Here is a 288358-nt window from a genome sequence, read left to right as displayed (position 1 = left end):
AAAAAAATCTGTATTATGAAGTTCTTTTATAATTATTGCAGCATTAACCCTGAAGAGTAAGGAACAAGCAAAAATTCAGCATGTTTCTGCTGTCCTTAGCATATGAAAGGGTATGAGAGTAGGGCAGGCATACAGTGATATGCTTCAGGAATATCTGCACGATTTGACCCATCCTTGGATTAGACTGTCCTTGAGACAAAGGCTCTAATCAGTACTTAATATTGGCAGACTTTTCATTTGTGAATTTACATAATTACTTTTTAAGCTTGTCTAAGCTTTGATATTCATAATATGCTGCACCAGTTAGTTCTCAGTTTAATGACATCTCATGGGAAAACTACAACCTAACAATCTGTACATAAAACAGATATTGTTTTGTTTTTATCAACTTGTTATCTGCCACCTAATCTTGCTTAAAATGTTTTCCTTCTACAATTCTGAGCACTCATTTTCAGATTTATAACTATCAGTGGTCTATCAGCTAAGCATCCTGCTTGCTTTTATTACTATGTTGAACATCATGGATCTCAGTGTTGGTCCCTGCACTTTATTTAAATATTTCTGTTTCTTGTTAAATCAACTGTTGTTCTATAATAGGTCTGTTGTTTTTTCCCCATGTATTTTCAGACACTGCTACTATGGGACCTTGTAAAAAAGTTTTTGGAAGTCAAATACACCATTTCACTCTTTCCATGAGCTTATGTTTTCCTTGGAATAACTCCTATACATTTGTGTGGTGACACTACTCCTCCTATACTGACTCTTCCTCAGTGTACCATCTATACCCATATCTGCTGATTTTAGTTTTTGCTGATGTATCAACAAATGATAGAAAAAGCCTGCTTGATCTAGAAGCCATTTATATACTTTAATAAGGCACCAAAGTTTTTACTAGTGAAAGTATGGTTCTTCACCCATATTGCTTTGTACTTTGGGCTTTTTCATATGGGGAGAAGTAATAAATATTTCAGAAGAGACAATTGAAAGGCTATTGGTTTTCTTTTCCTCAATTATATTTTTAGGTTGGAAGAGCTGTATGAGGGGTACATGCCCCAGTCTGTGCTTTTCCTGTTGTTGGGTAGCTGGCTGTGGGGTGGTTTGACCCTGGCCAACAGCCAAAGACCCACAGAGCTGCTCACTCCCTCTGCTTCCCTGTGAGACATGGAGGAAATGGGAGGCAGGCAAAGCCACTCTAGCATCAGGACAGTGACACTCTGATAGGGGAAGCAAAGGCTGTACATGCAAGCAAAGTAAAACCAGAAATTCATTCACTACCTGTTTTCAAAGCCTGCTCTTCTCTTCTTTGCACATTTTTCTTACAAGCAATGCCAGAAAGCCAGAAGCCATGTAAAACACTTCCAAAGGTAGGGAACTCTGAGGGTTACAGGAAACAATTTTCAGAATATTCACTACTTCATATGTCTGCACTGTCAAAATCTGAGGCATGGTAGAAGTGAAAATCACCTGAACAGCTTTTAAGTATCATATCTTACTTCCTCATGATGACATCTCAGAGCATACAGACATGTGCAGATCCTTCTGTCTAGCCTGACGGAACAAACTGATCCCACAGCTTCTTCTCCCAAGTTAACTGATCTGACAGAAATGCTTTTATTTGCTTCTCGAAAAGCAGGCTGTGCTTTTGCATTGCATTTTCTAGGTAGTGTCTATATATACATGGATGCAAAAAGCCAGTAAGAACGTTTTCATATGCTCAATGTATGGGTTAAAAGGGTTAAACCCAGATTTGGTGAGGAAGAAGGAATAGCTTTGCTCAAAGTGACCTTGCAGCTGGGAATTCTAAAATTGACAGTGTGAGAAAACTCCCATTTCCTATGCCTACTCTTGCTCATCCTTTGAGAAGCAGAAATCACGGGGAGAGATAAGACACTCAGATATGTGGAGAGCCTTCTGTTATACAGGGGAAGGCAGCAGGGCACCCCCACTGCCCACTAGGATGAGCTCAGCCTGATGGGGGCTCTGTCCCTGTGTGTCTCTGCTGCCTGCTCTTGTTATCAGGGTAATGAAATAAGTCTGCTCTCTGCTTTTTGTCAGCGGTTTAGTGGTTGTCCTTGAGTATTTGTTTCTGTCAATTCACACACTCAGCTTTTCAGAATGTGTGGTTGTGTCTCCTGGGATTTGTATTTTTTTCTCACCGCTTCTTTCCTTCATTCCTGAGTCATAAAAGTTAGTGGTTGCAGAGATTTGAGTGAAGTCTCTGAGCAGAACCACTGCACCTGAACCCCTACGTTCTGACAAAACAATTGCATGCAAGGGCTGAACTATGTGGCAAATTGAGATCAGCTCACCAAGAGAAATACATCACTATAAAAAATGATCCTAATTCCCAAGTTTCAAAGAGTAACTGCATGACCTTATTTTGTCTGACAGTCTTAGAGGGACTTTAAGTAATGCAGAGGTTAATGTATTTAAAAAAGTCAGACATGATTACCAGCTCTTTATCCACAGAAACAGAATTAAAGTCAGTAAACAGCAGTTGTTCTGGAATATGGAAAGGCTATTGCTATTTTACTTGCACTGGGGAGATATTTTCTTTCCAACCCAGAGTATGTGTTTGAGCTGTCAAGTTGTTTGGCATTTTTAAACAATACTGTTCTACATGTTTTCCTTTATGATTTTTGGAAGTAGTCATGCATTTAGAAGAATCATGACCCTTAACAGCAAAGGATATAAATTCCCTTATTCTCCTCTTTTGGAAGGACTCCAAATTTCATCTCCCTCTGCTATTATTCGCCATTTTCTACATGATGCTTTTTAAATAGTAGATTTTTAAGAAAGAAAATAAAGAAGTATTTGTTACTTCAAACACATAGATTCACTTTTACTCTATTGCAATAACTTATCCACCAAATGCTCTTGGCTGCGTATCTACCTCTGCTTAGGATTTGATCATTTATTCATAGGGGTTAGCTTTAGTATTTCCTATTTTTGTACAGACTCGTCCTTCTGTACAGCAAACTCCAAGTGGCAGAAATACAGGTAATGGTACTCCCTCCTCTTCCACAGGTCATCCTGCCTGGTAACTGTCCTCTGCTGGGGGGAACAAGCTCACAAACATTCAAAACAGCTGCCAAAAGAGGGACCAAATATACACATCCCGCTGTGCCATTTATTTATCTCACTTGAGCTTTTCTGGTGAAGACAGCAATGAGCAAGGATGTGTTACTTAACACAGCACAAACAGTGCATATACTTAACAAAATGTCATAGTATGCCTTGGAGATCATAAAAGGTGACAACCTATGAAATGACCTTAAGTCTTCCTTCAACTGACAACTGGAAGGAAAAAAACAGAGTTTAATTCAATTTCCGAGTGCAGAGATTTATCTTCATGGGAAGACAAAAACCATGTAAATGTGTTTTGATATATTGTGCTTCATTAAAGAAATAGGACTGATACAGGGTGATACTCACCCTGCTTAATCCAGATTCTATTTAGGCTGCTATTTTCTGCTGGAAGATACCCTTTAGCACCACCTCCAATTAACAGTGAAACACTAGATGCAACACTAGATGTATTCTGTATGTCCAAATTACAATCTAGGAGGAATCTAGGCCAGATACACTGTGTGCATTTAAAAAGGAATTACTTGGATTTTATCTTTGGGAATTTCCATCTAGAAGGTTACAGATCTAAGTAAAGACAGTTGGGTAATCAAGCCAATGTGCAGTCTAGGTCGAAAGATCTGAGGGTATGGAGAAGTAAGTAAATTTAAAAAAAAAAATTACAAAAGAGGGAGTTTGATTTTGTTTCTCTATGACACCAGGCATCAGATCACAATCACTTTATGGTTGCATTTATTGAAATTATTTCTAAGTACACATATCAATTCATACTATTCATAACTACCATCCTCATTATGTGATATATATCAAACAAACAGGGTATTTCCATTTGCTTAAGTAATGGAATACTTACTAATAAGTAATAATAATATACCATTAAGTAATACAAGGGAACAGTTGTGAGCACAGAATATAAAATCAGAATGTAAAATAAGGCAAGTGTGAAAAAAGCATTAGGCTAAGTAGTCTTTTACTAGACAAACAGATTTTGCTGTCAAGTTTCAGAGGAAACTTTAAACAAATATATTGTGAAAGAAAAAAACAAAATTAACCATGGTAAACAAACATCTTCCTTCAAGGCACTGTTAATTTTTAGTATCTATCCGAAAATAATTCAGCAAATTAGTTGATAGAAATATCATAAGTAATAAAAAAACCACAAAATCTCTTTGGTTAAATATAAAGCTGAACACAAAAACAAAGCAGATGAAGTTTCTGTAAGGAAGTTTTTGGGCAGAATTTTGGGTATGACAGAACATTATACAACTAGATACGTGAACTCAATTGCCAACAGTAAATTTTGACAAATCAACACCTTCCATTAGAAGTTGTTAAGTCTGGAACTTGGTGGTTTGTTTTTTCACAAAGAATTATGCACATTCTAGCATAATGAAGTAAACAAGACTACAAAAATGTTAAACTAGCAGAGAAGTATTTTCTAAGCATGTAACTTCTAGTTCTCTTATATCTCATTTAGCTTTGTGCTTTCATCTGTCCAAGCATTCAGCAATGGCAGATTGTTTTCAGCTGCTGTACAGAACTTCCTACACAGTCTGAGTGGTACAACTGAAAATGTGTTTTCTCCTACAGATTTGCATTCAGTCTTCCCTGTACATGTCTAATTGTAAGTCATCTCAGCTTCTGCTGTCTGTCCCTCAGGACCTTACACACCACCAAAATGCCGTTCCTTCCCAAGTCCCTCAAATGTCCTCATCTGGTTGCTTCCTCACTATCCACACCTTCCTGTTTCAGGGTAGCTTCCAGCTAGAACTGAATCATCATGCAGCTAACTGTGGTCAGACAACACGTGCTGGGTAGCTCAACACTTAGGATGCCATGCATCTCAAAAACCTCCCCTGCCCTTAACGTGCCAATCAGTTTCTTTTCAATTTTCATTGCTCAGCAGTCAACTATTCAAAGGTTCTGAGGCACAATTAAAAGGCAGAATATAAATCTAACTTTTTCTGGCTGACAAAGAGTAAGAGGCACAGAGATGCTGATTCTAGTAGCAACATCAGTACTGATGAGCTGTCCCTCTATTCCCCAGGATGATGAGAGTTGAAGGAACCACAGCTAATCAATTTTGCTGAACAACTGCAGGGTAATGCTTAGGTCTCCATACCAAAGAAATATTAATGCAGTTCTATTTGAACCCCCATCTTCACTAGGAATTTGGTCTCACAGCTATTTGTGTCTACTTTGGACTTACGGGCAGGAAGAATTTGCAGTGTAGCAGCTTGAAGTGTTAGGAAACAGGCCTTCAGGATTCTTTTGCAGATTTCAACCTTTTCCACTCTGAAACTGGTAAGGTTTTTGCTGGTCTAAAATCCAGTAAAATATCTCCTCTTGCAAGAAAAGGTTTTAATCTTGGAAGACAAAATTTGCCTAACAGTTGTAGTTAAGATTCAGTCTACCAATGTAAGCCTGTTGTTAATGTTTTATGTTTTGTTATTAAAACTAATTTTGTGGATCCTTACACTTAGCTCCAACTGCTGTTTGAAAGAGTTTTCACAATTGTTTTGGATCTTATTTGGTACCTCCTGGCTTGAATGAAGTAAAAAAAAAAAAAATCACTGCCTAGTGTTTTAAGGTTTTTTAAAGTTATGAAGTTTTGTTCCATTCAATGCTAAGATCATAAAGAACTACAGTGGGAATGTTTTGAACATACGCAACACATACTTCTCAAAAGATAAATTTCAAGATTTCCAGAGCTTCTGGAGCAATTGGAGCAAGAAAGCAGAGGTTATGCCATTGAAGTTGACCATTAATTATGCCAATTACTTAATATTTACCATTTAATATTATTTGTTCTTTCCCTCCATAGGGCAGCCGAAAAGGATTTAAACCTAAGAGAACATGCATAGAGTAAAACCTCTTATGATGAAAAACTACTCAGCAACCTAAAAATAAACACCAAACTCCTTAGAAAAAGCAAGGAGAACATGCTAGAGGCAGGTCCAGGCAAAGCCATAGTTTCAACAGCCAGTCTGACCAAGCTTATATAGTCCTAAAAGATCTAAGATGCGCTCCTTCTAAAATCCATGCTTAATCTAGGTTTTCCCTGCTAATGTCAAAAAATTATCTTTCTGTATAACTTGCCTATGTTAGCCAAGACTTTACAGCCCAACTGCAAGATCAGGTAGGAATGCTAAATGAAGGCAGAAAGATTGACATTTTTTGATTAACTGGCAGGTTTTTTTTTTTCCAGACAGTATCTAGCCTCATTCCATTGCAAAATATACTAATACTACTTTATTCAGAATGTAATTCTTAGCTCTCTAAAGTAAGACTATCTTTTTTACTATTTAACTGCCTACAGGAAACAAATTACTACAAACTCTGAAATGTGCAAAAAAATTTACAAATGTTTACCAGAAGTAAACATTTTAAAACTGCCCACATTTACTTGCTGCAATAAAAATATCAATTATATCAATGAGAAATTCATATAAAAAACTGTAGATACATTCTGGTTCTAATAGTGAATAAAAACTCCAAGGCAAAATACAATAAACACAGTATCTAAGTAAGGGGAATCTTTATCAGTGTCCACTCCTTACAGTCAATCACCCAATACTTTTATAATTCTCATTGTGTTGTATTTGGACCTTAACTTGTACTTCTTGAAACTGGAAAATAAATTATGAAACCAAAAATGTGTATGTCAGACTGGATTTTATCTCCTATTTCCAACAAAACAGCCAGTGCTAGGATTTCTGGTATTTTTCAAACCCCTAAGAATGGTAAAATAGGAAAAAATCATTGAAGGAAATTAAATTTGGTTTATCTATTTTTTTCTACCTTCCTTTATGTTCAAAGAAAAATGACCAGTACAAAGAAGTTCTGTGTATTTTTTTTTCTTCTTTCTTTTTCTTCTTTCTTTTTTTTCTTCTTTCACTTTATTATGGAGTCTGCAAGTGCTGCCTTTTTCCTTACATTTTTATGGAGAAATGATATTTTTCTGAAGACTTCTTCTCAGAATTGAAGCTTTAATTATTTCAAGCAAAGACAACTGATGCAACCAACTGCCTTCTTATTAGCTAAACATTTTCAATTGCTGAATGCATAATGTAACTAAACAGTATTATGGCAACACACTCCTCTAAAGTGATACTGTAAGTCATTAACAGCAGTGTTATTTTTTTTGTGTAAAAGTAGTAATGGTATGTATTCATGCTGCTTCATCCTATTATCCTGAAAATTTTATCTGCTCAAGACCCACTCTGTGCTTTGCAAGGAATGTAAGAAACAACAGCTTGCTGAAAGAAGCAGAAGTACCAACAGACAGTGAGACAGAGTATGATCAATAGCTTATATAGGTATATTCCTGAAAATTCAGCACTCCATATAAATTATAATAACCAAACTGATTTTGCAGCCCCAGAGAGTGCAGTAAGTTTTTCAAGCATAAGGAATTATTGCAGTTTTAGTCTGAGAAGGTACTGTATCCCCAATATTTCTTTCATCAAGTCTGAAATATCTGAGCTGTATGGTATCTAAATGTTTAGCCTATTGAGGACTACAATACAGTAGAACTAAGAATGAAGCTAAGATAAATTAGAACGAAGACATTTTACTGTTCAGAGTAAATTGCAACTCTCTCAATGTTTCATTTAAGTCCTGATAAAGATTCCCCTTTCACCATTTCTTTGGTAAAAACAGCTGCATCACATTTGCTTCATCAGCTAGTAAAAGGCATTTTCTTTGGTGGAAATACTTTTTTGATTGTACATATCCACTTTTATAACATTCAGATAATATGCCCACTCTATATTAACCATTTTTTCAGTGAATACAATACTAGCTCCAATTTGGGAGATAAAAATCAAACAGATCAATCGTAAACCAACAGCAAGCCTAATCACATAAAAAACGCCCTGCTAGTAGTAAAATTTTACAGCAAAACATCTAAATACAATATATCATATTATCATCAGTATAAAATGAGTAATTTCAGAGCTATTTTAAAAATATCTTGTTTCTCAAATGTAGAGGATTTTACTTCAAAATATAGTGAATGTTTAAGTAGCTGCATACATCTTCTGTAGCTTTGTGATGATTTCCACTTCTATTGGCTTAAATCTCCTGCAATAAATAAGAATAAACACATTTCATTATAATAGAAATTCTGTTATTTTGCTGCTTAGCATTTTCCCATATTGTTTGAAAATAAACTTAATTCTAATCAATACATCCATTTTTTTGCAATGGTCCAATGGACCACTGCAGAATTGTTTAGGTTAGAAAAGACCTCTACGACATCAAGTCCAACCATTAAGTCAGCACCACCATATCTAGCAGAAATCCAGAAACCTAAGTGCCACATCCACACACCTTCTGAGCATGGTTGAGGATTCCATCACTTCCCTGGGCAACCTGTTCCCGTGCCTGACCACCCTGTCAGTGAATAAAGCTTTCCTAATACCAAACTAAACCTCCCCTGATACAACTTTGTATTTCCTTCTGTACCACCACTTGTTACTTGAATGAACAGAGTCATCCCCACCTTGCTACAACCTATTTTCAAGGAGTTATAGAGAGCAACTGGAATTTATCATTTAAAGACATTAAAACTTTTGACACTGTATATGAAGACAAAGCAGGTGATTCTCAGAGAAGAACCCTTATTTATTGACTGACTGCTATGTGTCAAAAGAACTTTGTAAGAATAGAACCTCAAATTCCAACATAAGAGAAATTCTTGTGTGCTGGTTTTGACTGGAATAATTTTTTTCCCAGCACATGCTATAGGGCTAGGTTTGGATTTATGTTGAAAACAGCGTTGATAGCAGAGTTATGTTTTAGGTATTGCTCTTAGGTGCTTACACCGTCACAAGGCCTTGTCCTCTCCCTCACCAGCAAGGAGGCTGGGGAATACAAGGAGTTGGGAAGTGACACAGCCAGAGCACCTGCCCCCAGCTGACCACAGAGATTCTCCATGCCATAGGGCATCATGCTCAGCAGGTAAAGCTGGGGGAAGAGAGAGAAATGGGGAAGGGACAGACATTCTGAGCCACAGCACTAGTTTTCCTGATTAACCCAAGCAGCTATTACACATGCTCAAACATGATGAAGCCCTTCTTTCCTGGAGACAGATGAACACCTGCCTGCCCATGAGAAAGAATTCATTCACTCTTTCTTTTGTTTCTGTGTTCAGCTTTTGTTTTCTTCTGTCAAGATGTCTGTATCGCAGCCCCTAAGCTCATCCATTTTTACTCATCTGAGTCTTCCCCCATCCCACCAGAGAGTAAAGGCAAGTGGCTGCATGGGGTTAAACTGCCAGCAGGGATTAAACCTAAGAGGAACAGAGACCATATAATCTTGGAAATCATTTGTTCTGGATAATTTTCTGAGCTGTAACTCTCTTTATGTGAGCTCTACCTGACATGTTTCCTTCTGTTCTTTGGTAGGGCAACAATCTTTACTCAGGTAGATGGCTTCTGGTAAGGATGAACCAGCAGCCACATGAATGCAAAGTCATTCACACATCTCTTCTACAGATCAGAGGTTGAGGTGCCAGATACAGAAGAGAAACAAGTGTGCGTAGGACTGGTCCTCAACTGACAGACTGCTCGGACAAGCACTTCCAGATGGTGGAAGTAGAAACAGCCTACGATCAGACTGTGAAGAGGGCAGAGAATCAGGAAATTCATTATATAGCTTCATAGCACTACACATTGGAGGCCTGTGAGCCTACCAGGGCGTGCCCTAGAAGAGTACATCATAGGCTCTGGGAATCCCCCCCAAGTTAGGGTGAGAAGAAAGGAATGATGGGAGCAATTATGCAGATTAAGTTATTCCATATAAGGTTATATTATGAAGCTTGCTTTCTGATTGGTTAGTCTTGTGTTCTATATAAGGTATGGTTTCCATTTCTCTTTATTCATTGGTTCCCTGCCCTCTATATTTGTGCTTGCCTCATTTTATGGTCTTCTGAAGTAGCTCCCTACAGCGTACAGCTTATGTTTTTGCTGTGCATTTATTGTTAGCAGGCCTTTTATTTTTCCTTTATTAAACTTTGATTTTTGAGCACTCTAGTCGTACTTGTCCCTGTTTTATTTACTGCCACATTCATGGCCAATCCTGTCCTGGGGTTGCACCTGCTGCCAGCAATGAGGGTTTGTCCAGTGCGCGTGATGCAATGTACTCACAGGCTGGCTCCTTATTCTGCAACTACAGCTTGTAGTTGTACTACAACTCACAGGCTGGTTCCTTATTCTACAACTAGTCCTTTCAATCACTATCTATTAAGCCAAGTCTTCCTTCCCAGACTCCTCTAGATCTCTCCAGAACTTTCATATTTGGCACGCGCTATTACAGAGGACCCTTCCTTCATAAACTCGCTCAACACCCAAAATACAGCTGGAAAAGTGGGATTTTGAATACAGCAGTACCTCTTACGCATTTCAGCACCTACGCTGGCATTCATGATCAGGTCAAGCAGGTTAACCTGCATCCCATTTTAAAGACTGCATGGGCTAACAGAGCTAGTAAATCACAATGACAATGACAACACAATTGAGTTAAAATGATTTGGACTTATTTCTTATTCAACTGTTTCTTACTTCACCTAAGCAATGATTTAATTACTATGCTGCTCCCGCATTAAAAAAAAGGACTGGGATGGCAAAGTGGACTTCTTTGTCCTAGAATTAGGCTGCTCAAGAGAAAAATAAACTCTGGTCTCTCATCTCTTACTTACCTTTAAAGGAACCTTCCCTCTCTGCACAGAACTACTTGCCTTTCTCAGTTACGTTGTCTTCTGATTTACTACAAGAAAAAAGGGTGAATTCCAAAAGTGAACAGTAAGACAGCACAATCATTCCCAGTCTCCTTCTAGAACAACTGCAACTAGCTATTATGCTGTGCATCACAAAAGAGACTTGAATTAAAAGTTCTCTTGCTAAAAAAAAGTTTGTGATTCACTAGGCTCCCACTTAAATACACTGCTGGATGTGACATTTAATTATAGCCTCATCAACCAAATACAGCTGTATTAGTCATCCCCTGACAAAACAGACCAGACGTGTTCCTTTGGAGCCACTCTCTGGTACACAAATCCATCTTCTAAACAGCCAGAGTTGAAATAGCTTTCAGTTCTTGAGTCAGGGAAGTACATAGTTAAATAAATTTTCCTCATATGTGTTTATATAAGAATTACACAATAAAGATTAAGCAGCTGTAGAGAACTACATCCCACATTGAAAAAACATTATTTTAGTGAACTATTCTGTGTTACCATCCTAGTATTTTCAGCATGTTTATGAGAAGCAGGCTGTGCAATAAAGACAATTTTTCAATTTTCAACTCAAGACATATCCCCAAACATTCAGCAGCATAATATAATACTATATTCACTATATTCCCAAGACATACTCCCACTTTATATTGTAATTTAATTAGAGCTTTAAGTCTGTTCAGATGAGTGGAAAATAACCAAAATATATTTTCAGCACTTAAAAAAGGAATGAGAAAGTGAATACAACACAGAAAAACAAAGACTGTTGCAGAAAAAAAAAAAAAAAATCAAAGCAGGAAAGAGATGAAAGGGTCAGAAGAAAAGGGGAGACAAACACAGATGGAGAAAAGGGAGCAAGATGACAAAAACTAGAGTAGACTGGACACATCTAAAATGACCTGTTGGGCAACTTTCCTCTTTTAAGAGGTAAACAGGTTTAATAAGGGAACCAGGCTTCAGGGGACAGGCAGAGAGACAAGTATAGCGTACTTAAGCAAGCAAGCCCCAAGAAATACATAATCCTAAGGACAGGGGAGCCAGCATGGGAGCACAGACCCTGGAACTGCAGAACTGCAGCAGAAGTGCCTACACCTGCAGCAGCGCAGCCCAGGAAGCCCAAACTCCCACCACAGTGTGAATCACCTGAGAGGTTGGAATTAGCCCCCAAAACAGCCAAACATGCCAGCTCCCAAGATGCCAGCAACTACAGGCTTAGATATGAGAATCAGTGCTTTGACCACGTGCAAAGTAGAAAAATGTATGTTAACATGGACAAATACACTACTTTGGGGAAGAAAAAAACTGCCCAAACAAAAAACAAAACAACAACAACAAAAAAACCCCAAAAAATCCACCAAAACCAGGGCCACTTCTGATACACTTTCACCTGGAAATTATTTCCTTGCAGTTATAGTCTTCTAGAATGAGCTTATAATGAGGACACATAGTGCTCTCACAAAAAGAAACAACAAAAATCCAAAACCAACACAAAACAAACTAACAAAAAAACACCACCCAAAAAAAAGTAATTTCAGAATCAACTTCCAGGTAGAAAATAAGTGTTCTGCTCACTCTGGAATTAGGAATTCTTAAGGAAAAGAATAAATCGTTCTTTCACATTGACCACCACCCCCCCTTGCCAATGGGATCAACAACAACGTATAATTTTGTACAACACAAATACACATAAGAATAAATATTGAACCATAGTATAGGAACTTTTTTGCTTACAGTTGCTCAATTTGGTCAAACTCTTTTTCACCTCCTGCAGAACAAAAGAAGCACTATATAGAAGTATCCATTTAATAAACAATAAAAAACTTCTTGTTTAGTACATTTAGTAACTGTTTAATCAGAACAAGATGTTATTTTTTTATTTTGTTAGTTTTCTTAAATATTTATTTCAAATTACCTTGATTATCTATTCAAGGGAATCACCTCCAAGGTAGTGAAAAAGCTTATTCTGATAAGGTTCTATTAGTCTGATTTTAAAACAAATCATCTTTTATATATATAGGTTTATACATTTCTGTATTTCAAAATATAGGTAACATGCATTTATGTCTGTATTATTAGACAGATGCATTTCTCCTTCTTACTAAATGTCTTTAAAGCAACTTCTATCAAGGCTACCAAGAATTGATTACATTTCTAAGCATTCTCCCAAAAATTACAGCCTCAAAATTCTCTTGTATTGTAAGGGAAAAAAAACCCCAGGACTATCAAAACTGTTATGGATAAGTATTGCTTAGTGAAAGCTCTTTTAATTGCAGTGTTTTAGATGAAAGCATTTTCAGCAATACAGATGTGAAAATAAATGACTTAACTTCATATATCCTGCACTATAGGTCTTACTTTTCTACCTTTGGCTGTAATTTCAACAGAAAGCTAGAAATTAATTTAAAAAACCCAAACCAACCAACCAAAAACTCCCCCACCAAAACTTACCTTTTGCCTTCTTTTTTGAATACACCTCGTAGAGGCCAATGGTAGTTACAAGAATAGCAACTTCAGCCACAACTGCTATAAAGGGTTTGAGAGGTTCTGCGATGGACAGAACTTTAACTTTAAACCTTGCTTTACTGGGCCCTAATTCAAAAGCAGCTTCACACCAATATACGCCAGAATCTGCCGCAGTGAGCCTGTGTATCTCCAAACGGCTTGTACTGCCAGATGGGGTCAGAATTTCATACTTGTCCGCAGGCAAAATCTTATCCACAGGAACCTAAAAAAATACATTGCAAGTCTTGATAATGTAATGAGGAGGTACTTAATCAAACAGTATCATCAACATTCAGTTCTGTATAGATACATGCAATGAGTTAGGAACAAAAGGCATTAATGAAGCACAATTACCCCACATTAAAGGGAAGAGTTTATTTTAGCTGGACACCCTTAATTCCTTCTAAACTCACTGGAAGAAAATACAAAGTTTCAGTGGGGAAACTGTCTGACCTGTTTTAGTTTATTTAAGATGAGATAAAAGGCACCTTTGGCTCTATTGACTCTCCAATGACAAAGGCATCCTTGGCTGCCAGATCTAATGCATGGGTTTCACCACAGCACAAAACATGCACTTTCAGGAAGAGAGAGCTCTCCTTCACCAGGAAATATACTGATACTCTTAAAAAGGTCAGTGCTAGTCTCCAGCCATATTAAGGAGACAGATCTCTTCACCTTCTCTCAGGTGACAGTGCTGGCCTCAGAAGAAGGCTAAAAGAAAGTGTTTTAGGAAGCTGTACTTTCTAGATAGGTCATAAGGTGAAGAAATAGAATTACTTGTACATGGAGGAAGTAAAGGGTCCTACAACATCTTACATGTCCTGCCGTAAGATTATTTTTGGATCCAGTAGCAAGATTTGAGTAGTACAACTAGTAAAAATACAGTAAAAACAAGTCTCTCAAGACTCACCTTATTTGGGAGTATGGCAGGGCCTTTTTCAAAAAGAAACATACAAACCAGATCAAAAAACCACATCTCTGTAACAATGAATACTTGCAAATATTACAGATTTTTTTTTTTCCTTTTCCATAAAGATTTCTGCTAAAGTTAATGGAAATGGAATTTTTAGAGCTTGCAGTGAAGCATGAAGTAGCTGTACATTTTTTTTTTGTTTTGCTTGCCCAACAGAGGGAGATCTTACCAGCTCGGTTCCATTGGTCATATACCAGCTCCAACCCTTGGCATGATACTCAGTTTTACAAACCATTACACCTGTATCTCCTATATAAGTGATTATGGGTTTTTCTCTTCCATCAATGGGTGGTACTAAGAATAAGGAGAAAAAAAAAATCCAAGTGAGAGATACAGATTTTCATTAGTATTACAAAGAATATATTTAGGTATTCATTTATAGTACTCCATTCACTTTTTCTACTTAAAGCCCTCATGATTCTATCATTTATGACATGAGAAGTTATTTTGGGCAGATATGTCATCCATGCAGAAGACAAGTAGAATCCTGTTTTCAGTTGCTGTGTGATCTTGTGAAGTTGCCAATTAATACCAAACGTCAAGTGAAAAAAAAAATAAGACTGTGATTTCTACTCTTGCCCATTTCCTCCTTCCCTTCCTTGGCAGCTGCAAGCAACATGCTTCAGTTCTAGTACACTAGAAACAAATGTATAATTTTCCTGCAATTTCACTCTTTCTGCAGAAACTGCTAGAAGTCTATTTCAGCCACAATTAGACTACATAATGGTATCTGACAAGTTGTACATAGAGAGAATGTTTCTGTAACTGAGAAAAATATGCAGATTTATAGAGATTTGTAGTTAAATATTTTCTGAGCTGAAGCAATGACTTTTGGGTGCATGCCAATAAAAAGGACTTTTGGTCCAATCTTACTGAGGACAGAATACAGTCAACAAGAAACAAGACATCAGTCTAACTTTAGAGCTACTTGTCCTAGCCATTGTCACTGCTTGTGCCCCACAAACTTCCAAAAACATGTGCCCAGAAAGGCTACTGAATATATTAAGACTTCCTACAGATACTGTTAAGAGCTTAGCAAATGCATTGTACTGAAGTATCTATTTCCACTTCCTTCCCCTCTTCATTAGGACGTTTACCAACAGGCCTTCCACAGATCCACTCATTTGAAATTTTACTTCAAGTTTCTTTTCCTGTACTTTTTAAGTACAGATCCAGTACATACTTCAGATTTATGGATCACACTAGACTAAATAGGCCAAGTATTAGCTTTCGGCAGTTATGATGAACAATTTGATACAAGCTAAGATTTTTCTCGTCCTCACCCCTTCTTGACTGGTGAACACAAATTATTTTTTCCCAAAGAAGTCTGCTTCTCATGTGTATTCAAACTTATGTTTCCTATACAGAAATAGCTATGAAACCAATTTGTTAATAAGAACACTGTTTTCAGTCTCAGAATTTGCTGCATCATACATCAAGACTCTTGACTAGTGAAGTTCTCTCAATGTGTATATTTCAATCATTAAACACTCTAATTTTAAAGAGTACTGGCAGTGTATCTTCTCTGCTGCCATTAAAAGGGATGACCTCACTAATTACTGCTGCAATCTCCCTTCCAATTTAGAGTAGAAGGTCGGGATAAAAAAACCCCTGTATAGCCAGCACAACAACCTTACGTGGCAGTCAAAGAGATTTAGCCACACTGGTGAGTGACCAAGGTCAGCTGTAAGCATTCCAGCAACATATGTGACCACATTAGCCATGATTAAGGATATGACTATACATTTCAAATTCTGGGATCTGGCTCTGTAACAGCTAATCCCTGAATGCATGCAAGGCTTGTGACAGGTATTTTTGCAAGTGGTTTACACACCAAATTTCATGACAAAATACTTCTGCTGCACACACAAAGCCAACTTTTGAAGAAACAAACATACAGGTGTCAGCACCAGCACGTACACAAGTCAGATATCCACACAGTGTTAAAAAACAGAGCTATTTCATGGTGCCCATACCTCAAGTGCTGCTTTAAGGATCAACAAATGGCAAATAATTTAATCTATTCTACCCTTTAGATGCTAGCAGTACTTCACAATATTTTGTAATACCCATTAATATCCTCTGTGTTCATTAACTTGAACTTTCTGTAAATATCTCATTGTTTTCTGCAAACCTGAGTAAAAAAACTCCTCAAAATCTGAGGGGTTATGCCAGGCCAGGAATCGGGGGGGAAGGAGAGGTAACACATGCAAATCCCTGACTGCCTTGTGGAAAAGATATTGCAGTTAGTTACAGCAGTGATGACTTAAGCCACTGAGTCTATACCAACACATTACTCATCTTTCAGTTTGAAAATTGTTCTCCCTGCATTATTGACTGGAAGATTCAAGGACTTCTCTTTCCCATTTCCTTCACTCTTGCCTTGATCTTGAAAGCATTAGGCCAGTACGTTTTATGGCATCAGAAGTGGCAGCATTCAACCATCAGGCAGCAATTCTCTCGTCTTCTTATAATAAATCAACCAGTCCTATGCACTGTTCTGGAAAAGATGACTTTCCGATTGAGTCATTGCTGCCCTTACTGTAATAGCTATCGTGTACTTTAAAAAAAATTTTCTGTAAAAAATTCTCCTTTGACTTTTTTCCATCTACATTGACTTGGTTAGCTATTTGACTAAACCTTACCCACATGCTGACAAGAAAAACACATAATTATTTTTTAGAGATTAAAAGGCCTGAATAAACTACAACCTTGTCCTTATTCAGCACTGCAATATAGTCTCTCCTGGCTGAAGGTCTGAAAGCAGGTATCAATGTCTGATATTTGAACCCACGTGAGTTTCCTCAAGTCCTATTACTGGATATCCCACTGAACAAAGGCAGCTTGCAGCTTCATAATTAGGGAGATCCACTGCTTAATTTAGCTAAGGTTAGGTAATGATTTAAATAGTTAGGTTTTCTCAGAGCCTGTTTATGGAAAATGTCTCTATATCCACCTTTACAGATGCTTGCCTTGCTCTTTGCAAAATATGGATGGTAGGAATAGAGAAAGTATTAACTCCCATTAGAGATATTCATAAGTTCAGCAGCTTGTATTATCATTTCCACATATCTTCATGCATCTGAATTTCACCTACTAGTTCCAGGGTAACATTATTGGAGAAAAAAAAAAAACAGAAAGAAGGGCACTCATACTGCTCAACGAAGTACACTTATTGTTCATCTAAGTACTATTCTTATAGTATTACAGAATAAAAGCCCTAAAGCAATAATGTAGTGTTTCAGAAATACAAATAAAATTTTAAAAATCCTGCCTCCATTTTACCAATCACTGCTTCACTTTTAACACCTAACCTCAGACTCAAATTTCAAATTATTGGCTCTTTTTGAAGAAATTTATCTGAGACACCATCCTGTAATCTCATGCCCCAGAAAGTGAAGTGCATTCACATCTGGAGAGGGAAGGGGAAACCAGTTAGTCAAGAAGGGTAAAAAATAGACTTGTATGCTCTTTTGGTTATTAGAATTTTTTTAAAGGCTTTTAGTTTTTGGCTCAAAATTCTTCAATCCATGCTAGAGAAATTACTTCAATAGTTATTCTCACTTAGCCTCAATGTATTAGCCATTACTTATCAAATTATGTTGCAATTTCCATACTGTCCAGAAAGAATATTAATACAGCTTTGCAGTAGTCAGCTGAACAAAAATGTTAAATAAACACAAATCAATTAAATTACCATGCAAATGAAAGGTAGCACTGATTTCTTTTTCAGCCTTCAGAAAACAGGTGTAACTTCCCAGCTCGCTGCTCCCTGAGATGGTCACTCTTAACAACAACAAAAAAAAACCAAAAAAACACACAAATTTTTGTTGCACTGCAAGTGACTGCTAATTAGCATTCCAGAGAAAACAGTAAGAATTAGTAATGGAGCAGAGAAGATAGTACCACGATGTTTTTAAGAGAATATAAGAGCACAAGCACACTTTGGATCATAAACAACATTTTCACCCTTCATGCTGACAGAAGGACACCTTTAAGCAGCATTATCTACAAATTACTGAGTTAGGATATGCTTCTTAGTTCACATGGTGAACCCATGTCTATGTGGGCTTCAGGAAGAACAAACCATTTAAGCAATCTCTTCAACACTAAATAAATAGGTTTAAAGAGCTTTCATCTAATGAAGTCTAGCATCTTCTCCACTGGCAAACTATACATTTTACTGTCGCTTTGAAAAAGATTTATGTGTCTGTGTATATGGACTATTAAGAAAGTGACAGTTATATTATCATATTTTCTACAGAAAAAGAATAAATAGATAACAATAGATGAAGATAGATAATAGATTATAATAGATAACTAATAGACAATAATAGATTAAAAGAAATTTTATTTAAGTATTACTGCTCTTAAAGCTATACAGAAATCAAATGGAGACCAGTCAGTTAAAACGTGTAATTGGACTAATTCTAAAGAACAATAAATTGTATTGATTATAGAAAGGCTTCTATATTTCTGAGTTTCTGTAGAGGTGTGAACGACTTAAGGAAACCTTAAAAATATCTTTACTGGAAATCTCACTTCTACCTCTTGTTACCTATGAAGGAAAGAAAATGACCACTGATGCAATGTAGACTCTTGCAAAGTAGCAATGACGTGGGAAAAGAGCATGTGGAAAATGAGGGAGAGGAAAGAGAAATTGCTAAAATACTTTGATCTCAGACTGATTATTTCACTTACTGAACAGACTTACTAGACTTTAAGGAACTGCTTCATTATTCTATGTTCTTTTTTAAAAACAAATTATGTGCACTAGAAGAAAAATAGGAGCTCATCTTCCAGGCTTGAGGTGCCTGCAGTCCTTCTCCTTTCTGACAGGAGATCATTCTCTGCATTTTTGATTGACCTCTGCATTTTTCCCTTTCCTAATACACATGTTACTAGTATTGGGCACTGTAGGTAAGATGGTAACTCATTAGAATCTGCAAATCACAATGTAAAGAACAGTACTTACTGGATGGTCCAGCTGTTCGGAGTTTTACTGGTGTGACTGATTGTTTCACTTCCCTTTTTCCATGTCACTTCAGGATTTTTCAAATTGGAATTCTCCTCTAATTTGCATGTAAGATCAACTTGAGTTGGACTGGCCAAAGAGATATTTTTTTCAGATGTACCTATAAGAAGTTTAAAAACAATTACTGAAAAAATACATTTCCTCATTCTAGGTAAAGGAACTTTAGAGACTGCATTTACATATGCAGGATTAGAGGTGGACACAGGTGCTCTTTATACTCTCCAGGGCAAAAAAGCCCCTGCAAAATCAGAGTTTCACAGCAATTTTTATAACTAATAACTGAGTTAAAATACATATCCCTTTACAAAATAACACACTCCAAATTTGTAGGTAAACTTCCTAGAGGGCTCTAATATAGAAGCATAAGTACTCATTTCACTGAGAGCAAGATAGACTTAAGCTTTTACATTATTTAATCCAAACCAAAAATATTAAGTATTCAATATATATATAAAAAATTATATTAATGTCAAGAAGAGTAAGACATAAGTATCTGTAACAATTTGGATCTTAGCCAGTTGCAGATTTTTATGATACTGTGAGATCACAGGTATATCCTATTGCTGGGGAAGCTATTGATAAAATCTGCAACCTTAATGCAGTTGGATCAGGCCTTTCATGCCTATAGTTACCCAAGCTGACATCAAATCCTCTTCAAACCCATTTAGGGCCACCTTTGCCTTCCTGGCAAGCGAGTGGAATCACAGTAGGAAAATATTACAGTACAATAGAAAAATCTGTCAGTTTTTTGCTTTTTATGAGTATAGGTTCATAAGCATAAAATAAACTATCAACAGCAAATATTTCTCTGATCCATAGAAACAGCCTCCTATAAGAGAACACTTTGGATGTTTTACCCATTAGTACTGCCTTTCTTTTTCATAACTGGCCTTTTCATTCATGCCTTCTGGATAGAAGTGTGGTTTGTCATCTAAATACTCCAAGAAAACGTATGCATGCCTCACTTCAATTCTAGACATACCCTGTAGTGTTCAGTGGTCAAAAAACTATAGGTGCATTGCACAGCTCACATTCCTTCCAGGAGAAAATGAAGTTTTAAGGTACAGCTCACTGACCTAGTAAAGAAAGTCATACATATGCAGCAGCAAAGTCTCACTGGAATGATAGCACGAGATCCAGAGTGAGTGAACCTTAATAGGTCTGGCAGAGACATGTACAACCTAAAGAACAGCATATTCAGAACTGCAAGTCCCAGCCAAAATAATTCAAATCTGTTGAACTGGAGATAAACTTAGAAGTGCAACACCTCAGTCTTCCATTGCAGAGCAACATCAATCACTGAAACTCATTTATTAGGGCAATTAGGCTGAATAAATATGAGCCAAGCATAACTCAGCTTGTTGAGGTTGTTTATGATTGTAATTTTACAACTGGAATTGGTTCCACAGCAGCAGAGGTTTCACAGTCAGCCTAGTTACACAAGCTGAAAACACTATCTGTCCCTTATGAAATAATTTTAAAATGTGAATGAACGAAACATAGAAACAGATGAGTTAAAGATCAACTAATAGCAAGACTGATGCCTGGGGCATCCCTGTACTAAGAGTGCAGATACAAGAACAGGTAACAGATAGTACTTTAAGTTTCCTGCTAGAAGAAAATACAGCATAAATGCTGCAAAATTACATCCTTAAAATATCACACTAGTACTTTGCAAATCTCCCAGAGATACTTCAGTTAGAACAGTTTCTTCAGCTATCCAAGAAATTAATTCTAGACTATTGTTTGCCAACTGGGAACTTCATATGTACTTTAGGAACAGGTTTACTTTTGCTGTTCTTCACACTTCAACTCCGGCAACGTTGCTAAGGTACCACCTGCTGTTCAGCAAGTACTCTAGTTTACGTGGTCTCTCCAAGTGGATTCACTAGTGCAAAAAACCTATTGTTTCAATTGATTTGGTGGAAGAGTTATGAATTAGTTTTAGTTTTAATAAAAGTAGGAATCTAATTCTCCACTGCAAAATAGTTATTACCAGAACAGAGAAATTAATAGTAACATAAATGTACTTACCTTTCACTGGGCCCATTACATGCTCACTGTGAACATTTTCACTTTATCAAGAACTTGCCATTCTAGATGCTTCTACAACTCATGTGAAAGTTTGTGCGTACTCACATTCAGTAGAAAAGAATTGGAAGACAAAAAGTAACACACTCACCAGGTAGGACTATCACATACTCTGAGAGATCACTGCTCAGCTTGTTTCCTGGTTTGAGCTCTTGCGTGACAGCATCTGGACGTAACAAGATTTGGGTGGAAACAAAGTTAAGTTATCCTAAATAAATAATGACACAAGCACACAATATGGTTTGGTAATCATTAGTTATAACAACCTTGAAAGGAGAAAACAGACCTTGTCAAGTGCTGACTACTGTGGCCATCCCTTTATAAACCTGTCTTAGCAGCCAGGGCTGTGGGGTTGCTGTTATAGCAATTATGCTGTTAGATAAAGGTTTCTAGCTTTATTATAATGTTGCAGTTGTGAATGTCAGTATCTAAAATGTCATCGCTGTTATACTCAAAAGCTTGACTCAAAAAGTCACCTATAGCTTACATACAGGACTACATCAATGTTTGAACAGTTCTTGAAAAAGTAATAAGCTTTAGAAAAATTTTAAAAACCCAAGCCAACCAACCAACACAACTCACTCAACAAAAAAAGCCCAGAACAACAGAATGCTGCCATTCCCAAAGCTTCTACAATCTAACAACACAGACAGGAAGTTAGAGGTAGACCATCTAATCTAAGTGCTAATTAATGAATTCAGAGGCAAGAACACCTTGTGGTCAACTACAAAATGGTCAAAGACTGTCACTGCTTCTCAAAACTTCTCATATAGAAGGCAATGCCCTTCTATAAAGAAAGAATACCAATATTAACCATCATATGGCTGACCTAATGATATTCTTCTCCTTTTGTTAGGAAAACCTACATATACAAGGTGTACGGTCACCAAACTTCCTTTTTGATGAGGCTGTGGATCACACACCCTTCAGAGAGTATGAGATCTTTTATAAAGATCTACAAAGCTTGATAAAGCAACTCTAAGCACAGTCTGTTCCCATCACTTGCTCTCATGCATTTCAAGAACACAGAAAGAAAGCAAATTAATAAGCTGCAGCTCTATTGTAGCCCAGCTACAATAATCTTCTTTTAAATAAGGTGATGAAAAGAAAGAAATAGATTTCACAACCACCCCAAAGATACATTAAATGCTTTATGCCACACATGCTTTTACATGCTTGGAAAGTATTTTTGTTGTCAAATATTTCCTAATGCATTGCAGAAATATATGAACAGTAGTTAGAGACTGATTCTGCCTAGTCACACAGCATTGTAAGAGAAAATTATTCTGGTTTTCATAGAAGGAAAGGGGCTTGATTACATCTGCTGTTCATGGATTGAAAAGATTCCTAATCACAATTGAGAAGATAGAGGAACTGGGCTACACTTTTAGCCTTCCCACTGAGAGATGCATTGGGTGGCAAAATTGACCACTATAAAGTTGAAAAAGCATCTCTAAAAGCCTACTTCTCATCAGAATGAATCCTTTTCTTCCCTTGCATAAAATACTGAACTCTCAGGTAAAGATCTTAAATGCATGCCTCTGAGCTACAGCTGAGAGGATCTGGCTGTGCTGAAGGAGGCCCCTGCTAGTGATTTGCATCTAAAGGTATAAGCAGAGGTACACCTGCCTTTTCAAGTTGTTGGCCAGTTTCAGAAAACTTCCTCTCAAGTTCACAGCACAAGGAATTCTGTGCCACTGGCAATCACCCTTCTCCTGGCTCGTTCCACCTGCATTTTCATACTTTCCCTCAAGCTTCCATCAGTTTAAGTAAAAATAAACCTGTATATTAAGGTGTTTTGTATGGAAGAACAGAACTTCAGGCTATTTCATTTGGTGTTGTTAACAGTAGGTTGTTGTCAATCTTAACTGATAGTACAAAATGGCCTTTTAAGCAGAGAAATCAAAGCTGTCTTTAGCAGTAGACAATAGTCCTGCTGGCTCTAGACATGAACAAAACAAGCCTTGATCTCTGCCCCATGGAGAAGTAAACTAGTCCAAGTGTTTACCCAGGAAATAACATCAAGGCTGAAAAGTTCTGGCAGATCTTAGCCTGCCTATGTGCAGAAACACTCAGACAGTTTGCCAGGGTTGTCACAGATCAGTTTATGTCAGTCCAGTACACACATCATTTTCACAGAAATCCCTCACAATGATACATTCAGAAGTCACCAGTGCTAGTTCATATGGTAGATCCAGCCAGAAAAAAACTAGACAGCCTTTAAAGTGTCTTGCAACAAACAGGATTTTCACAATGACTTTCCTCCTCAATTCACATATCAAATGAAAATATTCAGATGAGGTCATACAATATGAAACATTTTCTATATTTTATGTATGTATATGTGTGCTTATGTACATAGAGAGTTATTGAATCTATTAGCTGTTGCACTCCTAGTTCTCACATTGTGCTAAAAACCTCAGAAGATGAACACCAGATAAATACCATTATTTCATAAATAAACCCAACCTGTAGGTGAAATAACTTGCCAGAAATTGATTGAGTTCACATAGAAATATAATTTAGCTCATGTTTGACTTGCACTAATCAACATGAGCTTTGGGACAGTGCTGAAATTCTGATTCTCTGATCTTTATGGAGAAAGAAGTAGAACCAATAATCATTGGTTTCCTGTCCTGCCTGGAACTTATTCTCAGCTGCCTGTTAAAAATACAATTAATGTATAAGGGACAACAGACAGTTTTGACACAGCCATAATTAAGAAAGACGAAGCTAGCAGGCACAGTGATGCAAGGGTATTTTTTATACCTTTCACTAATACACAGGCATAAGGAGCTCCCATATTAAAAACTTAAGGCTATAACACAACCTCCCTGCAGTGGCACGAGCTGGGCACTGCCTGACCTCCAGGGTCATTGCCTGCTCTTAAGGCATATATTCCTAAGGGGAACAGGTCACAAAACTGGTAGTTGCATAGCTTTTTCCAGTTCTGGAGATACTTACGACACTCAAGCTCTTGCGGTGGCTTTAGAAGACCTGTGCTGTATCTACTTCTGCTTCTTCCAAAAAGTCACAATCTTATTTCAAGAGACTTAAGTGTGAAAATTTTGACTCTGTATGACAAACAAGTATCAACAGGAAAAAGGACTATAATTTTAAGTGTACTGAAATAAGACAATTACCAGATGATTCATGTCCAGTCACGGACATCTTAGTCACAGAATTCACCTGAGTCTGATTGGAATCTTGTGTTGTCATAGCTGGATCTAAAAGAAACAAAACAAAACATCAGAAAAAGTTTAAAGAAACTTTGAGTTAGAAAAAGCTACTTCAGGAAAATAATCCCAACAGAATGTCCTCACCTCAGCCTTTTTTCCCCCAAGTTCTGATCATACACATGAAAAAATTCACAAGAATTGTTTTTTGTTAGCTCACTTTAGGCAAGAGAAGATTAAAGAACTGAGGCAATATTTATTTGATCTCTAATTGCTGTATAGAGCTATTTTCTTGCAGTTAGCTTACCAGCTGGCAAAGCCACTCCTCAGAATGTTCCAGCAACTTTTTAAGCTGTACTCACATCCTTTTTGTTCATAGGCTTAAAACACCACTTATGCCACTGACATTGGTCAATTACTTTTAATATAGATTAGCAGATTTTCCAATAGAGTACAGACTTCATTACAACTTTAGAAATCTAGTGTGATGAACAAGCAATGAACATACCTCCTTTGGTTCCACTAGCACCACAGTAAACAAGAAAAAAGACATCTGTATCAAACAGTAATTTCAGCATCCCATACTAACAATTATTTCCAATTTTCCTCAGTACCACTGCAAATCTGATCCTACTCCTATAATACAGTTTTTACAAGAACCATTTAAGACTCTAGTCTGCTTTGTGTTCTTGACTGGAAAAAGAACAGCAACGCAAAAGGCAAAGGACTACTTGGTTAGTAGTCATGTCACTCTTTTAAGAAAATCAAGATATCTAGATGTTTTAGAAGAATGGAAGCATGTCCTCATTCCTTTATTCCCACCTTTGGGTGAGAGAGCTAGTATTTATTTTGTACTATCTTCACTGACAAAGGTATTCCAAGACATACTTTAGTGCCATAGCACTCAGAAACAGTGATTCAGCCACACAAGGAAAAGACATGTATCTTGCATTTGTAATTAAAGCCTTTGGCAGGGGGATGGAATTGGAATCATTAACTCTTCTGGATATCCAAGATAGCAACAAACACGCACAGATCACAGAACATTCTGAATTGGAAGGCAAGGCTCCAGTCTTAAGTGAACTCTTAAGTGAACAGTGAAAAGCTGCCTCACATTTTAAGTGCATTCAAACTTGAGAACCACATGCCTTCTGCAGAAGGTGAAGTCAGCACTGTGCCATTTCCTACAAATGAACATTACTAACACTCCTACCCCATTTCAGCACCAACAGGCATAGACCAACCCATAGATTCTCCACTGGCACCTCCAGCACACAGTTATTCCATCACAGCCATGGCTGGTTTACACCATTTGCTGTCTCAATCTGCCCATACTTCATACGTCAACCACTTTGGACTACGAGTAAAACACAGTAGTCAAAAGATATTATAAGAATTAAACATTAGTGGTTCTTAACAGCAACCCACTTTTTTATCAGTCCACTGGTCCCACAACCAGATTCTCCTTCCCAGCCCTTCAGTTAAGAGAAGAACTTTAAAGGTCTGTTCTGATGATGTGCTGGCTTATGAGCCAGATGCTAAAAAGACTGAGTCTTATTCTTTGCCTGACAGAGGTACTGAGCAGAGACAGCTATTATTTTTCTGATATTCATAGTACAACTGAAGAAAGATCTCCATGAATTTTTTTATCTGCAGCATCTTGAGACGTTCTAAGTCATGGATCACCTCCACATTAATTAAAATCCCTGAAGATGATAAATTTAGAAGGTGCCAGTGCCAAGCCGTACAGCAGCTCTGTTATCTCTCTGCAATGAAGGCAGATAACCTGCAATGTGGTTTGCATACTAACAGGGTTCTCATCTTGGCTTTCTTCCTTAATTGATGTAGAAAGTGAAAGAAGTCAAGTAGTGTTATTTTTGTCACCCCTGCTTATGTATCTTTTCACCTTACCTGTCCACACATCAAACTACACAGAACAGAGTTAACATTGCCCCACTCTCTTCCTCTCATATATACTTACTGAATAGCACTGAAGATCAGCATGGGCCAACACTGCACCTTTAGTGTCATCCAGCCAGGCAATGATGTAAGCAAGTCCCGTGGAGTAACTTCTCAAACTACTGAATCATGGCTGCATGCCTTAACCTATAGTAGTTCTGCACTAGATTTAACCAATAGTGTGGTAGCTTGTAGAGGTCTCTTTTCCTTGATTTTCATGCAGCAAGGAATAGGAAAGAGTATGATATAATGAATTTAGTTTTGTACACTACTTCTGCTTCATATGGCAGTTGGTATTTTGGGGCAAAAAAGTACTGATGTACCATGCTTACTATGGCCAGAGTAATTTCAGGCTTAATCTACTTGCTCTCTTCCAGCCAGAAAAGTAGCTGAGTAAGAAATGACTGAAATACAATTTGGTTTAATTTAACATCTTTATTTTACGGTTTAATTTAATATCAATAATATACTTTTTAAGATCACATGCATTCAGTAGCATCCAAAACCATCCACCAGAACCCTCCTCATGACCCAGACACATCATAGAATCAACATTAAGGCCTCCCAAATACCCTGATAAAAGCTGCTCCCTCAGGCCAAACCAGAAAAACCCAACTTGGAAGCAAAGTCCGTAAGGAATGAGGTGTGTTCTATACTCATAGCTCCTTGAATTCTTCAGGAGCAGGAACTGAGAGATTAAAGTGAGTAGTGGGACTGTTTGTCCTAAATCAATCTGACAGCACTTGCTGCAACTACACTAAAACAACCACAAACGTAACCCACACAATGCAGCAAGCTCTGAACAAGTGTTCTGACACTTGGTTAGAAAATACCCTTAAATCAATGCAAAATAAAAGCAATAGTTTAGATTTTTCCAAAACAAGTAACTAAACAGCTACATGACTAAGATAAGAATAACAAAATAAAGATCATCTTCAACATATTATCTCAAAATAAAAATCTAATAGGGCTTTCGGGGCATCTGCCTGACCAGCTTGCAGACCATGCAATTCACCTTTCCGCAACTCAGTCTGTCTGTGCAAGTGCTCCCTCTGCTTACTTTTACTGTAAGCATTTCTTTTGGATGAAGCACCCTCACATCTCCAAAACAAACACAATTTCTGGACTTCACTGGAAAACAATTTTAAGTTCTTCTTCCTTCATGCATCATGAACTTCCCTTTGCTGCAGCTGTGTAGAGAGCTCCTGTGCTCAACTAGCTTTATACACATTTAGTTAATAACCAAAGAGTAAACTACCATTTTTTCACTTAAATCATCAAAGAAGTCAGAGTATGATGCCTCCCTATCTAGTTCATACAGCTGTAAAAACATTTAATAGAAGTCTGGAAAACAACACCTTCACCCGATACAGATGAGAAGTCCTAAAGCTAGTGGCTCATTTCTGAAGTCTGCTCTAAATCACAATACTCCCCACTTTAGGAAGACGGTAGATTTGCGCAGTTTTTGGAAACACAAAGAAGGTTTTGCTGTTTGATTCACTTGTTTATTTGGTTTCTTCCCGTGAGAGGCTATCATTTCATTTCACCAATGGCTTTACATAAACTTAGAACTGCTTCAACCACCATTAGGTATGGGTTTGGGCATCAACAGCTATCAAAACTAACTATCTTATGGCAAAACATGCTAACTCACACATTCCTACAAATATCAGACCATTTACACTCAAAAAACTCCTCAATTAAGTAAACTGCTAGAAATGATGTCAAGTTCTGTGTGTACATACACATGTATTTTAAAGAACACTTAAGAACTACAAAGTAGATTTTGTCTATGTACATACTTAAATACTCATTTAAAACAAGACTTGAGAAGTACAAAGTGTGTTTCCTTTCATGTTATGTGAAACTACTAGAAATTTTAGAAAAGGTAACATCACCTAGGGAGCACTACTGGTCTTCTCGGTACTAGGAAGTGCACCAGAGGCAGGAAAAAACGTAACTGCTTGTATTTCACACACTGAAAATGCAGCTAAACCACAATGAATTCAGGTCACAGCATAGATGTTGACATACAAGTATGTATATGCTCACATACACAGGACAGAACTCTTGGCCATGCCAAGCCCTACTCCAAGAATCTCACCCTGGACAGCAAACACCAGCAATCTGGTAATTACGGCTATAATCATTTTCTACTAATCTGCAATGCCTCAAACATAAGAAAAAAATGACAGAAATCCACTAGTTTTAGGCATAAGATCGTATTTCCTGAGAAAGAACTGGCCTGCTCCTGAACTGCTGAAAGCCTCTCGAGTAGGAACGGGGCCCAGAAAGCTCAAGCTCCTCTTCCTTCATGGATTTTAAATGCTGTATTTAAAACACAAGAACAAACCCCAAGGAGAACCCCTCATAATCCACGAGGCACACTAACACCTTAGTAATGGAATGTATCGATCTGTCTGGGGGTGGGTTGGTTGTTTAGCGGTTTTTTTTTCATTTAAACGCTTTACTCAGTAAGAACGCGACAGAAACAAGACACAACACCACACCTTCCCAATCCTGCACCTGTGAGCCAATAAACCTTTCTGTAACTGAGGGAGAGGGTGCTGAGGCTACGGGACGGCTGATCACCGATACGGCTCTGCCCATCTGCGGCCGCCCACCGCTTCGGTGCTGGGGGACAGCGAGCGCGATCCCCGCTGTCCCAGGAGAAAGAACCCCCATCTCCTGAGGGAGACAGGCGCACCAGGAAGGGTCGGGGTCGCTAAGAAAAAGAAACGCCTCAGCCGCTCCCACAGGCAAGGCCGAGAGGCAGCTGCCGTGCCGAGGCAGCGCTACGTCCCCTGAGAGCCGGGGGGATGCTGCGGAGCAAGGAGGACCTTTGCTCCCAGGCGGTGCTCCGGCCCTCCCGACACGGAGGGCGGAGGGGACCCGGCCCGGGGAGAGTTTACATTTACCTGCAGGGTTCCCGCCTGAGAGGCTGGTGCAGAGCAGCAGCAGCAGCAGGCGCAGCAGCAGCAGGCGCACCAGGCAGCGCCCGGAGAAGGTGGCAGGCATGGTGCCCCCGCCGCGCTCCCCTGGCTCGGCCCGGAGCCGCACCCCGCGGGCTACACCACCTGTGGAAGCCTCAAGCAGGCCAGAGCGGCTCTGTAGGAGAGCCGGCTACTGCAGCAATGACGGGGGTCAAATGCAAAACAAAGCTGCTCCAAATTCACTGGGACAAAAAAAACAGGCCAAAAAAAAAAAAAAAAAAAACAACCCCGCCAGGAAGGCGCTGCTGCTACAACCGCTGCCACAACCGCTGCTCTTCGCGTGAGAACATGCTCCGCGGCGGCCCCGCCGCGCTTTAAGCGGCGGAGGAAGGGCGGGGGCTCCGACCGGGGGCTAATTGGACCGAGGCCCTGGCGCCTGAGGCGCCCCGGAGACCCCCGGGGCGGCGGGAGGCTGGCGGGGCAGGTAGAGACACAGGATTGGGACTTGTTTCTGTCCCAGAGGGGCGGTGGCCGCAAGACCACCTGGGCAGGAGTAACGCTCGGCGGCAAACGGCTCCGTGAGGGCTTGCACGGGGAAGATTGCCTCGGGCAGAGCTGTCTGCCCCTGGCCTTTGGCTGGTGATCGTCTGGAGAGCCCAGCTTCGAGGGTCACTGCCTCCAGGACAGCTGGGTTATACTGTATGGGAGCTGCGACTCTTTGGCATCCCTTTTTCTAAATCTCCCACCTTGTGCAACAGCGACTGGGGAGCACAATTTCTGGCAAGCTCCTCAGGTTTTTGATTAGTGCTAAGTGAAATTGTTTACACTTTTTTCTATATGTGTGTGTGCTTACCTAATAAGCCCACTCATATGTGTGTATATATATTTAGAGATGTGCTTTATATGCTTTTCTCTTTATTGCTTGGTAAACAACTGTATTCTGGTACTGCGAAATGAACTCTAGCAAGGTGGCATTCTCTGAAAGAATAACTTTGTGATGGCGTACTTCTTGCTTCTTCCTTCCTTTCAGCTTATGCAGAGGGTGAGTTATGTAAGAGGTTTGTATCGATACAAAAAGGTCACTGCATAAAAGCCTTTTTGTCATCTTAGCTCACCATCCTGACAGGGCTGTAAGAGTTTATGCAGAGTAAATGCCCTGTATGTTGATTTTCCAGCACTAGACATGTTTGTGCTTCCATCCATGTTTTCCAAATACCTGTACAGTAACCTTCAGAATAAAATTTTCTTTCATAAAGACTCCCAGTAAATACAACTAATGAACAAAAGACTGGGAACAAGACTGTTTCATTAGGCCCTTTGCTGTGTATTCAGGTATACTCACAATGCAAAGTGCTATGAGGAGAGACTGAAGCCCCCCATGACTGTTAATCTGCCAGCCTGCTAAAATGCACAGAGCATGGGATTCAGACAGAGAATCCAATTCAGATAAAGCTGTTTAGGAATGGTAGATGATCTTCAGCTTTTAATAGGAAAAAAACTGGCGAGCACTTGAAAGCTGTTTTATCTGAACCAGTTAGGACTGAAGAGACTTTATCTCTTGGTAGTGGGGGAGGGTGAGGGAAAGGACAGGAGAGAGAACGGGAGGAAAAGAGAGGGAGAGGCAGAGGAGAGAGGAGTGTCAACTGCCTAAAAATATGGAAGGACTGGTTTATAGTTCCAGTTAGCTCCCCCTGGAATGGGTGAAAAGAGAATTTTATATTAACTTTATTTACTGGTTGGGTATGCAGCACCTTTTGGTAAAACAGATTTTATCCACCTGGAATCAACATGGATTGGTTGGTGGAAATATATGACTAAACACTGGGATCGGGCACAAATGGATCTGCTAGGGCAGTCCCATCTAGGACCTAGCTGCAGCTTTGTCAGCTCTTACTAAATGGAAACTGTGGAGGTTCAGATGGAGACAATTTTTTTGAGTGACTTGGTGTTTAATCTTGTAAAGGACTGGACTGTTTTTTCCACCAAGTTAACTTTGGTGAGCAGTCAGAAGACATGATGAACATCTTTGCAGGGTTTCATCTTAGCTCTCGTCATCTTATATCCCACACTTACTTAATGCTGAATTGAAAGAAAACAATTATTAAACTGCTGCTGAGGGAGCTGGTTTTTCCTTTACTCATGGTATGAGGTACAGAAACCATAAATGAAACAGTGTGAGAATGGAACAGTAAAGAGAAAAGCAAAGGCAAGAGGAAGGATGGCAGAAGGAAGGCAAAAAAGAAGCAGAATTTAGAGGAACTGGTCAAGCAACTAAACAGCCCTCTAAGGGTTTCCATGCTCCAGTGCTTGCTTTAGTATTATAATATGATTAGATTAGATTACCAGATTAGATTATTTACTGAGAACTACAGCTGTATTTGGTTAGATCATTGAAATAGTGAGAGATTTCAGAAATTATAAGGTTAGTGATAACAATGGTAAATTAGAATATTTGGTATATTAAAAAAAAAAAACAAAACCAACTATTAGCTTGCATTTGGAAACATTGTCTGGCCAGTAATTAGGAATTTCAGGAAAAGTATTTAAATTTTACATACCAAGACTAATCTACCCCATTTATTCATCTGCAGTGTATTTTTCTCTTCTCTCACTTCTACAGAGAAACTTTGACTTATTCTCACATGGTAGTTACTTGGCAAATGTGACAGTTGTTTTGGAACGAGAATTCATATGTTGCACCATACTCTGGCTTATAAAAAAACTTATATTTAATAAAATCTCTGATACAGGGAAATTGCTTGTTTATTCAGCTAATTCAGGAAGATCTTTGCTAAAAAATTTCATGGCAAAAGGAAAGTAAATGAAATTCTGAATACTGATATATGCTGATTGTTGGCTGAATAAAAATGTGGATTGTAATTTGTACTTTTACAGCTCGTTTTCAGTAACAACCAAATCCTGTGTTCTCAAAGCCCAGTCTTTGGCATTCATTTATTTCTTTTAATAACTGAAACAGTAAAATAACCAAAGGATGTATGTGATCCAGCATACGTTGGAGGTTTGCTTTTTATAAAATCCACTCAGATTGTGCAAAGGTAACTGATGCGTATATCAGAAGAACTGTGAAAAAGGAAGGAAACAAGCAAAATGGACTTAAAACCTCTTAAGGTGGAAGTTGACTTCAGGGACGGTGCTTAGCAGCTTTCAATATCTGAAGCTGAATCATCAAGACCTTATTAGACTTTAGAAAATTTTTTTTTTTTTATGGGTATGACTTTTTTAATCGTAAAAGCATGAAAATAAACATTAGTTAATAGGAGGCACAATTTAGAATTACTGTAGAAATAAGTCTTGCAAGGTTACCAGGAAATAATTTTGCATGGCCAGGAAATAATGTGTTACTAAACTGTGGATCACTATCAAAAGGATGTGCTGAAATAGATGTTATGCAACACAAGCATTGGGGAATTAGTTCTCCATTCTGTGGTAACAGTCAGATTATAATAAAATTTTTAGAAAACAGTGCAAAATGTGCATGCTTCTAAGAGCCAAAGTAATATACTGAGTGCTAGTACAAGACTACAAAGCAGAATTTTGTCTCCTTTAAACATTTATCTTTTGCTTGCTCTCTTTTAAGGATTGAACTAAACAGAGGTCTTGTCTGGATTCAAAATTACAGTTTATGCAATCTGCATACTCTGCAGCTGCCTTCTCTGCACTGTCTGCATCCTGCTGAGTGGCTGTAAATCCAAATATCTCCTGCTACCTCCTTGAAGACAATTTGCAAGATTAAGCATATAATCTCTATTCTGCCATTTGTCAAATGTTTAATGTCGCGTTGTACGATCAGAGCTGTATATGAAACAAAAATTGGTGCTATAGTGCTTTAGGATTGTGTTTTTTGAAAATTCTAGGTTGCTGGCAGTACCAATTATTGAGATTGTTGATACTGATTATCGATACTGTCAGTACTCAGTTGTTACTAAGGGTGACAGGGTTAGTGTGCAGGGTTGCAGATTAGGCAGTAAAGGCTTTGTCCACATAGCAAACACACCATCATAAGGAACTGGCATCTAAAAATTCAAGCCAGATTTTTGGCAAAGAATTCTTTCTGCCTACCAGTCCCCTGCTTTCTGATATCTGAAAAAAATTAATTTTTAAAATGGAAAATATAATGAAAAAAACAGTACTTTGTTGAAAACACAATTTAAATTGCAGCCATTATGTACAGACAAGAAATGTCTAAAATCTGGTAGTTTAATGTAGAATTAAAGTTCACTGTGATACAAATGGATGCCACCTCATCACAGGGTTTGCTTTGCAAGCTGTGCTTCAAAATTTGCAGAAGATATTTTAAGTGACTCAAACAGGATCAGACTTCAAAGGAGGAAGGGAGGCAGTATCCTTCATTGCAGTAATATACATGTCAAAAGTAAGGCAGCCTCTAATCTGAATGCAAATTGAGAACAATTATTCTAATTGTAATTATGATGAAGGCACACAGGCGAGTCTCACCTACTGCTTTAATATCAGAATGAAGATCACCTTTGATAAGTCTTTCTTTATCACAAACTCTCCATTTTCTAACCTTTCAGACTTTTAAAAGCAGCCTCTCTTCTATGACAACAATAAAGAATCGTGAGAATTTTATATGTAATATAAATTATAAATAAAGGTATCTATCCTCCATTCTGCTGCAGTACTTGCTCAATTATCACCAATAAGCATGAGCACTAAACTGCTGAAGAACCAGGCCTTACTTAAGTGATTGAATTTGGGCTACCTGGGGCTCATGCTCTGGGGTAGTCAATGTGTGAATGCTTTCTGTTTCTTATGGGGATAGTGACAGAGTATAGACTTTTTCTCATCCAAATTATATGTTTTATGGTTTTCCTGGGCTGGGGAGGTTTTGTAATTTGTTTGGGGGTTTTTTTGGGTTTAGTTTTTTTAAGTTGAAAGAAACTCAGTTTCACCTTTTCTTTTTATTTTTTCTTGGTTTTTTTTTTTTTAATTTGGAAATATGTTTGTAATTCTGAAGATAAAACCTGAAGATAAGGCAGCATAAAATAAGTAACAAGTTAAGTGGAATAAGCCTTCCTTGGTGGAGAGAAGTAATCAAGTTAAATGCCACTCCATTTATTTATGAACAAACGTCAGTAAACTTTAGAAAGTCTGACAGCATCCTTTTACTTAGAACATCTTTTCCTTTAGTTTTTATGTATTTAGAAGGGGAAAAGAGGGCTTCCGTGAAAAAAGTGAAGAAAGCTATGTAGCTAGAAGTATTATTTGTAATTCCAAAACCCTGAGACTTTTAGCAGCTTCTATTAGTCTTTTGCCATTTAATTATTTTGTCTATTAAATGAAAGCTAAGCATTTTGTTTTTTGTTCTAATGACAGGACTTCTACTCCCAATAAGGCAGCAGAAATGAGAAAGATGAAAAAGGTTTGAAAACCAGAAGACAATCTTCAGCACTTTTACTGACAACGGAGCCATCATAACCAAAACCAAAGAACTGACATTAAAACTTTGCAGAAGGCAGGTAAGAAATGCCCCTGTCCTCATCAGCACAGAGGCACAGCTTTCAGTCTGTGTGCATTGGACATACCTAACAGTAGAGAATCTGAATGAATGTGTATATTCACTCTCCTAAACTTTAAGAATACGTATACATGATGGTAGAACAAGCACCATCCAAGACAGCACAAGCAAATGTACCCTGGAATTTCCACGTTACAGGAATATATCCATGCTTATTGTACCATACTCTTCCTGTTAAAGAGAAAATTCAGTTTTGAGGCTTACTAGAATGATAATTCAGCTAGTTTTTAGTTCACCCACATTCAACATTTATGTAACAGATAGAGAACTATTGAAACACTCACTGAAATGATGCATACTTAGAACTGAACACTAGTATTCTGTACAGTTCAGAACTGTAGCAGTACTGTACAGTACAGAACTTAGTACTTTTAATAAAAAGAAGTATCTTGGTTCAGGGAGAGGTGGTCTTGGATAATTATCTTCATATGAGAAGGAAAGCACGATTTTAACACAGAACTGTCTGCAAACATTGCTAGTTCTTTGCATATGGGCTGTTTTCCAGTCTGCAAATATTTTGTTTGGATAAGTGGAAAAATACCATGCAGCAGAGTTCAGACGCAGGAAAGCCATCTGAGCCTCAAGGAAATTACTTGCCTGCTGCTGTAAGAGTGATTATCAGGACTCAGGTTTTGCATGCCAAGAATCTGTGGAATACTTATTTTTCCCTTATTTGTTTTTGCAGGCTAAGATTATGTCACACCAGAGGAGTTCAAAGATGAACTTCTGAGTGTGACTTTTTAACAGCAGATTTGTTCTGCAAGGCATTTCCACAAAAGATTCATCAGGGTTATATTACAACTTGGGTAATATTTCCAGTGGCAAAATGCATACATACATTTAGAAGTGAAAGTAGCCTAAAATATATTAGTGTATAGAATGTGAATTTCAAAGTGAAAAAGAATAATCATAAGTAGTTTTTAATTTTAGTATGATTCAGCAATTGTTAATATATTTCCAGATACTTCTGGTCTTGGTAAACTGTAAGAGGATTATACAAAGATAACTTATTCTAATTGAGTTTTACCTTTCAATATAAAAATAATTTTAAAATTATTAATTAATAGAAGAATGTGCACAGCATATCAGTAGTGAAAAATCTACAGAGCTAATATAAAATTTTTCCAACAATAACTGATACCAACTTATCCTGGCCGATCTATGAATTTTATTTCCAGTTTTGTAAACCTCAGAAATGCCGGGGCGAAAAAATGGCGTATTTTCATTTTTCATTGTTCCAGCTTCCTCTGTAGTATGTTTTGCCTTCTTTTTAGTTGTGAAAGTTACTGGAACCAATGCTTAACTGTACTGTAGCATTTCAATTTCTAGTGTAAGGATTCATTTAATTATTGAATTTTGATTGATTAAGCTACAAATTAGAGTTAGTACCACTAGGACAGTCTTTTATAAGAAAAAGAAATTATTTGATATTTAAATAACTCATATAAGAAGAACAATAATTTGTATCTGACAGTGGTAGGGCTTTAGAAAACATACTGCTAAGGGTTGCATAGTTACTTACTGGAAAATTATGTTTCAGATAAAAATGTTTTAACATTCTAGTTTGAGGATATTGGGTCATTTTGACTATTAAGTTTACTTGTGATCCTCTCAGGGTTAAAACAAGTCTGTCAGATGGAAATGTGATCTCTCCATGTGGAGCCTATTCCCATGCTTGACAACATTTAATGTGTTTGTCCTTACATCAGTCTCGTGGGTAGTGTGAAGTCCAGTGAAACACTAAGTGGCTCACCCGAGATAACCCAGGAAAAGGGTTACATTTAACTATTCTTTTTAGTTTTTTTCTGCCCCGTGCCAGGTTACTTTTGATTCCAACGATATAGCTGAGTAGATAGAAAAGGCTACTTAGGGTGCACTGAAAAAGTCAGAGACATTCCCTGCTGACCTTTATTACTCTTCTTTCTTTTAGGAGAGAGCACACCATGCCCTTTGTACAGACAGCATGTTTGGACTTGGTTTGGGAAGGATGAGAGCTGCAGTCTGCAGCACACAGCGCAGATTGCAGGTGAGCATCTGTGGCAGCAGACAGCTCTGTGAACACAGCCATTTTGATGAAAACAAATGTTTCAGCACTTTTATACATTGGCACTGTTGGAAATTAGATTCCAAGTATGAGTGACCCGAAAATTGCTGTTCAATTTTTTTTTATCCGCTAGGACTTCTGCAAAGAATTTTGTTTGTAGATCTCTAGGGGCTTTGTGGTTACAGATCTCGATTTGTAGCTAGTGTATCAACTACAACAACTGCTTTCCTTTTAAGGAAAAGTTTCTTACAGCGGTGTCTTTTCTAGGTTTACGAAAAATACTGTCCAGCTTTACTGTAAAAGTGGTGTGCTCACTTCTACATTTTAACTGTCTTGGGATTTTCAGACCAGAAATAAAATTTCAGTTATAGTTTCGTATTGATACACACTTCTTTTAAATATGCTTGAAAGTTTCATAAAATTATTTCAAGCTTTTCATAAAGTTATAAAGACAAAGCTTATTAATTCTAAATTACATTGAGTCTTTTTCTTCTCTCAGTTATACACTCTTGAGGATGGTGGAGCTTCACTAGTATGATGCATCAAGCCAGGGGCAGTGCAGGTGTTAATTACATTTTAAAAAGTAATAATTAAATAGCTTTTACTTCACACAGAGACCATGAACTCCATGCAATAAATTAATTGAATTTAGGAGTAGGAAAATAAGATAATAGGTCTGGATTGCAGAAGACACTGCCAGAAATCTGTGACTAGAGTGGTTGGAAAATAAATTATATTCTTCACACACCTTTTTTAATCACTGTTTCATTTAATCTTGATAAGGGAGGTTGGATTAGATGTCCTTTTAAAATTCTCTTCCAAACCAACCCATTCTGTGATGATTCTGTATAGGCATGGACAAGCCTGCATCATCTAGTACATATCAGTTTTATCAGTGCAGTATAATTCATCACTATTTCTACAGCTCCTCCGCAGCCTTATCCTTGAACAGTGAAAGAGAAAACAGTTCTCAGGCAGTTCTCATGACAGTGCACTAATTTTTTCAGCTGTTGTGTACTGCAGAAGTTGCTCTGCCCACTGAAACTCTGTGAATCATGTATTTCCCTCCTAGTAGGAAAAAAAAATGACCCATCTATGGCCCATGAAAACCTTTGTCCTATTTAGCAGACCCTCAAAGCATGTTGTGTAACATCTGAGGTAGAAGCAGTACAGGTGTTAATTACTACTGGAGAAACAGAGAACCTTACAAGGAAAGGGCATCTCTATATGGGATTGTAACAAGGAATATAATGTGGTTCATAAGGCACTTAGTTTTATCTTACTGGCCGAATGAGTGATGAATATGCTGGTTTTCACTGTGATAAAGTTAAGTTTTTTCACAGTAGCTGATATGGGACTGTGTTTCAGATTTGCTGAAAACAGTACTGATAATACACAGATGTTTTAGTTATCACTGAACAGTTCTTTTATAGTATCAAGGCCTTTTCTGCACCTTCCCTCATCCCACAAGCCATCCTAGGGATGTCTGAATGTCTGCCTGCCAATGGAAAGCAGTGAATGAATCCTTGTTTTGCTGTGCCTGTTTGCGTGGCTTTTGCTTTCCCTATTAATCTGCTTTTTATCTTGAGTCACAGGTTTTCTCACTTGTTTTCCTCTGATTCACTCCCCCATTCTGCTGTTGGGGGAGGAATGAGCAAGCAGCTCTGGAGCTGAGTTGCCAGCTGGGGTTACACCATGACATAACCTTTCAGGTACCTTATTTCACTTTTCTTTTTTTTTTTTAATGAAAAAAGTACTTTTTTCATTAAAAAAATACCAGAATAAAGGGAGAGGGTATTACTATCTACGTTTTCCTAAAACACATACTTTGTAACATTGTGAACACTCAAAAAATCCACGCTTGGAGATTTTCAGAAGAGAAACTTTTCATAAAGAGACAGGATCTTGTAATGGCAACCTGAAGCCAGAAGCATCACACTTTCCAATTCTTTGTCTGCCAAGTATGCAGCTTATCTGATTCACAGTATGACTGTCTACATTTAGTCCTAAACAGAAATCCTCTGTAGTTCAAAAAAATTAAAATTAAAAAGGAAGTAAAGTACGAAAGGGAGATCTCTCACAAAAGGGCTGAATTTCTCTGGGAACTGAGCAAGCATTTCTCCAGAAGATTTCTACTGAGAACAGCAGGGCTATCAAATAGCACTTTTATGTCTCTTATTCAGATAAGGCCTTTGTTCAGTGTTTGCTACATTCTCCCTCTTAAAACAGAAGCTAGAGAAGGTTTCTAAACTGTACATTTTTTTATTTCTCTCTTGGTGTTATCTATCTGCAATAGCTTTTTGCCATTTTTTTTTGTGTGTGCATGTGAATATTATCTGAATGAACAAGTACAGTCATCAGTTGTAGTTCTTATTGGAAAAGATGAGATAGGGAATGTGAATATCATCCCTAATGCTAAGTTTATACTGTGGTTTTTGGTTTTTTTTTAATCACTCTTCTTCCTTTACAGACCTAGAGGGAAAATGCTATCAGTAGAATACATTTAGAACTACAGCCACAAAAAACTGCCTTGTTGGAAATGTGCACAGTTTTTCACAGAGTGAGGTAGCAGTTTTACTGTCAGTAGGCACTGATTAGAGACCAGGCAGGAATGTGCTGGGGGTCATACTGAACAGTGCTGTGTGATTTGCTGTCCTCTTAGCAATGGTTGAGTCTTGCCCAAAGTCCATGTACTTTTGGCATGGATGAACTTGGACTTGTGTGCAGGTTTGGGTCTGTATCTGGAAAACAGTGTACACATATCTAAACTAGTCACATTTATATAAACCCCAGCTAGCAATGAATATGCAAATCAGGCTTAAATTGAAAGAAAAATCCTTTATCCAATGCAAGATTAACTTTTTGAATGATAATGACAAATCGTTACTTTTCTTTCACAGATACCATTAATTGTCCTGGGGCACAACTCTGCAGGAAAGAAAACCTCCTTTTTTCAGGTTCTAGATAACTTCACTGCTGATAGGGATATACTGACATGCAAGCATACAGGATTCAGCAACAGGAGAGAGTAGATGGGTATTTAATTTTGGAAGGAAGGTGGTCTCAATTTATCTGGAAGATAAATGGATTTTTATCACAGTCATCCAGTAAACATATTTTTTAAATCAATCTTTATTTTTCAATTCAGTAAGCTCTGTCAAGCTAACAATAAGTTTACATAGCTGCAGTGAATCAGTGGTGGGTTAAATTTGTGTATAATAGAAATTACTGATACATATTAAGAAAAAACTTTCTCTTTCAAAGACAAACAAAAATAATATATATCTTAAAATCCTACTGAATCTGCCCCTCTGTGAGTTCTCACCAAATCTTGTTACAAATGTTTTATATTAGAAAATAATAAATTGGAGAATAAAATTGGAATTGTTTTGGCTTTTTTTCCACTTTGTGCTGCACGTAATGTAGGGCACAGTTATGCTTTCTGGCTAAGTAAATGCATGTCTGAACCTCAGTTCTGTGTAATGAGCTAGCAGAATACCCTATTCATAGATTAACAGAATCCTTTACGTTGGAAAAGACCTCTGAGATCATCAAGTCCTGTCCTTGACTGATCACTGCATGTCAACTAGGCTATGGCACTAAGTTACATTTCCAATCATTTGTTGAACACCTCCAGGGATGATCACTCCACCATCTCCCTGAACAGTCCATCCCAATGTTTAACATACCTCTCTGAGAAGAAATTTTTCCTAATGTCTCAATTCCTTTTGATGTCCAAAACTGGCACACCATCTTGCTTTCTCTATTTATGACACAAATCCATATTGGAAAAGAGTCAGCCCACTTGAGATAGCTTGATCTCCCCCTGATACTTGTAAATTGTGTCTCTCCTGAATTCCAGCTCCAAGCAACAGCACAGTGCCTGATTGCAAACATCCCTACAGCCAGGCTGTGTTTGGACACCACATACCAGCAGGTTAGGATCCTGGCACTCATAGCTGGTTGGATCAGGCTTAGCAGGCACTGGGAACACACTTTTAAACTGTAGTTCCCTTGTTTGTGTTTGTCTTTGAAACTGAAGAGAAATTCCTGAGACTACAATGTATGGTACTATTTTAAACAGATGAGAATCTGATGGTGTTACAATAAATAATGTACTTTTGGTGTGTAGTTTTCAGCCAGGTTTGGAATCCTATTGTTGTTACATTGGACACTCACATATTTACTCACTGCATCCTTTCATTCTAGAAGCTATCTTTCTCCAGTAATAGATTTTAAAGGCATCCTTCTTCAAAAACAGATCAGCAGCCTAGGATAGCTTTTTTTTTTCTGAGCTGCATCTTCTTTTACATGGGACCTGACTAAAAGTAAGTATTTCAGTTGTTTTTAAAAGTGCTAAAATTATCCCTGTAGACTGCAATGTGCTTGCACTCCATATACTGCAATAAAGTTTTGGCAAAAGAGCTCAGAATGCAACACGAATTTGTATTAAGTACTGAATACTTTCATGAAGGTAACAGCATTCACTTATGCTTAGACAAGCTCATTTTGACTGCTGACATGTAAGATGAAAGGAGAGGTCCTCATTCTCTGTTGACACCTAAAGAACTGTATAGTTTCAAATGTAAAAAAGTGTTCTTGATCCTTGTTGGCAGATACCATATGTTTGGGTTTTTTTGAAGATTTGGTTTTTTTGAGTGGAAGATTTACCACTGGTTGAGGTAAATCATACATTTAGTAAAATGCCAGTCATAACATCAGTGTTCCTAGTAACTGAATTTTACTGACAGTATTGAATCATAGAATGGTTTGGGTTGGAAGGGACCTTATAGATCACCTAGTTCCAAACCTGCCCTGGGCAGGGACACTTTGCTCTAGACCAAAGCTCCATCCAACCTGGCCTTGAACACTTCCAGAGGTAGGCAGTCCACAGCTTCTCTCCCCAATCTGTTCCAGTGCCTTCTCACCCTCATGCTAAAAAACTTTCTAATATCCAGTCTGAACCTACTCTGTTTCAGTTTGAAGCCATTTGCCCTTGTTCTGGCACTGCACACCCATGTCAAAAGTCCCTCACCAGTTCTCTTGGATTCCTTCACCAGGAACTGAAAGACCACAGTAAGGTTTCTGCAAAACTTCCCCTTCTCCAGGCTGAACAACCTAACCTCTTGGCCTGCCTTCATAGGAGAGGGGCTCCAGCACACTGATAACCTTGGTGGCTCTCCTCTGCTCACTCCAGCAGGTCAGCATCCTTTGTGGGCTGTGGACCCCAGAGTAGGTGCAGTGCTCCAGGTGGGCACTTGCAAGGGTAGAGCAGAGGGGCAGAATCACCTCTCAGCCTAGTGCTGCTTTTGATGCAGCCCAGGCTGGTTTTCTGGGCTGGGAATGGACATTTCCTCCTGACAGCAGGATGCAAGATGATGAACGACAGCTGTATGACCAGATCAAGAAGTGTGAATGTTTTAACATGATCTGTGTGATTTTTTGCTATTATTTCTGATTATGGTTACATCAACTCAACTTTTGAAACCATTATTCCTCTCTCATGCCTATTATAATAGTAGGTTAGATGGTAAAAGTGTTAGGTGAATTTAAAGCACTTAGAAATCTGAGAGAATGCTGAATACTGAATGTGGCAAAGAGTTCTTTTTGTTGCAGTCAATACAAAATGAGATGGCCTTAAAAACAATGCCTTTATTCTTCCTTGTAAAGATTGAAGTGCATTATTTCAAACACTTGAGTGCTAGAGTTAATCCTAGCATACGTACTTAAATGCTACTGAGGATGTTCCTGTAATCTAGTCATTAGTAAAGCAAAGCCTTAGTTATCTAATTGTAGTTGATAAGTCCAGACTTCTAGTGATAGTGATAAATACATTGTGAAAAATGCAGTACAGGAGCTTTTGAGAGCTTTCATTTCTTTTAAAGAGGAACAAAATGCAAAAGTCTGGGTCAGATGTTTAAAGTTTGCTTGGCACAGCACCTTGAAGTTCTGGATGCTTCATGTTGTATACAGCATCTAACGAAAAGAATATAGTGGAAAAGGTAGGGAAATCATTTTTTGGGGAAAAAAGTAGTTGTGTATCTCAGTATTTCTTGGTGTGCCTAATTATTTCTCTTTCATTTTTTTTCTCTCTCTTGCTGTGTCTGCCCAAACCACGGTGAATTAAATGTTTTCCACATATCTCTTCATGGTGAGAAAGGCTGAGACTTGATAAAATTGTTCCTTAAGATAAGAGTCATGTGTTTTCTCCTGTTTTTCTTTGACTGTGTTCTCTCTCTGTTTACAATCCAACTGTTTTTCTAGATTTTGCCTCAGTTGTTTATTTCATAGAAGCAAGGAATTTGTGCACTCCCGCACATAAACATCTGCTCATCTATCATTATGCTGAATTCAGTACTACAGTCAGCAGTTTGCATATGCTTTTATGCTTGTAGTCTCTCATAATTTTTATCTTCTTAGGTCTCACATTCCCTCTCTCAGGGATTGTCTTTATTCTTCCCTATTCCTCAGGTTTGTCATGAGACTCTTCAGAGTTTTGTGTTTTTAATAGAGTTCTGGCTGTCCTAGGTTCAGAATGCTTTTATTTTTGTACTGTCTGGTTTTGTGAATTTTTTTCATTGTTTTGCTAGCTATGCTTGTACAGACACTTTAGAATATGTTTCTTAAAGAAAAAGCTAAAACAAACCTGCCTTTGTCTCCCTAATATGCTACTTAAAATACATAATCAGATAATGCATGCTCAAGGTAGGAGTTGTTGATACCAACATCACAACTAAATTGCACTTTCCATGTTTATAATTAGAACAGATACAGAGATGTGTCCTAGGGATTGACCCTACCCTGAGTTGGTTGATGAGTGAGAAACTGGGAAATGACATCTTCTCAATGTCCAAAGTGGGATAAAATCCTGAAGTTGGATGGCACTGAAATAGTACTGGTTCTTGCACCATGTCAGGCTCCAACCCCACCCCTGTCTCTCCACCCTGAAGTACTTCAGAAAGTACTTCAGCTACTTTCTGAAGTAGCTTTCATGTTTGTTACAGCATAATTAAAGATTAATTGCGTGGAAGAGGCAGACTGAAAAAGAGCATGAATCTGTGACCACATGGTCACTGGAGAGTATCTGGAAATACTCTAAATCCCATTAATGTGCTTTGTTCAGTAACAGTTCTTGAAACAGCACCAGGTATCAAACTTTTTATTTTATTTCTTATTTCAAGTTTTATTTTTAGAATGAAACTGTTATCAGTGGCTGTCAACTCATGTGTTTCCTGTGGTGGAAACATTTTTCAGGACTTTGATGGGAAGCAAAAGAAGTCCCATTAGCAGGGGAAGATGCTGAGCCCATGTGCTGAGGTGTTCAAGGCACTCTGGGTAACTCCAGCACCTCTGAGTGCTCCAGTCATTCCATAAGCATTTAATCTAGTGACACTTTAATTAATTACAGACCTTGAAACACAGACCAGAAGAAGGGCCTTGTGACATCAAATCCCTTTGATGTTCCTGCCAGCCCCTGAATCTCAGGTGTTGAACAGGGACTGGCAGTGGTGGAGGGCCCTCACCTGTGAGGTGAGACCCGGGCTCGGGACCTTCACTGGGGGAGGAGAACCTGGAGCAGTGTCTGTGCCTCACAGGAGGGTCCTACCTGCTGATCCTTACCTCTGGCTCCTGGGGCTCACTGCAGGGCTGTTCCCCACCTGTCCTGCATGAAGCTGGTGTTAGCAGACTGGCTGCCCTCGGGAAGGGAGCTGGTTCTTAGCAGTGTGCTAAAAGCCCAGCCTGGCACACAGAGGCACATGCAGGAGGATTATGGTGCAGTCTGACTGGGGACTCTGAGCACCTCAGTGCCATCAGAACGAACGTGTGATGCACAGAGCCCTTTTGAATGATGCCTATCTAATGCACAGCCCGTGGCACTTTGTGGCATTTGGCTGACTGCAAGGCAAGGTGCCTGCTAAATACTGTTTTCAGGCTGAGTAGATAATTCCTCTCTGAACACCTACACAAAGGACCTCTCTCTTCCCTGGATCCGGCCCAGGTTTGTATTAGCTGTTGTTTGATGGCTACATACCTCCTAAGGGTTACATTTTCTCTAAAGGAGACACACACTAATTTATTCAGAAAAAGTACTCTTCTATTGCCTCAATACAGACACACTCTTTTATTATTGTCCCTGTGAATCTCCTCAAAATTGAAGTGCTTTTAAGTAGTTCAGTCTTTAAATATCCTCTTTTATTCTCATTCAAGAAATTCTGGTTTTGATAACAGTCAAGAATTTTAGTTTTTCATTTCAGCTAAAAAAAAAAGGTCAAAAGAGAAATATGGTAGTTTTTGTTCCTTTAATTAGGGGGGTATTTCCTGACATGGAACAGTGAAATTGGGTTAACAACATATAATCAAAGAAAAATAATTTCATCTTTGATTTTACCATTTTAGTGATTCTTGAAGTAAAAATACACCTCTGTGTACGATTTTGCTCACCCACTACTTTTAAGCCTCAGTAGGAGCTGCTCATGTTGTACAGTCATCAGCATTTTGCCTATATTTTTATGCATGCAATTTGTCATCAGTTTTTGCCTCTTTAAGGCTTGGCAGTGATTTCTCAAAATGTCTCTTGTAATTGCAGTGTTCAAAGACTACTTTTTTCTTCCTGAGGCTCCTTGGTAAAAGACAGAAGAAAGCATAGTGGCAGAAGTATTATAAACTGTAGCAGATGGGATTTTGGTTTTGTATGAATATCTTGAAGCTTGCACATAAAGTTAATTGTCCCATAACCAAGTACATTTCTTGAACTATGATGAAAATCAACCAGATATTTGCAGGAGGAAGGATATTCACATAATTTTAAGAAAGTGTCAGTAAATAACATGCAAATAAATATAATCATTCCAAGCTGGGAAGAATTGTGGAGGTCAACAAATAAGCTAATGCAAGGAGTTTGGCTGGTTAATGCTTTTGAAGATGTCTAGTCCTTTCTGATGACCATGTTTAAAATACTCATGTAAGTCAGAAACTTAAGTGAGTAATGCCAAGTACTGAAACATCAAGATTAAGAGAAGCATTGAATGGACTCATCCCCAGTCACTTCTTTTGGGAGCTGTCAGTAGCTCAGATTTGACAAATATATCATGTAAACAAGATTTGAAAAATATATCATGGTCATTTGAGATTTCTCCATTGAAGGTGAAATAAGCTTTATCAGTGCAAAAATGTAAATGCCTTTTCAGATCAAAAAGTAGTTTGAGCAGGGTTTTTTACACGATATCTAGTGTAGTGTTCTGTTCTATTTGAACAGAGAAAACTTTATAGTTCATTATGGAGAAGTAATAAAATATGTGCTACTGTGACAGACTAAACAGTAGTAAACTTACTACTTACCATAATTGGCTGTAATTTTAGGGATTAAAAAGATGCTCTTAGATCTGAGAACTTCTGAACAGGCATCAGGGAATATTCATATAAACTACGGAGGCAAAATCAGTGTCTTTGGTGTAAAAAACAATAAGCATGCAAGATCTTTCTTGCTTGTTTATATTTTTTTCTTTGTTCTTACTAGTCTCTGGACTGTCTTACCTCTTGCAGTCTTTCCCTTTTTTTTTTTCTGTCAACATGTTCTTGGATTATAACTCTTTGCCATGATATATATTTAAAATCTAATAATTTGTTATTCATTCTTTAAGTGTGCACTGTAAAATTGTATGCAACATATACCATGAACATTATATAAAATATAGAAAGAGTTGCCAGCCATAAGTCTTGCATGTGCAAGGAGACAAAGTGTTCATATCTGATTATGCTGCCCTTCATCAATATTGGTGGAACTCTTCTTATAACCCAGTAGTCTACAGTCTGTATATACAGACGGCTCTCTTTATTAACCACAAAAAACAGTAGTTTACAACAAATCCACCAACTTGGTTTTGCTTAAACTACAAGTGGTCATGTTTATGTTTTTATTTCAAATACTCAGGAGTGTTTTTTCTTTTCCTCAATACAGAAAATAACACTGAGTAGTAATGATCTAATTCTGTGGGAAGAATTTTTTGAAAAAAAAGAGGAAATCTATATGGGATAGTAAAGTAATATCTGGAAGATATGTACATGCTCTGGAGCCTATATGGGGGGAAGGGGGCAGTTCCCACAGGTGCTTCCTCAAATTGAGATATGCAATCATACTGTTTTTGAAAGGTAATATCCTTTTATCAAGGAAATAATATTGAACTCGAGGAAATTCAGATTCCATATGGTCCTCCATTGTCTATAGGAGGCTTTGCTTCCTTAATCTCAAAGCACAGATTTAGGCTGTAGCCATACAGAGTATTTGTAGGTTCTTTCTGCAACAATTCATCCAATGTATTTTCTACCAGCCTGGACATTGTGTAACTGAATGTTCTAGGCCCTTGTTTTACTGTATACTTCAGCTGTATGAACTTGATGCCTTTCAAAGGAAATCTGTCATTGCTTTTTGTTCCCTGTTCCCCATCCCTACTCCCACTGTTGAAGGAAATCTCCGCACAATGGAGTCCAGGTCTTCTGTATGACTGGTGCAGAGCTCACAGCCTGGCTAACAGCAGCAACAGAAGAATGCACAGAACTGAAGTGTGGCAGCCAGAAACAAACAGGTAGTCTGGGGACACCTCCAGCCCACAGCAGTGAAGGAAGCTCTGGGTACCTCATGACTTTTGCAACTAGTCAGAAAGGGACGATTGGGTTTCTTAACATAGGCATGCACTTTAGCAGGACAGGCAACTTGCCTCCAGCTATAGAGAGAGTAGCTATGGGAGTCTACAGGAGCCTTATCTCTACAGTTGCTTACCCCCAACTCTACTTACCCCCAGTTTTTGTCATGTGGTATTACCTATAGGAGTGAGCAGCAAACTGTTGAAGAGACTAGTGCTTCTTGTCAGAAATTATCTAGAACCCAAGCTTCTGCTATAAAAGTACAGTTTGCTTAGGGAAAAAAAAAAAAGTGAAGCAACTTTTAAATTAAAACTAAATCACCAGCTTCTGCTGTCTGCTTGGCTTATGTACCTGCCACATTTCCTTTCTTGTTCACCTGTTGTGAACCCCAAACACATACTTCCCAAAGCCCTCAAGTCCCCCTATGTCTTAGAAGACTCCAAGAAAAACAAAATTGTACCAATCAACCTGATGCGCAGACCTAGAACTGAAAGAAGATGTACAGCCCAAAAACAATTTTTAGCTTTCAAAAGTAATGAATGTAAAAGGCCTCAGATATCTAACTGAATAGTTCTGAATACATACAATTAAAGGGCTTACTATTTGCTATGATCTCAGAGACAGATAGTGAGGTGGGATTTAGCAAATCTTTTAGTAATGGGATGAAGCACAAACTTTTCTACCAGCTATGTCTGGATGTAAATGAGAAAGTAAACACGGGGAATAATTAGAGAAAGCTGCAAACAGCCACATTAAGAGCTTATTCTTTGTACTCACAGTGTGAAGCTTGATGCCAGTACACTGTCTTTACTGTTAAAAAATATTTCAGGATAATGTAGATAAATTGACTAAATTCTATAGCTGAATACTGCAGCAGCCAAAGAATGAATACAATTGCACAGGTCTCCACACTCATTTATTCCTGAAGAATTAGGAATGCTACATTACTTTCTTAAAATGTAATAAGGCCATAGGACAATACATAATTTTTAAAATGTGAAGAATTTATTGGGGCATTTGCTGCTGAAGAAATTTAGTTTCTGAATGTGTGATAAAATGCCTCTTTTCCCCTGCAATATTTCTTCTGGAATATATTCTTCACAAATGGTGTTTAGAACAATTTAATTGGGTAGTGTTGCCACTCCTCTGTAGATAGGAAGACAAGTGAGTGACGGTCTTAACAATGTTTGCTTCTATGGATCATCCAGTGGGGAGCTCACATAATCAAAACTGCTGGTACCTATTTAGGTGAGACAGTGATACTTGTTATTCCAGACTGAAAGGAGGCTTGACTCAAGAATCTGTGCCCTCATAAACTGGAACACATGGATCTGTTCCCAGACTATCTGAAAAATAGAGACTGATGTTTGCATTATGAGGACCACTCCTTCCTGGGTAGTTTGTGTCCTTTCCCACTCGGCTGCCTACCCATCTCCAGAGTCCAGGTGTTCTGATCACCTGTGTGTTAAGGAGGTAACTGAGACAAGTGCATCATGTTGCGTGGGCCGCCCATTTTCTAAAACCTCACTTTATGATGAGTTATTTTGTCATCACATCAAATGTTTCAGCAGTACAGCTCAGCTGGCATTTTTTACGACTGAGGCGAAGTGACATGTTCTGTACTTCTGTAGAAGGTTTATATTTTAGACCATAATGTTTATGTTCTTGTGCAAGGAGTAAGTAGACTGCTTGGCTCTTATCAGTGTATGCATGATGACATTTGGACTTGGGAAGTGTTGTGGTTTGACACTGGCCCAGAGGCACCCACAAGAGCTGCTCGCTCACCTTCCCCTGCTACAGCTGGGCAAAGGAGGGAAAAGGAAAAAAAATTATTGAAGGCTTCATGAGTGAGACAAGGACTGGGAGAAATATTTCAAGGGCAAAACAGGCTCAACTTTAGTTGCAAAGTGAAATTTATTACTAACAGAATCAGGGGAGGATAATGAGAAGTAAAATAAGCCCATAAAACACCATTTCCCCCAAGCTCCTTCCTCCTTCTCACTGCCAGGGATACAGGGCAGGGGAGTTTTGGTCAGTTCATCACCAAGACTTCCTTCCACTGCTCCAGGAGAGGAATCCTTCCCTTGTGAGGCCATGGAGTCCCTCCCATGGGAACAGTTCTCTGTGAACTTCTCCAGTGTGGGTTCGCTCCCAGGAGCAGCAGCCAGACCACACCTGCTGCACTGTGAGTCCCTCCCACGGGCAGAAACTCCTCCCAAAACTCCTGTGGCATGGTCACTCTTCCATGGGGTGCAGTCTTCCAAGGACAGGCTGCTCCAGCCTGGAAGCTGGGCCCTGTCTCTCCACTGGGTCTCCCATTGGAACACAGCCTCCTCCAGGCACCCACCTGCTCCTGCATGGGCACCTCCCCATGAGCTAGGGGTGGATCTCTGCATCCCTTATGGATCCCCACGGGCTGCAGCTGGATCTCTGCATCCCTTATGGATCGCTATGGGCTGGGGGTGGATCTCTGCATCCCTTATGGATCCCCACAGGCTGAGGGTGGATCTCTGCATCCCTTATGGATCCCCAGGGGCTGCAGCTGGATCTCTGCATCTCTTATGGATCCCCACGGGCTGCAGCTGGATCTCTGCATCCCTTACGGATCCCCATGGGCTGCAGCTGGATCTCTGCATCTCTTATGGATCCCCAGGGGCTGCAGCTGGATCTCTGCATCCCTTACGGATCCCCACAGGCTGAGGGTGGATCTCTGCATCCCTTATGGATCCCCATGGGCTGCAGCTGGATCTCTGCATCCCTTATGGATCCCCAGGGGCTGCAGCTGGATCTCTGCATCCCTCATGGATCCCCATGGGCTGCAGCTGGATCTCTGCATCCCTTATGGATCCCCATGGGCTGCAGCTGGATCTCTGCATCCCTTACGGATCCCCACAGGCTACAGCTGGATCTCTGCATCCCTTACAGATCCCCATGGGCTGCAGCTGGATCTCTGCATCCCTTACAGATCCCCATGGGCTGGGGATGGATCTCTGCATCCCCTGTATCCACATGGATCCCCCCCATGGGCTAGGGGTGGATCTCTGCATCCCTTGTGGATCCCCACAGGCTGCAGAGGCACAGCTGCTTTGCCATGGTCTCATCACGGCCTGCAGAGGAATCTTGGCAGCTCCTCCCCCTTGGCAGCTCCTCCCCCTCCTTCTCCACTGACCTTGGTGTTTTCCAAGTTGTTTTCCTCACATGTTCTCACCTCCTCCTTTTCACTGACTAGAAGCTGAAACCTTGTGACTTTGTTTTGATTTTTTGACATCAGGGTTTGGCTCTGCTGGACACAGTGAAAGCTTCCAGCAGCTTCTCACAGGAGCCACCAAAAGCTGGTTCCTGTGAGAAGCTGCTGGAAGCTGGTGGGGCTGGATGCAGCCCCACTGCAAAAACCAGGCTGTGCCAAGCCAATACAGGAAACTTCTCAGGGTAGCTACAACTGATCGGTGTGGTTTGCTCCATCCAGTCCTGTACCCTCTCTTGAATCAGCATCTTACTTTGTGTACAGCTTTGCAAAAACCCATTTCAAGAGTTGATCTAGTTGAAAATCACTTTTTATGTATATTTGATTTTTGGTTTCATTCTCTGCTTCAGCTCACTCTTTGCACAAGGTCAAATGGAGTCCCTCTCATGGGAACAGTCAAATGGTACACATGGTACACATAGGCAAAGGTAGAAGATAAGTGGATAGTGGAAGCTTGAACTGAACTGGTGAAATTTCATCATCATTTCAGGGGAGGAAGTGGGGAGGGGAAGGAAGAAACTGCTTTCTATATTATGTTGTAGTGGCTGTTGTTGATATTCACATTCAAAGTTTAGTCTGGATTTTTTTTTCTTTTATCTCTTTATTATCTTTTTGCAATTGCTTTAAAATAATGCTTAAAAACTTTGTATTTTACAGTGATTTTGATTGATCATATTTTGCCCTGCTGGTTGTTCTTGTTCAAGGAACATGGCCTTGAGAATACTAATGACTATGTCAATCAACAAGTTTCTGAAAATTAAGGATTTCCAAATTCCAAAGGTGCTCAAATTATGCCTAATTTTCCTGGACATTCTTCTTACTTATTCCTTCGTAGTAGAGTATCAGAGTGGTATATGAACAATTGCTCTTTTTATCAAGTAACAGAAATGCCTTTTAAGGAAGATTTAAAATTTTTATTCTGGTTAAATGCATGAATAGGTTATTTTTTTCCCAGCAGAACATAATCTTCTCCTCCATTGAATAATGTGGCTTGTGCATTCACTTCACATATGGGAAAGTAGAACTGAGTTCCTTCTTCAGGAGACAGATTTACGGTCCTGAAAAGAGTGCCATAAAAACACAGCTCTCAGATGAGTGCATTTGCTCTGAGCTTGTAAAGTTGTCTCTCTTTGTCTAAACCAAAACATTGAGCAAGGGCCTGGGGTCCTCCTGGGGGATTTCAGAACAGTGGAGCTGAAGGTTCACTGCTTCACTATTCCAGTCAAGGCAGAAAGAAAACCAAACCTGGATTCTGCCAAGTATTCCTACTAGGAGCTGATGGAGTTTTCTAGAGCTGGGCTCCTTTGTTGAAGCTACTTCATCTTCTGTAAAATATTTACATACATGTCAATAGACATTCCATAAATGTGAGGCATTGACATGAGGTCTCCTCAGGCCTTCTAATCCTGGATAAAATGATGTTTCTTCACAGGGCAATTTTATGAACTTTAGTTTTTCATCAAATGAGAGTCCCAAAACAAAACTTTTTGTTTCAGGCTTAAAAGATCAATATTTTGTTACATGGACCAGAACTTCTCTATATCCTTTTTCAATCTCAAGAAGGGTTGACAAAAATAAGTTTAGCTTTATAAAAACCAAATATGATTTACCTTTTTTGTTGATTCAACAGCCAAGGTGTCAGATGAAATGACCTCAGAATACCAAAAACCATTGCCCTGCCATTTTCATGAATATGTGTATCACTTCTTCATTTAATCACCTTTTTGTCAACATCTGTTGAGTACTATATTGCTTAAAAATAGTTCACTTTAATATTTTTAGTAATTTATTTATGGTATTTTTTGTGATTATGTTACATAATACTGTGTCTTTCTGGACTATGTAAACAGAAAAGAATAATTTGCTGTCTTAATGTAAATGCTAATACTGGTACCAGAATTATCATGTCTGCCTATTCATATCATCTAATACAACAATCCTGCTGAATATTTTCTAAGATAAGCAAGTATAAGGGGTAGGATTATAGTCAAGGGAGGAATTTGTAAATGTCTCCATGAAGATTTTTTCCCACTATTTAGTCAGTGCTGCTCTTGTGACCATGCTTAATGAAATGCAGAAATCAGACCTGAATATTTTAGAAGTCTATCCATCTGTATTTCTCTTTTAGCATTCTCTTGTCAGTATGAAATACTGTGCCAAGAGCTACATCTGTGTAGTTTACAGAATTCAGATTATGTAGGAAGATGAAAATCTAATTTAATAAGGGAAAAAAAGAAACCAAAAAAGCTGATAGTATAGAAGTGTCCATAGTGGCATAAAATAAATTCACAAAGATAAGAAAACCAAGGTAAATCTCCTTATGTAACATTTTATCACTATTTTGCACACCAGACCTCATGCAGCATATTTAAAAAACTAAAATAAAGACAATGATGAGCATATTAGTAATTAATGCAGGCAGATGCAAATGCAAAAAGAAAATTTGCTGATGCATTATCAACTGATTATTTTCACCCTTGAAATATTTCACAAATGTATATGTTTTTAAGATTTGAAAGAAAAAGAAAAAAAAATAAGAAAAAATATGGTTTTATATAAAAATATAAAACCCCTGAAGTTTACACCTGGAAATCATTAATAATGACCTAGTACCAATTTTGCTGCTTTTTTATACTACTCCCACATAGCAAGAATAGTATAATTCAGTTAGACTGTTTAGACAACTATATACTTCATGTTGTGAATGTTAAAATAAATTGGTCTTATTCTATGTAAGCTTTAGTATAAACACACTGTAAGCTTTGTAAAAGACCCTTATCAGTCACAAGACAGCTCATCTGCATTTTATAATATATTTAATTAGTGCTTATGGGTTTTAGATGGGACAAAGTAAAGACAAAGTTCAACCAAAACAGATGGAGCTACAGCAGGATTTGTAAAATGGGTTACTTCACTGCTGGCAGCCTAGATCTCATTTAAGAGAAAGAATCAAAGCAGAGCTGAGAAAGAAAAGAAAAGCTGAAAAGGTCACATAGAAGATCTGAAAACACTCTTAATCCAGAAACTTTTTTTGCATGTTTTTCCTCAATATTTTTGTGGTTTTGAATTAATATGACACCCCTCTCTCTGAGCTAAGGTAGAGAAACTGCCTACAAGAGTGTATCTTTACTTTCAGGATATAACCATGGTCTTACTGCATGTTTTTTGTATCAGGGAAGAAATGGAGAAGGTAGATAGTACATACACTGCTGTAGGCTTTGCTTCATTAGTCGTTGTGCCATAGAATCAGAATCACAGAATGGTTTGGGTTGGTAGAGACCTTAAAGTTCATCCAGTTTCAACCTGCCTGCTATGGGACATCTTCCACTAGAGCAGGTAGCTCAAAGCCCCATCCAGCCTGGCCTTAAACACTTTCAAGGATGGGGCATCCACAGCTTCTCTTGGCAACCTGGGCCACTGCCTCACCACCCTCACAGTAAAGAATTTCTTTATAAAATCTAATATAAACATGCTCTCTTTTTCCTGTCACTACATGCTCTTGTAAGTCGTCTCTCTCCATCTTTCTTGTAGGCTCTCTTCAGGTACAGGAAGGACACAATTCACCTTCTTATCTTCAGGCTGAATATTCCCAGTTCTCTCAGCTCTTCCTCATGGGAAAGGAGCTCAATCTCTTCAACCATCTTTGTGTTCCTCCTCTGGACTGTCTCCAGAGGTCCCTGTCCCTCCTGTGCTGGGAGCCCAGCTCTGGATGCAGTGCTCCAGGTGGGTCTCAGCAGAGCAGAGCAGAGGGGCAGAATCCCCTCCCTGCCCTGCTGCCCACGGGGCTCTGGATGCAGCCCAGGACACGTTTGGCTCTCTGGGCTGTGAGTGCCATGGCTGGGCCATGTGCAGCCTCTCACCCACAGCACCCCCAGGTCCTTCATACACCAACTTCCTTTCCAAAGATATTAATGAATCTTTACAATAAGCGCACTAAATTATTTTGGAATCCTTTTCAAGAATATATTGTATTTATGAGGGCTTGCTTTTAGTATTAATTTAAATTAGATAGCTAGCTAGCTAGCTAGCTAGATAGATAGCTAGCTAGCTAGCTAGATAGATAGATCTATATATACTATTACTGGAACAGTCAAAGCATCAATAGATTTACAGAAAATGCTACCATTTTAATATGCTTTTTCTTAAAAAATCCAACAAAGTATGGATGTGGCACAACTACGACTTGTGTTAAAAACCTAATTAATAATTTAATTTTAATTCATAACTTATCTTGCTTGCATCAGTGGGACTACTCATACTGAAAGCTTAGATATGCTTTGCAGAAGCCTGGTCTTCATTAATAGTTAATACCCATGGACATTATTTTATTTAATCAGAAGCTAAAATACTGACTTTAGGACCTTTAAAAAACCTCAATTACCTAAATATTTCTTCTCTTCCAAGTAAAACCCATCTCACTCATTTTCTGCCAGTTATTTCTTAAATTTTTATTAATTTCAGTTTTTATCTCCCCTTCTTCTCTTTCCCCTGCAACATTGTACATTTCCCTGGGACAGATATTTTTGTTTTAAATATTCCACATTTTCTTTTTATATTTGCTATACTTGTGGCAATCATGAGCATGGCTTGCAAACAAATTGTCTGCATAACTACCAAAAGGCATGGCCAATGTGGTGAATACTTGTTTGGCTGTGTTTACTAACAGCTACAGAAATAAGCAAAACCCCACACAATGCATCTCTTCCATGATTGTAATGTTAAATACAATGGCTACGCTATTATTTATAAAGGAGAAAAAGCTATCCTAGCTCCTGCCACATGACACAACTATTCTGCCAGATAAGAAACAACCATAGAAGACAGCCTGTAAACAGTTAAAAAGATAAAACCCTTAGCTGTTGAGGCACTGGATGGAGGACTATGGGAAAGTGACCAAGAAAGACACCCTTATGAAGTCTGAAAGTTTGGCTGTTGTATACAAGCTTGGGATGCTTTTGGTAAGAGTTAGATGAGACAGTTGCATACGCTCATTAATTATTGCAAATGTCACTTTCTTTTATGTTTAGTTCCTTAAGATTAAAGAGAGCCTTGGTTTAAGAAGACTGACTGAACATTGCATTAACTCCCGGTTCCAATCTTCTGAAGGGAACAAATGCAGGCACCCAAATCTAATTATGTCTGTGAAGTTAAGCAAGGTTGTGCAGCAGTGGTTGAGCAAACACTATATGACTTTGCTTGGCTACAGGAAAGAGTATAGCTGCAGCAGCACAGAGGCTAATCTTCCCCCTTCTTCAGCCTCTCATTTAGAGTTGGTCAGAGATCAGTACCCCACAGCCTGCAGTGTAAATGTGATACGGTCTACTGATGGAATTAGTCCTCAGTTTCTAAGGGTTAATCTTGCAAGGTGCTGAATGCTTCCCACCCTATCAATTCCATCTAAATAGGAAATACTTGACAATCCCTTTTAATTTGGGGTTACAGATTCTTAGTTAAGGTGAGGAACAGGTTGGCTGCAATGGAAGTTGTTACAGAAGGAAAGCATCAGTACCTGATAATAGATGGTGACTTGGTGAATGATATTTACTATAGCAGAAAATGGACTTAACTGGTTATTTTTAGCAAGGTAAGTATTTTATGGTTTCAGTACTTTCTGGCATGACTATTTGCTATTAAGAAATTGCAATCTGGATAAGAGAACAGAGTAGATTGTTTTAAGGTTTTTAACCGTCTGTTTGCTCAGAAATTGAGAAATTTACCATGTAGTAAATGCTTAATGCTTAATGCTGCACTTAATGACACCAGAAATAGTACAAATTTCAGGAATTGTGTACTCTTGAGCCATTCACTAAACTTTTGGAACCAGTGTGTCCCTAGGAGCAGTGTGTGAACTGGGAGCAGTGTTTACAGGTCTCAGGGTCATAAATTCAGCTATTCTGTGTGCATAGCAAAGCCATCCAGGCTCCCTGTGAAGTGACTGGAAGCAGTAAAGCTCTTGGGAAGGTTATTTAGAAGAGTTATAAAGAGGCACAGCCTGTGGCCAGGTAAGGAAGGGACCTGAAATTCTGCCTCTCCCCTGGGCTTATCTGCACCCCTGGAGACAGGTGCCTCAGATTGATGGGGAGGCTTTTGTTATGCTCAGGCAGGAGGGGGACCTCCAGCACTGATCACTGCTTGGCCTTAGGCTGTAACTGATAAGAGGCACAGTAAGCTCAACTTAATGACAGTCTATTACACACTCAGGACTCTCAAATTCTAGAGAAATATGCTACCTACCCTGCTGCAGAGTAATTGAGAATTGAGGCCCCATCACTTCCATTAGAGAGCATTGCCTTTGTGCAGCCAGGAATGCCCACTACTTGTAGAAACAGCAAGGTTACTGGAAAGAGGCAAATCTGTTTAGGAACTGACACGTACTTAAGGGCTTCCCTCTGGACTTGATGGTGACTGACATCACAAAGTTGTGTATATAAGGTTTCGAAATGTTCCTGCTTGCCTTTCTTTTAAAACTCCAGTTTCTGTAAAAAAAGTTCCATTTCAGCCCTTCTAATGCAAGCTGCTTATGCAGTGAGATACCAAGAGTGGGCTGCAAGAAGGGTACTGAATTGATGCACAGGAGTTCAGAGTTGAAAAGAGGGAATAATGAGATGCAGTAGAAAAAGAAATGTCCTAATTGTGTAAGAGTTAGTGAGGAAAGGAAAAATAAATAGGGGAAGTGAGGCAAACAAGCAAAGACAGCTGATCTGATACTAGTGAAGGAGGAAAAAGAAGAACAAATTAAAACCATCATTACAAAGTATAAAACTAAGAGTTACAATGAAATGTGGTGTCATTTGGGACTCTAATTGCATGCTTTACTAAACATTGCTAGGAGCATTTATCATGCCAGCAGCCATAGGTTTAGCTACTGTGGGCCTCAGTGCCATCTGGAAAGAGGAGCACTCACTTGAATGGAATGTTAGAGAACATTGCCATAGCAATTCAGAGCAATCCACACTACATCTGTGTGTAGCACCTGTACATGTTTATGGATTTTTTTTTTTTTGAGGTGACTATTCTGGCTGTTTAATACATACACTTTTAAAAATTAAAAATAAATACAGTTATTTTGGATTGAATTGAAAAAAATAAGGCTTAGTCCTCTATCACTTCAATGCTTTCTCCCCCTCTATTACTATGAAACGGCAAGCACTTCTCACAGCGGCTTGTGAGAATTTTTAGGGAGTTGTAAGGACATGATAACTTGTTAAGTGTAAACAATCTGCAGGTGGTGTTTTTCTACTTAGTCTCTCTGTTCTTCTCAAGGACAGTGTATGAGGAAGATGTTTTTGTCAGTTAGCTAATCAAATAGAATGTATCGTATCACTAAATAAACCGTGTGGTTCTCTTGAATAAAGCCTTCTTTGCTCTTTCTATAATACTGCCTTCCGCCTGTTCCTGTGCCATTCTTGGTGCAAGAGTGAGATTACTGAGGGCTGGACAGCTGATATATATATATAAACTATTGTTTCATATTGTAATTGAAGACATTACTTTTTAAAATCAAAAATATTTAAAGTTTTTATTAAGAATTAAACCAATATTTTAGGTCATGTTATTAATTACATTTTAACTTTTTTTTTTAAAGGAAATTACTTTTATCAATGGATCGGTGCTAGCTCACTCCAAAACTCAGTAAAGATGCTTTACTTATAGTGAAATTCAGTCTGAAATCCTGTTAAGTTCCCTGTGTTAGTGTATTTTAAGCCAAGTAATCACAGACTTGCAGTGATGACCCAAAGAAGTCAATATATTTATAACTTCACCAGGAAAACATCATTATGGATTGTATATACATAGAGTGCCATTGACTACTTGGATGGACAGCAGTAATGGTATTAAGCAGAGCTGACTTCATATCTCTTAAAACTCATACAGGCTTAAAGAAAATTACATAAACTCTGAGTATTATTACATCATTACATCTATTACATCAGAATATTAGATTGTAGTTGCTAATAATGGGTGGCTAGTGAAAATGACACCAAAGATGTTTTTATGCCATGTGTCACTTCTCTGTTAGCATGAACAGGTAAGTGTTGCTCCTACATCCCTCACACCTCAGTGCTGTTTTCAGGCTAATCACAGAACCAGAGCATGGGTCAGGCTGGAAGGGCCCATAGGAAGTCATCTGGTCCTCCCTGCCCAAGCAGGGCCATCCCAGACCACATGGTACAGGATTGCACCCAGATGGATTTTTAACATCTCCAGTGAGGGATACTCCACAACCTCTCTGGGAAATCAGAAAGCATTTCTTCCTCATGTTCAGGTGGAACTTCCTGGGCATCAGTTTCTGCCCATTGCCTCTTGTCCTGTTGCTTGGAACTGCCGAGCAGAGCCCGGTCTCTGCTGTGACCCCTCCTTGCAGTCACTGACAATGATGAGGTCCCCTCTCACTTGTCTCCTCTTGAGGCTGAACAGGCCCAGCTCCCTCAGCCTGTCCTCAAAAGTTATCCCTTGGTAACTTTGTAGTCGTGAGCTGGATGTGCTGCCCGGGCTCCATGTCCTTCTTGTCCTGAGGAGCCCTGAACTGGGCACAGCTCTCCAGATGTGCCTCACCAGGGCTGAGCAGAGCGGGCAGGATGGCCTCCCGGACCTGCTGGCACTGCTCTTCCTAACGCAGCCCAGGATACCACCAACCTTCTTGGCCACAACAGCATACTGCTGGCTCATGGACGGCTTGCTTTAGAAATTACCATCACTTTATTGTGTTTTATGCCTTAAGAGTGCAATGGATATGATCTTTTAAATGTTCTATCCCTGGAAGTCACTGTCTTCGGACACCTCTGAGTTTCACTCTACTGGTGACTGGCAGATACTCCTGGACCTTGGAGAAAAATTAGAGGTTTGGTTTGGTTTGTACTACAGCTTTATTTGGAGCCTACAAAAGCGGAGAAAGATTTTTGTTGCTCTTTTGGAGTGTCAATGGCCATTTTGTGGTTTTGAATTATTTTTCTAGCCTCTGTCCTTTTGAATGCTCTCCTGCACTAGAGATATTAGACAAATGCCAAATACCTCTGCCCTAAGTTGTATGTATTCCCTACAATGGCAAGCTTTCAAGTTTGTTTTTTTGTTTTTTTTTAGTTTTCCTTAAGACTTCTAGTGTGTGTTTATATGTCACATGAACACGTTTAGAAAAATATGTAAAGAGAGCTGGGGAGAGAACAGGGTGTCCTGATGCTTACTGAAATATTTCTAACAGCTTTACTAATAGGTGGGAAGGGGAGTTATTTCTGGCATAAAATGAAAGATATCTGCTTAGTCTAAAAAAGGCAAAACGCATTTATGAGCAGAATTTGTCTGACCTATGCATTTCCTCTCAGTCACTGTTCACACATTACTGAAACACATTCACTGCGTTGCTTCTTATTTTCCTGTGTTACATTTTGGGCCAGTCTTGTCACATAAGTTTTCTAATCATGTACTTCCATTAATTTAATTTCTTTCACTTCAGTTACACCTCTGTAAATATTTTCAGGTTTCCAAATAACATCAAAGTTATTTGTGTTTCTTTTTTACTTAATCAGCTCAGTACAATATAACTGAGCTGAGCTGAACTTGGGACAAAACTAGAAATGACATGAACCAGTTTTTTAGACTGAAAGCAATTGGAAAGCCATATTCTGGATTCATTTGAGTCATGACCATTACTTTCAAGGTCAACTGTTCTATTGCTCATGAAATTACTTGTAAAGCTCTCCAGGAAGTTTCTTCATGGCTGTGTGTCTCTGCTCCAGCCAAAACCAGCACAGGGGGTACATCCCCTGTAGAGGGATCAAAGCATGCATACAGACACCTTTGCAATAACACTTAAGGCACCTGCATGCCAACATATTGTCAATCTTTACAAATTTAGGGATCAATTCTATGGATTCACCTTGACTTTCGAACACCTGATTTTCAGTATTTTAATAAATGGAATGACCTCAGGCTATGATCAAGCTTTTCCTCACTGAAATCAGCAATTGCTGCCATAACTGTACTGAAGTCACCAGGTAAATCAATGGCCAAATTGACTTAAGAAAATAGGAATTTAAGAGCCACTAACAACAACAACAACAACAACAACAACAGAATAAATAACCGTACTTTCAGACTTCTTGTTCAATTCAGTTGATGCTGTCAAGCCAAACATACTAACTTTCTTGAATATTGTGTTTTTAGTTCGTGGATGACTTTTCAATTCACTCCTACCAAGCCTATGAAAACAGTCTGAGGCTTAAAAAGGCAGTCAAGAATCATGCTAATTGACATGACACTGAGAAGAACCCTGTGGTAAGAATAAACTGTAAGCAGAATTGTCAGCATAAATATCCTGCAACTGGCTAATAACCTCTCCCTTTCCTGATCCACCTGGGAGGGATAACAGAGACCTTTCACTACAAGGTTCAGGACAAAAACCCCACCAGAATAAATCAAATTCTGATTAAGTCTTTAAACTGTGATGAAGGGGAAGGCAGCAAACATGGCTGCTGATATTCTAGATGGAAGAGCTAGAAAGACACCTCAAGAAGCAGCACTTCTTAACCAATGTTGCATCACTTGACAGAATGACAGTGTCTTACCATATTATAGTGTATTTTGGACTATAGTGATAATTTCTGTATGCCTTGGAAAATTCTTGCTGAGTAAAATCATAGAACCATGGAATGGTGTGGCTTGAAAGGAATCTTGAAGATCATCTAGCTCCAAACCTTCTGCCATGGTTCCAGAAAAACTTCCTCATATAAATCTCCTGCTGAAAAGCATTAGCATGGTGTCCCATCTGCTTTACCAAAGCAGAAGTAAGAAAGTATAAGCTTTTATGGTAAAAAATCTATTCCTAACTGTATGTAAGTTTTATTCAAGGACAGACTCACATGAAAAGCAATCTTGTACAGTTTCCACACTGAAAACTCATCTGGAAGTCTCCCTTCAAGATAAATTATTTTATTAAGAGGCAGGAAGTATCATGTGGATTTAAAGTTCCCTTCCACTCCCTCCTATACATAGAAAAAAATATGGACTTAATTTTTCATAAAATACTGCTTGTGTTCTGTGCTTGAAATCAATAACACAAGATTAATACAGACTTCCTAAATGAGAAAGAAAACCCCACCCACTATGAATGAATAATCCATAGGAGCTGTTTAGAGCAGGGTGAATACATAAAACCTAAATTTTGTGAATATTCTTTCAATTTTATACCAAACCCGTTTCTACTACTTTCAGACGTGATTTTATTTTATGTATTGCGCTGGGGTGGAAGAATACCCGTTTTTGCGGACTTGATGATTCGTTCCAAGTTATATTATGGTCATTACTTGTTCTGGACTAGATCCCCAAGCCAGTAACTTGGATGAGCGCCCACTGCTAGGGACTGTACCACCCGCGCCCTCTCCCGAAGCCCTTAGGTCTGCGAGACAGTTTTGCGGGAGAATGAAGGGAGAGGAGTGCAATTAACACCGCGGTGGTCACAGAGATCCTCCTTTTACTGTTTCCATGGGCACGCACACCCGTCGACAGGTCGGAGGGGGAGGCTGGCAGGGACGGCACCGGCCGAGGTGCGGCTGCCGGGCTGTCCTGCCGGGAACGGGAACGGCGGGGCAGAGCCCTGCCCTGCTCCCGGCCGGCCAGGAGCGCGGCCGCCGCGGCAGAGGCGCGGGGGCCGGCGGCGGAAGAGCCGCAGCCCCGGCAGCGCAGCCCGGCCGCTCCCGGGAAGGGCGGCACGGGCCGGCATTCCCGCCGGGGGCACGGAGGGCAGCGGGCCCCGCCGGCCGCAGCCGCCCTTCTCCTCCGCCCCGCCGCCGCCGGCCTTGCGCAACACGGCGCTGCCCGCTTCCTCCCGGTGCGGCCGGGGAGCCGCCCCGCCGCCCGCGGAACTCCTCTTGGCATTTCCCCGTTGCTCGGGAGGCGGCGGCAGCCTGTGCCCGGGGCCCGGGCGGGCGGAGGCGAGCGCCGGCGGCAGGGCCGTGACCATCGCGCCCGCCGCCGCCTCCCGGGGCGCCCGCACGGCTCTGTGCATCCGCCTCTTCCTCCCCCCGCGCCGCCTCCGCCGGGGGAGCCGGCGGGGGCCGTACGTGCCGGGCCGGGAGCGAGGGGAGGGTCTGCGGCTCGGCGTCGCTGCAGCAAGCGCCGGCCCCGCCGCGCCGCCAGGGACCGAGTGCGGGTGCCGCCGCCGGCTCTCCGCGCTGTGCTGCTGCCGCTGCTGCGCGGCGATCGCCGCTGCTGGCGGGAGGGGCAGGGATGTGAGCGGCAGCGGCCGGGTCGGCTTGGCCCCCCCGCCCTCTTTTTTTTTTTTTTTCTTCCTCCTTTTTTTTTTTTTTCCTTTTTCTCTCGCCTCCAAAAAAAGACCAAACCAGCCAACCAACCCCAAAAAACCCAGAGGGCGTGGGGGGGGGGGGGGGTGGGGGGGGGTGGGGGGATCCCGTGTCGCCGCCGCCACCCTCCGTTGGATCCATTGTGAGGAAATTGCCATTCGCCGGCAGCGGCGGCACATCTGGGCGGGCGCATCTGGGCAAACAACATCGGCTCCCGCCGACTGCCTCCAACGTCCTCCAACCGGCCGAACGGATCTCACCGTGCCGCCGGAGAGGCTCCTGCTCGTCAGCCCCGGGCTCCTTCTTTCGGGCTGAATCTTAAAAAAACCCTGGCAGCGCGGGGGGTGGGGTGGGGTGGAAATAAAGGCTGCTATTTTTTTCCCCTGGGATTTATTTCATGGGGATGTGTTCAAGACAAGAGAGGATTCAGAAGGATATTGACGTTGTGATCCAAAAGTGCAAGGCGGAAAAGGACTGCCTGTTTGCAGGTGAGTTTGTCCCCGGGCGCCAGGTTGGCGGCGCGGAGGCTCCCGTCGCCGCCGCCGCGCCCGCCCCGGACCGCGCTCCCGCCGTGCCCGTGCCCTTCGCCGCTGTTCCCGGCCGCGGGGCCGCTCTCAGATCCCGTCTTCCTCCTCTCCTTCCGAGGGCATATGAGGGCAGAGGAGACCGGGCGCCGGCTGGGAAGGGGCGGGCGGGGTGGGGGGCGGCATCCCGAGGCGGGGAGCGGAGCGGCGGCCGCACGCAGCAGCCCCGGAGCGTTGGGGCGAGCCCGAGACCGGCGCAGCCCGCGCGGTTCCGCTACGCGGCTGCTCCCGGGCGGCCGCCCCCGGTGCCCGGCCCCAGGCCGGGGGCACACCCAGGCGCACACGGGGCCCGGTCGGGGCCAGCGGCTCCCCGGGGATCGGCGGTGCCGGTGCGGTGCCGGCGGCCGTGAGCCGTCGCAGGAGCCCGGCTGTCGGCTGCCTGTTGCCGTGTGTGACAATGGAATTCCCTGCCGTTGCCATAGCACCGGGCACTTGTTGCGAGGGGCTGGGGGGAGATGCTGCATTTCCTCTGGCTCACCCCGACTCCCTCTCCACCGCCCCCGTGTCGGGAGCTGAATGCTGCTCCGTAAAGCCTCGGCTACTTCAGCCGAAATAAAGACAAGTTGTAATAAAGCAGCTCTTTGTCTTTCAGATTTCAGGTACTCAGACTCCACCTTTACCTTCACCTATATTGGAGGCTCCAAAAGGTACTTTTTTAACAGTAATGACTCCATTTCCTGGTGGCAGTAAAATGCAGTGGTTCAATAACGTGGCAGGTTTTTTTGTTTCCTTATCTTTTGCAAGGATGATTAAATGATCAGCCTTCGTGCAAACGTAAAGTGAGGAAGCGGTGTGGAGGGAGGTGATGAGAAAGGTGATCCTAGTTGTCAAAGGCTCCTTCCTTAGAGTCCTGCTCTGTGAAGCTTTTTATCTTTGTTTTTTTCCTCAATTTATGTAGAGATACAGAATTCCTGCCAGATGTAAACCTAACAGAAACATTGCAAAGGCATCAATGTATGGTGTAAAGTTAATTCGTGTTAAAAAACTGGGAAAAGTTAAGATTGTAATAACAAATAGGCCAAATTTCACATCAGCCGCTTACTTCAGTGCATGAGAGCCATATTTGGTCCCATGGCAGATGCAAGGCTGTCTGCAGTTGACCAAATTAAATTCCTGAGACATTAAATGAAATGTCAGTATTACCTAGAAGGCTAAAAAAATGTTGTATTGAATGTTTTAAATAGTATTTTTAAGTGGATCCCAGCTTGTGGTCATAAATTGGATTGTACGTGTACACATTTTCAAAATATATTTCAGCATTCATTTGTTGTACGTGTCAGTTTTCAAAAGGAAATATATGTAGAAACTTGAGCACATTTTTCTGCTTTCCCTGATTGTTAGTTATAAGGTGCTAAAAGAAAATTGAATGGTAAGTTGGTCTCTTTTAGCTAGATTTTTAAAATTTGATGTAGCAAGAAGTTTTGCTTTTATTTTGGGTTTTTTTTTTTTAGATAATTCAGTTTCTCTCTACCTTTGTCAGTTATTTTTCTTTTGCAGGGTTCATCACATTAAAGTACTGGATTCTTTTGTATTCTTTGCAAGTGAGCCTGTCAGTGGAGGCAGCACTCCCACAGCCATCAATGCTCCCTCTGTGCATACTTTGGGATCTGGCTGTAGGACCAGACTCCCAGATGGTCCCCAGGCTCTCAGGGCTGCTCAGAAAAATGTTTTCCCACCTCACTACCCTACCACTTCCTACTAAAGGAAAGGACAACTTCTTTCATTTTCAGTGAAGTAGAATATTTCACCCAGTATCTGAGAACCAATATATTTTTGGGTTGGTCATATTATACCTTTGCCTTTAGTCTTTTAATATATGCTTTGTTTTGGTGTGGTTTTAAGACAGTTTTGAAAGGATTGATACTGAAACACAGGCCTCACGTGACATAAGCACCTTAGCATAGGCATGAATTCACAAATCCTGAGAGGTGTGGCTGCTCACTTTTGCAAGCAGGGCCTAGCTCTGGTGGGCTACGGTGATAAGGAGGGAGAGGCATGTTAATTGTCATGAAAGGCAAGAAAAATGCGGAATCGTAAGTTCATAAGTTTTGTTTTAATAGATAGAAAAGAGAAGAACGTAATCAATAAAGCACTGTCATAGCAAAGCATAGTATCAGTTGGATAAATGTGATGAATATGATAGGAACTATCTACCATGTTTGTAACCCTATGATAATGAAACCACAAGTTATGTAAGATCTCAGCCCCTAAAACTGTACCTTTCATATAAGGAAACAAAAAAGGGTGGATGCCAGAATTGTAAAAGTATAAAATCCTGTGTAAAATAAACCACAGTCAGACATGCATATGGAGGTGCTAACCCCTGCATGTTCTCTTGGCATCAATAAAGATGTGTGCTTTTCTTTACAGTATCCGCTGTGGAGTAGATTCCTTCAAATCAATACAGTAAAAACTATTTAACAGAGACACCATTTATCATTTAACTAAAATGAATGAATTTGAAAGTTGCTTTCAACTGTTCTCTAAACCAAAGATCATAGAAGAAAACAGGAAGTTAAACCTGTCTATTGTTTCCATTTTCTGAGCTGAATAAAGTGAAAAGCCTAAGGGCATAACTGATGGCAAACAAACTGGTTTATCAATGTTGAAATAAAGTGTTGGCACTTGCTCAATGAGAAACGGAAGAGGGCCTTATATTCCTCAGCCTTGAATTTAAACAGGGGTCAGCATTTGCTTAGGAAATTGATGACTGAAAAACAGTCTCAGGACCTTGATGATTCAAACAGAATTGAGAAACAATCGTAATGCTTACAGAAATTGGTGGAAGTGGGTTGTTACTTAGAGCACACTCAAATTCCACTTTCCTTTAACATTTTAAGCACATTAAGAAAGCATCCTTTTAGAGGAGGGCTTTGTGTTCTCTGTGTTCCCTCCTTGTTTGTGTTGTGATTTAGGAAGTTGTTCTGTGGTATTCCTGGTGTACAGTGGTGTGCTGAGTGGCAGGCTTACGCCAGTAAGCTCTCATACGTATAAAGTGCGTAAAATGAAAGCTGTTCAGAAAAAGACTTCAGCTTCGTACATCAAAGGTGTGTGAGTGGTTTCTTCTTAGAGGAAGCTCTCGTGGAGCAGCAGCAGCTCTACTGCAACGTGTGCAGCATTTGGGCAAGTCTCCAGTAAGAGTCAACAGCAGTGACTTATACATGGTGACAGTTCAGGAGAGCGCAAGGTCATCCTAGGACCCTCTTTCTGGCCTTTGGGTATGAGCTTTTTCTGCTGACACTGCTGCAGCTGTGCTCTTCCTGAGTGGTAACACCATTTTCTGGTTATTGCACTCAGGAGTTGTCCCAAAATGATAGAGCCTCTTTTAGATCATGGTCATCAGCCAGTGGGCCCTGTTTCAGATACTCAGCCCAATGAATTTTGTTTTTCCAGTCCACAGGAGCCACAAGCATTAGAGTAATGGGCAGAGCAGTGGATGTTCACTGAATGGATATTCAAACCAAGAAAAGGTCTGAATGAATAAGAGTAGAAGTGGTGTGTAAGAAAGATTAAAGTATTTTAGTACTCATTATTAGCCATGCCTGTAACTAAGAATTTTTCACGCTTTGTTTCCTTTAAATATTTTTTTTTAGGTCAGTGTGTAATACAGCCTTAGTTTAGCCATGGTGGTTAGTTACATGGAAGAGCAGAAGTCCTTGAAAAAAGGCAATTTGTTTGAGAAGCAGGATTCTTTGGCAAATGACGATACTAGCAAGTTAAATATCTCTCTGGGTTTTCCTCAGCATACTGTAGTTGCCTCTAGTGCCCATTATGTTTGTTTATCAGTGATCTTAAATTTATAAACCCAGAGCTAGATTAACAGTACATCAGGGTAAGTCCATGTAAGTCAGTCTAGTCTACGAGCATTATTTCAGTTATTATGAGGACCTAAGATTTATTTATGCTTTTTTCCTTCAAACTGCTAAGTTTATCTGTGTGAGATTTTTTTCTTGGGACCAGCTTCTCAGGTTTTATCTGATTTTCCCCTTGTTGCTTGGATTGATTGAATAGCCTCTTCCTGCACTTTTGAAATATTAAGGTAGTACATAAGCATGCTGCAGATCCATCCAAATAGATAAGTCTGATACAGAGGACATTTATTATTGCTTATGTGGATTTAACTTGTAATCCCATAGTAAATTGGTAGTAGTTCAGACAATCCTTTTAGAGTGTATTCCTTAATGCACTGTGTTCACGCTTCCAAATTATTAGATCTGTTTGTCACTACAGAGATGTGACCTGTTTCAGGAAGGTTGTAATTAGCAATTTATTAGTAAAAGCATGTCTTCATGCATAATGTGGGCACTAAGTAGAGGGCAAATTGTTTATCAATTTAATATGTTTTTATTTCATTGTCAGAAAGCAGTAAGTAGGTTGAGTTCTTATAAAAAGAGGTGTTCAGCCAGGTGCTGTGACTGTGCAAGATTTACTCTCCTTTAACTATATCAAGAAGAAAATTTAAAAATTAGTAATTTTTTTTCTGCAGGATCTAAAACAGATATTAAATTTAGGAAGTTGTGAATAAAGATATTCACAACTTTAAGATATTAAATTGTGAACGTGTGGAGTTCTCAATTTTAAAAGAATCTCTAGTTTCCTTTTTCTGTCCCTGTATGAAACACTGTTCCTCCAGAAACCAAGCAGACTGAATAGATCTGCTGATCTGTCATCTTTCAGATAAAAATGCATACTGCCCTGAAGTTGTTTTCAGTTTATATGTCATTTGACATGCTTTACATAGAAACAGTGCTTGGTTGTCCTGAAAAAAGATATTTTCTCTTTAGTATTTTTTCCACCCTGCTCTTTTTTTTTCCCTGAGGCTAAACAAGGACATCATATCAGTCCTGAAATACTTCTTCATTCAAATACGTTCTTAACTCTCATTGGCAGTGAAGGACAATGACGATAAGGTTGTGCATGAGAACTAATAATGAGATCTAATACTGCAGCATATTGCAACTAGGTAACACCTGAACATACAGATTAATTTTGCCAGCAAAGTACTCATCTTCTGTTCCTGCAGTGGACTTAGGTTCTGCCTTCTGTGCTTCAGCACAGTGATTGTAACAGTAGCAGTTCTGAAAAAGCAAGGAAATTTTGGTCCGGAGTACTTGATTTTTTTTGCTTAAAATAATGACAGTTTGTTGTCTTACGTGGTTTTCATTTTGAATATTTGGCTTTTTGTGTTTTATTCAGGAAGTTATTGTAGTATCAGACGCTCTCATGTAAAATGAAGAGTTACTTTCCATTTCGCTGTAGTAGTGAAGCATTTCACAGATAGGGAGCTGTGCCACTGAAAGAGTGACTACCGTTGCTTGTAACTATATAGCCAGAGATGAAACCACTATCTGCAGTTCTAGCACATTATGTCCACAAGGTGTTTAAACCACTTGAAAATAAATAGGTACAGATAACCTTTTTCTCCCCTTTTATGGTATACTCTATTGATTCTTCTGTGGATTTATAAAACTGCCTACATGAGAGATTCCATTTGGTGAAGAATTTTGAGATGCTGGTGTAATTCTGATAACACTGAAGTCTTTGGTACGCAAAGTTGTAAAGAAAAACATGTTTGGGTGAATGATACTTATCTTGATATTGATGTTCACTTTATGTAAAATACAGGAAAAAAGAAAAAACTGAAAAACAGTTTTTAAACTAAAACATAAAATTGTGTCCATCAGAAAATCCCAAAATTAAGCACATTTATTTGGTTGGTTTTGTTTATTTCCAAAATCATGTAGTTTTTCCAAAATCAGTGTCTTTTGAATTGGGCTCAGCTCCTCTGTCAGGTTTGTTACATGGCAGTGTGCTTATGGCTGTGTCAGGATTGGAAGGGCAAGGTTGGACTGTTCCTTTTGGAAACAGTGGTAGCTTACATAAGATGAAAGTATGGCTTATGAAAGTGAAAATTGATTTTAATGGAATCCATTGCCCTGACTGGTTTTAGTTTAGATGTAATCAGTTTTATGCAGAGCCTAGGAGGCGCTGGTGCAAGCACAGTTCATCTCCTGGTGCTGATGGCTGTGTATGACTGTTGTGTTCAGGTTTTAAGTAGGTAATTACATTTCTAAAATCTACTCTTGCAAGTAGCGTAAGTAAGTAAGAGGGGGGTGAAAACTAGATACACACCTTTTACCTAGCCATCTGTTAATTGCTGCTTCAAAATACCTGGAAATTTCTACATCTTTCCATTTTAAATTTCCTATCAAATATGGCTTAACATTTTTTGCTGTTACTGCACCATTTCCTACACTCTTTCCATGAGAGAGAAATCTGTGGTATGAGATGGGAATCTAGTTTAGCTATAACATGGGAAGAATTGTGATTTTCATTTTTTCACTAAAGATTCTTTAGATAATGTTGAATACAGTCTTGGGTACTCAAAAATAGCAGTTTTGGGTCAGGAATTACTTAAACTTCAGGTTTAAAATCTCTCTCTAAGACAAGTGTTTTTCATTCTACGAGCTTCTGTTAATATACCTTCATTCTAACTTTGTACTACTTCTAATATGGTCTGTGTGCAGTACATACATGAAACCTATCCATACATTCCTGTAAACAGTTTTTTGTTAAATGCTGCAAGAAGTTCAGTAGGTGTGATTTAACAAATTACTCATCCTAGAAAGAGATCTAGTAGACACAATAGTAAGAGTGCATCATTAAGTCCAATGCTGAAAGGTTGTGAAGAGCAAAGTTGCCACTACCATTCTACTCAGGGTGATACTGAGCTCGCCTTATTTTGCTGGGTTTGTGTCTGACAGCTCCTTCTTACCTTGCTGCTAAAAAACCTGTCTGAAATTAACTCTGTCCCCATCACTGCATCATGTAAAAAACATATACTTCAGGGAGAGCATGATCTTGTGGAGATCCTGTTCGGGCCTGGTGAAGCAAGATGCTGTCCTCTTTCTGCTGCCTACTGTACTGATACTAAGAACAACTGCTTTAAATTGTGAACCCCTTCCTTTCTGTGAGAAAAATGTGGTTTTAGGCATTTAAATTAATGGTCTAGTTTTCAGAAGTGTCAAGCTGCCACACCACATAGCAGTCTTGGTATTAACATGGGTTGTTTAGCACGTTTTAAAAGCGTCACCATTTTTATTGCAGATGTTTTTGCCATACAGGTGAATGCACTGTTTTTTGAATGGTTTTCCATCATGGAGTTGGGGAAAGTGCTTGAATGTCTTTACAGAAAACAATTTCAGTGACTTCTTTCTCTACTTTCATCACATATTTTAACATATTAGTACCTAAAAATAAACCTTTAGGCTGTCACTGTTAAAGTGCTAATGTGGTACGACAAATAAATTTGAAAGCTGAGTTCACTCTGCCAAAATTAATTTAGATCATTTTCCTCTATATTAGGACTAATGCCATTTCTGCCTTTTCCTGTTAGTCTCTACTAATTTCCCATATATTTCAATGCTCATAAATAAAGATCTGAAGATACCTATTGGCGTATTTTTTTCCATGGATTACTTACTGTGTAGAACCTGAATTCTCATTTGAGTCAGAGTCTAACCACTCCCAAGTCAAAATAGTTTCAGCACCTAGAGTGAAAGTAAATTCTCCCAGTTAATTTGCTGGGAGAGTTCACTTAAAACTAAGAAAGGGATGAAATGTGAGTAAATCTAAAAAATGTCTAATGTATCATTCTGTTTCAGCATTAAATAAATCCTATGGAAGAGGACAGTTTATATCCTCCTTGCTACGGGAGGGTGAAGATTTTTACAGGTATTTCATGGAATATGCCTCATATGAGGAAAAGCTCCTTTTTAATGACAAAATTGACTCCTTAGGGTAAACCTATTGTCCCATGTAGCAGTAGCTAGAAAGTCTTACTGAAAGAAGAGAGCCCTAACAAGGTACAGAATTAACATCTCCTTCCCCTGAGAGCTCTCTGCATGCTCACACAAGATAGCATCCATCCCACTTCTATGGGCAGAAGAGCAAGAAAGTGCCTTGAGTAAGAAACATGGGCAGTTGTCTTCTCCTGTCTGTCACAGAGGATGGTGGCATATCCTGGCAATTAGGATGGAACTGAATTGTTCTGAGGGAAAGGCCTGTAATGCTCAGTGGGAGCCTGTCTGGAGCCAGGAATTAAGGGCAAAGAGGAAGCTCAAAGAAACTAGCTAACCCTTCAGATGTTTCCTTCCAGCCTCAAGGCATTGAACAGAAATAAAAAGGGCAACAGCATGTCACCTGGATAATGAAATATACTGTTTGCCAAAACAGAGTGCAAAAAATGGTCACATACCATTTGTAGAAAGGAGTATGTAATTAAAGGATAAATTCCTTTCGGATTGTGTAGCATTCTGCATTTCATCTTGTGCAGGCTCCTATCTTCAAATCTTGTTGCTTTAAATAAGTGTTCCATTTTAAGCTTTTAGAGAAGATTTTTTTCACATTGAGAGCCAAGCTAGAAGACAGCATTGCTTTGCACCATTAAGATGTCATCTTTCTGCCCAAAAAGGTGTTTGTGACAGACACTGGTTGCTCTCAAGTAGAAAAAATAGTCTATGGATTAGACACAGTATTTCATGTCATTAGCTTTTCAGCAAATTACTTTTTCTGTGTGTGTGTGTGTGTGTGTGTGTGTGTAATCACTCCTTCTTGCTTATTCTTCTTCCTTAATGCTGAAATATCATCTTGGATAGGGAATTCTCACCCCAGAATATTCACACACACAGTAAAATATTAAAATAATTAGGATGCTCTTCTGTCCGTCTGGAGTTGATAAAGGTGTTGAAACCAGAAAGAATTCCATTGTAATAAAAGTACCTGTTGATAGTCAACTTCTTGATCTGATTTACAGCTCTGAGTCGAGAGTAGTTCTGCTGATGTGATGAGGCTCACTTGTGTGCACAGTGATACTGCTGAATATTTGACTTTTTGCTGACTACTCATAGTGAACAGTGATTTTTTTCATATGAGTGGGGGAAATTCTGAAGACCAGAGTTCTGTTTTCTGTCACCTTTGCAGATGTTTTCTCATTTTTGAGTACTTTTGTGGATTGGAGAGCTGCAATCTATCCATGGAAAAAACTCTGTTTCATGCATGCTCACCAGGTTGCTGATGTTGCTGAGGGCACGGACAGATGGGCAGTTGTCAAACTCCTGCTCCTCTGTCTTTCTAGGCTTAGCATCTGAAAATCTGGTTGTCACAGAGTCATCTTTTAAGAATGTAATCTTCTGGGCCACATGAAATGCCTCTTTACCTGTCATTCAGCCAGAATCAGTGTCAGTTCTTAAGCTGAGTCTGGAAATGGCTCAAGATGTTTTTGTAGGTATAACCCATTAGTTGAAAGAGAATTGATGATTTCTTCTCAAGAAATTCAGTGAAACAAGTTCAATGAAAAAAACTAAAAGCATCATACTGATTTTGTCTATATTGAAACTGTGTGAAATCTGGTCATTTCAATATATATTTTTGCTACAATGGAAACACAGGAAAAGAAAGTTTTACAGTATTTCAGACCAAAAAAAAAAAAATTATATTCATGTATTAAAATCTTCTGGAAAACCTACTTGGTTTATACTGTAGAGCAGAAGTTATGGGCACTAAGAGTAGTCTTCTGTTACAGACAAGGACTTATATGAAGTAGTTTACTGTTTTAATGCAGTTCTATGAATTTTTCATGAACTCTTTCATACATGGTTGTAGCTGTAGTACCGTTACAGCTGAAAACTAAACATGCTAATTCTGCTCTTTTAAGAAAGTATAATGTTAAAGAATTTTGCTGTGAAGACTTTTAACCATTCTGTAGGAGAAAGCTTTTTTGACTTGGCATAAAATTTCAGTGCTAGGATTTTGTAGGCTCATGCTGAAGGAGGACTACTGTTCTGTCAGTGGGTGACAAGAATAGTGAAGTTGGATATGTGTAAGTGGCAACATGGGGAGCATAACCTTTGCCTTTGCTATGCAGTCCTGCTTTCTACATGTTCTCTGTGCCAGATTTAGCTGTTGATGGAATTTTTACAGAAAACTTCAATGTTGATTAAAGCATTAAGTAAAATAACATGGGGTTAGCACCTACCAGTTCAGTTTTTTTTAAACTATTTTGCTGTGTAATCTGAGGACATTTACAGTTCCATGTTTTAGCTGTTCCATTTAATTTGTTCATTTTGGTGTTCTATTTTTAAATGGTGAGTTGTGAGTGATTCTAATACTTCCTTGGTTTTAGCTAGATACAGTGAATTAGAAGAATTGCCTTCTTCCTGTGAATCATAGATGGGGAGGAGGCAAGTACAGGGAGACTCCAGGCTCTTTTTGTACCTGAATTTACATCTCCTTCATAATCATTTACTTGCTATGGTTTGTCCCTCTTGTGATGAATAATTGCTTGTTATGCTGTTTCTGTGTTTAATTATCAATGATTAGGTATTAAAAAATATTACTTCACTAAAATGTATGCCTTTATTTAAGACATGAAGAAACACATTCATTCTGCAGTTCAGCAGAAAACTGACCTTTGCCAAGGGCAGCAAACATAAAGAGATATGTTGGGTAAATATATATCTTCTATATCTAGCTCTGTCTGGCTTCAAGGCAGATATGGATGTGTGGAAGGTGCTGGCCTCCCAGGGGTCTCCTAAGGATTAGGCATTGCTGTCTGTGAAGAGAACAGGAGTTGTAGTTAAATGAGTCAGGATAAAAATTACAAAAGCTATTGGTTTTATGGAGCACATAAATCGATCACCGTTTGGGGTCAAGAAAAGCTGGCTACAGTCTTTAATTATTTCACCTATTAAAAAGCCACGATCAGCCAGCAGCACGGTGAGTCAAGTCTTTGACTGGAAGACCATTGTGAAAGGTGGCCTGTCTTGTGTGGCATGGTAATTTCTAAAGCACATTTCCAGCATATCTCAGTGTGTGTAAGTTGCAGAGCTTTTGACATAAGTACTGAGCAGATCGCAATATATTGCTGGCATTAATGAGTGTTTTGTCCTTCTTGTTGCTGCTTACAAGATGTTCCTGTCGTTATTTTGTTACAAGTTAAATTCTCTGTTGTACTTTTTGTGATGTAACATTATTACCATATTCTCAGCTAATTTAAATTGACAAATTGCCATGGAATTTGGTGAAGTCATGCCAATTTACAGCATTGCGGACCTGTCTATAATTGTATTCGTCTTGTTAAGGAAGTGTAAGTAGAGCAAAGCTAAATATAAATGTTATCTTCTTTGACTTCTAATAGAAAAGTTTAGTATATTCATGATTAGTTACATACCAAAGTGAAATTACACATTATTTGTGTTTGCATTTAGGTGACAAGTAAGGACAAGTTGGATAAAGGGAGATACAAAGTATGGTTTTTAGGAATGGCTTGTTTTGAAGTGGGGAGGACCAAAATGGTGCAGAGATGCTTGAAGTGATAGGGATTTGAGATGTTCTCCCACGCAGCAAACAAGTTTTCCCAGCAGTGTGGCATTTGAGTCTCAGGATTGCATGTGCTGCAACTTGTAGGCAAAGGCCAAGACACCACAGTGGTCTCTTTGTCTCTTTTTTGGTTTTCAGTGCTAAGCTGAACTTGGCAAAGCACTGACCAGTTTGTTTATAATGGTGGTGGTCCCATGGGATACCCCTGGCACAAGGAAGAGTTTATCCCACAGAAAATACCACCTCTGCATTCCCTCTTGGGCAGTAATGATGACTTCAGTCTGCAGAAGTTAGAGAAGGTTTGACACCAATTCTGGCTATTTTCATTTTGTCTATGCCACTGGGGAGCATAATCTCCTTGCAATTGTCTTCCTATTTCTTCCCAACTTGTAATTTTCCACCTTCTTTCTTACAGCCTTTTGTTTTCCAGAAGTGATTTATTCTACTGATTTATTCTAACATCCTGATTTATTCTAACATATATATATATATAGCATACTGATTACTGATTTATTCTAACAAAAACTTCTGGTTGTTGTGTTCACATTGCTGAAGCAGACAGACAAAACAGACATGAAACAGTTACACAAGTGTGCCATGAAAGTTAACAGCACAGAGCAGCTCTAGACCATGCATCTCCCAGTTCTTTTCAGTTTAGATGTAGATTCTGAAACACTTGTTTCAGTTCTTTGGAAGTTTCACTAGAATAACGGATGCACGTGTTAGTTGCTGTGTGGCTAGGAAAAAATCCCCCAGAAATCACTGCTGAAATCATTGCAGCTGCTGCCTGAGTTGTTTGCTGGGTAGGTTTAAAAGTCCTTTTAAGCTGGGGTGTTTTTGTGATTTCTGTTGCACCTAAGTAAGTATAAACTTACTTAGATGTTCAGCAGTGGTATGTATTTCTTTAACTGTAGATGCTGCACAGGTGTAAGAGGGAATTTTTTTCTTGAACCAGTAGAAGTTGCATGCTCTTATCATGATAGAAATTGTAAAATAGGATGGCAAAGGAGATGAACCCAATGTTGCCTATGTGGTTTCCCATTTTTCATATTACAGGCTCCTTATGCTTGAACAAGCAACCTCTGTAGACCTTTGTGAGTCTCTCTCCAGTAACTATTTTTTAATTCTGTTCCCCTAAATAAAGGCAATCTGATATTTTGATCAGTAACAATGCATGGCTCATTAGCTACATGGTGCTCTTAATTGTCACTTTGGATGCTGAAGGTGTTCACTTACAGTACTCACTTTGGTGAACATGACAAATGTTCTTTTCATGTATTTGGTCAGTAATAGAACTGCTTGATAGTGGCTTTTTAGTCACTGTAATGTTTGAGCTTTTACTTGGTTGGATTCTGATTTGATTTATAATAGTATAAGTCACAGTTGATTTACTTGTCCTGTTAGTGGAGTCCTGATAGTGGAGTTTCACTAGTGTGAACTGCACACCTTGGGTGTGATTTCTTTAAGGGTCAGGCTTGAAAACCAGGTTTGCCTGTTGTGCAGATCACCAGCACCAAAGGCAGAGGGTGGATGAGGTGTGCCCTCCCCACACAGGACCTGTAGTGCCCAGCAAATCTGCTGGGGGGTGTACCAGTGTGTACAGCTGGAGGGGTGAGCCACAGAAATGGTGAGAGTGTGAAACTCCTTCCTGTGCGTGCACCCTCCCCGAAGGCTGCTCTGTCACAGCTCCCTTAGTGCATGCACTGCCATCCACCTGCAGGGACTGTCTTTTTCAGAGCTGTCAGAGCAGGACAGAGAGCTGCCCCAGGTGATCCCTGCTGTCTGTGGGACAGAGCCTGGCAGTCTGCCACGGGAGCCTGCACTTCCAAAAGGCTGCTCTCCTCCATTCCCAGGGCAAGTGGGACTTGAGGACTAGTGGCAGGCTGGCAGATAGCAAAACCCTGCAGGGCAGTTTGGTGGAAGTTCGGTCAAGTAAAGTAAAAATTAACTTCTAAAAAATAGTATTGAGGCTGGGGGAAACCTTTTGTTGCCAGCAAAAAGCTTGCCAGGCAAATAGAAGGAATTCTGTAAGTTCAGTATCAGTGAAATCTGGGAAGAAAGGAGTTGAAGAAGGATCACAGACTCTTTTTATTGCCTCTTGCTTCCCAGAGGTCTTGGAGTCCTTCAAGTTAAACATAAAATATTTGCTACTGAAGAAGAACTATGCAGAAAGTATCTCTTTGGCATTGCTAATCTTATGCAATAATCCAGCATGAACCAATCTGCAGCACATGCAGCCACTCCAGACCATATCCAGTGTGTGCACACACATTGATTTTTGGCAAGTGGTGTCAGCTTTCTTGTTAGCATTCCATCCTTTCTCAGAGGATTTATAGATCTGAATACATCTGAGCTCTTCATAATAAGAATTCTTTCCCTTTAATTTTTTTTTCTGGTTCAAAACTGTGTGGTTTTTTTTAAATACTCATGCAAATGAGTTTTGCCCTTCATTTCCCTGCTAAGTTGTCACAGTGGCCCTGAGGCTGGCAGAGGTTCTGCAACATTGCTCAGGGTGTTGCTAATGTGTGGCTGAAGGTGGAAGATCCTTGTCACAGGAAGAGGTTCACTGTTTCCTCTTTGTTGCTGCTGCTGTTGCATGAAGGACTACAGAGGTGAAATCAGGAGGAAGTAGAGCAAAGAAAGACCACAGGTCGATATTCAGCTCTGTTACATCAGTTTAAGGTGCAACCCTGCCTGTGTGGGAAGGCATCTTTATTAAAGAGATTGTGTTACACAGCAAAGACAGAGTAAGATGTACTTTCCTCTACAATTAATATATGTTAAAGGACAATAAGGACAATGAAAAATATCTGTTTTCTCATTATCTGTTTACCTCTTATTTTCTTTGAGTTATTTTAAATTTATTTTTAATGGCAGTAAATAATTCTGGCAAGAGTTTGAAGCTGAATGTACTACGTGCTATAGTAATGTTATTTCCTTAAGAGATACAATGCCAGGCTTTGTATTATTTTAATCTAAAGGGCTGGGCATGACTAATACCACACTTCATTCAAACTTTCTACCTAAAGTTCAAAAAGTAATATTTTTGCATCTGACTGATGTGTATTCAAGGCTCAGATAAATAAAACAGTTGAGCTGTTTATTTATACCCCTAATATCCTTAAGCTCCTTGTTGGGTGCAGCCCATAGCTCTGCAGTGGCACATTATGCCAGTGATGGGGACATTAGCTGCTACTGACTGAGTGAGAATCCTTTACAGCTCTCAAACTTCAGTGATTTAAATGTCTCATGATTGCAATATGCTTATGATGAACTAACTACATAATATACTGTACTGAAAAAATGCTTGGTTGGTGAGGTGAAGGCTGAGTGGGTTGGGGTGATGTTGGAACTTTCCTACCTAGATTGTTTCAATTTTGAAGTCAATTGGTCAGAACTGCTGAGGTTTTTATTATTGTACTTGATAAGTTTCAGGAGATAATCACAGAAACATTTTCATTTTGCTGCTGATCAGTATGTTGATTGAAACAGAATATATAAAAGGTTTCTTCATTTAGCCTGATCCTCTCCACCTCTGGACTATGAAAGGAAACTGATGAGATAAACTAAAGAGAAAGCACAGTTTAATTTCTTTTATATGGTCATTTTTTACCTTTACTGTTCAATTTTTTTCAGTTAAAGTTTATTGGAGTAATTCAGGAAAATATTTAACTTCTGCCCAAATTTAATTTAGAAATAATCTCATTTATAGTTTAAATTTATTTGATTATTTCTGTAGCTGCAATCATCTGCATAAAGGTGAAGCAATGATACTGGCTTTATTTACACTCCATGAACCTAACCCAGTGTATCTATGTGTGTATCTTGGCCGTCTGTCTAGCTAACCACCCCCCACCCTGCCTTATGTTTAAGCGTAACATGTATGTATTTACAGAGGCTCAAAGTACTCTCTGATTCCTTAATATAATTTTCATTAAGATTGACCATATCACATGGTCAATGTCATCAATAGCATTTTGAGTAATTCAGTTTGCATTATTTCATAACCAGCTGCTTCACAGTTACATTTAGTAAAGTGGCAAAATGAGCCCGCAGAGATGTCTTACAAAACAGCATGGTAGAAACATCCACCTTTTAAAATAAAATCTAGAACTTTATTTTTCCCTGACAGTGAAGATAGATGAACATGCCAAGTAAGTGCCCATGTGCTAGTTAGAAGGCAGTGGGATATTTGGGTCAGAGAAGCTTACACTTGTTGGTCTTTTGAATAATTTTGAAAAGTAACTTACTCAGGTCTTAGAGCACCTATCTCGTAAGGTTCTGGAAACCTTTCTCTGGTTTCCTGTGCACTGCAGCTGACAGTATGAGCACCCAGCTCTGGATGGCACTGTCAGGGTGCTGAGGAGAGGCTTTGCAAAGTTGTCCAGTAGGAAAAGCTGACAGGCTTGTGTCAGGACTTGCACTCCCAGGGAATTTAGGTACTTGGCTCCTGTCTAGAGTGATGTAGTGGATGCCATGGGACAGAGAGAGAGAAATGGCAAGCGTTTCTCACAGCGGCTTGTGAGAACTTTTAGGGAGTTGTAGGGACGTGATAAGTTGTTAAGTATAAACAATCTGCAGGTGGTGTTTTTCTACTTAGTCTCTCTGTTCTTTTCAAGGACAGTGTATGAGGAAGATGTTTTTGTCAGTTAGCTAATCAAATAGAATGTATCGTATCACTAAATAAACTGTTTGGTTCTCTTGAATAAAGCCTTCTTTGCTCTTTCTACAAGACTGCCTCCTACAAGAGTGACAATCTGTGCAGGCCCTTTTTGTTTCAAAATATGACTAAATGTTTTGTCCTAGTGGTTGCCCTCCATTCACTGGTGTATAATCTGGTCTGTTCCCAGGGTAGAGGTGTCAGGGTGCTCAACTGTGAGACAACACAATCCAGCCCCACAATTAGGCTGTACCAGCATGAAAATAGAGCCTAAAACTTTATTAAAACCTCTGCGTTGTCAGGTCCTTTCTCATTTTTTACCTTTTACTATTTCTAAATAGTAAAAGGATCCTAAATCCTTTTGTAAGGATTTTTGGGTGTGACTAATTGTGCAGGGCTGCTTGGATGCTGATAGCTTGGATGAATGCTTTGGAGCAACAGCATAGGTGCTTGGTGGAGGCAGCTGGTTAGGAATGGAGATGTCAAAGACCTTTTAATGAGCATTCAGTCTTTTGTCTCCTGGGTCATCTAAAGAGTTCTGTTGGTGAAGTGAAACTCAACTGACTGAGTCAGTTGACATAGGTTCGTGTATTTTTCAATGGGATTTTGCTCTAAGTTCATCTTTTAATACAAAGCAGTTGTGAGATTTGTGCCTTACTGTGGTGTTTTGAGTAAAATGACAGTGCATGTCCAGCATACTCGCTGTGTGAGATTCAGGTGCCCCTGAATTGTGACATCAGGCCTTTGACATCCTAAGATACATTTCACAGATGACAGAATTTTCTGGGTTGAAAGGGACGACCCACAAACATGGTAGAAACATGCTTGATCCACAAGGATCCTCAAGTCCAGCTCATAAGTGAATGGCCCATATGGCGATTGTATTTAATCATTAAAGAAAAATAAGAGTTGATTTTTTTTCCCCCCACACCAGTAAAGTCTGTGCATTGTGATCTCCAAATCTATATATCTCATTCTACAGCTTCACCTCAGGCTGCCTTGGTACAGTGTGGTTTATAACCTGTTTCTGCTCTTGTGTGTTCTGCTCTGCTGATGGTATGTTTTAAAAAGGTTAGAGATAATGGAGGAGAAGGTCTGGGTCTGAGTTTGTCTTTCACAGCTGGGTATTGCACTGAGGACATAATGTAGCTTATGAACTCAAGATCTCTACCGTATGAATGCATATAGTTGCATTCAGGTATTTGAAATTAAGGTTTAAAGTGGTATCTAATGGCATGGGGAAAAGTGACATACCATTGCATCAGCATGAATGTCTGTGGCTCTCGATGAGAAGTGCTGTTGTACCAATTTTAAAACAATATGATTATGCAGATCTTGTCCTAATGTAGCTTTGGTGAATGTCTCATGGCTCAGTGAATGCTGTTGTCTTGTTACAAAATCTACAGATGAAAAGGTTTAGTGACATTAGGGGGTGTCCCTGGCTTTACTGGAATGCTTTGGGATATTTCAGGAATAATGATCTTTCATTGCCTTTCATGTCCTCACGCCTTTTGGCAGCTAGGCAGATGGGAAATCTGACATGGCAGCATAGCTCAGACTAGACACACAAAACCAGTGCTCAGGTGGGTGTGCTGGAGCTGCCTTACTGACTGGGAGCCAGGTATGGGTGCACAGAAAGGGTTAATCAGGAGAGAGCACTGAGAAACTGAGGGAAGGAAGATGGCTGGCTATTAGTAGAAAGGGCAGGGGGAGCGACAAGGAGATAAGCATGTGATTTGGAAGGGGAAATGGAAAGATAGGTGTGAGAGCTTGAGTCAGAGAGAAAATGACGCCAGTGTGAGCATGTGAAGAAAGACGGTGTCTCAGGGAAAAAGAAAAGTAACACTCTTGAGAAAAAAGGAGAGGAATGTATTATATTCTAAGAAAATGTAGCATCCCATATTTATAGGCTAGAAATAAAGGGAAGAATAAACTTTGATGCTTTAGGGAGAAAATGGACTACACAACGACAAAATTGAGTAAAAATCAGAATCTGTCAGTGCATATGTATTCAGTGCTGCTCTGTAGGATAAGACAGGCATGTATTATGGAGAGATGTCTGTATGGATAGATACCTGGAACATCATCTTTTTCTTAATATCACGTTCTTGATATAAAGCTTGAGGCCTCCATGTCTGGCAAATAAGTATATATTTTTTCGTGTGGGTAAAAGGAAAGTCTTAATTTGTCTCGTTCTTAGAAATAATTGTCCCAGTTTAGATTTTACTTTTTTAAAAAAAGAAAACTAAAGATAATCTGTTGGAGGAAGTGCTCCCCAAACATTACAGTTTGATAAAATTGTACAATATTTTTAATGGTGGCCATGATCAGATTCAAAATTTGATTTAATTTAATTTGTGTCCCTGTAACTTGTGAGTGTGATTGCAAACTGTAATATAGTCACTAGATCTAACTCCTGGCTGAACTAACATTTTCATTTCAGGCAAACAAATTAAAATTGAGTTAATTATACAAAACCATTTGGATGTATATAGTGTATGTTTCTTATTAAAATACTTTACTTTCTTGTCTTCAGTCTGAAAACAAAATACTTGCATATTTGCACGCATAAAGTTGAAGCATTTGTAGTGTTTGTAACATCTGTCAATGGGATTTTAAATAAGGACTGTAATTCAGATTCACATAAATTTACTCATATAACAGGTTACTGCAGGGAATGATCAGATAACGGTTTGCAATGAGGCCTGTGGTGATGCCTTAGGATTTTAGCTTTTATATTTTTCATGTATTTGTTATGCTCCAATTCTTTAGTGTATGACACTAAAATCCATATCAAGTGTTAGCTACTGCTTTCCCATTTTGGTCAGACAAAACAACTCCTCTCTAGGCCTGGGAATCAAGGACACTTCACTCTCTCAGGCCCTGAGAAATGCAAACAAAAGTGAATTGGGGGGAGCAAACTTGCAGTAAATTACTTCATTACCTGAAGCTGTAATTGGAAATTTAACTCCCAATATGCAAATGGACCGAACTTACAAAAGTGTGAAAACCTGTGACCCACCATCCATTTTTGGGTGTAGCCCCTGGGTGGGCTCTATGTGCCCTAAATGCACCTGAAGGCCCTTCAATAAGTATTACTGCTTTTTATGCTCTTAATTTTGTCTGGCCTCTGGTTTTAGGTAGTCCCAAAAAGGCACCAGCAGCAGTACATGGGAAATATGGTGAGCCACATGGGGTGTGGGTCTGTTGCTGGTCTGTAATGTGTATTTTAAAAGCTATCACAGTATTTCAAAAGTCACACCTGAAACAAGCCTGGTTATCATTGAAAAGATGTTATCCTTAATGGTTTTCAAAGTTCCTTCAAAGCTGGAGATGCACAGTTGTTCTCGGACCTGCATGAGTTAAAATGGAAAAGGGAGATAAGAAAAGCACATCTGGATGTATTTGAAATTTTGCTTAAGTACTTGAAGAGCTGCTGTATGAAGTGCTGCTATATGAAATCCAAGCTCACATCATATACTGTTAGGAGCATCCTCCTTTTGCTGTCCCAGTGAATACCATGGGGCAGCGCAGCCCCACAGGGCACTGCCACTCACTTGCTGGCCCCAGCCAGAGTGACTTGGGGTTGTGCCCTCTCCTAGACTCTTGCCCACCCCTACCACTTCCTTGGTGCTGTATAAGCTCTGCACAGCAATACGTAGAAGAGCCCTGTGTTACCAGCACTGGTTATAACAGAATCATGGAATGGTTTGGGCTGGAATGGACCTTAAATAGCATCTTGGTCCAAGATGGGTAGGGACACTTCCCTCTACACCAGGTTGCTCAAAGCCACACCCAGCCTGGTGTTGAACACTACCAGGGATGGAGCATCCACCAGCTCTCTAGGCAACTTGTGCCAGTGCCTCACCACTCTCATAGTGAAAAATTTCTTCCCAGTAACTAATCTAAACCTACTATCTTTTAGTTTGAAGGCATTCTCCTTGTCCTGTCCCTATGTGCCAATGTAGAAAATCACTTTCTGGCTTTTTCATAGGCCCCCTTCAGGTACTGGAAAGCTACAGTGGGGTGTCCCCAGAGCCTTCTCTTCTCCAGGCTGACCTTTCAAATCCCTCAGACCCTACTCATATGAGAGGTTGAGAGGTGCTCCTAGCCCTGTGATGAGTTTTGTGGCCTTCTCTGGACCCACTCCAACAGGTCCACATCTTTCTTGTGCAAATGATTCTTCAACATCTTTCCACGGAACATGAATTTCCTGATGTTTTGATGTTTTGCCATCTCCTTGTTGCAGTCTCCTTCAACCCTACATGAAGGAGTTGGACTGGTCTCTTCTGGTCACATACCCAAAACAGCATTGTACAAGCTATTGTGAAGAAAATTAACTCGAGCCCACCTAAAATCTGTACAATACTGTACTTTCACACATACAATTCAAGGAATAGGTAACACATAAGCTAATAGGATATGTGTCAATCTGCACTGACACTGGCAGCTCTGGGAGTTTCTCTTCCTCCAGGAAGAAGGAAATAATTTGGTAATTATTCACAGCTCAGCAGGTCCCTTTCTGCCCTCACTAACAACATGTGAATTGTAAACTATTTCCTTGGAAATCAATAAAGTTTGGACGAGTTATAACAAAGCAAAAAGAATAAACTTCTTTCACCCTCTGTGCTTTCTTTCCCACATCTTAGACTGCAGATCAGTGATCCTTAATTGGAACCATTGCTACATATCTATTTTTGCATAAAATCCTTAAAATGTTTTAAAGTTAATTGAAACATATTAAACAAATACTTGTATCTGTTCCTAAGATTGCTTTAATTTCTATCCCTCATGTTTCATATAGGTCTAGCCACTAAATCTGCATGAAATTAAACTCGGGTGAAATGAGACATCAAATGCACTTCTCTGGGTTTGAAGGGAAATGAAGTCAGGTTGGGACATCATTGTGCTTTTTATTCTTCAGAGGATTTGTTCACGTGACCAAGAGCTATTTTCCTTTACCGATTCACTTTAAATTAAATGTTAGATCACTTCTGTTCAATAGACATAGGAAAGGATATGTCTGAGGGAGAATATTATTTAATTCAGATCTTCTTTCTTACTTCAAGACTTCTGGTAGCAATGGCAACCCAGAGATACATAGTACACCTGAAAGATGACTGACATTTTAATGTCATGTATTTAATCCATCAGTGCTGAGACACTTCAGAATTAAAATATATGGTCCCATTATCTTTTTATGTTTCCTAAAGAAAAGAAGAGTGTCTGATACGCATCTTTAGAGCATCGACAGGCTGTGGGTTAGAGACAGCATCTGTCTCTGAAGGTAGCGTTGGGAATATCAACCCCCCAGCTCCCATCCTTTGAAGAGTTTTCCTGTTTTCTGCAAGAGGAATAAGGTGTATGTAAGTGGCAGCTGCCACTGCTTTTCTTAACAGCATCCCTTCCAAATTGTTAAAAATCTGCTGCTGAAACTGCGTGATCAGTGAGGTCTGTAGGTAGTCACATTTGCAGGCAGAGCAGCAGCTCTGTTCCAGCGGTGCAGAATGCTCTATCTGAAGGGGAGGGAGGGTGTAATGGTCATGCTCTTAGTGTGCTCTTTGCTTGCATAGGAATCCCAGATGTATATTTCCTGTACCAAATGTTAAACTCCTAACCTTTCTCCCATTTAACCATAAGTGCTCAAATTGTGCTGGGAATGTGGCCTCTGTCTATCTGTAGATAGATATATGTTACTAAGTCTTTGGGTTTATAAAATACTGCACATATTTGGCTACTCTTCCTGTGAAAGCTTAGGCCCTTCTTCCCAAAGTAGTTCTCAATATTGAATACTTCTCCTTTCATGAAGACTGTTTCTACTGCCACCTTTTCTGCACAGAAGGCATTTTGTGTTGTAAATGTTGTTTTGGATAGAAATAGAAAATAGTGTTAGAAATACTTTGACAGGAACAGATTATTGTACATCCTGGAGATGCTCAGAATGTGGATTCAGCTGATCTTCCTTAGAGAAGTGAAATGTTCCCAAGTTATTATTTTCTCCTTTCATAAAGAAGTCTACCTGGTCATCCATGGTGGTTTTGAAATGCACTATTGTCTCACCTTTGACCAGCAGTGTCTCCCTAGCTAGATCAGGATCTTTCAGACAAGCAGTTTCTTGGCCATGTGCTTTAATTCAGAAGACGCCTTTTAGAAACAGGTCAGATGTGGTACTAGCTTCAGCTCTTGACTGTTGTGAGTCCTCTTCCAAAAGCAAGGTAGTGGGGGTGGCAGTGAGAAAATGGTAAACCAGGACAGTGGGTTGGATTCCAGGACAAAGCAAGGAAAGCTGCAGGGCTGCTGTTAGCTCTGCTTGGTACTGTACAGACAGTAGGAGATGGTGTTTGGGTCATGTAATAGTAGCTTCTGCCTTTCTTTGGGTTTTGTAGAGGCTGCCACTCTTTTTTTTATTTCCTGCGTTCCCTGGGAATGGCCACTCTATTGTGACCCTTCCACATTTGGAACCAGCTGGCCTACAGGTCATGGAGCACCTGCTGATGCCTCAGACTCTGCACTGCTGATTAACATCTGTTTCCACACCTTCACTACCAGGGAATTTTTATGCTTTAATAGGTAGCTGTTGAGTGAGAGGTGAAGAAAGCAAGTAGAAGGTAGGTTCAACATGGGTTTCTTGTCTCAGTTTTGCTTAATTTAGCCCATATTATACATAGGGGCTCACTGTCTTGTTTTCTTTGCTGCTGTGAACATCCTGTGGCCTTGAATCAGGGTCAGGTTCTTTTCTGATGTATAAGCCACCTTCCTAGATTCCAGGCTGATCTTGAAACTTGGAGCTTGCTGGCTTGCTGAAAAACCCTACTTCAGCCTGACTTTGGCTTGGCATTTCTGTCCGTGTGTCCTTCCCCTCAGTCCCCAGAGATCACAGAATACAACACTGGAGCCTGGACTCTTTATGCTGTTTCCAAATTATTTATTTCCAGACTTAACACTTTTTCCAGAGAAATCAGAAAAGCCATTGTGTGTTGAAGTAACCATGCTCATTACTTACTAGCTCTTAATTACTGTGTTGGCTATTTTTTTCTCCCTGACAAATTAGTAGTTGTTATTTCTCTTCTTTTAGTGGAAGGAGCACAGGTCAGTGTATTTTGAGAGCGAAAAGCAGCTTAGACATAAAAATCAAGGCAGTTCATAAAGGCAGAACAGAATTCTTGTATTTTACGCACACAGATTCACCCACAGCACTGCAGACAGCATTTTCAATTTTCACTTGTGCTCTCTCCTTCTTTCTTTACCATTTTTGCCACGCTTTCAGTTTTTGTGCATTTTTTTTTTTATCTGTAAAAAACTACAGGCTTAAGATGCCCAGTGCAGATACTCTTTTTTTCCTCATGCTGTCTCTCTTGTGTATTGCCTCTGCCATCTTGTCCTCCTGTGGATTTTATGTGCCTACATGGAGACTGTAAATTTGGAGGGGGGTCCTCCTAATACTGTGCAGTGCTCACTTCCTCTAGCTGCAATAATTGTCACCCACACAGCAAACCCCACTCGGAATCACAGAGGTCCTGGGTCTGTGGGCTAAAAGAAAGGCTGAAACACTTGTTGGGGAAGATGATAGCTCTGTGTAGCAGTTTTGAGGAAGGAAACTATCAGTTTCAAAGGCGTGTATGGGCAGGACTTGTGTTGCCAGAATTAATGTGATGAGCACAGAAGATGTGTAGCTGTTTACCTTACCTGGTGACTTCACAACTGAGATTTGGCTGAAAGCTTAGTATGTTCTAAGCAGCAGAGTTCCTGTTTTGTAGCACATGATACACAACTGTGTTGGTAAAATATTATATCTTTTTTTTTGTGCCTCTCTGCTGTCATATCCTTAACCTTTGTTTGGTCGCACACCAAATGATAAGTCTGGTGAATTTAGTTTGTTGCAGAAAATATTTGTTCTCCCAAAAGCAAGACTAGACTATATGCCTGGTGGCCAGGCATATTTTAAGTATCAATTAGTACCTCAGTTTCACCATTATTGCATGGGAATAATTTGATTTTACTTCATAGTAGTATTCTGAGATTAATTAGGTTATTTTGTTAATACAAAACCCTGACTGTTATGACTTATCATTGTTATGATACCTGAGGTTCAGGCAGCAAGAGCAGTTGCAATTTCAGCACCAGATGATCTCAGTTTCTCCAGCTGAACTCTGGACTCGCCTGCTGTGGCTATTGTGAAAATTGTAAGGTAGTCCATTTATTTGTCTAGCAAACTTTTTTTTTTATTTTTCTTTTTTTTTTCCTGTCTTTCCTTGAGCAACATTTGCATTCCTTTTTTTCTTTGGGAATATCTATTAACTATATATGCAGTTGGTACTTTAAATCTCTGTGGATATATTCCTTAGGACCTGACATTTCAGGGCTTAGCTTTTTGATGACTTATAAGGAGAAAATTTCACAGTTCATGCTTGTGGCCATGCAACTTATTCTCTCAGGGGTTCTGACATTCCTTGATACATCTGAAAGCTTTTTGTTGCAGTTTTGATACCAGATGGGGAAAACATCTTCATAACCAAGATGGTCTCTCAAGTGTACAGCTCCCCAGATCAGAAAATTTAAGGCAGATAATGCAAATACAAGGTTGAAATAATGAAGTATTTAGGGAAATGTGGGTGCAGAGGCTGTGCAGTTCCAGAGTGTGGTTTCTTTCTCATTGTGTGCAATCCAGCCTAACCCCAGACTGCTGCCCAAAGGGAGCTTTTTCATTACCTGCTGGTAAAGAGGAGTATACAGCTATATTAATTCTCCTTCACTTCTACCAGTGCCTTGATTTGCTAGAGAACTGGTGATTATGGCTGCACAGTTGTTATGTGCAGTACAAGGGAGAGATTAAATAGGTTGCTGGTTCTTGGGAACAGTGATTCAGAGAGTGGCAACAGAGAGTGATGAGGGGAGAGAAGGGAGACTCTCTTGTTGGTGGCAGCCCAGTGTTTAGGTCAAATTAACCGCAGTACAGAACTGCTCTCTTGGGTGTCTAATATTTAATAATATGTGAGATATTTTAGTAGCACTGTAACTCACTGCCCTTGCTTACTTATCTCCCCTGTCAGCCAGACCATTTCATTCTCCCTTGGTTTCAGCTCGCCTTGCCTCGTCTGTTACATATTTGTCATTGCAGACACGGCTGTGTGCCGTACACATTCTGATAGAGAAAGCCATGAGCCTCTTGCCTTGCTCCCCTGTGGTCTGGTTTGGATTTCATTAGGCATACACCTTCTGGTCCCTCCGATGCCCGGGATGTGATGCCTGCTGTAACATCTGCTCCTTCAGACTCGTGTCTTTGTGCAGAGAGCACGTTCAGGCAATCTCTCACTGTCATGCTGCAGCAGCAGGACCAGGCATGTCCTTGCTGCACACAGACCAGTTAAGGATTCAGGAGCAGTTCTCCCACTAGGCTCTGGTTATAGCGGTTGGGGTGAGAATTTGCTATCAGAAAATTTTCATTCTCTTCATATTAATCACTGTGGGGCAGCACTGCTGGCATTATGACTTCCAGCTATTTGTTTGTGTTTGTAAGGCAGGTAATTGTGATAACTAGGCAGGCATGTGAAGAGAGAACTGGGAAAGGAGAAGGCATGTTTTATTGATGTGCTTTGGATTTGCCTACTTATAATACTGCTGAGAATGGGATGGACTTCGTGAAGATAATGAATTCTGGTGAGAGATCTGGCTGGAGCTTTGAATGTAAGATTGAAAAGATTCTGTAACACTGAATCCAGCCTATTTCTGAGCAACTCTTTTGTGGTAATCCACTTGGTAAATGTATAAATCTCCAGAGAGAAATTGGTGACATTGGGAGATAGTTTTAGACACTTTCCTTTTAACATGAGATGCTTTTCCAATTTCTGACCACACTGTAGGTAGTGAACCAGTATCTCTCTTGTTCTTGCAAAAACATATTCCTTTACATGAAATAGTTGCTCTTCCTTTTGCAATTTTGTCAGACACAAGCTACACTCATCACTGCTTTGTTTTTGCTTGGCCTCCCTGGTTAGATCCCTCTACATCATTGTTCAGTTTGGAAATGGCTGTGAAGAGCCTGGTACTTGACATTTTATTTCAGACTGAAAAATAAACTCTGATCTTTGTCTTTGTACTTTGGGTTAGTGTGTTTTTTGCTTTGGGTTATTATGTTAGGGCCCGTTAAATCAGTAGTAAATGTTTGTTAACTGCACCTTTGACGAGTGTATATGATTAAATGAAAGTGGCTCCTAAATGAGAGGGTTGTAAGTGAAAGACATAGCTTCTTGTTCATGCCTGCATTTAATTTATTCTGCTCAGTTTGAAAGAATTCAGCAGTTTAAAAAGCGACAGCCATTAATGCTGTGGCATCTTAGTGTTTGCATTTTCTGTTGAACCATCCATTCTTAGTATAAGCAAATAATGTAAATGCAGGAACTCGGTGTTCCCTAACACTGTGTAACATTATTGTTTGTTGTGTTGGACCTGGTTGTTCCATTCTGAGAGCTAATTTATAATACAGTTTAATGTATTGTACATCCACATACAGTAGGAGTGGAAGCAAGAACCTGTGGAGAGAAGTTTCTCAGTACTTTAAAGAAAGTATGTCTTGCACAGGGTTCTGCTAATAAAAATTGGATGAAAAATTTATTGTGGTGATTAAGGGCATGGCTGTCCTTTTTATATAAAATTTGGAAATGTTAGGATAAAATTAAAACAAGTGTAAGTATGTAAGAATACTTGATAATGTACTATGTAGTTTGTTTTCAGACATTGCTGGAAGGTCTCAATACATGGAATGTAGACACAGCTACAAAATGGCTGTAGAAGTGCTTCCTTTTATCACAAGGCAAAAAAAAAAGGCAAAAAAAGAAAAGCTGCACTGGCATATTTTTTTTCGTTGGTGTCTATTTTGTACTTGCCTCTGATACACTATGTCTGATAGACCTATACTTGAATTTATATTTGAATTTATATTTACAGGTTACCAGCTTCTACTTTGCATATTAAAGAGTGCAGTGTACCCAGCTGCAGACTGGGCCCTTAGCCAAGACTCTTTTCACATGTGTGTGCCTTTCTGCAAGGGCGTGCCTTCATTTCTCAATGCACATCTTCAGATTAGGTTTCTGTATAACACAGATGTATTCTTTCTAACGTCAGCTACTTGCTTATAGCAGATGCTCCAATGAGTGGAAATGATTGAAAGGTGTATTATTTAGTGTAACTCTCTTAATATAGTATTCTATTCTTTCCTGTATTTTCTGTCTCATATTTGAGGCTGTGATGTTTGATTATGTGAACAGTCAATGTACAGAATAAGCTGTTTTTCTCTACGCATTCTCTTCTCAACTGTTCTGTTTTACTCATGGAAAAATAACCTGTTTCCCATCTCTGTGCATTTTAGAGAAAGCGAGGATTACAAATTTCCCTTGTGTCTTTCAGATACTTGTATTAAATCAATAAGTGCTCTTGCCTTTGAAATCCATTATTTCTGGACTGTTTATTGAAGTGGGACCGTTTAGACTGTCATACTCTATCATATGGTGCACTGCTGTAGTTTTTCTTTCAGTTATGCATTGCTGTAAAGATAATTTAGCATTGTTGACATAGTCTATACTTCTGTTTGAGTTTTGTCAGTAGAATATTTCCATGTGTAGAAAGATTCAATAAGAAAGGAATTTTAATAATGTGTGGAGAAGGTAGGGGTTCTGCTAATGAACAGACTCCAAAGCAACAAAACCAATTATTTAGCTAGGATCCATTTTAATGTATCTGTAAGTAGGCAAAATGTTAAAGTTGTTTGGAACTCTAGGATGTTAGTATTTAATAGCCTTAATAGCTTTGCTCTAATATAATTCAGTTATTGTAGAGACAGTGGGATTTGAGTTGTGTGCTTGATTTCCTTACCTAACCAATATAGCCTGTGTTCAAAGTCTTAGGGGATATACCTTCTGTATCCTTAGGTTGTGGTGAGATTCCTCTGCTTGCACTAGCATCATCATCATCATCATCATCATCATCATCATCATCATCATCATCATCATCATTATTATTATTATCATCAACAACAACAACAACAACAACAATCACTGGCACTTAAATGGGAATTTTGTTAATTCGGTGTCCTAATATGAATTAGGAAAAGAGGGAGAATATTAATTTCATATAGAAATCTGTGTGTAATGAGGCTCGTGCATCTCATCCCTGTTAGTGCTTGTGTGTAAAAACTCTTGAGTACTTGGAAGTATAGCCCAGGGAGGATTTTAATTGTCAAGTGCAGTTTTCAGCCAAATTTTGTTTTTGTTCTCCTGTGAAGAGGCAAAGAAGTCCCCTGTTACAGTGGGGCTGATGTCAGTCTTAGAGGGACTGACTAAACTGAGGGGATGGAGCACTACTGGGCCTCCCTCACAACTCAGGTCAGTCCTGCTTTGCCAAATACTTTGTTTTGTTTTTCAGTCATTGGCACTGACTGAAAACTTGTGCAGGACTGATCTTACTTGGCTGGCAGTTTTTGTTGTACAGAAATAGTCATGCAAAGCCATTACACTTCTTTTCACTGTTTAGTCTCCTATGGTATTAGGTACTGTAGTGAGGCTTTATCAGCAATTATCTGCAGGAGATTGAAAAGATCGTCTTAGTGCCTCCTACCAGAGCATAGAATATAATTGCTGAATTTTATGTCTGTCACCTCTAGGTCATGTATCCTAGCAGGATGGAAAATAATTGAAAGGTCTAGATCAGTTATCTGTCCAGTGTATGTAGGTGAAGCTACATTAAATTCAGAAAAGGCGCATCATTATATGCCTTGTGTATTTGCCAAGTCCTGATATGGCCATTCCCTTCCTGTTTGCCTTCAGTAACTCACATCTAAATCCACAAATTTTAGTCCAATTTTGCTGTGTATTTGTGTATTCAAATAGTAAGAGACCTTGATTGAATGAGGTTGTAGCTTTGCTAGGATAGATAGTCTTGAAATATATATCTATGAAAGACACAGAGAGCCCCGTTTTTGCCCGATTTAGTTATTGCTGAAGTGTTTAATTTAGACTTTTCATAGTAAAACTCACTCTAAGTGATTTTTAATAATAAATTGTCTAATTATAAAAGTTTGTAAGCGTTTCAGTTCAGATATTGGCCTAATATTATGTCTTTTCTTCCTTACTGTGTTGTTGGCAAGGAAATGACAAAGCAAACAAATGTCACTGTTCTGGTGACCCCTGGACTCTTACTGCTCCACCTTTTGCTCTTGGTCTACCTGGCAGCTGAAGGCAGAAAAGTTTAACTTTCTTATTTCAGCCCAAGACATTTTGCACTTCATCTCCTGTGAGGCTTCTGTGCCTTTTGTCCCTCTAGTGTTCCTTTTATTACCTCTTTGCAGTGAAATGTGGGGTTGGTTGGTTGGTTATTTGCCTGGGGTGATGGATCATGTGCAAGGGAGACTGACACTGTATTAAATGTGGGATGCTTACTCTGTTCAGGCCACAAAGGACATGAGGTTTCTCAGCTCCAGTTTCCAGGATTCACTAAGGCTTTATAAATACATTTCAGCTGTAAGATATTTGCCATTTTGGTTAAAAACTCATCTGTGTGGAGGGTGTGTTTCTCACAGAATTTTTTGTTCTTCTGGAGACATGATTTTCTGTGGTTAAATAAATGATGGGGAGTTTTAAAATCCATTCCATTTTGCTTGATAAACTACAGCCCTTTTACAGCTCTGTGCAGATCACGAGAAAAGAAATGGATGTAAAGAGAAGGTGAGAAAATAAAACGCAGAAGAAAATTGGAAAGGAGAGAATCTGATATGCAAATCAGGAAGAAAGACTTCATAGAGGAGTGAGGGAAAGGGGAACTTGACAATGTCATTATAGTAGAATGAAATGAAGTTTGTATGTTATTAAGTGATTAACATAACATAACAAAGAGAAAAAATGACTAATATTAAAGCAATGCAATTTAAATGCACAAATCCTTAGCAAAATTAGTTTTGGTAATTTAATAAGTAAATGTGTACTTTAAAATTATAAATGTGAACTATTAAAAAAACGTATTGGAAATCTTCATTTTCTACAAAACCAGTAAACTTCTACTTGCATGGCCAGCAATGGTTTCCTAATGTTATTTTGTATTTGAAATTCAGTCTTTAGAAACTGTCAAATTAATGCTACCAGATTTTATTTTTATGCTGAATATATAGTAACTTACACATTTTTAAGTTAAAATTAGTTAGTCCTGAATTTATTGCCACTTTATGGGGATTTTTTACAAGATAGAGAAGCAAATTGGCATGGAATATGAATAGTATTTTTTTGGGCTGCTCAGTCCTGAGAATTAAATTGGTAGGGGAAGTGACAAACAAGTATTCTTCTATTTGCTGGCTGTGGGTGGCAGAAGCCCCAAGTTGCCCAAGCAGAGCCCAACTGGAATTCTTCTCATCAAACCAGGTGTTGCACTTCATCTAAACATCCTGCTTGAACTGCAGGAGAGGGACAAGGCCTTTTTTCTTTATTCTTAAAAATAATCTCCAACACCCTGACAGGCTTGTGTGCCATGTTTGCCATTGGCTTCTTCTGATTTTCTTTCCAATGACTTTCCCCCTCCGCCACCTTTTCCTCCTGTTAATCATTGTGAAATACACGTCAGCAAAGATGTTTCTGCCAGACTTCTGATCTCACCATATCTAAATGGGGTGTCAAGGGTGAAAAGTTTATCTCTCTGCAAAGGAGATAACAAGCTATCACTGAAAGTACAGGATTGTCATCCTGATGAGTTTGAAATTGAGGGGATGAGAAATCAGCTATTCTCCATTCTTGTTTGTGTTGGGGTGTAGGGGCATGAACGGATTAAAAAACCCTCTGAGACATGGACGTGGGGAGCTTTCATATTCAGCAGGAAGGTTCTGTTCTGACCTGCTCTTAAAAGAAATAAAGTATAATACAATACCTTGAAAGAATGATAAATCTTTAAACCCTGTGCAGACAAATAGTGTTCTTCAGTGATAAATTGTTTTGGAAGTTCTCAACTAAAGAGAGATTTGTTTTGCCTGCAAGTATTTCAGATGAGTTATGACTACTCATGACTAATACAAAATCTGGACCCCAAATGAAGACATAGTTGGACAGTGGTCCAGTGATACCAAGTTCTACCAGTCTTCAGAAAATAGTTGTCTCTTATCTCTTGTTTAGCAGAGGATAAGTGTTTAATTATTATTTCTGTACTACAAACTCAAACAGATATGGTCTGTGTTTAATTATTATTTCTGTACTACAAACTCAAACAGATATGGTCTGTGTTTTTAACTACAGATTTACATGGTGGATGTGTTCCATTTATTGTGGCTTTATTCCTAATCCTGGGAGATACACGAAGGGTAATTTCTTCTGTAAGGTCAATATAGAATAGTAACTCAAACTACATTTTCTTGGTTTAGCACCTGCATTTGTCAAGATTTCAGAAATTAAAAGGTTCACCAGGAGTGATAAAGCCTCCATATATAACGGCTGTCAGTTCTTTGAGTGTGTCAGGAGTTTCAAGAATATCATGGATGTGTTGGAAATGCTGTGAACTTAGAAAGCCTTAGTACTTCTGATTTATATTTACTTACAAAGTGTAGGATCCCTTGGGGTAATCTGAATTTGGATAGCCTGCTCTATGAAGACAGTAACTTTGCCTGTTTCCACATCCAGAAGTATTTCTTTTCAGTGCTTGCTCCTTCCATGGTGACAAAGAACAAAGTGCACTGGCCTGCCCCTTGTCTAGCCTCATCCTCTCTTGTCTGTGGCAGCCTTAGTACTTCTGATGCACTGTTTTGCAGTTTGGAACTTCTCACATGCCTCTGTTGTTTCTTTCTTGCTGTTGTTTGTTTGTTTAGTTTTATGTAGTTCCTTCATCATATCACACACAGACATTAGTCTGTTTGGTGTTACCCACTTTTAGGACTGCATATAGTAAGAAGTCCCTAGCTTATTCTCATGTTGGGAAGTCTGGGAAGTAATCTATGGATGTGTATTTGGTAGTGACATGAGAGATAAAGAGTATGAAAAGGCATCTTGAGATCTGTGCTCAGATCAGCAGTCGCTGGGCTGAGGAGACTGATTATTCTGTCTGCATTTTTAGGGCTGCTCACACAAGTGCTCCCTGAAAGGTCTGCTCTTTTGGGTGTACCTGTGCTTGCTTCTGAACATTTTTATCTCTGCCTGAAAGCACCTGTGCTCTCTCTTTGTATGATCAGACTTTGATCTTTCCCCCTTATAAGTGTAAAATCACAGGCTGAAAGACTGTAGTATCTCAGAGAGAGATCTATGAACCACGTCAAATATTTGTTATCAAACAGGTTTAGCTGGACCTCTGTGTTTTCAGTGGTTCTAACAGAGAATGGACTTGGTGCTGTGTAATGTTTAAACTTGAATAAATAAATAAGTTTATCTAGTAAGTAAAGAGAGAACATGGGAAGGAATTCCTGCATTGTCACAAACACCCTTAGAAAGCAGTGACTTTGCAACACAGCAAAGCACTAGAGAAAATTGTCTCAAAGTAACAAGACGTACTTCAATAAAATTAATGTATATTCTTATTGCATTGAAAATGAGCATATGTGGCTTCCCTCTTAAGCTAAGAATGAGGCAGATCTTGATTTATCAAGAAGCGTAGGACCCTTGGGGTAATCTGAATTTGGATAGCCTGCTCAATGAAGAGTGTAACTTTGCCTCTTCCCACGCCGAGAAGTATTTCTATTTGATGCTTGCTCCTTCCACAGTGGCAGGGAGCAAAGTGTAGTGACCTGCCCCTTGTCTAGCCTTGTCCTCTCCTGTCTGTGGCAGCAGGAGACACTCAGGGTGATGGCAGAAGGGATGCTAGGAGTGCAGGATGCAGCGTGGCTCTCCAGGTTCTGCTGCAGGGATACTGCATCCTGGAGGTGTTTAATAACAGGGGTGCTGGAGAGCAAGCTCTGCCCAGTCCTCCATCTGATGAGCTTTCTGATCCCCCTTGAGACAAGCTTCTTCTGTACCCCAGCCTTTCAAAAAACCTCTGTTTTTCTGTCACCCCTTACAACTCACTAGAATTTCATTACAGTCACTGCAGAATGCTTTGCCATTGCTGGGAAAGACTCTGAGCCTGTGCTGCTGAGAAACCATGAGTCAGCTCGCTCAAGGGAAGGAGGAGGAGGCAAGGAAATCTCCTTTTATGATGACTCTTCCCACACTTCCTGCTGTTGCTGTTTTGGGCACACTGGTTCAGAAGCTGTGGGCTGTTTTCTGCCTGGCTCTCAGTGTGTGAAAATTGTTCCTTCTCTAAGAGGGATCACCTACTTGTCCTGATATGAGGTGACAGTATCCCACGCCTTTCCCCATCTAGAACAAAAGGGATAATCTTTCATCTCCACTCGAAGCAAAGCACAGTGTCATGGGGGAACTAGGGCAGGAGAAAGCCCTTGCTAAGCTCTGTAGAGTTTCAGAGTCCAGCAATGTTAGAGAGGTCTTCTGAGTCACTCTTTACTCTGAGAGGCTGTTGTTTAGTCTAATCCTGTGGGATAAATATATTCTCATTAAATTCACAGGGGCTCACATCCTAACTTAACTAAGGCGTGACTGGACTCACAACACTTAACAGCAAAGAGTTTTTTTGCAAATAATATACCATACATTTGTGTAGGTTATTCAGTAAAAAACCCCATTTCTGCCTCTTTGCTTGGAAGGTCATATTCTGAGGGTGAGTACAACAGTGCTGAAATGGTTTTAATATAATATGATTCTGGATAAAAATTATGACAAAGAGGTAGCAAAACAGTGCAGTTCACTTGCTGGAAACATCTTGCAAGTGCTTCAATTATATTTCATGCTCGAGTTGAGAGCTGCTACAATAGTGACAGGAGGAGAAAAATAGAGTTGCTTCATTTCTTTTCTCCCACCCACGGACATTTCTCAGTGTGGAAAATGAGTCATCAAGAAGAGGTATTTTTACTTTGCAACAGACACTAGCGAAATGTTGATCTTCAGACAAACTGTGTGTCAATTGATCTACTAGGCAAGAGGTCTGATGTTGCTTGCACAGATTTTATTTCTTTTGGAACCAAGAAGCAGCCAGCAGAGACTCCCCAGGATTCACAGTCAGCTCAGATGTGGCTCCCACTGTGGCAGCTGTGTGAAATGGCTGATCTGAGGACTAGGCCAAGTTGCTAGGGTCTGAGTCTGCTTTGACAAAACTGGGGTGGATCCTCAGCAGAGGCTGATGGTCCCAGGCCCCTCAGCAAGCACTGCCCCAGCCCATTGGCAGTGGCATGGTGGGTCTGCCAGCACAGGGCCTGCTTGCCAGCTCTGCCTCAGCTCTGTCAGATATGGCCAGGGACATCTGTTACTTTTGGAGATGTAGACTGACATATTGCAGCTTTCAATAAGTTTTTTAGAAGTCTCCTGTCACAAGTGAAAAGTTAGCATCAGCTAAATCATGAGGTGGCCTCTTGGTTTGAGAATATAATCGTCTGGGATGTCTGGGCATGCTGCTGTTTGCCATCTGAGAATTTGAGCACTTAATCTACTTTTAATTTGTGTCTTATTTTGGAGTGGAAGGCTTCAATATAATGTGTAACAAACATAAGGATTTTATCTGTCATTGTTAAAGCATTTTGCAGAAGAGGAGTAGGAAACTTGAGGCTCAAAGCCATGTAAAGGAGTTAATGAAATCGATCTGCAAAGCGCAGACCTCATCCTCATTGCTTCTCACTAGAACACACTTTGATTCCTCTAAGCTCTTCAGAGGTGCTGGTGGCTCAGAGGAATGTAAAACAACAAACCTGCAACCACAAACTAGTATTTCTCACATCCAAACTAGTATTTATCACCCAAAACATGTTTTTCTGCCAAGCCAGTGTTACTGTTGAATTAATGTTTTTCCCTTTTACTACCTTGTACTTTTGTTAGTATTTACTCTCAGATACCAAGTTTGCACACATCTGGAGGGCTTTCTGTGTTGTTCTGTCAGGTTTGCACAGCCAGGTTTTGGTAGCAGGCAGACTACTGGGGGGGCTTCTGTGAGAAGCTGACAGCAGTCCAAGATGAATGTGCTGCTGGTCTATGATGGGCTTATCAGAAAAGGTACTAACACCTCTGTGATATTTAAGAAGAGAAGAAAAAGTTATTGCACAGATGTAATTGCAGCCAGAGAAGAGAGGAGTTAGAAGATGTGAGAGGAACAGCTCTGCAGGCCAAGGTCAGTGGAGAAGGAGGGGCAGGAGGTGCTCCAGGTGCCAGAGCTGAGAGTCCCCTGCAGCCCGTGGTACAGACAGTGGTGAGGGCTGTGCCCCTGCAGCCCATGAAGGAATCCAGGTATTCAGAGATCCATCTCAGCCTGTGAAAAAGACCTGCAGTGAAGCAAGTGGGTGCCTGGGAAAGGAGGAGGCCATGACCCCATGGGAAGGCTCTGCAGGAGCAGGGTCTAGGCAGACCCATGGAAAGAGGAGCCCATGCTGGGGCAGGTTTCCTGGTAGGACTTATGACCTTTGAGGGACCAAGACTGGAGCAGCCTGTCCTTGAAGGACTGCACCCCATGGAACAGAACTTGTCCATGGAATGGACTCATGTTAAAGACGTTCATGGACAATTATCTCCCACGGGAGGGACCCATGCTGGACCAGGGGAAGGACTGACTCCTCTCCCTGAGCAGTGGCAGGAGCAACGTGTGATGAACTGACTGTAATTACCATTTCCCTCTTCACCACTGTGGAGGAGGAGGTAGACCCTTCCTCATAGGAGGAGGGAGAGGTGGAGGAAAGGTTTTCTTAATTTTATTTTAATTATCATGGTCTGATTTTGATTAATAATGGAATTCAGTTAATTTCCCTAATGCGAGTCTGTTTTGCCCATGACGGTATTTGGTGAGTGATCGCTCTTCCTGCACTTATCTCATGATCCTTTCCTTACATTTTCTCTCCCCTCTTCTCTTGTGGAGGTGAGTGATGGAGAGGTGTTGGTGGGCACCTGGCATCCAGCCGGGTCTAACTCACCATGATAACTGATTTTTGGAAGTTTGTGAGCTGTGAGGATTATAGTTAGGATATCCTTAACCATGCTTTGGTGGCTAAATAGTTCTTTTTTGGGTATCACATAAGGAGTTGACACTTGCTTGTGTAAATCCAGCGCAAAAACTGTGTCTGCCAGTGGCTGTCAATTGTGGTAGCCTGCCAAAGGTGAGGCTGACACCGCTTGGTGTCACTAAGCCCAGCAGGTAGTGGGGTTGGGTGTGTATTCCCAATAGGCATGGTACAGGTCTACATCTCTGTATGACTGCTCCCATCCTGCTCACCAGCTAGGCCAGCTTGCTGCTCATGAGGGGCTTGCTGATCATGCTTACCCAGTGCAGGGCAAGAAAACAACAGTTCCGATGGCACAGGGCCACCCTCTTTTATTCCCTTGTCCCTCTATTTCCCCATGCTTCATGCTATCATGCTGTTTCTCTGTTTTGTTGCCTTCCTTTGGTCCTCACCATTGGAGGACTTCAGGAGTTCCCAAGTGCATTTTCCAGGAGCCTGGTGAAGTGTCCCCTGCCCTGGCAGTAATGTTGAGTTTGGAAGATACTGCAGGAAACACCTCCCAGTGACCCGTGGTGTTGGGTGTCGGCCCCCAGCCATGGAGCCAGCAAGTCCTGGCTCAGCTGTGGCTGCCCTGGGACTGCCCTGGTCAGAGCAGGCTCTGGCCTGCCTTCCCTGCCTGGTGTCACTGTGAATGGATGTGTCACCCAGCTGGCCAGCAGCCCAAGCCCATTTCCAGTGCATCTGTTCAGAGCTCCCCCAGCCCAGGGAGCTGCATGTTGCCACCAGTGGCTTCAGCTCTAGATCTTGTCATAGGTGTCCATGGTGTGCAAAAGCTGTGGAGATTTCCCTCAGCTGCTGAGTTGTACTGACTCATTAGGCTGTTTCCCTATGTTTTTATCTGTCTATTAATAACTTTTATTAATAACTTCTAATAATAGCTTTCATTTTTTTCCTAGGCAGAACTGAACTCCTTGAACCCTTGCGTCAGTGTATTTAAATTGTGATTTGAGTGCAAACTGAATTTTTTTCCTCCGGTTTTTTGGTTTTTTTTTTACTTCTTCTTTGGCTAGATCTCTTAATGGATTGTAGAGAAGACAGCTCGCTTGCATTTCTTGTCCTGTATTTTCACTTACTGAGACATCCCCTTGCCTGATCCTCTGTGAAGCTTTGTAACCACATGGAAGCAGTTCTTCCCTGGAAATGGATGTCATGGCTCCCATTGGGTTTAGGAAGAGCTCTATTTAGAAATGTAATTGCTAGGCATTCCCAGTTCATATTACTCTCCTTATCTTTTCAGTCTCACATGTTCTCTGGGTTAAAGCATACCCTCTCCTTGCCCCCCTGTTGCAGAAGAGGGGCCAGCAGGGTGTTCTCAGTTCTTTCTTTTAGAAAGGAGGTTAATTTGTCTCTGTGGATTTGAAAGAAGAGGGGCAAATACAGAGACAAAACAACTTTTGCCTTAGAATTCTGTTTTTCTGAGGTCACTGAAGGGATTGCATGACCCTGAAGAGAAGAATGGAGTCCTGTTAAATACTTTGTATGCCTAGACCTCCAGTTTCCTGAATCAGCTGTACCCTTTTTTTCATATTCAGATTTAGGTTTGGACTGTTGTTTCTGCTTGCACAAATACTTTGATGAGAACAAATACAGCTCATTGGAAATGCATTGTGAGAGTAGTGGTTGCCTATGTTTGCTTACTTTATTAGGCACATTTACAGTATGCTGCATTTTTGTTTCTCTTCTGATCTAATAAAGTAAAAATAGTACATCAAATTAAATTAGCTTCATTCTATACTTACTCAGTAGTAGATGAAGTGTCTTGCAGGATCTGCTTTTTATTTTTAAAACAAATCAAACAAATGAAATGCAGTTATTTCTCAGTAATTTCATTTCTTTCTAATTATAATTTTCAGAGGCAAGTGGTTTTGATATTAGAAAGATTATGCTGATGTTCATTAGGTTAGAATGACATGGTGAATTCACAGAAGGGGAGGAACAACAAATTGTTTGAGAGATTGAATTTGAATTACCGTAATTTCTCATTAAAGCCTGGATTCATTAGTGAAGTATATCAAACAAGGGCAATTTTCTTTCTTACATTTCAGTGTGATCTGTGTTGCAAAGAATGTTTTCAAAAGAAATAGAACTAATTCTATAAAGCAAAGGATTTGTTTTTCTTTAGATTAAAGTCACAGAGTCACTCTGTATGATCTTTTTCTTTCAATTTTGCTTACCAGTTTTCTATAGCATTGCTACATCTGTGAGCTCTGCATTGGCTTTGCTGCTGCTGCAGAGCATTTGGCAATGCTGGGATGGTGGCGGGCGAAGTGTGCTCGTATTCAGTAAAGTCTTGTGTGATTGCATTGTCCCACTTGCAAGAGAGGTATAGCTATACCTCTTCTCCCAGTAGAATTACTTCTTGTTCCCATTGTCTCTTATGCTATTTACAGACATAACGTTAGTAAAATTTCAATCTTTTAAAAAATCAAACTGGTTACTACACATTTGGCTCTCTTTGCAGTTTAGCAAATGTGAGGACAGTAAAATCCCCTTGCTCTGAGAAGTACTGGCAGTTGCATGATCAGCTGCTGTGACCTGATGTTTAGTGGAAGTTTGGTAAAAATGTACAGGAAGTGTTCCAAAGGTAAAGCTCAAAGTCTTTATTTTTATTGAAAATGCAGTTGTTTCTGTGTGAGCCTTTTCACTCTTCTGAAAAATGGAAGTGGCAGGGTTTTGCACCGTGTGGAGGAGCAAAGCTGTGTTGTCTGCATTACGTGGATTTTCATTGCATAATGTACTCATGGGTGGATACACCTAGCTAAAGTAGGCAAGGGGTAGATGTAACGTTCTGGTTGGGTGTCTGGGGACTTAAAAAACTGTAGCAAAAAGTCAGTCAACCTACCTATTGGGAAATGGGTAGTAAATCACCTACTGGGACTGAAAGTATCTGTTTTAGGCAGGATACTATCAATGTGAAAGACTAGTACCCTGTGGATAGCAATAGTTTTGGTGTCATTGAAGAATGTGCTGTGAGGAAGGATGGTTTCTATCTCGTACCTGTGATGGAAGATATCTTTTATAATCTATCACAGACTGTCTGTGGGGCTTACACGATTCAGTGTCATTGCTGAGTATTTGTTTCCCCCTTAGAAAACAGAACCATCAAGGAAAATACCTCCAGTATGAAGCCCAACCAACAGCACAGCACTCAGAAGGTTACAACCAGACCACATTCCCATGTGCCACATCCGTGTGCACCCTACATCTCCCCAGGATGGCAGCCCCACCATCCCACAGGGCAGCCGTGGCTTTCCATCGAGGTGTTGTCCCGACACCTTTGATAGTGTTTCCCCAAGGGCAGAGGCCCAGAGAGAATGCAGCTGAGAGCAAGAGCAAAAGCTGTGTCCTGTGGTGGTCCACCAGCTACAGAAGTCGGGATGAGGGGAGGAAAGGTTTATTTCTGTTCCCTTTGACTCAGAGTTTTGAATCTGTGTAACTTGGGGTGAAATAGTCAGGGGTTTGTGTGGTGGTGGTTGTAGTTTGGGGTTTTGGGGTTTTTTTGTAGAGCTTGAAATTTATTTGCATTTACTACTAACTCCATTGTTATTGAATGTTGTTAAATAAATATTTTTGATCTGATTTCGCAATTTAGGCTAAATTTTATTTGACTTTTCCTTTGAGCACTGAGGATCTTACCCTGGAAGGTGCTAAATAACCTTATGCTCCCACAGCCTTCTCAGTAGGAGCTGAGAGCACTGCACTGCCCCAGGAGGTGGCAGGATCTTCATGAGCCAGGTCACACACAGTCTAGCATAATTTAAAAATAGGATGAAGGTTTTCAAATGTGTTTTAGTTAATATGTCATGGCCCTCCTACAGTAATAGCTCCTGTGGCTTAATATATCACCGTATTTTGTTTAATAGTAAAATCTTGCTAAATTTTTCAGGCCCTTTGTTACTCATGTCCTTGTGTGAAAGAAGGCTGCTATTTTTCCTTTTAATTTTGCTGGTGCAAATAAATGGTACTGCTTTACTGTTCCACTTCACCACAGGCAATAATTTCAAATGGTTACACCACTTCTTTTGGGCTTAATGACACTATCAGATGATGGAAAGTGAGTGACCTTTAAAAATGGAGTGAACTATAATCACTCTGCCACTGAGTTCCTGGTTTTCTGTTCTGGAAGGAACAGCCCCCGCAGTAACCTTCTAGCACCCGAGGGGGCTGTGGGAGAGAGGGGGGAGTTTATTGATCAGGCGCTCGCATGACTCACATCACCAGTGCCTCTGTAATAAACAGTCCTGTAAGCAGGTGAGCAGTTTGACCCATGCATGTCTGCTTGTAAGTTTTCCAGGGGAATTAGTTTGAGATGAAAATGTGGTGTGCCCACCCACAGGTGCCAGTATACTTGACACTATATTAACATTATTGGTACCAGTATTACCTGAAGATTTTTTCATGTGAATTCTCTTTCCTCAGGACCCCAAGGCTCAGATTTGAAAAACAGCCTTCACATGTGCTGATATGTATGTTATTTGGGCTCTTCCTACTTGTAACAATTTGTAGTTGGGTGTTTGTATGTTTTGTGTGTCCTGATGTGCCTGAGGTGACAGTCTGTATCTTGGTAAAACTGACCCAGATTTTAAGATGTAGATGTCTGAATCAGATTTTTTAATCTCTATATTTAGGTTCCTCTGTATAATGGCCTCAGTAAAAACAGGATGACAAGCACTTGCAGCTGCATTACTGTTTCCACTGATGCTTTCTGTGGAGTCTGGGCCACTGCTAGCTGAGGAGCCCTTCAAGTCACCGCGAGTGTGTGTGGTGTCAGTGAGACATCCATCTTCGGTGTCTGGTTCTTTCTTCTTTCATTCTGTTGGTTAATTGGTTTTGTTCTCTTCAAGCCACCTAATTTTTCTTTACATTAAGTCTTCATAGCTCTGTCTTTATTAAAGGCTCTGAGGAGATCTTCAGATTAAGAGCTCTGTGTTAGTGAAAGGCTTACTGGTCTTAATCTCACATTAGTAAAAGACTGATTTTCTGGCTGTGTTTGCTTTCATTCTCTAAACTTACTAGTAATGCTGAATAATAGAATGCCTGATTACAAAACTTACACCTTACAGGTTGTTTCTTGTCTTCTGGACTTTCCATATTTCGGTGATAATTTTAGTGGGTGAATGTGCTAAATAGTGCAGTCAGAGCAAAGAGTAAGGAAGAGATGAAGGGAGGGCATCATGTTTGACAATTTTAAATTGCAAATCTGCTCATGAAGAAGCAGACAGAAGGATAAACCTCCACTTTTTTCCTGGGAGTTTTGCCTATGAAGTTTCATGGGACCAGGATTTTATTGTGTGTTTTAAAAAGCATGTACCAATTTTGAGTACCTTAGCATGAGTCCTGTTTTGCCATTTTCTCAAAGGTATTTAAATGCTGGCCTCATAAAAGGTGCTTAGGTAGCCATATCCCTTTTAAGATACCTAAATTTTTACTGAAATCTGCAACAGAATGGAAATTTTTGTACCTTAGTGAGTACATTGCATTATTCAAAATGGTGGGTATGTACTGATGGTATTTTCAAGGGAATATGAAATTTAGTTTTCTAACTGCCTTTTCTGCACAATTATTGTTGACCAATTATTTTTAAAATCTGGACTCTAAGCCCTTTTTTTCAAAACTGCTGATGGTTCCTGCTGATTTCTCTTGGAGATGTAGTGGTTCAGCACACATGAAAGGTAAATCAATGAGTATAAGGCTTTGTAGTTACAGATCGCTTTTTGAGAAAGTGTGCATTTTTTCTTGCTGGGAGGCATATAACAAGACACAGCTGGGAATAGAATTATCTCTGCCTTTGCAAGAATACAGGGGCTTCCTAAACCGGTGCTTCATCTGGCATGTAATTAGTTTTTTGAGAAGACAGGGATCTAATTAAGACTGGTAGAGAGTTTTTTTAATTTTATCTTTACAAATTAAAATGGTATTTAAAATTTTAACTACATGTTGGGGTAGGGTACCAGTGTTAGCTGTTGTTTTTTGTTCTATAGTTTCTTAGCATTTTCTGTAGGAATGTCTGCCAGGCAATGTTCAAATATGGTGTGTTTGGATATAGTATAAAATTAATATTCTATGAACAATCATGCATCTTGAAGCATTCTTTGGCTCAAGAACAGCCCATATATATTTAAAACTCTTCTTTATTAGATGAGCTGCTACTAAATATAGCTACATTAAAAAAAAAAAAGTTCAGTATGCTTCCTATTGCTTTCTGTCAGGAAGAAGAAACAGATTGTGTGATATTCAGGATTAGCTAAAATTTGTGAGAAGGTGGAAGAACTGTTTCAGATCCTCGCCAATGCTGCCACTTCAAATGTATAAAAAGCTCTTGAACTGAAATTCCCTGCTGCTGTTATTCTGCACCCTATTGAAATATAGTACTGGGTTATGCTTTGAATTTTTTCCCTGAGTCACATTGAGAGTTGTCAATGTCGTATTCAACCCACAACTTTGCTCTTGGAGCTACTAGTGAGAAAGGGAGGTAACGTTTTGCTCATTAACATTTTACTCATGGAAATTAGCAAAGGAAACACAGTCTTTAGTAACCTTGCAATTGCAAAATTTTTCCATTAATTTTACTTAAATTCCATCTCCATCCTGGCTTTAAATGATTATGTGATTAGCCCTCTACCCATTCCCTGGAAGACTAACCCAAAGCTTAATGGGGTTCTCCATTTCTGATACTCAGTAAAATTATACCTTCTCCCCTAATTTCACATGGATATGGCTTGCCATTTTTCCCTGGGCTGTTGTGTAAAAAATTACACCCATCTTTATGCTGGCACTCTGCAGAAGGTGCTGCAGCAGTCATCACATTTCCTACCATGCTTGCTCAGTGATTTGCCACACTCTGTACACCTGGCTGTCTGGACCCACATAAATATTTTTGATCACTGGCCGTTCTTCCAGATTTGTGGTTGTTTCTTGATGATGGCTGTATTTCCCTTAATTTACTGACATCTTTCTAATTTTAAGGACACCAGGACTGAATATTGTGTTAGAAGTGTATCTGTGCCCTCAGACTGAAACTCTCATACCTGAAAAGAAAGGAATAAAAAAAAATGTTTTCTTATAATCTCATACTGAATTTTCATTTTATTTGCTGTTTGTGAGTGCATGCTCTTCCATGACCATGGTGTAGTGTCAGAGATAGGTATCCCAGTGAGGCTCCAAGTGTGAGGAATGACCTACTCTGCTTTTCGTGTTGCACCTTTCATCCCTGTAATTCTTGGGTCTTTTGGGCAGAGGAGACAAACTCCACTGGCATTGCCCCAGCCATGTAGCACTTGGCCTTTTGTGTCTCTAACCACAGAAAACAGAAAGGTTTTGAGCATGTTAGTGTAATGGGCCAGGAGGATGGGCCAGCCCCTCAGGTTTGCAAGCAGTCCTTGCATCTGTGAGCAGGAACAGCAGCTGCTGCCGTGGATTTGAATGCGTGCAGGATATGGGTCAGGATATGCTGTACCACAATCTGGTCATTTTCAGACGTGCTGGACTTCCCCTTAATGATTTGAAGATGGAACTCTGTGTAACTGTAAGCAGTGGATAAATAACTGGCTGTAGGTATGCCAGTGGTTCTGAATTATGTGAATGGATTATATTGGCATAAATGAATTACTATGGACAATTCCACAGGTAACGTGTATTAAAAATCTTGCTCTGTGGGATTTTGTCACGTTGAATGTGTGCACTTCTGGTTTAGAATAATTTCAAAAGCAATAGTTTGACATTCAAGTAATATATTTGGAAGTTAATTATTAAATTTGGACTAATGATAATGGAACCTGAAAGTATGGAAAATAGAGAAAAGAATAATTTTAGTTCATAAATACAGTATTTCAGCTGTACCAAGAAGTATCCAGGGCTGACTTTAGGGGCAAGGGGAAAAGTTTGAGTTCTGTGAGATATATCAAAGAATGGATAAGAAAGAGTATTTAAATTTGTTACTTTTTCCCTGCAAGCAGTGCCTACTGCACACCTCATTAGATAAACGAGCAAAATGCCAACTAATTAATGAATGTGTAGATTGTTCAAAGAACAATGCCTTAGACTTTCCTCCTTTTCTGAGCACTGCATGCAAAGAAAAGGAGCCCTTCTGCTTGTCAGGGATATAATGAAGTTAAACAGTGAATATCTCCAGGGATTTATATGGACTTAATTTTTGGTTTTCGTTACTGCTAAGATGCTGAAAATATAATTATCAGGTAAAATTTCTTATGTCAAGATTCTCTCTTCTTGGATAGCTATAACTGTTCAGTTTGTAATTTACCTTGTGTTTTGGGTTTGTGGTTGTTTCTTTTTTGTGTCCTTTGATTTTAGTTTTGAAAAATAACAACACAAAGGCCTTGTACAGGGGCTGGACAGCGTGTTACTCTTCAATTGATCTGAAATGAAAATGTGATTACTTGAATTACAACCATAGGACCCTCAAAACAGGCTTCTAGTAGGAACAATGTGGATTAATCCCTTATGGCTTTAAAATAACTCTTAACTGGCTTCAAAAAGAGCATATCACAGTGTCTTCTGACAGGAGTGCTCTAAAATTAAAAGGTGGAAGCTGAAAAGAGAAAAAACTTTCTTCTCGAAAACCACTCCCAAAAAACCACCCACAAAACCATGAACGACAGCAAAAAAATACCCTGAAACCTCCCAAAAACCCAAACTAAAACAAAATCAACCTCTAGAAAGCACATGGTGGAAGAAAATGGACACCATGATGTAAATAAGGTGGCCAAAAGGCGCATGATGCTATGTGATGCTCTGGCTGCTGCTGAGCTGGGCCAAGAATTTACTGTCCTGAGGTGTTTTTAGTGCTCTGTTTCCTGAGGAAGACTGAAATTGGATGAAGAGCTAATGGGGAATACGCAGGAAGAATTCAAACCCACAGGATCTGCGGAGAGAAAGAATACTGACCAGAAGTACAAAATGTATCCATGTTGGGAGGAGGGAGCTGCACCTGGTCAAACTGGGCAACTTGACAAACAGGAGGCTTTAGTAGTTCTCAGTGAAATGGTCAGATTCTGGTGCAGTCTGATTGTGTGGAACCTGGTTTTGCACATGTAGACACACTTGTGTCACTATAGGACATGAAATAACATGACGCGGACATGGGACTCTCCAAGGTAAAAATAAGAGCATGCAATTTCGGACTCCAACATTTATAGATTTCTAAAAGTGACAGTGGATTGGAGGATGACAGTGCCACCTCTCCAATGACACTGGACAAACTAACAGTCCATCAAATTTGTCCTGCTCCATAAAAGAATGCAAAACAATAAGTTATTTACATAAAGTACGTGAGAAAGTTCATTACAAGAATGCAAACATCAGAAGGCTTAGAAAAACTTAAAAAACCAGAGCAACATACTTGAATGTCCAAATGACACACAGCACATACATTTCTCCCCCCCCCCCCACCCCCCAAGTGTTCCTGGTTTGCTAATTTTACTTTTGAAAGTCCCCTCATGTTTGCTAAAGTAATGATCAATCCTGTAGACTTTGATGTAGTTACTAGAAGTTTTTATGCCTTCTTCATTGGAGGCTTTGCTAAAGGGGAATGTTGGAGCTGCAGTTTTCTGTGCCCCCTTTATTTGAATGACATGCTGAATCCAGCAGGGCTTTGTGAGTAACATTCCCCATTTGATTCAGATGCAATTCCGTTTCATGAGAAGACCTCTAGCTCAATTATTCTTAGTGACAAATGCAAACTATAATAATTTTGACTCATTGACACTGCTCATCTCTCTTTGGAGTAGTTCTGATCTGTCACCAATAGATGTGCCTGGGACTTTTCATATGTCACCACACACGCACATTCTCCATCATCCAGAGGAAAAGATTACTCAGAATCACTTGTTATTCTTTTCTGTATAATTGCTGGTGCATCATGGGGAGTTATGATGTGTGGTGAAAGGGGCTTGTGCAGAAATTTCAATTCTTTATGGGTATCTGTCTATATCTAGCAGCAAAAATAGCTGTGACTAATGCTGGGTCATCAGCTATTGGATCACAAGGAATACAGAAACTCATTGAACTGAGGTTGTTCAGGAGATCTAAAGTGGCCTAAATATCTGTAAAAAAATTTACTGAGATGCAGACATGTACATTCAAAACATTTTAAAGGGTACTTCAAAAGGTGTTTAGAAATCCATGAATATTGTTTCAATAAAGAATCTAGAAAATGGTATGGATGTGAAATAGTTGGCAGTCCAGTTGTGTAGCAATGAGCAAATATTAAGGAAAAAAAAAAAGAAAAAAGTGCTCAAAAAGATTTGCATCCTTTGGAGTACAAACTGAAATTTTTAGCAAAGCAAGGAAGTACTTGTTTCTAGAAAATAACAGAAGTGTAGTAGGGGGCCAGAAGTCCTTTATTTTCTGTGCAACTTGCCTGTAATCTTCTTTGACAAGTACTAAAGTCTCCCTTGGACTTCAGTGGGATTTAGTTCAAGTTCTAAATTTTGTAAAAGAAAATAAACTAATCTTTATTATTGTGAGATTATTCTTGGTGTGCTTGACTGACAAGCACTTTTTCATAGCTGTGCAAATATATGCATAAAAACCCAAGTCCACCTCCTTTTAATTTTTGTCTCATTTGTGGTCTCTGATGCTTTCTCCCAGAATATAAAGTTGTTTTTTGCTAATCATTAGTCTATTTAATGGCATCAGTTTTAAAATCATTGCTTTAAATAAAGGTGGAAATCCTGTGCTTTAGTAGCTATTTCCCCATGTGAAAGAGCAGAAGCCTGTATAATTATTTGAATTTTAAAAAAACCTTCTGCAAATTTTTATTTCCAGAAGCGTGTTATGAGATAGGTTCTCCTGTATATTTCTAACAGTCATGATTCTAACACTGTTTGTCTGTCAGAGTGTTTGCAGATACACGCCACTTTGTGGTTAGTGTTTTATGCAACTGAAACATTTACTTAGTTGCTGTTTATGGTTTTGTCACATTACTGAGACTGTATTGTAAGGGTATAGTGAGTGAGTGGAGTGCAGCACGCACTGATTTGTACTGCCTAAGAGTATTCCTGGATTCACTAAGTGTTTTGTGAACTTTTTTTGTTGCTTCCCTCAACTTTAGCAAGGCTTTGGCCACTGTCTCTCCCAATACCTTTGTGGCAAGGTCAGGGAGTGTGGACTGGGTGGGAGAACAGCGAGGCTGATTGAGAGCTGGCTGAACAGCTGACCCCAGAGGGTTGTGATCAGTGTCACCGTGTGTTGTCACCAGTGTGTACTCCAGGGGTCAGTACAGGGCCCAGTAGTGTTTAATGTCTTCAATGGCTTGGAGGAGGAGTAGATGCCGCCCCAGGGAGTTTGCAGATGACACAAAGCTGGGAGGAGTGGCTGATAACCCAGAGAGCTCTGCAGCCCTTCAGAGGAACCTCAACAGGTTGGAGAGGTAGGCAGAGAAGAACAATCCAAAACTCAGCTGAGACAAATGCAGGGTCTTGCACCTGGGGGAGGAATAACCCCAGGTGTCAGTAGAGGCTCAGGGCTGACCTGCTGGTCAGCCTCATGTCCTGTGGAGAAGGACTTGGGGCTCCTGGTGTCCATGAGACAGGACAGCACTGTCTTCTTGTAGCCAAAAAAGACAATGGTAACCTAGGGTGCATTAGGAAAAACAGTGTCAGCAGATTAGGGAGGTGATTCTGCCCCTCTTCTCAGCCCTGGTGAGGCACATCTGGAGAGCTGTGCCCAGTTCTGTGGTCTTCAGGACAAGAGAGACATGGAACCCCTGGGACGGGTCCAGTGGAAGATGACAACGATGATCAAGGGACTGGAGCATCTCTGTTATGAGGACAGGCTGTGGGAGCTGGGCCTGTTCAGGCCTTGAGAAGAGACAACTGAGAGGGGACCCCATCAGTGTCTGTCAGTGTCTGCAGGGAGGGGTCAGAGCAGGACTGGGCTCTGCTCGGTGCTGCCGAGAAAAGGGACAAGAGACAATGGGGCAGGAACTGATGCACAGGAAATTCACCTGAACATGAGAAAGATCTTCTTTTCTGTGCTGCTGACCAGGCACTGGTCTGGGACCAGGCACAGGTTGCTCAGAGAGGCTGTGTAGTGTCCAATAAAGGAGATGTTCAAGGACCATTTGGACACAATCCTGTGCTGTGTACTTTGGGGTGATCCTGCTTGGTCAGGGAGGTTGGACCAGATGACCCACTGTGATCCCCTCTAGTCTGACCTCTGCTGGGATTCTGTGATATGTAACAGACTAATGGCACAGCTGAGATTTGAAAAAGCCTCTAAGATCATCAAGCTCAACTCTTAATACATTACCACCATGTTCACCAGTAAATCATATTTCCAAGTGCCATATCCATATGCCTTTTGAATACTTCCAAGGATGGTGATTCCACCACTTGCCTGGGAAGTCTGTTCCAATGCCTAATCACCCTTTTAATGAAGAAGCAGAACAAAATTTGTGTTATATAATTGTAAATGTACATTTATAAATACATTCTAAAAGTCTCCACATTTTCTTTGCTGGAGACAAAAGTGAATACTAGCGAGAGTTGTTTACAAAATCTGCCAGGTAAGAAAATGCAAAATGCTGCCACAGTTCTGTTTCTGAATATGAGCTTCAGTGACCACTTCCTCAGCTGATGTGTGCTAAGTGAGATACAATCTTTTAAAAGCTCCAGAGAGGAAATCAAGATTATTTTTCCCATAGTTCTGTTGTTTTTTTAAGAGCTCTACTGAAATGTAATGAAGTATTTCTCAGCACAGCACTCATATATACCAAGTGATGGAGTATCTTGCTAATTTACTTGTTCATAATCTATTGAAAAACCTAACATTTATCATTCAGTCATACTTGTGGCAGTTGAACACCAAATGGAGAGGTTTTGTTAAGTTTCTTTGTCATAGCTGTAGTATTTTTTGCTTATGTATCAGTTGTTGTTAAAGTTATTTTGTTTGTTCTGTTTTCAACATAAAATGAAATGGTTGTCTCCATGCTGTAACTTTATAAGACTTGTCCTTTGGTGGTGTCCATCAAACAGGAGATGCCTTTTTGCCATTGAAAATTGGTGCTTCTGGCTTGTAAGTCTCTTCTGCTGTTATTTGCATGCATGTAACCTATACACAAATTGGAAGAAAGACTTGACATTTGCGTCTTTTGCAGTGTGTTTAAATATCAATTTTGAATTTCACTTCTCTTCGCATAGTCTAATTCACATGAGGTCATTTACAAAAAAAAAATTATTATTTTTTTTTCTGTTAACTAATCCAGTTTTTTGTGTAAATCATGTACCCTAGATTTCATCTGGTCAATTCCTAAATGCCTTCATCTGCCAGTTCTCAAGGCACTTCTTCAAAGGTCCTCTATTTCAGAAATGCAATTTGAAAGTTTTGTTTGGGTGCAATCCCACAGTTTGTCTTCCAAAAATCATAATTTCTACCCTGTATTTGTGATGTGATTTATTGTCAGGTTATAAGGTTTCAAAGTGGATCTCAGAATAGAGAGTGTTGAGAGTGACTCGTGTTCATGGTGAAAGGCTTTTTGGAACCAGTTTTATTTTGTTTGAGGACAAAGGCTGGTCAGAAGTAAAGCAATATGAATGGTTTGGTTTCAGGATCAAATGCTGGTCTTATTGAAGTAGAAAAGGAGACTAAAGGCTGTGACAGTAATAGGAATCCACTGAAGAATTTGTAAGCATTTTCAAAGATAAGAAAACAAAAACTTGAAGATAGAAGTATTTACTGTATAATTATTGAATATTCATGAAATGTTGATCTGCTGTGGCATGTTGTGTGCAGATACTGAAAATGTAAGAATGTTGTGAGTTTATAGCTAGTAAGTGGTGAGAGACTACAATTCCACTTGCATCTTCTCAGCTGGATCTTATTCCTTTCTACTGTTTCACCTAGAAAACAGTAAAAGCATGATGTGTATATGATGTTGTACTGTCAGAAATATTATGTAGATCATTAAAGAGGTCCTTTGGCCCAAAGTTGTCACTAGCATAATTTTGTTTTTCTATCAAAGTTTCCATCATATTTTTTTCATTTCACTAACTTGTTCAAAAGCTGACCCTGGCATATAATCAATACCACAGTAGCATTTCATATTTCAAGTTTATCCATAGCTTGCTTTGCTGAGTTTTAGTATCCTTCTTTAGCTATAAAATTTTGTGCTGCATTACATCATTGATGAGCTAGATCTGAGATTTTGATGTATCATAAACAAAATCTCTTCTGAATTCTGTAGTTTTGGATGTATTATGGTTAAGTCCTATTTACTCTTTCTTTTGTATTTTGTTATAGACTGGCATTACCATCAGATTCCACATGAAAAAAAATCTTGTTTTCTTTCTTCATCAAGTTTGCAAGAAACAACATTAGGACATAGAGTTCTGGCTCTAATAGAGATGACTAAAACTGGAATAGAAACTAGATCACAATTTCCACACTTAATAAGGCAGTAAGTCAGTTGTTGCCATGGGACAGAGCTGGTTGAATTGTCATAACTATTCCATAGGCATAAATCTTAGACTTGCACCAGATGCTTCACACTGTTCCTGCTGTGCAAAACAGCTGGAAGTGCAGCTTAAAGGATTTCTTTCTTAGAGAGAAACAATGGGTGGCATGGAGCTGAGATAACCCGAAACTGATGGGAAGCTGCATCCCAGAGACAGCATCACTGTTGTGGCTTTAGGATGTGTATCTGATTCTGGGGTTTGTATCATGATGGGTAAAACTGCAGTTCAAGGCTCAGGAAGCAATCTTACAGATGGATATAGGGAGGTGAAGCTGGTTGGTTTCCTTTTTATGAATGTGCTTTGATGCAGTAACTTTCGCTTTGCTCTCTTTTTCTGTTTTCATGAGTATTTTCCTTTGCCCTGGAGATGCGGTTTTGGGGTAACATTTTGCCTGGTAGTATAATCAGTTAAGACTTTCTACTCCTTTTTAACTAGCTTTGAGAAATTGTAGTAATGTCAGATGAAGATGAATCTGCTTATTTTGTATTCAGTTGGGAAAGATTAATTTAAAAAACAGCAATTACATGGTGCATACCCATCTGGTTGATGAATTAGTTCTCCAATGGAGATGAACTCTTGCATAATAATTTTTCTGTAGAAGAAATAGATATGGTTAAAACACATTGGAAAATTCTTGCAATGAGACCCCTGTGAGCAAAATTGTTACTAAGCTAAGGCTGTTGATGTTAATATTATTTCAAGCAATAAGAAGTTTACATTAAAAATATGAAACATGACAGTTCCCATTAATTTCTCATGTAGTACTTTACTATTTGTTGAATAACAAAAAATTTTACTAGGCCATTTCAAGTATGAAGCTTGTTCTAAGCTTAAGGGTTCAGAAAAAAATGTATTGCAGGATGTCTTCTGCAGAGGGTCAGAGTAAAACAGAAACAGCACCATCATGGAGGCTTTGTTTACACCCAGGAGTTTAACTGTTCCTGTAGCTAAAGCAATATAACTGAACGAGGAATGGTGAACGTGTTTATGGGAACAGGAATAAATTATACTGCTGTAAGCTGTATTTAGTAACTGCAGTAGGGGTGGGCTGAGGAGCTGCATTGCCAGAAGGAAAAATCATTTCCCTCACTGGAATAATCATGTTGTACTTCTATGTGAGGGCCAGGCCTAAATTAATTCCAGTTGCATTTCTGAGTTCTTAAATGAAAAAGCTGCTTCAAGAAAGGCTTTCTTTGGCTTTGGGAGGATTTGACACTGAGAGGTGTTGAACATCTGCATCTTCACTGAAGTCTGTGCTGCTTAAGGTGCTGTAAGTCATCACGGTTGTGTGTTTGTGGCTTGGCTCTAAATCTTGTTAAAGTCAGTCGGAAAATGCTTGGGTGGCTGGAGGACAGGAACCCTTGGGAGACCTTTGTTTGCCTGGCATATCTTGTTCTCTGACAAACCAGGTGTGCAGGCAATAGGAAGCAGTTATCCTGAGAGCAGAAAAATGTGCTGAAGGGTGACCATGTGTGACAATCACAGAGGAGAGCACAGATAAAAATCCAAGTTTTGTTTTGTTCAGTAGTTTCATTTCCACTTTTTGCTTCCATGATCCACATATAACTAACACGAGTTGACAAGCTGAAGCAAAGCACTACCACCTCTCTCTGGGGGAGGTGGGGTGGATTTAATCTCCCTGTTGCTGGATTCACTGGGCTCTGGATCAGATCCCAAGTTTGAACAGTCAGGTTTGAGACTATTTCTAGCTTGCATTTTCCTTAACCTTTTAATTTATTCCGCCTCACAAGACAAACAGCATGTTGTTTGGTTACTAGTTTCCGTTTGGCAGCACCACAGCTGCTGCTGGCAGAGCTAACCACTTGATGAAGAAAAAGGGAAACTCAGTTCCATCAGGTTTCTGCGCATGAACACACTGACCAAGCAGAAGTTAGCTTTGAAATCAAAGCTAGCTTCAAAGTTGGGCTAGGTTGCTGATGTCTTTTCCCAGCTGAATTTTGAGTATCTGCACTCAAGAGGTTGGGAAACCCTTCAGTCCCTGTTCTTGTTCTCAATATTGGAACAAACCCATACCCAGAAATTCTGGAGGCAGCAAAGAGGTGTGCAAGCAGCCAGTCTAAAAAAGTAAGGCTCTTTCACTACCTCTTTCAGTAGTAGAAGGAAGAAGTCATGGTTACAATGACTACATGTTTCTAGAAGATGGTTACATGTTTCTAGAAGATGGGGTTTGCTGAGAACAGGCATGCAGTTAAGTTCTCAAGAATTTTTTTGGGTATTCTGTTTTTTTTTTCCTGCATCACAGAGCAAAATTCTCTATATATGACTGCACTGAGATACAACATTTCCTTATTTTGGAATATTTCCTTATTTAAAATAGTGATACTATACATGGTGACAGATTAATTAGATTTAAATAACCCAGTCCTTAGGAAAAATGCTCCAAGATGAGGAGATACAGATGCTGCCTATTCAAAATATCTAAGACATAATTAAACCAGAAAAGTAATAAAATGTTGAATTTTTACAGTGATGGGATTTTAATCAGCAGTTGTGTGGCAAAATCCATGGTCAGCTGTAATAAATGCTCCTTCTGCTTCAATTTGTGAGAACATTTGCAGCTGTTGAAGAAACAGGCATCTTTGTGTCTTAGCCAAACAATACATAAAATATTCCAGAATAATGGTGTGCAGAAACAGGTGAGAGAGCTGTGTGTTAACAGATAGACTTGCAAAAGGAAGTGTGAGGGAATTGCTTGCCTCTTACAGTCACTGGATTGTGAAAGTGGAACTCATTTAATGGAAATCCTTGAGGGAGAAACATTAACAATCACACCTGGCTTCAGTTTCTTGTCTACATGGAAGCTGTATTCATGTCATTTAGAAAGATTGTATGAACCAATTTTTAACAATTTTTAAGCAAGTGCAATACATACCATGTACTATCCTGCTTTGACTCAACTCACTACAGACATGAGCCCACACCATATATTATTTAAATGTGTAAGTTGACACAATATATAGGATTTAGAATTGGAGAGAATATGAATTATACAACAGAAACCCTTCAGTGGGCTTCATAGTTGAATGTTTAATCCAAAAATTAAGATGGACGCTAAACTTAAAGTCAGAAGGACTTGGTGGGTAGTTAGATAACTGAGCAAACCATCATGCCTATTTGTCCTGCTCTCAGCTGTGAGTTTAGTGAAGATCTCACTGGAACATAGGGAAAGCAGATGTAACTGAGCTGCAGAATCAGGATAGTGGTTTTGAGCGGCTGTTTTCTGATGAAACAGATTCAGGGAATCCACGTAGTGAAGTCACTCTTCAGTGTGACTGTGGCTCTCTCAAATTTTAATTTTAACACAGATTGACAAAAGGTACAAATACTATATAAAATAAAGAGTTTTGATAGAAGGAAGGAGCCCAAGACATCCAGATCCTTTCACCTGTTTGGTGAAACAGAAATGTACAACAATGAGAAAGGCGTCCTGCTGAGTCTTGAGTCAGCTACAGAAGCCAGATAGAGGAAAAACTGGGCTTCACTAGTTGTCTAGTTCTGGTGTTCAAAGAGTGACCTTTTTTTTTAAATCAGAAGTGAATTGTTACTCTAAAGGGAATATAATGCAGCCTTGATACTCCTTTTAAGAACACTGAAATCAGGATATGCCAATTTAGCAAAGTAAGCTTTCAAAATGGGCATGACACTTTTTATTTTCAGCTGAGCACTTCAAAAGCCATCAAAATAGATGTTACCTTCTGTTCTGGAAACTGTCAGAAAGCTATAAATAAGCATAAAATAATACAGGAGTAGGAAAAATTGTTGTGCCAGCAGTTAATGTTGTTGTTTCTAATTTTGTTTTTTTTTTTTTCTTCTTTTTTCAGTGTGTCCTATTCAGTGCATGTCTCTGAGGATTACCCAGGTACAGTGCAACATCCTTGCCCGTGACACATGTATATACATGTTACCACAGTTTGCTATATTCAAAGGAGAATATCTGAAAGGGTGTTGATGTCTTCCAGGTGCATCTTGTACTAATCATTTTCCATTAGTTAAGATTATTTTCACGGTCACTTCCCCTTTTCAGGCACCATTTATCAGCTGGGTCAGGGTGAGAACACAGGTTCACAGGTTGTAGCTCGGGGTGCTGGTGCCAACAGGGATAGGAGTGAGAAAGTGCCCAGCGTCTCCTTGGCACGCTGGATAAAGCTGGATCTGTGAGGAGCCTGAGGAGGCTGGCGCAGGGCCAGCCGAGCGCTTGTGCTGGAGGCCTGAGCGAGGCTGCTGGTGCTCTCCAGGTTCAGCCTGCAGGCTCTGTGCCTCCCGGGGTCAGCCGGAGCCAAGCACTCGTGTGCAGCAGCTCTTTGGTAGTGCTGGCTCCCAGAGGGGCTCCCAGCTGCTCAGCACAGCCTCCCTTCAGTGCTTTGAGCTGGGCTGGCAAAGGTGTTTGTGTAACCACGCGGCCAGTCTTGACATGGTGTGTTATTCATAGGAAACAGAAGCAGGTGAGGACAAAAGCAAGTTTTCAGGGAGCCTATTTCCCCAATTTCCTTCACAAAGACACTGCACAGATTCTTCAGGCAGCACAGGCTATCAGAAGCAGAAGAGGAAAGTGGGGATGACAGGTGCTGTGCAAATAAAGGTTTATGGTAGCACTGTTGGACTGCACCACATTGTGCACCTGTGATTATTTAACGCTGTAAGTACTGTGAATGATATGAAACCCTCTGCCCTTTTTTGATCTTTATCTGTAGCTTTTCTGAAATGTTTCTCAAAGAAGTATTATTATTTCTTTTAGAAACTCTAAAGAAGTGTGACTTTGATCTTCTTCATTGATAAGCAGCAGATTGTGTCTCATCAAAACACCAGTGTTTGAAGCAGATAGAGAAAGAAATCAACAGTGGTGCCAAAAAATGGATTCTGTGAAAGAGTGCTAAAACCTCTATTAGATTTATTTTTTTTACCAGTAAAAACTGTGGAGGGGAATATTATTAGTCTATTCAACATTTAGAAATGGGAGAAACTGAGATTCATAAAATGCACAGTCATACCAGTGATAAATGGATTTACAGTTACTGCATTGAGCTGACAATGAACAGAGGGACAAATAGTTGAAAAAAATCTTCACCATGTGTTATTAACAGTTTCTTCCATTAAATATCACAAAATTTGACCTCTGGGAACTTCTACATAAATGGTAAGCTGAAGCACTGAACCAGCAGCAGTTACTTGCACAGCACATGGGAGCTCATTTCCTGGCTAACTCTTCTGTCTGATAGACCTCAGAATTTCCTTCTGAGTGTTATTTGCAGCATGTCCTGATAGCCTACAAGCTTGAGTGACTTTAGTGTCCCTGAAACCTGATGAATATTCTGTGCCATCACGCCCTATATTTTAAAGGCAGATAGCAATTGAACATTTCGCACTGTAGTTAGCTTGGAGCAGAGAGTAAATCAGTACATGTTTACTGATTAAAATCCAGTCCTTCAGGCCTTTAGAAGAGCTGATTTCATTCACATCTCAAGCTTTTGCAGGATATAAGTGTGCTTTATGATGATGAGATGTTCAGTGCGTTGGGAGCAATAAGGACTTTCTGCCATTTTGCAGCTTTGATCATAAAACACTCATTTGGACTCAGTGAGCCCAGTAATTTGTCACCAGTTTTTGTCCTAAATTTCTAACCTAATGTTATTGCTGACTGTGTCTTCCTTTTCTGACATGTGTCTTAAGGAAGGTTTCAGGGGTATATCAGGGTGTGATGGTGTCAAGTCTGGGACGTTCTGTGCTGATGTCCTCAGCTGGAAGGTGTTCTTCAAGTACTGCTGCAAGGTGATAGAGTTCAGAGCAGCACATGCTCTCAAATTAAATTTCTCACAGGATAAACCTTTACAGACAAAGGTTTGAGTCCATTAGTGCATAGCTGCAGCAAACTTTTATCCTGTGTAGATTAAGACTGTGCAATACAGAGTGCATCAGATTTGTAAATCCAAGACAAGGCTGTCAGAGTTGATAATCTGATAAATTGCTAATGTGTGGAATAAATATATGAAAATAGGTGATAGTAGGCCACGATACAAGTGATGTAATTCAGCTAAAATGCTACAACCAAAAGTAAATTTGGATACTAAATGAAGAGCCTTGAGTAGTATACATACTCCCACAGCCTGCTTTGCTGTAATGTATGCAGCATCAGCACTTTGGTACTGCCAGAAGTGTGTAGCTGTTGCTGAATTACTTATTGAAGCATCAAATAGGGGCAGCTGGGTTTTAAATTGTACCTATGGAAACCGTAATGTGACGTGACAACTTTCAATATTGGAAGGTGTTTAAAGGTTTCATATCTAGGAGTGAAAGCTAAAAATGTGCTCACAAAGGCAGACTGAGGACTTAACAGTAATAGTGTTGAGATGGTAATGTCTGAAAGTTACCTATCCATTGCTGGAATTGTGAAAACATAACTGAAAAGTTTAGAGCCAGGTAATAACAGTCTCAGCAAAGTATCACTGTAACAATTTTCTCATAACATTGACACAACTGAAGAAAATAATTCTTCTAAGGAGCAGTTATAGAATATAACATCCATGAATAGACTGAAGTCCCACTTACATGAGTGTATCATGACTCCTGTGGGAACCAGCAGTGCAGCAAGCATTTTGCTAATGAATTTATGTTCAGAATGATTTGTGTTGGCTGACAGAAACTTGAAGAACTGCTGTAGTCTTTTATCCCAGTGATTTGTAGGTTACACACCTTTTTAGACCTCAATAGATTGCAGCACAGCTGGAGAGAACCAGTTTGGCAGCTCATAGTTTGCTGCATCCCTCTGCTAGGTCCAGGCACTATGTCCTCCAGTGAAGAGGGTAAGTAGTCCTAGGTGTCAGTGTTAGAAACAGGTTGTTGAAGGAAACAAATCAAAGCCATTATCTTAATTTCAAGTCTCATCATATTGATGGAAGGAAAAAAAAACCCAAATAGCTGCTGAATAGCAGAAGAAAAAAACCAACTTGGCAGTGAAAGTCATATTGTCCAGCTGCCAAGAAAAAATGACAATGGACGTAAAAATACAGTAAAAATCTATAAAACCTGTAGCTGAGCAGTCCTTTCCCATATATGTATGTCTGTTCTGTACAGAACATACTCTGTTCCTAGTTTTCTGTACAGCAATAGGCTGTAGCATAAGGATTCCCTTCTCTCCCTTCCATGTATGTGGTGTCAGGTCTTTTTAGAGCCAAATGATGGCCTCAGTTATCTCAGTTCATTAGACTCTATAGCAGTAAGTTACACTCCCAAAACTGGGAAACAGATGTGCTTGTGTTGTATGTGCAAGGTGGACATGGAAATGATGGTGACGAGATAGAGAATGCAAACAGAGTCAAGGCAGGGCCTCTTGCAGAGGGCAAGCTGCAGCTGTCCTGCCAATAGACAAAAGTGGGAGAAAGAATGAATGCTGACCCCGCTTAGTTCACACGATGCCATGGCTGTAAAACATGTCCCCGTGGCCAGTGTGTAGCTGAGCAGCCCCAGACTGATGTTCTGCTGTGCCCTCAGGAGTGCAGGGCTTGGCCATCAGTGGTGTTGGCCTCCTGCAGCATTGCCTGCACACAGCCTGTGTGTGTGGAGCCAGCCCCAGATCCCTCAGATTGCCTCGCTGGACAGCACAGGAGTGGGAGTAGGCGAAGGTGTGGGCAGAGTCAGACCTGGCAGATGTGTGTGAGTGTGGCAGAAAGGCTGTTTTGCACTGGCAGCCAGGAAAACCCATCTGTGTGTGGGGTGTAGCTGCTGCCCTGCCCAGCCTGGCGCACCATGCAAGGAACGGCCACAGCCCCGTGCTCCCTCTTGATAAAGGTGGCCGAGAACTGCTGTGATACAAAGGGTGATATTATTGTACTTTCCTCCCAATTAATGTTAAGACCTGCAACATTTCACTGGGAGCACTCAAAAGCTTTGGGGCTGCAGCAGTATGCCAAAATTGCGTGTGATTTCATGCACGTTGCTGATGTGGGACCAAAGTGTTTAAAGTTATAATATGTAAGTCACTTTATCTGTGATTATCCTAATTGTTGGCCTTTTTGCTCTAGAGCATAGGTTTCAATTCAGCCCAGACCATTTGAAAACAAAGTATCATTACTTTCATAAGCAGTTCAGCAATACATGCAAAATTAACTCCTGCAGATAGTACAGGAGACCCTGCTGCTTCTTGGTTTTTGTTAGGAAACATTAAGTTGGAAAGAAAAAAGAAACCAAACAAAAAACAAACAAAAAACCCCAAACAAACAAACAAACAAACAAAAAAACCCAACAAAACCAAAAAACCCAACAGACACATTCCACGGTCTAATCCCTACATTTTTTTAAGAAAATTTCGTGAAATAGTTATAATATTCATACATACCAATGTTTAGGTTAAGTGGGAGGGATTTCTGTTCTCCCTGAATCAGGTGGAAGAAAGGTTATCCACAGATTTGAAGACACTCAAATAACCTTTATGAGGCTAGGCAAAATGAGGCACAGGTATTTGGCATGATTGGCTGTTAACACCCAGCTCTCAGTGCAGCTTTCACTCTGCTTATTAGATCTAGCTTGAGTTTTGGTGTCAGACGTAGCAAAAAACAGAGAACAAGTATTAATTTTGGGAAGGGTTAGCCACCCTAAGCCTTGTGGGTTGGTTCAGAGCAGAGTTTGGTGTGATTCACAAAAGCCATGACATTACACTCCATGGTTTTGCTTTATAAAGTTTGGGTCTGAATCTCCTGTACTTATAATATTTTTCTTTTTGTTAACAATTTCAAGGGATGAAATCCAAACACAGCAGGAAGGTGGTAGTGCTCAGCTTCCCTAAGCATCTGGGGAGTGGTTCCTTGTGACAAAAATCTGGGATAGGAAACATTGGAAGGGGCTGACAAAACACAATGGAACTTCACCATGCAAAGTGTTTTTCTTTTGTAGATAACACTTATGTTTCCAGTTCTGATAACGATGAAGATGTGTTAGTTACAACAGAGCCAATTCCAGTAATTTTCCACCAAATTGCTACAGGTAATCCTATATCCACAGAGTTTTATCAAATTCATAATTTTGGAGGAAAGCAAAGATGTTGTCTGAACTTAGAGGGAGATACGATGTTAAAGGGTTCAGCTGTACAGTTTGCTATTTTCTCTGGGCTTGTTCTAGTAAATTGTCCAACATTTCAGAATAGAAGAAATTAAAATATTTCTTCTGGGGATCACTACAATTGTGTGCAGAATGTATTTTTGCTTTTAATGTCTTGCAGCCTGTGCTAGAGCAATTCCCCTTGAATACAGCTAGAGATGCTTAATACTTTCCAATTATGAGTTTTCATGATCACTTGCTTAAAACTTCACTAAATCTTCACCACTGCAGATGAAACAGTCTGTAACTACTACTGCCTCTGGTGAATTATTTCAGGAAATGGTTCAGCTGTTTCACTAAATTCCACTATAGAAAAATGATTTGTTTTTTCCCAAATGATTTTGGGGGCCCTCTCATTATAAATTATTTCCTTATTTTCAAAAAGTACTTGATACATGAAAGGGTATGCTTGTGAGACATACAGACACATTTGTATTGTATTTAATAGAGATTTGTGCACACACTTCATGGAGACAGTTTAGATTCTAGAAGACAAATTCTCTGATTATTTCAGGCTCCAGAATAAACTGCAAGAGCACTCTTAATTCTGACAGGTCTTCAGATAGGAACACTTGACTTTGTATTATTATTATTATTATTATTATTATTATTATTCTTTTTTTGCATAACAGAGAATTATTTTGAATTCTACTGGGGAACAAGTATGATCTTTACTCTCTATCTCATTAATACAGATGTAAATCAAGAATAATCTTACTGAAGTTATTGCAGGGGCACACAAACACAATCTTGCTATTATCATCAGAAGTTTGAGATAAATTTTACTTGCAAATATTTCTTTACTTTGAATAGAAATTAAGCCTGTAATTTACAATACAGTAAAAACCTGTCCTTTATATAGAAGATTTTGTTTTCCTGAGGGGTTTGATTTTTCATTTTTTTAATAAATTACAGTAAATTAATGAATGATACTAAATTGTAAATCAGAAATTGGGAAAAACAAATGTCCTAGATGGATCAGCTGAGTTCTATTCACACTTTAAAAAAGTCTTCTGGGAAGTAGAGGCTTCCTAATTTTAGACTGTTGCATTGTAAACTCTTCGATGTATTTCATATCTGTAACTTTCTGTTCCTTATTTGCTCTACTACTGCAACTAAGAATTCCAAGTCTGCATATGCAAAACTACTTTCACTTTTTTTTCCACATGTATGTTCCTTGTTTTCCTTTTTTTTTGTTCAAGAATTAAGAAAAACCAATGATGTCAACTATTGCTTATCCATAAAGTCAAAATTACAGAGGGAGAATGGAGAGGTATGTATTTCTTGTATGCATATTTAAACAGAAATTATTTTAAGGAACAAAAGAAAATAATAGAATATGAACGTTTAACATAGACTTCCTATCAAAATGTGCTTATTCAATCTGTGCATGTTTACATGTTTTAGAAGGTTACCATATTTCTCTGGGTTTCATAAATGGATTAACCAGCAATTCACTTAGTTGGGATAGAGATTCTCCTTCTATTGTAGGAAATATGTTTTTGGTGTTTCATTTTTTGTCCAACAGTGTTACAGACTCTTTTGGCCCTAGATATACAGCTCTCCTGGAAAGGTAGATAGTGATTCCATTACCTTTTAACCTACTCTGGCACATAAGACCTCATCTCAATGACTTCCTCCTGAGTGCTCCTTCATATATCCCCCAGCAATCCCACTGCAGACTCTAGACCTGTGTAGGATCTTCTCCACATGAACAGGGTCTTGAGTGTTAGGGTCTTCCAGGGCCAGTGGCATTTACCCCATGCCTCTTGCACAGCTCTCTGACCAGTTTTGCTGAGGAAGAAGAGGCACAAAGGTGAAATCCGCACTTGGGGCTTGGCCATGTCATGGCCTCAAAGAAGGCACCACAAAGGCTCCTGCCTCAAGTGGGGGGTTGAGCATTGTCAGGACTTCAGGTGCTTGACCTAAAGTCTTCCTTTGGTAAGGGTGGGTGCTGAGTGCTCTGGAAATGGGAGGTAAGCATGCCTGGATGCTATGTGTATCAGGTGTTTTAGTAAATGAGATGTCATTTGACGTGAAAATCTGCACTGAAAATACTTTGCTTCTTCTGCCTCATCATTGTATTCAGTGCTCTGTGAACATAAGAAAAACAAGTGTGGGAAGAATTTACCCATTTCTTTAAAAGCCTGAAATATAGTTAGCTTCTGTGGGACTGAATTTGAGCTTCTATTTTGTTTCTAGTTGAATCAGGTACTTAAATGTGAAAGTACTGAGAAAAACCCCTTTATAAAAAAATCTCTTAAAACTGATGATTTCTGTTGGCTAGGCAGTTCAAGGTTTGGTTAGGTTATGATGGGTTTGTCACAATTCTAATGTGAGAGTTCTGTGTGGAATTTTTGTTCAGTTGATTTCTGTTTTGAAACATCCTTCCCTCTGAAGCAATTTTATTATAAAACAAAGAAGACTAAAGTTTTTTTTAATCTATTTTCAGTGAAGTAGAAGCAGAAATTATTTTTCATGTCATGGCAGAAATTGCCATGAGATTGGGTAAATACACCTTTGCACTGTATGTATACATACAGTGAATAGAGTAGGAATTTAGAGGCAGAGGTAGTAAATGGGATTACAATATCTGACCACAGAAATTGGTGATAAGTGCATATACATACTGACATTTATGGCTGTGGAATTTAAGGGTAACTTTTGCTTTTTTGATTAATATTTCTGATTTCTATTCCATTATGGCATGTCTGTGTAGAAAATGAGTAAGAAAAAAGGGGTTGAATACATTACCTTCAGGCTGAAGTGAAGAATGATGATTTTAATAGGCATCCTTTAGGGGCTACTAGTCACCATAGGAATAGAAATAACACATGCATTGTGGGAAACAAGAATTACTCTCTCAAGCAATTATATAATTATAAGTAAAGGCTCTAGTGGTGGGAAACAGAATATAACATTTTATCTCATGCTGAGTTGCAGTCAGTAGCAGGATCAGTTCAGTTTACTTGATATTATTCACAAAGCAGCCTATTTGGAGCAGGTTTTACTTAGGTAAGCATAAGACTCTCTAATCCTTACTTTTCACTGTCTCAGAGAAGAGCTACTCAGAAAATTAAGTTTGCAACTTTCCTAGCACTAGGATGGAACTTCTGTAAAAAAATAATAATTAAGCAGCAGAGTGTCAGGTTTTCACAGAAGGAACCATAAGATATTCCATGTTTGGACTTGTTTCCTGAAACTATTAGGGTTTAATTATGAGAATAAAGTAAAATAAAGATGTAGTAGGTTGCTGACACACCAAAATATCTATGTCCAGAACCAGTCTTGATGAGAAAGTTAGGCTTTGTTTAGCAAAAGCACAGAGTGAAGTATCCACACAAGGATTTTCCAGTTCTTTAAAATACCATGCTGTGTTTCTAACCACACAAGTATTATTTCTCCAACATATATTCAAGGTGTTTTTATGTACCCTATATTAGGTGCTTTTTTCATGTGATATTTCATTATTCTTAAAATGGGTCCTCTGGAAAAATTATACAAAAAGATCTCTTAAGAAAGGATGCTATGAGTTTATTCATAAAAGCATAATTCCTGTAGTTACATTTAGATCTGTACATGTAAGGTCAACATTGTTTTTATCATTGTTAACTTTCCTTTTCCATTAAGGAGTCACGACACAGCAGCACAGTTGAAGAGGACTCTGAAGGAGATAATGACTCTGAGGAATTTTATTATGGAGGACAGGTAATGCAGGAAATTTTTTGCACAAGTTCCAGGAAAGTAATATTTGAGAGTTCTTATGTTCATTCCATTATTAATTTATAATATTGTTTTTCTTATGTTTTTTTCAGTTGAGTAGAGTGGCATGTGTATATATGTACATAGCATTTTATGGCATAAATATTGAATGTGTTCAAAGTTATAATTGCAACATTTTCAAAATAACATCACTTTGCTTGCTTTTGCAAAGCTATAAAAATGGAAAAAGCAAATACCCCTCAGAAACCTTGAAAATAGAAGCTACTTGCTTACTTCCAGGAAACAGATAACTGACTCTGTAAAGCTTTTACCCCATTATTAAAACAAATGGGAAGTCAGACTGAATCCAGATCTGTTTCCTTTCTGGAGAATCCATTTTATAAACTAAAGAGCACTGCATTTTTATGGTGAAAATCGTTATTACAAAACAATTTTGGTCTAGGCAATAGTCCATTCTTTTTCTGAGCTCTAGAGTAAAATTCACCTTGAAAAATGCTGCATATTTTAGATGATTGCACTGCTCTGTGTCTTTCCTTCTTGTTCCCTCAGCAGAATTAATTCTTGCATTCTCTTGTGTATTGGGCAATAAAATCTTTTCATGCCTTTTTCTTTTGCAGTGTGCTTTGCGCTGCTAGTCTCTTTATTCTGATGTCTCTTGTTTTGTAGCCTCAGTGTTGCCCCAAGGAGTCATTCCTCGCTTACGTTTATTAGAACTGTTTATTTTGATGAACACTTTAGTGAATTACGGTCGCTGTTTGTGAAGGTTGTCCCTTACCTCAGCCTTGAGGCTGAAGCCATCCGTGCCCTGGGTGCAGAGCCAAGGCTGCAGGAGCACGGCAGCAGTGCCAGCGGGGTGGGTCGGTGCAGAGAGCGTGGGATGCTGATGAGCAGGACATCGCTGAGCCTCCTCTCCTGCAGAGCCAACAGTGCAGTGGGGCTAGCACACAAAATTCATGTTGAGGTTCTGTACAATTTAAAAAAAAACAAACCAACAAAACCCCACAAACAAACAAACAAACAAAAAAACGACACCATGCCCCTGAAAAGCTATTAAAAGTTATATTGAAGCTTGAACTGAAGTGATTTATTTTCTTTGTTTGAAATAGCCAACATGGGGAATTGACAAATGTTCGCTTTAGAAATGACTGCAGGAATTGCCTCCCTTCAGCTGCTGACTCCTACAGCCCCATGCTGGGGAGTGCTGGGGAGGACCATACACATAATTCACTGCAAAGAGAGATGTTTTATTTTAATCTGCCTGAGAGGAAAAAGCTTCTGATCTTGTCCTGTAGTGATGAGTTGTGTGTACTCGCTTCATTTTTCAACTCTGAAGGAAGGGCAGTAACCTGAAGGTGAAGGAAAAGGCAAAAAACAGCTGGGAGTGCTTATTTCTTGTACCAGGGCTGATACATTTGGTCCTTCAGATCCCTGGCAATGCCCAAATGGATTAATAAATATTAGCACTGCCTGTGAGTTATGAACACAGATAGCAGTACAGCATTTTGCAAGGCATAAAAGACCTGTGTAATAGACAAGACTGGTTAGAATTTAAGTGCCTGATATTAAAATGGAAACTAGATTATATTGCATTGTCTTTGCTATGAGGTAGTACATTTAATTGAAGGAATAACTGGCAAAAAAAGATCAGGTCTGTAATAAAAATAAAATATCAGTTGATTATTACTGTTTTGAATATAAAATATCCATAAACAAAATACGGTGAACAAGAAAAGAAAAAAGGCATCACAGAAAGTGTATTTAAAAAGAGGAAAAAAGGACATTTCCAATTTAAAATTTCATGGTCAAAAAGATAGAAGTCTAATGAAGACATTTAGAGTTAAAAAAAACCACTGAGGACTCAGAAAATAAATAGGAAATCAGGTAATGAGCAAAGTCCCTTGAAAGGCAAAAAAAACCAACCCTTTTTCAAGCAGAGGGACTGTAGGAGTTGTAGGGATTGTAGAGTTCCTTCCTTTGAGTCAGGTGCCCCCAGAGAGAGGGGGCAGAAATACTGACTCTAACAAATAGATGGGAGAGATGCCAGTGCAACTGTGTGCAGTACAGTTGGGAAGGATGGAGGTCAGGGTAATTCTTAGCGTTTCCAAGTGGCTGCAGCTGGAAAGGCAGGAGAGCTGCTGCTGATGAAACAAGGCCCATGGAAGATGGGAAGTGGCATTTGATGGGCAGTGTAAAGAAGATGCAACCTTTTGCTTGTAAATTAAATGTTTGTATCCACTTCCTAAACACCTGCTTGTAATCCTCCCTAAGGATTTAATGGATAAATACTTTAAAGTAGCTAAGTGGTTCAATAGTCTAAGGCCTATTGATTTTCAATGGGATTTAGGTTTGTAAATCGCTTAATCTCCTTCTAAAAAGCAACCTTTTGTAAAATAATCTGAATAAGGTCTCAGATAAAAAACAGACTTTCTGAACACAGACCTTTCAATCACAAAGCAAAGTTACCAGATTTTTTTAGCTTTTATATTCACTTTTTCTGCAACTCTACTAATTCTTTCTTTGGATGACTATCTTCTACATTTGCAAATAAGAACAGGAGATGAAAACAGAAATACTACTGCCTTTGGCTCTCTCTCTGCATGTCTCTTGTGCTTCTGCTACAAGACATACTTGAAAATGCAGAAATACAAAACCCTGACAGCCTCCTCTGCATACATCAATATGTCTGTGGCACTAATTCAGGGGTGGGAAGTACCATACTGTGGTCTTAAAATTTGCCAGAACACTGTTTTATTTCCTTTTTGACTTTATAGCCTCTTGCCATGAGAAAATAAATTAGAAAAAACATTATTTTTAGCAGTGTGGTGTTCTGCATAATGTTCCTTTTGTATTTTACTATTATTGAAACATAAGAGTGATTTAAAAATCTGGTTTAGGACCAACAAAGGTGGCAAGTGCACCACTGCTACGATTTGTGAAATGATTGCTGTGCTTTCTTTGGAAGCAGGACAGCAATTACTTACGCATCTTTAAAGAATTCTTCTTTGAGTAATGAGCATGGAAAAAGGATTGGTTTCCCCCTACCTAAAGTGAAAAAAATTGCAATAACAATTTTCTTCCCGTGCTCTTCTACTTGGAAAATTGTTCTGACATGCCTGCCCAAACCAAGGAAGGATACTTTTTTATAATCTTCTGGTTATGGATAACATTTATATCTTTGACATGTCCATGCCATGCTGATGAATTTTGTGCCTTATACTTAAAGAATTCTAGGTCTAAGTCTAATCAAATTACTTTCTGCTGATTTTCAAATGTAAAAAGGTGATCATCTGATTATTATTTTAGTACTACTGACATTTAATTAAATTGAAAAGCACATCTCTAAGTATCAGAGCTGAAAGTGTCATAGAACTGGTTTCCTATAGATTTGGGTGTACAAATGAAAGAAATAGTACTGCATATGGATGTGGCTCTGCAATAACAAGAATTCTCTGCAGCATTCCTGTGTAAGGTTATATATATAATGTGTGGGTCTAAAGGGATAAATTGCATTCTGCTGCTTTGCTTTCTGAATTTGTCAATGCTACAGACCAAATCCTATGCTCATTTCTGAATCTGTTCAAATCTAGGGAGTTCATTGACTTCTGTGGAATTACTGTCATTCTAATTGTTCTAAATACATAGATTTAAGTTCACACAATAAGGATCATTTTGCTTGAGAAGAAGGTAATAATAGACAGATGATGAATAGATTGTTACATGCCCAAAGAGGTATTTTGGACCTTATAGAAGGCAGAAGGATATTAATTATTTTGACTTTATACAGTCCAACCAAACCATTTCACAAGTTTTGCTTTTTGGTATAATCACAAACATAAATTTTTCCATTTTTCATGTAGAGTTTGAAGAAAAAAGGGGGGGTTGGTGTCTAGATGTATACTTCTTTATACCTTCTCTGGTGTAATACTTAACGTGGGAAATTGTTCTTTTAATTTTATTTTCTTCATCTGATATAATTGCACTGGTGGGCAGAATGTAGCCAGTAAGTGAGCTAAAAATGTAATTTAGATGCTGGAGTGCTGGGTATAGAGAATAGTTTCATGCTTCTCATGTGCCCAAGCCATTCTGTGTCTAGTATATATGAGAGTGGGACAACAAAGCAAGAGTGAGCAAACCTTTGTGCTGTAATGGTTGGACTAGGATGACAAGACTGGGGACATGTGGTTCTTACCCTACTTAACATTTTTAAAATACACAAGTGTCCCAGAACAAACCCTGGGACAAAATAGGACAGATGGATGAGTCCTTTGCAGCTTCTCTTCCCGCAAACAGGAAGAGAACCTCAAAACACTTCAAGGCAGAGGTGCCTGCTTTGAAAATCTTACTGCTTTAGCAGATGAGGTGGCCTCAGGGCTTCAACTTGTCTTTCTGAGTGTGGCATTAAAGAATCTAAATGCAACATATTTTACAGAGAGTAAATAATCTAAATCAGGTGCCAGAAATGAAATACAGAACTCCCAAGAAATTTTTCTTTCCCCAATAGGTTAGCTATGATGGAGAACTTCACAAGCACCCACAGCTGGAGGCTGATTTAACAGCAGTGAGAGAGATCTATGGACCTAATGCAGTATCTCTCAGGTATGGCACTGGCCTTTCTGTACTGTGGAACCTTGAATGTTTTGGACTTTGAGTTCTCTATGGACCTTCCCTGACTGCCAAAGCACAAGTGTTTTCTGGTCATCTCTGCATGTTGTGTGACAAAGGAGGGAGTATTGCAAACCAGCGTCAGTGCTGGGTTTTTGGGGGTTCTTTTGTTGTTCAGAATGGTTGCAAGTAGCTGTGCTGAGAACAGCCCTGTTCTAAAACATCGTCTTTTGCAGTTCTAGTCAGGCAGTTGTGTTTTCTTGTAAATTATTATTCAACATTTCTCTAAACCCTTGTTAAACTCTTTTTCTGTCATATTCTCTATTTTGCCCTGGAGGTGAACAAGAGGAAGGGTAAGAGATTTAATAAATACTTTCCCTAGGGAAGAACTGGAGGAATTGTATTTGTCTAGTCTAGTCTAGAAAAAGAGAGAGAGAAGACACAATAACAGTTTTTCTTCTTCAGAAAAGCTGTTTGTAGGTAGAATGAGTGATCAAATACTCAGTATTGTCATCATGAGAGAGACAGTAAGAAGCTAGGTTTTGATCAGAGATTAGGGAAGTTTTCAGATTGTGGGGATCTAAAGTATCCTACACAGGGACGCAGTGGAACCTTGGTGAGATGTGAATTGCTAAGAGTAATTACACACTGATTCTGTTGGGCATACATGAATGTGTACAATTCTGCCATAGTGCATGTCACGTATATATTTTAATAAGCATCAGGTATTTTATAACTTCATTTTCCATCAACGTAATCTTAATAATTCCATAAAAATAACAGGTAGGTAAGATGTAACGGACCTGTCCTGTATTGCAAGGAAAATACTGAAGTTATCATACAAACCAAGTAAGAAGAGAGACCATACCTACAGCTGTGGTGTACTATATCTTTTCAAATTAAATGGAAATTTATCACAGGTCAAGAACCTGGGGAATCGAAATCTGAATAGCTGTATATAGGTTTAGGAAATGGATAAATGTGTATTTGCTAAACTGGTAACTATGAAATTCCTTCAAACTCCTAAAGTGGAAACATTATGTGTAACCTTTCGAAAACTTAAATGCATGTATTTTATTGAATCAGCTGTTTCACTGGAAACACTGTGATGCCCTTGAGCTCACTCTAGTAGAAACTGGCACCTGTGGCTGCTTTTGGCATGTGTAAAACTTTAATGCTTTATCCACTCTATTGCAGCTGAAAATATTTACAAATTCTTGGAAATACACCCCACAGCTTTAAGTGTTCATTTTTATCCTCCTTGTGCAGCTCCACTTCTCTAAGAAGAGACAAGTTTTTCTGACAAGGGTATTGACTGAGAGTGGATATTTCCTAGACATTGGACCCTCCTTTCAGTAATCTTTTGCTGTCACAGAGTTAGTTTTACATGCAAAAGTGAAGTTTCTGTACCTGCATGCTTTTCACCACTGCCCTTAGAAATCTGGCCACAAAAGCCCTGAGAAAGTGATCCATCCAGCTGATCTCTTTACATTGCTTATTAATTTATGGGCAGAGGACCTCTGGGAGCTTCAAACTCAAGATGTGTTGATGAAGCTATCAGATCGTAAGATGCAGGTGTTGGAATAAAACATGATTTCCTCCTCATGTCAGCTTGGGAAATTAAAACTAGAGTTAGCATCATGTGTCTAAAATCCATCTTCTAGGATAGTAGTGGGATGGGGGCAAAGGGATTTCAAGTGAATATGGAAATGTCACAGTTAAAACTAATTTTTATCTTATTCATTCTTCACTAATCTTTCTATTCCATTAGTTTAACCATTCCTCAGTTTTATTTATAAAATTTTTCTTGTTTACAGCCTTTTGAATCTCAGTTTTGTGAGTAACACCAGCCTGCATTCATAAAAAATTACTTAAGATACCATAAAAATGTTTACATCTTCTGGAAAGTGAACAAAAATGATGCCACTGATGGGTAGGGTAGTGGCTAAGCCATTCAGTAGGTGTAGAGCTTCCCTGTTTCAAAGCCAGGTTTTCAGTGAGCTGTAGGAAGTCACCTCTGGGTGAGGTGACACTGGAGCATCACTAAAGGTGGCTGGGAAGTCTCCTGTAATACAGGAGGCCCTGTCCTGCTGTTCACCTGCCCTGTGTGTGCAATGCGTGGGCAGACCTGATCTAGAGAGTGATCTTGGGTTTTCCCTGACCAGAGAGAACCATTGGGTTGCTGAATTTTGGTGGAAGGGGCTCCCTTCATCAAACTCTGCAAGAGCTCAAGCGATTTCCAGTGCAAACTCAGCCCTACCACAGCTGAGAGGTCACTTTGGTAGGAAACAGTTACATTTTACTGTTTCAAAACTGTCTTATTGACTGATTTATGCACAACTGCTGCTCTGCACTTAGTCAAGTTTAATAGAAAAGCATGAAAGTCGCTGTGACAAGAAACAGAGAAGTGGAGTTTTAAAGTTAAAAAAATCCTAGTGGCTGAAAGCTAATCTGCGAAAATTTGAGATAGTACTTTTACAACATTGCCCACTTAAGTAATGTAAATGAAGAGGAAAACAGATTTTTGTTTAGGTGCATGAATAAGTTTTTTCTAGATCTGTTTTTCAGAAGTCTTCAAGTACTTTGGGGGAGGGCAGTCAGAGTGAGTCAGAAAATAAGAGGCAGAAAAGTTGCAGTTTAAATGTAAGATTGCAGATGGCAATGAAATAGCTGTTAAATCTGAATCTTGCAGTACTACACATAACAGATAAAACAGGTGACTATTGCCTGGAGCACATTACAGGGCAGTCTTTATTTTTGACAAACAAATGCTTGAATGTATGAAGCAATCCCCCAGGTATATCATGCCATCCTCTAGGCTATGTTGTATTTGTCTACAGTGGTTTATCTGAAGCCTATTCTTAGGTTACTGGCTGTTAACTGAAATACTTTTGAAAATTAACAAGGGTTTTCTTGTGTCATAAATGGGAGTAGCATGTGACTATTAATTTTTCTTTGTTTATCTGTGCAATAAGTGAGACAGAAGTACATAACAGCAATAGAGAGATATTTTGGGGGAATCAGTGGAAAAGCAAGCCTGTGTAAGCAAGATGCTCTGAAAAAAGCTTCTAAGTGCAGGAGATGGTCACCCACTGCGAATATTGATCCAATCTATGTAAATGTGTATTTTATAACTATTCTGATTTTACAGATAAAATAATCCTTTATAAAATCTTCCATGTTGTAAGTACTCCTGGATTGAGGAGTATCTTAAAGAGCTCTAATGTAATGTAATTATTTCTTTTCAGGGAATATGGAGCCATTGATGATGTAGATATTGATCTACATATTGATGTTAGCTTTCTTGATGTAAGTAATCTAATCACAGAATTACATAATGAACATTAATACCCATTTAATTTCGCTACACATCAGACTCTCTAGACAACCACTGATACCGTCCCTTTTTTTGGGAGACTTGATCTTCAGAAGTGGGTGTCACATTATTGATTTAATACACGGTGGAAAGGTTTTCTTCCCTTTTAGACCACATTGTTAAAATGCTGAGTTAGGGTTTTATTTGCTATATGTGTATTTCCTTCCAAACATTTTTTGTGAATGGTAAATGTTTTAATAAATATAAACGAAACACCATTATTTTTATGCTAACCTAGGCATGAGTCAGGAGAAAGCACTTCTTACACTCCTGAAGGGGGGAGGACTCTGTCAGGAGTGCTCCTGTACGGTGATTAGAGAGAGGCTTGACTGGCAAAGGGACAGTAGTGCTGTTTCTTGGCTGGCAACACAGCTTCTCTAGCTGTTGTGCTGTCATTCAGCTTCACACTTCCTCACCTCATCTGTGCAGCAACTTCCTGGCCTCTATATAATAAAGAACAAAAATGAGAACTTTTAAGGTCATCATTAGCTTCTGCACAGATATGTCTTATTTTCAGATCCACACAGCACATAAAACAGTTATTGAGCCTTACTAAATTTTTAAGAAAATCTGATCATAGCTTGAATTATTTAGACCAGTTTTAAGGAGCTAAAGTTTCCTTAGCCCTTAGTTATGGGGCTAGTTTCTATTCTGGTTTTTTTTTTTTTTTTTGCTCCTTTGCTTCTCAGCTTTGAAGCAGTACCTGTTGGTAGATGGGAATATCTCTGCCTGTACGTGCAGTGTTGTGTATAAACCTCAGCCAAGAATTGGAAGTAGTCTGACACTGCTCTTTGGGGGGTGTTGACGTGCCATAATTTGTCCTGAATCTAATGTGTTATGTTGGAGTAGATGCTAAACAACTGGGTGAATGGATGGATGGTGTTTGTACCAACCCTAAGGCAGACTGACAAAAAGCAGTAGTTCCTCACAATGGCTAATGATGTCTGTTGGTTTCTTTTTGTCTTACACTAGGAGGAGATTGCTGTGGCCTGGGATGTAATTCGCACAGAGCCTATAATAGTGCGACTGCACTGCTCACTCACACAGTACCTAAATGGTCCAGGTTGGTCAATTTTGTATTATTCTTGTGGCTTGTGTAGTGTTCAGTCAGAGCCATGGGGCAGACACTTACTACCAAATCTTTGATCCTGCTTGTGCTGACTTCTACTGCTGAGAGGAGTCCTATTGATTTGAAATTAGGCTTACATGTATTTGCATGGCTGGGCCCTTCCTAGTGACACAAGCATCTAATTTAAAGTTTCATAGGTTGATTTTGGGAACTTGTTTTCCTGGTATCCTTTGAGATGCAACTGCTTCCCCTAGGAACCAGGGTTAAGCAGTAAAGATTGAGAGTTTCTAATATGTGATTTCCTCATTTTTGAAATCAAACATCATCTGCACCGATGAGGTATGACTGATAATGAAGACTTACACAGACCTGTGCAGCACATTAACATGCCCTTCTTCATGCAGCTTTTAAGAGCCAGTCCATGGTAATTGCCCTTTCAGCTTCTGGTTTCTACATAAGTATGTGACCTCTGGAAATCTTCAGATTTGAAAGAATTTTTAAGTGAATAAAGTTTCCTTATTAGAGAAATGGTCAAGCTCATGAAGAATCAACTGATTTTGAAGATTTGGAAGCATTCATATATGAGAGTCAACTGCAGATATATTTTTACAGTGCAAATCAGACTCATTTGGATAATAGCTTGCCCAGACTTGGAGACTTGCAGTACAGGCTGTCAGTTCATGCTTTTGTCTGTGGGAGAACTCTGCCTCTGGAAAATAAATAGATATTTCCAGTCCTGTTCAGCAAAATCCGTCCCAGTGAGCTATTTCTGTAGAATATGTTGTCCAACAATTCTAACTATAAGCTATATTCTGTTCATTCAAATAAGCATTTCATTATACCAATCTTTTTCTTCCCCTTGACTGTGGTCTTTTTGTCTGTGGTTTATTACTTCAATCATTTTTGTTAATATACAAATCTTAAAGTATGCATTTGCAATAGCAGGAAGCAGTGTTAAGTGTTCAGAACATTGCTATCAAAATGTAATTTAAAAAATAAAGAGGTGCAGCAAATATGGGAAGGTGAGGTATGTAGAGCAGCGTGCAACGAGAAATGAGAAGTAACAAGAATATATATTCTGACAAGGTTAAGCAAGCATAGTTCCCAGTGCTGCAGCTGGCTGCTTGTGTGAGTGCCGGAGTTCTGAGAAAGGCAGGAGCAGGGCCACAGGCAAGAACTTTGCTGACGTTGGCTTTATGAGCTCAGCTGGTGTTGCAGCCATGTCTCTTTATTTACTAGCAAAGCACAGTGAGATCCACCATCTTTTGTGTTAATTATGTGAATTCCTCTTCTGTTTTCTTGAGAATACAGAGCCAGAATTTTGTGCTGTATCTGTTTCTGCTGTACAACATTCTATTGATCGAGAAACAGGAACACAGTATATTGCAAAGCACGGTGGGGGATATGAGCACCACCCTGTAGCTGTGTAATATACTGATTTTATGTAGTTCTTCTAGTTAATAGCTTGTCTCAGCAGTGTCTGCATGGGCAGTTTGTCCCTCATGCCTTAGAAACCTGTCTTAAGAGAGGATGAATCAGCCAGTGGAGGTATTGGCATGTCTCATCTGATTGTGGAGTCTAGACAAAAATTTTGGTCTAGGTGTCAGATTTTAAGATTGCTGGTTGTAGGTATAATAATATTTAAAGTATTCCTCATCCCACCAGCCCCCTCTAGAGTGTCTGAAATTTGACAATCCAAAGATATTGCTATACTTAATGAAATCATGCGTCCCTTTTGAAAGAAATCATTGGTTTATTTTTAAAAGATGAGTTAATGTTTGATGTTATTTGAATAGTAACATTAGAGGAGAGGTAACTACTGACCTTTGAACTAAGTTAAATTGCATGGCAAACTTAGATATATTGTATTTTATTATCAAATTTAATCTCATAAAGCAGAATTAAAGTGCAACTTGGATATTCTGAATAAAATTCTGCTGAATGGTCAGAATAATACCGAAATATTGATTTTCCATTTCTAATAAAATTTGAACAAACTCCAAATCTTTTGTTTTAATTTCTTTTTTATTTTACCTAGCTCATTATCACCTTATGTGATACAAACTATGCAGTCTGTTTGTGCTTGTATTGTGCTTTGGTTGTTGTCCTGCCTTGAGGCCCTGTGGCTCTCAACAAGTACTGGCTTCCATCTGCCACTTCTGTCTAGCAAATGTTATTGAAGGATTTTTGTAATGCCACTAGCTAATTGCCATCCTTTACCCTGTACGTTTGCAATTTCTGACACGAATATGGATATACCAATGTTAGGATAGGCCTTGAGGACATTTCAGGGCAATTCTTAGCCACTGGAATTCACATATCAGGCACTTATATGATGGTTTTTGATCTTGTAATAAAATACCCTCAAAAACAAAAGCCAGATACAAATGAATTCAGTTTCAGTCTGGACTTTCTTTGTAGCCACAGGATTTCTGCTGTGTATAGACTACTTACTTGGGAAAAAAGTTTAAAATATTAGGTGAGATGAACTGCTGGTCCATATACATTTAATCTGATGCTGCTTGCCACTTGCATAGTGTATATGTATAAAACGACATATTTTTGTAAATAAAATGAGTGGGAAGAGATACATTTGGGAGAATTCCATGTGTAAAATTGTAAATTATGTTGGCTGAGGTTTCAAAAAGGACTATTTCTTTCTTAATATGCTTAGATGACATGTCCACCCTTGCCATTGTTTCAATTTAATTGTCTGTAGTCAAGCTCCACAAAGAAGAGGGTCTTAAATATGACTTAGGTGGTCACAAGTTTGTCATTACTGCTGTAAGTTCACATACCAACAAAATATCCTTTTTCCCTAGTGCCAACTGTGGATGTATTTCAGATCTCTACTAAGGAAAGATTTGGGCTGGGACATCAGCTGAAAAAGTAAGTCTAGAAAAGTACAAACCCATGTTTATAGGCAAATATTGCACTCTTTTAGTTACCGGACCATGTCAAGTAGAATAAAATTCATGTTGTCAGGTTTGTTGTTGGATCAAAGTATCTTGAAGTTGTTTATCTTTAAATAAAAGTCAATATTTACCATATTAAGTTTGGATTTGACAGCTGTTAATGAGAACCTGATTTGTGTTACTTGCCAGAGTTTTCTGTCATTTTAGTACCTTATAGGAAGTAATCTATAAAAGGTATAAAGACCATATCTTGGAATGTTCAATTTCATGTTTCTGCTTAGATGGTGAAGCCTCTGAAACAGGAGTCTTTTTGAGCCCCATGCATACCCTGGGGGGGCTATGCTTTCATGGTTGCCTCTAGGATATACCACAGAAATTAGGCCATCCATGTTTTGAGGACAAGGTGGAAGGATAGTCAAAAAACCTGGCAGTTTCATGTGGTCATAGTACAACTGTTTTTAATACAATTTTGCTGAGTCATCTCTTTGCATATGCTTTTATACATGTGATAAATTTTTAAGTATATAGGCTTTAGTATCTCACCATTACAACATTAAGAAACCCCTGAGGTAAAAAAAAAATCCTGTTTAGTGTTTTAAGAAATTCAGTGCAGCTTTCTCATGTTCTTACAAATGAAGTAATTTATTAAAATCTCTATGGTACATGACTTTGAAAAAAAAAAAAATACTCCCTCAAAATGTTCTCTTAAAATGTCTTGCAGTTTACCCCATCTGTGATTTTTGCACCAGGTAATTACTAAAGGTTCCCATACGACATTTTCAAGAACAAAGCTGCACAGCTCACAACTGAGCAGGAGTAAAAATTCCCATGGGCCCAGTGGTCCCTCATGGCTATGGCAATGGGATATTTCTCTTTCTCACCAAATTCAGCCTTGACTTTTATCACTATTATGACCCCCACTGCCAGATTAGTCAGAGAACAAGATTCTGCTTAGCCATGCAGATGCAGTAGCCTGTGGTCATGTGAGAGGTAGACCCCTGTAGCTGGATTTGATGCCCTTGACTCAGTTTGTCTCTAGACCTCCATGATAGGTATAATCTGCATAAGTTTTGCAGTTGCAGTGATTCTTTACACAGACTGTATCCTCATTAGGAGTCCCATATTAAATTAGTTCTATGTGGGAAAAAAAGGCTTTTTGAGGATCTGGGGCACCCAATCACTATTGTAGCTAACACTGTCAGTGTTCTGCCACATACATGACAGAAAATTTCAGCTGTAGAGTGAGAACACTGCGTTGTCACCTGCGTGGTGACCACTGAGACCGTAGTGTTAAAATGAGTACGTCCTGGCTGGGATAAGAAAACCTTTCTTTTCTGTCTTAATTTGCAGAATCATGCAGACATTTGTTACACAACAGTGGAAGAACAGTAAAGAAAAATCTAACTGTACGCACAATAAGAAGGTGTCTGACAAAAAGGTGAAATCCCCTCTGCACATCTTTTCTACATTGCGCAGGTAATAGCAAGAAAAATGGGCTGTTATTACCATAAACTGTTCAAAATCCACAGCAGACTTCACAAGGTGAAATCTTGACTTTTCTCCACAGAGAAGTTCTCTATTTATATCTTACCTCATGGGTTTCCTGTCCTTGCATTGCATGACATCAGGAGTGAACTAGGTATTGTTGCAGCTTCTAAGATTATGAGAAGCCAGAGCATTTCAGTGCCCTGCTCTCTGAAACAGCCATGTTACAACCAGAACTGGAAATAAGTAGTTTTATTTTAACTTGTGTTGGTATTGCTATTTTATCTTTACTTGAATAGCAAGAATAAAAATACAAGTCATATATATGTATAGCATATGTTGTGTGTATTTTAAAAAACTTTGTTTTTCCAGCTCTTCTTTATACAGCAGTTTGTATATTTAGTTTTTTTTAACTGGAATGATCATAATTGAAAGAATGATTTTTAAAGATGCTGAGCACCCTCCCCTCTCCGGTATTTGACTACATTAATGTTTTCCACTTCTGAAATGCAGGCACAGAATTTCAAAGAGAAAAGGCATTAGAAAGCGTAAGAAAGAGTTTATGAATAGTTTGAATGAATTTGAATTTAATACGATTTCTGCCAGTTGCTCATACTCGTAAGTATATGTAGAATCAGGCTCTGATTTTCCCTCTATCAGGGTTGTGACTATTTACTGTAGTGTGTTTTCCTGATTGTGGAGGGTTGACAGATCACCCCTTCGATTCAGTTACTGAATTTGAATCGAATGCTTCTTTGAATATTCCTTCTTTTTGATGAATTTTACCATTCTAAATTCAGAGTATGAAAAAGAGTTAGAGTACAGCAATCGCTCAGATTGAAAAAGGAGGGAATGCCAAAAATGACAAAACATTGTTTATTCAAAGGTAGAGGAGGAAAGACAGTGTTTTGAGTAGAAGTCTTATCCATTCCCTACCAACCAACGCGCCGCTGCCAAGCACAGGCTGTAGCCTGGGGCTTGTTTTTATTCAGAATACAAAATCAGCCCATTCTTTTTCCTCTTGGTTTGGGAGCTTAAGTCCAGAGATGGCTCAGCCCAAGTGCAGGGACCCTCTCTGTCCCCGGGGCACCACTCCTACCTCCCCTCTGAGTGAGCCAGCTGCTTACAGTGAATCAGCAGCCTCCACCTGCATCCTCCACTGTCAACACTTGCTAACGGGGTGGGGAAACCTGCCAGCCTCTCTCTCCCCTTGGGTTAAAAAATCAAAGAAAAGCAAAACAAAACAAGCAACAACAAAAAAACCAAAACAAAGAAAAAACCTCCAAAGATTGGTGTTGCTTATAAAACATAGGAAAATGATTCAGCATACCTGTTACAGGTTCTTTGCAAGGACAGGGGAATGTGAACCTCACAGAAATGTGACAGTTTGTGTGAATGTTGTTTCATAAAAACCTTTTGTTCTTTACTTCCTGCATTTGTTATTTAGGTCTCTCACATTCTCATTTCTGGTGGTACAAGTGTAGAATTTGTCTATAACCAGAAAGAAGGGTAAATTTGTCTTTCACAAAGTGCCCAGTTTATTAGGATGGTTTTAAAATAATATCCTTTTCGTCTGAATTAAATTTAATGTCTCCAAGTTTCACTGGTACTTCATTGTATCTTCCATTGGATCTGAACATAGAATTTCTTATGCTGCTTCCAGAATACAATAACTTTCATGGGATCATGCTGTGATCATTCCATAGAAAATACAGATTTTGATAAGGAAAATCTGTTATAAGAGGTGAATTTCATTTTGAAGATAATTTCCTGAATAATTGGTTTGTTTTGAGACATAGAAGACCTTACAAAAAGCTGTAAGGTCACAGATCTAACTTCTACTTGAGTAGCCGATTGTCTTTTTGATTGATGAGCTCATGTGTAAATAGGAGTAAGTTGTTTGTTTTGATATTGGAAGATGTTTTATATACGTTTGTTTATTAAAAGTCTGGGTTGCATTTATCACTACTGAAAAACATAAACCCAGGTGACACTTAGAAGTCTTTACATCTGTGTGATCTTGCTTGATTTGCCCAGGATTTTGATTATTCTCCAACTTTTCCATGTTCTTTATGCTAAGGTCGCCAAGTTATCCTCCACCTGGCTGTGGTAAGAATAAATCAAAACTGAAGTCAGAACAGGACGGCATCTCCAAGACCCACAAACTTCTGAGAAGGACTTGCTCTAGTACGGTGAAAGCAGAGGATGTGTGTGCCACAAAATCCCACAGAACCTTTGGCCGCTCGTTGTCGAGTGACCCGAGGGCTGAACAGACAATGGCTCTCAGATCGCACAAACTGCTGAGCCGTGCTTGCTCTGCAGCTGTCAAGCAAGAGGAGTGTATCTCTTTAAAGCCCCATAAGGTGTTAAATAGGTCGTGCTCTGGGGATCCTCGATGTGAGCACAACAGCACCTTGAAGCCCCACAAACTTTTAAGCAGATCCTACTCCAGTAACCTTAGAATGGAAGAATTGGATGGGTTGAAGAACCACAAGTTGCTCAGCAAGACTTACTCCAATGCCCCTAAATCATCCAAAATGGAGCCTTTCAAGGAGTCCACCATGGCAGAGAGCAGGAGGCTCTCTCTTACCTCAGGGCTTATTGGTATCTTAACACCATCCTCATCATCACCTTCACAAGCTGCTGTGCGTAATATTTTTTTTGTATTCTGCTCATTTTCCTCCTATTATTTTCCAAATGTGCTATTATGCTTTTTGTGTGAAGGCATTAATACTTAGGATATATGATAGTGACTATATTAGATATACTAGGAGACAAGAACAATGAAGTCAGCTTTTTAAGGAGGATTCAAACAGCTGTGCATACACATATACTTAAATTATAAAAATCAGAATCTGCTGGGGTCAGGACAGAGATTTTATGTGTCGTGTTGAAATGCAGCTCAACACACAGCTTCTTGCCATGGGAAAAATTCCGTCACCCACTTCTTCCCTGCATACTTTCTGCAGGAAGAAGGGAGAGTGTGCACTTCTGTGCTGCAGAATTAGGTTGGTTGCAGAGGACTTTTATCATTTCCCTGCTTGTTTTGTGGGGGAAACAACTGTCCATTAGATGTTTTGAGTGCCACATCACCTCTCCTTCTAGTCTTTGCATCTGCCATTATCATCATCATCATCATCATCATCACCATCATACTGGAACGAGTTCAGTCATGGTTCCACTCACCTCTTGCACATTTGTGATTTGTGAAGGGTTAAACTTAAACCTTCAAATGTGCTGGGGGACATTGGAAGCCATGCAAGGAACTGGGCCCATGCTGGCCCTCGTACTTTCCTCAGAAACATGATCAGTTGGGAAAACAAAGATCAGAATATACTCTTGCATTTAAGAGTGAGCTTTCAAAATCGATTATTCTGCCTATACCTCTTTCAAGATGGCTTTTTACTTTAGAAGGAAGAGTGGGTTTGTTTGCAGTCTTTCAAGGCAACAGCCTGTTTTTTGTATTTGATGTGGGGAGAAGTGTTTAGAAAATAGTTCTCTCTACTCCCTTTGCCTGGTGGTGCCTTGGAAGCTGATTCTTCTTTCAGATGCCATACATATGTTTAAAATAGTGCATTCTAAATAATGAAATTACATTGAGTGCGCCATGTTTCATGGTAATTTAGTTTAGTAAGCTTTAAGCTGTACTCTTCAGATCTAAAGGCAGGGATAGACTATCATAAGATCATTTATATGTATGCTGTGTGGTTGATTTATGTGATGTGCACTGCAAAATTAATTTAAGATGAGCCATCAGACTTTATTCTTGTTGCAGTTTAGAGAAGCACTTTTTTTCTGATTCAGCAGAGGATGCATTACCATAGCAAGACTTTTCACTCCTGACATTAATAGGAAAAGTCCCTCTAGTTTTTTAAGATAATGAAGAGCTGACCAGGTTTCATTACTGATGTTATCACCTGATACAGAAAAAAGGCAAGCCCTGTTTGGCAGCCTATAAAAACTACCCATAATTTATTGCTTCAATGCACTTACTTTGAGGGAAGATCATCACATACATGGTCAGATGTAGTTTGGCTTTAGTGGAAGGGCATCAAGAGTCTTATTTCACATTTTATATGCAGGCATCAGATATATGGGTAACTTAGGTGCCTAACTGCAGTTTGAAGTCAGTGGAATGTAGGAGTGATGAATCAAGATACTGAGTTCTCTTCAATTCTCAGCTAAAATATGAGAATCTCATATATGAATACAAGTAGGATTGTTTCCCAGAAGAAAAATGAAAAAGCAGTTAAGCAATTAAACAGTAGAAAAATGAAAGGAAATAACCCTATTAAAAAAACCTGCCAAAACACTGTAAGTGGAGCTGATGTAACTCTGTTCAAAGCAATGTTTGATTGAAATAGGCATCATTTATAGATAGATGCCTCCACAATAGATGCCTCCCTTCTGGAGGGAAGTCTGAACCTTACTGACTCTTGTTAACAGAAGTTACTTCTAATTTATGTTGTTGTGTGCTGAAAGAAAAATAATTTGAGTAGTATCTGAGCATAAAGATCTGATAGTGCAGTGTTCCAGAAGGGAGACCTTAGTACATATAAAATAAAAAGGTTTTCAGCTTACTGAGAGTTACAGTAGTCTTTCAAGCCTTAATGTACTGCCTATATTTGGATAGGCAGTACACAGTGAAAACACAATGGAAGTTACCAAACTTCAGTTTATTAGGATGGAGTGAAGGCACTGGTGTTTTTCATTTGAGATTAAAGTTTTTCAGATGGTGAGATACAAATCTTCATTAGATTTAGGAACTAGAAAGAAATACTAGAAACCTACGCCATACTCAGTAAACAGTAGAAGGATTGATTATTTGTAATGCCTGGTTCACGCAATTGAGAGATCTCTTTAGATGCAAATTGTTTACATATTTACATGCAAAAACTTACAGATGCTTTAACCATTCCCTTATAATTAGTCTGCCAACACTGAAATTGCCTCAATTTTTTCCTTGCAGCAAAATTATGGTGCAAAATGCATTCCAGTGCGAGACCGTGGCTTTCTTGTGCAGGTAGGATGTCATATCCTATTCATATATGAAACAGTGTGAACCATGAGCTGACTGTTAATTATTTTTAAGCAGATGCTGTTATTCTCATTTTCATTGTTCTCAGACTATTGAATTTGCTGAGCAGCGGATACCAGTATTGAATGAATACTGTGTAGTTTGTGATGAACCTCATGTGTTCCAGAATGGCCCTATGCTGAGGGTAAGTGGTGTGCTGGTAAAACAATGCATTTTATAGTGCCTTGAATAGCTGTGGACCATACAAACCTGTTGGAAAACCATTAAATTATTTCAGATGGGTTTCATCCTAATACTCATTTGAGATGCAAAAATATGAAGCATATTAACTAGACTTTGCTGTAAATTTGGAAACAAAAAAAGTCTTACAAGGAAGGGAGAGAGAAAGTAGGCTTGTATCATACCACAGAAGTGAAAAAGGGCATGTATTTCACTGAACACTATTGTGCTGCAGTAGTCACAGCCAGATAACAGAGAGAAGTGCATTAGAGTGTTTTCCCAGTGCTCTGGCATTCTTCTGAAAGCTTAGGGACCTCATCCCTGAGCTTTTATCAAGCCATGACCACAGTATTTGCATACACTGGTGTTAATGCCAGCACTCTGCAAAATTCTTCTGACCTTGTTTTGCTCACAGGCTGCTGAAATGAGCCATTCTCAAATGTGATAAAAAAGGCAGTAGAAGGAGATGTTCTGTGAAGTGCCTGATCTAGCAGTGACCCAGTCTAGGAGCACTGTTGTGGCTCAGTATGTCCAAAGTCTGGCCAGTTAGGCAGCTCTTCCTTTCATTCCTCTATGATTGGGAACAGAATTTTGCCTGCTGATCATTGTAGCCTCTCTCATGCTGTTGGTGGAACAGTGGAAAAGAGTAAGATTGGTCATGAGGGACACACTGCCTGGAGCTGCTGGATCTGTGCAGCTTTGTGAAAGAGTATATTAACAGAATACAGTTCTTAGCTTTAGGTCTAGTCTTGCAGTTTAGAATCCTCTTGTTTCACCTGCCCTTTATCCAGTAATGAAACATGAGTAACCTAAAAAGATCAAAGCCATGGAAAACTAACTCCAGTGAATAAATGGTCTGATACAAGGCAGTTTCTCCACAGTGTGGCCAGCAGCTCTGCATAAGCTGGAGCAGATCTTGTCTATAATAGTTCCATGGAACGAAATTCATGAGGACTATTGCTCTACCTGGTAGCAGAAGGCACCTCAGTGTCACTCCCCATGGCACTGACTGGCACCAGGGTCAGGCATTCTGACTGCATGCAAGGTGTGAAAATGGGCTGCTGGTAGAATTCAAAAAAGCATATACATACCCAGTTAACACTGTTTAAGTAATGGTTAAACCCCTATAGTTTTGGATATCCAATCAGAGTTATTTTTGCCTCTTCATGCTCATATCTGTCTTTTAAAAGCAAGGCTTTCTGATAGGTTTATCAATAGCCAAAACTAATTAGAAGCCTGTAAAAAGGCATCAGTTCCTCACTGTTTGTCTTTGAATACACTGCTATGTATTTTACCCGTGACAGAAAGAGATAAGACAAAATCAGTAATGTTTGAAGAGTGATTAAAGTTTGAAAAACATAATTATTTAAGTTATTGGAGCTTATCTATTATCTAGAGGTCAAAGCAAACAGTAGGATTTATTCTACTAAAAAGAACCAGAATGTAAAGTTATCTGCTCTAAATGAAAAAAAATCTATATTCCTTCTTTCCCTCCATAAAGATTAAAATCTCTCAGAATTACTCTTTTGTGTCTTCAATTTAAAGGATCATTTTATAGCTATCTGTTTAAGAGTTTGTCAGCATTTCACAACAGAAGAAGCTGCAACCATCTTTGCTTCTGAACATATATTCATCAGTGCCTTTGAAGTAGCATAACCTGACAAGCTTGGCAAAAACGAAAGAGTGTCTTATATAACCTAGGAAAAATTAGATACCAGGAAGAAATCTAGCATACTCTGTGTATGCTTGAATGACTCAATAAGCAATATAGAGCCATTAATGAGTTTGCACTTTTATAGAAGGTGAGAAAGGATCTCAGTGTGAATTGAGCATTAGCTTGCCCTGGAGTGTATTAAGGAAATTTATGTTTCATTCTACTGAGAGCTCTGGTCAGGGGCAGCTTGAAGAAGTCAGTTTGTGGGGTTTATACATACATGCTTCAGCTGAACACACACATACACATACACGCATACATATATATGTGTATATAAATAACAGGTTTGAGGAGAAAGAGCATTTTCTCTTTAGCTGCCAGAGTGGATCTCAGAAATTGAGTACTTTTGTTACAAGAATGGAGCAAGCTTTCATTTAAGCCAAGGCTGCATGCAGTGTAGCTTTATTGAGGATCCCTGATCTTTGTAAGGGTTCTTCTTTTGGATACCACAATAACCTCCACCAGGTTTCAGAATGGTGGGTGCCTTGCCATGGTGTGCTTAGCAAGAGTATCCAGATCTCGTTTTCTACAGATGCCTGCATCCCAAAGGCATCACATGAAAGGCTCTCTCTGCAGCAGGTTGTCTCACAAGGCATGCCACAGGCTGTATAGTTCTGGGTCATTCACCAGTTTCCCCCATTAAAATTTAATTTCTCCACACAGATGCACATGAGTTCTTCTCTAGGTGTGGGTACTCTTAATGGTGATTTTCCCTTCTACATTTTGGACCTTTTTTTTTCAACAGCAAAGAAGACCTATGAAATTATAAAAGCATAGTAAAGTTACTGCTTGAAAAGTTACTTTAATATGTACATAGGTTTGATTTTCTGATTTTTTATGGAGTTTTATGCAGTTATAAAGAAGCTGCAGAGAAATTTGATTCTCTGATTCTCCCATATGTCAGCCTCGTACCTTTCCTGAGCTATAGTGTAGTTTATTAATTGTCTTAAATGCAGTTAAAAAAATTGAACAATTGCCATCACACAACAATTACAGTCTTTTAATACTATAAAGTGCTATACCTGATCACAAACTCTTACGCTGTGCATAGTTTTTTGTGCTAGTTATTACTGACTTGGGAAGTTCAGATGTCTCATCCTCACAACAGCTGAAGAAACCATCTGAAACTGAGAGATAAAGCCTTTTTCTTTCTGCAGGCTATCATTTTATCTTAGTTGTAAAGTATCTTTCAATCAATCTCTCTCAGCATTGTGTTTCATTTGCCTAAATAAATTTTTCTGGGGGAGTAGTCTGGCTTTAATATCTATTTCAATTTAAGTTACTTTTTAAAAATCCTGACATCTTTTTTCCCATAAGATAACAGCCACTTGATGACAACAAGATGTTTCATTTTGTATGGCTTTATTTAGGCACTAGATCCACATGGCAGACGTATCAGTGTATGGAAGATTCTGTTGCAGAACAGCTGCATGACACAATTGCATATGTTTGATCTGATGGTTTTACAGTGGACATCCATCTTGGTCCAGAGCCCTCAATAATTATCTGATCATGCAAATGTGCAAATGTACCTTACTGGTTCAGGGATCCTTGTTGTACATTGAAATCTTGGGGTGTTTTTAGGCCTTCTTAGTCCTTTATTGAGGATAAATAAAGGGACTGCTTTATTGGCTTACTGAAGACGAATAAATAAGAAGTTCTTACATTTCTCTTAGGAATTTCTTTACAGAGCAAAGTGAGTATCTGTGAGAATAACCAGCTTTCTTTTGAGCTTCAAAATTCCCTGAAATTCGGAAGACCAGACTTAAATACTGAGTTCCTCTGTGTACTCCACAAGTTTGTGTGTGTGGAAAACAAAACAGATTTGGCAGATGGGGTGATCTTAGTACATGCCCAAACCTAATGCCCTCATGAGGAACTGCATCTGTATTACTGTGAAGGGGAAGAACTTCTTGAATGGAAGAAGGAGTCTTGGAAAAATACTATAACACATCCTGAAGTTGTAGCGCTCTTTTTTATAAAGGCTGATGGTCCACTGCTTCACTTCATGCGCTTAAAAAAACCCAGTAGTAAAGTAGGTAATGTTTTCCTGTAAGTTTTCACACCTTCCCTGGATAAGATGGGGATGAATGAAAGTTCTCATCATAGCATGTTTCTTTTGTATTTATTTCAAAACACAATGAGATCTAAGTATTATTTCCAGTGCACCAGAAGTTATAAAAGCCAAATTGGGGATATTTAGAGGTACACACTTATATAGAGTACCACCAAAATTGGTAAATTTGGGAAAATTATTTGAAATCACTGCATGGAATGATTTCCAGTTGTTCTGCAAAGCAGAAGAAAAATGCAGTGAATACATGGATCCTTAGAATAAAAAATATTATTTAAGCTCTTACATAACATGGACCAATGCTATTTCATGCAGTCATTTCTAATGATGATCAGAATCCCGCTTGTTTCACTTTAAAACAGAAAGATTAAATCATTAGCAAATGTTGGGACTGCAGTCTGTACAGTCTCCAAACAGCTCCCTTAACTCATATGAAGAATCACAGTGCATCTTCCTGCAAGGCAGCCTGTGCTACAGAGCTCTCAGGAGTTCTGCCATCTTCTGAAATAGCTCCTTACCCTGTTTTGAAAAAGGGGGAAGTGAAAGGTCAAACAGAGTTTGATGGAGGAGACACACAGAAGGCAGACATGGCAAATATACTGAAAAAAGTAAGGGTCTGGTCATTTGAATTATTAGCCTTATGTTCCCATCTTTGTTTTCAACAGAGAAGTTGTTTAGGTGAGTGAGAATGGACTATTATGTGTTTGTAATAAATGGCTAGATTTGGATTGTCTCAATAGCATTGTGAAATGCTTTTTTCCCCCTAGCTTTTTTTCCCCTAGTTGGTATTTCATTCACATCTGTGAAATTTAAATAGTTACATAAATTATCCTGATTTCCGTCAAACTACAATATTCGATTAAATATTGAAAACTAACATAGGAAAGTTGAATGACTTCCACAAAACCCATTATGAAGCACTGACAGATTCTTGCATGGGACATGTGTCTCTAGTGAATAATTCCTGAAACTGGAATTTGTTTCATCCACTGCCTTACACTGGCTTTTGAAGATCTCCAAGGATGGAGACTGCACAGCCATTCTGAGCAGGCTGTTACAATGCTTGATAAAGCTTTAGGAAAAACTTATTTTCGGTTTATCTAAAATTTTGGAAAAGTTTAGATAAAGTTAGTCCTATATGAGAGAATAAATGTACTGCCTGACCTCTAAAGGTCCTTTTCAACCATCTGATTTGCTTCATCTATCTCAAAAATGTATTTTCCAAAGCAGATTTAAGAATGTAATAAAGAAACCTAAGGATTATTTGGTTCAATGTTAGAGGGCTATTAACTTCTTTTAATGCTGTATGAAAATCTTCCTTTTATTATTACTAGAATATTCTAGGGAGGGACTAAGTTGCATTTTAATAATGCAACAGTTTTGCTGCTGTAACAGTAGAGAAATAAGTTCTTTAAGGAATCCAGCATGTACTTCTATTGCAAACATTTCATGTAATGAGATCACGAGTCATTAGCAAAAGTGGTTATTATATTTAAGGATCTGATTAAAAGAAGTGCAATAAAAAATGTGATATCATGTTTGAAGACTGGAGTTAAGAAAACGTCAGTCCTCTCTTAAAGAAGGGCAAGAAGGAGAGGATCCAGAGAACTTCACCCTCACCTTGATCTGTAGGAAGGTGATGAAGCAGCTAACCCTCAAAACCATCTCCAAGCACATCAAGGACACGAAAATCTTCACAAAGAGTCAGCATGGTTTCCCCGCTGGGAATTCATACTTGACTGACTTGATTAAACTTCTTTGAGGAAGCGACTGGTCAGGTAGATGAGGGGAGAGCAGTGGATAGTGTCTGCCTGGACGTGAGTAAGGCTTTTGGCAGTGTCTGCCGTAAGATCCTTTTAGACAAGTTGTTGATGCGTGGCCTAAATGAGGAGATAGTGAGGTGGAATTGTCTGGGCCTTGAGTGTGATGTTCAGGGTAAAGTTTATTTAGAGGTCAGCAACTCACAGTGTACCCCAGGGATCAGCAGTGGGTCCAGTCCTGTTTAGTACCTTCATTAATCACCCAGATGATGGTGCAAACTGTATCCTCAGAGAGTTTGCAGATGGAAAAAATTGAGAAGTGTGCAGTACTCCTGAGCAATGGGTGCTGTTCAGAGGGACCTCAACAGGCTGGAGCAGTGGGATGCCAGGAGTATCATGCAGTTCAGCAAGGAGAAGTGCAAAGTCCTGAAGGTGGGGAGGAACAAACCCAGGCACCAGTGTATGCTGGGGGCCACCTAGCTGAAAGCAACTTGGCTTGGGCAGGAAAGGACACCAGCTTGGACAGAAGAAAGCAATATGCACTTGTGGTATGGAAAGCTACTGGCGTTCTGGGCTACATTGAACAGTAGAATTGTCTATGTGTGTGGAGGGATGTGATCCTGCCCCTGCACACAACCCTGGTGAGGCCACACTGTGCCTGCTCTGTGCTCCTGAGCACAAGAAAGGGATAGTGCTACTGGGGGAAAGTCCAGTGAAGGGTCACTAAGATGATTAAAGGGACTGGAGCACATCATATAGGAGGAAAGGCTGAGAGCCTGGAAGAAAGAAGGCACAGAAGGGGTCTTACTAATGTCTGTAAATATTTGAAGGAAGGGTGCAAAAAGGATGGGGCCAGGCCCTTTACGGTAGTGTTCAGTGGCATGACAAGGGGAAGAGGATATAACCTGAAACACAGGAGGTTTCAGTGGAACAAAAGGAAATGCTTTTTACCTTTTTCACCTTTTCTGAAGGTGAGCATGGGAATAAGTTGTCCAGAGAGGCTATGGAGTTCACATCCATGGAGAAATTCAAAAGCTGTCTGTTCAAGGGCAGCTGGCTTCAGGTGACCATGCTTGAGCAGGGATGTTGGACTAGATGACCTGTGGGGATCCTTGCCAACCTCAATCTTTCTGTAATTCTTTGATCTTATTCAGCTTTTACATAGTGTAATTTGTAAAACTAATGTCCATCTTGCTGTTCTGTGCCTTCCCAAATTCCTCATTTGCAAATACCAAGGCCATTGACAGAACAGCGTGACTGAATGGGTTTTAGAGAGCTGTGAGACAATTATACAGGACAAAATAATCTCAGAATATATTCACTAAGGTAAATAAAAGACCATCTGTGTACCAGTTTGGTTTTTTTAGTAAAGAAGTCTCTGTAGAGTGCCATCTTGTGTTGAAAGCTCAGACTGAGACCTCCTTTGAACAAAGAAAGGATTAGTAAAAAAATCAACAAAATTAAGTATTACAACCAGTTTCTTTGAAATTTGTACTATGGTGCATACATTTCTGCTGTTTAATGTTTTTCCCATCAAATATGAATGGTAAAATACCATTAGGTAATATTTGAAATACCTGTTCATATTATTTAGCTGTAAAAATAAGTGCAGTCTTGTAATTCTGATACATTTCTTCCATTAGTAAGCTTGAATTTTTTTGATGTTTTTTGTCCCAAAGTGCTCTCAGTTATGTTTTATTTACTATGGGTGAAATCTCGACCTTGGAGGGTTTTTGCTGACTTGAAGAGGTCTTGGATTTCTCTGTGCTTTGAATACAAGAGTCTTAGATGCTACTGAAAAAAACACAGGAGCATTGAGTATGCTGCTTAATCATGGGAAATTTCTTGAACAGAATAAACATCGCTGAACTGTGGAGAAAAGTGTAGGTGTACAAATATGTTTAGTCAGACTGGAGTTAAGCAAGATGCTTATGGAATTCCAAGATTTTTGTGGAATAACACTGTGGTCTTTCTAATCGTGATGCCACAAAATAGGCTAGTTTTATCTCTTTTTATGAAAAAAGCTTTTCCAGTTACAACTTGTATTTTAATAGAATAGATTTCAATTAATTTATATTTTACTGACAGAGTAAAATGATGCAGTATAGCTTTTCCTGTTGCCAACAAGTTACCAAGTGCATCATGCCCATCTAGCATTCTATAAAGCTTGTTTGTTCACCATTTTTTCTGTACCTGTGAAGTAAAAATATATTTTTTGAAGGTGTGTAAGATGCAGGAAAAAAACCCAAGAAACCCAGAAAATAAAATTTAAATCACACAAAACAAAGCCAAACAGAACAAGTGGCATTTCTTACTCAGCTACAGACTACTCACATCTTTCTTCAGGTTGTATCTGATCACCACTGTGGTATCTCCCATGTCTTTGAGCAGTGTGTTCCATGTAACACATGAATATTGAGAGACTATTCCGAGAGTTTACCTTACAGTAAAACTAAGACTTGGCATGGTGGAAAGTAGGAAGCAGAACAGAGATTTGAAGTTCCATTTTGTCTCCTTGTCTGTTGCTTTCATTAAGAAAAGTTGGATGTCACTAATGGTTTCACCTTTTTATTACATTTGCTGTATGTCAGGCAGTCAGTCTTGCCTGAAGCATCTCATGTTAGATCAATAGTTTTTAGGTGTGTTGGTCATGTTACAGCCTCTTTAGTGTCTGTGTGATATCCCTGAGAACGCTTGAAAGGGTGACACGTTGCTCTGAGCACAGCTGCAGCCCACATTAGAAAGCTGCTAGATTGATATAGACTGTGAAAGTTTCAGCTTTTTCAAATTGAAAGAATGTCTAGAAAACATTTTAGGTAGTGTATTAGTCCAGGAACCAGGATATGTCATAGTGTGTAAGTGGTTTGTGTATCTGCCAGTCTCAGTCGCTGCAGAAAGAAACCACAGTTGCATTGTAACACACGGGAACTCTGTGCTTCTTTCACCACAGCAGCAGCTGGGTGGGAGCTACTGCTCATGCAAAGAGTGGGGGTGGCTAAAGGAGAAATCTGAAAACTTCAAGCATTCAGAAGATGCTCTCTGGTTCTGTCATTGTCTTCTGCCTCCAAGCATTTGCAGTCTCAGGTTAACTGCCCTCGTCTTATTTCTTTCTTTTTCCCAACTGGAATAATGATCCTCATGATGGTGTTTCAGCACCTAGTGATCTTCACTTAGCTAATAGTTCTGTGAAGACCAATGGCTTTATGTTAATTTTCTATTTTCAAGAGAAAAAATAAAGTCTGTGTGAGACCCTGGTAGCTGCTGTTTCTGAGAGAAATTACTGTTGCCTTCTTCAGCAACAAAGTCCCCCACACAGTCAGCTAGTGTCCTCAAGGTGGTTGTTGTAATCTGTGGAACTGTGTGCACCTAGGATGAAACTCATTCAGAAATAAATGTTTAAGTGTCTAAGCACTATTTTGTTGTGTATTTTCCCCTTGAAAACAATGGGAGATAGTAATCCAAGAAGAGGTGATTAATCTGTACGTGTGGCTGTGAATTCCGCATCAGTAAAAACTTATTCATTTAATATTTCAGGTACAGACACAAAAATTCTTAAAAAGTCTAGCTTGTTGAGTGTACATCTAAATGAACCAAAGTAAGAGTATCCAAAGGTGGCATTGGAACAACTTAGCTTTTATAATTGTGTCAGCGATGTTCTTGTTTGTTTAGTGTGGCTAGGGGCATTTCTCATATTTATGATCTGAAGTCAGAACAATACTGTTCCCATCCCTAAGGCTCACATCCCATAACAAGAGAAGAGTGGACACCATATAAAGGGAAACACACTATCAATATGCAAAACCTTGACAGCAGAGTAGGCACAGCCTTGAATCCCAGTTTCCCCATAAAGCTTGTGGTTTTCTTTATACTCTGCTCTCTAGAATTGATTTATTAACTTAGTTTTCATATGTTTTCATTGGTTCTAGTATGCACAATTACAGGCAAAACATAAGTAAGGAAATAAGTAACACTGAATAGGTAAGTCACAGAGTGCGACAAACAAGAGTGCCTGAAACATTTGCTTCCTAATTGCAAGCTAGTATTTTCATTTTGTAGGGATTTAAACACTACAAATGATTGAGCTTAACTAGTGACTGGAGTAGAGGACTCTGAAATGGCCATATCAATGTCTCTTCGAATGCATTGCTAACACCTGTGGGAAATTTAAGTTAAAAACATCTTATTTTGATAAATTAAGACAATTCCAGAAACAGAATTCCAAAGTACTTTTAAAATGTCTGTAGGGTGGGCTAAAAGGCCTCCAGACTAGATAAATGAAGACAGACTGTTGAAATGTCCCTTTAGCTGCAGGGTTGGGATTATTTTCCCCATTTGATTGTATTGACAAAACATGTAGTGGACAGAAAGGTTTGTCAAAATGAGAAGAATTGTATAGGTCCTAACAGAACTATCTGTTCCACTTCAGGGCTGAAATTCTGCAGTCTTTCTTGTCGTTATAGCTAGAGTTGTCCAGTGTCAGCCTGAGGCAAAAAAAACCAACCACCCTCCCCGCCAAAAAACAAAAAAAACCAACCACCACCACCCGCCCCCCCCAAAAAAAAACAACAAAAAAAAAACCTACCAAAAAGACACCAAAAATTTTTCCAAAGTCAGGCATAAGTGCAATGTCTGTTTTCCTAACTTCCTTCTCCAGATGCTCAGACACTTCTGGGATCATAACAAAGGGGCAGGAAAAAGAGAAATGGTACAAATTTACCATCATTAAGTCTCAGGATAAATTACTTTGCTGAGACTGTAAACAAAACATCAAAAATAAATATCTTCTTACAAGTTTTCTTTGTGACCAGCATGGCCAAATTTAGATTGCTCACCTATTCCAGAGTTATTCCTTGCTTTGAAATAAAGGAAGTCTGTGTATTCTGTTGATTATGATAGTTGCCCCACTGAACAAATGATTTAACCATCTTCTAAATGTGGAAAACCCAAGAATAATGACAGCAATAGATACCTCTTGTCCAACTTGCCATGGCACAATGAATTTGATCATGTTTGGCTTCATCTGCTGCCTAATGCAATGTAACATGACAGATAAACTAAATCAAATGGGTGACATTATCAGATTTGAAAGATGATAGCTCTTGTAAAGCAAATGAAGTGAGACTGTGTGAGTCCAGAAGATTTGAGATGTTTATTGAGGTATTGAATCTTTGAAACACAGCAAATGAATGTTGTAGGTTCTGCAAAGCAAGTGACTGCAAGGACAACAGTATGCTTATTACTGGCAAAGCTGTTGCCTGAAACAGAATTCAGCTAAATTTTAGGTTTTCTTTGTGTGTTTAATTAATTTTTTCATTTCTGCAAGTGCTTTGTAGAGGCAGTGGCTTGAACTTCAAAGCATAGTACTACAAATGTTCTTGTACTTGTTGTGATCACTAGACTCAGAACTTTCAGTTACAAAGATTAGTTTAAGTTTCAGTAAGCTGGGATTTAATACTATGCATTCAAATAAATAGTATCCAGGAAGTATTTTTGATTGTTTTCAGCATTGTCATAATGGGTTGTGTTTATTGGGTATTTTTAAGGAAGGTTTTAGTTCATATTTCTTTCATCTATTTGTTCATTTTGAATACTTGCAACAATTCATGGTGTGATGTTACTTGAGCCTTTATAAAGTTGGTCTGCTAATTATCTTTCAGTAAATAATATGGAGTTGCTGTAAGGATTGTAAACAGTTAGGAAGCCCATGAAGACATGCCTATTTTCATTACCTAAAGCTGTGTTCCTATTTGTTTCTTCTTTGTTTGCCTTATGAAGGCAAAATATTCCATTCTCAATATGCGGTTTAGATAACTTTTTTTATTTGTGATGACATCATTAATTACTTTTTAACAGGCAAAAGCTGGTTCAACAAGAAGGGGTTTTTATTATTTAATATCTGAAAAAAGACTTGAAATGTCTTTATTTCTTAAAATAAATAGGCTTCAAAATAGTCTGTATGCTGTAAAAATTTAATGGATTTTCTTATAGTCTACTAATAATTTGTTAAATTGTCAAAAATTAAAAATAGCCTCTTCAAAAAATTTGTTTTCCAGATCAGATTTTTATGTATGTTCTGAACAGCAGTGTAAGAAGCTCTGAAGAATAAAACTGCTCCCATTAGCTTCAGAATTTGTTCTCCATTAAGTTTAATTATGTAGAAAGCTTTCAGATAGATAGTCTTAAGAACATTTGAGTACTATGCCTGTAATTTTGGTTTTGTAACAGGGCTGGGATTTCTTTTAAATTTAGCCTCTCTGAGTACTTAGGAGTTTTAGAATTCTTCACTTTTGCTCTTCAGGTTATTAAAATGTTTCTCTAATGTATCTTCCTCAATAATTGATATGTATTTATTATTTAAAATTAATGTTGCAGTTAAAATATGAAGAATTAGAATTAATTGTGTTTGAGTTTTCTTGTAGCTCATGACATGCTAAAAGCAAGAATTCAAATTAGAACAGAAGTAAAATTAACTTTCTTTCTTTGTATAGCCCACTGTTTGTGAACGGGAACTCTGTGTATTTGCTTTCCAAACATTAGGAGTGATGAACGAAGCTGCTGATGAAATTGCAACTGGGGCACAGGTAGGATTATCTAAAGTTTTCTGTAGTTAACTCAGTCCTCTCTGTCTCTTCTAGTATGTGTTTTGACTTGTATGCAATTTGTCCAGTGTTATAGTTGTAAATGCACTGGGTTTATGCACGCTGTATTCAAATAGTACTAATGAGGTGTTTCCATTGTTTTGCTTCCATGTAATTAGAGTAACTGTGGTTTTGTGCCCTGTTGTATTCAATTAGGTCACCTGGGTTGTTAATAAAGGCAGCCATTGTAATTTGGAGATAATTCACATTTATTTTCACCTAATGAGCCATTACTACTCTCATGCAATTAATAAGTTACTTCCTGTTCATGGTCTTGGGTTGCAGGGATCCACTGAGCGTCTGTTGTTTCCATCATTACATAGCAGTGGGAAAGTCCTTACTGATATTGCTACATAGGGTTCTTTCTTCTTCTCAAGGATCAGGAATTTAATATAAACCTGCTTCCTAACTCTAAATTCAGTTATTGATGTAGTTACAACCCTATCATTGTTTTCTTAAAGTATTTTAAATTACGCTTCCAAATCACTAACCTAATGTTTCATTAAAAACAAAAGTTAAAAGATCTTACGTTTAAGTTCCCTTTAAGATCTCATGGTAAAAGCCTGCACATCTTAAGGAAAAGTGCATTTGTGTCCATTTTTCTGGTTACTGTGTTTCTACATAGTAAGTAGCACGGGTTTTTTGGAAGGGCAAACCTTCAGTTTATTTAACTTTAACTAGCACTAGTGAGTATAGTCACTGGAAATAAACTATTCAGGTAGGTACCTGAATACAACCATGAGCATATCCTCAAAGGTAGAAAGTTGCACAGTGTAGATCAGCTTCCTCACTGAGAATATGACTGGAATCAGAACAGCAGCTCTTCATCTGATGTCTGAAGACCACTGGATTTGTAATAGCTAGATACTGAATATTGGGATAACAGTTCAGGCTTGTAAGAAATGGAAGGAGGTGTGCAGATGAAGCCCCACTTCTTCCTCAGCCTGAAGTCCTGTGAGCATTTAATTTTTTTAATTCAGGCACATGTTACATTACATGCACATTTAGAATCGTAGAATCATAGAATAATTGGAGTTGTAAGGGAGCTGTGAATGTCATGTGGTCCTGTGCCCTGCCATGAGCCAGGACAACTTGAACTAGATCAGAGCCCTGTCTGACTTGACTTTGAATGTTTTCAAGGATCGGGCATCTACCATGTGTTTCATCAGTGTTTCGTCAGTGTTTCATCATCCGCAGTGTAAAAGTCTTTTTTATATCTAGTCTGTATCTCCCTCCTTTAGTATAAAACCTTTACCTCTGATCCTATCACAGCGGATTCTGCTAAAAGATTTTCCCTATCTAATCATCCCACTTTAAGTACTGAAAGGCTGCAGTAGGGCTTCCCAAAAGCCTTCTCGTCTACAGGCTGAACACCCCCAGCTGTTTCAGCCTGTCTTCATCAGGAGGGCATTCCAGTCTTCTGATCATTTTTGTGGCCCTCCTCCGGACTTGCTCCAACAGGTGTTGGAGCTCTTTCTTATGTTGGGGACACAGTGCTCAGGTGGATTCTCATGAGGGCAGAGGGGCAGAATCCCCTCCCTGCCCTGCTGCCCACGGGGCTCTGGATGCAGCCCAGGACATGTTTGGCTCTCTGGGCTGTGAGTGCCATGGCTGGGCCATGTGCAGCCTCTCACCCCCAGCACCCCCAAGCCCTTCTGGGCAGGGCTGCTCTGGGGCTGTTCATGCCCAGCCTGTGCTGACAGCAGGGGTTATCATGACCCAGGTGCAGCACCTTGCCCTTGGATTTGTTGAACTTGGCGAGATTCCCATGGGCCCATTTCTCCAGCTTGTACAGGTCCCTCTGGATGGTTTCCCATCCTTCAGGTACATCAGCTGCACCACTCAGCTTGTTTAATGTGCAAATTATGGAGAGAGCATTTGAAACTCACTCTCTATGTCACTAAATAGCACTGGTCCCCGTATTGCTCCCTGGGGGACACCAGTCATCATCAGTGGCCATCAGGACATTGACCTCTACCATCTGGATGCAGCTAGGCAACCAGTTCCTTATCCACAGAACTGTCCATCCATCTAATTGATCTCTCTCCAATTTAGAGATAAGGATATTGGGAGAGGCTGTTTTAAAGAATATAAATGACATCTGTAGCCTTTCCCTTGTCCACTGATGTGGTCATTCCATCACAGAAGGCCATTGGGTTGGTCAGGCAGGACTTGCCCTCAGTGAAGCTGTCCTGGCTGTCATGAATCTCCTCCCTGTCCTCCATGTGCCTTAGCACAGCTCCAGGAGAAGCTGTTCTATGATCTTCCCAGGCACAGAGGTGAGGCTGACAGGTTGGTAGTTTCTAGGGCCCTCTTTTCTACCCTTTTTAAAAATAGGTGCAATATTTCCCTTTTTTCAGTCACCTTTGACTTCACCTGACTGCCGTGCCTTTTGAGTTAGCATGGAGAGTATCTTGGCAACTTTATCAGCCAGTTCCTCAGGATTCTGGGATGCATCTTATCAGGTCCCATAGACCTTTCTATGTTCACATGCCTCAGGAACTCTCAAATGTAATCTTTGCTGACAGTGGGAAGCACTTTCCTTCCCTACTTTCTGTCTTGAGTTTCATTAACTCAAGAGGCGTATGAAGGGGAGACAGCCAATGAAGACAAGCAAAGAGCTGTCAAGTTCCTTGGCCTTCTCATTGTCTGCAGTTACCATTTTCCCAGTCATGTTCAAAGAGGGGTGCACTTTCTTTGACCTTCCTTTTCTGTCTCATACGCCTTCAGAAGCCTCTTCGTTACTCTTTGTATCTCTTGTCAAGTTGATCTCCAGTTGCACCTTGGCCTCCCTCACCTCATCCTGACACAAACTGGCTATGTCCCTATATTCCTCCTAACCCTGCATCCCTTGCCTGTGTATTTTCTTCTTTCCTTTTAGTCTTACCATCAGGTCTGGACTCATCCATGCTGACATCTTGTCTTCCTTTCCCAATTTCCTACACGTGGGAATTGAGAGCTCCTGTACTCTATGGAAGGCATTCTTAAAGATCTGCCAGCTCTGATCTGCTCCCTCCTCCTTGAAAACAGTTTTCCAAGGGATCCTATTGAAAAACTCTTTGAACAGCTGGAAGGTTGCTTTCCTAAAATGAGTAAAGAATTAGGTATGAGCTTTTTTAAGTTGAGCTGACTAAGCAGAGGAGAGGTGGCCCTGGCTAGCTCTCACTCTGTTTGATATAAGTATCAGTGTTGCAGGCACGTGCAGAGCTGTAGATCTCTGGAGTACCTCTACATTTACAGAGCTTTACTGTAGAATTCTGAAGCGATTACAACCTTAAGAGTGCTTAAAAGAGTTAGATAAGGGGTTTTGCCTGTTGTCCCATTGGACCTATGTAGCTAAATTATGCTAAGTTTCTAATGATAGCATTGCAGCCAGCTCACTATATCGGATCTGACTGAGCCCCCGTTCCTGTTTGCAGAAAAAAAATCATCAGTTCTAGAGTGTGATCCATCTGAGCTCTTTTTGCCATTAGTTTAGGACAGTATGAATCATAGCTTAGGCTGTCAGCACAGAGGTTATTTCTCCAAGAGTCTAGCAAGCTTAGGCTGACTAGTAAAAGGTAGGTGTTCACATTTTGTCTGATTAATCCTCCTCCAAACCATTTTGTCTAGTGAGGAAACCTAAATACAGGTTCCCATCATTAGAAATCATATCCCATTTTGTCTTTTGTGCTTTCAGCTCATTTCCTGAGGTGCACAACCCTACTTTGTCACTCTAAATAATCCAATAGCTTCTCCTTAATAATAAGTGCTTGTACTTTCTAAAACTTTCCATCCTGAACTCAGGTTGCCTTGTGTTAGTCATGTAGGCAAAATGCTTGAAAATTAGATGACTGATTTCTTGATAGTTCCTACTCCCTGTAAAGAGTCTCTTGAGAGTGAGAGGCCCTGTCTGAGGGATTGATGTCATAAGAGGAATTGTCATCAGCAAGTGTTGTCTTGTCCTTCACACAGCTATTTTAATCCTTATTTACTTCAGTACCTCCGATTGAGGAGTTAATGCCCAGTTTTAAGGACATCTGCTAGATCCACAGCACTTCCTATTCCCAAGGAATGTATATGCAAGGCTCTATTATAGGGTTTCTATTCGATTACCTCCCAGTTTAAGTTCTTTTGCATTGCATCAACTCAAAACAATGACCTCAGGGGAAATCAGGTGTAAAAAAAAAAGCAGAGTTGGAAACAATCTAGGAGTCAACAGTTTGTTTAAAGGAGGGCTTAGGGATGGTGTATGAGTAGAACTGTGCCAGTTTTAAGACAGTGCCCCATCATGCAAATCATAAGGCAAGACAACTTTGAGTCTCTGCATTTAAAGATCTGGAGACTCAAACAGCTCTTCCCTAGAAGTGTTTTGTGACAGCAGACTAAGAAGTGCTTCTCAGAAGCAGGGTGAACTCATGCTCAATTTCACAGTAATACATTTACACAGGGGCAAGTCTGCTGCCTGATCTGGCTGCTGATCTCCTTTGTAAATGCTAGTGCATATGCCCTATTTCAAAACATTCATCTCACATACAGGTAGTATTAACTGGAAAGTAATCAGAGAACCATTGGGGAAGGGATCATTATTTAAGTAATTTCATTTTTCAATATATGTGAGATATTTAGTAACTGGAACTAACAGAATATATTAAAACTGATGGAGAAAATTGTCCATTAATACTGAAGGAGCAGAGAAGGAGAATGGCAGCTATATGACTCACCACAGCACAGTTCTTTTTCCCCTTTCATCATTATTCTTATTTTCATTCTGGTTCTCTAAAGGACTGTAATTTTTTCCCATCCAAATGATCAAATACAATGACAGACGTAGAAAATCTTGTAGATGAGTATGAGCTGTGAGATGAGATCTGTACCACGTGGACTTGTGGGGGGAACCAGGAGTACCTATTAACTCCAGCTTGTCTCAGCTTTTCCTTTCTTTTGTGGAAAAGTCATTTTCACACAGGAATGTTTTCAGAAGGCACAGAAAAAACATGAGGAAATGAGTTAATCTGCAGCTACTTTTTAATGTAGCAATTTTGGATTTCATTATGAGCTGAATTTACATTTCACAGCTGCCAGAAAGCTGCATTCTCTCATTTTTGTTATTGCTGAATTCTATTTTTAACCTCTGAATTACGTATTTTGACACAATTACTTGGGAATCTGTGTCTGAGTGGTGTATTTACTTTTGTACACACGTCTATGTGCACATTACATGCACAATCCTGTGGGGAAATTGTGAAAATCAAAGATAACCAAAGAAGTGTTGTAATTAGTATAACAGGATGGAAAGAAGAGAATGCCCCAGCGTGAACTGTGCAGATGACTGTTAAATCATTGCAGTATTATGGGTTTAGCAGAAGCAATGTTTTCAACTGTTTCTGTGATTAAAGTCTTCAAGAGAAGAGCAGAAAGTGGTACAAATTTGACAGACTATTCCTTGTTCTTGAACAAAGTATTTACTGGCGTGTCTATACAGAGATACACGAGTTTCATTTCCTTAATGAATAAATTTGATACAGGAATTCACATGTGTGCACAAGAGAAAGCAACACTTCAAGCAATATATTTGATGTTATAATACTTTTAGGACCAGATACTGGTCCTATGTATATGCACATGGAATAATACTCCATGGCTGACCCCAAACTCTGCTGAGGTCAGTGAAAAAATTTAGTCCTGAACTATCTCCTCTGGGTAACACAGTTTGGGCAAAATAAAATGAAATACAATGTATCTATAATGTGTAAAAAAAAAAAGGCAGACTGGAAGATATACTATAAAAATCTTTATTTTGAATAAACATAATAAATATGTCTTTCTTTATCCTCAGGTAGTTGATCTGTTAGTATCTATGTGTCGGTCTGCATTAGAATCACCTAGGAAAGTTGTCATTTTTGAGCCATATCCTTCTGTAGTTGATCCTAATGATCCTCAGATGCTGGCCTTTAACCCCAGGGTGAGTAGCTACCTTTAATTATGTCATCACTTGGTTTTACTCATACATGAGATTTCAAAGCAAAGTTTTCTCATGGAGGAGTCTCCTTTATTATGTGATACAGCTCCAGAATATAGCAAAAGTGTGTTTTCAAAACTTTGCATCTTTTATTTATTGTCTCTGAGAAAGTACTTGAATATATTCTTGTTCTGGTTCTGGCCAGGACAGTGTTAATTTCTGCAGTAGCCAGAATGGGATATGGCTAAGACCCAGAGGTTATTCTACACCACCTCACATCATTTCTGGGAGCAGGGGGAGGGGAGTCTCTTCCAGGGAAAAGAGGGAAAAGAGTTCACATTTTACTTGGCAGAGGGAGCAGTTGGATGTTTGTGGCTGGTTTTCTTATCTCTTTGCTGTTTCCAGCTGATTGTTCTTACCTTGACCCATGATCTCTACCTTTGTGCCTCCCAATTCTCTATCCCACAGCAGGAGGGAAGTGTAAGGAGGAGAGGGAAGAGGACAGTGAGCAGTGCCAGGTCTTAATGGGAACAGTAAATTGGAGAATACTATCCCTAAACCATGATAAAAGTGTAGGTTATGTTAAAGCCAAGAAACTCTTCTAAGGAACAAATTTTGGATGCGAAATTTTATATTCCAAGTATTTTTCTATCAATGTGCACATTGGACACAAAAAGAAAGATGGCTTTTGAGAGATAGAGGTCGTGTAAGCCAGGGGATTTCCAGTCCATCTTTTCATTCTCAGAAGTGTCATTGCTGTCATCTCATTTTCTCACTGCAAGCAGTTATTTTCTTGTATGTAATTTTATGAGATGTTAATAGGTGAGTTTTGTACAAGCATCAATTTTGAAATAAAGAGAATTGTGCTTGTGTTACGTGCTCCTTGGGCTCCAAATGCTGCCTTTCAGGAATGCCCTCAGGCTGTGAATATTCCATCTCCCTAAAGCCATCTCCCAAAAGGCATAGAGGAGAACTCAGCATGTCCTGCACTGGGATGCATCTCACTCTTTCTGAACAAAGGCCAGCTAGCAGGAGTTCTTTGTCAGGAGAGGCTGAGGTGTTCTATAATGTGTTGGCAAGACCTGAATATGGGGAGCAGTGGAGCTGCTGTGGAGTGGTGGAGCATGGACTGTTTAGCCCGTTCACTCAGGTGGAGCTGGCTGGTAGTGGCTCCCAAGCAGCAGGTCAGCAAAGATCAGGGTGAGGCAGAGGGACCACTGAAGGATCTATGAAGTTTTATAGGCCTGCTAGCCAAGGAAACGTATCTGTTTACATGCATTTTTTTTTTAATCTGTTTGGGTCACTGCATTATTTACCTCAAGAGCATGTTGTCCAAATAATTTAGTTACATTTAGTTACAAGTATTTGTTGAAAAATAATCTGATTTTTTGAGTGTTTTGGAGATCCCCGTCAAATTCAAAGAAGAAAGATCATAACAATATTTTTTCAAGGATTTTTTCTGGATGATGAAGGACAGTCTGTGGAAGAAAGGTTTGAAATGTTTGAAAGAATTGATTTGCCCAGCATTTCTCCTAGCTTTCGTTTTATACACACTCAAAGAATTCAGTTTTTTTAGAGCCAAAAACTAATACTCTTTGAACTTATTTGTGTATTTTATGCCACATTAGAAGAAGAACTATGACCGAGTCATGAAAGCATTGGACAGTATCACTTCCATCAGAGAGATGACACAGGTAAATGTAAAAATATTTACCTAATTTTAATCACTGTTTCTAGAACTGGAAAGATGTTTGCATTGCCTGCCTATGATGGGTTGGGAAGTCAATAGTATCATCTCTTTCCTATATAACTGTAATGATATTGAAATGTTTGCTCAAAATAACAAACCTATCCCTAATGCCAATTAAGTAAAAGTAATGAAGTAAAACTCAGATCTTTTGAAGTTTAAATAAGAGATCATAACAACAGAATGAGACATTGTAATGAGGTAATCACCAACTGCTACCTTTCTGGAAGTGTCAAAGCCAGAGACTTTACTTCCAAAGCAAAAGAAATTGATCTTGTGTCAAATGTTCTGAATGGTATTCTGAATGACATGATATTTATTTCTATTATAGCAAATTCTCGATTAACTAAGTATAGTTGGGGACTTGGATTTACTGTCATATTATTTCTCATGGCATATCTGATGGTTGTATTTCTGTTATTTTTATGGTCCTTTATATCTTTTTATTTTTATGTTCCTTTCCCAAACAACCCAGCTGATTATATGTTGTTGTTTAAATCTATTCCATATATCTTGCTTTTCCAACTGCTATATAAATGCATCCTCAGAACAGTTTTCAATCTTGCTCTTTGTATTAACAAAATACTTTGGGATTCTTGAGTGAATAATGTATAGAGAGGAATAAAATAAATTGAAAATTAAAATTCACTTTTTTTTGTTAATTTGTGTAACATTTTGTAAAAATTTTAAAAATCAGGCATTTCTGTGATTTCTTATGATGTCTTTTAAAAATAAAAAATAATTACCATTCTGCTTTTTTTAAATGTTAAAACAGTTCTTGACTAATGAATTTTAAGGGAATGCTTTGCATTGTGATTGAAATCAAGAACAGTTTTAAAAGAAATTATAATATGACATTGTACTTATACCTTGAAACAGTTGAAAATACCAAATGGATTATTTTGGGTTTCTTTGAGAACCTTAATTTTGTAATGTCCCAATTTCTTAATCAAGAGCCACACAAAAATAGATGTCTTCTTCTTTTCGCCCTGTGATCACCAGTGTTTGCTATAATATAGTCATTTTGATGCTAATTATATGCTTATTATCTTACTCTAGGGAAAATAATTGCTATATTAATTCTTGTTATCAAAACACATTTATAACTCTACTATGCTGTATATCAGTAAAGCTGTGATTTCAACCTAATAATGTATTCATTTAAATAGATGAAATCACGGGCAATGTAACATATAAAATTCAACCTAGAAATAACATAATTACTCTTTTCTAGGCACCTTACTTGGAAATAAAGAAGCAGATGGATAAACAAGACCCGCTTGCACATCCTCTTCTACAATGGTATAAAGTTGATTCACATGAGATAATAATTATTAAATTATCACTTGTAATGAATAATCACTTGACCAATGTAATGTGGTATAAGGTCAGCCTAATAATTAACGTTGGTATTCTCAACTGCAGCTATTCTGAACTGTTTCTGGACCTCATCTGGGTCATCTGATCTAATTTTCTAGTTAATTTTTGGCCTACTTCCATCTGGTAGGTTTAGAGGCCTGCAGCTGGGTGCTTTGTGATGGCCATTCATAACATATTTTTAAGTTTGGTTTGGTTACTACATCTAATACATCTGTTTCTTATTTTAGGGTTATATCTAGTAATAGATCGCATATTGTGAAGCTACCAGTGAATAGAGTAAGTGTCTGTGGGTTTTCTTGTTATTTTCTGATCTTTTTTATGCATTAGCATTTTAGTTGGGAGTTTACTAGCAAAACGTAGGTGTATGCACTCAAACTGATTGCATGGACTCCTTTAATAGACAAGGCAGTTTTAGGTCCTGATTTTTAGAAACATGTGAATATCTGAAACAGGTCAAGGGAATAATGTTCATAAAAAAAACTATTTGAGGTGAGTAGCTCAAATTCAGGTGTCTACCTTGTAATCATCTGGAATTAGATGAGAAAAACATCACTTTTAGGTTTTTTACCATGTAGAATATTAGATGCAGAATTGTACAGAAAGCAGTGCACACAAACATTCTGTATCAGGAGATCCACATATAAGTAACTTCTGATTAAGGGCACAGTAATACGCAGCTTTCCAAATAACCTTAATTCAAAGTCAGCTGTGATAGAATACTATGATGAAATTGTTCAGTTTAATTACTAAAGCCATTTTAGATTTTCCAAAAACTTCCATATGTTTCATAAACTGTAAGTCATTCTTACTGTTTGATTTCAGCTTGAAACTGTGGAAGTGAGACCAATTTCAACTTAGTTCATGTAGTTATTTAGATGCAGTCATGTATGGTGTGGAAAAGCATGATATCTTAAGGATTACCATCAGAGAATTACAATACTTTCATATTAATCAACTTCTCTTCACATGTGCACTCTTATATTTGACAGCAACTGAAGTTTATGCACACTCCCCACCAGTTCCTTCTTCTCAGCAGTCCACCAGCCAAAGAATCCAATTTCCGAGCTGCTAAAAATCTATACGGAAGTACCTTTGCATTTCAGTGAGTACATATATTCCTAATAACCAAAGGTTATTGAAATGCCATGCTATATTTTTTACTTCTGGCATTTGAGGTTTGCAGCTGTGAATCTACTGTCTTAACGGATTTCTGATGTAATTTTTGCATTTTACACTGTGAATTTTATGGCTTTCTTTTTAATTTTATTTAGTGGTTCACACATTGAAAATTGGCATTCCATCCTGAGGAACGGCTTAGTTGTTGCTTCCAATACGAGGCTGCAGGTAAATAAAGAAAATAGATTTTAGCTAACCTGTGCATACTTGGTTACATACTAGCTTTGACAAGTTTTCAGGGGGTTTCATTCTGGTAGCCATATATAGCTAGAAGAAGGGATAATTTCAAATACCATCTTGTTTCCTGTGAAAAGTACTTTTCTGATGCAATTAAGATGAAGTAATGTTCTGCTAAAATGTCTCGAAAATCTCTTTGTGGGAATCAGTGTTTCAGTTTTATGTTGCAGAGCAGCACCTCTAGGAGGCTTCGCTCGGTACTGCTTAAAAGCAGTCGCAAGTGAAAGTCAGAGCTGCCTAAACTGTCTCGGTGTCTTAGGGTCATGAAACATGCTAGAGTTACAGGAACTAGGCTTGCAGTACTTTGTCTGCCTCTGATTTCTTTGGCAATGGAAGCATGAAGTGTGCTGGCCATAAGGGATCTAATGCAAACTTCTCAGACTGAATCATCAGGACACCACTATTGCAGAGCAAAGCAGGCACTACAGAGGGACTGGGGAGCTCTAATGCAGAGTTTTTTAGCATTGTGGTTAGCAGCTCTCCCCAGAGCTGAGTCCATGTACCTTGGAAGAGGATCCCAGGGCATATTTGGTCAAGTACAGAAACACTCTTTGTAGACATCCTCCATAGTAATATTAGATTTAAAAACAGAAACCACAATCTTATGTATAAGTCTTACATAAAATTTTGTGTGGGCATCTGGTTTTTTGTTTGGACATAATTTCCAGGATATATATATATATATAATAATTTTATACTCAGGGCATGATTTTTAAAAACACTTCTTTGAACGCTGTTAATTACCTGAAATAAATTAGTAGGGTGGGTAAGCATGCTATGACCTGTTCCTGTAATTATTATTATTTTGTCCAGGTAACCAAATTAATGCTAAGTAATCACTCTGCTCTTTTTCAGCTCCATGGTGCAATGTTTGGAAGTGGAATCTACCTTAGTCCATTGTCAAGCATATCATTTGGTTACTCAGGTGATATTTATAGATCACTCTAAGGTTGGACAAATATAAGGGTGTATCTTATTCTGCTGTTTCTTCTTATAGCTTCACTGTTTAAAACATTATATTCAATTTAATTTTCGTTGACCATGATTAAATTTATTCCAAAAGAGAATTTTTTTTTTATAAATAATAAGAAAATAGAAAATTACCTTGTTAAACACTGTCCTTATTTTTCAATATGCTTAGAATTCTTAAGCTGTGCTTGAAGTAAATATTTGCTAATACTGAATGCTATATGTAGTAGGTCTTGATGATTCTGCTGAAATCCAACTTTGTGATTTTTGTCAATACCTGCCTAAGTTCCATCTAACTTTACCCATGAGTTCATGGTCTTTTATGACTTCATCTGACAAAACAAGTATTGATCAATAGACATGTTCAAAACTGTATATTTAAGAGTATTCCCAAGTATCACCATGTCAAGATTACGTTAGAAAGTACAGTTCAATGTGTTTATTTCAGCCTGAGAAGGAACATAATTTGTTCCACTATTGAATACTAAAGTGAGTTGCGCAGAGTTTTCCATGTAAGAAGGAAATAATAAACAAAAGCATATTAAAAACAAGACAGTGGATACGTATTGAGTGGATACATATTGAGAAGTTAAAGGGATTTTAAAATATGGTGACTTTCTTCTTTAGGTGTGTAGTATTTACCATTTCCTCACATATGAAAGTGCAGGTATATAGTTTAATGTGTGTTCATGTGCATGTATATGATTCTGAGAGTTTTGGTTTGCTTTCTGATACTCAGTATTTCTAGGTCATGTTTTAGGAGCTCAGCTTTTTGAGCTACTATTTGAGGAACTTCAACATCAGTTATCTCTAGATGCACTTTTAGCTTGTCAGAGATTACATGAGTATGAAGGCTTCTTAGGTCTCACTGAATGTGCTGGTTGCAGTATCCTTATCTAACAAAGTGTCTTTCCTTTTGGACAATACTGCTTTGTCAACTTCAATGTGCTATTGCTCCTCTCTCTGCCTGTCTTGGCCTCTTCCATCCTGTCTCCTCCAGAAAGGAGGCTTGTGTTCCACTGAAGTGTGTAATCCTTGATGCCAACAAAAACCATGAAGGAGTCCTGCACATTCACATTGATGAAGGAGTCCTACACATTCCTTCAAAGAGTTAAGCTTTGCCATAATTCAGTCATATTTGCAAAGTGCCAAATAATGGAAGTGTTCAAGGTCAGGTTAGACAGGGCTCAGGTCTAGCGGAAGATGGGTGTCCTTACCCATGGCAGAGGGGTTGGAACAAGATGATCTTTCAGGACCCTTCCCAACCCACAATATTCCATGATTCTGTGAAATACAGGGTCCTGGAAACTCAGGGAAGCCCCTAGTATCATGCAAAACAGGAATTTTACATAAACCAACATGAGAGATATGAATGAAATCTGAGGCACAAATGTAGATGTTTCAGTTCCTGAGATGGAATTGGATCAAATGTTACTGACTAATAATTTAATATTTTGTGTGTAGATAAGGAGATCAAACCAAGGTAGATTTCAAAACTTAAATTGTCTACTCATACAAATTAATTAGACTTTTAATCAAATTCCATCAAGTGCTAAAGAAGTATATCTAAAGTTCTTTCTCTCATGATTTTTGCCTTCCCACCCACAGTAATCAGATTTTTATTTCAGCCTGAATAGGGTCAAGTGGACTGAGGACGTGCTGACCTACAACCCCATTAAGTCACCACATAAGAATATTCCTGATCTGAATTCAGTAGCATTTAAGCTCAGGTTTATCTGCTTTTGCACCTACTTAATGCTAACTTGACTTTGCTAAAGTCTTTGCAATACATGCAGAGGTACCTGTAATTTACAGGATTTATATTGTGATATTCTGTGACAGAGTTAACCAGCTTTTTGAGTGCTATGCAAAAGACAGACTGTGATTCTCACTGTTCTACCTCTTCCATTCTCATACAGAACTCTGCTTTTTATGGTATTTATAGGCCAGGGTATCTTACATGATTTTAATATCCCTAGGGATGAACAAGAAGCAGCAGAAGGTGTCAGCTAAAGATGAACCAGCTTCAGGCAGTAAGGGCAGTAATACATCACAGGTATGGTACATCAACTGTCTCTGGAAGAATAGTGGGATTTATTATTGGGAACTTAGTAGCTGAAAGAGAGGTAATATTTCCTTTGTGCAACTTACCAGTGTTATTGCATTGAATGAAATCAACAACTTCAGAGACTGCAAATATCAAATACAGTTCAACTGCTCCTGTAAAAATTTACGGAGCATATTGCAGACTTTGTGCCGATCTTTTCCAAGCAGAAGAATTTAGGAAGAGAATGAAGATGAAATACAGGCTGCATTATGGCCCCTAGCAACCCCTTGCCTACTGAGTTTTAGACTTCCAGAACAATGATGCAAAAGAAATTGAGAATGGTTATTGCTGGGAAATGAGCAGCATTTAATTTATAGCAAGCAATTTTTTCTTTTTCACAAATTTTACATGTTGAACCATTACAATTCTGCTGTATCTAAAGCAAACTCACAGCATCTGTGCACAGGGCTAAATTTCAAGAAACTATCTTATATCTGTCTCCATGATTAGCACATAGAAATTACAGAATAATCTGGCTTTAAAGGTAGTTTGGCATGTCCCAGTAGAAGCTCTCAGAAGTAGGAAGGAAAATAAAATATCAGGGTAATGACCAAAGAATTAGTGACTATTTACCTTTCTTTTCTTTTTTTTTTTCCTGATATTAATTTGTTTTTCAGTAACACTGATATTTCTGATAATATTTTTAATTTTGCAATAATTAGGCACTTTTGGATATTATTTTTCTGGATAAAGGAGTTCAAATATCTCCTACAATAATGCAAATAAGTAATAGGGGTTTTTTTTATAAATTCTATTACATTTAGAGATAAAATAGAGACATTTTAGAAAGACTGCCTCTACCTTTTTTCATTAATAAATCACTGAAAATAGCAGCTGTCTCCTTTGTTGCTTTATGTCTCTGTTTGTTTTACTGTGCTAATTCTATTTTCTCACTTTTTTACATCTCAGTCCCAGAAGAAAGGACAGCAGTCACAATTTTTGCAAAGCCGTAACTTAAAATGCATAGCCTTATGTGAAGGTAAGCTTGGAAGCCCTCGTGAAGCTGCTTTAGTCATGGCCACAGGATGCACAGGTTACAGGCTGCAAATCAGTGGGAGCTTTAGTTGGTTGTTTAGGTAAGAAACTACTGGTAGGTGTAGGAGTACCTGCCCAACAGCTGACCTTTATGCTCCAGTAAGAACATTTCCTCTCTTTGAACACAACCTGTAGCAGATGCTGAGTTGTCATGGAATGTCATATACGTATACTGACTGATCATCTGGTCTGTGTTTCAAATGTGATCCTCTTCCTAAACCATCAAGAAAACCAAAGTCATGTCCTTTATTTGAAGCACTGACTTCTTGCAAGCTCTTGACAAATGCTTTAAACACATGAAAGTCAGGAAAAAACACCTTTAATATAGAATTTCCAAACAATTTTTCATTGTTCAAACAAGCATACTGATCATTTGGCAACCAGTACGTGCTCTTTCTTTGCTTCAGAAATTTTGGGAAGTTAAAATCTAATGCTTGAGTACAGTCATTCTTGAAAGAATTGGCTATTCTGTTAATAACTAGTGAAACCTCAGCAGGTTTTAAGAACAAATTGTGACATTTGAATAAGAAGTGCACCTTAGTTAGGAGCTAGTCTTAGAAATTACATTAACCTAATTTGCCTATCATTTGGAGCATTTGATTGTTTTAAAAAGTAAAAACTAAGAATGTGGAAAATGTAGTATTTAAAAATAGAATCTTTCAGCTGTATAGACGTAAGGATGTGTCAGTCAACATGAAAATGCAACTTGAACTGTAGAGAAAATACAGAATTTTAGTTCTAAAACTTACATATGGAACAATATTAATTACTTGGCCTTTTATGCCTTAATTTTTAAATGTAAATTACATCTTTCACAAGGACTTTTTCATCCATGTTTTTCTTTCCTTTCATTTTTTAATGGACTACCAATTTTATAAGAGTCAATTTCAAATATTTGGTAAAATACATTTTGCAGCTTTCATATTCATTTCTCTGTGTAAGAAGGTGGTTTAGGGAAGATGATTAATAAAGATTTTATGTAAAATTAATTGCAATAAATGTTTGTTAAAAATTGCAATTCATGAAAGAAATAGTATAAAAATTGAATATGCATGCAGTTACGTTAGTGTTAGAATAAAATAAACCAGGCTATTTCAGTGCCTCATGACTGTCACCCAAGTCCAATCCTGACCAATTCAGGGCTGCCCAAACTTTAAGGCATATCATTAAGAGCATTGTTTAAATGCCTCTTAAACACTGACAGGTTGGGCACACCAACCACTCTGTAGGAAGGCAGTGTTTGACCAGCTATTATGGTTCAACCCCAGCCAGCATCCACAGCCACTCACTTTCCCCCAGCAGGGCTGGGGAGAGTCCAAAGGGTAGAAGCCCAAAAGCTCATGGGTTGAGATAAAGACGTGTTAATAGGGAAAGCAAAAGCCCTGCATGCAAGCAAAGCCAAACAAGAAGTTAATTCACTGCTTCCAACAGAGCTATTCAGCCATCTCCAGGCCCCATCACGTGTAGAGGTTACTTGGGAAGACCAACACCATCTCTCCCCTTTCCTCCTTCTTTCCCTCACTTTGAATGCTGAGCATGATGTCACATGGTCTGGAATATCCCTTTGGTCAGTTTGGGTCACCTGTCCCGGCTGTGTCACCTGCCAACCTCCCATTAATCCCCAGCTTTCCTGGAGTGTGGCAGTATGAGAATCAGAAAAGGCCTTGGCTGTCTCCGTCTGAGCCCTGTTCAGCAATAACAAAAACACGTCTATACTATCAATGCTGTGTTCAGCACAAATCCAAAAACTGCCTCCTGCCAGTCACTGGGAAGAAAATTAATTCTACCCCAGTCCAACCTAGCATGCCACCCTCTCAATTAAGAAATGCTTTGAAATGTCCAGTCTAAACCTCCTCCAGCACAGCTTTGAATCATTCCCACACTGTCCCCTTGCCCTCCTCAGGAAGATGCACAGTGGTGAGGTCACCCCTCAGCCTCCTTTTCTCTGAACCAGACAAGCCAAACCCCTTTGTTATTGTCCAGGACATGTTCTCCAGCCCTCCCACCAGCTGTTTCCCTCCTCAGGAAGCACTGAAGGACCTTCCCATCCTTCTCCACCTGCAGGGCCCAGCAGGCCCCAGGCGAGGCCACCCCCAGGCTGAGCCCAGCAGGCCCATCCCCTCCCTGGGCCGGCTGTGCCCTGCTCGGTGCTCTGGGATGGGCTTTGGCTGTGCCCTGCTCTGTGCTCTGGGATGGGCTTTGGCTGTGCCCTGCTCCGTGCTCTGGGATGGGCTTTGGCTGTGCCCTGCTCCGTGCTCTGGGATGGGCTTTGGCTGTGCCCTGCTCCGTGCTCTGGGATGGGCTTTGGCTGTGCCCTGCTCCGTGCTCTGGGATGGGCTTTGGCTGTGCCCTGCTCTGTGCTCTGGGATGGGCTTTGGCTGTGCCCTGCTCCGTGCTCTGGGATGGGCTTTGGCTGTGCCCTGCTCCGTGCTCTGGGATGGGCTTTGTCCTCGGGGCTGCCCGGGCACTGCTGACCCACCCTGAGCCACCCCTCTCCTACTTCACCCCTGTGCCCGGTGTCACTCCTTCCCAGGTGCACAATCCACCATTTGGACTTGACAAATTTCACCCCACTTAATATTGCTGAGTGCTCCAATCTATCTAGATCTCTCTGCAAGGCCTCTTGTACCTCAAAATTATCCACAGCACCTCCCAGTCTGGATCATCAGCAAAACCTGCTACTGGTGCACTCACCTCCAGCACTGATACAGAACTGGCCCTGGAATGGAGCCCTGAGGAACATCACTGGTGTGACCAGTCACCAACCAGATGTTGCCCCATCACTACAACACTTTGGGCTGAGTCCCTCTGCCAGTTTTTCACCCACCACTCCATGAACCTGCTCATCACACAGCTCAACAACTTGTTGAGAAGGATGCTCTTCAAATGCATTTAGATATCTTCAAAGGTAGATTGACAGTAATAGCTTCTAGTTAGCAATGGAAAGCTTCTCTCCTGTGCTGTCCTCATTTTGCTGGTAAACAACCCCTCGTCAAATACGTAGAGCAAGCTTTGGCAAGCTTTTTTGAACCTCTTGAGTCATAATTGCTTTGTTTTAAATATTTGGTAGTATTGCACATCCATGTATAGTAGTTTCAGGCTTTGTCTTAAGCATCTTGGTTTCAGATCAACCATCAATAAACACAAATATTTGTTCCAAGCGCTGGTTAGATGTCTCAGACCATCTTTAACAGCCCTATGGCTTTTTAAATTCAGGTTTTAATAAGTGTATTTTTAAGCTTTCATTCAATTTAACAACTTTGTCCCATACATCAAACATCTATTTTTTCAGAAAAGTATATTTTGGAAACAAGAATCAAATTCGTCTCCCTTCTTGTACTAGCAGCCAACTCAAAATCTGCACTGCAGCACAGACATGTAGAGGAAAGCTACACATTCCCAAAAGGCCATTTACTATATATAAAACCCAAAATCTTTTAGAACAGTTTTCCAGGCATGTTTTCATCACTATGAAATTTGTTCTTTCTCTGATAGTGATAACCTCACCTGATCTGCACAAACATGGGGAGATATGGGTAGTTCCCAACACGGATCACGTGTGTACAAGATTTTTCTTTGTGTGAGTACAAAGCTTTTCTTAACATTCAACTTCATACTAGACCTTTTTCTTATGTTTTCTCCAATAGCTGTAATTAAAGTAGATAAAAGACATTTCTTCGTAATTTTGTTCAGTATTCCTTCATCTTTTATCTTTTACTGTACTTACTTGTGCTAGAAATGTATGGATAAGCTAGTGTCAGAAGTTTAGTAAATGTCTTTAATACAAATGAATGGAAAGTTCATTATTTTTCCTGTTCAGTGGCATTACTTCATGTTCTAGTAAATCTGTCCATGTCTTGTGAAGCACAATTTCTCTTTGGCTGTGTGTATTTAAGCTGAGGAATTCATTAAAGGCTTCCTGTCTGTGCTGTGAGCATTTCCCCCTTTCACCTAATACTTGTCCCCTTTGGGTCCTAGTGGCTAATTCAGCCTCAGGGTTTCAGTGACAATGGCAGCCTTAACACCTCCTAAACTCTCCAGAGTTTAGGATCTGCATATAAAGACGAAGCACAGCAGAGCACCTCAGTAGAAACATGTGAACATATGGAATAAGCACTCAGAGAATCAGATTTTTTTGATGTTGTTACGTAGATTAATAAAACACTAATGTGATATTATTTTCTGTACTTTTTTTTTTTTTAGTTATGAAGATGGTCAAGTGGGTGATACAAGTATAAATACACAGGAACCAAACATTCATAAAGAGATTCTTCGAGTCATTGGCAATCAAACTGCTACTGGTTAAAAGGACCACTCTTATTTAATTGATGTGAAGCCTTCCTCAGTCTCAAAGCTGGATTTTGAACTGAAGAAGATGCAAAAAACTAATTTATTATTACTACACTAAGCAAATTAACCATTTGAATACTTACTGTTTTCTTACTTAGTATTTCGTATCTCATCAAAATACCTGAGATGATATCAATTAGCAACTGTAGGGATGCAAAGTCTATTATTATACTAAAACAATTAATAATTAAATAGGCATTTGGGTTGCTCACAATAAACAGACATTAAAAAGGACTTTTGTGCTGATATTTTTATACTAAACTTCAATTGGAAGTTTTAGTACTGTATACTGGTATTTTAAATTTAGAATGACTGAATTACAAGTAAGAGAGAAGATTTTATAGCGGAGCACCTGTATTATGCAGGATACTTTGCAATAAGTAAAATATTCTCGTATTAAAACACAATAAAAGGTTGTCTGGAATATGTAAAATTGAAGAGATTGGTTACCTGCAGCTGTCTTTGATTCTTTTTATTTTACTCAAATGCAGCTAGAATTTAGACTCAAAGGTGAAAACAACAATGCGTTTTTTATTTACTGGGTGCAACAAAGCAAAATGAATGTGATGGTATATGTTCAGCTTTCTTTATTTTCTCTGGAACACTGTCTTACCCATTAAGCAGCTCAGTTGCATTTTTTAATTACATAAGCCTCAGAAACACCTGGAAAACCTAAAGCTGTTAATTTTCTTTTTAGAATTTTTGGGTTTATATACTAGATTTTACAATTTCATTAGATCAACAAGGTTTTTTAATGTTTGCATCTTAACTTCAGTGAAATTGCTCTGTGATGAAATTTATCCAGATATTTTAAAGTATGTGCTGAGTTAAGGCTTTTACATGGTTGAGTTGATTGTTGGTACATCAGAAAATATATACAAATGCAAAATTCTACTGATTTTTGTCTTGGTAAAATAGTTTTATTAGTTAATTTCTAAGCTATAAGAAATCAATTTAAATATCTCTGTCTTTTAAATTAACTATGGTTTTTTCCAAGTGAGTAGGATGGCAACACAGATAGAGAAGGGTCCAATCTCCAAGACAAAAAGCATACCCTGTGCCCTGATGAATGCCTTTGGCAGCCCTCATGGTGGCTATCCCGAAGCATCAATCACACCCTTGAATATGGAGAGCAGTTGAACTTTCCCATCTGTGCAACTACTGTGAGCCACCTCAGAAAGCAAAAATAGACTGAAACCTCTCTTATGTTACTTTCATAATAAAGATACTAAAGCACCAAATAACAGCACAAGAGAGCACAGCTGTGTTTGTTTCTTTTAAAGAGAACTGATTTAGATATGCTGTAATGGATGATTCCTTCCTTCTAGTTCATGCTACACTCCTGTATTACTTGCTGCAGTTGAAGTGCCCTACAAGTTAATAGTGGTATTTGGCCTAGGAGCATACATGGGATGTATTTTAGCATTCTACACTTATTTGCTTTAGTGTTAATTTTTCTGGGTTCATATCCAGACTTGCAAAGCAAATTCTGTTTGCATATCCCCATTTTGCTGTTAGTTCTATTGACTTGAGCTCTCATTTGGTGGACCTCTTAGAGAAACACTACTGCAATTGTTGTCTTTCATGTTGGGACACAGGTTAACTTCTTGAAACAAAGAAGTTTCCAGAAATTTGTCTGTCTACATAAGGACTGCCATAGATTGTGTAACTGCAAAAAGTCAACATAATTCAGAAGTGGAGCTGAAACCCTGGCGTGACCATCTCTGTAATGGTGCTCCCATATGTGTCTGAATCACTCTGTTTTGCCTAACAAAAAGAAACTGGGAAGCAAGTCCACAAAGATGTTCTATGATTATTTCCTGAGCTGATAGTCCCCCACTCTGGGATGCTTTTTTTTAAAAAGAACAGGAGAAAAGAGAGTTGAGAATGAGTGAACTGGAGAAGCCAAGTAAACAGTCATCTTCCCCGTCCCCTCAAGTTTATAGCAGGGTCAGAAATTAAACCCTTGAAGAAAGGAATCTGAAATGTAGCTAATGAGTTGACCTCTGTTTGGATTGTGGGGTTGTGATACTGGTCGTGCATGGTGCCATCATAAGTACAACCCCAGGAAAGGGAAGAGAAAAATACATTGCTGCCAAATTTTAAGACTGCTTCGAGGTTTGCTTTAAATGGATGAGCCACAGCAAGGGACAGTGTGGGGGAAAGCAGGACTCCAAGTTGTATGGAGGCCTTGCTGTTGTGCCTGTCTCAGGGAGAACTTTGGTGACTGACTTAAGAGGGGAGAAGGATAGTGAACAAGAATAAAAGGTAGATTGTGACAAGCACAGGGGTTACAAACCAGTTGAAGAGGGCAAAGCCTTTCAGGGAGAAAGGTAGTTCTGAAGGGACAAGATGGCATTGGCAGCTCAGGTCCCACGTGGTGCATGGCAGGAAAAGGGACTGGCAGAACCAAGCTGCAGCATGGGGATACACAGCCCATAGCAATATGGGGCAGTCCAAGCATGCCCCAGCATCATGCCTGGGGCAACAGGGTCACTTGAAAAGCTGTCACTAGGCTACAGTGCAGAGACATAAGCCTGGTATCACACATAAACAGCAATTGAGCTAGAACAAAATTCTTTGGCCAGAAACTCAGTCACATTTTTCTTTAGCCAGTATATTAATGAGAAACTTCCAAAGCTTTGTATTATTTTCAGGGGAATTTGAATCTTCAGATCATTTAACAAAGTATTAGTTCTCATTATTTTCAAAAGATGAGGGGAAGGAGGCATGTTCATTTGGCATCTGTTACTCCTTATATAGGAAACGTCAAAGCCAAAAGACTTTTATCACCAAGAACTGGAATGAAAAAGCCTGAGGATAAGATTTTCTTTGAAGGATTTTCCTTTGAGGTTTTTTGCAAAGGTGGCAGTTGCATGTAGCCAAATGTTTCCAAATAACTTGCATTAATATGGAATCCAGGGGATGAAAAATAAAAATCCCAGAGCAAGACCCTGTGTTATGGCCAGAGCCCTTGCATTTTCCTTTCTCGCTTACCATGCTCACATATTAGTGACAGACCAGTCATTGTAACTCCTGCTGTAAAAGATGCAGGCTTTCCAAAGATGGCTTTTAATCAAAGCAAGTAGAGCCCCAGGCTCTGCCATCTGTCTTGATAGAAATTTCCACTAAGTCATTGCTGTTACCATAGCCAGTATGGAGCAACCAAGGGAGTTATAGGTAAATAACTTTCTAACTTCCTGCTACATCCTACAACAAAATGCAAGCCCTCCTCACAGTGGAAAGGTTTGACAAAAAATTGTGTTAGTCCTTTGATGTTGCACCCTAATTATGAATTGCTGTATTTATACTGCTGAGTATTTAAATATTGTGAAAGGAATGCAGAAATATGCTTTTAAATCTTCCTTGAGATTCAGGCAAGTATTGAGCATTCAAGGGCTGAATTAAGCAATTTGAAGTATCTTCTTCTATGATATGAATCAACATGGCCCTATTGTCTTCAACAGTACTACACTGCTTTGATAACCAAATCTTTGGCTTCCTATTACTTACCATAAAGTGGCCAGGTTGTGTAATATTTTGGTTAATGTTTTACAAGAACTAATCAATGACACTAGAATATTTTAGGCTTAACTTTTTTCCTCTACAGCCCTTGAAAAATTTCTTAAGCCAAATGATTTTAACATATAGCTGTTGGTACTAAAAATGCATCTGATGAATTATGCTAAGATTGTCCTTTGTTAATAAAAATAAAAACTCACTCCAGATTAAGACTTTGTGCATAGATCAATTAAACTTTGCTTATAATCACTTACTATTGTGAAAACAATTAGCTTAATTCCTACAAGGATAAATACAAAATGGAAAAAGACATCCAAAAGGGAACAACTGAATTAAAAGATTCATGGTTAAGAAGGAGATACAAAAAAAATCCCCAAACTCTAAGAAATGCAAAAGTAGTATCTAGTTACTTAAGAATTATAATAATTTAGACAGATTTTTTCCTTGGCTTTGGGAAATGAAAGATACAAAGAATATGAGCCATGACTCACCACATGCAGCCTCTGCTGGCAGTGCTGCTGCAGCTGGAATGGCCTTGGCCACCCATTCTCTTCTCTCCCGTGGCACACAGCATCCTGTGGTGTTTTATTTGCAAAATTCAGGTGTTAATCTGGTGTCTGTGCAATTTCTTCATTACAAACACCACCTCAAGGTGAAGGATGAGCCTGTTGAGTAAACCGAGCAAGGTCTGTTGCTTGTAGATCAGTTAGGATTCTGTGAAACACCTGAAGTTGTTCAGAAAGGATCTTGAGTACAGTCAGATGAATTTATTCCTTAAAAAAATTCCACTCAGGAGTGGAGTGACATGTGCTTCAGAAGGGGATAAATAAAAGGGGATAAATAAAAGGGGATAAATAAAAACGGGAAAGTTTGCTCCAAGCAGAGCGTCATTCTGTGTGCACCGTTCTGTGTAAAGTGCACAAGGATGTCGCCAGGAGTTTGAATTTCCCAATTTGTGTTTGGAAACCGGTCTGAAAGCACTGACCTCCTCTGTCTGTCCTGGCATGTTAGTGTTGTACTCCTGCTCACTGGCTGCAGAAACAGCCACTGATGAGAGCCGAAGGAATAAGACAGCTTGAACTGCTGTTCCATAGCGTTTTGATTGCATGCTTCTGCTAAGTTTCAGTCTGACACAGAATAGCTAGGATGTAAATTACTGCCCATTACACTTTGCATTGGGATTTTGTACATGTACTAGGCATAAGGCTTTTGTAAAGGGGAAAAAAAGATTAGTTTTTAGATGAACATATCTACTGTGTTAAAAACCTGTTTAGAAGATTGCATTGGTCATTTATCAAAAAGTCAGTAAAAATATTCCTTATACATAGACATTTAATTTAATGTTCTAAAAATAATTTTTGAACTTACCTAGTATATATTGTATGTTTGAACTTTAACAAACAGCCAGTCTTTTATGTAAACATAAAATATGCCAATGTTTCTTTTAACACCATAGCCTTTTTTTCTCCAAATAAATTTATTAAATTTTGTGCACAAAAATCATACTGCAGCCTGCTATTTAGCCTATGGTGCCTTAGAGTAACTCAAATATTTAACAAAATGGAGATAATGTAAATACTGCCAGAAGATCACTAAGGCCAAATATTTTCTCTATTCACTTTTTACTGCACTTGCTTTCTATTGCTATTTAAGCCTCTTTTATTCAGCTTTGTAACAGCTATAGCATTGTAGCCAATGTAAATGTTTACCTTCAATAAATCAGAATTTGTTCAACAAGCACTGGGCATTTGGGCACTATTTTGAGAACTCTGTTGGAAGTTAAAACAGCCATCTAAGAATTAAACTGCATCTGAAGCAGTTTCTTGACTTTTGCTAATCTCAATGACATCTAAAAGTTATGCCATGCTTTTACACATGTTTTTGAAGTAAAATTTTTTTTTGCAGTGGTCTTTTTAAGAACACTTAGATGAACAGTAAAACCAGCTTTTCTTGCTGTGTTTATCTGAATGGGTTACCCAACTATAATAAAAACATTATTTTGCATGTACCGTATCATAAAATGCATAAAGATGTCTCAAGATGCTTTTTATAATTGCTTTTAAAGAAGTTCTCTGTTTTTCTGTAGAGCTGTTTTTGTCATGAAAACACAGCAAATATATGACAAACTGTGTCATACTTTAATGTGGCTATGTTTAAAGTATAAATACACATCTGCAACTCATAAAATATGCAGATGTTCGTGGGAATGGTTATTAATTCAGTGAGTGTACTGTTTTTTTCACTGCCTGTGAGCTCATTTTAATTATATGGGTGGATGTAGCTTGAAACTTTTGAAAGTTTTACCTTTTGTTTGTTAAATTTGTTATTTTGTGATTGCAGATTTTGGATTGAAAGAGTCAAAGTGGTACTTATAATCTTTTGACTGCTATGAAGCGTATTACACAAATATGACTGTCAGAGAGACAAAAAGACACATCATTGCTATTCTAAATGACTGATAGTTTGCCTTTGTTTTAAGTGTAGAGGCTGGAGCTTGAATTCTCTAATGGAAGAGATATTTCAAATTTTGGGGATCTTGAATTTGGAAGCAGTAACCTCCAAACTCACAAAAGAAGAGCTGAATCAGTGGGGAAGTCTCAGACCTCTCTAGATTTGGTACCCATAAAGAGCACGAGGGACAGAATTTATATTTGCTTTCGTTTAATTTACTTCTTTTCCAAGTGGCTACATCACAAGTTCTCTCAATATGCACCAATATTAAGTTTTCTGCTGAGAAGGTCTTTGTTACATAGTATTCACCTGTTGAACAGTTCCATGTGGGACCCAAGAGATTAGTAATCCAAACAGTAATTGACAGCAGTAAAAAAATTATTGCAATGGATAAGAGCTACAAATGCCCACATTGAATTTTTAACAGGAGGAAGATCAGAGTATCTTCTAAGAAAATATCACCATTGCAAAAAAGAACTTTAAAGGATATTAAGCCGTGTTTGCACACTTGACCAACTTCTCTGTTTTGGAATTAGTGCGCAGTGCAGATTGAAGCAAGTAATTTTGCACAGAGGTCACAGCCTTGGCCCCCTCCAAGAGGGATTTGTCCTCCTGAGGCAGCCTAAATAGAGCTGCATCAATTGAATGAAGCCAGTAGTAGCCGAGGGCCACAACTTAGCTGCGCCCAGCTCTCAGCACAGTGCAAACACTTTAAGAGAAGAAAACTTAAGGAATGAAGCAAAGGGCTCAGAGCCTTGCAAAAATCTAGTGTCAAAACAGATGAAAAAAAGAACAGCACTTGGAAAAAATACTAAATTGGCATTTTTATTAAACAACATTGTCAATCCCTCAGGCTGATTTTCTTAAATGTTGCAAACATTTTCCATTCACAGTTAAGGGAGAGAAGTGTAATTCAACACACAGAAATTGAAGCCTCTGAACAGGGCATAAGACCCTTTTAGCATCAGCAGTCTGTAGCAAACCCATGTGCAAGGCGTCAGCTATTGGATTCCAGCCAGTTCCAGAAAACTGGCATTTTGCAAGATGCTGAAACTGTGGGAATTACACTAGCAGCAGGAACAGTGACTGCTGCAGAAGCAAGAACAGCACAAGTCTCCAGGGATTGTGTCTGGAGCAAAATACAGGAACTCCTGGCTTATGGTTTGCTCAACAAAAGCCAGAGCTTATCATCAGCAAAGCAATTGTAATTCATAACTTTTAAAGAGAAAGCTTTCCATTGTTTGGGAGAAATGAGAAGGGAAAAAAGAGTAGTTTTCTTCAACCTGCTGTACTGTAGCTGGATAGTTCAGTCTAGTAGCATGTCTGGGGCAGTGTCCCACTGTACTTGCATGTAGCAGGTTTACTTACAGCACTAGTAAGCGACTTTCTTAGAGATCTAAGGCAGAAGGAGGAATGTCTCAATTAGCTGACAGTTCCTTGGAGCCAGTCATGTATTTTATATATAGTCTAATGGAGTCTGTACAGGTAACATATTCCAGAAAAGGAATAGGTGAGTGATACTGTCCTTGATGGTTTTCAAGTGTGATCAGACTCTTCTTCCCATGAGCTACTGAAAAAACAATTTTGCTGATTGCTTAAAAAAACCCCTTAATCTCTCCTGATCTTTCCATCTCTCCTAGACAATAGTTTGGAGTTTGGGTGTATTTCTGTTCACAAACATCTACCAAGGTTTATTCAGTATAAAGAATTTCAAAGATGAGAGGAGTCAGGGGCCAAACTAATTGGAATAGGTATAAATGTAATTTGAATGTATATAGATGAAAATATGTAAGTATATATTTAAAAATTTGCATCTATTTGTAGGAGCGTAAGTTGAAACAGAACTTTTGACTCAAAACTAAGGATCAAAATTTCACTGTTTACAACACTTCTGAAAAATGCAGTGTATTACAAACAAGTTTTAACTACCCTAGTGTGATAGGTTTTGGTAGATCTGACTTGCTGACTTTTTGTCAAGGACATGCTTTGCTAGACGCTTTTAAATTTTTGCCTGTGGGGAATTCAGTCACTCCTCCTCTGTATGCGTTATCACGTATCTGGCATGTTGTGCTTCATGCGGTATTCCATATGTGTGAAATTGTATTATTCCACTCTTTGGCTTTTTATTGTCTTACGCAAACTTTGATTTCATGCTTGCCATTCTGGTCAGTAGTACTGAGTATCAAAAATCCCAAGATCTTCTAGCACCAGTCTCATTTCAGATTCCTGCTGATACTTTATGCTTTGGAACTTTGCAGCTTTTTTTTTCAGCTGCATCTCTCCATTTTATGCCCTGGTTACAAAAGTTTTTGGGTGGTTGCTAAACACCTTGCTAAACCTGAGAGGTGGCACTTCTGTCTCTCTGAGAGTTGATTCATATTTTTTGCAAAGATCTCCTTTTTTTTTAAGTCTCCAGTGGTCTTCTTCACTACCAAAAATTAGAAAAAAATTAGAGGACTTGTTGGGGAGATGATTTTACTGTTTCTTATGTTGTTCAATGACTTCACATTCTGTATATCTATGCTAATGTGAGCTGAATTTCTGATTCATTGAATTTCTGGTTCTTTCCTGTTGCTTGCTCACAGAGCTAGCCTTTAGAAGAGCATCAGATATGAGCATTAAAGGACAATATCTCATATACTCATAACTGAGTATATTTCAGTTAAAATGCAAAAATATGCAGCCATGAATAGTAAAAAAAGTATTGCAATTATGGTCCTTCAATACAAAAAGCATGTGTACAAGCTATTAACTTGCACATGAAAACAAGAATGTGTGGCCAGATAGGTATGCCAAAAAGGATGCTATTAAATGCTAAAGAGTTTTATAAATACTATTTCCTGTCATAATTTCCTTTCATCTAAGCAAATTTGGCAGTGTAAGTTCAAAATACTCCCTACCTGTACTTCTTGCTCTGTCTTTAAACAGGGTTCAAATTGAACTGCTGGTCTTTCCTTCACAGATTCTTCTTTTCCCATGTTTTTATGAGGAAAGCTTACTGGGGTCTTAATTACTTTAAAGAGTGTTACTGATCTCCTAAATTAATCTGCTTGAAAAATGTCCATAGATTGGTTTGAAATGGGCTTTTTCATCAATAAGCTACCATAGGCATTTGCTTCCTTTCCATGGAGATTTCTTTTATGTTTGTAAACCTCAAGTCTTGAGTTTTTACTTGAACAAATCTTTTCTTAAGGGGATTGAAAGACTTGATGGTATGTGTGCATGAGATTTATTATGAAAATTTTACTTTTGTCTTTGTAAATGGTGTCTCAGTGGCCTGGGCAGCAGATTCTTGGTGTAGTGCAGCAAATTATGAATTGGTCCCAATGAGGACTGATTTTGATTTTGGCTTTTAGGGTATCATTTACCCATTGGATAAAGCTAAAAATTCTGACTATTCTTATCAAATTCTGTTGTCTGTAAATTATGTTACTTTGTGTAAACTGTTCCTTTACATTATCTGCTCTGTGAATCTCTATTCATATATATTCCTGCCAACTCTACTATGCATGAATGCAAAGAAAGAAACAAAGGTACAATAAAGATGTGGTTCATGGTCCCTGCTGACTGGAAATTGTGTGTGGGTTCTTGTAGGGTAAAATATTGCAAGGGGTCACTCTAGCAGTTCTGTGAGCTGATCAGTTGCCTTTCATGCCCATCAATGTTCTTGGGCCTGTTCATTTTGCTTGTATAGGCACAGCCAATCTGGTCAGACTTGATCTGTTTGTTTGTCTGGATCAAGATCTTTGCTCTGAAGTGACAAAGCTGTTCCTTCATAGAAGGTTACATTTGTGCTTGCTTTTCATTTTGTACAGTTTTCTATGACAAAAACAAATGCAAAATGGATAAAGGATACTATTATTTTGATTTGTAGCATTATTCCTACCTCATGAGTAAGTAAATGTGATTCCACAGCATTCAGGCCTCTACATACACTTCAGTATCCACAATAATAGATTTTCTCTGACTATATATATATATATATATATATATATATATATATATATATATATGCTTGTATGCTTTTTAATTTTGATATTTTCATTGCCTAGTAGGTCTTTGAATACAAGAAAGTGGGCACCATTGTTTTATATACACAGAGATTGTCTAGACTTGCTAAGAAAGCTGAGCAAGTAGAACTCAGTTATGAACAATGATTTATTTCAGTGCTCTGCTAAACAGAGACTACTGAATCCTGTGGGTGGTTTTATGAAAAAATGTGAGCAAACATCTACTGGAAAACTAATTCACTCTGATCAGGACAGATTCAGAACAAAGCTTTTTGAGGTGCAAGGCTTGTTGTTCAATATATTCCATCCCACCAGCCCCAAAACAAGGATTTGATTAAATACTTGTACTTGCTCTTTTTTTTTTTTCCCTTCCTTTTTGTTTTTTTTTCCTCCCCACCAGAAACTTTCTCTGGGCAAATAACTATATCCAAAAACTTTTCTAACTGTAAAAGCCATTGCTGGTTAATCACAGCTATGTCAGTTTTAGGATGTGATTTCCACAAGTTAGTCCCTTAGATTTATGGTGCTCTCTATGATTTTTATTTTCCCCCCACATTATGAATGCCTCATTCCTCTTGAGGGTCATAAAAACTTGAAAGGTATAGTAGCAATATACAATGCAGACTTCCTTGCACCCTCTTGCTGGTCTGCATAAAACCTGAATTGAGGTACTCATTTCCTGCAGTGATTAATCAATATAATGTGATCACTTGATGAAAATCAGGTTATAGTAGTTAGATGCTTTGAAGAAGAATGTTGGACTTGAGGTTTTGGTTTCACAGAGCCCTTTCAGCATTGGTGGAAATTTATTCTTTCTCTTGTGATTTGAGCTCATCTCTATATCTTTAATTTGATTTTATTTCTTTAGGTAAGGATGAGTCAATCAACTGAGGGCTACATAACTGAGGAAGCAATTTTGCATTGTTCCTTCAATGTCCATACTAGACCAAACTGCTGGTATGAAATACCTTTCCAGTGTGTTTCTTGGTGGGCAGGGTTTGTCTTCTGCAGGGTGTACCAGGCAGTGTGCCTAAAATTTGTCCATTCCTACAAATTCCCTCTGAACTGAGTGCTGTCTTAGTTGCACCAGAAACATGGCATCCTTCACCTTCTCCAACTAGCCCAAATGCATTTTACTTGTCTCGTGGAGAGAGACAAACAAAAACTTTTTTTTTATCAGCTTCAGCAGCTCCAAAGGCTCACTTACAGTAGAACACATATTCTTGCCCAAGAATAGTTCTTAGATTAGTTCTGTTCTCACATTTTAGGCATTTGCATAAATGCTGTCTTGGAGCAGCTCTGTTGTTGCCACAAAAAGTATCAGAGGGTCAGAGGACCCCTCCCATGAGGACAGGCCACAAGAGCCTGGGGCTGTTCTGTCTGGAAAAGAGAAGGGTCTAGGGAGACCTTACTGCAGTTTTCCAGTACCTGTAGAAGACTTAAAAGGAAGACAGAAAAACTTTTTTATCTGGGCCTGTTGTAATAGGACAATAGTGGATAAGGGTCTTAAAATAAAAGAGGATTGATTCAGACTAGATATAAGGAAGAAATTATCTACAATGAGGACATTGAAACACTGCAACAGGTTGTCCAGAGAGGTAGTGAATGCACATCCCTGGGAACATTCCAGACTGGATGGAGCTCTGAGCAATTTGATCTAGTTGAGGCAGATTACAAGGAGTTGGACTAGACAGCCTTTACAGATCCCCTGCAACGCAAACCATTCTATGACTGTGTGGAGAACCTTTACCAGAATGTAATCACCTGGCTATCTCCTGGCCAATCTCTGAAGGCTGGAAGCCTGTTTCCTCTCTTTTCCCACTACTGGCTAGACAGTATTGCCTCTGTCTTTATTGTATACACATACAGGAGTTTCACGGGAAAAGTGGCTATGGCCCTGGACCAGCATCAGAAAATCTGGCTTTTCTACTGGCTGTGATTGCCACATTACCAGACACACAGATTTGTTCAAGTGATTCTTCTCCTGTGTAAACAAGGTCAGCTGGTAGAAAAATAAAACAAAATGTGTGAATCCCTGATGGATTTAGGGAGTGATACTTTTGAGATCTAATGCCGGTACTGCAGTAGCAAAAATATAAGAGCCTGAGCTTTCAAACACTTGTCAAACTCTCTGCTCACCTCAGTATGATCAGATTTGGATTCTCATCAATGCTATGTGAGATGAATGCACTGTACCCTTTCCTCCACAATCCCATTAATGGGTGTGCATGCTAAATTCAAGTCAGAGCCTGTCTTCAACACAGCAGTCTTGAGAGACATCAGCCTCAAAATCTACAGAAATGCATACAGTGTGTCATACCTAAGGGAAAATAGTGCTACAAATCTGTAACTGTGAGGGTAGAAACTTCTTTCTGAACAGGAAAAAAAAAAGCCTTGTGTCAAAGATGTAGGAACAGATGGTAGTGATTTATCCTAAGTAGGATGTGGGATTTGGGTTCTTCCCTCTGTTCCAAGAACCCCTTTTCCATTATCCTCCTTGTGGTGCAGGGCAGCAGTTCTCAGTTCATAACTCATGGAAAACCAGGCACACCCAGTGCACAACAACAAAGGAAGAAGAGGACAGTGGCATAAAACCACACATGTAATATACACCAAAAACAACTGAAACCACAAAGAGTGCGTCTTTTACAAAATGCAACGTGTTCTTCAGCTTATAAAACTAGCACAGTAAAAGCAAATATTTTCTGAGTTATGTCATTGGTTGCATGGGCAGAGGGAGGAAAGCTCTTCCTCAGCAACACTGACAGTGCAAGCATTCCCTGAGGAAATCTGGCTCAAGCACTATGCTGATGTCCCATTCCTTCAGCCCTTCACTGTGGACTCAGGACAGAAAGTCTCAGCTGTCAGTAGAAAAGTCCAGGAGAGAGGGAGGTTAGTCTGTGAAAGGTAAAACCATAATTTACCAGAACAAGATCTGCAGAAAAGTGGGTGTGTGGGCAACATATTTTCTACAGAAATACCAGTGAACAAATGGATTCTCGGTAGCGTTCAGCGGGTAGAGAAATGTGTGTGCCATGTTATATTCCCACTCATTTTCCATATAAATGGCAGGGCTATCTTTGTTGTTCTTTTATCATAAAACTCACTCAAATGAATCATTCTCATAGGACTTCCTTTAGTCCTGCTTCTAAAATTTCGGAGTATCCTAAACTGAGAAAACTGTCTGCTAGAATCTCTATAGAAGACTGGATAGCAAGACATTTCCCAAAGCTCAGAGAAGGAATCAGTCATGTCAAAGAAAGGGTGATACAGCAGGGTGTGTCCCTCACAACAGGGTCTCTTCTTCCTGGTGGAGTAGAAACGAAATTTAATTATCTCAATCTAAGTAAGCAAATCATAGAACTGAGTTTTCTACTAGTGATAAACTATATTTTTCTTTCATAAAAGCCAATGCCTTCTTTGGCAATCATTAATAAGGAAAAGAAGATGAAAAATCTCTGTTTTTCCTAAAAGAATATATGTAATTCACTTACCTTCTCTGCTAATTGTTTGTAGAAGTACTTGCCTGCAGCCACCCAGCAGGTATCTAATCTCTATAAAAATGTTATCTAGTTCATGTTTTCTGAATTTTATGTTAATATTGGCTTGAATAGGGATTTATACTGTCATGGGCAAAACAGACTCATCTTCAGGATATTGATTGAATTTATTATTAACAAAATGAGAGCAGGGCAATGAGAAATAAAATAAACCTTAAAAAACACCTTTCCCCCACCCCCACCCCTCCCTCCTTCCCAACTCTACCTCCTCCCCCACAGCAGTGCAGGGAGACAGGGAATGGTAATTACAGTCAGTTCATCACACGTTGCTCCTGCCACTGCTCAGGGAGAGGAGTCAGTCCTTCCCCTGGTCCAGCATGCGTCCCTCCCGTGGGAGATAATTGTCCATGAACGTCTTTAACATGAGTCCATTCCATGGACAACAGTTCTCTTCCATGGGGTGCAGTCCTTCAAGGACAGGCTGCTCCAGGTCATAAATCCTACCAGGAAACCTGCTCCAGCGTGGGCTCCTCTCTCCTTGGTCTTCAGGTCCCTGTGAGGACTCTGCTCCAGCAGAGTTTTCCCATGGGGCCACAGCCTCCTCCCAGGCATCCCTTTGCTCTGGCATGGGTCTCCTCCAGGGGCTGCAGGTGGATCTTTGCCCCTCCGTGCACCTCCAGGGGCTGCAGGGGCACAGCCCTCACCACGGTCTGCAGCAGGGGTTGCAGGGGAAACTCAGCTCTGGAGCCTGGAGCACCTCCTGCCCCTCCTTCTCCACTGACCTTGGTGCCTGCAGAGCTGTTCCTCTCTCATATTCTCATCCCTCTCTTCTCTGGCCACAGTTACAACTGTGCAATAAATTTTTTACCTTCTCTAAATTCATTATCCCAGAGAAGTTACTATAGTTCCTGATGTGTTTGGCTTTGGCCAGCATCAAGTCCGTCTTGGAATTGTCTGGGATTGGCTCTGTTGGACATGGAGTAAGCTTCTGGCAGCTTCTCACAGAAGCCACCCCTGTAGACCCCTCACTACCAAGACCTGGCCAGGCACACCCAATACATCAATACATCTTCTTGACTGGAGTAGGATAAAATAATTTATCTCTGTGAATAGCTGAATATTTATGTTTTTTTGTTGCGAAATGTGCAGTCCAAAAATGTGTAATGTTTCTACATATTCCTTCAGCATGAGATTTAAGAGATTTGATTCTCTTGGAATATGATATGGTTTGCTTTCTGTGTTCTTTTGGTGTGAGAATAAGGGTTGTCTTTTCACTGAGATGTCATCTGCAGAAATATACCAGTTAAGGTTCACAACATGGACAATAATTTTCACATTTGTTTTTTATATTATTTACACTTTTGAATAAGGATTATTTAATAAGATTTTTTTTTAAATTTTATTTTACTTGGAAAGAGCACTAGCAACAGTCTTTAAAAAATAAAGATGTATATTGGCATGCCAGCAACTCTTAAATGAACACACATTTGTATATATTAAATCCTGGCAAAGAAGAGCAAGGGTTTTGCCATGGAAAGATTGGCCCTGACATGAGCATGAGAAGTACACATGAGATACACATACAAACCTGACTTGCCAAAATGTACTAACATCTCATGGGGTAACTAAAAGGTAGTGATATAAAATACAGCCCCTCCCAAGCACTCTCTGGATGGTCCTACCCCTGTGTTTCCTCTGAGTTATTGTTTTTTCTCGTCACACATACATAGGTGAAGTGTTACTTATACCAAAGGATAGGAAAGTTAGACTGACAGCAAAAGTGACTAAAACCAAAAATTATCTTTAGCTGCTGGGAACTGATATCCAAGGCATAAGAGTAGACATACCTGTTCATTTTAAACATTTGCTTGTCTGGAGCTTTTGCAGAGACCATGTACTTTCTTCTGCATATTTCCAAGGATGCTGATTTAGCCAGGTGTTCTTGTTGGAATGGTGGTAATAAAAATTATTTCCAAACACAGTCACTGTGGTATTTTAAATACTTTGTATAAATAGGTGAGGAAAATCCCTGACATATATTTGTCTCTCATCTGTTTTAATTAGAAATGGTTGCTGCCTACTAGGATGCCCTCATTGTGGCAATGCTTTGAGTGACTGTAATGTCTTGTTCATGAATGAAGATTCTTTTACTTAAATTTCATAGGTACTATTACAGCTACATTAAAATTTTCTTACAATTCTTCTAAGAAAACTATTATTGTGTCTTTCAGAAAGGGCAACTGAGGCAGAGGGGAGTAAAATTTCCTCTGGTGTGAAAATTCCAGCGTATATGCTGTTCCAGGGAAAGACAGTACATCCAGGCAAAAAAAGTGATGAGTGCGAAGGTGGAGGTAGCAGTAGGCTGGTAGGAGGGACACAAAAGGAGGGTGCAGTGGCCAGCTTGTGGTTCAGGGCATCTGCCATGTCTGACACAATAATGTTTCATTTGTGGCAGAGATTTCTGTATGCTGGCACTGGACAATTAAATGACATAATTATGTAGCCTAGCAAAATTCCAGTGTATTCTCCTGCCTCCAGAATGAGCAGCAAGGGAGCTTCAGAGTTCTCTACTGGGGCACAGGCATTTGGTCCAGAGCTCCTTACCATTTATCAAAAGATACGATGCAGGTTCATGCAGCAGAACAGACTTTTCTGGCACATCACAGCAAATTTAGGTCTTTCATTAAAACATGTATTTAAATAATCTTTGAAATGACTCTAAGGTCATCAGTTCTCATTTATTACTTTATTCCTAAATAAGGTATTAAATTCACAGAAAAGTAAGGGAAAGAAGAGAAAAATCACCAAGTTTTGTCCTTCCCCTCTTTTTTTCTGATAATGACTGAAAGGAACCATTTCCTCAGAAAAAGAGGCAAAATGTCAGGGTTTGCCATGTACAGGGGGTAGGTGCTGCTACCCGGGGAGCAGGCTTAGCTGCCTAGCAGTTGGCTCTGTGGGAGGGGCAGAGTATCACACTACTTAGATCTCCTTGCAAAACACATTTTCTGGTTATGCAGATAGAATGAAATGGAGGCCACAACATTTCATCTTGAAAAGCGTACTGAGAAGCAGCAGGACACCCTAATGGACGATGTGCAAACACAGGAAGAGGGCATTTCTTAGACTTGTTTTTGAGCTTAATTTATATGTCAAAAGGGTGTCCTCCCGCTGGTGGCACGGCGAGCTCCATGCACTGCCTGAATATCCATGACCAGGGATAGACCGCTTCCAACTACTTCTTTAGCAAGAAAAGATCTGCAGTCTGTCCAAAGATCAAGAGGGAAGTTTTCATAAGCATTTGATGTGTAGGAACCTTAAATTCCATGTTAAAACCCTTTTTGCTTAGAGTACTTCTGTAACTGCTTTACTACTTCAGCATATTGATTTCCAGCAGAAATCCAGCAGAACTGGATTTCTAAACTTTTATCATTTCTGGGCAAAAAAATGGACAGCTGCAGCCAGTTGGGTGCTGATGTACATCATGATATCTGGTTTCTTATTGCCCCAGAAGCAAGACTGCACAGGAATATTAGAAAGAAAAAGCAACTTTATTGGGATGTAGCAATTCAGTAAAGTTTAAGAATACTTTCTGGATGGCCCATCCATGGAAATGTACAAGGCCAGGCTGACAGGGCTTTGGGCAACCTGGTTTAGCGGAAGGTGTCCCTGCCCATGGTAATTCAATTCTATGAGTCTGTGTTCCTACATATTGTCTTCTGTGAATTAATATTAAATAGAGACAAGCAGTACTGCCAATGCACAGCTGAGGAGGCTATGTTCCCAAATTTCTGTCTGCTGGGCAGTCGGCCAGCCCCCAGCAGTGTTAAGGATCTCTGCTTCCAAGGACACTCAAGGATTCCTGGGACTCTGTCAGGGCATTAGGAAAATAAGAACTGGGGAGGATTTCAGGATGCAGATGGTCAGTGTCCTAGAATTGTGCTACAGCACGTTGAGCTACCCTTGAGAATCATTGAAACTGCTCACCTCTAATGTTTTATTTTAGAGCTTTTTTGTGTCAGATTTTCCACTCTCATAGCAGTTCTGTAATGCTTTTATTTCACTCTATGGAACAAGACTTCTCAAAGAGGTTAGTGCTGAGTGCAAACTCGGACTTTGAACCTGAAACTATTCTTGAGTTTGGTAGGTGCCCATAAAAATGTTGGACCAAACTTGACCATCTACGGTGCAGCTCAGAGCTTTGTGAGGACAACCAAGCGCTGTAATGGCTCTGTTACTGCCACTTGTACAGCCGATACTCATGAGAGTTAAATTTGTGCCTCTGGTAATTCATACCTGATTAATATTGCACTCTGAGTGTTTTATTTTCCCTTCCTGCCTGCTCAGGTCTTCTGAGGATCAATTATACTAATCTTCATAAACCAATTAATATACCACATTCTCATGCCACCCAAAGTCACCTTTTCTTTGGTTTTTCTGCACCAAATAGTAGTGTAAGTTAATATAATGTACCACCACCAAACTCTCCAGGATGTAATCTAATTTGTGTTGCATTCATTTGTAAGCATATTTCTAGCCTACACAAAACACATTTCTTTTCCTACTACAAACTTCTTATTTTACAAATATATTGTTTTTCTGGGAAAAAAACCAAAACAACTACCCTGAGCTTACAGCTGTTTTTTGCACTGCAGGTTATTTCAACACATATTAAAAAAAAATATCTCCAAACTTAGTGTCTTGTGATCTGAATCTCTGTTACCTCCTCTTCCATAGTCATCCACGCATTTTTTTGTATTCCACCTTCTGTCCTCTACCTGATCTGCATGTGATAGCATGAAAAATATTTGGTATAGGTGAGAACTATTAAAAAAAAAAATTTGGAGTTACTGTTGTTGGACAAAATTTTTTCAGATGTATTGCAGAGAGAGGCCTATTCTATTTACAGAGTTGACTAAATTAGTTAGGAGATAAATTGAGATGACATAAAGCTGGTTTTGAAAAATTTCTTAGAAACAAAATCAGTAATTCTTGTAATAGATTTTAAAGCCTGGTCCCTTTTCTTCCTCTAGACATTCTTGCCACTGTTTCCTGTATGGTTCCATTTTGAAATCTGTGCTGATTTTTGAAGGATTTTGTAAAATATAGTTGCTAACTCCACATAGTTCCATAACATCAGCTGCAACATGTTTGAAAGCAGTAATTGGACAAGTAATCCTTCCAGGGAAAAGCAAATCATGTCTGGTTGTAATGGTCTGAATAACTCTTAATTCCCATTCTGTGTCGTGTTTGTAATATTTTGGTGGAAACAAGGAAGTAGATCTTCAAAAAAAACAAACTGAGGAGTCTGGCAGAGAAAGATCAAGACAATTTTACCCCTAGAAGATGAACAGGATACAAAATTACACTCATTTTTTTAGCAGATGTAACCAATGGGAATGGGTTGAAGTTATCTGTAGTTTTCATCCAGAGGACATATGCTTTCCTAAAAGACATCTGTAGGGCTTAAAAGACTTACAAGGGGAAACATAATGAGTTGGCCTGTGCAGGAACTGAGATAAGATAGCTATGTCTATTTTTCACAGTATTAATTATATAAAACTCTTCATTAACCTTTCCCTCTTCTTATCTGGTTAGACAAGTAGTAAAATTGCTATCTCACAAATTTACTACCACAGACATCTGCCCAGAAGTAATTGATAACTATTTAAATGTACAAAAACTTGCCCACTAGGGCCATTCCAAGTCTATTGACTATAAAGCAGAATCTTTAGGGGGACTGCAAGTATGGTAATACCAAAATTAATGAAAATATCCCCACACATATTCCCATATGTGGCTAATTCCCATAGGTAACAAATTCTATAAAAGTAACTTAATTTGTTTTTCACAGGAGAATTTGCACTTAATGAGACAAAGTTTTCCCCAAAGATGAAAAAAAGGTGAGAAAATAAACCATTATTTGCAAATTATTTTCAACAAGAAAGAAACTATGGGGTAATTGTGGATAGTCTTTTGAGAATATGAGGTCTGTATTCAGGGTCCAGATGACAAATTGAATTTTAGGAGTTACTAGGAAGGAATTTCAGAGTGAAACCTGTAGTCTGTATACCATTCAGATACTTAGTTCTACATATTTTACAATATAAATACATAATTATATATTATTATAATTAGATATTGCAGGAAGATGGATATGTGGCTAGGTACTCCAAATAAAACATGCATTAACTCTTCAGCTTGTGGAAAAAGTGTCCTTAAGGACAAAAGCTATGTAAAGTTGGCACCATAGAGAAGGTGAATAGAAATGATTCATCATTATTATAAAACAAGAACCACAGGGCACACAATAAAGTATACAAAATCAAATGTAAAAAATGAGGTGCTTTCCTCATGACTCACAATGACATTATGAAATGCATTGCCACAGGGTGTTGTAGAGGCTAAAAAAATGAATAGGATTAGATAGTTAAGAGAGGGTGAATCCATCAAATGATATGATCCTACTTCAATCTGCAGTTCATCAGATCATTGTTGTTGTAGCCAGAAGTCAGTGAGGGTAAATCAGGAAAGAATAACAAATCTCTTTTCAATATAGGTGCTACCAGACTTTGCTATACAGACAGTCTACTGATAAAAACATGAACTTGTGTAAGGTGACACTTTTCTTACCAAGCTATACATCTGCTTTCAAATGCATCTAACTTTCTGGTGATATCAGTCTTTACAATTATTTTCCTTTCATATTTGAGTCATAGCAGGAAGAAATATTTTCAATACCCATTATATATCTAAGTTTTTCTGTTCAGTATACAAGAGGAATAATTTAAGAGTCATGCTTGTAAGTTTATTTATAAATCTATATTTTACTTGTTACATAGTTTTTGAATGGAATGTAGAGAGGGAAACCTAACAGGTAAAAGAAGGAAGCAGGTAGCTGCTGCCTTGATAAATTGATCTGGCTTTATTAGAAATGCTGGGTCCTGTGCACACTTTGAAAACAATTATTTTATATGTTGGCTCAAGGTTTCATTAGATTTTAAATTGTAAAATAAAAAGAAAACAGATAGCATATTTCAGAGAAAATGAGTTCCTGAAGTATCATGTGGATATATCAGGTGCGCATCCATTAGGAGCAGGCTTCTTGGCAACCGTATGAATACAATTCCTTTGCTCATGTTTTTTATAATAATCTTTTTACAATAAATAACCAGTCAGTTTCCAGTTCCTGCCTTTTAATTCTCCTTCCAGGTCTAATGTTGCTAATAGAAAGCAAGATCCTGACTGATTCACATCCAAATTTAATGTCTTCCTCCATCCTTTTATCTACTCTAATTCACTTCTTTCCCTTTTTTTTTTTTTATTTCTCTTTCCCTCTCTTTCCTGCTCTGTACTCTGCTCAGTCTCAAAATAAAGCATAACTTGATCAAGTAAAGATACGGTCATGGTGTATGCTTAAGGAAACTGTAAATATAGAAGTGTACACAAACCTAGAGGCTGCATATCTCATAAAGTTCCAGTCCTTCTGCTCAGAAACACAGTGCCTCGTACTTGTTTTCAGCATTGTGTAAAAATCAAGCAGGCTTTGATATGCCTTATCAAATAATTGTTTTGAAAGAGCAAGCTTACATGTCTTCTAAAGACACTAATCCCACATTCACATTAAATCATGAGATGAGAGAGGGAAATACAGACTGTAATTTGATATCAATTATATAGAGTATGTCTCAGTTGCACTTGGAGATAAGAATGTAGATAGAGGAGGAGTTTGCAAATGATCAGGAAAATGGTTCAGGGTTTTAAGCCAATATTAGACGAAGAGTGAAAATACCTATTCTAAAATAACAGAAAACATGAAACAGGCATCATTATAAATTGAAAAAAACCCCTGATTCTAAATCTCCACATGAACATGCACAAACTGGATCCCAGCAGACCAAAATGAAATGTCTAAATCAGCAGTGTACTCCTGGGTTTTCATAATACATACACTGAGAGAATATGAAACAGCAGTGTGATTTCATAACTCTGTCCAGTCAAAACAATGGAAAATATTGTGAATGCTCCTAAGCAGCTGTTGCTCAGCTACTGCCAAACACCTGAGACACATTACAAAAAGGACTAGACATTCTCTGTTAAAACATGGAAAATATGAATGATTAAGATGGCAGAGTGCAGTTGATCTCTGTAGCCTCAGCTGAAGTGCCCCAAGCACTGCCTGAAGTTTTGCAGGGCAGGAGGAACTGCAGTATGCTGGTAGCTGCCAAGTCCTTGCCTTTGCAGAAGGAGTTTGGTGATGACTTGAATTGTTTGTACAGTAGCTAGCACAATAAGATAGTTGTTGAGAGATGGAACAGCATATAATAACAGCATGACAATAAAATAATTATACTGCACTTAAGTTTCAGACCTTAAAGCCAGGAACAAAAATGCTTACAGTTAGTATCAAATAATACCTATAAGTAGTACAAATAGTATCATCAGTTCCCAGTTCTCCTCAGAACACACTTATGCCTTGAGGATTTTAAAAATATCCACCAAAACACACAGCGACAAAATAATAAATAGCTCTGACAACCTAAAACAGAAATGGAGAGTTCTAACATTAGAGTATGTGTCTTCCTTTGCTTTGTTAAGGACAATCACTTAAAGGATTGGTGTAATGATACTATGAACTTCAGCTCACATAAGACAGACCCTGAATAGTGTCCAATAAAAAAATCAAGAATTGCACTACAAATTTCCTCCTAGACCTAGAACTGGAATTCTAGAACAATAAGCTTTGCAGTTGGTGATGACTTCAGTAGTGATAGGGGATTTACCCATGAAGTCCCAAGCAGCTGCCCGAAGTACTGCCATGACTGCTGGCACTTTACCTACCAAGTTGCTGCACAGTCTAAAATATTGGAAAATGCTGGCATTTTCAATGTCATTTCAAAACAGTTGAATTTTCTTTAGAGAAAAGTAGATAATTCTGATCATAATCCCATAAAATTTCATACTTTAGAAACACTGTTTCAAATTATTTTTTCCATATTAGTTCTGATTAGCTGCATTCATATCTGCACTACCTGGATATTTTTTGATTGTCAAAATAGGTTGCTTGTATAAAGACTGTAAAGTTTCTTCTTTCTTTATATTTTTCTATTTCAATCTAGCTGAGATGGACCAGCTAAATTGAAATACAAATGCAACATTTCTGCAGGAAATTTGACAGTAGAAGGGAAATGCTGATAATACTGTCTCAGTGTTGACTGCATTCTGTAGTGCTGTTTCCTGTGTGGACCTCAGCTGCAAATACTACAGATTTTTTTTCTTCCATGTGGCCCACCAAATCCTCATAGATTATGTTTTTAGTCCTCTAGGGTAAGAAGAAGCTTCTTCATAAAACCAAAGAACCCAGCCCTGTCTCCTTTATTATTTCTACCCAGCAGTTTGCATCCGTGTATTTAACATACATCTAAGGCAAGCAAGCATAATTCTGCCAACATGAATAGCTGCTAATATTTTGTGATTCAATGTTATGATATGAGTCATTGTAAAAAAATCCCATTTCTTCAGAAACCATCAAATTCTACTATCAAAGACAATATGATCTGCTTTTGTATTTATATGTACACTCTTTGATAAAGTATTTACAAAACCTCTTATCTCTAGCTCTGCTCACTCACCTTTGCAGAATACTCCATGCTCTATAAATCAGGTTTTATAAATCCTTCTCATGTTCTGTCAACACCACTCACACAACAAATCTGGATGTGTCTGTACTGACCTCCAGATTCTTGCTTTCAGCTGCTTTGGTTCCATAGGCCTGTAATGGGTAAGTGCCACAAGCCAGTCAGTAGTGGTTATTTGACACACAGATGTTCTGAAATCTGTAACTAGAATTTTTATTAGTTTTTTACAGATGCTTTTGTCACAATGTTTTTTGTTAACACATGCTCTGTTATTGTCTTCCAATCATGACACAATATTCTGAGATGGTTTGATATGCCTGTTTAGATACAGTTTGTTCTCTGCCTAATACTTTTTGTACTATCATTTCTGTAATACTGATCATTACATTTGGTTTGTTTTGTGTCCTGTCTTCCACAAGATTTAGTGCTGTTTTGGCACTGCTGATGTTTTGCCATTAACTCTGGGTGAGGCATACATTATGTGCAGCTTGGAAAGGAATGTAATGCTGTCCGTTTTGAATTTTAGATTCTCTCACTGTGGGAGACCTGCAGCTTTCTGGAGTCTATTTCACTATAAAAGAAATGTTACAAGGCAAAATTCTAATTAACAACTCTGCAAAACGTTTTTTGAGCCAAGAAGATTTTTACCAGATGCAGGAGTCAAAGACTAACTTCTCAGATATTGAAGGTTATGTGCACTGTCTTCATTGTATTTTCAAATCTGTACTTGGAACATATTAACTAGCTTATTAATATACTAATATGGTTTGCTGCACTTTTAGGCCTAAAATCTCTACCTACGGCATTAATAGTCTTGCCTAAAGGATTCTGCACAAATTTCTATCCTTTTAAAATACTATTATAACAGCAACGTGAAGTATCATGGAATGCTGGAATGGTTTGGGTTGGAAGGGACCTGATAAATCCATTAAAGATCTAATAGTGAATAATTGCACAAAACATTTTGGAACATTTGCAACAGTTAAATTACTTACACTCTTTTAAGCAGTTTGTTAAAATGTGGACCCCTTGAAAAATTTGTTTTGTTGTCTCTGTCAATATGAGCTAAACTAACACATGTGAAACGTGCTTGTTGCTATGGAGAAGGGGAAGTCAATTTCACTATTCTGCTATGTAAGATGTTGCTTCTGTAATTTTCTTGAACACCTAAACATTTTGGAAGACTGCACTGCTCTGAATGGTCATGTGAGGGTGTTCAAGCATGACAGAACAGGAACCTGATCAAATTTTCAATGAACTATTGCCACCAGAAAACATCTACTACCCCATTGCATGGGGACTTAAACAAGAAGGTTTCTGGATCACTGAAAGCAGGTCATGCAAAAAGAAATTTCACTGGCTGAGGCAAGTCAGGACTTGCTGACTATGATCATGTTCACAGTGTGCCCTCTTTGGTGGATCCCATGTTGGCAAGTCTTTGAGTAATATGTCAATCACTTCTGCAGGAAATGGGCAAAATCTAACTTTGTGGGCTACTTCAATGTTGGCGATATTCATGGCATTTATTTTGGACCTCCTGTGTAACAAGCTTTGAAAATCTCTGCTGAGGGGGATCTTTTTGGTTTGCTCATTTTCATAAACTTATTACTGAGATTTTTTGAGATTGATTTTTAGAAACCCAGCATCACAGTTATAGTGTGATAACAAATCCTGACATTACTCTGTAATATTTCAGCTACTCAAGCTAGCAGTCACATATATGTCATTCTCTCAGAGTGTTTTCTACACTGCAAATGAATTGTCTAAAGTTATTCTGATGTCATGATATCCCTTCATTGCTCACAGCCACAAAGAGAAATTTCCATAGATTGATCTCTGTTCCTGTCAAGAAAATCAATTTCTGTTATTATGCAATGTAGTTTACTACCGTCAGAGAGACTTTAGTGAAGTTATTTATGGCCCTGATGTGCCAGTAGATAAATATAAACTATTAAGTTCTGTGAACTGAAAATTGACCCAATTCCTTCCTCCTTTGCCATGAATTACCATTCCCAAATGAAACTGGTTGTGGAAACCATTGCTTTTGACAAGTGAATTCAGAAAAGTGCATTAATTTATTTTGCTTGTGTTTCTGGGTGTTACATGTCTGTCGTTAAAACTCTAGCAATTTAGTGTGAGGAAGTAGTTTCAGCTCTTTGCAAGATGTCACACCACTGCAAATGTACGTGTCTTTTTCACCCTTATCACTTTTAGTGCTGGAGATGTTATATTTATAGCAGTTTGGAAGATGGCATCCACCACTCCCAAATATTCCTCACTTCATAGTGGTGTCATCAGTAATTTTAAAAGTCATTCCCTAGGCTGCCAGGGACAAAAGTACCAACTGAGAGTCTAAGCAGGGATATAAGTGTATCTTCTGAGGGAAAAGCTGACACAAACCAGCCAAGAAATCAGGGCTGAAGACTCTCCTTCTTGCATAAAGAATAACATTGTACTTGGTCATGGGGTTGTTTGTTCATTTTGGAGCATGAAGGAAATGTTGACATGTGTTCCCATGGAGTAGAGAAACTGAATTATGACTAGTGCCATCAAAACCAGAGGATTCTAAGAGCAAGGATGGAAAGATTTTCCTATAAATTGAGCAATCATTTTAAGAGGCAGTAAAGAGTGAGACAGTGTGGTGCCATTTCATGCCTCTAGAGGCTGCATTTAAATCTTTTATTTCAGTTTTAATTGCATTATTTCATGCATAATTTGCCTCTAAGAGGCTAGGACATTTCTAGAATAAATACTAAAATTTAGATTGCTTTGTGACAGGAAGGAAAAAAATAGTCCTATAGCTAGTTATTTATTTCTTTGTTTAGTACTTCACATAATACATCACTTTCCATCAGCATCTGCAGTATATTATAAAGTAAAAGCTTTTTTTTTTTTTTTTTTCAGAAAATGCCCTTAGTAGATGGTCCCATGTCGTAAGAGACCTCCTTAAATAACAAAGATGTTGTCATCTGTCAGGTGCTCTGACTACTCACAACGTTATTGATTGAGATAAAAGTGTAAGACAGTTGTCAGAAAGTGGGAAACTGAATCAGAGGATGGGGAAAAAAGGGAAAATTAATTTGCAATCCTTAAACAGAAACATTAGGACTTTTCTATAACATATCAGTCTGGGGAACTGTGACCTATTCAAGGTTATTACTAGTGTCACCTATGAAAATAGCAGAACTGATTAATGGCACCAGGTGCTGTCCTGTAGTCTGGATTAGGTCTGAGGAAGAGTATTTTCAGATACTTTTTTAAAACAATGCATCAATGTATATATCAACTTGTTATTCTTCTCTGCTAAAATTTTAACATAAATTGGACCAAATTTTCAGTGTTTTTAGTCCTCTTTGTCCAGCAGTCAGAACAAAACCCTGCCTGTCACTCCTGCTCTTTGTCTCTCCTTGCCTCAGCATGGGAGATGAGGACTGAGGCTGTGCAGAGCCATGCACACAGACAGCTCTGTTGTGACAATAGAATTTTTAAATTTTTGTGACAATAAAATCTAAGTCATTTATACAATTTTCTCTTCTGGTCTTTTGCATTTGGATCTGTTTTGTCTTTCCAAAAGAGTATCTCCCTGAAGAATATTCTTTCTTAGGGTCTGTCATAATCTTTATACCTCCTGAGGACATCCAGGAAATCATCTAATACTAGAATTCCTCTTCTGGTAATGAGTAGTCAGATTAATTTTTAGGTTAGTATGATTCCTGAGGCAATTTTTGGGGGTGTGGAGTAGTTATATAAGGTCATTTAATGTGAGTGGCATGTTAAGAGTTTATGTAATTACCTACTTTCTTCTGTTAGGGTAAAAAGGTAAGAACCTCTATAGAATAATTTAGCCCATCCTAAGCTACACACATTTAAGGGAATGAGTCAGCATCTGGAGGTGCTGTTTGCAGGTAGGAATCATGTTGAATTCCAGGTGGGAGCTGGATGCTAAGTAATCAAAGCTTTCAGCTGTATCTAGGCACCTTAATAGCATAAATAAAAACAATTAAAAGAAATTCAAAAGAAGTTGGGATCCAAGTCTGACTTTCCTCTCTTGAACCCACTGTGTACTTTGGTGTGCCTGGAGGCTTTTTAAATTCTCCCTTTGACTTTGCAAATTTTATCTTACAGTTTATTTTTAGAAGTGAGCTGGACATTTTGACCTAATTTTTTAATGCATTTTAGCATCTTCCTACTGAAGGCAGAGAATAAGAAACATTTTCCAAACCCCCAGCTAAGTTCAAGTAGCTTCACTAATGTCGTAAATCCAGTGCACGGTGTTCTAGGTGCTTAGCTAGTTCTAGGTCTCCTGCCAGTAGAGAGCACTTGGGTCATGGAGAGTCCAGAACAAGATCCTTAGAGTCTTAGAATCATAGAAGCATTAAGGCTGAAAAAGACCTCCAAGATCAATGAGTCCCACCTTCGAATTTTCATCAACTTGTCAACTAAAGTGTAGCCCTTAGCACTTAGTGCCATGTCTAGTCTTTCTCAAATATATCCAGGTATGGTGATTTCACCACTTCCATGGGCAGTCCATTCCAATGCTCTTCAAGACTTTTGGAAAAGAAAATCTTCCTGAAGATCAAACTGAACCTCCCCTGGCACAGCTTGAGGTCATGTCCTTTTGTCCTGTCAGTGGTTGCTGCAGAAGAGGCCAACCCCACTTGGCCACAGCCTCCTTTCAGGCAGTTGTGGAGAGTGATAAGGTCTCCCCTGAGCCTTCTTTCTTCCAGGATAAACACTCCCAGCTCCCTCATTTGATGGCTGTTCCTCATTTGACTTATTTTCTAGACCCCCCAGGTCACTGTGTTCTCTGGTTCATTGAGTCGTAGGTGTCAGTAGCTTTTATGCAGGCTGAAAGAAACCTTTTTGTTGTTGTTCATTTGTTCGGCTGGGGTTTTTTAAATTACAAGTTGGAAGTTACGTTTAGTTTGGGAGTTCCTCATGATAAAATCAGAAACTATTATAAATCCTTCAGTATGGTTGTACAGTTTGCCTGAGAAAAACTTGCTGGTTCGGAAGGGAGGCGGTGGCAGAGGGGTTCTGAGAGCGAGGAGCAGCTGTACCAGTTTCTGGGAGCAGTGTCTCTGGGGGCACTTGGGGCTGCAGCTCACGGTGGCGCTGGGCTCTCACCGCCCCGCAGCGGTGCCGGCTGTGCTGCCGAGCCAGCTCTGCCTGCCCAAGGAGGAGCTTACCCCCGCAGGCAAGGGCGGTTGAGATGATTTGTTGTTAACTCTATAATCTTTCCAAATTCACTCACTGTTTCCCTTGGTTGGTTCACATATTATACTTTGTCAGACTTGCTCTGGCTTTGCAATACAGTGACAGTTCACTAGTCCCTCCTTTTAATTAAAAAAAAAAATATTTTTACAGGGTATTGGAGTTAAATACCAATATAGCCGGATGGAACGTGCCTGGGCTCATCTGGCCCTTGCTGCTTGACCAAAGGCGGCAGCTGTGGCGGTTCCACCTCAGAGACACCTTTGGCTGGCTGGGTGCTGCAGCTGGGCGCTTGGGACAAGTCCAGGCAAGCAGGAGCTCAGGTTTACCTCTGGCGGAGAGCCTTCAAGGCAAGGTGAAGGAAAAGGAGTCGGGTTCTGCTGGAGGGTTTCGATCCAGAGCTTTATTCCTGGCCCACAGGCCTCTGAATGCAGCAACAGCTCCAACAGAACCCAGGAACCGCGTGGTTGCCGTGTCTCTGAACCCCGGGGAGAGGGGGAGGGAAGGGGTAGGGATCCCGCCGACCAGGTAACGGGGGGAGTCTCAGGGGACAAATGACACCCGGATGGCCCAATGTTCCCAAGGGTTGAAAGGCATCTTTTGAGCTTCGCCAATCACACGATGCCCTTTCTAGAATGCCAAGATTGATGGACAGCACTCAGCAGGGGGCAAGGGGAGGGAAGGGAGAGGGTATTGGCACACCTGGGGAAAGAACCGGGATGGACAGGCTATTACATCACACCACAACAACAGGGGATGTTATTGTAAATCAATGGCGACTCAGACGAAGGGGAGAGAGAATGATGCATCTGACTCCATCATCAGAAGGCTAAAGAATTACTTTATTATACTATACTATGTACATTTCATCTAAACTGAATCTGCCATGCACTCACTCTTGCTCACAACTGCTCACACTGCACTCATCTCTGATTCTCTCGTGACTGTCCCGTGACAGTCCCCCCCCCCCCCCCCACACACACACACTTCTTGATAGGCCCGATAGGCCAAGGGAACAAAACATCCTCACTTTGGGTAAACAATCTCCATACTGCATTCTACTTTAGCACAACACAGGCACAGCAAGCGAGATAAGGATTGTGTTTTCCTTCTTCTCTGCTTGTCTCACAGCTTCCCTCTGTTCAGAGGGCATGTGAACACCACAGGATGTCCCATACACAGAGGGTGAAAAATGTGCAGACACGTGCCTTGATTTTATTTTTTATTCAAAATATAGTAAATGAGTATAATGCACCTCCCATCTCACTTTCTATTTGCAGACAACCTCCCTTCCTCAAAATTTCTTTTTTTGAGTTCCAGACCATCAATCTCCTTCATTCTCTTGGCTGTCATACACCTTCTCAAACAAGAATAGCAAAAGTTTGGAAAGATCCTGTGGAATGCTCCTAGCCACACAGGACCTCAATGAATCTACTTGCTACTAGGCACAATTAAGTATATACATATGTGCTTTGCTTGTTCATGAGTGTAGCATGATTTCAGTGATCACACTGGAGTAATGAATATAATTGTCTGAGAAAGCCTATTTTAAAATTAGCCAACAGATAATAGTGCAGATATAAAGAAAGAAATTATATATGGAGCGGAGCTAAATGTTGAAATTTAGAATGCCTTACAGCATTTAAGCCAGTCCTCCTTATAAAGGCCCTATATATTATGGCAGGCAGTGTGCAAATATATTTATTTTGGTGAATATTTAGTATTATGCATATCTCTGGGTTAAGCAGCCATGTTAGAAGACACCCTGTATATACATATTTTGTTTATGAAATAGCAAGGACTTTCAAAGTTTATTTCCATTTTTCATGTTACTTTCAGGACTGTTACAGTAAAAGAGAGTCAATACTTGACCAGGGATTAAATAAGGTTTTAATTTTTTAAAATACTGCATTTTAAATTAACTTCAACTTCCCCTTGTCTTTGTGTTCATTTGGTGAAGCTCACACTGTCATGACAGTGGTTGACAATAATAGATAAAGTGCTGTAGATAAAAATGAGGTTGATACATTTTACATGAAAGCCCTAAAGCAACTGCATTTTTAAATCAACTATCTAGCTGGGATTGCTTTCACTTTCCTTTTTAGCACCTCATTAGGCTTACTGCAATTTTCCTGCAGTACTGAACTGCTGCCCCAGTCACAGTTCATTTTCCTCCTCTAATGTCCAATTACTCTGTTTACTGAAAATTATCATATTTTAATTACACAATAATTTAATTAAAATATTTCATTCTAGAATATAAATCAGCAACACAGAGCAGCATCATGCTGCATTCTTTCTGTTACAGCTCTGTGGCATCCGGGGAAACAGCACAGCTGTCACAGCTTGCAGGGAACACCAGCAGAGTTTTGTGCCATCCCTTTCTTTTTAAATATCACTGAGTGCCCTACAACATTCCTAGGTTTCTAATGTCCCAGGGCAGTAGCAGCACCTCTGCAGTGCGCCCTGAAATCCTGGATGAACATCCAGTTTCTTCTCACTGACACTGCTTTTGTACTGGGCTTCCTTTAGGCTTAGAATTGTGGTGCCTCTCTTGAGCACAACCTCTCAGTGTTCCGCTTCCTACCTGTCTTCCCCAGCTCCAGACACCAAGAAAAAAGAAATTTTAGCAATCTTCAGTACAAATGACTGGGTTTTGCAAACACCTACTAGCACACTGAAATGGAGAAAGATGTGAAATTACTTAGCCATTGAGAGCTACCTTACAAAAAGTAGTGGAAATTCTTGTGTAAAGATTTCAGCACAGTAATATTTGTGGAATGAGGACAGGTACCACATTTTTTTCTTCCTCAAGGAGTAATAAAATTATTCCTGTTTGGAACAATTGTTCTTGACATTAAAAATGACCCTTGTTCCTTGGGATAAAGAACTATTTAAAAACTGTGATGAGCTACCAAGCCAAGGTCAGGGGTTGCACACCCTGGTGGACAATGAGGTAGAACGTGCAGTCAGTTCACAGACTTCTACACTATTAAGTTTCATAGGCACAAAATGAACATTTGTGAGGCCTCTGAAAAAAAAGCTAAAATGAAATCTTTTGAAAAAAAGGTACTTAGGAGAAGCTCAATGCCAGAGTATTTCAATGAATATTTTTTTTGTAAGGAAAAAGAAAATGTGAACTAGAATGTTAAGTCCCTCATAGGAATCTCCACCCATGAAGAGCTTCAGTACTTGAATGTACAAGATCCTGAAGAATCTCATTGTACTTTCAAGTTATCCCAGCTTCAGGCAAGACATGAACTATCACATCTAGATAACCCTTTCAAACTAGACTCATATTAGGATTTGGTGAATAGGTAAAGTGTGTTATGTTTCATAATACCACTAGGCCTGACCAGGTTGTGTTCTGATTTTTCTCCTCTTATTTTCTTCAGTAAGGTAATTGCCTTTCTTTTTCCATATTTTTGAATTAAATATAGGACAGAAATCCACGCCCCTTCAGAGCAGATATACTTTCATTTGTGAATTTGCCCTCATTCATTTAAAATATTTGCCTTACTCAAAAGGATGTTGCCCTGCAGGACAGTATTCTTGACTTTATAGACACTAACTATGGCCTGGGCAGACAGCCTCAGGCTTCTAAGACAGCTAACTCAGAGCCTGGGTACACTTGGGCTATGGCCAAAGATGCAAGATCTGCACAGTATGACAAGTATTTTTCTCAGAAGTGAGCAAATTCTTTGAAATCTCTGTTTCTTGTTGTAATCCAATCAAGTTTTTTTCCTTCAAATATGGCCGGGATGTAGAGGCCAGTAAGAATGAACCAATTTACTGGCAGCAATCCATTAGGGAGGAAAATGCTCCTGTTTCCAGGTGCTCCCAGTAATCATGATACAGTCTGATAAGACAGGACAAGATTCACTAAAGAAGGAAAAGTCTTCCCATGTTACATGAATATCAGATCTCCTCAGGGCAGCTACCAAACCAAGGTTAACTAGGGAAAATGATACTTTGTGGGAGGCTGTAACTATGGAGAAATGGGGTGGAATGTAGTTTCTGAATCCGTGGTCTTCTTCCATATACTTTTTACATATATATGGCTCTGTATATTCTTGCCTCATATGTACTTATTTATTAAGCATACTTATTATTTCTTGTCAAAAGTAGGTGAGATATTCACAAAAGAATGCAAGAGCATTTGTGTATCAGAATCTCAACGCTTTTGTCGAACATATTTATAAAATTGTTTTTTATAATATGAGTAGGTGTTCTTTGACACTGGAAATAACTTAAGCTATAATCAGAGTAACTCTGCTGGTTCTTAATCACAGGAACAATGAGTAGGGATAAGAACTAAAGTTCTGTATGCAAAGTTCATTTCTGTACAGGATGTCAATACATAAAAAATATAATTTTCCCATCTATTAATGCCTTTGAAGAAAGAAAACCATTCTTTCTAATAAGTAGGGATTTTTTTTTCAGAAACAAACCTATTTTATAAAACCAGATTACATCATCTATTCATACTATATATTTATTCATAATCCAGGTGATCTTTTGGGGGGAATATGTGCTCTTTTTTTACATAGGTTAACATAAGCTTCTAAATTTATTAAATTCAGTTTGTGTAGAATACTTTTCATTGGCGATATAAATTTTTATGATTTTTGTCCTCTTTTCCCTTAGGTGTCCATGGTGGAAACAAATCCATAAGAATAGGTAGGTGATGAATAGAACTGCTCAGTGATTGACCAAGGCAGAGGTCAAAATCCAGAGTACTAAATCAGGACACTGCAGGGATGATTAGCACGCTATAAAAATGTTGACTGATGAGCCCCTTCTATTCTTAAACTCCAGCACAACATGACATTTCCTTAAACTGGGGTAATTGAAATAGGAGACTGTAGAGTGAACTTGGCACGTAGGGGAAGGTGCATGCAGGAAAGAATGGAACAGAAAGAAGTAACCAGGAGTGTAGTGATTAGGTGCATGAGAACTGTAGTGCATGATACAGGTAGTGGTTATTTTCTGGTACCCAGAACTGAAGTTAACAGGATGCAATCTGAACCTTAGTTGCTGCTAAGCTTCCAGTTGCATATGTAACAGAAGATCTCCATAAGAAAAAGAGTCTGTAGTCCTATTTAGTGTATCATTTTAAGTCCCCCAAGTACGCAAACTCACAAAAACCATGGTTTCATAACTGATTTTTCAAAGGATTTTGAACTCCCACTGTACCAAGCAGCTCAGCTTTAGCAGCCCCAAGAGTACAAGACCGGCAGGTGATTCCCTTTTGGAAGGTAAAACCCATGTCACTAGCAATCCTGCACCTTGCTACCATTTCACTTGACTTCCTAGGTTTGTATGGCCACCAAAATCACCTCAGAAAAAAATTACACCTCTGGAAAAATTACTGTGAATTGCATTACGTATTCAGTTATTTTCAGGTTAAATTACATTATTAGTAAGTGGGTGGAATTACAGGAACCCCATGACTCTGATATTGGTAGTAAGGCAGAGACCACAGAGAAATCTCCTTATTAAGCTACATAAAAATCTGTCAGGAACTAGAACTTTCCAGTGCTACTGAGATGGAAGTCTCATTCATCACTGTAAGTATTGCTGCATCTTGAATTGACATTAAATTAAATAATACTTCACATGGTTGAGGTATTTATTCATAAAACAGAAGTTATTGGTTGAATGTTTAATGTAGTCTCTCCAGCACGCTAGTCCTTCCTCTTGCTTTTTGGCACATAAGCCTATCTTAAAAAGCAAAACTGTTTTGGTTAACCAGCATGTGTGCTTCCTTTCATGTTGTTTTGCCAAAGAGATATATGGGCAGAAACTAAAAACCTTACACAAAAACTGTTGCAAAGAGAAAGGTTTGTATTCTGTATCTTTTGAGAGAGGGCAAGGGCTTATTCAAATATACTAACAACTAAAGGAAAATGGAAATTGTGCCTATGAAAAATATTGGCCTGCTACTGAAAGGAGCAGAGGTTGCAGAGAAGACTGAACACTCATTTTGCTTCAGTCTTCACTGATGTGGCCAGTCCTCAGGAATCCCTGGCTCAGGAGACCAGGAAGAAGGTCTGGAGAAAAGTAGACCCCACCTATGGATTGCATTTATTGTAATTTTTCTATTAAATTTTAACTCTGAAATCTCTCTCAGAGGTAATGTGTGGGACTCATTTCTCCTGATAGTTTACTTTCAAACCAGCATGATTACTATTCCATCAGACTATTCCATCTGTTCCTTTGGGTCAAGGTACCAGTCGTCTTGCAGTTCAGTAGTTTTTTTGATTGCTACCTATCCTGTAATCTTTAATTGTTTCTGCAGAGTGAAGCTATACCATCTAAAATTCCTAAAAGATGGGATGAGAGAGGTCCATGTACAACTTTTATTTGTGTCAAAGGAGACAATTCTATTTTTTAACTTCAGAACTGTGATTCAATCTTTAAGTCACAGATTTCAGACTGTGTAATTGCATTCTGGACATACAGCTGCAGCTGTTATGCTCAAGAGGCAGATACACACGTGTAAGTCAAACACTACAAGCACAAATATGTCCTGTAAAACTCCAATCCAGTAGAAATTTGTTTCCAGGCCTTTACTAGGCAAAATTTCTCCTGCTATCCTTTGATTTATGTTTTAAAAGTTGGCAGAAAGCATTTGAAATTATGGTACAGAGAAGGCAAGATTAGAAGTGTTTGACAAATCCTTTACCATTTGGAGAGAAAAGGTATTTTCTGAGCCAAGATGGCTCTCAAGAAGAAAAAAATTATAGTTCTGTACTTGATTTGCTTTCTGTAAAGTATCATCCAAGCACACACACTTAGGTACAATAATCTGCAACGTAATGTACTGTTTTGTTTAGCAGCAAATAAAATGTGACCTCTTCACTTTAATGAAGAGACATCTGGAAAACTTCCCATAAATGCATCTTTTCTTGTAGACAAATGTAAGGAGAATACAGTACCTAGCTAATCAAGAACCTTAAGCAATAATTCAAAGCTCCTGGCTTTTAAATCATTACTACTGCTCGTCTAGTGACATAAAAAGAAAATGCTGCCAACATCACTCTTTAGCAGATAATAAAAAACCCTTAACAGTGGAAAATTTTGAACCCAGTGGATGTTAACCAACATCTTTTAAGCAGGTGCCTATCCCACTTGTGAAAATTACTCTCAGTGGGAGGTTTGGAGGTGCTGCTGCTTTGAACAGCCTCAAGAATGTTGTAATTGGATGACCCAAAACCTAGAACCAAATATCCTGACTGAGGATCCTCATGGCTCATATGCAGAGAAGAATCTTGTTTTGAGGTTTATAGCTCGGTCTTCAAAAAATACAAAGGATAAAAACCTCCCAAAACAAAACAAAAATGGCAAGAGTTCTCTGCAATGTGTTGGGATAGGAAAAGTTTCAATGTTTGGATCAATTTCTGACTCTACCCAAGACACTTTTTTGCCTTCTTTGCATTTATTAAAATCCCAATGAAGCATGACAAATTGTCAACTGTTTGACAGGTGGTGGGGTTTACCCCCAGCCAGCAACGAAGGCCCACACAGTCACTCACTCAGTCTCCCACCACTGGGCTGGGGAAGAGAATCAGAGGGGTAAAAGCTGGAAAATTTGTGGTTCAGCTAAAGACAGTTAATGTAGCAGGCAAAAGCTGCACACACAAGGAAAGCAAAGCAAGGAATTGATTCACCACTTCCCATGTTTGGGTGGGCATTCAGCCATCTTCAGGATAGTCAGGCCCCACCACAGTCAACTTGGGAAGGCAAACTCCAACACTCCAAATGTCCCCTCCTTTCTTCTTCTTCCCTCTGCTATAAATACTGACCATGATATCATATCTTTGGAATATCCCTTTGGTCAGTTCTATTAGAGTTGGTGTACTTATTTTACCTCACAAAAAGATGGAGAAAGAATAGGGGCAGGAATTCACTTCCTGGATCAGGTCTGCAAAGTTCCTATGTAGGCAAGTTATGTGTCCCTCAGAATTAAGATTCTGTTCAGGGGCAAGCATACAGGAAAATGAATTTCAGTTGGTCCCAGTGGCCAGGCAAGGTGGGTCAGCAATGGAAGAATAGGGTGGTGCAACCAGAGATTTTGTATACAGGATGGGGACTTCCAGACTGGCGCCAAGCAACAAGGAAAGGAGAAACACAGTTCTCCTTCCAGCCAAACCCTGGCACTCTCCCTGACTGTTACTGACTTAATACCAGGGTCTCATGTACTCTGCCTTCAGCAGAGGCCCAGGTTTGATTTTCTCCCCACAGTCCCTTGCAGGCAGCTTGTTTCCATGTTCTCCCCTCAGCTGACCAGGGCTGTGCTGCCTGGGCTCAGTTCCCTTTTTCCTCACCTGCCTCCTTTTTAACCTTGGGAATGTCACAAAGGAAAGTGATCCTGATCCTCAGGTTTAGGAGGCTAATTCTCACTCTCTCGGTTTCTTTACATGTCCTAAAGTCTGTCAGTCTTGTCAATACAGACCAGCTTGGTCTCATGCCAAAGCCAGGAACACTAGGTGCCTTGTAATGAGCCTCACACGTGCCAAGCGGATGGGTGGAGGATCAAAGTGAAATGCTGATGTCAGGGGTGTTTTATGTCTGACTCAAAGGCTTCAGCACTCAGCTCTGGGATGGTCACAAGCTAAAACACTAACCACACATTATTTATTCTGCAATTTCTCAGAGCACCACTTTGTGTGAGAACATCCCTTTTGTACTTTGAAAGGGATGAAAGAAATATTAAAGGAGTTGTCTTTAGGATTGTTATTGGTGAGACAGACTCTTAAAATAAGGTAACTAGAATTCAATTATGTTTCAATGATGGCTGTTTGTCTGGAGAAGATAATGTTGATGCTGGCTATATGAAGTCTTAAGGTATAAGGAAGACTGAGTTGGCTCTTAGGCTGAGTTGACATCTAGGCAATCTAGTTGACATCTAGTAGAATGCAGACATCTAGGCAAGCAGAAAGAAAGTGCTGCACCTATTTGTATTTCTATTCATGGTGGAAATGAAATGGTGATGGGGTTGTCAGTTCTTTCAGATATTCTGGAGATTGCCCAGAGTACATCACTTCCAAACAAAGCTTATTAGCTATTTACCACTCACAGCTGGGTGTATCCTGTGGTCAAATTTTTACAATAATATTCTATTTGTATTCATAAAAACCTTTTATCTGGGATATATATGATACTTCACAATCTGAATATTTTAACATGTTGCTTTTAAGGATGCTGCTTGGTCTCAGTGCTCTCTGTAGTCGAAATTGTGTTTCTGGACTATGATTCCTGAGCACTGCCTTCTCCTGTTGGTGCTTTTTAATGTCCTGCATAGACTTTGACTTGAATTTATACTGTTCAAGAGTACTGGAAAGTTTTCCACTCAGATATACCATTTTGCAGCCCTTTTAGTTACTTTCTTCAAGGATAGTATTCTAGTATAGGTTATTCTATAATAATTTACCTTGAAATGCACATTCAGTGACTTGACCCAAAGGAACGGCACTTTTACTTCCAGGAAAATGGTTGCTTGGAAATACAACATACGGAATCAATTTGTATTAGTTGGAAGAGTTACTAAGAAGAAAAATTGTAAGTTTTTGGTTTTTTTTAAACACCATAACCACTCTGCACTAAACAGCTTTAACAGGCACTCTTAATGATTACTCCACATTTAAGGCTGATGAATACAAACTGTATTTAGGCATGGTTTTTTTACACTTTGTGGGAGTTTCACTAGGTCTGCTGTTTTTATGTACTTTTTGTGAGGGGAGGACTCACTTAGCCTTAAAGCAGCTCTCTGCAAATGTTGGAGTGCTGTGAAATTCAGCACAAGATGAAAAATGTCCAGTGGACAAACACTAGGACAGTGAGAGTGTCCTGTGCAATTTTAGCCCCTGGTCTATCTGTAACTGGGACCAAAGCACAGACATTACTTACTAACTCAGCAGTGATGCTGTCAGCTCTCTCCTGTCTTCCTCCTAGAGACAAATTTGTAGTAATTGAATTTTCTCTTGGGTTCATAAGATCCTGCTCATAAATGCATAAAACAAACCAAGCCTTACCTCACAGGTAATTCGGTGTTAAGACAGTCTATGAAAAAGCTGCAGTCAGTGGAGGTACCATGGGTTTCCTTCTTTGCACAGCAACTCTTTTATACAGCAGTAACCTCCATCACAAGCATGTTGCAGCTATTAATGGTTTAATTTATATGCAAATTTAGAGTTACATAATTGATCCTCTTCACGGAAACATCTAGGCAACAAAAAACTGGTCTTTTTCTCATTTTATTCTACCTGTGTCTCAGTTATCCTGCTGGTTGAGAAGTATGTCACTGGGCATACAGCAATAAAGCACGAATATTTTGACTTTTTAAGAATTCTGTAATCTAATTTTTTTGTTGCTGTTGTTGTTTTGCTTTGCTTTGTTATTTATTCATATGGAAAATGCACTGATTTTTTTGGGGCCTATTCAAACTTCTAAAGGAAGCTAAAAGTAGAATTTCTATGATGTAATTGTTATATCTTGAGAAATACCCTACCTGAGCAAATGCCACATGACAGGGATCCCTACTACCTTGTGTAATTCCCCACTTCATAGTTCTCCTTAGTTATTGACTCTAGATTTGGAATTACAAAAAATGCCAAGATCTGCCCCAACACTGTCAAAAAGAGAGAGCACAAAAAAGCCCATGAAGACACAAGAGACTTCATACGTCAATTATGATAATTAACTACAGGTGATCAAGTGATTCTCAAAGAAAGTGTTTTTCATGCAGTTATGACACTACGCATAGGGCCTAAGACTTTTGCACTTTTGATGTCTTTTATCCTGAAACCTGAAATAAGTACCTGTTTTGTTACCCCCAAAGGCTCCACACCTGCACAAACACAGGTGGCACTTGCCTCAGAAACTTTGTAATGTAATGAAATGCCCATAGTACTGTTGGAGGATACAAATGCAGACACTGCCATGTACTAAGCTGAGGTTTGATATTTTATGCAGAATAGCTTTGCTTCTTGGTAAAGGAAACTTTTTCTTTTCTCCTCATCTTTGCATATTTCATGGAGAGCAGATGCCCTGGGCTTGCGTGCACACTGCTTCTTTCTAACTGGCCTGATCCCAAGCGCTCTTGATTTTTATGAAACCACATCCTTCTCCATCTCTCCATTATAAGAGTCCTCTTGTCACTTCCTCCCTGTTCAGTTGTGGTTATCCTGCTTCACTTAGCTTCTGCCCCCACCTGTGGAAAGGTTGTCTCTTCATGATCTGCTCTCTCTAAGTCTTGTTCAGGGAATTGTCTCAGGAGCAGAACTGACAAGACAGCAATGGAAAGGGGGTAGGAACCCCTGTGAGGATTGTCCCACAACCCTCTTTCCCAGGATAAAAAAAGAGCATGGATAAAAGTAAATGATGCAATAGCCTCTTCTGCCACAGAACACAAGGTGTAACTAAGCCCTGGGGACATAGAAGTGATGTTGAAAATGCTAATGCTAGTGGACTTTTGAGACATCATGATAAAAATTAGTGGCTAAAAGAGAAATGTTGCAGAATGGAAATGTCAGTGATATAGGCAATCCAAGTGTAAAGAGAGCAGGTGAGGCACAAGCTTGCACTTGAATTCAGCAGGTGTGTTGGCTGAATTAATTTCTGCTGGAATAACACACAAAACATCAGCTCTCCAGCTGCTGAATTTGTGAGGTATTTCAGATTGCAACAGATATGAAAGCAAAGAGACATATTAATGGTTATTACGGTTGCTAGTATACATGTGAAAGGTGTTTTTTAGAGATTTTATTAATATTTTATTTGTGAATTAATGAATAAACCAAGGATGTATAATCCAAAGCATGGAAGAAAAGTTTGTTACTTCCATTGTAGTTGTGGTAGACGTGGTACCAACAGCTTTTACTGTAAATATTTAATCTCTATTATAATATCTAATAGTTAACAATCCGGTCACTTTAATTAACAATTTACCCATGGCCTAAATGTATTAATATATTATATAACTTTTATACATTTACAAACAAATTTTATATAGACACATAAATATATATGTGCATATATGTGTGATAGGCACATATATATTATATATACTCTTTTTTTCTTTTTCTCCTAGGGAACTGATGAAATGATCATACAAATAATTTCATAGTGTAATTTTTTTTTTTCAGCAGTTTCAATAGAAGGAAAAGAAGAAGTAGTGATGGAAAGAAAAAAAAAGGGTCTGTTTTACATTTCATTTGATTGCTGGGAAATGACAAGTGAAATTTCTGTAGCTAATTAATTTTGTTACAGATGTTTCTAGTTCATATAGCCACATTCTGAGCAGGGGCAATTGCCCTAGTGCCATTGACTTCCCAGTTCCTAGTCCCCAATGAATCTAATAAATTACTCCAATTTAAACGTGATTAGGAGCGATTCCCCCAGTGATACATTCCAAGAATCAAGGAATACATTCAAAATTTCCTAGACTTCTGCAATAATTATGAAGAAAACATTCACCTCATTGTTTTGTCAGCTGGGATCCTTGTCTTGCCTGTGGAAAGAATCTGTGTGGAATTTCTGGGGTCAATAAACTTCTTTATTTAAAAAGGGATGATGAGGGATGCAACAGGATGGATAAAAGAGCTATCAGTCTTTGAAGCACAGAATGTCATTTGCACTCATCTTGGTAACTTATTGACAGTCAGTATGGCTCTGTGTGCAATTTACATGTCAGACACAAATTTTGCAGTACTTCAATGTAAGAATATTTGATCCATAAGTCCCCATGACCCATGGATTTCTAATAGTATCTGGAAATAAATATAAATGTCATGAGCATGCTTTGTCCCTATTTATGTATGAATCCCTCATCTAAGATTTTAGCAAAGAGTTAATGAAAGGACACAAATATATTTACCTAGCAGAGGAAGGCATGGGCTAAACTCAAAGTCCACTGGATTTCTATGGTGGATTGGTGGCTAGTGAGTACTTCAGATATACCATCAGTCAGAATGGGTTGTGTCATTTGCTTACACAGTAATGGAAGTAAGAATTATGGCTTTTTGTTCTGCCACAGAAAAAAAACCTTCTCAGGTTGGATTACACCAAGCTAATGATAACTAACCATATCAAACTATTTATTAGGCAAGACAATCACAAGATTGTGCTGCAAATGTCCTTAGTATACCAGTTGTGGCCTGGGATCCATTGAGACCTGGTTGCCATCAGGATCTGCACAGTTGCACAGCAATGTGTCTGGCAGGTGAGGTGTAGTTTAAACACAGTGATTTACCAGATACCCATCTTGGGCTCTGCTTGAAGTGACCAGTGACTCCTTATTAGCTTAAATGGCTCATAAAATGGGCTCATGTTCAGGTCCTGTATTGGTAATTGCTGAGGAATTCTATCCCAGTACTCATTGGACACAACAGATTGGGGTGAGCTTATGCACAGATAGACCCCTGGCTTGGCTGTGGTCTACAACTGGTTCTTCTGAAAGGACCAGCTCAGGGAAAGATGTAAGAAGTAGAAATAACTAATCTCAGACTAGTACAGATACTGAAGGCATGCAGAAGATTGTTTCCTTAAAAGTTGTATTTTGTTCATTTTAGATATTAGTTAATATTGAAGTTAGTCTCAACTCATTCAGCGCAAGTCCTAAGCAAAATTTTGAAAGGAAGGACTATTCTACTGAAAATTCATGTCTTTTTAGTCCTCTTACTCTGCAATCATCATACATCAGATTACTCAAGAGAGGACTGTACAGGTGCTGAGGCAGTAGGGGTGATGTTTCCTCTGCTCTTGTCCCTATCCTGATCTCTGCCCTTCATCACAGTTGCATTTCATAATGTGATGATGTGCGTTCCTCCAAAACCATGAAGGAGAAAACACTGCCTTGGACAAACGCTCACTTGGTAGTAAGCACGATGTGCCAAATCTGGTCACCGAAAACGGAGGCAGAAGAAAATAGCTTGCACTACACCTCCTGCAGCAGAGGCTGTCGCGTTTTCCCTCGGTCCCTCTCTTTTGTCTACACCGCTGCGCAGGGCCTCCTCGACCTTCTCCGCAGGGACAGGCTGCCCTCAGGAGCCCTGCGACCGCCCTCTAAATCCCGCCCCAGCCTCGGTCCGGGCCGGGGGCGGCAGCAGAAGCTCCCCGGGAGCGGGAGGGGCGCGCAGCCGGCGGCGCTCGGCGGCGGCCCGCCAGGTGGCAGCAGGACCCCGCGGGACGGGCTGAGCCGGGCTGTGCCGGGCCGGGCTGTGCCGGGCTGTGCCCGCCGCCGCCGCGGGGCCGCGCTGCTGCTCCGCCGCCCGCCCCGGGCACGGCGCTCCGCCCGGGCACCGCGGCACGGCCTGACTGACCGCGGGGGCTCCGCGGCGGGGGCACAGCCTGGAGCTGCTCGGGGAAACCGGGCTCAGGGCCGCGGTGGAGGGCGAGGCGCTGGGTAGTGTGGTGCGATTAGCGGTGTAACCTGCGCCCGAGCAGCCCGCGGTAAAGACAAAGCTGTATGCAAATCGCCCTCCCCTTCCCCATCCCCCGCTCCCGGGGGCTGACGCCGTTCCCCGGACTGTTTTTAATGATACGGTATGCGGAGTAACTTGAAATTAATTACAAGGTTCTTGACTAAAAGGCGGGGGGAGGCGGTGTCATCCGGTGGGCTCGGTGCTCGGGGCTTTGGCCACCTGCTCGTGGCAGCGGTGGCCGCGCTGTGGAGGCTCCGCAGCCCCGCTTGTCGGGCAGCCCCGGGCCGGGAGCCCGCCGCGGAGAGCGGCCACAGCTTCGCCCGGCGAAGGTACGGCCCGGGGCGGCAGGGGCGAGGGCAAGGGGATGGAGGGCAAGGGGATGGATGGTGGCGGGCTGGGGAAAACCCGGGCGGGGGCGGTCTCTGCCTCTTTCCTGCTGGAGAAGCGCTTTTTGGTGCGTGTGTGTGTGTGTCCGCCTGTGTCTGTGGGGGGTTTGTAGGTGTTCTGGCTGGGGCTCCGAATTTTCGTCTGCAGACTCTACTTTTTCTGAAGACCTACACGATTTCTTCCCCTAGAAGGTGGCTTGTTGCTTTCTGGCATATACTTATCTAACTCCCACCCCCGAAGATAAATGTTTCAAAATACTGAGAAGACATGACCACAAAAATCGCTGTGCTGTCGGGAGGACTGGAGGATGTGAGGGCTAGGGAAATTCTTAAAAATACGGTAACTGACATGAATGTTAGTTTCTGTAAATATATATGTTAAATACATATATGATACAGAGTTCTGTGTAAGCTAGTAACAGGGAAAAATAATAAGGGGTCTTTTTGACAGGACTTTTATTTTCATCTCTTCTCCCTCTCTCTCTCACACATCTTTCTGTTTGTCTCCTCTATATTCTGCTTTTATTACAAGAAGTTTGTTAATACGACATGTCAACGTTGCTGGCTTCAGACTGCAGCACTTTTTTACAAAACCAGACTGAAAAAATTTCCCCAAACCTCCACTTAATGGCACAACTGGTATGTATAAATAAAATCTTCATTATTTAAAGTGACGTGGATGTGGTTTACTCTATAGCCTCAGTAATTTAAACAGCACCTATCTCCTGCAGATAGAGTTGCTATGCACCTCTCTACTAGTGAGTTTGAAAATTCGAACTCAGCTTTGATTTATTTCCTCTCTATCAGTGATTAATGCGCCATAATTAGCTAATCTCAAAGCCATTATTTACAACCGGGGCAGACAAAGGGAAAAACTGATGATCCAGCACTTAACTCTGTTTGAAATTATGAAACTGAAAAAAATGTTTAGGTCTCGTCTCGGAACCGGACAGCCACTCCGATAACAGCAACAACAACAACAATAACAACGGCAACAATTTAATCTATTAATTATCGCTGATTCTTTTCTTCGGCCGAGAATGTACTTGTACCATCTCTGACTTTTAAAAATGTAAGCATCTGCTGTCAGTCTTCTGTCTCCCCCTTTGTTGCTCTTTCAAGGAGAGGACCTAAATCTGCGCTGCCCAAACGCGCGGGCGGCGGGCACGGGCACAGAGGAAGAAAAGCCCACGGCCACAGGGGCAGGGAGTGCTCGCCATTCCCGCCGCCCCAGCCCCGCCGGCCGGGTGCGTGCTAGCCCCGTGTTAGCCCGGTGCTAGCCCAGTGATAGCCCCGTGCTAGCCCCGTGTTAGCCCCGTGTTAGCCCGGTGCTAGCCCAGTGATAGCCCCGTGCTAGCCCCGTGTTAGCCCGGTGCTAGCCCAGTGCTAGCCCCGTGCTAGCCCCGTGTTAGCCCCGTGCTAGGCCCGGTGGTAGCCCCGCGTTAGCCCCGTGGTAGCGGGGCTGCTGCCGGTGTGAACAGCGGCAGGGGCCAGCGGGGCCCCCGCAGCAGCGGCCGCCCGTGGGGGCCGAGGTCGCCGTGCGCCGGCCGGGGCTGCCCGCCGGTGTCCACCGATCTCCTCAACGTTTTGCGTTAAATCCCGAGATTCTTCCCTTTCTCTTCCTTTTTGAGTGTGGGAATATGGCTTTCTAATAATATCTTAATCCCCCGACCCCCGCCAGCTCGGGAAGATAGGCAGGATTCGTTTGATCTGGAAATGAGAGGGAAGACGGGAAGTAGAACATCCATGAAAATATCAAGGAGGGAATTAAGAAATTTGATTAAGAAATTTAAATTAAAAAAAAAAAAAAAAAGAAGAGAAGAAAAACAAAACCCGAGGGGTGTTGGAGTAAGGGCAGAGCAAAGGTGCTTGGTGTGAGCAGGCGCTGATTGTCCAAGAGAAGAGGTGAAAACGTTCTTTGTTCCGATATGCCTTGTCAGGGGCGCACACAAGTCATCCTTATAGCGAAAAAATATTAGCACATTGAGAAGGAATAAATGAAAAGGAAGAAGAAGAAGGGAAAAGAGAATCCATCAAACACTCCCCATCCTGTTTATCCTTCCTGGGGTATAAAAACCCAAAAACAAACCAACACAAAACAACATAATCTGTAACCTTTCCAGTTGCTACTCGCTCTTCCCCTCGCTCTCTACTCTTCTCTCCCTCCCAAACAAACAATGAATTAGAGATGATCGCCCCGTGCCCGCTGTAATGCGGCAACACGGAACAAACCGGGAGGGACTGGGCAGGGGAGGGAAGTGAGGAGCTGCAGGGATGGACACCCAGGGCAGCGCGGGACTACTCCCCTCCGACAGGCCAAAATCTCCTCCTCGCTTTTCTGCTTCGTCTTCCTCCTCTTGTCTAATGAAGGATTGATCGAGACATATGAGTAATGCCTGATGCTACTTAGCCCTGGAAAAAAAGAGTCCAGGCTCTGAACTCCAAAGAATTTTGCATGGGATTTTGGTTCTGAGAAATGCCCCTGTTTGTCCTAAATCCAGCCACAAGGGAGGGGGTTGGGTGAGGGGACATCTGTTTAATTTGAAGCAATAAATACGCCGGATCTGTGGCTGTTTGGGTGTTTCCATTTTTAAAGATGATTAATCCCATCTCCACTCCTCCCCCCCCCCCCTTCCAATTCGACTGTAAAGAAATGGATTAGGAATGGTATCAAGAAGGATTATTCATTTATATCAGGCAGATGGAGCTGTACAGTAGGGTTTCTAAGAAACAAAGAAAATGGTTTCTAAATGGTTGTTTGGCATGAATTATTTGGTGGATTTGCAAACAAGCAAGGCAAAGCACTGTACAGCAAGATGTAGAGGAAACCCATCTGGCACCTTTCCCATCCTTGTCTGGAGCTGGAGGGGTTTCCAGACAGGTAGCGGAGGAGTCGCTGAGCAGACCCGGCCCGAAGGGAGCGGGCCAGGGAGCGTGAGGCTGCTCTTCCCTCCGGCAGCCAATATCCTCCCTCCCGTCTGCCCGAGCTGCCCGGGGCTCGGCGCTGGCCTGGGCATTGCTGGCGATTGCTGCACCTGCGGGGCACAGCCGGACCCCTGCGGGCTCGGGGCAAGAACCCGGTGGGGTCCTGCGTGCCCTCCCCGCTTCCCCACCCACGTCTCCTCCTCCCCACCTGGCCCTCTCGGCTCAGCTGGTCGCAGAGCTCAGGGCTGAGGCAGGAGTGGGGGAAAGGGAGGAAGGCAAACAATAAAGGAGCAACAAACTTTCGGAAGTGTTTTCATCGCGATCCGCCCCTCCGCGCATTTCTGTTTCTCTCGGAATTTTTCAGTCAGCCCCGCGTTGAAATCTCCGGCCATTTCAAACAGTTAAAAATGTGATTGACACTTATGTTAATAGTTTGTTTTTGTGCAAAGCGGATCTGCAAATTTCCAACACAAACACACTGTGTAGATCAGATGTTAGGTATAAAAATGGTTTATTGATTGAAATAATAGAAGCATTATTTTGATTTGTCCTGACATGCTGACTGATTTATAGATTCCTACCCCATTGATTTCTTCTTGTCCGGGCAGAAGGAAATGATCAAATCTCATGAAAATGCCCTGTTGTGCTAATTAAGAAGCTGAGGTGCATTTCCTTCTTTCTTTCTTTCTCTTTCTTTTTCTTTCTTTCTTTCTTTCTTTCTTTCTTTCTTTCTTTCTTTCTTTCTTTCTTTCTTTCTTTCTTTCTTTCTTTCTTTCTTTCTTTCTTTCTTTCTTTCTTTCTGTCTCTCTCTCTTTCTCTCTCTCCCCTTTTCTCTCTTTCTCTCTCTCTTTCTTTCTCTTTCTCTTTCTCCCTCTTTCTCTCTGCTGGGATTTACCAGATTTATTCTCTGCTCCATGGACTTCGTGCGTGTATATTTTTTTATCTTTTATACATCTGTTTTCACTTTGCACTTTCAATGAGCTGTAGCAGACAATAGTGAGAGAAACATCTGAAAATGCAAGGAGACAGAGTTGCATATGTGTTTCATTTCTGCGGGTTAGTCGGAGAAAACAACAAAAGGACACCTGGAGGGGGTGTGTGTGGAATAAAACATACAGTTACAAAGAGGATTGTGACCCTGTAAGAGGGAAAGGCGAATACAACGAAAAAGGACTGCAAAAAGTAAGGAAGAGCAGTAGAAGTGAAGCAGGAAAGAGTGTCAAGGAACATTGATCCAGAGCAAGAAAATGAAGTTAAAAGCCCGTTCGGCTGGATGTTCCCTAACCTTTTTTTAAAAAAGAAGAGTTAGAGAAAAGACATGTCGGTCCGGATAAACAAACTGGGAAGACGCACCTGCCGAAAATGTGTATCTGATCTATCTAAACAAATGTGTGTCTGTTTATCCATCTGTGCATTTATATAGGGAGATCTAGATCATCCCAACAATAATTGCAATCCTGCATCGAAGAGGTAAGTCTCACAATTCTCTCTTTTATGAACGTGGAATCAAATCCTCTGATTTGAAAATCAAATCAAATCAGATCCAGCAGCAGTGACATCCCAGGCAGTATTAGTTTGGCTGGACTTTCTCTGTGTGTTTGCTTGTTTGCTTGGGTTTGTTACCCTTTTTTTTTTTTTGGTTGTGAAGAAAACAGGGTTCAGTGGGAGACAACCATATGGGGAGGGAGGGCAATCCCATTGTCTGCTCGCCAGAGGATCTCGTTTTGCCCTGGAAAAGACGATCAAACGGAGCCAGGGTCCACTCAGGAAAGTAAAAGGGATGACGGGGGTGGGGAGAGGAGGGGTGGCGGGGGGAGGGAATAAGAGTGGGTGCATGTGGATTTAATACCAGTGAAAGTATTACAGGGGGATCAGATTTAGCGAGCGAGCGAGAGGGAGCTTTTGAACATCTGTCTAATGCAGCTAATAGAAGTGACATTAGTGATATTGGAGAGAGAGGGACACCACCGCCGATCGGGCTGGGATTACGGGAGTCTACCCAATCCGATTAGCCGCTGCCCCTCTCCTGCCAGCGGCCGAGCCCGAGCCCGGGCCCTCCGCGCCCTGCGAGCCCCGCGCAGCCCCGGCCCCGCTGCTCTCCCTCTTCCCGGCAGCAGCGGCTCAGACCCTCCGCAAAACGACGCTGAAGGGCAGAGCCGCAGCTCGGCGGTGGCGATCAAGCCGCTCGGGTTTAATATTCATCAATACACCGCGATGAAATTCCACCCCGCTCCCGAGGAAACCTTTATTATCCGGCTAATTGTAATTTACAATTACGCTTTACACCTTATCACGTAGGAGGTTAGGAAACAAGATTCTTCCATATAATTATTGTCCTCCTTAATCCTATTCCACTGCATATCACCTCGCACCGCAAAGTCCTATTGTTCCCTCCCACCCATTGCACCAGTCATTTAAACTAGTGTATAAAAAAAATCCCAGTCTGCATAATTTTAGACATCACACCCACGCACGCCTCCGAGCCCGAAGCAGAAGGCATGAATGGGTTATAACTCCGGCAGAGGCAGCGGCCGGCTGAACCGGGCAGGGTCACAGAGCGCCGGGCTCCCCTCGCTGGCAGGCGGGCGGGCAGCTACCGGGGCCGCCGCGCCAGGATGCACTCTGATTTTGGGTGGGTTAATAGACATTTTCCCTCTAGTTTGCTTGTCGAGTCGAATAATTTAAAAGCTTTCCTCGATCATAATAGCAGGCAATTTATACAGAAACGTACACTTGTGAACTCCATGCACCTAAGCAAGTATCTGCTGCCCACACACACCATATCTATGCCTTACAATCCTTGCTTAACCGTGACTGTAGCCTTCAAAGTGAAGTGCGTCTCTCTAGCTCTCCAGTGCAGGGAAAATGCCTGCAGTTTGTACCTCCAGGCATTACAACATGCCTCAGCCCAGCTGAAAACAACACTGCAGCTGGAGTTCAGCCGGCCGCAGAGGAGTGTCACTGCCGGCAGCTCTGCCAGGGACGCTGCCAGGGGCTGCCGTGGGGCTCTCGAGTACTATCAGGCTCAGCCTTGTGCCTGACTCTTCACAAGCTGTTTTACCACCCGGTAGGAGCTACCCGAAGCATGACTCAAAGGCTGACTAGCATCCAACTCATGAATTACAGAAAATTGATGCCCTGCTTAAAATTCACAGCAGTGAATTTGTAGCGTTCACATTTCTACGTGACAGTCATCTTGCAGAGAGATAACATCTAACAGCTCCCGAGTTTCCCCCTTGTAACACTGTGGGAATAACATGGCAAAGGCCAAAAAGTCTCTCTGTCGCTCATTCACGCACAGTGCACACACCAGAGTATTGTGCAGCAGTTTCATGATTTGTAGCACACCAGTATAATATCTATCTCTGAGAAACTACACTGGTGGGTTTGGTTTTGGTTTTTTTTTTTTTTTTTTTTTGTTTGTTTGTTTGACTGGCTGGGAGTTTCCTGAAAAGACATTAAAACATTTCTTATAAACTTTTCTTGCCCAGGTGATCAAATTTTACTAATCTTTCATGTGTATATATCAGGCACCAAAGCTGTTATAAATTAAAACATCCCAAATTTTAACAGTAACAATCTAGTCTGCATCAGCTTCTTAATTAGACATAGTTGGGGCAGAGACATGATGTTAGAATTAGGAACTACCACCATTGAAGAAGGTATATAATGAGGCCTGTATAAAGTCTTCGTTTGCCACCCATTCATCTCTGAACAGTTGTCATTTAAACAAGGAAAAAAACCTAAAAACATTCTCCAGCTCCTAACAATCTTTATTTTCCATAATCTTCACCACTTATTTTCATAACAAAAGTTCATAAACTTAACATGGGAATCCAAATAGTCTTAGAAGAACAAATTCTGTCCTACCTCAGGCCCTATGTTCATTTCATTCTTGTATTTCTGTTGGTTGCATACTTGTGTTGTGACACACTCTTGAGTTACTATTTTCTTATTAACTCTCTGATGTTCCTAATAAAACAAATAGCTTGCATCATCCAGGTCATTCTTTGTTCTGGAAGAGAGGGTTTTATGCCAGGTGGATGTTGGATATATTCAGAGGCTGGCCAGTAGGAGACAGCGACAGTTAGGGGATCATAGCGTGTTGCTACTATGTGCACGTGCAGTTCAAAACACTAGAGAATTTTAGCACAAATTTGTGCTTCTGTAGTGAGAAAGATGATCACAGTGTCTTGGATCCTGTTTTCTGGATCCCTAAACTTCATATGAATTATGTATATAGATTAACATGAGGTGCCCTAAATCGATTTCCTCCATTTTATATTCCACTGGAGTTTTTTAACCATATATATTTCTAAGTTTTAAGACATACTTAAAGTAATATATTGAAATAAAATTAATTTTGTAACAGATTCAATTTATAGGAAGAGAATGGTAAAAACATACACATCCACTATTTAATACAATGCTGGATTTTTACCCTGCAGTGGACAGCAAGCATTTTTTCCTAGTATTTTCCATTATTGTTACTAGGCTTTATTTATACAGTGCAGTTTTTGAAAAATATGTCTAATACATTCCATATGAGCATGTAGTGAATTCCAAAATGTACCCACTCTGATGTAGAATAATACCCATTTTAAAGCTCTTTTGTGAAGTGCTCAAATTCCTCCTTACATCCCTGACACTTCAAAATGGCACATGCCTTGTACTGGAAACTCTGGGGCTGAGAAAATGAATATGATATTGAATATCAAAATATCAAGAGCAGAAACCACTAATCAGGAAGGGTAATTTTAAGTTACCAACACAGAGAGTACCTACATGCAATTGCCTGCAGATGTGACCAAGCCAGGCTGCAGGATCCTCTACTTAGATGAATTTTCTCATCATGAAAGAAGAGGTTTTTTGCTTCTATCTGCTGAAGACCAGCAGCATATAATACACAAATTCCAGAGTAGTCATGGACAAGTGGAGTGGCTTTTAGAGAATAATTAATTGGCAGATTGTCTTTTAGATATTATTACAGCTGTTCTAGATGATTATGTCAGAGGCCAAACCCTGATGGGCCACACACTAATCAAACCTGGAATCAGAATGCTGGTCCCTGCTTGGTGTTTCTTTTGTAAGTTGGAAACCCTATCTTCTGTTTTGGTTTTTTTCCTTGTGACTCTGGTGCTAAGAACATCACTGCACCTCAGCTTTAAGTAAAGTGGTACTACCTAAAATGTCACAGATTAGATAAAATACCTGAGGTAAAGCTTAGGAAAAAATACAGAGAAATGCAAGAGGAAAGACAGAGGGAAAAAAGGATGTCTTACCAGAAAAAAGGATATGATGAAAAATATGGATCAGAGAGAAGGCAGGGGAACTTGATTTATTTTACTTTTACCAAGCAGTATTTTCCAGTAATTCTTTGGAAGAGATAATTCTTTGTCGCACCATTCCCTCTTGTCTCTTAAATATTTATGTATTCCCCAGGCTACCATGGCTAAGAATAAAGGGACTGGGAGACCTAAGAAAATCTCAACATAGAAAAGGAAGAGAACAGATTCAAGAAGAAATGACATGGTCTGCATTCTTACCCCTGCAGGATGACCTTTCAGTCTCTTCTGTGCATCAATGCACGTGCACACAGGCACACCACATATGTCCTTTGAACTGCTTCTCAGCAAATATTGCTTAAACAGCCAATTGTGCCAAGATATCATATCAGTAACTCTACTAGTGCCAGGAGGGAAGAGTGAAAGACTGAGATGGATGGGTATTATCAACCTCTACATTTGATTGCCTATGAACCAACCAGGCAAACCTCAACAGGGCTGTCTTTATACACCACAAGGTGTAACCTGTTGATAATCATGGCTGGAGTGTGTTAGAATGGGACTGACCAGCTAATGGAGATGGATTCTTGATGGTAATTTTTTGTATCCTTTTTAAAATAAGATTTGAAGACTTGTGAAGAATGCAAAGCAGATGACATGGGTAGCATTTAGCATTGCTGTGGGCAAGGCACTCTTAGGTAGCTGATGCACCCTTACTCATATTGCTCTGCCAGAGCAACCCCTTAACTTGGAAAGTAACTGCTGCTTCTTGCTTACATTGGAATGAATTGAATATACCTCAGTAAAATCCATGCAGTTCCACTGGTGCAAGCCTGCTGTGTAAGTGATGTGAGAATCAAGCCCTATTTCACCAGCCATTGCAAAGGGATAATTTATAGTTTGGGCTGCTCAGCTGCTGTCACAATGCTTGAGCCTGGGATCAATGGTGCTTAGAAATTAGTGCACCTTGTGCCACACACAGAGGTGAGAAGAGGACTGGACTGGGGTTTTTATTCCTGTTAACATCAGGGAGTGAGTGGGCATTTCTCACAGATTGTGGCGTGGCACAAGTGGAGGACAGCTCTGAGCCTAGAGGAGTTGTCTGGGATGCTAGGCAGTGTTTCTCCACCCCCTACTAGGCAGGCCATGTGAAACACTATGAAAGCCAAGATTTTTATTATTTACTTAGTGAAAAGGTGTATCAATACTTTGTGATGGTTATAGTAGCTAAAAACATGATCTTTGCTGTCTTGTCTGAACTCCTTTTACCTGCTTACTATTGTCACCAGGGATAGCTTTTCAGTTCTCTTTCCTGGATCTTGATTTCACAGTTTGGATATATTCATCTGAATGTTTGCAGGAGATTGTATCTTCATCAACTAAAAGGAGAAATAAATAACAGAGTGAGAAGCTTGCTTTGCTGAGCAATTAAATTCTTAATTTTTGCAGTGTAATTCTGAAAATAGGTCTGGCTTTTTGTGCATTGGTCTAAATGTAATTTTAATTTCACTGTGTGTCTAAATGGGGAAAGGATGACGAGGGGATGTGACATCATACTTAGCAGTAGGACACAGCCATTTATTTGGAACATCATGATCTGTGCTAAAAAGGAAGAACTTGTTTTTAAGTAAATTGTGTTTTAGGTATTCCTGAGTTTTGGCAGGAGAATGAGAGGCACCCAAGTGAGATCATTGCAAGTTTCCCACGCCTTCCTCGGTTTGGAATTCACTCATCAGCAAATAGAAACCAAGTCTTGATTGTGGCAGCACTGCATATAAGTAACTGCTTGGCCACCCATTGCAAAAATCATGTCCTGCACTTTCTGCTGGTTTCATTCCCACAAATTTCGACCCACACAATTGAAATGAATTATCTGTTTCTAACAAAAGCCCAGGCATTTGGCAAAACAAAAAGTCCCATTTAATCAGGTATATTTTTAATCTCACTACATTTTTGTTCTCTTAAATTGTTCTCTGTTCAGTACTAGTGCTATTATTTGACTGTAGAAATAACACGGCTTTGTTTGTTATTTTCTGCAAATGTTTGTATCTTGAATGCTTATGTCTCAGACATATTCAGGGGTTGACTTTGCCTGTTGTGCTTTCAAAATTCAGGAGATTAGCATTAAGCTTTGGCAACGATTTATGCTGTTATCAAAGATCTTTGGACAAAAGTGGAGTTAGAAAAAATGAACCCGACGCTAATGACATATGTAGGCCAAATTCAACTATGTCATAAATTACAGAAAAAGTTGCATGCATTGTTGATCAGAGAATAAGGAGGCATATATGCTTACAACAGGGTCCCTTGTCTAAGGCTGGGCTTGAGTCTGTAAAAAGAGGGTAACTCAAGCTGGTGTGTGCATACGTGGTGCATGAGTGTGTGCATATTGAGGAAAGTAAAGCTTTATCCCACACTGGCTGTAGGAAAAAGCCTTAATCTGGATTTACTTGTATTTCATTCCCAGAGTGACGTAAAAGAGTCTTAGAGCCAATCTGTACAGCACAAGGGAGTCAGGTGCCGAGATGTGTGTGCTGAGAGCCAGAGAGCTCTGCGCTCTGTGCTCTGTGCAGGGGGAGCCCCTTGGCTCCAGCACAGCAGAGCTTTGCTGCTTGGCCCCAGCTTGTGGGGAGGGGCTCCAGGGCCACCCCCACACCAGTCCTTCTCCCACCTGCCTTCACACAGCCATCACTTCTTCCTTTTGCCATCAGTACTCCACAGTTTGAGCTCCTTGACCAGTTTCAGTTTTTCACTTCCAAGCTCTAGATGTAGCTTTTGGATACACTATTGCTTTCTTTTCTTCCTGGATTGTTGTAACCCTCCTAACCCATCTGTGTTACAAGACTGACCTACCACCTTCTATCTACCCCAGATACCTGATGTTTCCAGGGCTTTGGTGCTCCTACCTGTGCAGTCCTGATGTGTAGAACGCACAGTTCCCATTTTGTGACTCCAGCCTTGACTTACACAACAAGAAGAGGGGCATGTTCAATGTTTTCTCCTGATAAAAAACCTTCAGATTGGCTGAGACAATGAAATACTTATTTCTTTAATTAAAACCAACTTCTCTATTCACTGTAGAGCTTCCCCATTGACCTAGCAGTGATTAAGACAGATATCACATGAACCTTTGAACTGTGGGCAAACTGCAGAATGTGTTAAGACCAGCAGATGGGTTAAAACTCTTTCCTTCTGGTGAAATGAAAGGCACAATTAAGTGTCTAGTTATGGAATAGCTGTAGACACTAGAAGCCACAACTGGGGGTATACAGACCTGAGCAAAGGACTGTTAGAGGAAGATTGAGTGAGCCTGTAATAAGATGCAAATTGAAGCTGCTGCTGCCATGAAAATTCTTTCCTGTCCATTCTTCCAGCCTTTTATTCACACCCTTGCACCTCTCCTCTGCTCTGTGCTGACATGTGTGTTTGTGTAGTGCACTGGCAGCTGAAACAGGGAACATCATGGCTAAAAATTACCTAGTGAAAAAATGCCCTATATTTATGACTGTAGTTCAGCTGCATATAGTCACTAAATAGCCCCCACTGTGAAGATATAGCTAGCAGAATTCCTGGCCCTAGTCTAAAATCCAAAGGAATAGGCAGTCATTTGGTGTTCCATGTGCAGGTGGGAGAATGAGAGAGAAGTATAACTCTGGGTAGAAGCAAGAAAAGGGCATTTCCAGTGCAAGGTTGACTAAGAAAGCATGCAGGCGGGGAAACAAAACAGCTTTATGCTTCTGAGCTGTGTGATGCACTGACACCTCACACTGATGCATGAACTTGATTGCAGCAATGAAAAGTTTGTTTTGTAGAATACATTTCCTCAGCCATCACAAACTATTTTATAAGAACTTGATATTGTATAACTGCTCGTGTCCTAGCATTCAAGCTAGGCTACACATTTTTAAAGCACATAATCTTTCACGTGTGTTCCCACAGATGCTGTCCTCAGAGCTAGTATCAGAGTAGAGACCTTTTTATGAACCCTATGACATCTACCTTTGTATGACTTGGGAAGTAGTCTGAGACCAGAATACAAATGCCTCCAAGACTCTGCTTCCTTCTGCATACAATGCTTAATATAAGATGAGATTTATTCTGTTTCAGTATATATTTAAATATAAATTACTTAATGTTAATAAATAAAAATACAAAGAAAAATAAATATGCATGCTTTGACAAATATCAGTTATATATAAATATATCAGGACACTTTTCTAAATCTTTCCAGAAGCAATTAAATTCTAGCATGCCTTATAGATCGTGGAATGAGATAAAACAAGTGCTATTATGAAATTATGAGGGTGATGCTGTTTTCTAAGGAACTATAGTCAAGATTATCTGGTTATTCTTATTTTTAACTATGTCCTCCTCTGGGTTGTTTTCCATGAGATTTCTGGAAGACATTTTTCCCTTAATAAAATAAATTCATATTCATTTACCATCGTGACATTCAAAGTAACTTCCAATTCAGGGTTTTAGCTTCTGATAACAATTTCTTATGTAAAGCAGATGCTACTTTAAGTCTTTCTCTCTTGCTTGCTCAAGGAAGAGTGTAATGGGCTTTGGTGGCTATATATAGTAACTCTAGAATGTTTGGCTTTTTTATTTTAGCACACTGCAATTTAATTAATTTATAAGATGTTAACAACTGATAAAATGATAAAATGATCTGATCTGATAAAATGATTTTTATGTGTTATTTATGGGGAAGGCACAAGGATTTCAGTAATTCTTAAAAACATTTACATTTTATCTCTGACTTTTTGTTTTACTCTATATTTTAAAGGTCTTCATTTGTATTTGATGTAGGTTTTGAACTTCAGATTTATGTCTCAACACCTCGCAACAAATTTTGTAAATATTCTGTGGGGGCTTGGTCCTGAAACATAAACACTTCTTCTTATTGAGGCACTGAAGAAAAACAGATCCCCTCATTTATTATGGGATATCCACGAGGCTAAGGAGATTTTGATCTCTTTTTTTTTCAGGAACATCTTCTTCAGTAAGAATAATGAAATGTCATCATGCTAAGGTGAATCATAATAAATGTTATGTCTTGGTTGACACTGAAAAATAAATCAAAGAAAGTTGTGAGAAATATTGGTGACTTTTTTTTCCACAGAGATTTGGACCAGCTCTATAAATTAAACAGTACGCGATGACAGCCTTGAGGCTGTAAGTAAACCATTCAGTAGATAATATCCATAGTAACAAAAAAAAGTTTAACCATCTCAAACCAAAATAGCACATCTGGACCTGGCTGTGTCATATGGCAATAGGGAACATTTTATTGTTGTCAAAAGTCACAGCACACAAGAAAACTGCACAGCTTAATCCTTGTTGGTAGAAATCAGTGAAGTACAAGCGTTGCTTTGGGAGGACTCTGATCCTGTAAGAAATTATATATTTGCTCACCTTTATGCTGTGTAAGGATCCTGTTGTGTTCCATCTGGTGTTTGCAAGTTAGCAGTAAAACCAGGCTCTCCCTTAATGAGTATGGAATCCAGTCCTGAGAATTCTTGCTCATGAGAGTAGTCCTAAATCATTAATAGAATGCATTTGTGTAATAACTGATTCACTGCATTCCTAATTTGCAGTATTTTATTTTAATTGTACTAAACTTCAAAGCTGAGGACCTATTTTACAAGACAAATTCTTTAGTGCTAAAGATGGAATCATTTAATTGGTGTGGGTGCAGAAACTCAGAGATAAAGACTGAATTGCTGAAGAGAATGCAAAATTTTCTTCAGTAAGGACAAGGCTGTATGTGACATCCATATCTCTCCCTGAGAACAAAAAGGAGCAGGGGCTCCACTTTTCATCTTGTTCAAGCCGCATAAACTTTGGCTCAAGCCATGCTAAACTAATGCATAGCTGATGGCAGGAGGCATCCACAGAGTGCTTTTTAGGAGTTGTGTGGGGTTCAGTTGCTCTCTTATCAAAACCCTCACTTTTGGGTGTAAATTTTCCCCCATCTAAGCCTGCAAGTAATCAGGGAAGGAAACAGGTATAACCTTCATTCTGTCTTTTTGTGAAATTGCCATTTCACCAAGTAAAATGGCATGAGAGTATGTAGCAATTTTTGGGCATGGGCTCTAGCACAAATTGTGTCTCTGAACTAAACTGTTCCAGAGTTTGTGCTTCCTGAGACTTTTTCTGGGCTGGGGTGTTTATGTATCTCCTATTGCTCAGGCCTAAGCCTGCCCTAAAAGGCACACTTTGAGTCACAAAACTATAAAAAACAGTCACTGATCAGATCTCTGGGACTCTGTGAGAGCTCTGCATCCAGTCTTGACATCCTGAAGGCAGTCAGCTCTGACAGACTTCCCTAATATTCTTTCAGCTCATCCTCATCCACACCTCAATCCATACAGTTAAAGCTACAACACCCAGGAGGTAGCTCAGTCTACTTTGTCAATTCAATCCTTTTCATCCATTGAAATGTGCCAGGAAAGCTAAAAAGGGCCAATGTGGGTTCCCGAAGAAGAAGTAGGGAGATTTCTAGATTTATGCCTGTAACTGTAACGTACAGAGATTTTCACACAGCCTCCTTCCTCATGGTGCCACAGCATGGTTTATGTTTCTGTCCTTCCATACAAACTTGTTCTTCCTAAGCTCTACCAGTTCACTTTTAGTACTGGGACAGGTACCTGGACAGACCTAGCATTAGAAAGTCCTGTGAATCGGGATGCCCCTGTGTGAGTGGATTCTTCTTCCCTTGCTTAAAAAGGACAGAGCAAAACCTCCCTGTGTAGTAAACTCTAAGTATAATTCAGATCTCTCTGAAGAAGAGTTTAGTTTGAAGGGAGAGTCATGTCTGTTTCTACTGCATGTACCAAAAATATTCCATAATCCTGACCTAAAAGAACAGCTGCAGTCACAAGCCAGGATTTGCAAATCTTGGCACAACAATGTACGTGATAACAAATGATTTGACATAAATCCTTGCAAGACAAAAAAGACATACAGCATAGAGACAGGTTTATAAAGCTGGGTGATGAAGCAAGGTCAGTACCTCTAATCTAAATGCAACAATACTCATGTTGTATCAAGAAACCTCTGAAACAACCTTTCCACAGCTCAGTGAAAGCACGTACTTCACCATCTTCCCTTCCCTGTTCCTTTTTGAAATAATTTGGTAGGGATATTTTGGATAGGATTCTGATCTGCATACATTTATCTTTTAACACAAATGTTTCCATCATCTATGCCCTCTCCCTTTGGCTGTGTAAGTGTGCTGGGCATTGCTTTTGACTGGAGCGGAGAGCATCTGAGTAATTAATTATTGCATCGCGCAACAACTTCCTTTACAATTTAAGGTTGCCAGTGCTTCAGCAGCTCTGAGACCCCAGCTGAGACTTTAACAATGTGTTGCTAAAAAAAGGGGTTAAATGTTGTTTATACATTACATTTCTCGACAAAGCAAATTTCACTTGCACCTGCCAATGGCCAACTGATAAATATACACTGGTAGAAGTTCAACAGCAATGGGCCAGTGAATTAGATAAATACCACAAGGCACCATAAGCATTGAAGGCTAGTGTTTTATCAGCTCTCACACTCCAGTAAATAAAAACTCTTTTCTTAAAAAAGATTAAAAATAAATAAATCCTCTTTGCAAGGTAAAAAAAAAAAAAAAACCAAAACATATTCAAAACACAAAATAAATTCCTCTCTGAGTCTATTGCAGTTATCTGCTAGGTTTCCTGCCTCTCAGATGTTAATTGTGATTTAATCAAAATTTGTGGTCAATTTTTAAGTATAAAAGCATCTCATATGACTGGTTGCCAATTCTGAAGTCTAAAGGCCTTGCTTTATATTGCTGTAGTAGAATAGAAAATATAATCAAAGTTTGACCTTCAACTTTAATCCTATAAACAGAGAATTTGCTTACTTTACCTTGGAAACGGATGTGATTCATCACAGTAGCCCATAAATAACATGTCAAACTGTTACACCGATCAATGAAAATAAGTTATTGAAAAATAATGTGATTGTAAAGTCTCTATGTAAACTAGCTTAGTGTTATTTTAAAATGAGGAGGGCTTTCAGATTGAGGTAAATATTTTTTTAAGGAGAATAGTTACTATGTAATAAATGCAGTAAACATTAAACATATTTGCCCTACACAAGATATTATTTTTCATGAAAAGTACCTTAATGTAAATAAGCATTAAAGCTCCAGAGGAGGAATTGGGGTCCACTTAGATCAAGACTGCAAATGGCAGGTTACCTAAACTGTCTGTTGCTTATCACCATGCCTGAAACAAAAACAGAGGGTGAACTCTTGTCCACATGGGAACCCACAGGAATGGTTCAGTCATGAAAAACCTGCGTTTGAGACCTCAAAGCTGAAAGCAGAAGTTCATGTGGACTGGATGAATTAAGTCTCCACTCTTTATTTGTGGGTATTGACTCTGAAGTCTGACAAGAGCAATTTAAATACAGGAATGTATTGAAGCTGCTGTTTCATGGCTTATGTTTCCAACAGGAATACCCAGAAAATGAAATATTTCACAAAAAAAAGTATCTTTTTGGATGCAAAAAGTCTGCAAAAAATTTTAAATTCTTTGATGTAGTAGCACAGCACACATTTAGACAATATGACTATATGGGGACATTGAAATGAACTGAATATCAAAATGAATAACCTAAATTTTCTTCATATATATTAGCAAGTTTAACTGTCCAGGTAACCAGAAAGTTATTTTACTGAACAGAGGGTTGAAGCTGATTAGCTTGCTGTGTTAGAATCAGACCTTGTCTGGTGTTTAGATCTACCAGCTGAAGTTTGTTTGCACTCCTTGTGTCAGTAATAGTGGAGATAGGCCAGTTATTGTGATGCCAAAATATAAATAACATTTTTCATCCAACTTTATTACAAAGCATTTGTTTGTACATGAAGGAGTCTTTCAATGTAAATAATTAATGTGTGGATAGATTGCCTTGCTGTACAATGAGACAGGGAGGTAATGGAGTTATACCTGCATGACAAGTATGTACCTTCCTTTTTACCTTTCATTGGTGCCACAAAAAGAATTGAAAAATTCTCTTTTTAACTTACACAGGAATCACTTTGCTGAGATCATACTGTAAATATGTAAAGAAAGAATATAACATAAACAATGATAGTTTTGTGAATAATTTTCTGACAGAACATCTCTTTAATATTTTTTGTACAAATGTGACTTTGTGTTTTAATTTGTTGATATAAATGGAATATAGCTGCAGTCAAAAGCATTCTGGATTTGCATGATGACAGCCGGAACCCTTTCCTGGCCTTTCTCCTTGTCATTTACAGTTTATTTATTTACTTGAACCTCAGACCTGGTGGGAGGAAATGAGGAAATGTCAGGAATCCCACGTGGACTCAGCAAACCTCTGCCAATAAGAAGCAACTCCACGAACTGCTAGCTGGAAACTCTGCCCCCAGTGAAGCATCACCTCCCTCACCTTTCACAGTGCCTCACTCCGTGCACAGCCCCTGCCTGCCCTGGTGCACAGCTGTGGCTCCACCCGTGTGACAAGTGGGACCCCCGGAGCTGGAGGGGTCGGGGGGTCGCTGGGGTCCCACTGAGCGCAGGCTGCTGCTTTCAGAGACGTCACAGTGTCCTGTCACAGTAGCAAAGCCAAGAGGACACCTCTGCTTGTGTGCTCAGCACTACCAGCGTGCAGAAGCGCAGCTGCTGAGGTGTAAGCATGCAGGACCCCAATGAGAAGAGCCCATCCCGAGTGACTCAGCTGAAGTAGGAAACCAAAGGTGGCACAAGGGCAGAGCAGAGGAGCAGAGGGAGGGCGGGGGAACTGGGTGTTGCGCATCTCTCTGAAGCAGCTGCATTTCCACCCACGCCCAGCTACCCCTTGTAGACTGAGAGGCTCCTGTGGGCTGTGACCCACCCCACGTGCACAGGGAGGTTGCTGTGGCCCTGCACTGTGGCATCTCCCACAGCCAGGGTAGCCCAGGGGAACAGGAGCTTGATTTCCATCATGCCCCATTAAGGGAATGTAGCGAAAGGGTATTTTGAGGAGGTTGGAATAATGATAATGAAAGAATTTTCAAACTGTTTGTGTATAACTTCCTGAAATGTGCAAGACAGAAAGAAAGAGAGCACAAAGGTGCCTTCCTGATGATTTAACAAATGCTGTTGCCATTCTCATCTGCCTGGGATCTACACTTCCAGCTTTCATGTCTTGGTTGTAAAATGAACTTAGTACTGCAGTCAGCATTTGCAGACATGCTTCAATATATTGTAATTGAAAGAACCTTTTAAAGAGTGATTTCCATAGACAACAAAGCTTACTTTCTACTTCCTTTTTATGGACTACTATTTTAGACAACTGAGTGTTTAAAATCATCTGTATGCTCACAAAACTTTTTAATGGGATCTCTTCATAACATTGCTGAAAGAAAAGAGCACATACTTCTCTGTGTTTTGCTTTAATATTGTTTTTGATTTTACAGATTTTTATTTTGTGTTTGATGATTTATTTGTGGAGACACTTCTGTAGTATTAATTCTTCAGTCAATGCTGGACAGATTTAAGCAAATAAATTCCACTTAAGGTAGAGTGAAAATTTAAATTGATCAGCCTGGGAACAGAGGAGACACTTTTTTAAAATGTTTTAATTTCCCAAAGAAACTTTTTTTTAAGGAAAGAATAATGAACTCTAAACAACTTTTTGTTTTTGTGGTTACTATTCTTGTTTGATTAAAAGAAACATTTGTTTTAAGATGGAGTAACAGTATCATGTCATTACTGCTTTCTCTTGCATCTTTCTCCTCTCACCCAAACATATGTTATGGGTCAGAAAACTTTTTTGTCATTTATAGTGATAATGCAACTAATTCACCCATGCATGCTGTGCTAGTCTCATAACACATGCCAGTTTATCTCACACATTACTCATCATGTTGTGGAAAAGAGAGCCTGAAATATCAGAAAGAAATTTGAAGAACATACGACTGTGGCTGAGCCAAGAGAAGTGGTGCTGGGGTTTATAGATGCAGTTAATACTACTGTGAGCCGTGCTATTGCTGGCAATCCTGACAGTTAAAAAAAAAAGTCACTTACCGAGTTCCTTGTGCTGGGTTGAGCAACTCACTAAAAATAAATCATCCATTCCTTTCTACTGCCAAGAAATAGAGGAGAAATATAAGCGTTGTAGTTAGCAGAAAGGTTGACCTTAGAGATTCTGTTGCCCCAGAGCCGACGAGATTATAGGGAAGGGAGAGTTTATAGCAGAGATTTTAGAAACAAATGCTTTAGGATTTCATTCCACATTTGGGAAAAAAAAACCACTGAAAAACATTCAGTCCTTTGGGACATTTTTCATGACTTGTTTATCTTCCTCCATCAAGATTCAGTACTCATAAAATCTCATGCTGTGTTTGTATTGCTTTGTTGCAAGCTCTTATTATTTTGCAGCAACACTGCAAATAACTCATACTGGAGTAAGGTTGCTACTTTGCCATCTAATTTTTCACAAAAGGCAGCAAAAAATAGATATACTGCTCATGGGGCAGTAGGCAAGATTGCTGCTCATGCTGACTCCAAAAGACAAAGCAATTAATTACCTTGTTTATAAAATCTAATTATTAATTGTTTTTTGTGTTATTTTTCAAACACACTGTGAATGGGAGGTACAAAAACATCAAGCTTCTATTGTTCTTTCATCAAAAGGATGACACAGGCACAGTACTTTAAGGGGCATGCTAACAAAACTTCATGTATTTCTACCCTAAAAGTAAATTTCTACTGTTTTTGAATGTACAATCTAGATGTGACATACCACAGCACTGAGTAGATTCTATATAATTAAGTTTGGTTGGTTTGGGTTTTTTTTTCCCAGAAAGGAGTTAATGAAATTATTTGCATTTTAAATTAGATCTATTATTTGCATTTTAAATCTGACCTATCTGAATATGTTTGCTAAAGGAAAATAAATACTTTACTTATATTGATGAGTCTGAAGTGTTCATAACATACTCCATAAGTTTTAATACGTCTCTGGAACTACAGCATGACTAGGCATCATTACACATATTCACATCATACTCGTTGGTGGAAGAAAGGTCAAACAGCCCATGGAATTTAACAATATGTTACCTTCATCTTAAAATTCCTCAGTCTTCATCCAGGTTTTTGTCATGTTTCAAGCTTTCATTAATGTTACTTTTTTCTGGAAAGTTTGGATTCTTTTAGATGAAGCAGCAGTATTGGTCTTCAGTAATTTGTTTGATGGAAAATAATTCGAAAGTATATGAGAGGTAATAAATAAAACTGAACTTTCATTCCCTTTTTCAGCTTTGCTGTGATGTATTTTTTGGAAAAGATTTACATTTATGACTAAGGATAGTGTCATCAATAATTTATCCTTCAGCAAAATGCATTATGTTATAAATTTAATCACACACCAGACTATTCTAATTTTAAGACTGTGTCATAAAAAAAAAAAAACAAAACCTTTTTACTGAGAGAGATGCCATATTCATCTGTGAGAAGTGCCTTAGCACTCACTCTTAAAGTACTAAGCTATTTCAACAGGCCACTATCCAGATAAAATACTAAAGTAATTTTTTGGTGTGTTGGAAAACATTTTGGAGTTTGTTCCTCTGATTCTGTTTTAATTGAAAGGTATATATATATATATATATATATATATATATAATAAATAAATGAATAAATTTTTTGTTCTATATCTCAGAATTTTCATTTAAGGTGGACATAAAGATATACCCTCTAAGACTTTGAAACTATCTGACAGATGGGAAAAAAGGACTTGAAATTAAAATAAACAGAAAATTTTAAATAGAAAGAATGAGATAACTGAACAACTAGCAGGGAATAATTTTCATTATCCATTAATTTAAAAAAAAAGTCTACCTGGTAGAGTTGTCACTATAATTTGTGAATGAAAACTTTTGAACTTTTAAATTTTAATATGCATTTGAAAATATTTTAAATTTCATTTCATGTTTTTAAAATGATGAAAAAAAAAAGAAAATATAACAATTTGTTCCCTTTAGTAGCAAAGGATTCCCATAAATATTTTTGTTTTTCTAGAGTTTTAAGCATCAGCGATGACAGGAGATGGATGTGTCCCTTTCAATCAATTCTTTAATTGTTTCTCCACTTATAGGAAGAAACAATACACTGATGGCAACATAGAAAAAATTAATATAGGCACTTTAGCAATAAGTGAATCTTGTGGAACACTTTAATTTGATGTTGTAGTTAATGACATACCACAGTATTCCTTCTGCAGAAGCCATCTTGCAGATCTCTGAGTTCCTTAGCAATTAAAACAATCAACAAAACAATTGTGCTTTAAAAATAATTCAGTACTTTTGCTCTTAGATGCTGTGATAAAATTACATTTATGACTAATTCAATTTTCATATTTCCTTTCATCATGCCAGGTGACAGGCATTTTTGAGTGATTTATTTTGCATAAACTCCAGTCAGCCTTGCAGTAATTATGCACATGGAAATCTTTGTTCACTCATTTTAGAAAATGTAAAACCTCTTCTTCTGCAGTGGAGAACTTGTCTTGTTTATAGACTGCTATCATGGGAGTTTTTGTCACTGCCATATTTACTTGGAACTGCAGCTTAATCATGCTAGTATCATGATCATTGCTTGGCAGTTGTGTGGTTGTATGTATATTCCAGATCTGTTTCCTGTGTAATCCATTACCAAGCTGAAGACAATCAACAATTACACTGCTTACTGTGGTGCAGCTTCAAAAGCTTAACTGATTTTTTTTCTTTTATCCTTACATATATTATAGATGAATAAGTAAAGGATGCTTCTTCTGAGTTAGAGCAAGCTATTTTCCAAGAAAATCCTTTCTGTGCTGAGTGATTGTAGGGTATTCAAAGCAAGAATATGTCAGTCTTCCTTGTGAATGTTTGGTGCTACTGTAATATAAAAGAGATTTTCTGTACTACTGTAATATAAACCAGAATTTCATACTATTCTTGTTCTATTTTCTGTGAGGTTTATCTTGAAACAGTTATCAGATCCGATCACCTTCTACTGATGCTTTTTATGCGTTGTCAGGGATCTCTTAGTTGCATTCCATTTTTGACAAGGATTTTGACACTGGAATCCTAAATACTTTACCACTAAATTTTAACATTCTTTGTAACCCTATAGAAAGAACTCCAACCCTAGTATATAAAAGCCAGAGAGGAGAAATGAACTGTCAATAGGAAGATCAAGAATGTACCTGAATTTGGAGGTGAAAGAGAAACTTCTGAGTCTTTATGAGCTACAGACCCTCTTCTAGCAAAAGACTACTAATACAAAGCAGTTTGTTCTCATTTCTGCCTTCCTTTCAAAAAAATTCCACACTTAATGAAACCTCTCCCTGTTACTGTTTCTGACCAGGGGAGAACATCATTTAAATGACCAGGAGAGAACACTGGCAGCAGCAGATGGGAATCAGTCCAAAAGAAATATCTTACTATTTTTGCATACAAATACTATCTCTGTGTGGTTTGTGCCTGGGAAAAGCAACCTCTCTTACTCTTTCTTTTTAAGCTACTTTTTTTTTTCCTAAAAGAATTAAGGTTTTTTTCAGAAGGACAATGGGACTTTTCTCCTGTCTCATTGTGTTGGAGTTCAATCTTGGTATCTATGAAGGGCAGCATGATTTCTGCTGTCATGGTTTAATCCAAGCTGACAACACACAGCCACTCATTCATGCTCCCACAGCAGATGAGGAGGAGAAGCAGAAGAGCAAACCTGAGAGAACTCACAGGTGGAGATATGGACATTTTAATAGGGAAGCAAAAGCTGTGAACACATACAGAGCAAAGCAAGGGATTCATTCACTGCTACCCATGGGCAGGGAGGTGTCAGCCATCCTCAGGACAGCAGGGCTTCATCACATGTAACAGTGGTCCTGTGATTGTCCCATCCTTTCTCCTCCTTCCTTCAGCTTTCTGTACCAAGCATGACATCTCATGGTACACCATGTCCCTGTGGCCAGCTGGGTCAGCTGTCCTCACTGTGTCCTCACTTCCCCATCCTACTCAGTCGTGGGAGGGGATAAGGAACAGGTGGCCTTGACTCTGTCTAAGACCTGCTTAGCAATAACAAAATCATCCCAATTTGTTCCACACATTCCAACACAAAAAACATGGCTCCATACAAGCTAATATAGAAAAAATTACTTCAAAGGAAAAAATTGCTTTTTTCCTTAATTCCTATTTTGTTGATGTCTCTTCAACTGGCAGCAATATTTCAGAGCTAATTTAGGAAGATCCAAAACCAAAACTCAACTTTTGGTCTTCTGTTTTGATGGATGTCTTCTATTCAATATCTGTTGAACATACTAATTCCATTCTAACTCCACTAACCAGAAGAAGTCTCCCTTAGGAGAGAAGTGGTTGTAGTACTCTAAATTGTGGGGGGTTATTCCAGAAATTTTGTAGCTTGTGACAGATCTTATCTACTCCTTTAAGGCATGGCCTGGTGTACTTTTCTGAACCATGGGATCAAGATCTGCATCATGTGCTGATTGTTGGGGGACTATATGTCCTCCACTCCAATGTCTCTTAGGAAAGAATTGCCAGCTGAGTTTTCATGTTAAATTGCAGCTGACACGTGCTGCAGCTGTTTGTTACTTGATTGTGATTGGCTTCCAGGGCAGTTTCCAACACTTAAAGTAAAATTTTTAATTTTCATCCCTGAACTTCCAATTTATTCAAGATATTAAGTAAATTTGAATTTTTTCCTATATATTTCTTTGTGATTCTGAGAAAAAAAACGCTAAAAAATTTAATGAATTCTCCTCTTGCCCTGAAGTGGAAAGCCAATAACAATACATTATACATTTAAAAAGCATTTCATTAAAGTTAACATCAGAATATACTACTAGTTATAGATCATTTAATTGTTATGTATTAGCATAAGATATGTTTAACATTCTTTTCAAGCTTTCATATTCTTGAAATTTATTATGTCAATCGTAAGCTGCTATGACATCACAAGATGAATTCAAAGCAATGATTATTTTAGTATTTAAAATGCTTGGAGTGTACCAATTATTCAGACTGCTAAGTGAAAGTAAAAATGTCAGCTTAGCTCTCTATAATCCCATAATGTTTAAAGGTTCATGAATTACACATAGACCAGAGAGAAGTAGAGAAGTTAGTTTGAGTAAAAGACATTTTCCCTGCAAAATATGCAGAAACCAGATCCTTTAAAATATTCTAGTGATTAATCAGAGTGATTTAAAACTCTTGATTACTTAAGTCCTTGTGCCTGAATTTACTTTCAGCATAAAGCTTTCCTTATTTATTATGAATTGTAAGTAAATAGTGCGTGTAATGCTTTATAGATATTAATCTGTAAAATGTAAGGATAGGGGATTTGTATTTTCTTGCTATTTAAACCAAGCTGAGAAATGCAGACACGTGTGACTGAGTCTCAAAATTTATTTTGTTTGTTTTTAAATGCTGTGTCATCATGCTACTTCTGAAGATCTTAGCTGAATATTGAGGTGCTTCAGAAGTAAGGTTATGTTTCCTCTACTGATATCAGGTAATGGAAGTAGAAGAAAACAGTCTTGAGACTAAACTCAGTCCAGGAAACTGCTGCAGAAAAATTACTATAGTCTGATAATGGAAGTAGAAGAAAACAAGCTTGAGAATAGACTCAGTTCAGGAAACTGCTGCAGAAAAACATTACTATAGGCTGATAAAGAGCTAGAGGGCCAAGTGGTACATTCATAGAATCACAGAATCATTTAGATTGGAAAAGACCTCTGAAGTCATCTAATCCAATTGTTGACCTAACACTGCCAAGGTCAAATTTAAACCACGTTAAGAAGTGCCACATCTACATATCTTTTAAATACCCCTAGGGATGGTGACTCAACCACTCCTTTGGGCAGCCTGTTAAAATTCCCATGAAGAAATTTCCTCTAGCATCCTGCCTGAATCTCCTCTGGCTCAACTTGTTTTCTGAGAGATGAGACTGAACCCCCCACCCCTCCATCACCACCACCCCCCCATCCCCCCACCCCCCGCCATTGCAACCTCTTTTCAGCTACTTCTAGAGAAATAAAAGTTCTCTCTCTATACACGTTTTCTCCTGGCTTAACACTCCCAGCTTTCTTACTCACAGCACTTGTGCCCCAGCCCCTGCCCCAGCTCCATTGCCCTTCTCTGGACTCTCTGCAGCCCCTCAGTGCCTTTCCTGCAGTGAGGGCCCAGAGCTGGACCCAGCACTGGAGGTGAGGCCTCAGCAGTGCCCAGCACAGGGGGACAATCCCTGCCCTGGCCCTGCTGGCCACAGCATTGCTGATCCAGGCCAGGATGCCATTGGCCTTCTTGGCCACCTGGGCACAGCCTGCCTCATGTTCAGCTGCTCTCACCAGCACTCCCAGGTCCTTTCCAGCCACTCTGGCCCAGCCTGTGGCACTGCCTGGGGCTGTTGTGACCCAAAAGAAGGACTCAGCACTTGGCCTTGTTGAACCTCACTCCACTGGCCTCAGCCCATGATCCAGCCTGTCCAGATCCCTCTGCAGAGCCTTCCTGCCCTCCAGCAGATCAACACTCCCACCCAGCTTCGTGTCACCTGCAAACTGACTGAGGGTGCACTTGATGCCCTCATCCAGCTCATCAGCAAAGACATTAAACACGACTGTCCCCAGTACAGAGCCCTGCAGAGCCCTGCAGAGCCCTGCTGGTGTCTGGCCACCAACTGGATTTATCTGCATTCACCACTTTCTGGGCCCGGCCATCCATTGAGTTTTTAACCAAATGAAAATGGCATCTGTCCAAGACATGAGCAGGCAGTTTCTCCAGGAAAATGCTGTGGAAACATTTTTGGAAGCTTAACAAATGTCCAGGCAGACAATATTCACAGCCTCTTCCTCATAAACTGAGTTGGTCAGTCTGTCATAGAGGGAGATCATGTTAGCCAAGCAGGACTTGTCTTTCATAAACTCATCTGGCTGGGCCTGATCCCCTGGGTGTGCTGCATGTGTCACTTGATGGCACTGGAGATGACCTCTCCCCAGCTTTGCTGCAGTACCAGGGTCAGGCTGACAGGCTTGCAGTTCTCTTGATTCTCCCTGTCCTTCTTGTGGATGGGTCATGTTTGCCAACCTCTGGTCAACTGGAGCTCCCCAGTGAGCCAGGACTGCTGATAAATGGGAAGAGGCTCAGTGAGAACTTCCACCAGCTCCCTCAGTAGCCATGAGAGGATCTCATCTGGTCCCATAGATCTCTGTGTGTCTAGGTGGTGTAGGAGATCTCTGACTGTGTAGTCTTGGATTATGGAGCTTCATTTGCTCCCTGTCCCTGCCTTCCAGCTTAGGAGGCCTAGTACTCAAAACCCAGTTGGTCTTACTATTGAAAAGTGAGGTAAAGAAGACATTTTCTCTGTGTTTTCTTCATCCTTTTTCACTGTTTCCCCCCATTTCCAATGAACAGGGATTCAATTAAAAGGAATTTTTTCAAAATTCCTTTTAAAGCAACAAAGGGGAAGGATTGCTACCTTTGTTCTTTTATACTCTCCCTTTTACCAATGTGGGATAAATATTAAGCTTGTATTTGTAGTGACAGGAATAAAAAAGATTCAGTATTAAACTATGTATTTAAATAATCAGAAAAAGTTCAGGACAAATTTTCATATTCACTTATAGCTCATATATAGTTTTAAAAATGAAGTCAGTCCCTTCCCCTGTGTGGGTTTGAAAATACTTTCATCTTCATGCCTACCTTTCTGGTGTTTTCTGTTGGAAATCCTAGATTAACTGTGTTACTTGGTAATGAGCATTTCATACAGCGAACTGCCAACCCAAGTCATTGAAGAAAAAGATAAAACTTCTATTTTGCAGTTTTGCAACACTTCTGGAGAGCTCTACTGAAGCAGCACAACTCAAAGTGAATTCAAGAATCTCTCTGTCTGGATATAAACAGTAGGGTCTAACTCAATTACAGATAAAATAAGCTATGCATTGGATGTATCAGGTAGGCAAACTTTAATCTGTAAAGGTTTGATTTAGTTTCAGATGTATGGATAGTATGGTGACAGATCTGGTTGAGCTTAGAAATCCTTAATGAGTGTAATGCATTTGTGCACTGTTTGCATTTGTATTTCAATAGCTCAGAATAAAAATTCCATCATGAAAGAATCACACTGTCTTTGATTATGAAGGATTATTAATTTTTCTTAAAGATCTTATCTGGTTACAGTAAATTGTCCTGGGTCTCAGAAAGAATTTCACATTTTTATCCAAAAGGTCTTTCCTGGTAAAATGTTGAAGAAGCATTAATGGCAAGAGTGACTAGGTTGTAGAGGCTCTGGTTTGAGAATTCTGAGATGTAAGCAACTGCAATGCATCCACTGATGATACATAGAGTATTGTGATGCACCTGGTCTTTAATTCTTTCAGAACCTCAGCAAAATTGAAAATTTTGTTGGTAGCTATGCATTGAATATGATTAAGAGCCAAGAAATATTATTGTTCTATTCTGTGTGGACTTCCGAATGTCTTTAAAATAATATTGATGATATTATAACATCCAGACTTATAATACAAATAATAAAGATTATACCTACTATTTCCTAGGTAAATATTCATAGTTTTCAGGTGAAAAGGTATCACTCTCCAAGTAATTTCATTGACCAACAAGATTTCATTCTCCTTTAATTCATATTATCAAGGTTATTGGTGATGATTTTTGAATACTTTTGACGGTTTCCAAGTTCAATTCTATTTCTTCAGGCATATTCTGAATCTTCTTTGAAGAAGGAACAGGAGGCTATGAGAAGGAGAATCTTTTCCCAGATTATTAATCACACTAAGCTCATTGTCTTCTTTCATTCAAGGTCAGAAATCAGTGTGACTTTTGATAAGATAGATGGTTTTATAAAGATTTGACTGTATAAAAGAATAAACTTTTGCTGTTCAGATCTCTCTGCTGCTGATTATCATAATTAAAATGCAATTCAACTATCCAGAATTATTTTGCTTATTGACTTTCTTAAAATGCCTTTCCAAAATCTTATGAAAAATTAAAATCTCAGTTAAATTTTAAAATGCACTTGTCTTGGTTTACAATGCTTTATACTATATTAAGCTATTATAAAAGTGTTCAATTCATTCATATTGTGAACTAGAGCCTACACTTAGTATTTCTCTTTAAAGTTATTCATTAAAGACTGGAATCTGAGACAGCTACATTATTTTCAGTAGGCCTTATTAGCTTTAGGTGACAGTACTGACTGATGATGATATAAAGCCTTATCTGTGTTGCCAGCATATCTGTGATGTATACTAGGAAGACATATTTATGATATTCTTAAAATCTATGAGGTGTAAAAGAAATGCTCAAAAGTATCATTATACAAGGACATTACATAATTTATAAGTTTGCAAAGTAGTGACAAGAAGAACCAGAAAAAAGGGACAAATTTCAGTTTCTTGGTGTAGAGCTGCATCCAAGATTTTTCAGAAGATAGGTGAGAGTTTTTTCCATATACACTGTCAATGAAATGCATATTGGAAAGGAGACAATAGTACTATCTGATTCAATAACTCATGTGGACAAAGGGAAATGTTTTGCAGCTGACTTCACTGCATTTTTATTGCAGATGTTGCAGTCTGATCAGATTAGGGTTTCATTATATAAATATTTGGAATTAAAAATATTTTCAAAAGTGTTCTCTTGGTCCGTTCTATAAATGGTTTCCATAACCATTGCATAATATGTTACTAAGAAAAACTGAAAAAATTAGAAAATTTAGAAAATATTTAAAACATGATGGTGAATATTTCTTCTGAGTTTAAGTAACAGTTAACAGTATAATGATCAACTAGTGAAAGATAGAGTAAGCTTTAAGAAAACTGCAAACACATGAAAACTTTCTAAGAAAAAAGTTTAGACAGCATTATTTACTGACTAAATAAAAGCTAAGCAGAGAAGTCTGTACTGAGTAGAGAAAGAAAGTCTACTGGATTTCAGGAACACAAATTAAACATTATGACTATGTTTTTTTCAAATGAATAGGTAAGAAGCATTAATTAAACTGTTTAAAAATAAATTAGAAACACATGCAGACATGCTGTCTCTCCCTGGAGGGAGGTAGATGGAATAACAAGTGTCTGCCACCTTGAATTTGCCAACAAATCCATACAACAGGCAGAAATAAGCTCCACATTTTATTTTACTGCTCAGTGATTTAATGTTTTTTAATTCAATTCTTTGTCTTTTGCTGGACTTCTTCTTCAATAACAAGGATGCTGTAGTCCACAGTGCCTCTTTTTTCCAGCTAGAATACATATAAAAAAAGAAGCGTCAGATTAGCTTCGAAGATTAGGCAAGTAAGAAACATAATGACATCAAAAACTGAAATATATTGAAACACAGTGAGTTAATAGAATGGCTACTTTCTGTCTTCAAACAGAGCTGTAAAAAGTGAAACAAATCTGTGTGCAGTTCCTGTGCAAATCATAATCAATATCTGTAATTTTTAAAAGTATACTTAGGTTTTTGGGGTCATCATTGGTTGTTGACATTTTATCTGTTTTAGCATGAGTAAATAAAAGGACGTGTTCTGATGAGATGCTTCCTCCTGGCTCTGGAAACAATTTTGCTGTACTAAGTTGCTAGAAAATCTAGTAGGTGCAAGAATAATGAAACCATATTGATGCACAATTGAAGCACAAGTTAGATTTGCTCATATCTTTGGCTATCAGTAGACTTGAAGTTTAATCTAATTCTTATTCTGAGGTGATTATTGGTATCCCAAAGTGTTATGATAAAACAATGTATTTAATTTATTGAAAAGATAAGTGAAAAAAACCAACCCAAATATAAGCAATAGCACAGTTTAATAGTGTGTTTCTCCTCTCTTAGGAGGCAGAAAATTTATATGAACCAACATGGAAGCTGACTTTCAGTCTTCATGTAAACAGAAGGGGAAGCACATAAAATTTTTTTCTTTTAGGACAGAAGGTGAATTAACCATGACTTCAAGTCCCAAAGTATTTATGTGGATGAGTGGAAGGACACATCAGAGGATTTTTCTGAATATTTTATTTTGTTTTATTCATGGAATTTAAATCAAGTATTTTCCACTGCAGCTGTGTGAATCTCACTAGTATTTATATTGACCTTTTAATTGTTATAAAATCATGTATTTTGGTACAATTATCATTAACTTGCAAGCAATAACCTTTTACATGTTTAAAGTGGTTGCAGTTCTTGTTATTATAGACCACTTTCAATGCTGTTCATTTAGTATGCTGTGTTTTTAACACAAATGTAATCCACTCTGCATTTTCCATTTAAAATGCATAAGGCAAAGTGCATCATAACAGGATGTAACTACGTATTAATCAAATTAGCACAACACTTCAAAGGCCCCGGCTTTTTACTAGGCTACTGTTAGACCACAATTCATGATGGAAAGCAACAGTGTAATGAAAGGCTTGGCAAGGGAGCTGTTTATTTTCTTTCCAGAAAGATATATTGTGGGTTAATTTTCATGATGGGAAAAAATGTGGAGGAAAAGTAACAGTAAGCATTAAGCTAAAGCACAATAAATGGAATTTAAAATACTACTGTGGGTTTGCTATTGACAAGCATAAATGTAGTAATTAGTTGATGACACAACAGAGCTCAAACGACCTATTGTTTAATTATTCAAACTTCATGATCCAAACAAAGAAATGTCAGATTATTCAATATTCACATTGTGAAACAGGAACAGCTGGGAGGGTTCTTCCCTCATCATACATTTAACTTACTACATAAATATAAAGCCCTTCAGATAATTCTTTTTAACTACTGTTTCTCAACAATTTCAAGTATATACGACCTGTTTTTGGTTTATGATCATTTTAAATTTTATTTCAGAATATGAAATGAGATGTTGTGTCATACTGACTCCTGCATAGAATAGTCATAATTTAGGAAACCCAGTGTAAAATACTTACAGTGTAATGCAGAAAAGCACCAGGAATTCCAAAGAAGTGGTGTCTACATTGCTCTCTTTGCAATGTAATGTAATGGCTTATTGCAAAATGTAAAAATGGTTCTCCTGCTTGAATGTATATTCTAACATCATTAGAGTTCCAGATAAAATTAAAATTATTTATGCTAAATTTTGGAATGAATTTTAAATTTGTTCATATGTATTTGTCCCATTAACCCATTTCCATTTTCTTCATTTATGTTTGTGGGCTGCAGGGTAGTTTGAAATTCAGTCATCCACTCTTTTGTTACTCATTTATTTATGCAAAATTTTATGCATGCAAGCTATTAATGTTGTTTTCTAAATCAGTATGTAGTCATTACACCCACTGCTGTTTTCTATTTATTCCCAGTAGATGAAGGAAATAATACTTCATCCACTCATTTATGTTTTGTACAACATATAAGAAATCTTTATGGCCATATCTCTGTTTTCATTATTGAAGTGCATTAATAATAGCAAAGTCTGTATGAGCACCTTTTTGGAGATGCTGAAAATGACTGAAATTTATCCTATGGAAACCTGCTTTGACATACTTGATTTGACACGCACACAGGCTCTTGCTAGAGAAAATCACTGAGGAAATGTTATTTTAAGTTATGATGGTAATGCTTCCAAAAGGAAGATTGAAGCTGACAGGATAAATCTTTAGGAACCTTTCAATTACAAAAGAATGCAGTCAGTGCAAATTCAGAAACTGTTCAGAGATTAAAAATAATAAAAAGAGAATCTACCTCTAAGAGTGCATATGTTCCTTTTATGTGACATCTATACAGGAGACACAGTACCTATATGAGAATTTTGAAAAATGATTAACAGGAAGTTGTATTAGTTATCCTTCTATAGTGAATCTGAGTACTAGGTAACACAGATTTCAAATTATACTGGAATAATTTTTTTCTTAATAGCCAGTTTAAGTTATTTTTTGAAGAGGAAACTTAGTATTTAAATATATCTTCTGCAATTTGCTAAACAAAAAGTAAAAGCCTACTGAACTGGAACCCTAAATCAACTACATTAATAGTTGTTAATGTTTCATGGTTTAATGTGATATTTTTCATGATTATAATTTTGGGATATTTTGGTTAGCTTATTTCTCTTTTCTGCTTGGGAGAAGATAGATTACTGACAAAAATACTATACACATAGACAGAGATGATTGCAGTCACATAAAAAGTAGCTGTTGTTATTGACTGTAATGGGAAAACTGTGTACACACACACACATGCAAATATTTCCTTTGACTATAAAAATGTCAACAATTCAAATCACTCCATGAGATTTCATTGTACCTGAAGAGCTGCTGTCCAGATATTTCATACACACTAATTGGAGTATTTACATTTAGTTCTGACTCTGTGATGTGTTGTTTAAGAAATACTTTCATCTGAAAATTTCCAGCTAACTTTTAGTTTCAGTTTTAGCTTAACCTTACTGGTTAAGTTACTTTTTGGTGTCATGTCCCCCACAATGGCTTCACAGAAACTGCCTATATATTGTCTAACAGTATCCTGGTTTCATTGTGAATGGTCAGGATCAAATATGAGGATAAACTTTTATCTTAATCATGAAAAACTCTCACAGAGATGGCTGAATAGAAATGTCCATTTAAAGAAAGAGAAAATTTAGATGAGAAGACCAATAATGTCATTTAGCTATCTCTTTGCATCATTCTCTGTAGTAAAATATTCCCATGTTCCCTCGAGATGAGATTTAGATCATTCAAATCACATCTCTAAAGAGCCTTTTTCATACCTGACAGACCTTGAAACATGAGAATATATCTTTTTTAAATTACATATTTTCTCAGTTTTGTTCTTTTCCTTCTAGGTTGGACTTTAGAATAACATCAAATTGATATTTCTTATCAAAATAGGAAGAGGATAATTTTTTTTCTGTTGCAAACTGTGAATATTCAAACACAGAAGATTAAGCTGTAATAACTTGCAGGACATCTTGATGTGTTCAGTATAAAAATCCTACAAGAAATAAAAAGTAATTCTGAATATTTGGCTTCTTTCTAAAAAATTTCTGTACTAGAAGTCCAGTGAAATTTCAGGTAAATAAAGTGTTTATGGGAAAATAAATGCAGTATTTGAAATTTCTGCCATAGAGAAATTCAGCACTGGTTTCTGGAATGGGAACAGAGGAGTCATATGTCTGTGCCTCTCTGAAGAAGAAGGGGACTATCCAGTAACTGCTTCACAAAAGGCAAAAGTCGTGTTTATATGGAGAACACGTGTATTAAAATTTATGTAGGAAATCAGATTGCCTGAGTTGGGTTTTCAGAGCACTGAATTTCCTCCTACACCATCACCACAAGGACTGAGAACACCAAATCACTGAACTGGTCTATACATGAGGGTGCAGAACAATTTCAGCAGTGGTTGCTGTTCTGGTAGGAAAGAACACTGTTTTTAAAACTGTTTGTCTCTCATATCACTATTTAGGCAGTATAGATCAGAAAACTGAAGGTACAGCATCTCAGGGAAAATTATATCACTTTAGCAGAAGTTAGAAACATTTAAAAATCAATTTAAAAGGAGGGGAACAGTGCTGGTAATGAACAGAGTGCTTTGTATAGGAAAGAACACCCTGTGGTGAGAAAAATGCTATTGTATTTTATTTATATAATTTTCCTTCAGATATATATCTAGAAGATCTCTTCCAAAATCAAGAAGTAGAATATGTGATGAGAATTCAGATATCTCTCCAAGAGAAGCTCTCATCCAGGAAAAGTCTTTTTTAGATTCTTCAAATAAAATGAAATTTTTAAACTTTTAAAATTCTTACTGAGTCATGACCGTTTTCTCATCATATTACACATTTCCCTCTTGATTCATTTAATTCCTCTCTGAAATTATAGTCTTGGGTAAAATTCTTCTGCCTTTATTTATATATAAAATTAAAGCATCCCATGTTTCAAAGATATTTATTATTCATTTCATCATAGGATAAAAGCAATCTTACCCCATCCCACAGAAAATTTTTAAAACACATACCTCCATCTTACGTTACATGTTAGGTGCACATATATTTGGTTTACTTATTACATTTATTGTTCTTTTTTAAAATAGCTCAAAAATTAAATTATTAAATTAATAAAAGAGGAGCCTTCAGAACTTTAAAAAAATCTTTACTTAGGATATACCACATGTATGCAGGAAATCGCACTATTTATTTTTACACTACAAAACCACTCAGGTTCAAGTATTAGAGATAAGAATAAATAAAGTAATTTAAAATAAAATTCCTCATGTCACTGAAGTTTTATTACCCTAGGCTTGGAATGATCTCAGATGCCAGACAGCTACCCTTCAAATATTCACACAATTTGCCATATAGAAGCAGCTTACTTGTCCAATTCTTCTTCAACATTCAGGCTTGTAGATCTCCATGAATTCAAGCCAAATCTAATGGTTATGCTCCTAAATAAACAAAGAGTTGACATCCAACTACTTTTTTAGTATGTACTATTTTTAAGGATATCTTCTCAAAATATAAACTGAGAAGGATAAAGTTAAGATTCATTTCCAAAAATTAACTCACATTTCTGTGTCAACTTTTCAACACTTAATCATGCTAAAACTTTATGAAGTTTAATCTAAACCTGTAACTATATCAAATTCTCTTGCTAGCACATGTGATTTTTACTTCTTCTTTAGTTAATTATTCAGAATGTAAGATTTTTTGTATGTGCTTGCATAGAAGTGTGTTAACTTCTCTTCACCCTAAATATGTCAAAATGGGACTTTTTATTAAATTTATAGATTTTACAAGGGAATCATCTGTCCTTTGTACATGTCTTCTCAAATCTGTATATGGTATGAAAGTATGAAGAATATCCATTAAAACGGAGCATACAGTTTTTTAGAGTTTGGTGAATGCAGAGAAAACCCTCCTATTATAGCCAGTTTGACACTTTGAGGTTCACTGAACAGCAAATGTTGTTCTCTTCTGTTTTGTGATGGCTGAAAAGAAAATTCTGATTTACTTGCTCTGCATGTGAACTTTTAGTCATAAAACGAACAGAAGATAAAATACAGTCAGGTACCGAAACCTTTGTTCAACAAAGTCAAAAAGGCTTTCTAAAAGAATTGTTTTGCTAATATTTTTCAGTAAAACCAAGTGTTCTTTCAGTGAAGAATTTGTCTGTTTAAAACTTTAGTGGGGCTTTTGGCATCAAAGTTTTCTGTTTTCAAATGGTATCAAAATGTCTATTTTCACAAACATTTTACTATTTTTAAAATGGTATCCAAGCTATTGCAAATGACGTTAGGACATCCAATAATTAGAGTGTTTTGCTTTTAGCCCTAGCTGAATCCAATGTTTATCTTTTGATATTTCTCTGTTATTTTTTTCTTCCAACCAAGACATGTTGCCATCCATATGTAGAAGCCAGTTGCTGGCCCTGAAGATTTACTAATGTGGATGCTGTTCTCTTCATTGTTCTCCCCTGGGCTGTGATATGACAGGTACTTGAGGTTAGATCCATCTCATGGCTGGGAGCAAGCTTTGAAAAAATTCCCTGTACCCTTTTCCTCTTTTATTCACACTATATAATGAGATGTTTGCTACTTCTTTCTTGCTTTCAGTCCTGGTAGAGCAGGAGGGTACTGGAAATATATCTAGAAGTCCTGATTGTGAGATTTCAAACCCAACTCCCAGAGCAGAATGCTTAGATAATGTCTGGTGTCCATCTAAAATGAAATGAATCTCCTAAAGTTTTGGTTAGTTTTGGTTATTGTGAATACATATGTGCTGTAGTCAGTTAATATCCTACTTAGGTAAAGTTTACTTAATAAAAAAAAGCTCTAATTATATACAGCTGTATACCAGTAATATTTTTGTAGAGAGCTTTTTGCATACAGGAAGATATAAATTAAATGAACAAGACATGACCTAAGACAATACATAACTGTTTCCTTAGTTCCAAAAATGCATTTATTGATTTTGTTTTCACATGGTCAGAATAATACAAACATTTGTCAGCTGCATCCTTTAGCACTCAGCCCATGCAGAGCTATTAAAAATTACCCTTATAGATCCTACCACAAATAAAATGCTGTCGCAGTACATACTATTATGTCCTTTCTTCAGATATACAAATAAATATAGTCTTCACAGAGTAGTGTTAGCAGTGTTAGAATACTTTAGTTGCCATTGGTACCAATAGGCATGATAATACTTTTGGGATGAATTATGTATTAATTGTTTTGTTGAAAAATGGAGATGAACTTTATTTATGGCTGGGTTTCTCTAAAAGGGTTACAAGGGTTGCTCTTCTATTGTGCACACCAGGTTTTCAAATCAATATTTATACATTTTCTGCAATGCTAATGCAACCCTATCCATTTGTTAAAATAAACAATAAAACCTGACCTATTTACAGTGCTCTATATATGTTATACCAGCTACTCTATAAACATCACTGTAGAGAATTAACACTCTGGTTTCAGTGGTGTAATTTATCAAATATGCAATCTGAAAATTTAAGATCCTGCTGTATGGTGCTATCATGTATGTAGCTCTCTGAAGTGATGTGGAGGACTGCGTGAGAATGGGATACAGGACTACACAAGTTAATTGCTCTCCATCAAAATTTGGCAACTTATTGGAAAATTGAAAACCCGGACTTAGGTTCAAGGATCAGGCCACTTTCTCTGCTAATGTCCAGAAAAAGTAGCCCTTTTGAATCCAAATTTATACCTTCTGAAGATATAATTCATGTCTTTGAGAATATATCTCCATTCTAAATTGCTAGATTTCTTAATACTCTTCCCATCACTCCTCAACTTTGACCCTGTAGAATCACTACCCACTGAAAGGAGAGGGGCTTTTAGCCCACATGGCTCATTCATCTTTAAATCTTTTCTTCGATCTTCTTTCCTTTTTAAAACCAGGAGTGCTGACAACTGCACTGAGTGTTAGCTGAGTGAGTAGCTTTAATTTATCTTATTAGAATCTGAGCCCCAACCACCAACCTCATTTCACCTCAGACCCTTTCCCCACATTTATTAAAAATGACTTATGTTCCTCTCAGATAATTTGCATAGAAAAGATATGTCAAGTGCTTAAGTGCGACGGATCCTGAATTCGATAAACCCATATCAAAATTTTCACTATCTCATAACATTAATTTTACATATATAATGAGAAAAGTCCTTAGATTATAAATAAGAACTCCAAGCAGCAATATTGAGAAATTTCATTTTGCATAATATGAGACTATGTAGGTGCATAGTATTGAGATGTACTGATTCTTCTGTCATGTTTTGGTGCAAAATAAGAGAAAATGCACTGACCGCAACTAAATCTAGAGCAGATTTTGATTGATATATTTGTAATAATAGACCCAATATTTGAGAATATTGAACAGGACCAGTTACAATTTTAAAAATAGGTACATGACTGTCTCATAGGCCATGCATTTCATGTCTCCTTATCTATAAAGGATGTTTAAATTTGTAATTTTACAAAAATTAATTGTTTAATTTTGCACTAGTAGAACCTATACCAACATATTCCTTTTTGTTTCAGTCACTGTCAATCTCACTTCAACGTGTAGTGTTGGTTTATATTTTCCAGGGATTTTTTTAAAGGAAGAAAAAACTGGCAATTGAAACACGGTCATGAGATTTCAAAAGTAAGTGTTTATGCTCAAAAAATGTCTTTGTGATAGGCAAGACTCACCCTCATCCTACTTCAGTTCCTGCAAGTTGTTCTAAGGTAGTTTTGCTTTCTTCTACAGTCATCAGAGAAATCAAATGGATATGCCTGGACAGAGTTTCATATTTCATGTCAGTGTCAAAGTTACATGGATAGATTGCTCTTCAGATGCTTGAGTCCCCGCACTGACTATGAAAGAGCACAAACGGATGTTTTATACTGATTATATCAGCTTAAGATAACTAAAACTAGGTGATGAATCCAGCCCTAAACCACCTGAATATTGAAACCACTCTGGAGCTTTAGGCTCTTACCATTCCAGTAGAGGAATTATGCTCCCTGTCACTGATGGAACACTAACAAATAATGCAAGAATGGACCAAAGATGACTTATGAAACATACAATATTCCCATTATAATAGTCCAAGTCTGTAAGTACAGACATGGCTGATGTCATCTATAGAGCAGGATTAGCTCTAAGGTGAACATGTAGAGCTCCCTGAAAGTCCAGAGGAAGCTGGCTGCTCCACCTGGGGAATGTCAAGAAGCTCTACAATAGCACCATCTTTTATGGGCTAAACCAGCAAAGGCAGATTCAAGATAAGACTTATATTGAAGGAGAAGTCTTGCTTACAGATACTGAACATCACTATTCCTTTGATAAACAAAAGTCACTAATAGGGATTTGATGAAAAGTAAAGAGTTTTTATATGTACATAGGCATAATTTCCCTTGTAAATGAAAGAAGAAATTATTTGCTTTTTCTTCTTAAATACTAAATATGTTACTTATGCTTATACTTATGAATATTAAATATGTTATTAAATATGTTACATATGCATGGCCTATGAGACAGTCATGTACCTATTTTAAAATTGTAACTGGTCCTGTTCAATATTCTCAAATATTGGGTCTATTATTACAAATATATCAATCAAAATCTGCTCTAGATTTAGTTGCGGTCAGTGCATTTTCTCTTATTTTGCACCAAAACATGACAGAAGAATCAGTAACATATATTAAATATGTTACTTGTAAGCTTTGTGGCCAATATTTTGAAAGTATGAGGCAAATAAACAGCAAAACCAAGGTTTAATAGTCCCTTTAGTTCCCATTGCTCTGGTTTTACCTTTTTCTTTTTTTTCGGTTTTAACTTTTTCTTTTTTTCCAAGATAGCATTCAATCTTCTGGCTAGAGTTAAATTTCAGGATGCATTTAAGATTAATTATTAGGAAAGTAAAGTGCTTAACTTTTTTTGAACTGATTACTGATAAAAAACCTTTCAATATCGTTTAGTATGCACTCTAAACACTCGATGGGCAGAAGATACAAGTGCTCCCTCACCATAATGAGCAGAGACTGGCTGTGCTCTGAAGTTGCTGTCCCACGGGCTACAGTTGACAAGATCCCTGTATTATCTGTTCTGCAAGTGGAGCACTCATACTTATCATTGCAGAAGCTATCACTGTTCGTTTTCCTCATATCATATTTAAGGAGCCTTCTTAAGCTGTCTGCTTCTTCCTGCAATTCAAATGTGACATTAAACATGGGTATTTGTACTCATAATTGACATAGCTGAAATACAGAAAGAGAAATTATTTTTACTATTTGCCAACAGAATAATTTTGTGATTCGCTGAGCAGCAACATCATCAGGTTTCATACCCTTATGTATATAACCCTTTATGTACCCTTATTTATATTTATAAGTTTATATAACTATATATAAACATATATAGTTAGCCACATTTGGAAACAGAACATCATGAAAGAAAAAAGAAAACCCACCAAAAATAAGTACATGAAAAATGGAGGAAAAGAATCACAAGAGTACCCATCAGTCTTTGCACTTCCTGTGATGTGAATTCTCTAGTAATATAAAATGGAATTATGCTGGTTAAGATACATTTAATAATACCATTCTTAGAATAGTTTCAAGAAAAAACAGAATAAGTGTGAATGAAAGAGTAGGGCTGTCTGTGTTATTCAGGACTTTCTATTACATTTATGTTCCTTGCTGGTATTTTCCAACCATTTGAATTAACACAGAAATACAGATGTGTCTAGGCAAATGTAATTATGTATAAAAAAATCTCAAAAGTGAAATATTCTGTCTCTTACAGTTTCTCTAAAGGCACTCGTAAAGCACTTATCTAAAATGCTATTTAACCATCTGAAATATGTTTTTTTATCAATGGAATTGCTCAAAAATTAGAAAACTAGAAAATCACTCTGTGTAAGTCTAGAGAGTTCATAATTTTTGCTTTATTTGATAACTTAGATAAGAATGATGAATGTATGAAGAGTTTATTCATTAATCAGTATTCCATCCTTTTTTGAGGACTTTTGAGCTTCTTATTTTCCTTATATTTTTCTTCTACCTCTTCTACCTTCTTCCCTCTGAGAAGGGTTTTTTGTTTCTTAAATATGTTTTGTCATGTAGAAAATGGAAAATGTTTGTTTCTTTGCAAGTAAGAAGGGTCAAAATAATGTGAAACCAAAAGCAAAAAAAAAAAAGAACATTCAATTCTTAAAAAAAATAGAAAAGCCTCAAAAATTTATAATTAGGCCAAAAGTCTGTTTTATAAATACCTATTTTTTTTTCTCTTCTCATGGACATGATTTTTAGACATTATTCTACTTTTTGGTAGGAATTCTGTCAAAAATTCAAAATGTCAAAATTGATAGCTAAGTGTTAAAAAAATAATTATTTTCTATTTGCAAATAGTATCATACTGTTATTTTATGTTTGCAAATTTTATCATACTGCTTACACACATGAATGTAAAGCTGACAACAGAAAAGTGGAAGCACCTTTGTGTAGATTAACTTGAAATGAACATTGACCATGTCTTAGAGCTCAAAACAGGCAGTTCCAAAAATTTACCCAGTTTTCCTCTGCAGATGCGAAGTGCAACACAATCTGCCTTATGTACAGAGGAAAAAGCGCACAGAGCCAAGCACAGGTGGGTTTTCCAGCTGGGAAAACCATCAGGAAACCAGCACATGGACTCACAAGCTGCCACTCTGCAAGACTCGGGCTGCTTGTGCTGCGCCACCTCTGCCGCGGGTGCCCAGCAGGGCCGAGCGTGCGGCCACAGCTGTGCCCGTGGCAAGCTCCCCAGGGCTGAACAGGGGATTCTGAGTTGATGTTGCCTTTTGGCAGTGGCTGTACAGCTATCTAAAATCCCACAGCTTTGGAAAGGGAGCGCATCATCTGGGATGGCTGGCTGTACCTATTCCCCACCTCCCTCTGCATCCTGCTCTGCAGCAGGGAGCTAGCCCAGGCAGTGGTGTGGAGGAGCAGGTGGCAGCTATCTAATGTCTTGCTAGGAAGCCACATGGACACATTTTTCCCTCATGCAGACACCCCAGGGTCTTCTGCCTTTAGCAGAGGCCCATCTGCTGCTCTCTGATGCACATGTTGTAGAGGATACTAGTGCTTAAAGAAATGGGCAATAACACTATGGCACACATACCTGGGACCAAAGCATCAGCTGACATAAAGTTGTGGGGGCTGTGCTCTTTCTCAAAAATTTCAGTGTCTGTCCCAGGTTATGAACATGGTTTTGAACTGTGCTAGAATTTAAAGATTTAAAATTATTATTTAATTTATCTTTTGATGATTTTCTTGGAAATGCATTGTATATTCAAGCATTATGCTGTTCTCTCTGAGGCCTCAGTTTTGGACCAAATTCAGATGTAAACTCTGTATTTTTCTCCTTTTGTGGATGACTGAACCAAAACAGACTAACAACAGAGAGGAGAAATCTAGCAGGTATGCTTCAAATGCAGTACTATAAATGTAGAAAAACTACATTTCAGCTATTACATTATAATAGTATGTTACTTTGATCAGTTTAGGATTAAATAAATCAAGACAGAAAACAAAGACCAGTATTTAAATAAACCTCTAATATTCTGGGTCATGATCCTACACTTCTGGATCTTAACATTGATTGTAGTGTTAAACTAAATCCAAGCTAGCCTTGGATTGCTTTTCAGAAAACCAGCTCTTTGAGAAGCCTTCATCTCCTTAACCATATCTATGATCTTCTAAGAACAGATATGTGGGAAGGATCACACTCTGCCACTTGTAAAAATACAAAATTTGTGTGTGTTGATACATGAAGGGGAAAGTACCAAACCCAATACAATTTCAGCAAATATAAATTGCATCTGTCTGCTTTCCTTTTTTTTTAATAACACTAAGTTGAGCAGATGATACTCCTCTAGAAGTTCTGAAGGTCACAGACTCACCCTTAATATTACATATCATGGAGAAGAAAATGTGAAATAGGCAACCATATTTCCCATAAGAGGAAACTTTTTCAGCTGATATGTTGCTATGTCTTTAATTACTACTTTTCCATTTCTTTAATCTAGAAATTTATTGCATTTGAGATTCTTTCTTTCTTTCTTTCTTTCTTTTTCTTTCTTTCTTTCTTTCTTTCTTTTTCTTTCTTTCTTTCTTTCTTTCTTTCTTTCTTTCTTTCTTTCTTTCTTTCTTTCTTTCTTTCTTTCTTTCTCCCTCTCTCTCTTTTCTCCCTTTCTCTTTCTCTTTCTTTCCTTCTGTCTTTCTCTCTCTATTTTTTCTCCCACTATTTCTTTCTCCCTCTGTCTCTTTTCTCCCTTTCTTTCTCTCTCTCTTCCTTTATTTCCTTCCCTCTTTCTCTCTCTACTTTGTCTCTTTCTTGCTCCCTCTCATTCCTTTTCTCTCTCTTTCATTCTCTCATTCCTTTTCTCTCTTTGTCTCTTCCTCTCTTCCTCTCTTTCTTTTTCTCTCTTCCTCTCTCTTTCCCTCTCTTTCTTTCTCTTTTTTTTTTTTTTTTTTTTTTTTTTTTTTTTTTTTTTTTACATTGGAGGAATAATTGCAGTTCTTTTCAAATCTCCTAGGAAATTTTTCAGCTATGTAAAGTTATAACAAGATGTGACATCCAGTCCTAGCTAATCAGTGTTCAACACAGACCCACTACTGCAGTGCAGGGGGTGGCAGTTTCAATTTGCCCGTGACACTGACCAGGTTTTTAAGGAACAGTGAGTGAAGGGAGAAAATAGCATAAAAATGCTTAAATTTTTATAGAAAAGGTATAACTTTGTAAGAAAGCACTATCATAAATTCAAAAAAAGTATATCTTAATGATACACTTAGAGTAAATCATTTGCCTTGAGAGACAGGAGGTCTCTGGTGACCTGTATGGCAGCCACAAGAGACTACCAGGCTAGCTACTTTCAGCTAAATGTACTCTCATATTAATATTTTAAAATGCCATAATGCCTCTCTGAAAACCTCAGAGGACAGATACATCAATTTGCGAGGTCTTCACTCCAGGAAATAGAAACAGGGATAATCTGCCATTAAAAGAAATAGTTCATTACGTCTGCTTCTTGGGAGCACATAAACTATGTCCCTCACATACTTATGTTGCAAATCCTCACTTTAATGTGAAGGGAAACACCATGCCCCAGAGCTTTATTGTCCCACTGTTTATTAGTACAAAAAGGTTTCTTGTGGTATGAAATCTTAAGCTTGTTGCAGTAATCAATCAGCTTCAAAGAGTCTCTTCCCTAAGCCAGAATCATTACAAATAAATCAATTAAACATAAAGTTTCTATTTTCAGGAGGATCACAATACAGAAAACCAGAAGTGCATCAGTGCACCATAGTTATAGAAAGGGATTTTACTAGGTTGAACTCTCTCTCTCTTTTTCCTTTTTGTTTTGTTTTGTGTGCTGCAAAGAGAAAGAGATTTATTTTTTATTCCAGTTAAATCTAGAGTATTCCCCTCTTTAGTGCCTATTTCAATATGGGAAATTTATATACTTATGAGAAAAATAAAAACTACTTAATTTATCTAGATATAGAAAGGAACAAGAAATTAATTTGCATTGCTTTGGCTATTAAGGACACAAAATCAGAAAGGAATGAAATGAAATGAAATGAAATGAAATGAAATGAAATGAAATGAAATGAAATGAAATGAAATGAAATGGTGTGAATGAAAAAAAATTATCTTTTATTGGTTTATCTCCTGGAGGAGGTACCAGGTATTAGAACATAAAAGGGTATTTTTTATCCTTGAGGATTTTTTGGTTTATTGGTGTTCAAATGTGTTCCTGAGATTTCTCATGGTATGAAACAAAAATCAACAGAGAGACCAATATTCACTCCTATTCTATTCTATTCTATTCTATTCTATTCTATTCTATTCTATTCATTTACCAGTTTAATATTATCATCACTTTTCTTCAGTGTGTAAACTGGCTACTCACTAAAATGTTTTGATTAGCTGGATTTTAATTTTCTGGGGAAGGGATGGGTATGTGGCTCTTTAAAAACACATACTCATTTTCATCAATGACATGTCAAAGAAGGAGCCTTTTTTGTCTTAGTATGGGAGGTGATGTCCTGATCCTGAGATACATGGTGATCTTAAGTTTCAAATTTTGTGTTGTTGTATACTGACTGCTACTTGCAAAATACTTTTGACATATATTTTACATGTCAATGTTCTGAGGAAAAAGATTGGTTTTAAGTGAAATAGAGCTGGTGCCTTTGAGCTGCTTCTGCTGTGCAGGTTGGAAGCTGTGTTCAAAGGATTCAGAAAAAGCGGAGAGAGGACAGCCTTTGATGGAAACACTCCCCCGCATGACTACAGCCAGTTGCTATTTCTGACTCACAGATATCCTGCGCATAAAGCAGATGCATGGTCACACATGGCTGCTGGGCATAGTCTTGTTTTTCTGTGTACACAACCTGAGATTTACTAAGTAGGGCCTCAGGTCTGATTTATAACAACTATTAGTGATTACAACAGAACTGTGCTCAAAAATCTAGGCTGAAGCCTTGCTGAATCAGATGTCTAAATAAATCGATCATTTTTGTTCGACTTGCAGTTTAGACTCGGTTTTGACAATTTTCTCCATGAACAAATTCAAAAACAAATTTTGTTTTGGATCAGCTGAAACAAACTTGTCATGTTTATTTACTGCACTGATGTCAAACATTTTGTTCCAATAAACCAGCCAGCTGTACTTGTCTGAGAACCTAGTATTCAGGAAATTTCGACTTGAACTTAGAGGCTGAGTTCTTTGGAGTGTACATCTTCCACTGCAAAAAAGCAACTTTCTCCTGAAAAATTATGCATTATCATCTCCAACACTGCTGCTGCAACATAGAAGATGGCTCTTGACTTGATGGCAAAAGGTAAAAACTGATTCAATTGCAGTGTTCATTCATGGCCCTCAACAGGGTTTCCTAGTTTTGAACAATAATCACACTTACCTTCCAAAGGTAGTTTCTAAGCCTACATAAATCTGAACAATTTTTTAGTGGTGTTTTCACTTGCTATAGGTGGAGCTCAGGATGTGCAGGTTCATCAGTCAAACCATTCAGTGAATTCTGAATGTAATGTAGATTAAATCAGTGTTAGATAAACAGCTGCTAAAGTTCTTAATTTTTTACTTTGTTTCCAAGCAAGGTAGTCTCCAGACACATTGCACTCTGCCTGTAGTAAAACTAAAACTCAGGTTAGCAATATCACCTGGATATTAGGCATAAACTCTGTTTGTGGCGTTCTAACCTTTTTATCTCACACAGACATATTTCAGAGAAACACAGAAGAATGGATCCACTCCAAACAATTCTAAGATTATGCAGTCTTGAAGAGACAGGAAATTATTTAGATAGTATAGCTATGATCTTGTAAGTATTTTCAGTAAGAATAAAAATCCTGGATGGAAAGCAATGAAATGTATTTCTTGTCTCCTTTAGCCCTGATGGACATTTGTTGGAGAAAATAAGTATTCTAATGATGGAGCTCATCATCCCTGCAGAATTCAGTGACCAGAAGTACATCAGTACAAACTGCTGGCCTTAGTCTGCCAGAAAGGAGATTTCCTAGAGCCAGGAAATCAGGTTTGAATGAATGAATTTATATTCTCCTGTCAAATCCCACACACAAAATCCTGTTAATGCCATATCATCTTACATCTTGGAACAAGATATCCAGAGTGGCTGGGGAATCTCCATCTTTGAAAATTTTAAGTCTGGACTATAAAATGTCCTAAACATTCTGCCTGGAATCAGTATTGACCATGTTTTGGGCTACAGGTTGTTCAAGATGCCTTCCCAAGATCCCTCCCAGATTGAAAGTTTTTGTGATTTTACAGCTCTAGTATCTGCACAAAAAGAAAGACAGACATATAAGAGTATTCCAGTAATTATCAGAGAAGTGTAGTTCCTGCCAGGATTTCTACTTTTTATAGGGCTGTTTTGCTGATCCTGGCAAGACAATGGACAATAAATATTGCTATAAATAAAAAAAATTGCTGTGAATTAACACAATCAATCAATCAATTAATTAATCAGTTCTACAGTGATGAAGAGTAGAAACAAAGAAAGATGAGACAATATTTGTGCAAAATATATGTGACATGTAAAGAACAAAAAATATTCAATCTTCTTACATCTACCACAATTTATCAGTTTACCTAGTCATATATCTGTGATTGCAATGCTTCTAAAATGGCAGCGCTGAAAATAGCTGGCCCCAGAGGGCTTTCTAGGCTAGTGATGCCAACGAATTAATTTTCACTGAGATATGAAATTAAGGTTTTGTTCCTAGGTAAAAGGAGAATAAAATAATGTAGGAGTAAATATGTATAAAAGGAACCAGCATCACAGCAAAGCTTTCTTCCTTATGAAAAACAAAATGAGCTAAAACTGTTGTTATATCCACTAGTTCCTTGACACATAATACACTGTGCATATGGTGAAATGTCAAAGTGCTCTTCCAGACCCACAAAAGAAAGGAAGATACAGAAAACCCACTTACTATAACAGTAATACCTTCAAAGGGTTGGTGCTAATTCTGTCACTCTGTTCAGAGAAATGTGTAAGCATTCAGCCACATTTTCCTTTGAGTTACCAGGCGGTTCTTCTAAGAGAGAAAAAATATCTTTGAATTAATAGCATAGTTGCTGTATTTGCTTATTTCTCTGAGATAAGGTTGCATCAGAAGCTCTAATTGTTATAACACACCTGCTCTGATAATAAAACAAGTTAGGGATAGAAAGAAAATAGACTTGTGGTCATGTTAGAAGGCTTGTTGCATGCTTTATCTGAGTGCTTGAAAGGCGTTCACAGATGTATCACCTTTGGAATGCTGGATCTTCTGACCCTACCACTATTAAAAATACTCTCTATGCAGCTGAGTGATAATAGAGAATTTTGTTAATGAATACAAGGTACCATTTTACTTTTAGGGCCATGTACTTTATTTATTTCTAGGGAACTTTTTATTTGCATCCATAGTCTGCACTTAATTGTCACTTTGCTAAAGCTAGGAAGAGTAGTATAACTACAAGCTGGAGTCTTTTGTTTCCAGCAGTCTGAAGCATACCTTGTTCATGTACCTATGAGCTAAGCTCTATATTTCTAAAATAAATGCTTACTTCTTCGAGATGATTTTGACATTGCTATGAAGAATTTCTGCTCTTCTGAAAACACACTGAGAACTTTCTGGTAGATGAATGTTAATTTAGATAAATTCTAAGTGGAAATTTTTGCCTTCATTGCCACAACCTCTCTATTTGATGTTTTCAGATCCATGATATATGGTTTTCTCCTAGGTACACTTCCATAAAAGAGAATTTAATTCTGTATCATTGAATAGTAGAATATTACAATATATAACAGATCCTTTAGATCTTACCTGTGAAGATCATATCCCTCTAATTTGGTTACATACATTTTTCCGCTTTTGATGATAATGATTTGACATGAAAATCATTCATTAGGGGAAAATCATCCATTGTTTTCTGAAGTTTTTATATAAACATTGATCAAATTATTTGAAAAATAAAACCTACTTTGCTTAGAAATATTGGGGGGAAAGATTCACAAGGACTGTTACTATAATATTCTTCCCATGACTCTTGTAGTTCAGTCATGTACCCCAGTACCTTACTGCATGCTAGAAAGCCATTAATTTCATAAATTGTCTTTTCAAAACATTTCTGCCCTTTGTTAATTAACTCTGGCACATGCTTTGCCTGCACTTGGCCCACCCACCTCAAAGAAACCCTCACTGTCTAAGAGCAGAAGACAGACAGAGGAGCTAAGGCACTCGTTATGGTGTCTCAGCTTTCCCAGCATCTGAATTTGCTGCATTTAAGTCAAGGAATGCTTGCTGGTAACTATTATTCTGTTACCTTGAATTGTGGTTGACAAAGCAAAACCTGAGCACATACAACTACTCATTTGTCATATTCAGAATGATACCTTAAGATTTAGCTCTCATGTTTTCCAGACACTGTACTGCATTAGTGTGTAACTCTGAACTTCATATAAAGTGCTGGCAAGTTCTCTTCACAGTTTAGTCAGACAGAATAATCCTTTTCCAGCTTGAGAACCAAGAACACCATTGCAGCTTCAGGGCCACAAAGTATAAACAGCAAATTGAGGAGAACAATCTGGGAGGATGGGATTTCATAACCTCCCAGTTAATTGTCCTGGACAATTAACAATTAACCCCAATATGCAAATGGATCAAACTTACAAAAGTGTGAAAACTCGTGGCATTTCATCCATCTTAAGTGTATTGTCGGCCAGGCTCTTGTACTGCCCAAGGTGTAGCCTTTTTAATAAATACCTACTTTATTCCTTTAAAACTGCCTAGCCTCTGTTCTAGATAGCCTCTCAAGGCATCAAGAAGATATTTTTTTAGAAAATAAATGAGTGAATGTAAAGGGTTATTGCATATAAAGTAAACAAATATTAGTTCAGGTCTGTTTTTACATCAGCCTAGCAACAACATTTTTCATGTTTTAACAAAGGGTCTTAGACGAGCATCCTAACCAAAGATATTCTTACAACCAAACTTTTTGCTTGGTTTTTAGGAGATCTAAGACCCATTGAATCTTTCTTTCTGAATTTCTTTTGAAATTCACTGTTTTATTTGGAGTCTGGTTTTGAATTAACATAAGGCTTTTTCCTTCCTCTATTAATGAAAATGGTTTTCTTCCCAGCACACCCCTACATGTACTTCAGCAGTTATTAAATAACTCCCTGTTTATACAGAGTGTAAGACTTCCCACTATCTGTAGTGCCAATTTGACATTCTTCAGTTCTGTTGTGAACCCACTACAAAAATCTGTATAGTAAAGTTAAGCATAATTCAAACTGCTAAACAAGCTTATTTGATATAGTTTATGATTTGCTGCTGACTGAGATTCTGCCTGTTGACAGACAAATATTTTGGGATGACAACTAAAATGGCATGGTTTTCACCCCAACCATTTTTAAATATCCAACTTTATTCTGCTAGAATGTAAAGGTACACTAAAAAGAAATACATCTGGACCCTGGTTTTTCAAACACAGTAATTGACTTAGGTTTTTTACTAACCTGTTATTAATGTCTTCACACAGGCAGACTCTTCAGCTGCAGGCACCAAAGTACAGCAATTTGTTATCTAAGAAGTAAATTAGGAAGTTTGATTCTTTAGACAGTATCTGGAGTAAATAGATGCACAACAGGAAAGATCACTAAGGGCCACATTGCTGTAAAAGTATACCCTTATGGAATAAAGGGCACTTAGTATCTACAAAAGTATCAACATCTGGTGCACAACATGAAGTGGAAGAGGTGGATCATTTGGCTTTGCATTGTGAACTGCCGTGGCAGCCTTTGGAAAAATAATAGAGATGTTACTAAAATGACTTGTGGCAAGGGGCCAAATGCTGATATTTTTCACACAGCTGGACCTACCACTTAACCCAATGAAGTTCACATGAATTTCAGTACGGGGCATGAATCTATCTATTTATTATATCTCCATTTTAATAAACTGTTTGACCTTGTACTTTCTAAGCTTTGAATAAAATCTATTTGATTCACTGAAAAGCTAAGCTTGCTGCAGACATCTTGTGAAGTTTGGTATTATTCAATGCTGTCTTCATTTTGCTGCATATAATGGTCCTATTCTTCACCATTCATGAATTATGTAGGTCAGTACATACGCATGCCAGGAAAACCTTTCTAGCACCCCATACAATCATGTATTTTGTATATATAATGACATAGTTATTGTGATTCTTTCAGAAATATTTCGGGGAAATGCTAGAATGTTAAAATGACTATTTTTGTTTGTCTCCTTCTCTATTGTCAAGTGAATTAGTTCTTGTGAATGCCACTGTGCATAGATAGACAAGGAATAAAATAAAATACAGGGAAAAGTGCGAAACTAGACACTTGGCCAAAACCAGCTTTGCTATACATAAAACATGCTACTGGGTTATGGTTGGGTTTTGCACGTTTATAGGTTTGTATATTCAAGGCTAGGAATTATTTTTCATTGTATATATAATATATATAAATGGAAAAGTTATTAGAAATCTTCCTGTGCAATGATAAATAAAGGAGAGTCATTAACAGTCTGCCCTCATCATGTGTTCACTGATTTTTTCTCCAAATCTCTATCATGGTTCATAAGCATTGTTATTGGTAGTCTAGTTCAGACTAAGAATCAATAATTTCTGGGTTTTGGGATTTAAAATATTGCTACCAGTGAGACTAAGGCAAAGCTGGGGAACAGTTACTTTCAAAGCTAGAAAAGGTTTTTCGATCATAATTGCTCTGGCCACATTTTCAAATTTCAAATTTTGTTTCATTTTGATTATTTACTTCATATCATAACACATAAGCCCTGAGAAATTGCCTAATTACCCATCTTTTAATTGCCTTTGAAGTGCTTGTCTATCAGGTGAATTAAAGGAAAGGATAAGTTAGCAAATTTTTTGACACTTTCTGTATTAATTAGGGAATGAAAGACAAAATTTCATGTCTTCAGAAAGGGACAGATGTTAATTTCCTTTGCATGTTCAAAGAAATAAGAAATCTACAGAAGGTACTCAGGATCCAAGATTTTTATAAGTTTTCCTGGAAGTAACATTGCAAACTGACAATGAGATGGATAAACTTTAAGACTTACGTACAAGGCTTACTAGTTGATGCATTCTTGTCTGAAATAGATTTCAACTAGCATTAAGCATCTATGCTAATATATTTTTAAACATTTGGTTTAACATACCATTTTAGCCTTTATTGTGTAGAATTTTTCAAAGTTTTGAAAACCTGAAAATCACTGCTTTAGGAACAAAGCTCTGAAACCTGTGATATATTTACACACACACAAAAAAAACCTGTGCTAGGGTGTTGCTGCAGCATTGTTTGCTTGTTTAATCTGACAGCACTAAATATGGAAACTGTAACTACTCAAGTTCATCCTTGTTAGCATGGTTTGTGCAGAAAGATTTCCTGGCTGATTGTGGCCACCAGAACACACTTTCTGATGCTACCATCAGCTATCAGTCATTATCAGCTTTCAAGTCATTATGTACAGTTAAATAGAGACACAGCCTATTATGTAAATCTGCAGTCCAGAGAAGTTTGGAAATTCCGTTTTTTACCAATCATTGTAACAAGGAAGTAGATCACTCTTTCAGTCTATTCCATGAAAATCACTCCTAATACTTGCTAAAAAGGTGCTGACCAGATGAGGCAGACATAGATGGCAGAAGGAAAAGAAAAGCATGTTCATTTTCTTGTTCAAACCTGGAGGGTTCAGCTGTTTCCCTACTCTTCTGTCTACTTACCTGTAAAAAGAAGTGGTTGTTAGACACTAAAATAAATATATATGTACCCATATATGAAATGTGAAAAGCTCAGACTCTGAACCTTATAGTTTGTTTAGATATGCAAATTGTCAATAATTTTATATGCAGGACATGCCTGCATTTTTTTACTCATTCTTCTTTGAATGATAACAGCATTCAAATATTTATGACCTCATTTTGTAGGATACAGAATCTTTCAGTCTGGTCTTTAGACTGTCCTATGACATATACTCATTCTTTTGACAACTAAATTGGTAAGCTAAGTTCAAAACACTCAGATAGATTCACATCTTTAAATGTCTGTAAGTATTGTTTTATAAGTCAAAGTGGTTTTACTCAGTTTTAGTATATGATTTAATTAACAGGAACCCAGTACTGATCATTAGCCACTTTCACATGAAACTGTACAGCCATGGGATGTAACATCCAGCCTCTGTCAGGATTGAATCACAGACTTCTCTCTCCTTCTTTCTTTTAAGCTTTAAAATTTTAAAAAATCACCATTGGAGCCTTTTCCTTCATGCTTTCATACCTGTCATATTCCATCAAGGTCACTTTTAAAGGCAGCTGTGCACAAGTGAAAATCAAAGCAGTGTCCTGGCTGGTGGTGAGGACTGCCAGTTTCTTAGAAAAGCCAGACTAATCTGTCTCTGCATGAAAAAGATAATAAGTGCGTCTAGTTATTTTATTATTTCACAGCTAAAGCCCTGTGAATCTGTAAACAAACAGACGCATGCTTTGGTACATTCAGAAAAAAATATGTTATTCTATGTATAAACATAATTGTTTAGCAAAACTGAAATCTCTTAAAAGATCATTAACATGACTTTTTAGTGTGGTTTATTGCTTGTAAAATGTGCTGAATGTGAGAACATCTTGGATACTCAGTTTGGGCCCCAACTATAATGAGATTTGTTTTAAAGCAACTAATAATGTAAAGCAGCTATGGGTCTTTAGGTATGACACAACTGAAATATGGGGAAAGAGTGCTTATATTAAATTTAGTCATCTAAGACAATTGTGAAAATTCATTTCACAAAATAACACTGGAAAAAGAAACATCTAACACTGACTTTTTTGTCTCTAATGGTCCATCCTGGGTGGTTTCCCATCTTTTCAGTGAAATGGTGCCTCAGTTTAGATGGATGTAAGTTATATTTAAAAGTTAAGTTCGGGATTTTATTAGAAATTCACCTGAGTCCAGTTAATAGTCCCTATGAAGTCATGACATTTTATAGTTCTACAATTAGTCTTTTCCCAAGGGCATTCTCTCATTTGGTGATGATGAAGCGTTCCTATTTCTGGAAACAAAATACTAGTCTAGTAACAACAAGAAAAATAGTTTCTATAAATACTCCATATTTTGGCTTATTTATATATAGAACTTCACCTTGATATTTGACCCTGTTTTCTTGTGTCATTTTTAGTGAAATAACACACTATTCCTTCATTTCTTTTCCACTTATTTAAGCAATTGTTCAGTATAATTAGAAATTATGCTTCAGCTGAATAAAATTTTTTTGGCTCATACCTAGTTTCACAGCAAACAGGGATAATTGCTCCTTTTTCATTCTGCAGCCGTCAGCTGAGCTTGCCTCTCACTGTTTCCTTTTTTTCAGCATTCTGACATTATGAATCTCTGTTCAATTGTCTCTCAGGTAGATTGTATCCTCTTTCCTCAAAGGAAGAGTCAGAATGGGAAAAGGTCTCTGAGTTCATTTTATCAGGAGTTTTCACTGTCTACTTGCAAGGCCTCATTTGCAAGTGATGTACCTTTCTTCTTTTTTTTTTTTTTTTTTTCTTTCTTTCTCCTCTTTTTGAGGAAAGTGTGGCTTTTTTTTTACCTTCATGAACCAGTTGCAAGGGAGCAGCCCTGTTAAAAAGGAGGCTCCTGTGATAGTGCCCAGAGTATATCACTGAGTGAAAATTATTAGCCTCTGACATACTAGAGGTCAGTCCAAATGATGTATTAGTCCCCTTGGACTTCAGCTTTATAGGACTATTATTTTAACACAAATTATGAATAAAACTCAATCATTATCTTTCATACCTTTCATGGTGAGGGATGGTAAGGTGAGATGGGTTATTCAGTTGATTCATTTAGAGAAGGCCTACAGAACAGATTCAAGAAAAAAATTGTGAGTTGTTTGGTCCCTATCCACAGCTACAGTAGAACAAGGATGTGCATGGTAATCAATGGCAAATTGCATAGATAAAGAGGAGGAATGAGCTAACAGAATAAAGGCAGGTGTTGGTCTGTGTAAGGCCGCTCGGGAATAATGAATCCACTTTTGGGACTACTGGTTCAAGAAGTGTTTTGAAAAATGGAAAAAAATCCAGCAGAGAGCAGCCAGTGTGGCTAAAGGCCTGTAGAGGAAGAGGTTTAAACCACTGGGATTACTAGTCTGGTGAAGAGAAGACTGAGGAGACAGCTAATAGCATTTTACTGTTACCCAGAATGTTCCCAGTGATGAACCAAGCTCTTCTTCTAGAGGAAAACAGTAAGAAGAATGGGCAATGGTGGACTTTTCACTAAAAAATTTACCAGGAAAATAATGAAGTCTGTTTAGAATAATGAAGAGTAATATTTTAGAAAATAATGAAGAATGTCTGGTTTTTTTGAGATTCATATGGAGAAAATTATCGTAGTCCAGCTCCACACAGGAGACTGGACCTCCAGAAGTTCTTTTCAAGTAAAGTTTGTGTGTCTCCATGGTAATTGCTTTGCTAATATTTGGAAATCCATTAGGCTATATAAACCACTCTACATCACCATAACCAATGAAGTATCAGGCAGTAACGCAGCACTGCTCTAAACGGGGCATGTGCATCCATGAAAGTATCAGTTTTTGTAGGAAAATGTATAAATGTGCATGTAACAGTCCACTTAAGTGCCTGGTAAATAGGCTCTAAAATTTTAGTATTTTAAGGAAAATGAATACAAAGACTTTGACAAATTGCTTCGTCAGCCATTCAGAAGAATGGTGTTGTTACATACAATATATATGTAAGAGAATGAATTGGTCATGTGGAAATGTTTTCACATTAAAAGCTAATTTACACCACAAAAGAACCAAAATTTACTTAGATCATTAGGATGATTTAAAAAATTTGAAATATTTTTTTCTTTTTTTCATTAATACAAGTTCAGCTTTCAGTCCTCAGTCACTTAAATTTACACATGTGAGACATTCTCAAAGAATAAGACAGTATGATTCATATTTGTAAGCATCTGTATGATCAGGTCCTAATGGATATGGACAGGTAGGCACAAGAGATGATAAAAAATTTTAGCTTTTATAACGCCAACCAACCTTTTACCATTATTTGGCACACAAAGGATACTACGCAAAACAACTGCAAATAGAAAAAAGTGACAATGGGTAGTAAGATTTCTATGTCAAAACAACATCAAAACACTCAGAGGAGCCATTTATGATGTCAATGAAAGAACTACAATTCTACTGATTCATATTACTTCTCTTTTCCTTACTTAATTGTGTGCTTTAAAGGAACACAGCTTTCTCAATAGATGGTACTGCATTGGAACAATTTCTACTACTGCTCCCTTATAGGTCAAGCATGTGTAAGACACATCTGCATATTTTTAAAACAGAGTTTAAATCTGTGAAATTCTAGCTGTGACAACTCATTTTATCTTCTGAAAACCATAGGGTAACAAGAAATATGTTTTTTTGAATTATGTTCTGTATAAGAAGCTTGATTTTAATTTGAATCATGAATCAAAGCCTTCAAGAAGAATCTCAAGAAACTACCAAAGTCAAATGACAGGTGTGAAAATGCTGTTGTAATTTAAGACAATAAAATATTTCTTCATCAGTCTTCATATCAAATATGAAGATATTGATATTATGATGCATAATATTCCATTTTAAATTCTATTTGCATAGATACAAAAGCAGTTTTATTTTTTTAACTACTACTTGGCATAGTTAAACACAATATAGCAATCTATGATGTTTTCAACAGTAGTCACAGTCAAACAAAAGCCTGTCAGAAAATTGTCCTTGATTTTACATATGACTCCAGTATTCTTGGAGTAATATTGTGGTATTAATTTCTTAGTTTAAAGATAACTAAAATTCAGGATCATTATTATGATGTAGCCCTACAATATTAGATAAAGAATATTCTCTTGCAGGAGTTAACTTAAGCAAGGAAATCCTAATTGATACTTTTACTGAATGCTTCAGTCATGGTGCTTTATCTGTATTAGCAAGATACTGGGTCAATCAATTTGTGATGGTTAATGTTTTACCAAATGTATTACAATTATTTCACTTCATGAGCAGCAATTCAAATCAGTTACAGAAACTGAAGACTGTAAATCCCAACTGCATCAGAAATGGAAATTTGTTTATTTCAAACAAAGGTATTATTGCTTTTTTGTGCTTGTTCTGGACTGGTGAGAAGCAGAAAAAAAATTATCTCATTTTATGGTAGTCTTGCTAATAGCATTTGACTAATTGCATTCTGCCTATCTGTCTTTCTCCAGCCATTTCAGATGAATTTTCTTGTCCATAGCATCTGGCTTAAATTCCAGTGACTTGCCCAGACGATTCTTCTTTCCTCTTTCTTCACCTTGTTCAGACATACACAAAGGCAAAAAGCTGAGAGAATAAATGGTCTTGTACCCTGTTCTGAAGGTCAACAGATACAGGATTTGTAAGCCCAGATGAGAAAAAATTTTGAAGTCAAGAGCTTTGGTAAAGTGTGCAACAGCACTTTAAATTGAACTTTGGCTCTATTTTAACGTATAGAGAATGGATTCTGTTAAACTACAGTTTTCTGGAAGAGAATGGTTTTTTTCTCATAAGCAGCAGTATTAGGAGCCTTTATCTTGCATCCTTTTTTTTAAAGCACTGCTGTCAGAACCTCTTCAAACTGAAACCCAAATGTTTTTAAAAGGCTATGGCTTGCAGGTGTTACCATTTGGACATTTTAAGAAGCAGTTCAAAAACCTATGGATATTTAGGATATGTTCAATTCAACTACAATTCTGATTTTTTTTTCCTTTCCATCTTCAGCTCTTTGTGCTTTTTTTCTTTGTGTCAATAAAAGTATATGTTTTCTGTGATTACATTTTGGAACTGGGGAATTGGAATTTAACTGCAATGTGTAAGAGCAGTTCCTGAAAGCAACTCTTCCCTTGCTTACTTGGAGGAAGCTTCTAGACTGCTTGGATTTCTAACATTGCAGCTAATTATGTTAAACATTTGTAAGTGATAATATCAGGATGGATAATATTGGGAAGGAAAGAAGAGCACAAGCTAATCCCATGAATAATCATTCCAAATGAAAATAAATTTCAGTTTATGTGAGGAAAAATTAAATTGATTGCCATTTTTGTATTTAAAATATATTTTTATTTTTAGGCACTGCATTTTGACAAAAAAATCCATTGGTTTGCCTTTTTAGTTATCCATGTAAATAGCATTAAGTGAATGGAAATAATTCTATTGATATATATGTTTTTAAAAGTATATTTTGTTTCTGTAAAAAATACATGCTTAAGAAATATTATAAAAATAGTCCAGACAAGAAGTTAATTCTTATATTGAAATTGGAACAATCAACAGAGATTTTATTAATAGTCTATCCCTGGCATGTTGTGTTCCATTTGACTGACTGAGTTATTTAAACTCAGTCTCACCACCCTACATACATAATATAGTTGTTAAGTTAAAAGCAGAAATTCTCACTGAAAAGATTAGCTGTATTATTTTAATCACTGAAACTTATTGTATTTTTTTCGAATGCTTTTCCTGAGCACTTGACTTGCCCCAGTGGTTTAAGTTTTGCATGTGTGCATAGGAAGAGAAATTAAAGAATTTAAGTGCGTTTCCATATTAAAAGCATTAGAAATATCAAATAGTAATGCTGATGTGAATCTCTTTCTCATTTATCTAAGGAGTTCTACTACAGAGATTTGTAGCTTTCATACCTTTTTATTCCTTCTCTTTTCTTTCCCATCTTCTCTGTGCCAGGCCCATCTCCAGTACTTAAGGTTTTGCCTTGCTTTTAGTTCTTTATTTCTCCATATGTTCTCTTTGAATATCCCTCTTGCTTTACACAGTGATCTTTTTCTTTAAATAGCTCACTGAACTGTAACTGTGTAGGAATTGATTGGGAGTACATCAATGGCTCAGTGCTCCACGGGGAACTACTGAGGGCCAAGTTATCACTATGCTCTGACACAGCTGGTTCCTGTTAAGTTGAGTCTGAGATGCTGTGTAGGTAACATTAAAGTAAGTAAGCAATAAGCAGTACTGTAAGACCTTTGCATCTTATGGCTTTTCCTAGTGTAAAGGCAGCACTAGATAAAAGAAAAAAAATATATATGAAAACTAAACAAGAACAACTATAGCTCATTGAACGGTAAGGACTAGGTGAATCACTATCTACTGAGTATGCTACTTTGCATCTGGAGGTTGTAAGGCTATCAGCCAGTCCACACTGTGTACTGCAGCTTGGCTGTGTTGCCTGCTTGAGCCTGCCTGTGCTGAAGTTCTCCTATGGCTGGAAAATCAGTGTGTGATGGAGCACTCCACGTGCCATGCAGATGCAGATATTATTACCACTGCCTTGGAGCAACCTAGTTCTGGCAATACAAATTAGCGAGTGAAAGTCAAGGGCTTTGTAGCACAGTCTGGTGTAGTGTTGTGCAGTGAGGTGTAGCACAGTATCTGGTGTAGCACAGCATGGTGTTAATGAAGTAAAGTGAGGTGTTGTGCCATGTAGTCCGTTATTGTGTGGTCTGGTGTAGCATAGCATAGTGTAGAATACTGTGGTTTGATGTGGTCTGGTATGGTATAGTGTCAAATCACAACTTATGAAATGAAATAGAGAAGTAAAGGTCTAAATGTATTCCTCTGTGATTTCTGTTATCAAATCAGAAACTGGACTGCAGGTGGTAATCATCAGTCCATAGATCATCTCTGGTTTATCAGACATGCCATTTCAGTTCAAGAGACGTAAAACTCAGTTCCAGACATGTCCACAAATTGGTACATATCACAAACATATCATGTACAGAAATTATCTTAAGTGAGTGGGAAAAAGATGCAATAGTCTTAGATGAGCGGGACAGGTTTTATTTTTTTAAAGCCATTGTTACACTAGAGTAATCTCAGGGAGTGGGAAGAATCACAGAAACAGAGGATCACAGAATCATTTAGTTTGGGTAACACCTCTGAGATAATTGGCCAACCTTTGGCCAATCACCCCTTGTCAACCTGATCATGGTATTAAGTGCCACAAGTTTCTTAAACATCTCCAGAGACGGTGATTCCATCACCTCCTGGGCAGTCTGTTCCAATGTCTGACAACCCTCTCTGTGAAGAAATTCTTCCTGATGTAAGCCTGAATCTCTTCTGGCACAGCTTGAAGCCAACTCCCTTTGTCCTGTCTCTGGTTGTCTGAGAGATATCACCATCCCCCACAAGGCTACAACCCGTTGTGCAGGCAGTGGTGGAGAGTGATAAGGTCTCCCCTGAGCCTCCTTTTCTCCAGGATAAACACCCCCAGCTCCCTCAGCTGCTCCTCACAGCACTTGTGCTCCAGACCCCACCCCAGCTCCATTGCCCTTCTCTGGGCTTGTTCCAGCCCCTCAGTGTCTTGGAGTGAAGGGCCTGAAACTGGACACAGGATTTGACATGTGGCCTCAGCAGTGCCCAGTACAGGGGGGGGAGGATGATCACCTCAATTCTGCTGGCCACAGCATTGCTGATCCAAGCCAGGATGCCATTGGCCTTCTTGGCCACCTGGGCACAGCCTGGCTCATGTTCAGCTGCTCTCACCAGCACCCCCAGGTCCTTTCCAGCCACTCTGGCCCAGCCTGTGGCACTGCCTGGGGCTGTTGTGACCCAAAAGAAAGACTCAGCACTTGGCCTTGTTGAACCTCACTCCATTGGCCTCAGCCCATGATCCAGCCTGTCCAGATCCCCTGCAGAGACCGTGCAATCCAGGAGATCAACACTCCCCAACTTAGTGTCACCTGAAAACTGACTGAGGGTGTCCTTGATTGCCTCATCCAGGTCATAAATAAAGATATTAAACATGACTGTTCCCAGCACTGTGTCCTGCACTGTGCCACTGGTGACTGGCCCCAACTGGATGTGGCACTGCTCATCATTACTTTCTTGACACTGCCATCCAGGAAGTTTTTTACCCAGCAAAAAAAAGTTTTTACCCCTTGCATCTGTTCAAGCCATGGGCACCCAGCTTTTCCAGGAGAATGATGTGGGAAACAGTGTCAAAACTTTACTGAAGTCCAGGTAGACAACATCCAGAATCCTTCATTCATCCACCAGATGGGTCATTTGGTCATACAAGGAGATCAGGTTGGTCAGACAGAACCTGCCTGTCCTCAGTCAGTAGTGGCTTGGCCTGATCACTTGGCTGTCCTGTGTGTGCTCTGCAGTCATATTCAGGATGATCTGTTCCGTAACCTTCTTGGGCACTGAGGTCAGGCTGACAGAGACTTGTAGTTCCTGAGATCCTCCCTCAGTCCATTCTTGTGGGCTGGGTATCACACTTGCCAATCTCCCTAGTTAGACTGGACCAAGGATGAAGGATGAAGAGTGTCTTGGCAAATTCTTCTGCCTGGACTCTTGGGTGAATCCCATCTGATCCCATTGACTTGTGGGTGTCTGAGTGGCACAGCAGATCACTGACTATTTCCTCCTGGATTGCAGGGGTCTGTTCTGCTCCCCATCCCATGTCAAAGAGTTTAGGGGGCTGCTTGCCCTGATGATCCCCAATCTTTCTGTTGAAGAATGAGGCAAAGGAGGCATCAAGTACCTCAGTCTGTTCCTCATCCTTGGTGACAAAGTCCTCCACCACATCCATTAAAGGATGAAGATCTTCCTTGGCTCTACTTTGATTTTTGATATATTCATAAAAATGCTATTTATTTTCCTTCACAGCAGTGGCCAGATTGAGAGAACCATGAACAGAGGATAATGTCCAGAAATTTCAAATAATTTCTGGTAGGCAGTAAAGACATATCTTCTCTTTTTAGAAAAGAAGAAAAAAAAAGATTATAATATGGTAAATATTATTTTCAAGAATATTACTCCTGTGACGGACTGTTTAGATAAAATGCTGAGCTAAAGGCAAGAATGAATGAAAGGGGAGTACTTGGCAGAAACATGTCTATGGTTAATAGAGCTTTATGATCATTTGCAAATCGTGTGTTAGATGAACACTCTTTATTAGAATAAATAAGTGCACAAGGTTATTCTACAGGTCCGGGGAACATACTATTTATTTGTCCAGTTCTGGATAATTTTGATGTCTTTTTCTGAGACTGTTTTTAACTTGATGCAATTTTTTCTCTGTTCCTGCTGGGGGTGCAGGTATGTATGCATGTAGAGCTAGCTCAGCAGGCACACCCTTCCTTATCTTCCAGCTTCCTGATGCTGCTTGGGGTGAGTCAGCAAGACAGCAAAGAAGGGAGCTGGAGTTCAGACAGACACCAAATGATCTGCCACTCATGAAACTTGGGCTCTCTTGCACATGTTTTTGCATGATGTAGAGAGTGAAGCAGGCGGATTTTATTTACAGAACTAACTCTTCATAGTCATGACTAACAAGTTGCAAATACCACCTTCTTGCATTTTTCTGTTATCTATGCTTACACTTGGTCTCAGTCATTCTGTCTGCACTGTAAATGTCTTTCATTAATAGCTATGACCAGTATGCAGCCTCAAGTTTTGCAAAACACAGTAAACTGTATTTCCTGCATATTGTGTCAGAGAAAAACATATGAGGAGAGAGACATTTCTCTCATTCTGACATTTGCATTTTTCCCTTAATGAGAATTATCTGTGTGCATACTTGAAGGAGAAAATTGCAGAGATTAGCAGAAATTTAATCTTAAAAATAAATGATAATATAATGTTATAATGACAAATTCAATTTAGAAATAGAGATATGAAGAATAATTTCTGTATTTTTCATTCACATGAACAAGCAAAAAGAATAGGGGTTGAAAGAAGGGGGAGAAGTTTCAGGAAATTCAGGAAATTATCTGCTTTAGAACTGTTTTTGTACATTCTTGCTTTGTAAGATGCAATTGTCCATGTAAAACAATTTGTTATGGACATATGGCAGTGGAAGAGCAGAAAACCCATGAGAAAAATTCTCTATGTCACCACGGGGATTGTTTGAAATGGCATAATGTTTAACACCTAAGAAGGCAGGAAGAAAATTAAAGAATTCTGACAAAACTGGAAAATGCATCATACTACCTATGCAGAATCATTAACTGTAGTTGCTAACTTGTGAAATATGTTTCTATATTTCAGGTAAGATAAAAAATTTTGTCTGGGGCTGTGAGAAGATCATCTAACACAAACAAGCAACTCAAAAGACAGCTTTAAGCTGCACTCAGCTGACAAGTCTCAACATGTTAATTTGTCCAAGATGTGAGATGAAATTCATTACCTCAAAATTCAGATATGGGAAGGAAACAGTAGCTAACTAACATGTGCTCAACAACAAAATCATTTAATAAAACAAAATGTGTTGACAGTTCTCAGGTGCCTCTTGGTTTAACTAACTGTTTTGACTGTCAGGCCCCGCCTGGTACACATTGCACTACAGTGCTCATGTTCCATTTTGGCAGCTCTGGCGTAGAGTAATTCCTGGACATGACAAATAAGCTGGAGGAAGTGGCATCCTAAACTGCAAGAGCTGTTTAGTAAGTGTTTAATGTTAAAGTCCTAATATCTTTTACTGGGGTCCTTACATCAACAGTATCACAGCAGCTCAGGTGATTTGTATGACTGATACTTCACTTGGATTTGGTCACTCACCAATATACTTATACATACAGAGATCTGCTTCGGGGGTATATAATTATTAATAAAGATAATAAAGGGTGGACAAATTTAACACATAACATTTTTGATACACTTGTTCCAGATAATTTTTATTTCTTTGCCTTATGGACATAACTACCCTGATCTACTGCACATTTTAAAGAAATTAACTTAATTGCATTCAGTAAATCTCATATATGCTAGCACAATTCATAAGATACATGAGACAACGGTAGAATTTGAACAAGCTCTCTTCTCATTGAATTCCACAAAAAAATGGAGGTACTGAACACCTTTGAAAAGGAGAGTAGCAACTCAGTCACTAAGTATGTTGTCCACAGGAACTTATAAAAATAAACCTCTTTATTGTATTACTCGAATCCTTCTTTTGCTATTGATTATTTAGGCCAATACCATTCTTTTAACTCAGTGCTGTTGTGTTTACATCCTGCCTTGCAGCATGTGAAAAATTATTAAAGTATTTTTGGTTTGTATTGTGGCAACAGAATTTCACTGCAAGAGAAACTTCAGTACTATAGGACAAAAGGAAAACATAATTTGAGGAAAACATTAAAGAAGAGCTAGGACTTGTTCAGGGAGGCAGAGGGAGCTCCTGGTTCCTAGAGCTGTGGTGAACACTGACTGTATTCTTGGGAAGAATAAAAGATCATGGTCCTGGTGCCTGAACAAGAGTGAACCCACACCTTATATCCTGTTTCTGTTCGAAATACAGTAAAAAATGTAACCCAGGTGATATACTAAGTGATGGTAGATTGCAACCTACAGATTAAAACCCCCACTTTTTAGAATGGCTAAACACCTGGATAGAATATTTTACATCTTTCTGCTTTTGTAAGTTGCACTGATAAGTTGATCTTATCTATCCTCTAGTAGCTGGGAAAGCCAACTCTAAGCGCTGTTAAACAAGGATCATAAATAAAAATTCACTTAAAAAAAGTTGACTTTACCCTTTTATAGTTTTAGAAAGACTACTAATAATCTGACTAGAGATTTTATAGAAACCCAACTAGCATTTTTTATTATTTTGCAGTTTTTTTTTTCTATTGAGTGAAATGCTGAAGTTCTGGTGAACTTATGGAGATAACTATGCTGTGTGTTCACTTACAACTGCATGCAGCATACTGCAGTTTCCCACCATAATGCCATCCATGATATGAATTTTCTCTGAAAAGGAAATTGTTTGTCTCTAGGGATTACAGTTCTTTTAACTGTCAAGAAGTTTAAAATGTTACCTAGATGAAAGCAGATGTTCACTTACAATTGAGGATGGCTGAATTTTGATGGATTAAAATGCGTATTTTTACCATTTTCTGGAGAGAAAAAACCAGCCCCAGACTGTGGGTATATATGACTCTGTGTGCATGTGTACACTTTGACTGCTGTGCTCTCATTGACAAATCATAGGCTAGAAATAACAAAGCCCATCAGTGCCTTAGTTTTCACAAAATCTTTAGAATATTTGGACAAAAAACTTTGATAATTGAGGTGTTGTGGGTTTTTTGTGTTTTTTATAAAATGTTCACAACATAGAATGATGAACTGGATCACTTATTTTTATAATATGGAAAATATGAACATGTGATTCTTTCAATTTACTGCTACTTCAGTGGAAGAAGAAATTACTTAAAACACTGAGTTCCTTATAGCTAAGGATGATTTGCCTTCTATTCAAAAATCCTCTTTCAAAACCTTACTTTTTTCCTTTGTTAATTTCCATGCTCTTTTTCATTTCAAAGAGGCTTATTTCTTATGATTCTTGATACTTAATGCTTAGATTTTATTTTTTACTGGACCAGATCCTGTATTTGATAGCAAAGCTTGTATGATTTCATGAACTTGAAGATGGCACACAAACTTAACTCAGGTTGTGCTAGCAGATCTTTGTTAAGCTACTTGGGATATATTTGTGTCAGGACATTCCAAAGTAAATTTTATAAAATATTAAGCTAAATTTACTGGACTGCAGTTTTTCTCTCCCTAAAAGGCTCTCTGTCAAGGAGAACATTTTTCACCGTATTTCTTGATGCTACAGCATTGCAAATATACAAAGGTTCTCTTGCTCTTTGTCTTCCTATGCATACAAATTTTTAAATTTTCTTTTTCCTAAGGAGATGTGGAAAAAATAGTCTTTATCTTTTATTTAGTGCAATTATTTTTACATGCATGGTTATATTTTAGTATCTTCAGCAAATAACACCTCTTTCATTAAGGCATATTTTATTGTATAACTCACACAAACTTTTCTTGACAGAAATTTTGAAATTCAGTCAACCTTTTAAAACTGAAAGTCTGAGAACTTAAATCTTAAAATGGCACAGGAATCCTGCTTGCTTAATTCTGGTCCCAAAATTCATGTAATGGATGATTCAGATATTATGAGGTGGACAGTGCACACACACACAAAAGAATATTTAATACTGCTTAGTCCTGACTTTGAAACCAAGTATCAGCATCCTGCCTTCCCAAAATTAGTAAGTTTTTTCTGAAATTTTTCTCATTTTCTAATGTTTTTAAAGAATAAAAAAATCTTTACTATTTTTCTTACTTTTCTCTACTGGTTATCATAAAACTGTTAATAAATCCAACTGTTATATTACCAAGACATATTCAAAAAATAAAATTACTCATGCCAAAATCTTGAACTAATTTGATTTGAAGTTTCAGGCCAAATCAATAATAAAAATAGTCTATCATTTTTTAATGGAGTGTAATCTATTTTTAAACAGAAGAAAAAAAATCTCCTTCTAGAGATTAATAGCCATTTCTGGCTTGGATTTATATTTATTTCCTTCCATATAAAGTAGCATTTGTTTGGTTATTAGCTAAATTGTCCTAAGAGAAAGAGAAAATTAGAGCTTTTCTGTCTAATAAAAACCAAATTTGGTCTCATAAATGAAGATTCTGTCTTAAGAGATGTCTTGATCTTTTCAATGTTTTAGTAGAAGTGCTAGTCTCTGCACAAGAACTGTCTCAGCTGATGTCTTAGTATTTTTCTCATTCTGCTGTAGTTCGTCTCTAACTTGTTATTGTACATGACAAAGATTGCACCTGAGCAGAAAGTGAATAAGCCTTCCCAGTTGTCAAAGTCCAGAAGTGCAAGGATTACTTCTATGATGTAGTTATTATGGTCATCCAGGCAGGTGAAGTGAGAGATTGAATATGGGAGTAATGTAATTTGACAGCTCTTTTCATCTTATAAATTTAAGGGAGATGAAGAAGGTCCGGGGTGTAATGGTGGAGCCATGCCATCTTCACTAAAAGTATTGGGAGAGGTAAAATTCAAGGTGACAGATTTAAAAATTGTGTCAATTAACTAGTAGACTTGACACAAAAATCATATGGATGGAAAAATACCTAAAAATACTATCATCTTAGGAAGAAGTCATTTTGATGTTTCAAGAAGATACAAATAATCTCAGAACAAAGGATTACATTGTTAATTAAGGAGAATGTTTCAAAGCAGAGTTATACAGAAGAGCAGAAAAATAAAAGTTGACATCAGGTGACATCACTACTTGAAGTGAAATTTGACATTTGTCACAAACACTGTTTAAAGAATTCAGACATTTTCAGTCAGAACGGAAAGAGAAGTGGTCCATACTAGAACATTTTTTAAAAAGAAACCAGATAGTCTTGGAATAAATAACTTCAGGGGGATTCTTTCCAAGTTTCTAATTTAGGACAATGAAGAGGTGCTGATTCAGGATGCCTGTGAATGTTGCATCAGACAGCAATGGTCATAGTAGGCCTGAACACCAAATAGCTTGAGAAATAAAAATGCATAAGGACCACAAAAGAATTCCAGGAATATTTTTATCACCAGTTTTGGAAAAATACATTGAATTAGTGGAAGAAACTATTTTCTTGAATAGATTTCCATTAAATTTTCTTCTTCTTCAGTCAGTTATGTGACTTCTGTGATACTGTAAAATGTGGATAAGACTGCTTGCCTGTTCTGAATACTGGCAGGAAAATCCAGAGAAAAATCTGTAAAGTCTTTCAGTGCTAGAGTAATATCACCTATATCAAAGCAAGGATGGATGGATGGATGGATGGATGGATGGATGGATGGATGGATGGATGGACGGACGAACGGCTTAATAGGTGTGTAGAATGGTAAGTGTATAACAGAAATTGAAAAGGGTTCAGTAGCCAACTCTGTGTACTTGTAGGTGTTACCTGGATGCTTGTGAGCAAAGTGACATGATTATTAAAAATTATTGAAACAGTGATAGAAGAACTCAGCATCACTGAAGGACTGTAATCTATGAAAGCCACTAAGAACATTTCTTGATTATTGATAGTTATTTGAGATGGGTAACAGAGAAGTAGCATTTTGGGCTTCCATGTCACCTAGAGTACTTCAGCATGTCACTTGCTGAGTATTTTGCTTCAAAGAATTTTAGAAGAGTTAGCTAATGCATACAGCACCCTCAAACCAAGAAGTGGATTATGTGAATTTTAATTTTTCAGGAAGCAGGGAATGACTTTCTAAGCTGTAGGCTACTTAAATAATAGAGTTATCAAGACTGGCATGACCCTTGTTTTGATTGGTTGGGTTTTTGTTCATTTGTTTGCAAAGTTGATGTAGGAAGGGTCCAATCTCTACAAGGTGTAAAGAAATAAAGGCATAGACACATGCCCCTCATGCATTTAAATTGTCCTCACCAGTCCTGAGCCAGTGAGATGAAATAGATTGTGAGGCTGGATTTCCCAGTATGGGGGACTAAATTCTGGAGAGTAGTGGGATTTAAGATTCAGTCTCTCAGAGAGTTTCTTTTCTGACTGCTCCTAAGGAATTGCTTCTTTTTGACTTTGTAGTTCCCCCTCTGAGTACCCCCCTCTGGTATCCCTCTGCAACATCTTCTCACCTCTGGCTTTTAGAAGCTACAGGGCCAACACTTGATGAAGTTCAGCTGCATGACTGCCAGCACAGAGGGCCTTAAATTACTTTTTCTGTATGCAGCTCCATATCACTCTGGCCTACGTTAGTGGTCTAGGTTATTAACTTTGTTGCCTCCTTATCTCCTGTCCTAGAATATAAGTGGACCAAGAAGTAGTTTTAAGTTCTGCAATCACACAATTCATATGTTTTGGTTACCCTATGGAAAGTTATACAAACACAGCTCCTTGTAGTACAATTGCTGCCTCTAGAAACACAGCTACTGTTTAGTACTAAATGTGACAGATCTGAGAATCTAGTCATAAAGATGTATCCCTTTCCTCAGTAGCCTAGATCCAACTCTGTTAAAAGAAAGTCACAAGCTAAAGTAACAGGAAAGGAACAGAGCTTGCGTATTTCAAAGAAAAGATACAGTTGCAATGCAGTAACAAAGAGTTAATATAACCACAGTATTTTGCATTACCTATTACACACTTACCAGTATATTTGTTCTATTGAGCCTTTTTGCATTGTGGTAGCAATAACCATAGATTCATCAAATCATTAAGGCTGAGAAAGATCTCTAAGATAATTGAGTCCAAGTGTCCAAATATCAAACCAGCAATGCTATGTTCACCATTAACCATTTTCCTGTGTGCCACATCTACACATCTTTTAAATACCTCTAGGGACAGTGATTCAACCATTTTCCTGAGCATCCTGTTCCATTGTTTGATCATTGCTTGTGGTGGCTAACAGCTGGCCTGGAGGCCTCACAGTTACAGATAACCCTAGTCAGAACTTGACCAGTCTAGGC

The 288358-nt window shown here is 38.8% G+C and overlaps 2 protein-coding genes across 3 annotated transcripts; one reads left to right on the top strand and one right to left on the bottom strand.

Moving 5' to 3' along the window:
- Positions 1-3520: 3520 nt before the first annotated feature.
- On the bottom strand, positions 3521-29768 carry EMB (embigin). The gene is made up of 10 exons (XM_071425442.1): positions 29480-29768; positions 24570-24653; positions 21518-21592; positions 19276-19435; positions 17998-18086; positions 14470-14594; positions 13274-13550; positions 12557-12590; positions 10790-10857; positions 3521-8172 (listed from the first exon to the last, which is right to left on the bottom strand). Exons 1-9 carry the CDS (start codon positions 29577-29579, stop codon positions 10821-10823), a joined length of 981 nt encoding a protein of 326 aa, XP_071281543.1. The 5' UTR covers positions 29580-29768; the 3' UTR covers positions 3521-8172; positions 10790-10820.
- A 33623-nt stretch (positions 29769-63391) lies between these two features.
- PARP8 (poly(ADP-ribose) polymerase family member 8) lies at positions 63392-186623 on the top strand. 2 transcript variants are annotated; one of them, XM_071425440.1, is made up of 27 exons: positions 63392-63767; positions 64456-64510; positions 118263-118300; positions 123325-123414; positions 124731-124801; positions 127159-127236; positions 131753-131847; positions 135102-135162; positions 136202-136292; positions 139121-139187; positions 140564-140689; positions 141212-141316; positions 142779-143343; positions 145668-145721; positions 145825-145920; positions 157992-158084; positions 163960-164085; positions 165711-165776; positions 167064-167131; positions 167437-167485; positions 168199-168311; positions 168481-168553; positions 169478-169547; positions 171571-171647; positions 172608-172677; positions 176229-176313; positions 176937-186623. In XM_071425440.1, the coding sequence occupies exons 1-27, from the start codon at positions 63677-63679 to the stop codon at positions 177037-177039; spliced, it is 2676 nt and encodes an 891-aa protein (XP_071281541.1). In that variant the 5' UTR covers positions 63392-63676; the 3' UTR covers positions 177040-186623. The 2 variants fall into 2 exon arrangements, with proteins under 2 accessions (XP_071281541.1, XP_071281542.1); XM_071425441.1 differs by lacking the exon at positions 141212-141316.
- Positions 186624-288358: the final 101735 nt, after the last annotated feature.

Source organism: Agelaius tricolor, unplaced genomic scaffold (genome assembly GCF_023055355.1).
Source record: "Agelaius tricolor isolate 1412-34295 unplaced genomic scaffold, bAgeTri1.0.p SCAF_4, whole genome shotgun sequence".
Classification (NCBI taxonomy): domain Eukaryota; kingdom Metazoa; phylum Chordata; class Aves; order Passeriformes; family Icteridae; genus Agelaius; species Agelaius tricolor.
This window is presented reverse-complemented; position numbering and strand designations above follow the sequence as displayed.

Bases quoted from the DNA above. Each gene is read 5' to 3' on its own strand.
- EMB (XM_071425442.1), bottom strand. From the start codon at position 29,579: ATGCCTGCCACCTTCTCCGGGCGCTGCCTGGTGCGCCTGCTGCTGCTG. The intron at 18,087-19,275 runs GTAAGTACTGTT...GTTGTTGTTAAG, and splicing joins CCGAACAGCTGGACCATCCA to AGTGACCATCTCAGGGAGCA. The intron at 14,595-17,997 runs GTAATTTAATTG...CCTTATTCTTAG, and splicing joins TGCTACCTTTCATTTGCATG to TACCACCCATTGATGGAAGA.
- PARP8 (XM_071425440.1), top strand. From the start codon at position 63,677: ATGGGGATGTGTTCAAGACAAGAGAGGATTCAGAAGGATATTGACGTT. The intron at 143,344-145,667 runs GTGCGTAATATT...TTTTCCTTGCAG, and splicing joins CATCACCTTCACAAGCTGCT to CAAAATTATGGTGCAAAATG. The intron at 164,086-165,710 runs GTGAGTAGCTAC...ATGCCACATTAG, and splicing joins TGCTGGCCTTTAACCCCAGG to AAGAAGAACTATGACCGAGT.